At 37.5% G+C, this 288358-nt stretch overlaps 8 protein-coding genes across 31 annotated transcripts in view; 4 read left to right on the top strand and 4 right to left on the bottom strand.

Annotated features, from left to right (window-relative positions):
* The window catches only part of ADAMTS6 (ADAM metallopeptidase with thrombospondin type 1 motif 6), a 160150-nt gene extending 70204 nt beyond the window's left edge, over window positions 1–89946 (bottom strand). For 3 of the 8 annotated variants that reach the window (XM_090132549.1, XM_090132553.1, XM_090132556.1), the window contains exons 1-10: window positions 88636–89946; window positions 84311–84678; window positions 83180–83544; window positions 74478–74646; window positions 68287–68504; window positions 67686–67769; window positions 67023–67168; window positions 30257–30300; window positions 26915–27020; window positions 7711–7857 (exon numbers count right to left, since the gene is read on the bottom strand). In XM_090132549.1, the coding sequence (XP_089988675.1) occupies window positions 7711–7857; window positions 26915–27020; window positions 30257–30300; window positions 67023–67168; window positions 67686–67769; window positions 68287–68504; window positions 74478–74646; window positions 83180–83544; window positions 84311–84407 (1376 nt within the window). In that variant the 5' untranslated portion in view covers window positions 84408–84678; window positions 88636–89946. Of the gene's footprint in view, window positions 1–7710; window positions 7858–26914; window positions 27021–30256; window positions 30301–67022; window positions 67169–67685; window positions 67770–68286; window positions 68505–74477; window positions 74647–80864; window positions 80905–81265; window positions 81774–82981; window positions 83115–83179; window positions 83545–84310; window positions 84679–86197; window positions 87574–88635 lie in introns of those variants that run through there. The other 5 variants (XM_090132552.1, XM_090132550.1, XM_090132551.1 and 2 more) reach the window with 5 other exon arrangements.
* A 23622-nt stretch (window positions 89947–113568) lies between these two features.
* Window positions 113569–136066, bottom strand: CENPK (centromere protein K). 7 transcript variants are annotated; one of them, XM_031611601.2, is made up of 12 exons: window positions 135899–135995; window positions 134891–134991; window positions 133920–133986; window positions 133600–133701; window positions 131584–131640; window positions 129088–129160; window positions 124729–124775; window positions 123318–123400; window positions 123108–123206; window positions 122748–122877; window positions 118010–118063; window positions 113569–114292 (listed from the first exon to the last, which is right to left on the bottom strand). In XM_031611601.2, exons 3-12 carry the CDS (start codon window positions 133968–133970, stop codon window positions 114134–114136), a joined length of 855 nt encoding a protein of 284 aa, XP_031467461.1. In that variant the 5' UTR covers window positions 133971–133986; window positions 134891–134991; window positions 135899–135995; the 3' UTR covers window positions 113569–114133. The 7 variants fall into 7 exon arrangements, with proteins under 7 accessions (XP_031467461.1, XP_089988223.1, XP_031467462.1 ...); XM_090132097.1 differs by lacking the exon at window positions 135899–135995 and adding an exon at window positions 135666–135876; XM_031611602.2 differs by lacking the exon at window positions 135899–135995 and adding an exon at window positions 135714–135876.
* On the top strand, window positions 136065–149468 carry PPWD1 (peptidylprolyl isomerase domain and WD repeat containing 1). The gene is made up of 11 exons (XM_031611600.2): window positions 136065–136197; window positions 138142–138244; window positions 139103–139203; window positions 140292–140412; window positions 141948–142395; window positions 142941–143131; window positions 143627–143816; window positions 145095–145276; window positions 147329–147410; window positions 147977–148159; window positions 149098–149468. The coding sequence occupies exons 1-11, from the start codon at window positions 136065–136067 to the stop codon at window positions 149239–149241; spliced, it is 1878 nt and encodes a 625-aa protein (XP_031467460.1). The 3' UTR covers window positions 149242–149468.
* Window positions 149469–150277: 809 nt separating this feature from the next.
* Window positions 150278–170042, bottom strand: TRIM23 (tripartite motif containing 23). Its single transcript, XM_031611608.2, has 11 exons — window positions 169764–170042; window positions 169286–169448; window positions 161389–161510; window positions 160297–160575; window positions 159556–159738; window positions 158783–158998; window positions 157666–157800; window positions 155522–155651; window positions 155295–155405; window positions 153769–153893; window positions 150278–153452 (listed from the first exon to the last, which is right to left on the bottom strand). Exons 1-11 carry the CDS (start codon window positions 170040–170042, stop codon window positions 153273–153275), a joined length of 1923 nt encoding a protein of 640 aa, XP_031467468.1. The 3' UTR covers window positions 150278–153272.
* A 135-nt stretch (window positions 170043–170177) lies between these two features.
* TRAPPC13 (trafficking protein particle complex subunit 13) lies at window positions 170178–194881 on the top strand. Of its 6 annotated transcripts, none has more exons than XM_090132094.1 (13): window positions 170178–170307; window positions 177079–177147; window positions 178358–178457; window positions 179255–179339; window positions 180003–180130; window positions 180279–180351; window positions 182064–182108; window positions 185818–185907; window positions 187525–187658; window positions 190231–190429; window positions 192127–192227; window positions 193107–193254; window positions 193349–194881. In XM_090132094.1, the coding sequence occupies exons 1-13, from the start codon at window positions 170262–170264 to the stop codon at window positions 193454–193456; spliced, it is 1326 nt and encodes a 441-aa protein (XP_089988220.1). In that variant the 5' UTR covers window positions 170178–170261; the 3' UTR covers window positions 193457–194881. The 6 variants fall into 6 exon arrangements, with proteins under 6 accessions (XP_089988220.1, XP_089988219.1, XP_031467473.1 ...); XM_090132093.1 differs by having other exon boundaries at window positions 193104–193254; XM_031611613.2 differs by lacking the exon at window positions 185818–185907 and adding an exon at window positions 185380–185397.
* SHLD3 (shieldin complex subunit 3) lies at window positions 170195–175729 on the top strand. Its single transcript, XM_031611617.2, has 2 exons — window positions 170195–170307; window positions 172455–175729. The coding sequence occupies exon 2, from the start codon at window positions 172590–172592 to the stop codon at window positions 173337–173339; it is 750 nt and encodes a 249-aa protein (XP_031467477.2). The 5' UTR covers window positions 170195–170307; window positions 172455–172589; the 3' UTR covers window positions 173340–175729.
* A 524-nt stretch (window positions 194882–195405) lies between the features above and the next one.
* On the bottom strand, window positions 195406–215420 carry SGTB (small glutamine rich tetratricopeptide repeat co-chaperone beta). 2 transcript variants are annotated; one of them, XM_031611616.2, is made up of 11 exons: window positions 215255–215420; window positions 214130–214254; window positions 209952–210055; window positions 209167–209236; window positions 206845–206944; window positions 204311–204415; window positions 201422–201560; window positions 201271–201333; window positions 199784–199821; window positions 199457–199540; window positions 195406–197996 (listed from the first exon to the last, which is right to left on the bottom strand). In XM_031611616.2, exons 2-11 carry the CDS (start codon window positions 214227–214229, stop codon window positions 197885–197887), a joined length of 915 nt encoding a protein of 304 aa, XP_031467476.1. In that variant the 5' UTR covers window positions 214230–214254; window positions 215255–215420; the 3' UTR covers window positions 195406–197884. The 2 variants fall into 2 exon arrangements, with proteins under 2 accessions (XP_031467476.1, XP_089988222.1); XM_090132096.1 differs by lacking the exon at window positions 215255–215420 and adding an exon at window positions 214685–214993.
* A 3-nt stretch (window positions 215421–215423) lies between these two features.
* NLN (neurolysin) lies at window positions 215424–252135 on the top strand. Of its 5 annotated transcripts, none has more exons than XM_090132091.1 (14): window positions 215449–215526; window positions 220098–220259; window positions 227917–228173; window positions 229617–229765; window positions 235818–235925; window positions 237290–237392; window positions 238376–238536; window positions 239877–240012; window positions 242003–242369; window positions 243680–243881; window positions 246376–246562; window positions 248035–248163; window positions 248624–248760; window positions 251444–252135. In XM_090132091.1, exons 3-14 carry the CDS (start codon window positions 227945–227947, stop codon window positions 251576–251578), a joined length of 2043 nt encoding a protein of 680 aa, XP_089988217.1. In that variant the 5' UTR covers window positions 215449–215526; window positions 220098–220259; window positions 227917–227944; the 3' UTR covers window positions 251579–252135. The 5 variants fall into 5 exon arrangements, with proteins under 5 accessions (XP_031467466.1, XP_089988217.1, XP_089988218.1 ...); XM_090132090.1 differs by lacking the exon at window positions 215449–215526 and adding an exon at window positions 218463–219621; XM_031611606.2 differs by lacking the exon at window positions 220098–220259 and having other exon boundaries at window positions 215424–215526; window positions 251444–252134.
* Window positions 252136–288358: the final 36223 nt, after the last annotated feature.

Genomic DNA, 288358 nt, shown 5'->3' with positions numbered 1-288358 from the left:
AAAAACCCAAACAATAACTGGCACATCTGAATATACAGCAACCAATTCAATAATCAACTAAGTAATAACAATAAAAAAGCTATTCAGGTTCTTATCCCAATAAATTCCATATGATTCACTTGCACCTCCCTCCACCCCAAACCAAGGCATAAAATCCTTCCTTTCACCCAATCAGGGCTTAAGATGTTAAATACTTGATTCTAGCATTAAAAAGTAACATATTTGTCCCTATATTCCAGTTGTAATTACTACAAGCGCATGCATTTGGCTGAAGTTGAGAAATTATCATAGGTTCTTCTGAATCTAAAGCATTTCAGTGTTGTGTGCGACCTGGTGTAGGGATCCTGCTTTGGCAGGGGGTTTGGACTCGATGATCTCTGGAGGTCCCTTCCAACCCCTACGATTCTGTGATTCTGTGATTGTATGTGCATGAGGAGTACATGCTAATACTTCCAATATGGAAATAAATCCAATACAATCTAAGCATTCTGCATTGTTCAAACCAAACTGCAGATACTAACTTGTTTAAACAAGCCATGGGAAGCTTAACATTTGACACTATATACAACAAGAATATCTACACAGATTCAACTAGTGCAGAGTTTGGTATGTAATGTATTATCCTGTAAAAAGACAACTATTTAAAAATTTATCATTACTTTTGGCCACAGGCATATAGATTCCTACACAAATTAGATTACAGATTAAAGCCTTAATCTTTAAATGTACTGAAGTTGACTGGGTGTTACAAGACTGTTATCCTTTCTTTTTCTGCTCACCACTGCAGGGTGTGCTCCCTAGCCGTCTCACCTTCAGCATTAGACCAAGGCCTTTGATTTTTGGACATTCTCCATCTCATTTAATTGATTTATTAGTTCAATTTCAATTATTTGGTATTGTATTATCTTGCATTCTGGTATCATATTTAGTAAATTAGCATTCTCCCTTAGCTTGCTGCCGCTATTTTTTTAAGCCCATCTGCCTACCTTTTCCCTTCCCACTTTCCAGGGCATGGGTCCATGGGTCCCCCCTCCCCACTAGTCATGGAACAGGCCAAACCATGCCAGAACTGTGACATTCTCTGAAGACAGCATTTTTATCATAACAAAAAACAGCTCTATCAATAAAAAAGCAAGAAAAAGTCTAGTAAGTAGTAATAAACTTATGAATTACTTCTCTCAGGCTGAGTATTAATTTCTTTTTTCTTCTGCTTCAGTTTTATTACTTCTTTCTTGATGTGAAGAAACACATAAAGAACTTGAAAAAACTAGTGTTACAAAATTAGTGGGGGTACCTAAACTGAAATGCTGTATGTGTAGATGTAAAAAAAGAAATAGTGAGAATGATAAGCACTTTTAAATATCTTCATTTCTGCAAATTTAACTATTTCTACTCACCATCAGTTTCACTGCTTGTGATTTTTTCTTACATAGGAATTGCATATAAATTAAAAAAAAAACCAACACCTGCATGATACCAGAGACAGAACATTTATATTTTTGAAGAGGGATTGGGTAAGTCTTCACTGTCTGCTATAGAAATAAGATGAACTCAAACTCAAGACACATTCTGCTTACTCCACACTCAAGGACTTTCTCATTTTCCTAAGTTAATTTCATGAGTTTATATGGGGCACATTAGGACTATTTTCCATTATAAAATTGAAAAGCTTCATGCCATTTTACTGTTATTAACAAAAGTATTCCAGTATAATGTGTCAAGAAGCAAAAGTAAAATAATCTATAATGAAGTTCAAAATTTTGTATAACAATATTTCAGGCTAGAAAATTAATCTTATTTCTGTGTGAAAGGATATCAAGGATACTACATCTTTCTATAAAAGCTCACAGTCTTAAAGTTTTCATCTCTGTCAAACTGATTGACCAAAATGACAGCAACAAGGGAGTCAATGCTAGACTCTTTAGCATGTAATAGTGACAATCTCTGTGCAGACATCACTTTTTATGCAAGGCCACTGAGAAGAAAAACCACCAAATAGCATAGACCCTTCAGGGTTCATGCTATTAGACTATTTATCCTCACATATCTTGGGAACATACATACTACATTAGAACTCCTTCAATGGCTGACGAAAATATCCAGAACATTAGCACAGAAAATGAGTTTGACATGTTAGAGGATTAGCTCATTCATAATAATATGGAATATAATGCAAGCACATATTAGAAGATTCATTCTAAGTATTTTTAACCAACTATTAGAGCTAAACAATCATATAGATAAACATATAGATAGGATGCATAATATTTTCTTTAATCATGATACAAAATTTCCCATAAAAACATGGAAAATACCAACACCAAAATAACTTAAGTATAAACAGTGCATTTATATATTTGCATAGCTATAAAAATATGAATTATTTATATACCTATAAATAACATTTGGCTCTTTTGAAAAGATTTATTGCATATATACTATCTATTTTTCCTGAGTAAAAACTGATTTTTAAAGAGTACCAAGATATATTTCTATATGGGCTACAAAAATTGCTTAACCTGACATTAATGAATAAACTCTGCAAACTGCTCAATAATCTATAGATAATAACACATAAATATTTGTACAATAAGGACATAAGTAATGGAGATATGATTCAGAGTGGTATGTTTAAAATTAAAAATGAGATAAAACAGGATTACTAAATGCAAACATTGTTGAACTTTGAGAAATTAAGATATTGATATGGATTTACTAGATATCTCTCATGATATGTTCTACTACTTTTCAGCCTTTTGCACAAGGCTAGCTCTATTTCTGATTAGCTATTTCATAGCAAATACACTTCAATTTTGCACAATGTTCTTCTAATGCTTGTTTTCTCTTTTCCTTTTTAGTAAATAATTTGTTATTTCTTTAATGCATATTTCACTCCATGCTATGTCCCCAGGCGTTCTTTTCTTCTTCTTAAATATCCAGTACCCATATTAGGAAAAACCTACTGAGCCATATATCAAAATCATCACTAGTCTCCTGGAGTAACAGGGCATATCTGCCATGCAAAGTACATAAGGCATATAAGGAAAGTATCTTGTATTATCTTGCATATCCATTTGTATGTCTCAGATTCTTGGCCACATGATGCCTGAACACAGACACTGGAAGATTTTTTACATCATCTCTATGAGCTTGGGCAGCCTGGTCTAGTATTAAACGTGGAGGTTGGTGGCCCTGCCTGTGGCAGGGGGGTTGGAGATTCATGATACTTGAGTCCCTTCCAACCCTGGCCATTCTGTGATTCTGTGAGCTCCCTTGTACTAAAGAATTTTTTTTTTGCTCATTTCCAGAGTTAGAAAGATCTAGTCACTGAGAGCTAAATCTTGCTGTATGGCAACTCTAGAGACTTTCCAAGAATATCCTGTGATAGATCTTACTTATTCAAATAGTTAAAAGAATTTAGGTTCTTCTTCATTCCTCTTCAAAAGACAATTCTGCCTTTGAAAGACTGAGCTGGCCAAGTGGTTTCTTGTTAAACCTTCTCCTATCTGACACTGATAAGATTAAACAACTAGAGATTAATGACTCCAGACATCAAGCAGATTAGGTTATTACCAACCATAAATGTAACTGAATAATGAAATGAAGAAGAAAGTTCTCTTTTTTAAGAGCCACGCCCTAGACAAATAAAGACTGGATAAATAAAATTTGCATTATATATATATATACATTTGCTGCACACAGTGAAGTTTTACCAATTGCTTTTCAACCACTGACAATAATTTTAGGGTTACTTCACTTCTTACTGAACAGATTTTAACAGTTTCTACATCACTGGAACCTTTGTCTTGTAACACTGCACTCTCACTCTTCAAATCTTAGTGAGTCCTTCTTGTATTTAATTCTATAAAAAGTTTAATGAAATTTAAAGCCTCTGTAAACACGCTAAACAATTCAGATGATAAATTAAATCCAGTCCTTAACTTTAACACAGAGCATGCAGCCAGCAGCTATTACCTGCTAGAAGAAACATTTTCCCCATTAAAATGGTTCTCATTGGCCATTTCAAAGCCTGGGCTATCAGGTCATAATTCTTGGGAGTTTTGATGGACCTATTAGAATACACACAGCTTTGCTTTGACTTCATTTTCATGAAGTCACATTCACCCTTTATCTGGCTGTCTCACAAAGTAAACTCTTTTCTCAAACAGAGTCCGACTGAATCGACAACTTTTAAGTAATACTTAATGGCTATTCCTCAGTACCCTCAGTCTGGAAAATTTGTATCCAGATGCAGATTTTAAGAAATCTTGAAAAAGAAGAGAGTAACACTGAGGCTCTGCTTTCATTGTCATGATGACTTTTATTTCAAAATGCTTCTGCCTGATGAGAAAGGACAGCATGGTATCAACACTACAAAATAAACACACAGTACAAAACTGTGTGCTTGCAAAGCAGTAGCCCAAGCCTGTTAGCTGCACATTAACCTACCTTACCACAGCGAACAATTATTGAGCTTCTGGGCAAATGTATTCCAGATGCATTGTCCTGGAGTCATGACTTCTCTGCCTCAACTTTTATGGAGACCCATGCTGATAAATCTAAAATATGTTTTACCATACAGACTCATGATCTCGCATTTCTAATTGAGTATGTTTGTATTTCATTTCACCATGCTCTATTCTTGTTATTAAGTACAACTAAGTGAATTCAATACAAGAAAAATAAATGCTTGTTACCCTTTTCTGTAGTCTACTTGTTCTGGTTGCAGATGTTTTCCCATTTTTTGACGAAAAATTGAAAAAAAAAAAAAAGACAAGAGTATAAAATCTGTGTGGAATAAACATCTGCAGACAGAGATGATAGTGCCTTTTGAGGCTTTGCCTCTAAACCCCTGAATCAGCTGTTTCCTCATCTGCTGCTAAGTTTTGAAGATAAATTAGGAAAAAATAAAAATTGAATAGTTTTTCCTGTCTGGATGCAAACTGTTCAGCTATTATAGGAGCAGGAAGGGAATTGCTACTACATGAATCTCACTAATTTTCTCTGCTTCTTGCTCACTGATCATTACCTGAAAATGAAAAGCATCTGCTATTAAGGATGTTCTACATCAAGAAAAAGAGTGAGGGGGTAAGAAATAAGTGACTTAGGTTTCTGACAGATGTCCTATATATATGTGTATACCTTAACAGTTCCCTGCTGTCATTGAGGTGATGTGAAAATTGAGGGGAGAGACTGGAAACTTAAGAAAAAAATATTCACGCTTAAATATTATTTTACCTTGCAAAATCAGGCAACTATTTTAAGAAAAAAAGCATCAGTTCATTTCTAGGATATTAAAAACCACGAACAAGAAGCAGCAGCACAGATTTATAACAAATCTCAAACTGATCATGTTTGAGAAATCTGAGTTTTAAAAGAATACATTAAAACCAAACAGCTTAGAACAACAGGAACAGATTCAATACAGTATTATTCTCCTTTGTAATAATGTAAGTGGCATCTCACAGGCTTAAAAGTATTAGAAACTTAAAGAAACTTCACTGTGCTTCAGTGGAATGGAAAAGAATATTAGAGATGATAAGAGTAAATAAATAAAACCATTTTAACAGAGTAGGAGAGGCACAAGCTAAATTTTTTTAACAGACATAGCTAAAAACTGAATGATCACTATATAAACAGAGGTAACAAGTAAAGAAACGTGAATGGTTGTTCAGAATGAAATTTGAAAGTATGAAAAAATGTTCAGCACTATTATATTTGAAGCATAATACAAGCCACAGAATGTATCTTGTGTTTCCCTCTCTAAAGACATAAGTAAAAAATACTTAGCTACCAGTGGAACAGTCTTCACCAATTCAAAAATCATTTTCAAAATAATTATGAATTCAAAATGAAGATTAAAAGAGAGTGACAAATACAAGGAAGACTATAAACAGCAAAAATGTAATAGTAAGAGACAAATCCCCAGTACTACAAGAAAGCATAGGAATCATAGGAAGCTGGAGCATAGGAGATTCCATACAAATGTGTATAACAACTTGTCACAGTGAGGGTGATGGAGCACCGGAACAGGCTGCCCAGGGAGGTGGTGGAGTCTCCTTCTCTTGAGACATTCAAGACCAACCTGGACACCTATCTGTGCAGCCTAATGTAGGGAGTCTGCTTTTCAGGGGGGTTGGACTCAGTGACCTCTAGAGATCCCTTCCAGCCCCTACAATTCTGTGATTGTGTGAAAATACCTGAAATGTAAGCTGATAGTCAGGATTATTGGACTGTGGATTAATCTCATAGAACAGATGCAAAAATTCTATTCTTTCTAATAGCTGAAGTTTGGCTATATATTATACTAGAAGGAGTACTATAGTGAGCAGCTCTTATCTTTTTTAATAATTAACAGATATGATTGGCAATCATCTTGAAATTTTTTTTCATATGCTTGTGTTTAATTAATACATGCATATCTCCTTAGAAAATAACTTATATTGTGAGAAATCTGCATTACACACGTGGAATAATTCATTCAGTATGATTTAGTCTAGACACTCATTTAAACACTCCTGCACACAAAAGTGAGTGTATTGTTCAGTGAGGTGATACAGAACACCTTAAGCTGATATAGTAACCAAAACCAAGTATTTTCCTCTCAACAACCCCTAATATTAACACATTTGATTATGCTCATTATACGTACAGGGAGCCCAAACACATCTGTACAATTCAGTGATTCAGTGTGAGAGTAGCTACATTTGGACCAACTGAAGGAAAATGTTATTGGTCTGGATGGAGGCCTTATGAAACAGAATTATTATTGTGAAGTAACATCCCTGAAAAAGGAAAAGTCCATTTTGTTCTTAGAAATCCAATGACTAGACCATTTGATTGGTTTTAGTCCACCACTTAAAGTGATTGAATTACTGAACAACTTTTATTTCTTAAAGAATAATATCACGGATGACACTGCACCTATCACTTAACGTCAGATTGCTCCCATGAACCCACTGTCTCATACACGTTTTAAAAACTATTATTAACTAGTTCTCAGTGAACTCACAGTTCTGTGCCTGTCTTTCGAAGGCTAACTACACACAATGGCTTCATTATGCATTGTGTAGAGAGTGAACACATTTTTGATACTGATGTATATTTTGATTATTTTAATTTTTTTATACAGAAGTAGAATTTTTGGTAGGCATCTATTTTTGTATAAAATCACCATAGCCATACAGATTAGCATGGTTTAAAGATATTAATATAAAAATCTATGACAGCTTCAACTCCGATCATTTTCATGAAAGTTGCTAATGAATACAGAAAAATCACAAGACTACATAAAAAAAACACATGAATGGGAGAACAAGGAAAAGGACTTGAACTTTGTTCCCTTCCCTGCATTTCCTCATGTTACACATATATTTAAACAAAAAATTACTTCCTGTAACTCACTGACAAATTCTCCTCTTCCCTATTTGTCACCTTGAGATTAATTAAGTAAAGAAATATGATCATGACTTTAAAATATTTGAATAGATTAAAACTTAACACCAAGAAGAGCGAAAAAGATTAGAAGCTTTTGCCAATACACAGAAAAAGGGCTCTACAATGTAATTCTTCACTGATTTGTCATATCTCTGCTTTTAAATTCTAAAAACATAAATCATTAGAGCCAGCCACTGTATCTTTACTAAGTATTTATTCTGAAAGGTGTGAATTTTTCTAATAACTCATGATTTTTCTTGAGAGATTACTTACTCTAAAAAACTGGTGATATAATCCCGACTGCAGGCTGACCAAGAGAAAGGATTGGTGTTTGCTGTAATATGAGCTGCCATTAGTTTTGCTGCTTCGTGACCTTTGGTCCCACAGGAATTTCCTATTCCATCATGGTTCATGCCAAAACTGCCCAAAAGAGGAGAAAAACAGTTCATTATTCTTCTACAGCATCAGACATCTCATAAAATTAAATGTGATTTTTACAGAAATCATATTGGACCTTGGAGAATACAGTCACTATAGGAGAATTCCAAGTGGAGAATTAAGATCAGTTACGTTCTGTTTAGTTTGCTCAGACCTTGGAATGCTGTACAATTACTTAGCACTCATTTTCACAGTTTTGAAAGCATCTTCTTTTCTAAACCTTCAAGGAACATTCAATGTTTGCAGATAAAGAGCACTCAGTATGGAATATACATTATGGTTTTAATTCTTCTGTTAGTAAACTGGGACAAATAGGGTACATGAATTTGCTGTAGCAGTACATGTAGGCACACAGTAGCCAAGGATATTTTAAGCAGAATATGGGTTTTGCAATTTCCAGGGTTATACAGTACTCATGCTCCCTCTATCCATTTACAAGGTAACTTGCAGTTTTTTCTATTAGAGCTGTCACTCGTCACAGAAGTTCAAAGCGACAGATTTAAAATCAGTAGAAAATATAGTAAGAAAATTCTGGGTAGAATTCGGCCAACAGAGATTTCCAAATTTATTTCCAAATTTATTCAACAAAGATGATGTGACGCTGGAAAAAGAAATACAGTAAAAAAAAATGCTTATAACCTAGAAATCCCACGCTACTGAAACAAGACCTTCAAGCTACGGACAACTAGTATAAATTAAAACTTTGAGGTCAACTCGGAGAGAATCTATTTGAAAAGACTTCAATTATATATATAAAACCATCTTAAAATGAAATCTTTACTGCTGTTCCTAAATTGACAGCATGTACTTCACAGGCCTGACATCACTGAAACACCTGAAGAGAAAATATAAAACCATGACCTCTCTTAAAGGTATACATATTTTTAAAATTCCATTTCCTTAGTTTGCCTTTTTTTCACTTGGGACAAAATACCTTATTTATCTAAATATTAACCTTCAGCAACATTAATTCCTGTTTATGAAACTTATGAAGTCAAAGAAGCAGTATCTCAGTACTTAAGAGCTTCTCTGAGCTTTAGAAAGAACATTTGGTCAAAGTGAATGTCAAAGCTAAGCTTCTGCATTCCCAGAGCATCACTTCTTTATGTGACACACAAAGAGGTCAGTTTGGAGCCTTCTGTGTTACAAATTTTAAAGATATTTCTTTCCTGACTTCTTACTTAATATTCAGGGACACAAATGTGTTGAAGATTCCATTTTTTATTTCCAGAAACTTTTTCTTCTGATTGCCAGGAAGTACGTCACTTCCATGACTATTTTTTCCCATGGTCAGTAGCAATGCCTGCTCTTACTTAGTTTAGGGTGTAATGTCTCATAAATACAGAAAGTCACGTGCTGTATTATGAACAGGAAACATTTGACTGACATTTTAGGTCATTCTCAAATGAAGACTGTCACCATTATAAAAAAGAATTAGAGCTCTACAAAAACAACTTGAGCAATGTACGTGCTACAGCGAAACTATCAGATGAGAGTTAATTATTATTGTTATTTTGTTTTTATATTGATAAATTTTTAGGGGAGTGAAGGAGATAAAACTGAATCAGTTTATAACAAAAAAAGTATATATTGGCCTAGTTAATTGCCACCACTTCCCAGAATTAATGATATCTGTAGATGGTAAGGAATTCCTTTTGAGCTACCTGTGTATGATTTCTTAAAATGGAAAACCTTAGCTTGTAACAGTCCCTATGAGTGTGTTGCTTGTAGAAATGGACATTTTATTATGTGGGAAAGAGCCACACTGGATCATGCTGCTATGCTTTTTTGTATGAGAAATATATATTTCTGACACTCATCTTATTTCTAGTTAGCATGTTCCTATTGTCAAAGAAATCACAGTACTTCAGCAGTCCAGGAAATGAAAGAGTCCAAAAATAGTTTTGATCATAGTTAAGTATCTCCTTGCTTTTACCAGCTGTTCATGAAAAATGGTGGCAGTGGTATATCTTTTTCCAGAGATGGTGGTGGCAGCATGCCCTTACAGCCCACTAATTTACACTCCTATGGCAGATGAAAACATATTTTTGTCCAAAGTATCTGCTTTATATTCATCATAACATGTTACTTTCATTTGGTCACCATTACATTACGGCTGCATCTCTCACAAAAGCATGTTTGCAATTCAGTTGGGGTGGGAAGACAAATTAGAATGAAATAGTCCTCATGGAGGCACTGCCTTTTTCAAAATGACTAAACAGAAACAGACTGTATTTTTTTCACTGGCTTTAAGATCTTGTCCGAAACTGCCAATACAATTCTAGTTTTAAAAGAACAGCCAGATAAGCATGGAGACAGTGACTCCAGTAACTCTGGGGGTTGAACTCAATGATGTCTGGAGATGTCTTCCAATCCCTGCAATTCTGTGATGCTGTAAACTGACACAGGAGTTTTCTAAGAAATTACCTTTCTGTTTACTATCTCAAGGAAAGATATTTATGTCAGGAGCACTGAATCACTCTTTTTTTTTTTTTTTTTTTTAAACAGCATTATGTCCACTCTTTTCCCAAAAGCTCACATTTACATACAAGAACTATGCAAAGCAGCAGCAATATGAGTTTTAAAATCATTGTTGAAACTTTCCTGCATTTTTTCCTGTTTCTTGTATACTTCTGAGAAATTCTAAGTAAACAGCATATCTAGTGCTCTGTTTCTGTTTCATTTATTAACATCTGCAATGGAATAGATTCTTCTTTTCTTGGCAATGTTTTTACTTATATCTGAAAAAATTATCTCAGAGGATTATTTGTAATACATATCTAACCTATGATGTGACCTCAAAAATCACAGGGGAGATAATTGGTCTCAGCTGCATTGAATAAAACAGTAACAGATAAACAGAAACCCTGGAGTAAAAGCAGAGGACAGGATGAGAATGTAATCATCTTGTGTTCTCTTCCTTTACACTGTAAGGGAACAATACAACAGGTCCCTACAGTTTCATCTCTATTTAAGATAAGGTTGCTGACTGGTTGGGTTGTTCTAAATTATGATGGTTAGAGCTGCCAAAACACTTACTGCTGATGAGTCTGAATTGACTGAAATTATTTTTGTGAAACAGCCAGGATGCTTCTGCCTTGATATATTATCCAAACACATAAGAATCAGACGAGACAGATCCAAATCAATCTGAATGCTCCTTAATACTTCTTACAGAGGTTTATTTCATGTACCATGTACTTTTGCAACACTACAATTAACTGGAATGTGCTACTCAGGTGAAATATTTTTTTTCCTGATTTGTTAGCAATCTATTACTTCTGCTTTCCAATATTAATACTAATGATCTGCATGTCAAGCCAATTCGTAGCTTGGAACACTGGGAACTGCAAAGATATCTAATGTTTATTTCCTCTAAATACAATACAGTATTTGTAGTCCTGTATTATTTTATTAATTTTTAATCAAAGATTAATGAGTTATAGTACATATGGGAGAATCTGGCCTAATTCTTTTAAATCAGTGCCTCATAGTTTGCTTTGTCACGTTTAACAATGCAAGGAAGAAAATACCTGAAAAAGAGACACTTAAAGAGTCAGGTGACACAATAAATTTATAGGAATGAAAACAAAATAAATACTGTAAAAGCTCTTCATTTTCCTGTTTTCTATCAGAAGCTGCATTACAGCTCTGTAACTACATATAGCCCTTTAGGAAAAATAAATCTTCAAGAGAGAAAAGAAAGAAAATCTAACCTTAAGAGGTTTTTTTATACTAACTTATTTGATCTAGGAAAGATAAAACAAACACGTATATAAGAATGAAATGAGGAACTTTAAGCTAAGTATCTTTTGTGCCAGGTGCATCACTAGATTTTTCTTGACTGAGACAGTACACTAATTAGATATGCTACTCCCACAGCTTTTCTGAAGAACAAAACAAGGGGCAAGGAAGAGTGAAAACTGTGCAACAATGAAGTATACTTTCAAGATTTCTAGTAGTAAATCACCACAGCTACAGTGAGATCGAAGGCATTCTTAAACAAGTCTTGCTGTATTTGATACACGATATTAAAAAAATTGCAATTTACATGTACTTATCTGCTTAGGTAAGACATAAGAACTTTCTCATAAAGTTTACATCCATTTTATTTTTAGTTTGTTGTTCCAGTAATTGTTACACAGATGTCATTTAAATCTTCAGAAATCTTTCATTTCATCTACTTAAAAGTACTGTATTCATACAGCTTTGAATGACTACATAGAGTCTATACTAAAAAATTAAGAAAATTAACAGTAAGCTTTACTCTGTAAACATTTACTACACCCTTAAATGATCTTTTCACATCAGAACATATGCAGGGAGGAAAAAGAAGAGAAAACTAGAATGTTCTGGTACAATTTCGTTCAATGAATGAGCATGAATTTGGACAAGATATACTATTAGACAACAAAATACTTTGTTTCTTATAATATCAGAGCGATTATATACATGTAACCCACACAACAATTCCTGAGTGGATATATGCAGTAATTTCATTAATTATGCTCATACCTATTAATAGAAAAATAATGTAAATTTATACAGAGAAAGTCTGCTTTTATAGCAGTAGAAGGCTAGCAATTTGTTATTTCTAGTTTTCATCATCTCTTTCATACCATATCACAACAGAATGTTCTCCTACTTCATTGTAGAAGACCTAGATAAATTTCTAGCCAACATTATTGAAGTATTGGTTATAGCTTCCTATCTGTATGCAAATAGCAGCTAACCCTTAAATGACATAAGAAAACAGAAAAAAACAAGTATTGAAAATTGGCTTCTTTCCATTTGGGATCACAGCTATTGATTTGTTGAAACTAACTGATACTGCATTTTTCCACTCAAGGAAGGGATCAAGATTAGTTACTTCTCTTTTTATTTGCATGTCTTAATGTGGACTTTAGCCTTAACTGATTATTTCCTGTATTTGGAGATCATTATAAGTTCTGGGGCATCCCATTCTCCTACTCTGAAGTAACGTAAAATTTTCAATTTCTACTTTAGTTAAATACATTATTTCCCTGCAAAATGGGGAACATACTGATTGAACAATAGTAGCTTTATAACAGGCATATGTGCTATGAAATTAAACACAATTTTAGCATGTTTCCAACATAACTGTTTTCCCACTTATTTTCTAAATGCTATTTTTCTCTTTGACTTCCCTCTGATGATTAAACATGTACAATCTTGATATATCAGCATAATTTAGCATTGAATAAAATATGCAACTATTAAAAAGACAAAGCAATTTCAATGAAAAAAAACACAGCCTATTCAGAAACCAGGAGAAATAGCAGGCTTCTATAGAAATACTAGAAGAAGTAAAGCAAAAATATTTCTTCCTGGTTTACACTGTCTTAGCTATCCAGCTTTCATGCCACAAGAGTAACATTAAATAATGTTTGTGTGCTATGCAGAGGTGAAGTATGAACGTAATAGGTTTCTACATTACAGGTCAAAGTGGAAAGCATTGGCTCTAATCAGGAAGCAAACTTCTGAGCTCAGATTTCCTTTGGAAATTCATGATGCCCTGAAGGTTACTATAAACTTCCTTTTCACTCCCAATTTATTCTTCCTATACTTTTGCAGAGGTCTGTTAAATGTTATTACATTACTTTTTCTTGATTAAATGCTTTAATGTAGGACATGATCTTATTATTCTATACTTCAAACAATATTTTCAATGTATTTAGAATTATAGTCATTTATTTAGACATAAGCCTTTTTCATTTTTAAATGTAAACATATTACAGAAATGAGAATCGTTCTTGTAGACTCATGTTTTACATTTTCTTTAAATGCACAAAACATAATTAAAATGAAGGTCCTAATAAAGAATTTTTAATGGAAATTGCATTCCTTCATATTTGCAATATGAAAAGGCAGACAGAAAATAATATTCAACTAAAAAGAAGAGAGAATATCTGGGTGTAAGTGGCTGATTACGTCAATTTACTATCTCTTTGTTGTAGAGTTATAGTGAGCTGTAAGATCTCCCCTGAGATTAAACAATCCCAGTTCCCTCAGCCACTCCTCATAAGACTTGTACTCCAGAATCATCACCAGCTTCATTGCTCTTCTTTCAACATGCCCCTTGATGCCAAGGGCACCAATGCCTTTCCTGTAGGGAGGGGCCCAAACTGAACACTGTTCTCTAGGTGCAATCTCACCAGTGGCGAGTACAGGGGAATGATCACTTTTCCACTCTGCTGGCAACATGAGTTCTGATACAAGCCAGGATGCCACTGGCCTTTTCGGCCACCTGGACACAATGCTGATTCAAGTCCAGCTGAGCATCGACCAATACCCTCTGGTCTATTTCCTCTACACAGTCTTTTAGCCACTCTGCCCAAAGCCTACAGTATTGCCTGCAATTGAAGTGAAGGACCCAGATCTTGATCTTGTTGAACTTCATCCCATTGATCTCAGCCCAGCCTCCCTGCCTGCCTAGATCCCTCTGCAGAGCCCTCCAACTGCCACAGAGATCTTCCTCTCAACTTGGTGTCACTTGCAGACTTACTGAGAGTGCACTCAATCCCCCCTATCCAGGTCATCAATAAAGATCCTGAACAGGACAGGACCGGTACCGACCCCTAGATTACACCACTCTTGACTGGTCACCAGCTGGATTTAACTCCATTTACCACCACCCCCTAGGCCAGGCCTGGCTATCCAGACAGTTCTTTACCCAGTGAAGAGCATACCTGTCCAAGCCATTGGCTACCAACTTTTCCAGGGGAATACTGGGGGAGACAGTGATAAAAGCTTTGCAGAATTCTAGGTAGAGTTCATCAATAGCCTTTCTCACATCCATCATGGGATCATAGGAGATCAGGTTGGTCAAACAGGACCTGTCTTTCATGAATCTGTGCTGACTGGGCCTGATCCCCTGGTTCTCCCACACATGCCACATGATCTCACTCAAGATGATCTGCCAATAACCTATACTGGCACCAATGTCAGGCCACCAGGCCTATAGTTCCCTGAATCCACCTTACAACCCTTCTTGTAGATGGAAATCACACAGACAGGCCTCCATTTGACCAAGAATGCTCTACAGATGATGGAAAGTGGCATGGCACTCACCTCCGCCAGTTCCCTCAACATCTTCTGGTGGATCCCAGGTGGAGTAATAGGTCTCTAGATGTTTCCACATGAATGGTGGGAGTTTTATTCTGCTCCCCATCCCAGATTTCCAGGTCAGGGGGTAGAGCACCCCAAGGATAACTGATCTGACTTTCAAAGACAGATATAAAGAAGGCACTGAGAACCTCAGCCTTATCCTCAGTGGTCATATTTCCCATTGCATCCAGAAAAGGATGGAGATCCTCCTTAGCCCTCCACTTACTGTTAATACATTTGGTTTTTTGGTCTCTTTTACATCAACAGCCAAGTTGAGTTCCAGCTGGGCTTTTGCCTAATTTTATCCCTGGCCCACTTTGAATTTTATCTGATTAACAGCAGTATTAGCAGCAATATAAAGCTATTCTAAGAACTATATATAGGGAGAAATACTGTAAAATTCAATACCATCTTTATGCTCTCAAGAAAAATTCAGTTGATTACAGTGTTATAGATGTCTTCAGTAAAAGCAGTTCATTATTAGCCTTGTCTACATAGTTTAACTACACAAAACCTAGGATATATGAATATACATAAACTACAAATATTAAGGAAGCCAAAAAAACGCTTTTAAAATTTCATATAAATATTTAACAGAAAGTATGACTAACCATAATAATCACACTCACATTCTCAGTCTCATTAAGTCTCCATGGCTTTTCTGGATAATATTGTTTGATCAAATGTAAGTTACTAGGATCAATAAAAGGGTAAATTAATTACATTTATTATGCTATGGTACATAGAAAGTCACAATGGATAAACTAAGGGTTTCATAGAGTCACAGAATCATAGAATGGTTTGGGCTGTAAGGAACCATTAAAGATTATCTAGTCCAACCCCTCAGCCACAGGCAGGGACACCGTCCACTATAAGAGGTTGCCCAAAGCCCCCACCCATGTCATCCCAGAACAATTCAAGGGAGGGGGTATCTATTTTAAATTTTTATATTATATATATTATTTTATATTTTATTTATTTATTTGTTTATTTATTTATTATTTAATATATTATTTATATTATTTTTCTATTTTTATTTTACATTATAAACCATGAAGATATTTTAACCATGTATTTTTTCCAGCTTCTACTGAAGATATCTACATGGGATGTTTGTTTTCAATTCCATGTTTACAGTTTTCTTTATTATTTCTGCATCAGATAAAATCTAGTTAATATGATTTGTTTTTTCAGAGCAGCATTTGACAAGTCACATAAGCTAGAGTAAAATGTGAAAACCTCAAAGAGCTGAGATTTCAAGATCTCAGAACACCTTCTGTATAAGAAGCCAAGAACTACTGATTGTAGCAAACAAAGATAGTTAATAAAAAGCCTGAGATCAAAGGATATATATTACGGAAATACTGTTTTTCTTAAATCCTAATCAAAGTCAAAAAATCATTGAATATTCTGAGTTGTGAGGAACCTACAAGGATTATGCGAGTCCAACTCCTGGCTCCACAAAGAATCATCCAAAATTCAATCGATAAGTGTGAGAGCGTAGTTCCAACAGTTTGTGAACTCTGGCAGCTCTGTGCCATCACCAGCTCCCTAAGGAACGTGTTCCACAGCCTGACCACCCTCTGGCAAAGAACCTGTCCCTAACCCTAACCTTCCCTGGCACAGCTCCATGCCATTCCCTCGGGCCCTGTCGCTGTCACACAGAGCAGAGCTCAGCGCTGCCCTCCGCTTCCTGTGAGGAGCTGCAGCCGCCATCAGGCCTCCCCTCAGCTCCTCTGCTCTGCATTGAACAAACCCAGGGACCACAGCTGCTCCTCAAATGTCTTGCCTTCTAGATCCTTTTCAAACTTAGCAGCCCTCCACAGACACTCTCTAGTAGCTTTATATCCTCCTTATATAACTCCACCCAATGCTGGAAGTGAGGTCATACAGCACAGATCAGAGCAGAACAAGCCCAGGGTGCACACCAGGCCTTTGGTATGCCTGGGCACACTGCTGGCTCATGTTAACTTGCCATCAACCAGAACCCCAGATCTCTCTCTACAAAACTGTTCTCCAGCATCTCATCCCTCTGTCCGTACAGATAATTCAGGGTTGGCCCGTACCTAGTACAGAATCCAGCACTTGCTCTTGCTAAACTTCATGCCCATTACTGACAGCCCAGCCCTTTGGTTTGTCAAGATCTCACTGCAAATCCTCTTCATTCTCAAGGGAGATGACAGCTTCAAGTCAGTGTCATCCACAAAGTTAGGATAAACTCAGATCCTACATCCAGGTCATTCACTGAAGTGTCTGACCCACCAATCAGCCATTCCCTCATCACACTATGGTTTTGTCTAGCTCTAGACTGGATCTTTTGTTCAGAGGAATACTGTGAGAAAAAGTATTTGAAGCTTTGCCAAAATTCAGAAAGATGATGTCAACTGGCTTCCCTTAGACTAGGTAACATTGTCATAAAAAAAGATTGTGTTTGTTAAACATGAACCCACAGGCTGTAATAAACCCATGCTGGCTGCAATCAAAGACTGCACCATCTTTTAGGTGCTTTTCAGTAAATCCCAGAATAATATCCCTTATTTTCCCAGGCATTAATATGAGACCGACGGGCCTGCAGCAAACAATGTCTTCTTTCTTGCCCTGCTCAAAAATTGTAACAATGTTTGTCAGTTTCCAGTCCACTCCCAGCTCTCCAGATTCCAAAGGTTGTTGAAAAACAATTGAGAGAAGGAGATTTCAAGTCTCACAAGGACATCTGACAGCTCTTGGAGTAACTTAGGATGAATCCCATTGAGCCCTATAGACTTACACTCCTCCACCTGCAGCAGCAAATCTCTCACAAGTTCCATATTGGCTGAGCACTTACTATTCCCACAGACCATATTTTGAAGAGATTCACCAAGTAGTAGACCAGTGTCATCTCTCGTCCTCTTTTGATTCTTAAAATACTTAGTGTCCCTTTCGGTGACCTCCAGCTTCAACTCTAGTTGAGTTTTGGACACACAGTTTTTCTCTGTACAATGGCAAACAGTATCCCTTTAGTCCTCCTGCATCATTTGACCTTACTTCCAGAGTCTGCAGACTTTCCTTTTCTATCTAGGCTCTGCCCAGCCAAGCCTTCTTTCTGCTCTCTTGACCTGACTTGACTGACCCGTGCTCTTAAATATGGCTCTTAAAAAAAGTGACCAGCATTGATGGACCCCAGTGTGTTCACCACAGATACAATAAATAAAAAACTTCCCTCTGGAATGAAATCTATTTGCTGACTTATTTTTAAAATCAAAAAGAAAGACAGTCACTCCACTCAAATGATTTTAAACCTGACCAATATAAAAACAACAGATTGTCTTAAGCATGTTAAGAACAAATTTGAATATTGCAGAAGTAATAACTTCTAACAAAGGTAAGCTTAAAAAAATGTGAAGAGGGAATAAATTTACAAGAAGAATAACATAACAGAAACCCTGTCCAATTTGGAGAGGTCATCTCTCTAAGGATCTTACTGTGTTAGTACAAAAAAAAAGGCTTAATTTGTTAGTTTTTTCTTTTTTTGTGTGTTGATAAATGGAACACCAGCACCTCTGAGTGACCTCTGTAGTATATCTGAGGTTTATCTACACCAAAAAGTGAAATTACTCTTCCAATCCAAATGTGCGTGTGAATGTTTCATCTTCTTAAAAAGCAGAACAAAGCCAGAAATAAGAAGCATTTCATCTGTTTGAGACAAGAAAAAGTCTGTAGGTCTAAGTTTGGTTTTAAAATCTTTTTAATCCAAAAATTGCTTTTTAATGCAAACATTATGGAAAAATAAAAAGCCTTTATAAAATGAAAAGAGTAACCAACTTTACAACAGTAGTTTTTCACAAAGAGTATTATTCATATGATATGTAAATCAGGATTGTTAGCAGCATCTAATGGAACTGTCTACAGTTACATACTTAGTTCCCCACACCTTTAGAATTTAAAAATGCAGCAGATGTACCTTTTTTCACTACTTTTGCCGATACAGAATCCCAAGGACCCTGAACTAGCTGGTAAAGAAAATTGGCTGCAGCAACAGAGTTGTGTCTTGAAAACAGATACAACTGCCAGATTCCTTTCTCTGTAAGTGACTTTCGGTAACAAGTTCTGCCAGCTCTTGTGTGTAGGAAGCAATTGTTCGAGGACCAATAACTGGCTTTCCTACTTGAATTGTAATAGGATCACAGAATTACAGAAGTGTAGGAGTTGGAAGGGACCTCTGAACATTATCTCCTGGACCAATACTCCTGCTAAAGCAAGTTCCGTAGAGTAAATTGAACAGGAAAGCATTTAGGTGGGTCTTGAACATATCCAGAGAAGGAAATTCTATAACCTCTCTGGACACCTTCTTCCAGTACTCCATCACCCTCAAAGTAAAGAAGTTCTTCGTCACATTCTAGTGTTCAGTTTGTGTTTATGCCCCTTGTCCTGTCACTGGGCTCACTGAAAAGAGCCTGGGCTCATCCACCTGACACCTGCCCTTTTGTTATTTATAAGCATCGAGGAGATCCCCCCTCAGCCTTCTCTAGGCTGAAGAGTCCCAAGTCCTCCACGATTCTAAACATCTTGGACTCTCTCCAGTTGTTCCTTGTCTGTCTTAAACTGGGACACACTACTCCACATATGGCATCACTAGAGCAGAGGAGAGGGGGAGGATCACCTCCCTCAACCTGCTGGCCATGCTTTTTTGAATGCATCCCAGGATTCCAGTGGCCTTTGCCAGAAAAGCACACTGCTTGTGGCCAACCTGCTGTCCGCAAAGACACCCGGGTCCTCCTCTGCACAGCTTCTCTGCAGCAGGTCAGCTCCTGTACCAATGCATGCAATTATTCCATCCCAGATGTAGGACTCAACCCATGCTCCTGTTCAACTTCATAACATTCTGCCTGCTCAACATTCCATCCAACCCTGAATGGCCTACACCAGAAGGGTGAAACTGCATTAACTTATATAAACTCCAAACAGCAACACAGTTGCCCTAATGTTTTAGAAAGGGTAGAATTCTGTAACTGACAGCTGGATTGTCAACAGTTCACGGGCCGGTTCAGCCCAGTTCCATGACTGACTGGGGAGGAGAGACCCACAGACCTACACTCCAGGAGAAGGGGAAGGATAAAAAACTGGGAAAAAAGGTAGGGAGATGGGGCTAAAAACAAAGGACTAGCAACGTGCTGAGAGAGAAAAAACTAATTTACTAAATATAATATCATAGCAGTGTGTGCTTGCAGCCCAGAAGGCCAACTATACCCTGCATTAAAAAAGGGGTGGCCAGCAGGGAGACGGAAGTGATTGTCCCCCTCTACTTGGCTCTTGTGAAGCCCCATCTGGAGTACTGTGTCCCAGCCTGGGGCCCCCAGCACAGGAAGGACAGGGAGCTCTTTTAGTGGGTCCAGAGGAGGGCCACTAAGATGAATGGAGGGCTGGAGCACCTCTCCTGTGAAGAAAGGTTGAGGGAACTGAGCTTGTTTAGCTTGGAGAAGAGGCAGCTACAGGGAGACCTCATTGTGGCCTTCCAGTATTTGTAGGCAGCATAAAAACAGGAGGAGGAATGACTGTTTACATGGGTGGATAGCAATAGGACAAGGAGTGGTTTTAAACTGAGACAGAAGAGATTTAGGTTAGATATTAGGAGGAAGTTTTTCACACAGAGGGTGGTGACACACTGGAACAGGTTGCCCAAGGAGGTTGTGGATGCCCCATCCCTGAAGGCATTCTACGCCAGGCTGGATGTGGCTCTGGGCAGCCTGATCTAGTGGTTGACGACCCTGCACATAGCAGGAGAGTTGAAACTAGATCATCACTGTGGTCCTTTTCAACCCAGGCCATTCTATGATGAATGCAAGATAACACAATATAATACAATATAATTAGAATTGAAGCTAATAAATCAAATAAAGGAGAGAGAGAGTGTGTCCAAAACTGAAGGCCTTACTCTAATGCTGAAGATGAGATGGCTAGGGAGCACAAACCACAGAGACAAGCGGTAAAAGAAAAGACATTCCCATGAGTCGTGAGCAGTTTTATCTTTCCCTCCAAACAGAGAATGGAAATGGAACCGCGAATGTCTTCTAGCTTATGTAGTTCTTCTTCTCAGCCAAAGTGAGTGTACCTCCTTTGGTAAATGTAAAAGGAGAACTGGCTTCAATGGATGAAGAGAAGGCTGAGGTACGGAATGAGTTCTTTGCCTCGGTCTTCACTGGTGGCCAGGATTCCAGTACTTCTCCCATCCCTGAGTCCTGCATCCCTACACCTCTGGGTGGGGACTGGGGTGGTAAATCCCCCCTGCTTTGAGGACAGAGCAGGTTCGAGACCGCCTCATGAGACTGAATTTATACAAGTCAATGGGACCAGATGGCGTGCACCCCAGGGTTCTGAAGGAGCTGGCTGAGGTGGTTGCCAAGCCGCTCTCCATCATATTTGAGAAGTTGTGGCTGTCAGGTGTGGTCCCTGATGACTGGAGGAAGGTCACAGCACTCCCATTTACAAGAAGGGGAGCAAGGAGGACCCCGGGAACTACAGGCCGGTGAGTCTCACCTCTGTGCCTGGGAAGATCATGGAACACATCATCCTGGATGACATGCCTGATCACATGAGGAAAGGGCGCGTGATCCGTGACAGCCAGCATGGCTTCACCAGAGGAAGGGCATGCTTGACCAATCTGGTGGCCTTTTATGATGGAGTGGCGGCATCGGTGGACAAGGGAAAGGCGACCAATGTCATTTACCTGGACTTGAGCAAGGCCTTTGACATGGTCCCCCACCACATCCTTATCTCCAAACTGGAGGGAGTGGATTTGATGGGTGGACCACTCGATGGATAAGAAACTGGTTGAAAGGCCGCAGACAGAGGGTGGTCATTAATGGCTCTATGTCCAGGTGGAGGCCGGTAACGAGTGGCGTTCCCAGGGGTCTGTCTTGGGACCAGTCCTCTTTAACATCTTTATCAATGACATCGATGACGGAATCGAGTGCACCCTCAGCAAGTTTGCTGACGACACCAAGCTGAGTGATGCGGTCGACATGGTTGAAGGAAGGGATGCCATTCAGAGGGACCTCGAGAGGCTAGAAGGATGGGCCCAGGTGAACCTGATGAGGTTCAACACGGCAAAGTGCAGAGTTTTGCACTTGGGTCAGAGAAATCCCAGGCATCCATACAGACTGGAAGGAGCGGTCCTTGAGAGCAGCTCTGTGGAGAAGGACCTGGGGGTCTTGATAGATGAAAAACTTAATATGAGCCAGCAGTGTGCCCTTGCGGCTTGGAAGGCAAATGGTATCCTGGGTTCCATCAAAAGAGGGGTGGCCAGCAGGGACAGGGAGGTGATTGTTCCCCTCTATTCTGCTCTTGTGAGGCCCCATCTGGAATACTGCGTCCAAGTGTGGAGTCCCCAGTACAAAAAAGATAGGGAGCTGTTGGAGAGGGTCCAGAGGAGGGCCACAAAGATGATCAGGGGACTGGAGCACCTACCCTATGAGGACAGGCTGAGGGAGCTGGGCTTGTTCAGCCTGGAGAAGAGAAGGCTGCAGGGTGACCTCATTGCAGCATCTCAATACCTAAAGGGAATCTACAAACAGGAGGGGAATCAACTCTTTGAAAGGGTAGATAACTGCAGGATGAGGGGAAATGGTTTTAAGTTGAGGGAGGGGAGATTTAGGTTGGACGTCAGGGGGAAAATCTTTACAGAGAGAGTGGTGAGGTGCTGGAACAGGCTGCCCAGAGAGGTTGTGGATGCCCCGTCCCTGGAGGTGTTCAAGGCCAGACTGGATGGGGACCTGGGCAGCCTGGTCTAGCATTAAATGAGGAAGTTGGTGGCCCTGCGTGTGGCAGGGGGATTGCAGATTCATGATCCTTGAGGTCCCTTCCAACCCAGGCCATTCTGTGATTCTGTGATTCTCTTCTGAGAACCAGAAATACTGACAATTCATGGAACTGGAGCATTAAGTCTTTAACTCTCAGTACACTTCATGATGTTATTATATGGAATACTGATAACAAAAATCATAAACTCGTGACATGGACATCATTACTTTTGAGCTTCAGATAATGTATTTAATTCTGCCCGTCACTTAGCTATTGACATATCTGGAGAAATACTTTAATAACTTTTGTGAATATACTGAATGAAATTTTATGCCAGCTGCCTTCGAAGTCTTCTAGTCCAATATAAAAGTAGTGTTGTCTTCTCTCCAGTGAGATAATTTGAAGTAAGGGTTGGTTCATTTATTTCTGCCTTAAACAAAAGCATCTACAACAATCTCAAGCTAGATTCTTGCCAAGTCACATAAGGTAGAGGTACTGTTAACTCTGCCATTGGCATCAGGTGTAATAATAGCATCATGTGAATAGAGGATGTGGTAACACCAGCTCTTACAACCTAGTACTTTATCCACTTAGCTGTGCTGTCAAGCCCTACAGTACCCTCTCTAGCATTCATTTACTTCATTCATTAGTTCATCTGTGTGAAAGGCCTTCAAGAGAGATCAGTTCCTCCCCATTGGGTCAGGAGAAAAGATTGACAAAACTTGACATTCTCCATTGTTTTGTTGCTTTCTATTTTTGGAAGTCTCTAAACCATTTTTTTGCTACAAACATCCGGACCTTTAACGCATTCTCTTCCAGTTTAGTTTAGTTTGAGACACATTTGTCTACAGAAATGATAACTGCACAGGTAAATACTTGAAAGTATTTCATTGTGTTTGTTTAACTACAAATTGCTGTAGTCATAATTCTGTAAAATACTTTTCAAAGTTAATCATCCTTGATGTATGAAAATATATTCCTCTTCAGTATTTTCATGAAACCCATTTTTTTTTATTAAGCATTTACCCACTGGTGCTAATTGAAAGTCATTGAAATATCTGTCACAAAATAATAGAAATTGTATTTTACTCTTCAGAGTATTTATTGACTAGTAAAATGTATACCCTAATTGAAAGCTTCATTCTAGTTGAACTCATCAAAACCAGAATATTTTATCAATTCATTTCAAAGCAAAATAAAATGTCTCCCTCTTCTGTTCCACTCTGCTGAAACATTCCTCCATCTTATTAACAATGACACACGAAATATTTTGAACTCTATATGCTAGTTAGTTGATTGCTAAGTTCTTAAAGCCCCTGACATTGCCCTGTAAGCCACATTTTCTTTTGCAATATAAACACAACTGCATAAAACAATATGAGATCCAAGATATTCAAACTGATAGAAGAACTATAAAAGAGGCAATTATGCCAGTTAACAATTGGGCAATTAACATGGGTACAGCCTCACAGAATCACAGAATTTCAGGTGTTGGAAGGGACCTCTAGAGATCAAGTCCAACCCTCCTGCAAAGCAGGCCCCCTACAGCAGGCTGCACAGGCTGGTCTGAATGTTCCTAGAGAAGGAGACTACAGTCTTCCTGGGCAGCCTGTTCCAGTGCTCCATCACCCTCAGTATGAAGAAATTCCCATGGTATTGGAGAAGAACGTCCTATGCTCCAGTTTATGGCCGTTTTCCCTTGTCCTGTCCCCACAGACCACAGAAAAGAGGTTGGCCATGTCCCTTTGACTCCCACGCTTAAGATAGTTATAAACATTAATAAGATGACCTCTGAGTCTTCACTTCTCAAGGCTGAACAGACCCAAGTCGCTCAGCCTTTCCTCATAGGGGAGATGCTCCAGGTTCTTTACCATCTTCATGGTCCTCTGCTGGACTCTTTCCAGGAGATCCCTGTCATTTTTGTACTGGGAAGCCCAGAACTGGATACAGTAATCCAGGTGAGGCCTGACCAGGGCAGCATAGAGGGGGAAGATCACCTCCTCTGACCTGCTGGTCATGCTTTTAATGCACCCAGGATTCCATTGGCCTTTTTGGCCATCAAGGCACACTGCTGGCTCATGGCCAACTTGTCGTCCACCAGGACCCCCAGGTTTTTCTCTGCACAGGTCCTCTCCAGCAGGTCATGTCCCAGTTTGTATTCAATTCATGTTGAATGTTGTGTGTGGTTCTGAGCTCCATAATATAAAAAGGATGCTAAGGTCCTTAAAAGCCTTCAGAGGAAGACAATGAAGCAGACGACAGTGCTGGAGTTTAAAATTATCATAGGCACCATCCTACATAATGGGGGTCTGAGGGCCCCACGGCATTATCACTGGTTTTGAAGACAGGGCTGAAAAGGGCATTATACCTTTCTGCTTTGTCTGAAACCTTATTTGAGAAGTGATCAACCTAACCAAGTAATGGACCAATGTTATCTCTGGTCCTCCATTTGCTGTTAAAATGCTCTATTTTGGTGTCCTCCACAGTACTGACTGGCTTAAACTCTGAGCTTTGACCACACAAATTTTCTCCCTACAGCAGCAGCCAGAATCTCTGTATTCCTGCCATTTCACTCAATCTTATTTCCAGTGGCCATACACTTTCTTTTCTTAGCCAAGCACGATGACCAGCATTTTGGAATAGCCTGTTCCTGTGCTCCTCACAGCTAGTACTTAAAAAGTGAAGCAGTGACGGATTCCAATGCTTTCAAAAACAGTTTCCCATGGGACCATTAAACTAGTTCCCTGAATCTGCTCTTCTCATATCCAGAGCTGAACTTTTAATGGCAGTTTTCCATCTATCACCAAAGATTTTAAACTTAACTACTTAAATTAAGATCTATGTTCTATAAATCAAATGTTGTAATCCCGATAGCTTTGAATGATAACAGAGCTGCATATATATATTTTTTCATGTATCACTGAAATAACCTTAATAAAGTGCATAGTTACATGACATATAGATTAGAACGAAGATATGGTTATTTTTTTCTTCTTGAACACATGACTTAAATTCACAGCAACACTGCATATCACAATTAACAAGAACTTTAGTTTCTTAATATTAGAAATATATTTTCCTCTACCTTTTTCACCTCACACAAATAAAGAAAAAAAGGGAAGAAAATGATGATGACAAAAATTACAAGTGTGTTATATTATTTTTGCTAGGATTTTATACAATTGCTTTTGAATTTTAGAATTCATCCACTTCAGTGCAACTGCAGTATTACATTACTGCATAATGTAAATGAGATCATACTTGCCAAGTGATTATCCTGCACGATAGGTGTTAAACATAAGTGTTTACTTCCAATCCTGCTTTTTATCAGCAGATTGATAGCTTCCATTTCAATATGCATTTAAACTTACAGCAGTTGTATCAAGTAATGATTGGAAAAACATGTGACCTATAAACTCAGTGTTGGTCAACCCATGTAAGGAAAAAGAAAACCTCTTTATAAAAGAAAGTGTCTAGTCTTTTTAGAGTCATCACAATGTGCTAGCAAGGCCTGCTTTTGAAGGAAGACATGGAGTACTTCACAACCAATTACGTAATTTATAATTCATATACTTAATCATTCTCATAACATCATGCTTTTCAGAGTGATATACTAACGTTTAAAATGCACAAGTGATGTTATGGCTTTTTTATACATCTCATGCTTGAATGAAAGAAGACTGATAGTGTATGAATACTGACAAGAGAAGCAATGTTTTATTTAAAAGAGTTTGAATTGTATTTAAGACAAAATAATGAAAAGCAAAGAAGAACCTTAAAACCACTTTCGCTTCATAAAGAAATGTAGACAAGTAAGAGATGGGACAAAGAAATTTTTTTCAAACTCTAATATTAAAAATATGAAACAGTAGGAGGGTTGTGAGCCAAATCTCAATAGCACAGATTAAACTGGAATCTGAAATCAAAGGGTAAACAGTAAGTCTTCAGTTCTAAAATTAAAGCTCTTGATAAAATATAATTAATAAAAGGTAGTGCTACTTATGAATACTTTATACGGAAACATGGAGCACCAGAATAGGGACGGTACAGCCATGCAGAAAAAATGATATCTATGATTAAACTAATAGTAAAAATATGATACATTAAAACATATTCTTTTTGTAAACTCACTCACTTGTGACCAATCTCATGTGCAATGGTAAAAGCTGAACCTAGGCCAATGTCTTCATTAATGCTGCAGCTCCTTTCAGGCTCACACATTCCAGCCACAGAGGCCAAGCCTGAATAAACAGAAGGAGACACAAAGGGTCATGCCAAGGTGTTTCAGTCTTAAAAGCCCTAGTTATAAATGCCTGGATTCTTTTTAATAATCTCTATGCACAGAAGGAGCAGTTGGCAAAAGGTTAACTTTCTAGTCATTTGCAAAATCACTGGGGGGAATTTCACTTTGCCGGCTAGACATTAATATTTTTTGAACTGCAGTCAGTGCTGGAAAATGTCTAGACTAGGGGTTAGATTTATAAATTTTACTTCTGGTAACTTGGGACCACCTAGTAACTTGAGCCAGAAAAGGGAATTCAAGAAAGCATTTCTATTTTAACATTCTTGAGGCTGAAGAAAGCAAAATGTATCCACATTATTTTTCTAAAGAAATCTGTTTAAGTTTAGTGGGTTCATAAAAACATACAAGCAACTTTTTTAGCTACAAGAAGCACCATATGGTACTTAAAAAAAAATTATAAAAACAAAACTGCATGCATCAATGAAGAGAAGGGGGAGACGTTAATAAGTTCATTTAAACAAGGAAGTCTTTTCCATTTATCTTCTATTATCTTCTGGAACTAAAACCTTTCTATATGACAAGTGTTTCTAAAAATTTTCTTTAAAGAAAGCAAGGCACAGGCATTTCCAGAATATCGTTCTTCATTATTTTTTAGATTCTTCAGAAATAGAGTATCACACAACATATTGTAGACAAAATACGCTACCCACTAGAGAAATCTCTAAGCATCACATTATTTGATATATCCCTTTCTAGGGTTATCTGAAAAAAAGCAGTAATCCTTTCTTTTGGTGAAATTACCTGCAAAATTAACTACACTGTGATAGAATAATAACTGGGAACAGCGTGACTTTGCTATGCAAAAAGAAAAAAAAACATACTCTTCTTGAAAGAGTAGGCACTTCAAATTATTCTTTTTGGACTACCAGCAAGCAAGCAATCAGATGGCAATGCTTCCTAGCTGAGTCCACGTGAGTAAGTAACCTGGAGCTACAGGAGCTGGTTGGTAGAATAAAGCACTGACATTCAGTGCTATTCCTCTATTTATTTATTATATTCCTCTATACTAGTTTTACCTCTGTAACTCAAACATTAACATTACACGTGGTTCAAAATTTCCAACAGGAAAAAAATGTCAGAGGCTATCATTAGGATTTAGACCTTAGAGTCTCCCTTAGGCATACACAGGAATATCTGGGAAGTACATGTTCTGACTTGCTTTTCTCTGCAATAAATCAAGTCAGCACACAACGGAACTACTCTGATAACCAAAGCAACATGGGCAAAAGGCAATAATGTCAGCTTGTTGAACTTCCATCAAAACAGACTACTCTAAATCAAATCACTGAAGCAGGCATAAGCACTGAAAGCAGGATCAGAATTAAAAACTCTAGCTACTGACAGGCGTGTACACTGCTTGCTTTGTGCAAAGCTTTGTGTAGAAAATAGAATAATTACAGTTCACATGCCTAACTTATGCTATTCTAACAGAGCAGCAAATTCTGAATATAACATGGTAATACTTTTGTAACAACTTTCCCCAGCAAAGTCACCATATTGGGGTGGTGAAGTCATCTCTATCTTCAGATTTTTTTCACTGAATGCTTGCTTAGTGACTTATTGGACCATACTAATAACATACAGTTATGTACTAAGCCTGCAGAAAGTAACAGAGATCAAGTAAAGAACACAGTCTATAGCTCAGATCAAAGGAGAAGGGGCCTTCTCTGCTGAAAAAAAACTGCTGCAGAGAAATCTGAGTTCTATCTCCGTGCAGCTCTATGTAAGATTCCCTGTTCTAGGAAACTACAACAGAAAAGAGATGTCTGTTCTTCTGTAAAGCCTTCACTTCTGTTTCTTCCTGGAACACCAGTGATTCACATTTGTTCTGACCTTTTGAGACCTGAGAGTTTTGTTCATAGACAGCTTAAACTGATGCTTTAGTTACTGGAGGTCAGTGGGACCTGAGCGTATTAAATGCCTTGCAAAAGAGGGCCATGGAGCTTTATCTCTTCTCCAGTACAGTGCTTATAATGGAAGTACACCGTCACAGTTTTAGAGCCAAGGGTCTCATAACAGTACTTTGATACAATACATTATTTGATTTTTGAAGCAGAATTTGCTTTGCGTCTTATACAGAAACGACTAGTACACTAAAGACCTGTATTAAAAATATCACATATAAATATCAAGCAGTTTGTGAGTGAATGTTCTCCCTTTTAAATTCTCTTATCACTTGCTAAGACAACTTCTCAACATCAGTGAAGACAGTCTCTTCAGTTTTGTCTCCTCCATGGAGGTATCAAAAGAAGCCAATTACATTTAGAAATTAATAATCATATTTTGCCTTTTACTCAAACATGCTGTTAACATACTTTGTATTTCCAATTGGTGAAAAAATTGATACCTTTCTCCTCATGTAAACTAATTTCCTTTGCCACAAGTGTATTACAGGGAAAGACAAAGCAAATACAGTTATGAACTCTCGTTATTAACAATCTGAACTAGCAAAATTAGAATTGTATCTTGAATTACTTCTGAGTAAATTTGAAAAATGCATAAACATTACAATAGTCTTTGAAAAACATATCTTTAATTCATTAAAGCACTACTACAGGTAATATCTATATTACAGTAAACAACTTTTGGTGACAAATTTAGGAATGAACAACCCTGCACCTAGGATTTCTATATGTGATTCTCCATTGTCAAAGCTTCTAAGAAGTTTCGCGCTATTACTGCAATTTATATTACAGTGTTATTTTTTCCAAGTTCATGGAAGGAAAAGTCTGAAGCAATGCACCTCAAGAATAACAGAGCAACAGTGTAACTCTTAAAGCCCTTTTCTTTCCTAGCTTGATTTTTTAAAAATGTTCTTGAGGTCTTCTACTTGTATTTTGTAATACCTCACGGAAAGAGGTTAAATGATAATAAATGGTAAGTTCTCTCCTCTAATTACTGCTTCATAAATTTGAGTAATCTTCTAGGTTTTAGCAGTATTACAGCTGCCAGAGATGAGACGTCCATCAGCAGCTCATTTAACTTAAACTTCCAGTGATCTATCAAAGCATATACCCATCTAGATTACCTCCTATTATTCACATTTATAAAACGATAAAACAGTATTTTGAAAACATAAACTTTAAAAATCTCAGCAGTCAATAAATCAACATCTGCGTATAAAGCAAAGAAACAAATTCAAATACAAACTGAAATTTCTATTTATTATCTTACCCAGAGTTCCACATGGTTTATTCTTATAAGTGCAGATATCATATCTGTTAAAGAGAAAAAAGTAGATAAAATACGTCAGAGAATTAGATTTGTAAAATATTTTGTATATTTATCACATATCTGTATCATAGATCAAGTTGTCAGACAGCAATCATCTTAATTATGTGCAGCCAGCTGGTGTCGGCATTTTCTACACTCTGGTGTAAACCACAAGCTGCAGCGCACTCGCAGCTGCTGGCTACAGGCCAGTGGGACACCTGCCAGCAAGAAAAAAATGGTTGAAGTGAATCTCTGTAATCACCAGCTCCATAAAGCAGTCTACCACAGCGTTATGAAGTTACAGAAGCATGTCTCTGGACTGCTACTGCTTCAAAACACTTGACTTCTACTTTCTGAACATACTGGAATTCCCTACAGTCTTGCACTTCAAAACAAACAGTATTAATTGCAAGTCCTAGTATTTAGATTTTGATTCTAACTGAAGACAGTAACTTTTGATCATAACACCAAACATTAGAGGAAATCTTAAGAACTGGCACTGTAATTCTCATCTCTTTTTCTTACAGTGATTATATGTGTCCTAAGAGCAAGCTACAATGAACTAAAATGAAAAACACACCTCTGCCAAAAACTAAATAATATATTTAAAGGAAAATTTCCTTTATTTTAGATATGATCCATCAAATAAAGAAACTAAAGCTTTTGTGCAGTTAACATGCAAATTTCTTCAGTGACTTAGCTAATCATAATAAGTGTGTCCTGCAACAGTCATAATTCATGAATGACAACTTCGTATTTTGAGTATGCAAATCTATGATATGGCTAGTGATATGAGAACACTCTTATTATGTCTTTGAATTTCTAGGACTTACTCTGATTTCCTTGCAGTGTGTTCCAGAAAAATTCCCATTATTTTGGATGGCAAGAGAAAACAAAGACAATAAGATCTTTTTGCTTTAATTTTTAACCTAAATATATACTATTTCCAGACCACCGACCACTTCTGTTAAAAGTAACCTAAGTGCTGTTTTCAAAAAGCTTATAACATGGAAGCCAGATCATGAGATAAATACCTTTCAGAGTTAACAGAGTTAATGTCTGTCTGTAAGCCAAATCCATGGACAAAATAACAAAGCTTAAAATTTGGAACAAATCCAGTAAATTCTCTGTGCATGTAGACTGCTGTGACCATATGGAGTCCCTGGGATTTTTAAAGGTACTAAACATGGATCGGTTTGCTGGATGAAGCTTTAATTTTCAACTCAGATTTCCATATGCACTGATCTCACCAAAGTGGCTCAAACTCTGTCACCTTAAATGCAACATAAAGCCCTCACTGATGTCCCATTTGCTGTTTCTGGAAAGGACTGCACTCAGATCAGCATTGTTATACAGAATGTGTCAGAATACAGTTAGGTTTTGTATGTTACAAAGCTGAAGCACAACAAAGAAAGACTTCATTGAGCATTTTCTGCCTTTAATATCTATACAGAAACAAATTTAGAACTAACTCATTTAGGACAGAGTCTGAACCTAGCGCTTTTGAAGTTCATGCAAAATGATTCGTCAAAGCAAACACGGATCAGAATTCTTTAATGAGAAAATTCACATTTGCCTGAATTCTCTTAAAAGGGAGTTTAGAATATTCAACACCAGAAAGTCTGTGCAATTCACAGCAGTTACTGTTCTTCTCATGCTTTTTAATAGTGAACAATAATAGAAAAAAAATCAATTAATGCCATGTTTCCTTCGATAAAATGGATATTTAAGAAGAAGGCCAGTTCCAATACTCAAATAAAAAGCTGTTACTGACTTCAGTGGAGCTGAAAATTTACCCTTATGGCCTCCATCTGCTTACTCTCACGTAGGTATAAAGCAGAAGGTATTTCCTCACATTCAATTAAGTTTCAAAATATATTGCTGATAAGAGCGTAAGACATGAATTAAATCCTTTGTTTCTCTTACACTTTTGAAAAACAAAGACCAAATCCTTCTGATTCATTGTGGCGGCTAGTGAATATTCTGCTTTATATTTTTTGTAAGAAAGCTTGATGATAATGAAACTTAAATTAGGATAATTAAATAAAATTAACAATATATTTTATTTTCCAGTCAGTAAGATATTTTTGCAAGATCAATCCCAGAGAGTAACAGTATTCTAATTATGGTTTGATTAGATATTCAAAAAAACAATTTAACAGAATTAATATACAATAAATTAGGCTTCATCTAGGCAGCATTCATACATTCTCTTCTTCATTCTCAAAAGAAAGAAAAAATATCTAAGTTTTCAAAGTCCACCTGCACCATTCTCTTCAAGTTCTGTGTGTTTTTTTTTTTCTTTTTTCCCTTTCATTAGCTTCAGCTTGCAATTTTTTCTAAAGATGGTATCATTTTCATGTACTGAAATGTTCAATTCGACCTGCTAATCTATGTGATTCAAAAAAATCACGCTAGTTTGTCTTTCTGGGTTTTTACACCACTTCCACCACTTTACTTTGAATTATCAAGGAATCCATTTAACAATGAAGATCCAACAGATACAACATTTTTTATTTTCACAGAATTTGAAGGCAAAAGAACCATCAATCTAGCTGGCTCTTGTCTATACCGCTTGCTTTCAAATCTTAAATGAAGAAAATAGTACAAAGAGAGGGGCTTTTTTCCACCAGTAACTCTTGATCAGTAAGATGCACAGTCATTACATACACTGTGGGAGTTGTCACACTCATCACATGGCTCTAGAAAGCTTCCCTCTAGAAGAAAAACTCTTGCTCCTTCTTTCTTTCAGTTTCATGCAAAATGTGGGAGAGAGCAAGTCTATAAATACCTAAAACAATTTCTCTCACTAAAGCATAATATCTGAAACAGATTCAGGGTAAAACACAAACATAAACGGGGACTATCCAGATCAAAACCCAAACAGTATTATGATAAACTTTTAATTTTAAAGAAAGATCAGAGAATCACAGAATGGTTTGAGTTGGAAAAGATCTTAAAGGTCATCTAGCTCCAGCCCTCTGCTGGAAGGGACACTGTCAAAGAATCAAAGAAATTAAAGAATCAAAGAATGGCCTGGGTTGAAAAGCACCACAATGATCATCCAGTTTCAATCCCCCTGCTATGTGCAGGGTTGCCAACCATTAGACCAGGCTGCCCAGAGCCACAGCCAGCCTGGCCTTGAATGCCTCCAGGGGTGAAGCATTTACAATCTCCTTGGGCAACCTGTTCCAGTGTGTCACCACCCTCTGGGTGAAACACTTCCTCCAAATATCTAACCTAAACCTCCCCTGTCTTAGTTCAAAACCATTCTCCCTTGTCCTGTCAGTATCCCTCCTCATAAACTGTCGTGCGCACTTCCTTCCAATAGACAAAGTTATCTGAAACCCCATTCAACCTGATCTTGAACATCTCCAAAAATGGGGCACCCACAGTTTCCCCAGACAACCCATTTCAGTGTCTCATCACACCCTCAAAGTGAAGAATTTCTTCCTATGTCTAATCTAAATCTACCCTCTTTCAATGTAAAACCATTATGCCTTCTCCTGTCAATATATATCCCTGCAAAAAGTCTCCATCTTTAGGTCTCCTGCATGGAATAAAAGGCTGTAATGATGTCTCCGCAGAGCCTCCTCTTCTCCAGGCTGAACAACTCCAATTCCCCTTGCTTGCATTCACAGCAGCAGTGCTTCAGCATCATGACCCTCCTCTGGACCTTCACAAACAGCTCCATGTTCTTCTTGTGCTGGGAGCCCCAGTGATGAACACAATACTGCAGAGATTTGACCCATGGCAACTAAACTCAGGAATTTCCAGGTAAAATTCAGAAGGTGACCACACAATTATTAACACACAAAATGTATGCATCTACTCTGTTCTGGAGAAGAAAGCTTATTAGGTGCCAGCAGTTCTAAGCCCAAGAAAACTGTCAGTGATGTCTAATTTCATTTATGAGTACAGAATAAACTCTGGAAGAAGCCCTAGTTATCTACAAAGCTGACCTGTAGAAAAATCTCTTTTGCATATCTTATGAGTATGACAATCCTGACTGCATGAGCAGGTCACTTAAATTAAATATGTAAGAAGGATGGGCTCTTTGTAAATACTGCAAGTACGGCTCCATCTTCTCAGATAATTCATTTACAGCTACTATAAATCCAAGATGAGCTGGGTAACAAAGAATAGAATGACAAAGTGCTGTGGAAAAAATTACCAAGACAGATGGAATATAAATGCAAAAAATATGCAGAAATTCAGGCTGGATGAAACAAAGTGGACATAAGACACTATTTCAAGGCAGTTGGATATGTACTTTATACATGCAACACAACAAGATCCACCAATTAAGAAGCTTGAAAGTAAAAGACCAGCAGAAAACAAAATAAAGCCTAAGAACTGGTAGGAGGGGAGGGGGAGTTGCCCTCTATGTTAAGTGGATAGACTGCTAAGAGCTGTTTCTGAGTAAGAGCCATGACCAGGTTGAGAGCTTATGGTTTAAAATCAAGGATCGGTCCAGCAAAGGACATCTAGTGATTGGGGTCTGCTACAGGCCACCTGATCAAGGAAGCCTGTTGCCAAGGCCTTCTTGCTTCAACTGCAGGAAGTCTCACACTCGCAGGCTCTTGACCTGATGGGGGATTTCAATCACCCGGATATCTGGTGGGATAGCAGCACGGTGGGTGGCAGACAATCCAGGAGATTCCTAGAGTCTTTGAGGATAACTTCCTGATCCAGGTAATAGACGGACCAAAGCAAGGTGAAGCCTTACTAGACCTGGTGCTCACCAATGCACCAGGAAGGAAAGCATTAGAAAGCTAAGACTGGAGGCAGCCTGGTCTGCGGCAATCATATCCTGGTGGGGTTTGTAATCTTCAGGAATGCAGAACTGGCAAAAATGAGAGTCAGGACCTTGAACTTCAGGAGAGCAAACTTCAAGGAACTGCTGAGTGGGATCTTCTGGGAAACTGTCCTTAAGAGCATAGGTACATAACAGAGCTGGCAGCTCTTTAAGTATACCCTTCTGAGAGTGCAAGAGCAGAAGAAGAAATTGAGCAGAGTAAGTGGGCAACCAGCATGACTGAGCAAGGACCTGCAGCTTAAACTGAGGGAAAAGAGGGAAATGTACAGGAAGTGGAAGCAGGGTTGTGAGCCTGGGAAGAATATGGGGACACCATCTGCCTGTGTAGAGGTAGAATCAGGAAAGCCAAGTCACAGACAGAGCTGAACTTGGGAAGGGATGTGAAAAATAACAAGAAGAGATTCTTCAGGTACATAAGCAGGAAGAGACAGACCAAGGAGAGTTCCCACTCTGATTAATGAGGATGAAGAACTTGCTTCCTCAGACATGGAAAAAGCTGAAGTACTCGATGAGCGCTTCACCTCAGTATGCAATGGTGGTCAGATTCCTCTCCATGTCTGCCGGGACAATGTACCTCTAGGTGAGGTTGTGGGGAGCAGATTCCAACCCACTGTAACAGTGGAACAAGTCTGAGACCTCCTCACAAAATTGAATGTATATAAGTCCATGGGGCCAGACAGTATCTATCCTAGGGTTCTGAGAGAGATGGCTGATGTGGCTGCCGAGCTGCTCTCCATCATATTTGAAAAATCATGGCTGGCAGGTGAAATCCCCAGTGACTGGAAAAAGGGAAACATTACTCCCACTTTGAAGAAAGGGAGAAACGATGACCTGGGGAACTACAGGCTGGTGAGCCTCACCACTGTGCCTGGGAAGATCATGAAACAGATCCCCCTAGAAGCTATGTTAAGGCACATACAAGACAAAGAGGTGACTCAAGACAGCCAGCATGGCTTCACCAAGGGCAGATTGTGCCCGACCAATCTGGTGGCCTTCTATGATGGAGAGTGATGACATAGGTGTACAGGGGAAGAGCAATGGATCCATCTACATGGACTTCTGCAAAGCCTTTGACATGATTCCTCACCACATCCTTCTCTCCAAATTGGAGAGGTATGGATTTGAAAGATTGACGGTTTGGCGGATTAAGAACTGGATCAACTCTTTGTGTACTATGTCTGGCTGGAGGTCGGTCACAAGTGCTATCCCCCAAGGGTCAGTTCTGGGACTAGTGCTCTTCAACATTTTCATCAATGACACAGACAGTGGCATCGAGTGCACCCTCAGCAAGTCTGCAAATAACACCAAGCTGAGCGGTGCAGTTGATACACTGGAGGGAAGAGAAGCCATCCAGAGGGACCTAGACAAGCTGGAGAATTGGGCCCATGAGAACATAATGAGGTTCAACAAGGCCAAGTGCAAGGTGTTGCACTTGCGTCAGGGCAATCCTTGAGATCTTCTTCAGAGTAGCCCTGCAGAGAAGGACTTGGGTGTCCTGGTGAACAAGAAGCTTGGTGGACTTGAGCCAGCAGTGTGTGCTTGCAGCCCAGAAGGCCAACTGTGTTCTGGGCTGCATTAAAAAAGGGGTCACCAGCAGGAAGACGGAAGTGATTGTCCCCCTCTACTTGGCTCTTGTGAAGCCCCATCTGGAGTACTGTGTCCCAGCCTGGGGCCCCCAGCACAGGAAGGACAGGGAGCTCTTTTAGTGGGTCCAGAGGAGGGCCACTAAGATGAATGGAGGGCTGGAGCACCTCTCCTGTGAAGAAAGGTTGAGGGAACTGAGCTTGTTTAGCTTGGAGAAGAGGCAGCTACAGGGAGACCTCATTGTGGCCTTCCAGTATTTGTAGGCAGCATAAAAACAGGAGGGGGGAATGACTGTTTACATGGGTGGATAGCAATAGGACAAGGGGAAATGGTTTTAAACTGAGACAGAAGAGATTTAGGTTAGATATTAGGAGTAAATTTTTCACACAGAGGGTGGTGACACACTGGAAAAGGAGGTTGTGTGTGGTGCCGCATCCAGCCTGGTCTAGTGGTTGGTGACCCTGCCTGTGGCAGAGGAGTTGAAGCTAGATGATCACTGTGGTCCTTTTCAACCCAGGCCATTCTATGATTACATGCTTCTATGAACTAGTTCAGTTCAAAGTTTAAACTGAACCACCTACTACAATTATCAGTTAATTTTTATGGAATGTTTCCAAGTGTGTTATTCCAGAAAACAAAGTTTTATTTTTCATTTGTTTTAAACCAAATCCTAATTTTAACACTTTTTATCATAACAGATTTTTTATAATAAATTTTTCTTTTAAGTTTTTAAGGGTCCTTATATATCCTTGTTCAATGATAATGCATTCCTTAGAATGCGTTCCTTAGAATTTGATCTTCTTTACTTTTTACTTTTCATGTTGTGCAACTTATTCAAATATGGTCTGACTACAACTGGATGCACAGGTAAGTGCTAAAACACAAGTTACAAAAAAAAAGTATTTTATGTAAGTTAACTTAATTTCAACACCCAGAGCTATAAACTGAACTGCTGCTGATCAAAATGAAATTTCAGACCTCCAATAAAGAAATCAACAATTTCTAAATTACAAAAAAAATAGAAGTGAAATAGAAGTGAAAAAAAAATTCAAACAGTGAGTTGAGTGTCAACATACTCTTTTTCATAAATAGCTATGTTTTAAAAGTTATTTTGCAAGTACAGACAACTTCACTAATGCTACTGTGTGTGGAAAAACAGCTATAAAACCAATACTGGCATCTGATCAATTCTTTTAATAAACTTTTCATTGTAATTCCTCAATAGTTTTCCACCTTTAAGATAATTTGGTCATTCGCTAAACTTGCACAGGTTACAAACAGTAATACACATATATAACACAATACTTGCTGATCTCTTTCTAAAACTTTTACTACAGTATATACTTAGACTTACAGAAAGTGGTACACCACAACAGCATTCTGCCTTAAAATAAAGTACACGTCTTATTTGGCTTCTTCCTCAAAAGCCTCAAACCAAAAAGAGCTATTTAAACCAAGGAAGGAAAAGCGTAACATATATGTTACGCATCACTCAACAGAAATATCTTTTTCTATTATTAGTTTTCCATGTGTTGAAAATGCCACAGACAACAAAGTCTGGCTCTGTTGGATTTTTTACTGATATTTAAGTTTGTTGGATAAATGACATCCTGAATTACAAAATATCTGAGCTAGAAAAACCATTATCACTTTAATTTCTAATTCTTTGATTTACAGGAAGAGAAATACGTAAAACAAAATATCAACAGAGAGCTATTTATCTTCATTAATATCCTGTTGTATCAGTATTGTATCAGTAGTTTCAGCCTAGGCTAGCAACCTAAAGATCCATCTCACTTCTTTACATCTTCATACCCTGCTCCCACTTTTGTGCTTATGCATTTAGTATCAGCACCCAAGATAAAGAACTCAAAATATGTCGTCAGTAAACTGAGATCAGCAGTTCAGATACACACAGGTCAATCATTATACAGAAAAAGCTCCAGGCCTTCTGGAAGGCTTACCCACCCTGCAATAAATCCATCCATCCTTTCCAGAGTATATAAACTCTATTCCACACTAGATTTTTGGTTCTTTTCAACACTGAGATTCCTCAACCTTATCACTGAATAAACTCTATGTCACTGTAAACATTGTTGAATTCTGAGAAGTAATTATGACAGTCAGACACAAGGCTTACAAGCTAGACACCATGAAGCAATAAAAATAATCAGATCAGTTATATTCTGTTATACATTTGATTTTCTTTTCCTGGAATAGTTCCTAATCCACTGTCATTTTATAATAGTGCACCAGAATAATTAGAGCTACCTACATGAGCGACAAACATTCACAAATGACAGTCATAACCTTATAATTATTCAGAGACTACTGAAAGACTCAGGTTTCGCCCTATAACAGGACTGTAGAGAATATTTTACTTACTGTATTCTGTTCCTCAAAACTGAATTCCACAGCTTTATTACATTCTCGGTACCTTTCCAAAATTTACATGTATGTGATTACCGAGAGTTAGTTTAGAGAACAGAAGTTTTTTGCTATTTAATCCAAGTACATTGCTAAAAATATTTGTATCTGTGCATTCAAGGAAAGTCTGGCGACAGATGGACAAAAGCTCTGTTCAAAGGACATTTACTAAGAGTATCACAAGCAGCTTGTAAGGCAATGTTTCTCAGAATGTTCTAATGCAAAAAGGTCTGGGAAAGATAAGCAAAATTAATTGCATAGGCATGGTTAGTTGCATCCTGCAGCACAGCAGAAAATATTATGCTAAACTGTGTATAGGAAAGCAGTAGTCCAGACCTTAGGCAGGAGGGAAACAGTTAGCAGCTACGCCTACTAGCCACAATTTACAGATGTAAATCTGTATGGATGTACAGATATAAGTGAAATAGAGTAAACATGTAAAGCCTAGGATTTAGAAATACTACCGTTTCTCATTTTTTGTTTGTACTATATGAACATTCCAAAGAACAGATTACCATATTTTCCTAGTCAAAATTTCATCATGTTAAGAAACATACATGGCATGGGCAGAATGCAAACAATCAAGAAGTACTACGGCAGTGACAGAGTTAACTTTTCCACAGAGAGAAATACAAATATCTTACAGATACAGAATAGAATCAGAATATTTCAAGTTGAAAAGGACACCCAAGGATTATGCGAGTCCAACTCCTGGCTCCACAAAGAATCATCCAAAATTCAATCGATAAGTGTGAGAGCGTAGTTCCAACAGTTTGTGAACTCTGGCAGCTCCGTGCCATCACCAACTCCCTAAGGAATGTGTTCCACAGCCTGACCACCCTCTGGCAAAGAACCTGTCCCTAACCCTAACCTCCCCTGGCACAGCTCCATGCCGTTCCCTCGGGCCCTGTCACTGTCACACAGAGCAGAGCTCAGCGCTGCCCTCCGCTTCCTGTGAGGAGCTGCAGCCGCCATCAGGCCTCCCCTCAGCTCCTCTGCTCTGCATTGAACAAACCCCAGGACCACTGCTGGTCTGCATTTGTCTAGCCTTCTAGATCCTTCTCAAACTTAGCAGTCCTCCACAGACACTCTCTAATACCTTTATGGCCTCCTTATATTGTGGTGCTCAAACCACACCCAGTGGCTACATAGCACAGAGCAGAGGAATAAACCCCTCCCTCACGCACTGGCAGTGCTGGGCCTGGTGCCAACAGGGTACAGATGGCCCTTTGGTCTGCTTGGGCACACTGCTGGCTCATGTTAATTTGCCATCAACCAGAGCCCCAGATCCCTCTTTGCGGGGCTGCTTTCTAGCCTCTCATCCCTCTATTTGTACATACCCAGGATTGCCCCATATATATTCAGGATTGCCCCATTCCCAAAGCACAGTCCACCACTTGCTCCTGCTACACTTCATGCTTTTAGTGATTGCTTGGCCTTCCAGTTTGTCAGGATCTCTGCAAAGCCTCTCCACTCTGAGGGAGTCAGTAGCAGCGAGAGACAGTATTGAAAGCCTTGCCATAATACAGAAAGATAACGTCAACTAGCCTCATTTGGTCAATGGTTTTCTTAACATTGTTAATAAATAAAAATAATTTACAACTGGTTGTAAATAATCAGATTCCCACTTTTTTTCAGTGAAAGACTACAGCAAAATTTGAAGTCAAAATCATTCACTTAAAAAAAAGGATATAATTTCTTTCCAGCAATCCCAGAACAGATCCCACCTTCAGCAGTGCAGAGGCTACGAAGAATAGCTACACATTTAGTGAAGTTAGCACCACACTACTTAGAATCCTCTTTTTTAAAGTGGTCAGGAACTGGGATGGCACATTTTTTGATTGCCAAGTAATCCACTTAATTGACTCAAGACATAATCAAAAATAGAACTGCAACACATCTTCCAGACCAATTACATCTCCTACTATTGCTTTTGTTTGCTGCTCATTATTTAAACCACTGTGTAATTAAGTTGTCTAGGCAAAATATGACCAAAGTGGAAGAGTCAAAAACAACCTCAGTTGAAGCCCTATAAACACTTCACAGTTTATAAGATTGTATTTCACATATCTGAAATACATTCCTAGGTTTTGCTAGCGTTTGGAAAACAATTTCTTGTCAGAAAGCAAAGCAGATCTGATTTTGAGCCCAAAATTTGAGCAATCAAATGAGTAATAACAGATAACAGCATACATGCCTTTAATTTCAGCTTTGACAGTCCAGGCAAGTCTGCAAGCGCAGCCCACAGGAGGAGCTAGTGGTGATTTAGCAGTGGGTTGTTAGAGTTAGGGTACTATGGGTAGGTTAAGGTTGGACTTGATGATCTTGAAGGTCTCTTCCAACCAGAGCAGTTCTATGATTCTATGATTCTTGTTCTTTAGCATTTCCAAATAAATTGTTCAGAACTGTGTAATATTTCTTACTCCACTTTGTCAGTTAAAGCTAAGTAGACATTTCTTCTGAAAGAATCTGAATAATAAATGTTTGGTCAGCATAACTTATGACCTTGCAATTTTTAAGCAGGACTAAATATCCTGAAGTTAAAATATAAGCAAATATTTTCCATTACAGCTAAATGTGCAAGCTAATGAGTCACCTCTACTTTCTTTTTCCCTAAATAACACCACTCGCTTAGTACTCTCTTTTTCAAGCTGCTGAAAGTAATAAATGAGAGATTTGCCAAAATGTGAAAGTCACAGAAATGCAGCCTAAGAGCTATTCCAACAGATACCTTCTTAAGAAGTCAGAAGAAGCACGACACTCACTTGGAAGTGTATGTGATCAGCTCTATAAAATATCAAGTTCCATGGCATAATAATACAAGTATATACAACAAAGATCTAACTTCAACAGCATACTGGATAGTCATGAAGCGTCATCCCTTCAGCAACTTATTACTCAACAACTCCTTCTAGTTCTTCATCTTACCATAGCTACATCACCATTGGCTCGTGAAAAATGAAGGGTTATCTCAGTCAGCTGAATCTGTAGTAGATATGACTAAACTAACTTACATTATCTTCACAGTACTTTGTATTAAGTTGCTCATATGTCTAAACTATTATACATTCTCTTAGATTTGCCTGGCACCACTATTACTTTATGTATATCACCAAGTATGCCCCAAAAAATCATGTAGGCCAACCAAAACAGATACTTGTAAGCCACCTACAAACTACATCTCACTTTGTTAAGAACCTTAACAATAAATGTGGTTTGAATACTCTTCCTTTTCTGTGGACTAACACTACAGTTTGACACTCTTGTTAGTCTAATGCATAACCTAAAGCCACTACTAAAAGAACTCTTAAATCATTCTTGATTAAAACTAACTAGCTTACATAAATTCTAGACTATCAAACCTACAAGAGTTTCTCCAAAAGTATTGTCACTTCCTTTATTATGTTGGCCCATGACATCAGTGATATGTCTAGAGGGAACGACCTCAAGTTGTACCAAACTGAACCTCAAGGAGAGGTTCAAATTGAATATCAGGAAAATTTTCTTCTCCAAAAGATTAAATCAGGTGCTGGAATGGGATTCCAGGGAGGTAGTTAAGTGACTGATCCAGGAGGTGTTCAAAAAAATCATTTAGATGTACTAAGGGACATGGTTTTTAGTGTCATGATATGTGGACAGTTGTACTGGATGATCTTGGAGGTCTTTCCCAACCTTGGTGATCCTATGATTCTATTCTATGATCAAAACCAGATGTTAGTGGTATGGACACAGAGGTTGAACCCTCCCACCAATATTTCATTACATTTTGTAGCTATGTGACATATGGCAGCAGAGGGGCAGTCTGACAAAGTGGCATCTGACATGGAAGTGTGCATGAAGCAAAAGTTTACCACTGAATTCCTCCATGCAGAAGAAATGGTACCCAAATCTGTTGAACATCTATGGACACCAAGCGTGTATGTGAGCACAGTGAGGTGGTGCGTGCTGTGTTTTAGCAGTAGTTGCATCAGCCACATTGTGGATGGCCATGCAGACTTTTACAAGCTGACTCTTGTTCATCACTGGTGGAAATATATTGCTAATGGTGGTGATTATGCTGAAAAAAAAAAAAAAATCTTTGTATCTGTTGTACTTGCCATGGTAATAAATAGAATGTATTACTTTTGGCACATTTTCAGGCTTTTAAGTTTATTCTGAAGTACTCTTAATTGAATCTGTTCAAAATGCTTGCGGGCTTAAGCTGTGGGGCTACTTTTAGAGTTGAACCAGTAAGGCTTATACAAAACAGTAAGTAACTATTATTAGTAAGTAACTATTATTAGAATTATAGAATTGCTCAGATTGGAAAAGACCATAAAGATCATTAAGTCCAACCGCAACCTGACCATTCTACCATAACTCTAACATCCCTCTGCTAAATCATGCCACCACATCCAAATGGTTTTTAAACACATTCAGGAATGGTGACTCAACCACCTCCCTGAGGAGCCTATTGCAGTGCTTAACAACCCTTTCTGTAATGAAATTTTTCCTGATATCCAACCTTAACTTACCCTGGTGCAACTTGAGGCCATTTCCCCTCGTCCTGTCACCTGTCACCAGTGAGAACAGACCAGCCCCACTCTCTCTGCAATCATCTTTCAGATACTGGAAGAGAGCAATAACGTCTCCCCTCAGCTATCATTTCCCCAGACTACACAGCCCCAGTTCCTTCAGTCTCTCTCCTCCTAGAACATATTCCCCATGCCCTTCACAAGCCTTGTTACACTTCTTTGGACCTGCTCCAGCACCTCAATGTCTTCTTGTACTGAAGTACCTAAAACCAAACACAGTACTCGAGGTGAGGCCTCACCAGTGCTGAGTACAGGAGCAGGATGACTTCCCCAGTCCTGCTCACCACACCATTCTTGGCCACCTGGGCACACTGCTGGCTCATATTCAGCCGACTGTCCATCAGTACACCAAGGTCCCTTTCCATCAGGCAGCTTTCCAGCCACTCCTCCCCAGGCCTGTAGGTTTCCCTGGGGTTGCTGTGACCAAAATGCAGGACCCGACACTTGGCCCTATTGAAACTCATACAATTTACCTTGGCCCATTGATCCAGTCTATCCAGGTCCCTCTGTAGTGCCTTTCTTCTCTCTGGTAGATCAGCACTCCCTCCCAGCTTGCTGTCTCCTACATTTATTTCAAGTCACAAGGAGACTCCTTTAAAAAATTTGAGAGCTGTTTTTTTTTTCTAGCAGAAAAAAGTCTAGAAGGCTGAAAGTGTCAAAATAGAATCTAAAAATCTAGAAAAATAGCTTGTATACCATCCAATTTGGAGAACATAAGATGTAGTGGTACTGTATTTAAGGGGCACAACTGAAAAGGACACGGAACAGTGACTCTGCTTTCAAAAAGCACCACAGAAAACAAAAACAAAAAAACCCACCACTTTGGTTCTGGGATTATACACTGTTTAGTGGTTATCAGTGTATCACAGACCAGAGATCATTAAACATGAGAACCCTGAAAAACTGATGCTTTTAGCATAACAGCTATATATTGATGGGTAGAGGTATCACTGAACCAAAGTGCCACAGATCATTACTGGGATGCACTGAGAATCTTAAGTTGTGTTCTGTCTGGAAAGCTAAAAAGAACTTCTTGTTTCAGCTGGTTATTTGAAAGAGGAGAACTAGCATATTTTCTTTTTTAAAGAGTATATAATAATTGTTATCATGGTTTTGTGATTTTTGGTTTTCGGTATTCCACATCATAACATCATGTGGGGCAGTGGGAGTTTAACTGTTAGTGCTCGAGCTCTGGGTACCTGCCTGGAAGAGAAGAAGAACTACATTCCCCAGGAGACTTTGCGGTCACAGGAGATACAACTCCTGGCAAGGTCACCTGATGCACTCTTCTTAGCCTGCTCTTCGTCGGCTCTCCTCCCCTTTTCTCCCTACTGCTCAACTGGACTGCGCGTCTCACCTCAGCTCTCCGCGTTGCGGTGAGGCCTATCCTCCTTTCGGACATTCTCTCTCATTATATTTGATTTATTAGCTTCAAATTTAATTATATTGTATTATAGTGTGTTATCTTGCATTCCAATAGTATATGTAGTAAATTAGTTTGCTTCTCCTCAGATCGTTGCCGCTGTTTTTAATTATTTTGGGGTCCCCTGTTCCCTTTTTCCAGAGGCGCGGATCTGCGGATCCCTCCGCCCCGCAGTCACGGAACTGGGCCGAACCAGCCCTTAAACCGTTGACAATTGTAATGCCTGTTCAACATATTTGCTTTGTTTTCTGCATTAGGGTAATTCTGAATATTACAGAAAGTTTAAGATGGGCTTCTCTTTTTTTTTTTTTCCTTCTCAAAAAAATAAAGTGACACTTTGGATGAATATTAGATTCAAATCACAAAAACACACTCAGCAGAATGAGCTGTATTGCACGAAAGACAGATTTCAAACAGCAGTACTAATTTCAATCCATAATTAGATGGAAATAAGAAAAGGTATGAAGATTGTGCAATTTTGTTTTTTGATTACAGACTGCATAAAACCAGGAAAAACTAGATTAGGGTAATCCACTGAATAAACAAGCTAAAACAAGAAGCGCATGGCATACGAATGAGTGGCTCATGTAAGTTCTGTGCCTCTGGTGTAAGTACTAAGAATAATCAAAGTCATACTGAAACCCAATTTCTCTTGTTATCATGGGTTTCGAGGATGTAGGTATGCATAGCCAAAAGTACTGACGCTCAGAATTGGAATACTGTAACTTTAAGACTAAGCCATTCTGGCAGTAAAATTTCACTTTCAAATATTTTTCAGTAACATACACTCCATGAACATGTATTTAAAGATTGAGCATTTGCGTACACTTAAGTGGCCTACTGTTGACTTGTACTTGTCTGTGGTGGTAGAATCAGACCCTTAGGCAGGCCGTAAGCCATAACACGAGATCCTGCTTTGATATTATGGGCACAGAGTATCAGCACAACTATATCCCTCAGTCTCACATAAAATTCACCAAAAATTAATTGATGCTTAAATTTTACACACAGAATTTACACTTAATATGAAGTTAACCCTATTGAAGCCATAAGACTCAATCCTGTGAATAAAGATTTGATCATCAGAACCTGTAACCTTTTACAGCCTCCAGCATAGTTTGCAGCTGTCACATGTCAAGTAGAAGTGATCCTGCAGAGAGGCAGCACAGTTTGCAGGTGAAACTCCAATGCAACAAAGCTAGAACTGCACAATTATTCAGATAAAATTTGTTGTAGAATTATTAATATTGAAGCGCAAAAAATATAAAGAGCAGACCTGTTTGAATGCTACCACCTTCAAGGCTAGGTATTTTAAGACTAAAACACACAACAGTTCAGAATTTAAAAAAAAAAAAACAAAACTGTTATCTAACAGCAGTAATAACCAAGGCTGAAGAGCAAGACTGTAATTCTTAAGTACAAACTTCGTTAGAATATCAAAACTGATGTTCTAATGAGCAGAAGTAGACACGATCTATTCTGTACTGTATTCCAAAAAAGTCAAACCTCAAATACAGATGACTTAGGCATTTTGGTGACTCAGAGGGAAGAGTGCCACCTACTGAGTCAACAAATTAATTATAATACAACTAACATATCATGTATTTCCTATGAAACAGAAAAAGCAAGTTCAAAGTGACATTTAAAGAGTTTTCTATCCCACTGAAAATGTAATCCCTTTTTGTTATAAAATGTTAACTTAATTTATGTAACATGATAGTGAGTCTATTTCTAGACTAATACTTAAGCCTAAATTATTTCCAAAAAGCTTCAGACGCTTCTGTTCCAATGTAATTCAGAAGCTTTAGCTTCTAAAGGAGGATATACCAAATACCCTGTCTCTACAATCTTTCACAGTTAGACATCAAAACATGAATATGCTCAAAATTATGCACCAAATTACATCTGGAAAAGAATGCATTTACTCTTAACTTCTCCTCTCCCCTCCTTCTCCCCCACCCCCTCACCCCCCTTTAAAAAAAGATTCTGGAATATGAGTTTAACAATGTTGGAAGACACAATATTTAGAAAAGAAAAACACCAATACATTGCTGAATATATTGATTTACTTGACTTTCGGGTTTAACTCTTTGGTAATGAACACAAAAGATGTCTCTTTTGGGTGAAAAAAAGAAAAAACAAACAGATAAACCACACTTTTAGAAATACATACAGAGGTCAAGGAAAAGTACTTCTACATAACCATTAAATGTATCTTGTGTCTTACTCTCAGAAATACAGAAAAACATATGTATCTTGAGATTCTTTTTTTATTATTAGTTCTAGGTGCTTATGAACAAATACCTGCTACGCACTTTACACATTTGCACAGTTTATGATGCACACCTTTAATGTAGTTAATGAAAGTTACTAGAAACTGACCTTGGGCTGCACTGTCACTCTCTCGGAAAAGTGTGGGTATATCTTTAATTTTGTTTTGCTCTTTTCAGAAATTCCCTTCTCTTTAAAAAAGACACTCAACACACAGCAGCTATTTTAGTACAGATTAATTAAAACATAAAACTATCCTATCATGCAAGTTCTAAAAAGAATCTCTCTTCCTCTGATGTTTATAAAGACACTACTTACTTTTAAGAAAATAGACAGAAAAATTGGTGACATTTTGTCACCAAATGCTCCTATCTGTTATATCAAACCTACATCCATGGCATACCTAAAAGTGAACAAGCACAGAGGAGGTGGAGAAAAGGAGGATTTGGGGAGGGAGAGAAAGAAGGAGTAGAAACTTGTCCATTATTTGTGCTCTACACCTTTGTACACACTAATAAAATAGTTATTTCATATAAACTGTCTTTCCTTGCAGATAGTCTGTCTTCCAAGGTAACTAGAGAATTTGAGCAATTAGTTGAATACAAAGCTTATATATAACATCATACTAGAATCTCTGGCATACCCCAATTGCTTACCAAAATCTCATCTTTGGACTTGACAATTTCAACTATTGCATATTTGACAGAATCACAGTCTTACTTTCCTACTTGCCAATAGTGCTTTCAAGCACAAGTAACTCAAAGTATGAAGCTGTCCACATTTCTGTTTTAAAAGGTAGAAATATGCTACAAATGTGCTTATTCCCAAGCAACTTCCATTGAGTTCAGAGGATGTGGAAACACCCAAGAATTTTATTTATTTATTTATTTAAAGTATGGTCTGGCAATTCTTTATTCATAAAAGCTTGGCTGGAAAACTCTAATCTACTACTAAGGTAACATAAAAAAAGGAATAGGAATCTGCCTTACTGGAACCCCTGCTGAACTTAAAAGCTGTGCAAAAACTTCTGCAGTACTGGTACAGCATTCCCTTTCCAGTCCTTCAGCTCTTTTATCACATATTTCAATTACATAGCTCAACCTCACTTACATTTTTCTATCTTGGTAGCAAAACACATTCAAATACATACTGGTGACAACTTATTGAAGAATATTCAATAGCAGTTTTAAGATGGCTATTCTAGAAAGTTTTAGAAAGTCAGTTTTCTTTGTAAAGATTTCAGTTGTGGAAAACAAACCTTCAGAAACATCTGACCTTACTTCTGAAGTCTCCTCCAAAAAGCTGTGTTTGAAAATATGAAGCAATCATGAGCTGGCAGTCTAGTTCTGACCTCACTACATGAAACAGGAAATAACTTGGTAACTATTTGGAAAAAATAGATACATGCTTGGAGTAGGAGACTATCAAGATTTTGGGATTTGAGCAACTATAAAATGATGCCTCACAGTACTTGAGAGAGTCTATATAACCAACAAAATACAGAAATTCCCTCAAACTTAGTTTGCATGTATAAAACTGAAATAACTCCTGACAACAGTGTGACAAAGGGCAAATAAGTGGCAATCTTAAGAAAAGTTAAGAGATTTTGGTAGATGTTTAAATAAAGTTACTTGCCAATAATGGATTGAATTCTTCAATCCAAAACACCCATAAATGTACATAAAAATTAGATAATCAGAGAGTTATGGACTTTTCTGTCTTTGTATTGACAGACAAATTCTGTCCTCTTCCCATTCTGCACTCAACAGGGTATAACTTGCTCCCTCCACACAGAAAATCTCACACACGCACCCATACTATTTTCTGTCATCTTCAAAACCCAGGTTGTCTAGATATTCTGAAGAAGCTTAGTAAACGGAGGCCTGGCCTAGCACATTAAGAAAATGGTCTGTCTCAACCCAGGGCAATAGGAGGTAGCCTGATATTTTACTAATGGGGAGGTCATAGCCATACAATACAGAATTAACCCAGGCAGAAAGCACTGCAGTGCTAAAGGTAATTATATGCTATGTAAACATGTACAAGAAAGAGTAATTAACAGCATCTATCCGACTGGGAGCTGATCACAACAGATCAAGCACATCTATTTAAATATAATTAAATTAGAAAAAGACAAATTGTTTTAAAGGTCCACAGAAGTACTGCAATGTTTCCACACTACATACAGTTCTTTAAACTGCTTGAATATATGCTATGCAGCATCGAACAATCTGGTTTTGTGACTAGACAAATACAAATGAACAGAACAACTACTATTAATTCACAAACTTCTAAAGTTCTTGTCCTTCATAGCTGGAGAAAGATTTAGTCAAGAGTAACGTGGATCAATATGACTTGGAGCTGTCTATGTTAAGGACAAAAAAACCACAGCACTGACTCAAAGACACAGAACTGCAAGATAATGCAGTATTTTAAAATACTGTATTAGAATAATTTCCATCTGAAAAGAGTAAGTGACTCATTTAGTAAGAAACATTCTCTTCACCTACATGCTTCAAGCTTACACGTCCAACATTCAAGAAATAAACACCTTCAAATAAAGTATATGATCCTGTAAATGATAATTTATATACATGTTACTACTGCAGTCAAATTTTCAATTAAATTTTCTTCTTGGCTCAGTGGAGTTGCACCAGCCTTCAAAGCATGACATAGTGATGGCCTTAGCTCTGCTGCACTTTTGTAAGTCTCCACAAAATATTACACTAAATCACCACTTCATATTGTGATATCAGACAAAAAATAGATTTTTTAATTTTGTTCCTTAATATATACTAATAGTTTTTAAACTACTATCTTACATTTTAACTACTTCATCTACTGAAATCACAACATTTTACACAACAGACACTCCAATAGCATGAAATACATATTTTGGTGTATGGTAGAAGAAAATATATGCTGATGCAGTAACGCTAAAAGAATATTCTTGGGAATAGACTTAACCCAAGTCAATTGTAGTTAGATGTCACCTCTGAAAAAAACACACCATGAATTCCATCATACACTTGCTATTTACAAGTGTTAAATCATTAATTTACAAATATATATAAAATTTAAAAGTTACACACTTGCATGAAATAGATTCACAATGAGAACTGTATATTGTCTTAGTATGAAAATGCTTTCTCACTGAACGCGCTTTCTAATTATATTCAACCTGGGGACATAAGCATTTCCAAATGTGAGGATAACAGACTACCAACTGAAAGAGGGAAACTCCTATATAAAATACTCTATGGGAATGATACAGTTTTCAATAAGAAAAAACCCTAACAGTGGAGCATGAGTCCTCACTTGCAAAGAATTCACCAGAAAACAGAGTAGCACAGGAACTAGATAAGCCATCCAGGGGTCTTTATGAACACGTCTGGTTTGTTAGTTTGATATATATGAAGTGATGGATATCTATGGAATGAAATACTACTTATTAAATATCTATTATTTTTAAATAAAAAGTTATTTCAAAAAAAGTATACCTTTATTTTACATTGCTATAAATCTGTGATTTAAAGTAACTGTTTAACGATGGATTATTCTATTTCTACAGATGAGGTATTTTCAAAAAGAGGATACATCTGTATCACTAGTAGAATAACAGAATCATAGAATCCCTCAGGTTGGAAAAGACCTTAAAGATCATTAAGTCCAACCATGACCTAACCATACTACCGTAACTCTAACAACCCACTGCTAAATCATATCCCTGGCCACCACATCCGAATGGTTTTTAAACACATTCAGGAATGGTGACTCAACCATCTCCCTGGGGAGCCTTACCTGATATCCAACTTAAACTTACCCTGGTGCAACTTGAGGCCATTTCCCCTCGTCCTGTCACCTGTCACCAGTGAGAACAGACCAGCCCCACTCTCTCTGCAATCATCTTTCAGATACTGGAAGAGAGCAATAACGTCTCCCCTCAGCTATCATTTCCCCAGACTACACAGCCCCAGTTCCTTCAGTCTCTCTCCTCCTAGAACATATTCCCCATGCCCTTCACAAGCCTTGTTACACTTCTTTGGACCTGCTCCAGCACCTCAATGTCTTCTTGTACTGAAGTACCTAAAACCAAACACAGTACTCGAGGTGAGGCCTCACCAGTGCTGAGTACAGGAGCAGGATGACTTCCCCAGTCCTGCTCACCACACCATTCTTGGCCACCTGGGCACACTGCTGGCTCATATTCAGCCGACTGTCCATCAGTACACCAAGGTCCCTTTCCATCAGGCAGCTTTCCAGCCACTCCTCCCCAGGCCTGTAGGTTTCCCTGGGGTTGCTGTGACCAAAATGCAGGACCCGACACTTGGCCCTACTGAAACTCATACAGTTTACATTGGCCCATTGATCCAGTCCATCCAGGTCCCTCTGTAGTGTTCTTCTCGCCTCATGCAGATCAACACTACCTCCTAACATGGTGTCATCTGCAAACTTACTGAAGATGCACTCAATCCCCTCATCAAGATCGTTAATAAATATGTTAAATAGAAGTGGCCCCACTACCGAACCCTGGGGGACGCCAGGGCTCGTGTCTGGCAGCCAACTGGATTTAACTCCATTGACCACAACTCTCTGGGCTTGGCCATCTAGCCAGTGTTTCACCCAGTGGAGCATATGCCCATGGGCAGCTAGCATCTCCACAAGAATGTTGTGGGGGACAGTGTCAAAGGCCTTAATGAAGTCCAGGTAGACCACATTCACAGCCTTATTCTCATCCACTAAGCAGGCCACCTTGTCATAAAATGAAATCAGGTTTGTCAAACAGGATCTACCATTCGTAAAGACATGTTGACTGGGCCTGATCCCCTGGTTGACCTTTAATTGGTCCATGATGACTCCTGAGATTATCTGTTCCATAACCTTTCCGGGCAAAAAAACACAAAACACAAAGCACAAAACATTGCTTCAGATCACCTCACAGAAAACACCTCCATATAAATGTACCAGACACCTGGAGATCAGAGTGGAAAAACAATCTTTAACATACAGCAGAGGAGGAGAGATGCACCTGCATGTCCAGGATAAGAGAAACAGAAAACTGAACACATCATTTGCAACATTTAAGTAGATCAATGTCAGTGACCTGGCGGCATAGCATAGCTCGAGATAAGATCACTGAGAACGTAAAAATAACTTGCAGGCTTGGAGAAAATACCATTAACATTCTTGTTTTTCTTCTTATTGCTACTAATGTTATATGACTTGGAACTGAAATCACAGCATTAGCGTGGCAGGAAAAACAAGGAAAGACAGAACAAATATATTTTGATACTATAAAAAGTTTTAAGTATTAAAGTTTTAAAAGGTGATACTGGCATTCTGGGCTTGAGGAATCCATAGGATTTATTTTATTGTTCATCTGTTTTGAAGTATGGAACAAAAAACAAAAAAAAAAGGTTTTGGGTGCTGGCTCCAACAGAAAGACTAAGTTGTTGTGTACCTTCTCCTCCCTGTCATATGCTAAATCTGGTAATTATCTCCAGCGAGCAAGAATAAGAAAGTATTTTGTCCTCTATTGCCCTTCCATATGATATACCCTTGCAACTCCTTTTTTGCTTATTGTTTTCATCATTATGTAAAGTGAAGTTAATATTTCAGGCATATGGTATGAACATAAGAATTTAATTCATAGATCAAAATGCAAGACTGTAGCCACACTAACTACTCTTCCTGACAACTTACTAAGCAGATCCACTTAATCAGCAGTTAAACATAGAGAGGTCATAGGCAAATGAAGATAAAATTACATATTACTGTGGCAGCAAAAAGATCTTTTGGACTAGGATAGTGAGAATCAAAACCTTTTGTAGCTCATGAAGCTCTGCAGTATACCATGTGTGTTATTTAACAGTTAAAAGTATTTTAGAATACATTCTCTATGTTTAAAATGCTCAGAGCAATTGTAATTTCTTCATTCCACACAAGGAAATACATCTAATATTTGGAAGTAAGACTGTGACATGTAACAAATAGTGAGTTTCTGGCAACTTTGAATAGTCTCACCAAGCAGCATTTCATACTGTGGCACAATGAGCACTAAAGTCTAATCTTAAGCCATAACATATAATGAAAAGAATTATCTCCTCTCCATCTGAAGGAATTCAAGTTTACCACTACATAGTTTCACCTGAAAACACTTTGGATATTCAGTGCCTGCCTGAAGAAATCACTGTAAGTTTGATTATATATTTGTAACAGAAATCAACACATTACTGTCCCAAAATATTTAACATCAGTGTATTCATCACTATGACAAATTAAACATTTTGACTCGCTGAACTATACAAAGTTGCTTAAAAAAGATAATACCAGTTTAAAAAAAAAAAAGTGATCAATCATCATTTAAACCAGGAGAACTGTATGTATTTTGAAAAAAAATAATTGAAATTCTTGATTAACTTCACTGGTGTGCAGCATCACTGCTATATATATCAATTATGCTCTCAGGAACGCACATTCACCCACTATACCTTCCCAATAGCATTCATTTACTATTTTGATACAATTTTGAGATGCTATGAGTAGTGATCTATTCATTAGATTTTAAGCTAGTTAAATATTCTTCAAGGGTGATTAAAAATAATTCAAAAACAGAGCCTTTCACTAGATCCTATGACCAACACTAATGGTAACAAACTTTAGAACATTCTTCCTCTGAATTCATTTGATTTACATTGTGTTTTCTCACCACCTCAAGGCTGCACCCAACTGCATGCTATCTGAAAACTATAACACAAAGTTAACTGTTTAAGTTAGTTTTTGTTCCACATTTACACCAGTTTAAAGAATAGTATTATGCTATTTCTCTAAAGCAGTCACAGAATATCTTCTGCAGGGTGAAAGCTACACAAGTTTTCAAAGCACATACGGAACTTCAGATGTCGAGCAACAAGATCTAAAAGCACAAGGCTATTCAAACTAAGGCAGTGAAGGTTAGCTTGGACAATTAATACTCTCTGTTCTCAGCATGTGAAGGTCTTTAGCATAAAAACACACCTGAAGACTAAAATACTGTCTCTAGAAAACTATTGTCCAACATTAATCTTCTTGAAATTCTTGTTCCTTTCGAATAGGCAACTTCTTCCTCTCAAAAGCTTTAACTTTTACCACTCTATTCAATGTGACCTCTGTCACATTTGTACAGATTGACTTTACTATCCTAGTATCATAGAACCACCAAGCTTGAAAAAGATCTCCAAGATCATCCAGTCCAACCATCCACCTACCACCACTTCCCCACTAATCATGTCTCTCAGTACATCTAAACATTTCTTCAATGCTTATGGGGTCAGTGACTCCATCACCTCCTTGAGCAGCACATTCTAGCACCTGACCCAAGCTGAAACTCCTCCAGTGCAACTTGAGGCCATTCCCTCTAGTTCTATCACTAGTTATATAGGAGAAGAGGTTGACCCTCACCTGTCAGCTCCTGGGCTAGGAACTGTTTCACCCTTTGACCCATTATGTATGATGTAGTAAGAGTCAAAGGAAATAGAATAAAATGAAGATACATAAAAAATGAAAACAAAAGAAAGAAATAAAAGAAAAAGCATGAGAAAGCAGAGATGGTTAGATTTGCTAAGGATGTTCCATTTGGAATATTTTCATGTGTTACTGAATCATAGAATGTTTTGGGTGGGAAGGGACCTTTAAGATCATACAGTTCCAATCCCCTGCTATAAGCTGGGACACCTCCCACTTCCCAGGTTGCTCAAAACCCCATCCAGCCTGGCCCTGAATGCTTCCGGAGAGGACGTATTATGGTTTCATCTGCTGATAATAAGATAATATGACAGCAACAGAGGAGTACAGAAAACAGTGTAGGAAACACTGGAATACAGTACATGGAGTAGCAAATACATACAATTTCTGCTAGTCATTAAGCATGTTTACAGTTTCATATATAGTTCTTCACTGTTGGCCAGATCACTGTTCATTCACACAATATTGTGAAATAAAGGGTTTGACAAGAATTTCATTTAGCTTGATTATCTCAATGTTTGTGTTTAACAGCAACCTATTCTCATTATTTAGTTTTACAATAAAGACTATGAAACTCATTTTTAAAAAAGCAAGTGTTAGCTGAAAAGATAATTAAGAGAATAATACAAGCAATGTCTTCATTCTGAATAGTGCACACAAACCAATGTGATTTATTTTCTTCATCAATTTTCTTATCATTGTAAATACTATTTGAGTTTAAAACAAAATTTCATCTATTGTTTAACAGGTTCATTTCAGAATCAACTTTTAGCACTAACTAAATCATTTTGGAAAATACTTCTAACACACTGAACGTACTAAAAATTAATTAGGAAGTTATCTACTTCCATGCATAATCTGTGCTTAAAAAAAGCAGCAAATTTAACAGATAGTCAATGCATGGTCAGAGAGAATACCACCACTAGTTTTGAAATGGTTAACAGACTCACATGCCCAACTCCATGTACAGATTTTAAAGCTATTGAATATTTGAAAAAGTTAAGCAGCAGGGAACAAGCAATACTCACTTTATGGTAAAAGTATTTGCATAATTAAAATGAAAAGGCTATGAACTTAGATTGAAATCCTACCCAGATCCTACTGAAATTGGGCATTCTGCCACTGACCTCAACGCATAAATAATCATGCCCTTTGTTAGGACAGATTTATGTAAACTAGTAGAAACTGAAGAACACTAAATACTGAAATTAAATGGCTATGATGTTGTCACTAAATGAATTAATTTACAACCTGTGCCTTAATTAAAAACATATGTTTTTAATGTGTTCCTATACAGAAGCAATCTAAAAAAATGTAGTAATAAATTTGAGCTAATAGTCAAGATTAATGTTTAAAATCTGAAGAAAACATGAAAATGTAGAATATATTCATGTGCGGCGAGAGAGAGACTTTTAACAACAGATTGCAGATGAACTCCAACATTGGTAAAAATCCAGGGTAAAAACTGGCCTAAAATGTTTTTCTGGATTGTTAAGAATGAGAAGCACAGCTAGTCACTTGCATATCTACTATTTTGCCAGTCACTGTAAATTGTGAAAATACCAGCTCTGATATTGTACTTAAGCAGGGGGAAGGGAAGGGGAATGCTAGGATTCTAATCAGACTAGTAAGAAAAATTTTAAAATGAGAGGTTTTTAAAAGCCTCGATGTTCTCTAAATAAAAGAAGGCAAAATATGGCATTTCAAACTGCTAGAAAGTCCTTCCTCAGATATCTGGCCAAGCAGTAACTGAGTGTTCTAACAGATATCCCAAACTATTACCACCAAACATTTCCTGGAAAAACTATCATTTGAGTAGTTTTATGACCCTTTGTGCAACTAAGAAGGTAAATGCCTGAAGAGGAAAAAAAAACAGCATACAAAAGAATTTTTCATTGATTTTTTCTTCTGTTGTAAGGTGGGTGTGTAAAAGGAAAACATTTATTTCTAAACTACAGCAAACAATATACTGTTACTAACAACAGAAAATGCAGTTCGGTATTTTATGGATTTATTTCAATGCATTTTTAATTATGCCTCATTTACAGAAAGCCTTTCACCAGGGACAGGAAGGAGTTGCACTGCTCACGTTTCATGCTGGTGTATATACTGCTATATATTCAACTTTTCCAGTTCAGGAAATCATTAGGTTTGTGACCAGTTTCACTCATTGAGCACATCTGAAGTGTGCAAGGTTAAACTCAAAATTTCTGTCTTAACTTGAGATAGGTGAACATTACCTGTCTCTTTACTGGACAGCAAGTATTTTAATGAATTTTAACAACAACAACAAAAAAAAAAAAAAAAAAAAAACCAGCTTTCAGACTTCAAGACTCCAGTCAAAGCATGAAAATCTGAGCTTTACTCCATGATACTGGTCACTCTTCTGGATTTGGAATTAAATAAAACACATTTTGCCCATCTGGAAAGGATTAGGCAAACTCTGGGCATACATTACGTCTTTTCCAAACCTCCACTCTCAGAGACACAACCTTTATAAACTAAATCAGAATACATATCTTCAACAAAGCATAATCTATAAACCAATCAATGATACCACAGATTAACAACCTTTTTAGTGATTAGAAAACAATCCACTCACATAACATGCTTGTTAATTAGCTGGTAGTGACCTGCTGTTTGACATCCACAATGCAATAAGCATTTTTCATATTTCAGATTTTTCAGATAGTTACTTTAGCATTCCAAGTGAGTTCTCTCAAACCCCACAGTCCGACTCCTATCAGCTAAAAAAAACATTAATAAGTGTTCAAAGATACAATTTGCACTACCATTCTTCCTTCAGAATCAAAAGCAATTTATAGCCAAGAGTGGAAATTTGAATTGAGCTTTAGGCCTTATTCTGAAAATAGAGAAGGGAGTGGAACAATAAACAAAAAAAGTCACATCCAACAAGCAAGTGTATAACTATTAGATAATATGCCAACTCATTTCATTAATTCATCTTGTGTTTTTTTTAATATTGGCAGTGTTATCTAATCTCATTTTCTATCATTATTCCACCACATCCTACAGCTACTCAACTCACAAGATGACCTACAAATTACAGAAACTGATGACAGAAAATTCTGCATTGAAATCTTTGTGTATGTTTCCTCCTTCCTAAATGCATAGGGCTTGCTGTCTTGGTTAAATGTAGCTCTAGGCCCAAGCGTATCTAAAAGAGGCAGAACGTGTGTCACCATAATATATCACAGTTGTTATGCTGGATCTCTGTCACAACTCCTCTTTTGTCTGTCTTCAGGTAGCCTGAATTCTAGAGATTATTCCTTCAGATAATTAAGAGCAATGACATGTTTGCAACACAAAAGCAAGAATGTAACAACTTTGGTACTAGTTCATTATTTAACTTAAAAAAGTGATTATATCAGTGGAAAGGAGCAGATATGTAGAAAGGAGTACAAGGAACATATCATCTACAGAAATGCCGTACAAATACTCCTATTGTGTGAACCATATCAAGTACCACACTTTCCTCAAACAACTGTACCTAAACACAAGTACATTTCAGAGTTTGTTTCCACCCTGCCAAATCTATTGTTTTGAATGCAAAAGGATTTTTTACTTACTCCTCTTCAATTCCCTGAGAATAAAGAGGCATGGGAAATTTATTGTTACTCATTGTAAAGTGGGGTCCTCAAATTTTAAATACATGTACAGAAAGAAATTAAGGGCAACAGATATATGACAGTTTTTCAACTGTCCCTCAGAAGAACACACACACCTGCGGTCTCCAATAAATTAAGTCAATGGATAATCTTACAATTCTTGCACAAAAATAACACAAAAGAAAACAGCCTCTTGCCAAGGGCTTAAATTCACTGTAAGGAATTCCAGTAAAACAGCTAGGAAGTCTGGACAACAAATGAGGATGAAAATTACTTAATGGACTGGAGCCAAAGAAGAAAGAAGCAAACAAATACAATTGACATCAAAATTACTTCTTGAAATCAAAGTCTTTCTTGTTAATGAGGGGAGAAACTGTAGGATGAGAATCAGAGACAAGATTTCATGGGAACCAGAATGCTCTGAATGCTCATTTTTATTGGACAAGGATAGGAAATTCTCCTGACAGAGCAATGTTAGAGTGCCTTGCATAGAAACAAAATCTTTGCAAACAAGTTAAGAAGCCCAGACAAAGTGGAAAAATGCCTCAGAAAAGAAGCATAACAATCTTGGACCTGCAGGAGGAAAGGAATGTGCAGAGTCCTGACTGCCCCGACCCTGCTACCAAATGCCTTAACTAGTACAGAATCTAATGGGAAAATGTTACTTATTATGACTGAATAAAAATATAGTACTAATCTATAAGCTAACAACATGTAAAAGAAGAATCATTTGTATAAAATAGCTTTCCTTTTAGTACTGCTAATCAGACAACACAGCTTCTAAATCATCCCTGGCTGCCTAAACGCTCTTAATATTATAAAAAATGAAAGGCATGATTGTGGTCAGCTCTACACAGGTATGCAAAATGAAACAAGAAGCCTTTTGCTCTTCTCAAATATCTAGACCATTGCCAGAAACACTGCAGTTCTTTAGATTATGGACCACAAGATTTACAAGAGTTTAAGACTACTGCTGTATGCATATACTTTTTGCCCCTTCAGAAGGTATGACAGCACTGGTTTGCACTGGGGATTCATGCCTCACAGTTAAGTACAAGAGAATACACCTTGCCAATGAGAGCACATGGATGAGCAAATGATTACCTAAAGTATCATGAAGTTAATCTTGTACAAATACAATAAACAAACAAGCTCTGTAAATTTTCTCCCCTTTAAGCATTTGAAAAATCTACCAATTGTGTAACAATGCTAATACAGTGTTACAAGAGACATTGAGCATTAGTACCGTCTGCATACATTGGCGTTAAAGCTAACAGCCACCACACCACACTGCCAAGCACTACACTTACTGAATTACAAGTACAGTGGTAGCAGGCAAAAACATGAAAATCTGTACTAATTCCTGAGAGACAGAGAGAATGAACACTCTTGTAGCTCACACAAGTTTATATGAAGTCCAGGGAAGAGGAAAAATTATACCACCTGTAGTGCTTTCCACTTTTACTGACTGCCCACTGACACCGTCCTCTTTCACCTGCACCTACAAATCCAGGTGTCTTGAACTTAAGTCAATAAAAACATGCTATAGTCTTGATTCTTTATTCACACAAATGAAGATTCCTCCAAAAAAAAGAAGTATGCTTGTTCAGTGATGCTGTTGAATTAACTGTTGCTAAAACAGTAGACCACTTACAAAAGTAACTCCAATCCAATTACAAGACCTTCAAATGTAGAATTATTATTTGTCACTAATTTCAAAAGCCGTATCTGCATCTCTAACAGCATATCTGAGGAAAAAAAAAAAACAAAAAAAAAAACAAAAAAAACAACCACTTACAGTCTCAATACCAAAGTTTTAAGAAAAAACCTTCCAATAATAATTTTTGTATGGTTTGGAATCAGTTACATTCATATTGAAAGTATTGTTGCTGCATCAAAAAGGTCTTGATGGTTTTGTTATGCATACTGAATTTGATTTTCATTTTCCTTGAAAAATAAAGAATAACTAGTGGGAGACATTTCATTTCAATAGATTTTCTGTTTAAAATGCTTGTATCTCAAACACTAAGGTCTGTCCATTTAGAGATGCATGTGCACCCAATCTCAACTTCCCCCTGGAATTTTATTCTCCATGGGCGGTTTGGTACACCTTTTGTTCACCTTCTGACATAAGAGAAGGCAAATTAATAGCTCTCGATCTTTCCTCCCAGAAGGAAAAGACTGCTTCTGCAAATTTTATAATAAAATTAATAAATTTTTCTTTTTTTTATAGTCAGTCAGTAATGTGCTACTGGAAAAAAACAGCTGTTTAGTATATGGAGAAAACAAACTAACCATTTCAGATTCACAAAATATTTGACAACTACTGGGTTGTAAAAGAAAAACATCCATTTTTGTATTCTGTCATCTTTCATCTCTGCTACTAAATCAGAATGCAAGAGGACACTCCTGCTCCTTATCATTCTGTACAGGCACACAAGACAAAGAACAATTTCATTTATAAGGTATACGCTTGCATGTTAACTAATGCATTGTTGATGAACACTATTACTGAATAGTGCCCAAATAGAAACCCAAAACAAAGTGCTATTTTCCCCATGCAGAAAAAATGGCACCCATTGAAGCGCATTGGCAATTGCAAACATTGATAAAGATCAAACAGTGGATGTGAGCACAGTGAAGGCTAGGTGCTGCATTTCAGCAGTGGAGACAGTGTGTCATCTCCACTGGTGGAGATTTTTACAAGCATGTAGGCTCTTGTTCATTGCTGGTGAAAATGCACAAATAATGGTGGTGACTGTGTACTTATTGTAGGACTCTGTCAATGAAATCACCCAGAACTTATTTTTGGATAACCTATGTATTTTCACTTTTCTCACTCCTAAGAAACTGATTTAGACAACTGCAGAATAAAATGAAAAAAATATGCTGGCAAAAATCTCGTGGAGTTCAACAAGAAGTGCAGAGTCTGAAAAGCAGCTCGGAGAAAAGCCATAGATTACAGCAAGTTGAATGCAAGACAGTAAAGTCCATTAAAGCAGCTAATGGTACTCTTAGCCACATTAGGCGAAATATCGCCAGCAGGTCAGGAGAGGCCACAGCTGGAGTGCTAGGCCCAGTTCTGGGCCCACCAAAACATGAGATACAGAATCATAGAATGGCCTGGGTTCAAAAGGACCTCAAAGATCATCTAGTTTCAAGCCCCTGCTGTGGGCAGGGTCACAAAACCACTAGACCAGAATGCCCAGAGCCACATCCAACCTGGCCTTGAATGCCTCCCGGGATGGGGCATCCACAACCTCCCTGGGCAACCTGTTCCAGTGTGACACCACCCTCCTCCTAATATCTAACCTAAAATCTTTTCTGACTCAGTTTAAAACCACTCCCCCTTGTCCTACTGCTATCCACCCATGTAAACAGTCATTCCCCCTCCTGTTTTTATGCTGCCTACAAATATTGTAAAGCCACAATGAGGTCTCCCTATAGCCTTTTCTTCTCCAAGCTAAACAAGTCCAGATCCCTCAGCCTTTCTTCATAAGAGAGGTGCTCCAGCTCTCTGTTCATCTTAGTGGTCCTCCTCTGGACCCGCTCCAAGAGCTCTGCGTCTTTCTTGTACTGGGGGCCCCAGGCTTGGATCCAGTATGGGGCCTCACAAGAGCTGAGTAGAGAGTGACAATCACCTCCATCTCCCTGCTGGCCATCCCTTCTTTAATGCAGCCCAGAACACAGTTGGCCTTCCAGGCTGCAAGTGCACACTGTTGGTTTATGTTCAGCTTCTTGTCTACCAGGACCCCCAAGTCCTTCTCTGCAGGGCTGCTCCCAAGGAGATCTTCCCTCGCTTTGTATAAATACCTGTGATTGCCCCGACCCAAATGCAGCACCCTGCACTTGGCCATACTGAACCTCATTAAGTTTTCATGGGCTCACTTCTCCAGCCTGTCCAGGTCCCTCTGGATGGCTTCCCTTCCCTCCAGTGTATCGACTGCACGGCTCAGCTTGGTGTTGTCTGCAAACTTATGGTGGGGACTCTCAATGCCATCATCTGTCATTGATAAAGATGTTGAAGAGCATCAGTCCCAAGACTGACCGCTGAGGGACGCCACTTGTGACCAGCCTCCATCCTGACACAGAACCATTGATCACAACTCTGAGTGTATCCAGCCATCCAATTCCCAATCCACTGAACAGTCCATCCTTCAAATGCACACCTCTCCAATTTAGAGAGAAGGACAACTGGATATACTGAATTGAGTCCAAAGGGGGCTACTAAACTGATCAAGAAACTAGAATACCTCTCTTAAGAAGAAAGGCTGTCTGCACTGGAACTGTTTAACTTGGAGGAGTTTCACATGGTCTCATCAATACCTACAAATACTTGAAGGGAAGGTGTAAGGAAGATGAAACCAGGCTCTTTTCAGTGGTTTCCAGTGACAAGATAAGAGGCCACAGGCACAAACTGAAACACTGGAAGGTCTGACTACCAAGAAGCTCTTCTGTGCTGTATGCATGAGGGAGCACTGGCAGAAGGCTGCCCAGGGGATCATAGAATGACTTGGGTTGGAAGGGACCTTGGGGATCATCAAGCTCCAACTTCCCTGCCACAGACAGGACCACCAACCTCCAGATCTAATACAGGACCAGGCTGCCCAGGGCCTCATCCAACCTGGCCTTGAACACCTCCAGGAACTCTCTGGGCAGCCTGTTCTAGCATCTCACCACCCTCCTGGTAAAGAACCTCCGCCTGATATCCAAACTAAATCTTCCCTCCAACTTAAAACCATTTCCCCTTGTTCTGCCATTATCTACCCTTGTAAAGAGTTGACTCCCCTCCTGTCTGTAGGCTTCCTTTAGGTACTGGAAGATTCAATGAGCTAGGTAGGAGAGCTGTAGGCTCTCCTCCTTGGAAGATCTTCAGAATCTGCCTGGACAAGAGTTTGAGCAGGCCGATGTCTGCACTTGAGCAGGAGAGGTTCTTCCAGCCTTCCAACTCTAAACATTCTGTGATTCTGGGAAAATAATTAAATCTCATACTATTTTAGTCTTTAAATAAATAAATAAATAAATAAATAAAGATTTCAATAGGCAAGTACTGTAGCAAAAAATAGCTCTCACTGTTTTAGAACCTTAAGTCAATGTCTTATCTTGAATTATGATTGAACACTTAAGACTCAACAAATATGACCAAAAGTTCTGAAGCAAGTGGGTAAAGGAAGATAAAGAGCAGTAAGACATGCAAAAGTACCACTGTTCTGGATAGTTGCTATTTGTTTTATACAAAGTCATCCAGGGTCTCAAGACTCTTGAAGTTGTCCTGAGTAAGGCCTATTACTTCCTCTGAAATCATGCTACAGTAATGTGCCTTTAGTTCACAAATTTGAGGGATGCTCAGAAGCTTTCCAGTGAAACTGAAGTAAGACGCTTCCGCTAGCAATACTATCAGTAAATTCTCCCACTGACCATCCTATGGCATAAAGTTTAGCAGCAGAGACAGAGCAGCAAAATTATTCCTAATGTTCATCAGGACAAGTTGAGAATGGACATCATTTTTGTACCAGGTATGCAAATTATACCATATTTCTCTACACCATCATAATTTTGCTCTCCTCAATGAGATTTGGACCAGTCTCTTATCTACTTTAATTTTTTCTAGTCAACTAGTTACGTTTTTCTGCAATTCCCTATGAGGCTAATAAAATAAGCACTCTGCAGACTGCAGTATGCCTTCAGATCATGGCAGATAAACCAGTATACCAGGAAGGCTCTTGGTCAAAGACAAGTGGCATAGCTGGCATGGTAATGTTGTCTCCAGCAAGATTAGCAGATTAGCTGGTAAGGACACATAGTGTTAGCATGTAGCCAATTCAGGAAACAAAAGTATATGTTGATCAGTCAAGCCTCACTAAATCAGTACTGGTAAGATCATTATTTGTACACAGTAAAGCATGACACCTTTTAAAGCATCATGGAGTAAAGCAATCTACTATAGAGAAAAAAAGACGGAGATATATTCCTGTGCGTAAATGAAAATAATGATTCATTTTCTCAATAACATAATCCTCACATTTAAGAAAAGGCTACTTTAACTGTAAACTTTTAGTACTCGGGACAAAATAATATTTTCACACAAACCAATAACTTAATATACACAATGACTAAAAATGGTTCTACTGCCAAATCCAATGAAAATTTAATTACCCCATACACAGCAGACTATTCAGGAAACTACTTTCAAAATACTATTACAGCAGCTAAAAAGTAACCTTAAATTTGGTTTGAATTCTTTTTGGTAGAAGAGCTTATTAAACAGCTTTCCAACACATTGGGTGTTTGAAGGACTGGAGATATAACCCTTCTCTTCTACATGCAAGTATATTCACTGGTTAATCAAGTGAGACATCCAAAATAGAACGAAAACATTAATTCAAATCCAGTAATTACTTTAGAATTATTCAAAATCAATTCATTGATAGGCTAAGGTAATATAGATTTATCTTTACTCATTCCAACTCCACCCCTGGAAAAAAAAAAAAAAAAAAAAAAAAAAAAAGTTCATATACGCTGATAGAATTTGTTAGTAACATTCAGAAGAGCTAGCAGTTCAGGTGAAAGCCAAACTAATCAAACTGATTACTACAGTAATTGTCATTTCCAAAATTAATACCAAAGGCTGCACTAAACAATAAATACAAACATTCTAACATGAAAATATATAACTGAATTTGAAAGTTCAGCAATGCTTTATAAAGGTCAGTATCACAAATCTGATGGTAACACACTGAGATACAGTCAATTTAAGTATTCGCATGGAAGTGTAAACTTACTTTACAGATCTTATGTACTTTCATAAGATAACAAACACACATCCCTCAGAAACGCAGCAGAATACACAAACAAGTCCTCAGTGCTCACTGATCGCTGTAAAACTTTTTCAATTAGAATTTTTCTCTGTGAACTTGCTTCTTTCACTGTTACTGATCTGCAAGTTAGCATTTACTTAGGCCTTCATCTGGAACACAGAACATCCAACCAGGACAAGGAAGCTCGTACAGAATACAGAGTAATAAAACATACTAAAGTACAACAGTGAATGAAAATAAACAATTCTGCTTTGCAGTGCCAGAGTAACATTAACAAAACGTCAAATTATTCAGCCATAAGATTAAGAACAGAGTTACCAACACCACTCATCCATACATACTGGGAAGCTTCCAGTGACACAACAGAACCACGTGACAATTAGACTTGTTCACTAACTGCCTAAGTTATGCCAGTAAAACTTTAATGTGTAGGACAGCTGTAAAGGTTTATTTAATTTTACATGTGAGAAGCTCTAGTGAAGGCATAACTCTTGAGTAAAACTAATCGTTTTTTTGCGAGGGGGAAAAAAAAACTAACAAAAAAACACCCATACACCTCCCTCGAAAAAAAGAAAGAAGAAGATCTCAATCATTTTCACCACCTCAATTATTACTATGCAGCATTAACATCCACATGTAACAATTAGATTTGGAACATGAATACAAAAATCCATGCAAGAGATTCAGATCTCTTACTATTCAAAAAGAAAAAAAGGTTTCTTTAACAAAATTAAAACAGCCCCCCCTCCCTTCCCAAAATCCAACCATTACTCCATCTTTCACAGAAAACTCCAGGACAAATCAGTTATTTTAAACACTTAATATTTTTAACATCACTGCAGGGAGCACAATGATTCCAAAAATAGGTGACATACAGAGCAGCAGAGAATTTGACCAGGAAAGCAGAAATGATAATGAAAGGATTCTAATCCAAATTAGTGCTGCTGCAACTGCTGCTATTTAAACAAAAGAGAAAAGAATAAATACTGTCCTTAGAGAAAAGACAAATGAATCACCCAGAGAAGTACAATTGCCTACTCATAACTGCAGAGAACAAGCAGTAATATTTTCACCAGGAGTGCAAGATAACAACACTATGCTTTGTTGAATTTATCATAGTAGTGGTGGTAGAGAAGCTAACAAATGTGCATGTCAGCTTTGAAACTACCTACTAAAGCCATCAGTTCTCATCTTAATTAAGCACAATAAATCAAAACAACTACAAAGCAGAATCACACATTGCCTGAATCTGCAAGAACAATGTTGTTTCAGCAAAAAAATACTATTACAGTAGTTGAGCTTTTGCCTTGAAATTCTTACAAAACATTATATATGGTTAACAAAACATTTTACACACTGCTTTTCTCTCCGTAATTTTAAGAATTCTTTTCAATTATAAAAATATAAAATGCTCAATAAGACCCATCTGTTCTACTGGAATATTTGCATTGGCAATTATGTAATGAAAATAACAAGAGAAGCAAGTAATTTTTGCATCTTACTTTCCAAGCCTCTTAATCTATACTTTGATATACTTAGGTCAAACCATCTGTTACTTCTTTTCCTCATCATATTACCTACTAATTATATTACTTTATAACTAGCCTCTACATAAAAGTAAGAGCAAGAAAACTACATAATTAAAATAAAAATAAACATAATACTTATAATGACCATACCTAGTAATAAGAACCGCATTATCATGGTGGGCAATCCCATTTTCTGGAATGGTGTTTCCATCACTTTGGTGGGAGAGAATGGATTTCTGCCACTTACAGAAGCTATCGAGGGACTTGTCTGCATGGTGGTTTATCTCCAAGTTTGGCTGCAATACAACATGCATACCAGAAATGTTCCAAACAAATTACTAAGGTCAGTTGTTAAGCCTTTTGAAGACTAAATTGGGACTATAATTAGAAGCAGTGGTTTCTAGGAATAAATTCTTCTTGCCAAATTTTATCTCTGTAAAATCTGACCCCAAGTTCAGTTGTGTATTACTGAACAGACATTTCTTCTGCTCCAACTTAAATAATGATTATGTCAATACAAAAAAAAAATAATAATAATTAAAAAAAAAAAAATCTAAGTATTGAAATATAGGTCTAAAAATAAAACTCAAAGTTATATTAATATTCACCTGAAGTAAAGAACAGATATTTTTGAAATAATATGTGGGAAATATTCCTTTGAAATGTTTTCATCTTGATTATAGTAGTAAAAGATTACAAGGCAGGTTTTGTACTCAGATGCAGCCATTTCAAGCAATAATTGAATAATTCTATACTACACAGTAGCATAATTTGTATTTCAGGGATATAAAGTTAAAGTGCAACAACTCTTACCTGATCTTCAGTGAGGACAATTAAACGTGTCACTATTATATTCACTACGTTTCCTAGACTGGAATCACGATAAAGTTTGGCAACCTGACCTCCAGAAAATAAGAAAAGGCACAAAGTCAGACAAGAAACAGCATACAGTTCCTAAATAGTTAACCATTCAACTATCTTCCTGCTCAATGCTTTTACAGAATGTTGATAATTAACATTACCTAAGTTACTTTTTGGATGAACAAATGACCATTCGGTAAAAATTTCTGTCATAATTTTCAGTCAAAATTGTTTATAATTTGTCAAATAAACCCTCCCACATAAGAAGCACTTAGGCTGTTGATTTAAACATAATAAAACTACACAATTTTAAATTCTAATGATTACATTCAGATTGAAGATAAAAAAAATGTGAACAATCACAGCACACTTGACAGAAACAGTACTGCATTTTTCCCCACAATGCTAGTACTTACAATATTCTAAATCATTAATTCCCGCAAGATGATGCATATTTTAAGACATTACTATGCCAGTAAATAAATATTTTACAAATACTTTGAGACTTCAGAATGCACATGTTAATATCAATATTGAGAGGGATGAAACTTACAATATTCATTACACTCAAAATGTAGTGCTCGATATCTTTGCGACCATGATATCCCACCATCATTTTGTCTGCTACTACCAGCGTCTCCACAAACCGCTCAAGGCTTACTGATCTCTTCTGTCGACTATGACTACTTAATGTGTCATTGACAGGAAGTGAAGTTGGAAAAGCAGATCCATCACTCATCCACCAAGGTTTACTGCTTCTTGTGAGGTCTTCTAGGAACCAAAATAATTAAACACTTCAGAGGAATCGCTAGTAAAACTCATTCAAATGCAGCTGTTTTAAGTTGAGATCATCTTTAAGACTAAAAACAACTCTTTCTCAAGGCAAGGAAAATGCAAGTTTATCATCTTTAAATTTAAAATACCTCATAAAAAGGAAAAACAAGTTTGCTTCAAGTTCTGATATTATGAACGGTCCTTAACTTGGCTTAGCACTACAAATCATCATCTTCTCTCAACGTATCTAATCCTGCACATCTATTTTATGAAAGATCACTTATAGTTAACCATGAGCTCATTTCAAAACTTTAAGGATAAGAATGAAATGGCTGTAATACTAGGAAATAAAAACATATTGGAAAATTAAAAAAAAATATATCAAAATTAAGGTTAAAGGTATGAAGACGTACTAAGGAATTAAACAGTTTGAAAATGCAATACCATCTTTATGCAAGATATGGTTACTACAGACATGAAATTATCAGAGAAACAAACAGTACATACTTTCTTAAAACTTGAACTCATGTCCTCAGAGCAAAATTGAACATCCCTTCCCTGCAAAATGGGCACTTTAATATTAAATATCCCTTTTTCACAAAGATCCATGCAAATCTCAAGTTCCAGTTCAATAAAGCATAAAATAAGCTGAAATCACACAATAAGGACTTCAAAATATTTAAGGTTATGGATGGTAGTTATGGATGAACTTAAGAACACTAAAAGGTAGGTACATTTTTAACTGACTGAATGAGACTGCTCAAGTGATCAACACCAGAGATGCAACCTTACCTCTCCCACAATTGGTTCAGCTAAGGATAAGCTGAAATGTGTCCAATATATTCTGTGAAAAAGCAATGCTTTATGCAGTCCAACTAAACCAGCTGTTTCACCACAAAGCATGTATGTTCAGAACAAAACCAGGAATACTTCAGTAGTCCCACTGTTGCATAATATTTTGAGTGCACAGAGTTGGCTTTAAAAGGCCCATTATTTTAGGAAAGTTGAAAAGAGGAAATAATCTGGGCAGCTGACAAAAATGCCAGAAGTAAAATTATCCTCATTTTACAATACTACAATTCAATAATCCTATACCCATCCTAAAAAATAATATCAAGTAATAAATTCTGAAGAGGATTTCAAAAACCAACATCAAGATTTCTACTAGCTCTTATCCCTATTCTAGCAAGTTCAAAGTTGATCTAATTGTTTAAAGATTTTCATCTCACCTGAGTAGTGATTTAGAATCACAGAATTACTCAGGTCCTTAAAGATCATTGAGGTCCAACCATGAGAAGAATTTAAGAATTCTAAAGACCATTTAAGAATATTTAGAATTTTATCTGGCAACTTCTGTGGTAAATTTTAAAAAAATAAAAAATAAAAAAATCAATGCCTCAAACAGTAAATGGTGCTATCTGGGGATTTCTAATGCTCATAAAACTGCCAAGTACTTTATACATGCAATATTGCTTCATATTCATTCATAACTTTTCACTCAAAGATGCAAATCTGTTCTAAACGTTTGAAAAACCAACGAGCTCAGAAAACTTTCACATAAAAAACGAGTAACGATTCTTCTGGACTCATCCTGACACCATCTTTCAAAACAAAGGTCTCAGAAGACTTCAAGAAAACAAACATTTCTCCTTTTCTTATCAGATGATAAGGTGGCTTCAGCTGATTTCAAAGTAACGGGAAAGTTGGAAATAATCCTGGGTACTGACACCTCAGGATCTATCAGTTTTCATGACATTTAATTTAAAAACACTGAACAATGCTGACTAAACTTTCTTTAAAAAAAGACTGCAAACTTTCATGGAAAATATTCTGACAAAAATATTTTTGTTTTAAATAACATAATTACTCCTAGATTAAAAACCTTACATCAACACTGAGCATATCTACTGGGAAATAAAATAAAACAAGGGTGGGGGAAGAGGAGAGATCAGAAAAGCAATGTAATTAACCCCAAAGTAATGAGTACAAAAGCAGGAAATTAGATTGTAAACTGTAACTGAAAAGAAATCCAGATGCACAGAGAAAGAAATGGGTGTAGGCGGAGTACACAATAACGGTACCCAAGTTTTAAGTCAGTCCTTCAAAGGTACTAGATGGGAGAAAGGAGGAGAGATGAAAGAACATAACACACAAAAACAAACCGAAGGTGATCTAAAAACCACAATAGCAAACTATTTTAATATTCTCACAGTTGCATCTTACATAAGTGAAAACTTACATACTGCTTTTTCTTAATATTAAGCAACCTCATTTAGCGCATATATAAGCATTTTTTTTTTAGAATATGCTGACTGTAGCATTTGGCATGAATAAAATCATGACATGAGGCAGCATGTAGTAGTACTATCCCTAAATAATCTGCCACTTTGCAGGTTTCACATGTCAATTTTTATTGTTTCTCAATCATACCCAGTCTGTAAATACACCACATTTTCCCTTGGTCATTTTGTGGTTTGTTTTTTCTTAAATTATGGTAGCCAAAACAGGTAAAGAAATTTTATTCATACTTCCAAGAAAACAGAATTTCAATTCCAGACAAAAATAGAAGCACATGGCTAATCTGCAGAAAAGCTATTTCTTAGAATTGTGCAAATACAAAAAAAAAAAAAAATTTTTAAAAGGACCATTAAAAGTATTTCACAGCTTCAACATGCTGCACACTATTAGACATAAGCAAAAAATAAATATTTCAATAAGCTATGCAGACAAACAAGAACACAACAGAATATTTCATAATATGTTTTTAATTGAAAAAGTAATAATGAGTACCTCTAGCATGTCATCTAAATATTTATATCATAATTCCAAGCTATAAAGCACTTGACATCATACCTGCCTACTCCACAGCTTTAAGATACCTTTTCTTTGAAAAACCAACTAGATGGCAATACTAGTTTGGATGGAAGAATTTAAAAAAAAAAAAAAAAATAGTAACTCTTCTACAAGCTGATCCTGCAAAGCATTCTGCAAGATAATCCAGTGACCTCAAATCCCACTGAAGCAAGTTGAATTTAATCAATTTCTTATCAAGGTCTTAATGATTTCAACTCTACTTAATAAAACAATTAACTTGTTGACAGTATGTACATGAAATATTATTTAACATTTTTTTAAAACGTTCTCATGTCTAACTGATTAAAAATCAAATTTAGGTTATGTGAATCAGCTATAACTCAATTCCATATTCTGATCTGAAAGTAAACTACCTGTAAAATAGAGAATTGTTCTTACCCTAATATTCCCAGCTTTTATTTTGTACTGATCACTGAAATTCTATTACATGCTATGAAGCAGTCCAACAAATTCTGCTCATGTTTTCACCAAACTCTCTGCATTACTTTCTGCCTATTACTGTAATTTTTCTTCTAAAGGTCAGAAATAATACTCTCCTTGTCTCTCTCAAAATAAAATCTTCACTGCTTTCTCAGTAAAGAACAGACATGGTAAACTTAGGTGTAGTTTACAGTGGTAGAAACTTCACAAAATAGAATGTGAATAGTGGCACTTCTACACAATCATATTCCTCCTAGCATACTATACTGGCAACAACATTCTGAAGGTAAAACAAAAGCAGTTTTTCAGACAAAATGAAAGGTATTCTTCCAGAGATGCAGTCATCATTTTATTAAATCTGCATTAAAGTTTTGTTGTTGTTGTTTAACAAAGAATTGGACAGTTCTCAACTTCCAAAAGTTATTACCTGTCTTTATTTCTAATATCTGAAAGCTGGGAAACCAAAAAACAATTTTTGCTTCTTAGATACTCTGGGGATGCTCAGAATGCCAAGCCCTTATGGGAAAAAGCGCTTAAACAGTGCTTGGAAAATAAGTTTAAAAGGTTTGGTAGTCAGACAACAACATTAAAACAGCATGTAATCTGAAAAAGTATGATCTTGCAGTACTGGGGAGAACAAAGTTTGTCAGAAATTTTCACTGAGTTAAAACAGTATAAACACAAGCAAGAAGAGAAGAAAGTGAAGTAAATTAGCATGAGTAGTGTCAGAATTGCAAAAAAGATTTTGTATTTTAGTGTTTAAAGGTCTCAGGTTGTGACAAATATGAAAACTCAGAAATAGCAGAACAGCTTCTCCAAGGATAATGGCAGCAGCAAATATGGAGGGAAAAAAAGCAAAAAGAGGTACAGATGCTAAGGATTACTGAACGTTTTAAAAGAAAAACCTCATGCAAAGCTCTGATCAACTTACGATCCATAGCATAGGTACTGTCAGAACAGTTAGACAAAGCAAAACCAAACTACCTGCCACTGCTTTACCTTTACTTCGAGGAGAAATTATCTCCCAAGCACTAACAGAAGGTAAGATCTGACTGCTGTCAATATCCTTTCTTTTTCTAAATCCTAATGGCAAAAGATGAACTGTAGTACATTTTGCAATCCCTTCCACTTATTTCAACAGATTTGTGTGACTGCATTCCCTACAAAATGAAATAAAAAGATAGATGCTTCACAGATGTTTACTGCAAAATGCATAAACTGGAGCATCCGCATACATTAGTGTTCTTATTTTACAATCAGCACATAGCAGTCGTTAGAATTGTTTCATAATAAAGCATGTACATGAAATCATGCATCCTAAACTAAAACAGAAGCAGCATACAAAGTTTGACATGCACTAGACAGTTAGCTGGACTACTCAGGAAACTTCCACAAACATGAGCCTTTTCAGACAACACCTGCTGTCAGTTTAGTAAACCAGCTAGGTTAAAATTTCTGAAAGAAGATGAAAGAAGTTGCATCAAAAAAAAGGGAAGGGAAGGGAAGGGAAGGGAAGGGAAGGGAAGGGAAGGGAAGGGAAGGGAAGGGAAGGGAAGGGAAGGGAAGGGAAGGGAAGGGAAGGGAAGGGAAGGGAAGGGAAGGGAAGGGAAGGGAAGGGAAGGGAAGGGAAGGGAAGGGAAGGGAAGGGAAGGGAAGGGAAGGGAAGGGAAGGGAAGGGAAGGGAAGGGAAGGGAAGGGAAGGGAAGGGAAGGGAAGGGAAGGGAAGGGAAGGGAAGGGAAGGGAAGGGAAGGGAAGGGAAGGGAAGGGAAGGGAAGGGAAGGGAAGGGAAGGGAAGGGAAGGGAAGGGAAGGGTTATATTCTTTTCATTTTTAAGGAATTTGCCAGCTTGTCCTATGCACTGAATCTCATAGAAGACTATTGTCTAGGACAATACTTTTAAAAACAAAAAAGAGGTAAACAAGAAGGCTAAAATATTTTTCCTGTTATGTAAAAAGACACTATTTTAGTGCTGTAAACCTATAACAACTGCTCATTTACTCCAAGCTGTTCTCAAAGAATAGTTTCATTACAGTTTAAGCAAACCATTTCAAAATTAAGAGTACTTACAGAGTGTTTCAGAGTACTTACAGAGTGTTTCTGTAGATGTTAGAACTGTGCTTTGCAAGAAAAAAATCAAAATCCTACAATCCTTCCTGTTAGACACATACTCAACTACTACAGAATAACATCAACACGCTGACCCAAACAGTAAGAGTTTAAAAACTCTAAATCATAAACTCCTGAAAATGAGAAAGATACAGACTCCAGCTCCAGCTGTACTAATAATCATAGTTGTAACATATTCACTACACATAGAGTTCCCTCAAATGAGATGAAACACACGCTACAGACTGAGCTATAACACAGTCACTGAAGTCATGCCCTCCTACTTAGAAGTAAATTTTGAGAAAGTCAGTGATCATTAATACCACTGTACACAAAGAAATAAAACAAGATTTACTCCCAGTGCTTTATTTGTAAAATGACACTGTATTCTTGATAGGAATCTTGATGTGAAGCAACTTTGTAACGGGGCACATTGTATCACCCAAAAGGAGTCTTCTTACTGCTACATCATCTATAGTACCTTACCAGTGAACCAAGGAAGACTTAAAAATACAACTTAATACATTTTAGAAGCTATGATAACACAACTGATACTCATACTTATTTACCTGAGACTCCACAGCGACTATGATCATACCGAAGTTGCTTGTGCATGGTAGACTTTTTGTATATGACATGGGGATGACCATTCTCATAACTGAAGTTACTTGAATTAGCTGTTATATTCTTTAAAGGCTCAATGAAATACTCTTCATCTTCTGTAGCAATAACTCCATGCTTAAGAAGGAAAAAAAGTAAATAAATTTATGTTGTCTTGCAAATTTTTATGTTAAAAAACTTAAAATGAAGTAATATTTGACTATCCTTTATTTCTTTTAAGAAGTAAGTCAACATTAAGTGCATGATTCAGTTAATTTCCAGTGTTTAGTGGGAAGAAGAGGTAAATGCTGATAAGCAACACAATACAGAGAGAACAAAATAGCATTGCTTTACTTCTGGAATTCATCCCTACCTTTTTTTAGTGAGTGTGGTAACAAAGCAAGACAGATTCTCAGTACAGGACAGATAGCTGTTCAAAGTCTTTTTTTCCAAAACCACATGATTGAAAGCCATTAAAGTGACACCAAGCCAAAACCATCTTGCCCAAAGGGTGAGTGAGCTCAATGTTCCTCTATGATGCCACATAAATGCTTAATAAAGTAAAAACTGCATGAAAAATTAATTTCAGGAAATACAATTTAGAGAAAAACTTTGGCAATTTACATTGATATGCCAAGTTCTGTTAATATCAATTACCTCAGACTACACGATCTACAAAGCACTTATTCCTTAACAGATCTCACCACAAACCTCTGGTAGATCCAACCTGATGCAGACCAACCTGATGCAGACCATGTACTCAACCTTATTCTCTTGTTGAAAATGCACTTCTTTCCCTTCACACTGCAGGGCAGAATGGCAGATATTCTATTCACATAACTTTCATATTTGTGAATTCAGTTTCTTCTAAGCAAGAAAGTGGTTGATGGAGGAAAAGGGAAATTTCAAACCAACTATTTAACTGCCTGAATCTTCAGAGATTAAAACTAAACTTCAGCAAAAAATCCAGTTTTGGGATCATCTAGGGTACAGAAATATTGAAGAATAAGCCCAACAGAGACTCCTACACTTATAGTCTCTAACTAAAAAAACTCACTAATTCTACCTAGGAAATTGCGAATGTATTACTTTTCTATTATAGAAGAAATAACTACTGATCAGTAGTTTCAGTGGAAACTCTAAATTCTGCATTCATATTCTGATTTGATCAGTCACAAATCAATGGAGATACCATTAAAGCCACTGTGAAGACTGTTCCCATAATCACATAATTGCAGGGTTGAAAGGGACCACAAGAGATCAGTGAGTCCACTCCTCTGCTAATGCAGGTATCTGCATTAGGCCACTGGTCACTGCACAGGCCATTGTCCAGATGGATCATGAATACCTCCAAAGAAGGAGACTCCACAACCTCTATGGGCATCCTGCTCCAGCTCTGTCACCCTTACCATGAAGAAGTTGTTCTTCATGTATGAACTTCCATGTTCAAGTTTCAGGCCATTACTCCTTGTTCTATTGCTACACATCACTGAGAAGAGCCTGGCCTCATCCATTTGTCTCCTACCTCCCACTAGATATTTATAAACATTTATCAGATCCCCAGGCTGAACAAACCCAGGTTACTCAGCCTTTCCTCATGCAGGAGATGCTACAGGCCCTCGATCATCTTTGTGGCCCTCCACTAGATTCCTTCTAGGACACCCCTGTCTTTTTTAAATTGGGAAGCCCAGAACTGGACACAGTACTCCAGATGTGGCCTCATCAGGGCAGAAGAGAGGGGGAGGATCACCTCCCCCGACCTGTTGGACACAATCTTTTTAACACATCCCCAGGCCTTATCACAGAATCATAGAATTGCTGCTGGTTTGAGGCCAAGCTGGTTCACCAGGACTCCCAGGTCCTTCTCTGTAGAGCTCCAGCAGGTCAGCCCCTACCCCTACTGATACGTGTAGTTATTCCTCTCCACATGCATGACTCCACATTTGCCTTTGCTAAACCTCATCAGATTCCTCTCTGCCCAACACTCCATTTGGTGCAGGTACCACTGAATGGCCTTCTGATGTGTGAGCCACTCCTCCCAGTTTTGTATCACCAGCAAACTATCACAAACTGTTGTCATCCCTTCATCCAGGACACTGATGAAGATGTTGAACAAGACCAGATGCAGTACTAACTCTTGGAGTACACTGCTAGCTACAGGCCTCCAATCAGACTCTGCACTGCTGATCACAACCCTCTGAACTCTGCCAGTCAACCAGTTGTCAATCCACCTCATCATACATACATCTATTCCACACTTTCTAAGTTTCATAACACTGATGCTGTGGGAAACAGTGTCAATCACCTTGCTGAAATCAAGGTACACAACATCCAATGTCTCTACCCTATCTACCCAGTCAGTGGTGACATCAAAGAAGGCTACGAGATTTATCAAGCATGATTCCCCCTTGGTTATCTCCTGATAGCAACCTTATTCTCTTCAGTGCTTGAAAGTAACATAAGAAAACATCCCTATCTACACCCTACTTCATAATTATTTGAGGAATTAAGATATTCAACACATACCTCACAGGCAATTCAAGCTAACATTTACATTAATGTTATCTGAACACTCCTAACTGTGCAATGTGCAGTAAGATTATTTCAAACTACTTCTAAAAGGTTGTAAAAATCACCCTATCACTTCCATTAGTTTGTTGGTGTTGTTGTTTTAAAGGGTTTTTGTTTGTTTGTTTGTTTGTTTCTGTATCGACACCTCCAGGGTAACCAGTAAGACCACGTGCTCTATAGATGATCCAAATTTCCCAAACCTGTTTCTAAGATCACTGTACTTTTGGTCAGACCTTTTCTGCTGCTGTTTTGTACATCAGCTCTCTGCTGTTCTTCACTTCTGGAATAACCAGAATTCAGTAATAACATAGACCTTACAGAATAAAAATGCCTGTATAACACTTCAGAAAGAACTGTGTTTTAACAATATAATCCCATCATATATTTTAAAAATATATGTATGAAAACACAATTCAGTTTTCAATTACATGCTTTTTAGTGCCTATAGTGACTATGGCATTAAGTGTTCCTCTTCAGTGATATTTTTCATTATGTACTCAAGTATTTACTCAAGAACTAACATGAAGGCCTGTATACACCTGGACACCAAACTTTCTCATAATGCCTCAATATTTGGAATCTACAATATTACTAAGAAAATAGGTTACTTAATGGCTGCTTAAGCAACCTTGAAAATATAAACCAAAATGTAACTAGGTTTGCCAGATGTGTAGAAAGAGCCTTGATAATCTGGACTGCATCCAGCTAGGCTGTCAGACATCTGGGTTCAAGTGAATCCTGAGCCACTATAAGCTCTGGTATTATATTCCCATCAGAAAATAGAGTCCTGCAGCCTTTCTAGCCAACACCATCAGGCTGTGTGCTTTGTGCCAGGTCTGAAGAGACAGAGGTACCATTCAAGCCATGGCCCTGTCTCTACAACAGAGAGGTCTTTAACTGTACTTGAGTCTGGCTAGGTAAACAAGCTTTAAAGTGGTGAGATGACAAAAGAGGGAACAAGTAATTTCAGATGATATAAACAACACTAATAGCAGTACTAATTTTCTAAGCAAATTGTGTTTAAGAGAAGCAAAATCTATTACGAAGGAATGCAAAATTACAAATGCAGTTCCTTTAGGTACAAGCAGTGAAAAGGCTAGGTGAGTATCACCAAATTTCCTATGTCAAATCATTATCTCATCTCAGCTGACCAAACATTATTCTGGATTTAAAAATATAAATATAAGTGTTAGTTAACCCAAGGAATCGCAAATAAATTTTAACTGACACCTGCTACCAGGTAATCAGAATATACATGCAGTCTGACGATCAACATTGGAAAATCACGTGCCCTGCATATAGCTGCAAATGCACTTCCCATAAGCCCTGCATACATAACATGTATTAACTTCCCTTGCTAACCTAACCATTATTCCATTATTAATTCAACAACACCATCTGCATCAGTTTAATGTGCATGAATTTTAAGAAATGTTTGTAAATTTGCACGTAAGAAATACCCATCCCAGTGAATGCCAGTATTTATTTTGAGTTTAGAAAATGCATATGGCTAGAGATGTTTCCACTCTATATGCATTCCATAATGCACTATTAATAAATTGAGGGAGTAACACTATTCTACTCAAAACAACATTCTAAATCTCCTTTTTGTCTTATCTTTTGTTTGAGCAAAACAATATTTCAGTTGAAAAGAGGGACTGAAATAGACTTATGAAGCATCAAAAGGAATTATATGTATTAAAGCCATAAAAGAAATTAAACGTGTTGGCAGAGTTGGACTTTTTTGCTTGTTTTTGTTTGTTCTTTTCAGTGCCATAGCACTTAAAACAGTCTGTGAATTAAACATCTGCTCCAAAATGTAAGAAACATCATTAAGGAACGACCAGAAAAAGGTTGTGAGAAAATATCACGAATTTAAGAAATAATGTATGTCCCAAGTAAGTTACTGAAAGAAGCATTCTCAAGGCTATTATCTAAAACAGATTGTTTGAGGTCCTATGTTATCCAACCCCACCACAGACTGCCAACTCCTGCTAACATATATAAGGTCTGGATCCAGCAGTTTGACATGCTCAGACAAATCTGTGAATCCACGTGGAGTTCCCCTGAAGTTGTAAAAAGGAATCTGTTTGTGTCAGACTGCCTAGATGGGGCCTCACCTAACTTCTGACAGGGGATGTCCATCAGCTACAGAAGTGAGAGTTAACATCAGTTAAAAATTTAATTACAGAAGATAAAGCCTCTTCCACATTCAAAGTGCTTCTTTTTTCAAATTTCTGCCTGTTTTTAACCTTTCCAGACATTATATTTAATATATATTAAATATTAATATGTTAATTAAATATTAATATGATTTAATAATAATTTAATATTGATATAATTTAATATAATATTAAAAACAAAGTAGAAGTAAATAAAACTTCTAAAAAACTTTCAGGATTATTCAGTAAGTCTACAGCTGGCTGTACACTTCAGTGTAGCTTTATATCATTGGAAAAAGGCTGCACTCCCTTTACATGTTCTTTAGGATGAAACAATAGTGATCTGGCCTGATACAATACATCATGACATTTTAAAACTAGGCAATTACAGAGCTGCACTGAGGAGAACTCAAAAGACAGCAGCCTAGAATATTTATCTTTTTTGATACCTCTGACCTTTTAAATTACCTTGTAAATTATACATTTGTATACGATTCAAAAATATCATTATATGCAACTTATGATCTACACATTTAGATGCTTTGTTTATGATAGAATCAGCTTCCAAGCAAGCTTATTTAAAAATATGAAGATTTATCAGTGTACTCATACATACACTGATTTTGAAATAAATCAAATAAACATGAAGTCTGTTGACTATGTAAGATCACGCTTCTAGACAGTTCTTGGCCCTTCTTTCTCTTATCTACTTGGAGACATCTGTGCTACCTAGAACAAATATTATTTCATGAATGGAACTTTATGTGCCATTGAAAAATTTGGCACCTTACGTTAAATATTTCCTTGGGAATATTGTAGATACAAAAAGATATTTAATCTCTAATTCACTTTCTTAACAATCACTATTTTTTAAGCATTCTGAAGTACTTCCCTCTATTGAGTTTGTCAGCTCAAAAGAAGAAAACCCACTGCCGTGGAAGACTTGTCTGACACTCAGTTACAGGCTTTGACACCTGACAGCAGACAGAGATAGGGAAGAAAAGTACAAGCTTCATTTCTGCTAAACTTCACTGTTACTCAATCCAAACTTTTTCTTCAAGACTTGCTCCCCTTGGAATCAGACAAACCTCTTTTCTGTAAGGTGAAATTCTCTATTCAGTCCATCTACCACACTTTCTTATTTCACTTCCTTTAGGATTACATACTCAGCTTAGGCAGTTCCTCAGCTACTACTGTCTCAGCCCCACTGACTTACACCCAACGCCCAAATGCCTCAAAACACCACTCTCTGTAAAGTCTTTCGTGAGTTGACCAATGCTGCAATCCATTTACATGTAACAGTTGCTATAGTAAATACGAGTTCGGGAGCCAACAAGCCTGACAGACAAGACCTTCAATTTTCTCACAACTGCTCACTGGATTACAGAGCATTCCTCAAAACTTGAGACAATTTTTAGTATAATCAGGGCTCAGCAGATGCAAACTGCTGCAGTGAAACTTCAGTAGTAGCCTGTAATTCTAGGGAAGAAAAGCTTAAACAGGAAATGGTGAGAGGGAAGTTAACTAATGGCTCATCCGTTCTATGATAACACAGAGAAAGCCCTACTTGCACTGGTGTTCTACAGAGTCATACAACTTACATTAATTAAACCATGGTCTCACCTGCTCACCCTGAAATTTGACTCCTCTGGCAATATGAAACCTAGCAGGGAAGTGAAATAAACAGAATACTTAAATTCTGCTTATGAGCAGCACTCATCGTTTAAGACTATTACTTGTTTTAGAGTTACAAGTAACTTAAAATTATTGCCTTTTGGACAGATGCTAATCAAAACCTACGCAAAACACGATACTGTTAGTCTCTTACACATCAAAAATAAGACTAAAAAAATGCAACAAATGTTTTGAACACAACATTTTCTCAACTATCGTTAACTCTAAAACAAACAATAGTGTCCTGAATATTTAAAGTGCTACTTGCTTTATTAAACATGTTATAAAGCTGCTGGTTAGAACAAGATATTTGCCAGTAGGAATCATTTAAAAATAACTGATGGGTTTACCTGAATTTAGTGTAACTCCTACAAGCATTGCCCTGGTACACCCTGTCAACACAATGACATAGTAATTTTTTACAGCAGAAGATCATAATGAGTCCAGCCAACCACCGCACCTGCTTGAGGGATCCCTGCTCCTTTAAAAGAAAGCCTTATGAGACCACTGTTGCTTCTGGAGCATGACAAAAACCTCGACTGCATATGACCTAACCTTTCTAGCAGATGCAGTGGACACCTAACACTTGCAGTCCCAAGAAGCATGACCATGAAGGACTCAAAAGTCCCATTCATGGTGTGCCCAAAGATCTAAGTCTGCCTTAATACAAAGTAGGTATACCGGGAGAAAACACTTAAAAGTTGATGACAGCTATAGGCACTGAAGATGATAACTAAACAGCACTCCACAGTGAAATTAACTTTCAAACACAGTTAAATGTACAACACATAAAACCATGGAACAACATATAGCTTCACACCAGCCAAGCAGCTGGTTGAGAACAAGGAAACATGACACTGATACACAGCTCCAGTGAGGCCAACCAGTATGTCTCTCAATGGGTAAAAATGCTGGAGATCAAGGCATGCAGATGCTTTTTTTTTTTTTTTTTAAGAAGTGAATCCTGAAAGCAACAATTTTCTCTTCAAAGTATTTTTAGCTGAAAAGAACTAAAATACAAATTGATCCACTAAATTAGCAATAGAAGTTCAAGCAACTGCATCATAAGCATTATTACATGGGAACTACAAAACTGAATTAAATTATGGTACTGAATTCAGACCTATCAGCTGCATTAAGAAAACTGTGATAACGCATTCAGGAGCGTTACATTTTAACTATGGTTCTTCAAAAGTGCTCGCTCATCTCTATAAATCTCTATTTAGCTATTTTCCTCAAGAGTAATCCAGGTTAACCAAGACAGCCAACAATGTTTGTTGTCCCTAGTACTATCTAGATCTGAAACGGCAGGCTTTTGTCTACAAAAAACATTCTCATAGTTCTCCAGCACTTGTAAAGGTTAAAAAGGAAACAGTTTAGCAAGGTTGTAGCCTTTTCTCTTTATCCCCTCATTTACCCATTAGTTCGATCTGCTTACCATTAACAAGATGGACCAATGTTCTGCTATATAAAAATTGAGTGAATAACTACAGTATATATTTTTACTAAAAGGATTACTGAGCTCTTGATTTAGTACTTCCTAGTTATGCTCTTCTACTTAAGTATTTTACTACTCGATAGCAGTAAGTTTTTTGTTTTGTTTTGTTTTCTAATTTCTGCTGTGAAGAAAAGCTTTTGCCCCATGCAGATACTATTGTCGTGATCAAGAGAAGAACAATAAAATCTGAGAACAAAATTTCTAACCCTGCTTTAAATGCAACTGTTGATAGAATACTTTCACAAAGGATGATACTTGCAAATAATCTACTTTTCTGAATTTACACCAACGATGACTTCTACGGCAAGAAACTCATCCTCCTTGTCAAAATCGGTAAACCCTAATTCTCAAAAAAAAATCAGTGAAGCATACAGTTCAATCAACATCTTACTGAATAGATCCAGCATCCTAAAGGAATAACTGCTACCCTCTCCCTCCCCAAGTCTCCAACATTTTGATAACCTGTAATGATCCCACAACAGACCTAATATTGCAGCCCCAGTGCAGACACTGTAAACACTTAAGGTACTGTCTGCAAAGGACTACAAAATTGGGTCCTAGTACTTACAATTAAGCTTATTACAATTACAATTAAACCGATGACTTTTCCCCAGGACCCAGATCGGGTTTTACGGGCTTGCTGCATCTTCTGTCTGTTTGCTCCTCACAGGAACTCAAAAGAACTGAAAGATATGCCAGTTAAGTCCTTCTGTATTTTAAAAGCGGTAAACGCACTACTATTCTAGAATATACAATGTGCACTTACCAGACCATTGCAGTTGCTTACAGCCACTTTAGTTGTAGTGTGTTGGTCTTGCAAATATCCCGTGTAATGACAGTGGTCTAAAAAATCATGCTTCCACTGAGGACCATCTTTCCCCCAGTATTCCACTGTAAAATGTCTGGACACCAAATCTGTGTTAAGAGTCAGGTTTAAATGAAAGTGCTTGCCATAGGCAGAAAGTTTAAAAAATAATTTAGATGCTGCCAGTTCTTGATCGTAAGGGTCTGCGCTCCTCCTCCTTCTTGAGGGTTTAACATTTTTCACAGTAAAGCTGAGGAAGGCTCCATTTTGATCAACCCTTATTGGGATTGTTAGCTGGTAGTGTTCAAGGTAAGACAGGAATTCCTCTTTGTAATCACAAGGTAAGACAGTCCAGGCAGTGCACATAGAAGAGAAGAAAATATAACAGGAAACAACAAGTAGTAAACATAAACCATAACTGGCGAAATCCCATCATCCGCATCAGTAAAAGATGCGGATGATTTTATCATCAGATAAACACAAGGTGCAGAGCTTTACTAAAGAAAACAAAATGCTTTTTTCTTTCTTTCTATGTTAAAAAAATGTGTTCTGTTTCCTAATAATCAGATAACACAGGGAAAAAAAAACCAAACAAACACATTTTGAATAACGTACCTTACCCTATTCACACAAAATAGGAAAACATGGGGCTAAACTCTACCTAGAAGCACATATTCTTTCTAATGATATCATTCAAAGACAAATGCTATTGCATTCACTGCATAATAGTAAAGTATTATATTGCAACATATCTAAAAGACTCTTCTTGCCATTAAAAGTCTTTAAATGCTAATGGATTAATGATTAGATCCTTATTTCCTAGCTTAAAAACATATGAATGACTGTATGGTAAGCCTTTAAACTATTATGAAGTATTAAATACATCATTTTACCAATTTAATTTGTAAGATTTTTGTGCAGTGACAACAAGAAAAAAAAAATCAATGTAATCAAACATTCAAGGCAATGAATCATGATCAAACTAGGACTGCAGCCTATATGATCTCATTAATAATATAACCATGGCTTTGAAAATATTTCCTAGATGTAAAAATTGATGATTCTTGCTATCTGTAGAGGTCAGGCTCCTACCTTGAGAACTGTATGAAAGCCTGCTGTCACTGTGAAATTCCGATGAAACCATGACTAGGCTCAGAATCCATGTCCACGTCTTCCAAAAAATTTCCATAATTTAGAAAAACAGAAAGCTTTTTTTTTCCTCTCTCTCCTTGGAGGGCTACCTGTGTGCTATAGGGTTAACCCCACTCCAGAATTGCACCATAACATGTATATTTATTTTATACTATTGGATGTTCCACTTTTTGACTGGTATTCTTTTCCAACAACTTTCTTCTATATCTGCAGTCATTTTCTCAATTCAAAATAAGCACTGCAAGATTCCTTAAGATATCATTAAGATGTTAGAGTGGATAGCTACTGAACTTGCTCCATTTCTTTTCCTGAAAAACAAAACAAAATTAGTCAACTTAATTTTTCTACTAAAATAGATCAACCCTGCAAAACATTAAGCTACTGTGATGTATAATGCAAAATATACCAACAATTACTGCCATTAAGATCCAAGGTCACAATTTTAAACAACAACAAAAAAAACCCCACATGAATTACCATTAACCTCGAACAAGTAGTTCAACACAGCTTAAGACGCACAATTCTGCTTCATGTTGAACAGATAAAAGGAATTTTAAAGTTTCTTTTTGCTACAATACTGTGATCAGATTTGTTCCACCTATATAGTCAATGCACCATACCAATTGATTTCAGCAGAAAATAACTAGACTCAAAACACTGGGAGACAAAGGAAGAACCTGGGAAAGAATCCAGAGTGCAGTTATCCGATCTTTCTGCAGCATGTATTTTGTTATTACTTGGGCCTTGGTTCTGCTTATGCAGGCAGAATTTTCATTCACTAAAATGGGAAAACTGCACATTTCTAGCATCAGAGAAACAACCTCACCATTTACATCCTAAGATTTCCAACATCTGTTATCTAAAATGCTTAGTATATAAAAACTACAATTGGATGTAGTAGAATATGTTCTTATTTTCATTTTGCAGGTCATGAGACTGACAGAATACTGAACTTCCCACTCATGCCCACCATCATTTCAAACACTTCTGCAACAATACTGAAAAGCAATTCTAGCTGTTGATATGGATTGAATGGAAGGTCTATACAGTCACCTAACAGTCCAGTGTCATGGACTGTTGTCCACACAACCATGCATTGTGTCAGCTGGTACTAACCAACTCACTTGAGCACGTCCACGAACTTGCACATAGAACCAACTCCACAGAAGCAGGCAGTATTGAAAGAGAACACCTGAGAAGGTGTTCAAAAACAGATTTCCAAGTACACGCAGTCACTTACACGTGTACCAGATACATTTGCCTTTCTGAAATTCCGGGAGCAATTTACAATTCATTCAGACAGATAAAACACCCTGCAGTCAGTGGACTATTCGTAAAATTTAAAGAGTTGTGTGTCAACTTGAGAAAAATCAACATCACATAAATCCTCTTTACTAACATTATAGTGAATATCAGAAAACTCCTTAGCCAAATGGAAACGGACCCAATTATTAACAGTAAATGAGGTCAACCTAACCATTAGTATGCCCACTTTAAAATTTTTTTCAAGAGAGCACTCAGCATTTAATCAGGTTTGTAGGAGGAATAAAAGATACTTTACAAGCACAGTCTGGAGTAGAATTTATTTTTTTTCCCCCCTGAGGAAACAAAATGACTTAGTGATGCCATTCACAAAGGGCAAGGCCTTAGATGATATTAATAAAATCTCTAATCTGACCTTCCATGTAAAACCTTCATTTCCTAGCTAATATTTAATTACAGCTTTTAGCCTTTTTCAAGTTCTGAATAGAAATAATTAATCACATGCTCCTCAGTTACACTAGTAAAATAGAGAGTATGCCTTACTTTCAATATAAGAACACCCACCTTCAAATTCCACTGAATCTTGCTTTACATGACTGCTAGTGGGCTTTCTTCTCCTTGCATAGATAGTCACAGTCTGATACAATAACGTCTTGACATTCCCTGATAAGCAGCTCAAACTATTCAGTTTACCTCACTCCGCCAATGCAGTTTCCAGATGTCTAATTAATTCTGCTGCTTTTTTCTGAATCTTTTCCAATTTGTCAGCAACTCTTTGCATGCACAGACATCAGAACTGGACACTAGTCCAGTAATGGCTCATTACTGCCATATATAGAGATAACATTGCCTCACAGCTTTTACTTAGGCCAACAAATAGTAATGGGGAACTCACGTTCAGTCTGTTAGGCTGATAATAAATTACACTAGCACTAAGATCTCCTGAAACTGTAATGCCCACAGGGCTCAGTAGTACTGAATACAGTAAACAAACTGGTGCCCATTATCACCGGTCCACGTTAAACCTTGACAACATCCAAGTGTCACCTCAGTCTGGAATCTTTTCAGGGGTCTGAGTCACATTGATCCTCACACAAGAAAATCTCATTTCACATCAAGCTCACTGAAAGTTCTGCTGAAACTTCCAGCCTCCTTTCCAAACGCATTATAGACAGTTCATACATTGGTACAAATACAACAGGTGCAGCAGTATCAATGGTCTGGCTTAAGAAATTGTGATACAAATGATAAAGCACACAAGTAACCCCAGACAGAACACTTACATCCAGTATCTGTACCCTTTTCCTTTCTCTGGCAATATATTCCTTCCTACCTATGCAGCGTGCGTTCACATTCCATTTTGTCAGCGTTAAGCTTACAGAAGGAAGCCTTTCCTCTGCCTCATGACTGCACTATGCATGCATCCATGGTAAGCACACGCATGGCTCTGTAAAGTTTACTTCCAATTACTGTTCCTGCTTAACAGTAGGAGTTCTGTCAGGAAGAAGTGCAAGATGCGTTTCACAGTGCTGCTGACACAAGTGGTGCTGCGCACCAGGATGTCTGTGCAGGCACTTGTGACAGAGAGGCAGTCTTGCCACCAAGCCTTGAGGCTCCTACTCACTGAAACTCAGCACAGATCCAAAAGGGAAAAGAAAGGCCACAAGGCGCAAGAGGACTTTGTGGCTGAGCGTGTATTCCCGGATGCTGTCCAACCACACACCCTGGCGACTCCACCTAGGTGAAGGGCGTGAGCTGCCTCGGGCACCTCAACAGTGCGTCGGACCGACGGAGGGCCGAGGAAGAGCCAGCCGGGGGGCAGGCAGAGCACCGCCACACGGCCGCTCCCGGACCTCCACAGCGGAGCGACCCAGCGCTGTCGCACCACACAGCCACAGCCCCGCCGGCAGCCGCCGCCACGAGCTCGCCCGGCAGCGCTGGAGCTCCGAAACAGCGGCGCCGGATTAGAGAAGCAAAGCGCCGGGGGTGTGCAGGGGGGAGGGGGTGCTGGGGGAAAAGACTTCGCTTCGTGCTGCGGCCCGCAGGCCGAGGGGCGCGGCGGGCGGAGCGGGGATGACCGCGGCCCCCTCCCCGCGCCGGGCCGCGCCGGGCCAGCCGCCCCTCCGCGGCCGGGAGCCCGAGCCGAGGCGCGGCCGAAGGCGGCCGTCCCGCCGGGCTACGAGCGGTTGCCAGGGCGATGGGGAGGGCGGGCAGCAGTCAGTCACACCAATTCAATTACAGGTACCGGGGCCGGCCGCGAGAAGCGTTCCGCGGCTTCAAAAGCCGGGATTAGCAGAGTCCCCGGGAGCTCCGGGGCGCGAATAGCGGCACGCAGACCTCGGGGGGAAGGGGCTGGGGAAGGGACGTACAAAGGGAAGGACGGCTCCTCCTGCCCCATCCTCATAGCAGAGCGGGGCCCGACGCCTGCCGAGGTGAGGCGCGGGGTGCCTCGCTGTCACCGTGGTGCCGGGGGGAAATGGGAGAGAGGAAAAAAGCCGAGGAAAAAGAAAAAAAAGCAACATCGGGCTCGAGAGCTGTCTGTACCCAGCCCCACACGTATCCACGCGTGTTACATGGACGGGGACAACGACCGCACACACCGACCCCTAGGAAAAAAAAATAATAATAATAAAACGTAGCGGGAAACAGCAGCACCGAGGAGGGCTGAGCTCACAGACATCGCTCAGATTCAGGATTCAGGAGGGGAAAGAAAAAAAAAAAAAAAAGTCGTCCTCCCCAGGGAGCGGAGGGAAGAGCCTGGCTGCTGCGGCGGAGCCGGTCCTAAAGTTAACTTTCGGCAGCCCGTTTCCAGACAGCAGCGCTGGATCTATTTGGATAAAACGCGTGTGACCCAGACACTTGGCGCCCGGCCCGATGCGTTGCACCGGCAGCCCAAATAAAAACAAGAGTCTGACTGCCTCTCACTCGCTCTCTCCCCTCTCGCACAACGAGAGAAACCCGCGAGCACGGAACCCGCCGACCCACGGCTGGAGCCCACTCACCTCCCCCCGCCGCACCACGTCCCGCAGACAGACACACACCGACAGCAACGCGGCTCCGCGGGGTTAAGAGTCTGGCGAGTCCCCGGCGGCCCGGAGTAAATCAAAACCACACGCTTCCATCTTCCTGACGAGCCCGGCCAGCGCTCGGCGGGCTGCGGGACGGCTGCCGCCAGCCGCGGGGAGCGCGGCCCGGGGGCTGCTGCGCCTGCGGGCGGGGGCTGTCTTTTTTTTTTTTTTTTTCCCCCTTTCTCTCCTCTTCTTCCTAACTAACGATCTCGTACTAACGCCAGAACAATCTCAAGCAAAGCTGCCCTGCTCCAGACCGTGCCGTGCAAATCGCGGCTGTTCTCGGTCGAAAAGCCCTCGCACCCCCTTCCCCCATTCTCAGAGGTTTCTCTCTGAAATCGCTCCAATCCACCTCGCCTGGTGCGAGACGACTCCCCCCGCGCCCGAGCCCTGCACGCAGCGCCGCTCGGGACACGAGAAAAGAAAAAGTTCATCGAATAGCGTGAAATCTTCCTTACCGTGCTCATCTTCACTTTCTGATATAAAGTAAGTTTCAAACAATAGAGATTGCACAGGACGGATCCCGCTTCCCTCTCTGCTTTTCCCCTCTGAGCAAGCCACCATCGGGGTATCTGCGCCCACAGAATCACGTTCTGTCGCCTCCCCAAAAGGGGCTCTTAAGAAACGGACCGGCGGGGCAGCAGGGAGGATGCCATCAGTTCACCCCACCTATCACCCTGCACATTTTGTCTTTCCAACGAGAAGGGGGGGAGGAAGGAAGGAAAAACAGGCTTATATTGAGGTGGGGGTGGGTGCCCTCCTCTCGAGCAGCCGCCTCTGTGCGAAATACCATGTGAATATCATCTGAGTGGGGGGGGGAGCAGGGGGGGTAGAGAGAGAGAGAGAGACGAGAGAGAGAGAGAGAGAGAGAGAGAGAGAGAGAGGAGAGCGGAGGGGGGGAGAGAAGGCAGGCAGAGCAGGAAGGACTCAGGAAAGTTTGGTTGAAGTAGCCCCAGACCTCCTCTCGCTACCGGCTCCCAGCCAAGCCGAGCGCGGCGGCAGCAGGAGCCTTGGCAGCCTCGCCCGGGGGACGGCGCGGAGCACGCTGACGTCAGCCTGCAGATGTGCCCCGGCCCGGCGGCGGCGCCGCGCATGCGCGCCGCGTCACGTGGCGGCGGGGGGGGCAGGGGTACAGTCGGGGTAACGCAGAGCGGCGGGGAGGGACGGGGAAGAGGCGCCGTGCGCTGCCGGCGCGCCCACCGCGCCGAAGGCGGAACAGAACGGGGCTTTAACGACCCTCGCCGCCTGCCGTGCTGTAGGGCGGCGCGGTGTGCCGGAGCCCGACCGGGCCCCGGGTGGGCGTTGCTGGCGGCGGGCCGGGCAGCCTCCTCCGCTCCTCCGCCCGGTGAGGCGCGGACGAAGCCGGCAGAGGCCTCCCGCCGGCCTTCGGCCCGGGCGTTACCGGGGATTTCATCAGAAGGCGGCTCTCGTGTGCCGTGAGGGCGCGGTGCCGGAGAGGCAGCTCGGAAGCGGCGGCTCTGGCGGCCGGGACGGGAGGAGGCCGCCCCAGGGGCGCCCGCGTAGCGCCGCGGCTTTATTTGCAGCGCGGAGCCCGGGTCAGAGCAGCCCGGCGCTGCCGCCAGCCGACTGCCCGAGCGCTGCGCTCCTCCGCGCTGCGTCGGAGGCGGCGGGGTGGTGCCGGAGGGCCGCCAGCGCGCGGGAAAGGTCCCACGGTGCAGCCGCTGCGGGGCGCGTCCGAGGGCTGGAGGGGCTGGAGGGCAGCCGCGGCCCGAAGGCCGGTCCTGGGGCGGCACTGCGTCGGAGTCACGGCGCGCTCAGTTCTGTCTGAGCGCAGCGCGCCGCTGCGGTCCGGTTCTGAGTTCCGCACTAAACCGGCGACGTTCCTGTCAGCAGCAGCTTCAGCGGAGTAGGCACAACCCCCTAGGAAGGTACTCGCGTTTGTCCCCGTCCTCCCGAAGCGTCCCGCTACCTTCCTCCCGGTTACGAGGCCCCGCCGCTGCCTTCGGGCAGCCCGACGTGCTGCGGTTCGTGCAGGAGCGGCTCGGCGTCGCGCAGCGCGCACCGGCCGCCTCCGGCAAGCAGCGCCGTGCGGCGGCGAGCCGCGGGCGCGGAGGTGCTCGTGCAGAGGGCGCCACCCTGCGGGGGCCGCCGCGTGCCTCTGCAGCGGCCGCTCGGTGAAAGCGCCTTGGTCAGCTTGGGCGCGGAGGAGTGGTTTTTCGCGGAGTTGCGAAGTTCCTCCTTCTGCAGCTAATTCATTTGTAAGACGATCGCGTTCGTGCGGCGCGCTCTGCGGCAGGTGCGGGCAAGCGTACCTTAGCTACGCTGGCCGTTTCTGCGGACGGACTCTGTGACGGTCTCTGCTCAGCGTAGGGCCTGCCAAACGTGCAGTCTGCCCTTCTGAAAGGACAGCTTTTCCCCCATTCTATACCAGGACCAAAAATAACCTTTTGAACAGGGAGACACACGTGATCCAGTTGCCTCATGGTCGTGGTATCCTGGTGGGATGTGGAGACCTGTTCAGGTCCTGCCGAGCCAGACAGAATGCAGTCTTGACAGCTAGGCTGGGGTTATTCTGGTGTGGAAGATCGGCTGTCTGTGGTTGGAGCTGCTCCATGGCATATAACCGATTAAATACTCATCAAGCTAAAAAGAAAGACAGCTTAGCACTGTCTGGACAGGGCACTTCGATGGCTTCAGCTCTCCGCTCTAAATCAAGCAAGGCAAAGACTTGGGCTCTGCAAAGCTCAGCTGCCTGCTCAGACCAACAAGTTATTTATTTTCTGTCCCAGACAACTCCATCTTCTTGCCTACACCCACTGTTGGAGCTCAAGAAATGTTTCCAATAGCAATTTTGTCAAAACTGGTATATTACCAGGAAAAACTTTTTGGCTCCGGTTAAAAAAATTCCTGACCATCTATAATTAGAATTTCTGACAGAATTCCCAATATAGTTTGACTTACTCTTTTTGCATAAAATCACTTTTCCCTGAGTGAACCTGGTTCAGATAAAAATAGTGAGTCTATTTGATGACTTTTATTTTTGTCTCATCAGCCTGAATAATACCCACGTGTTTTTAATGATTTGCAATATTTTAAACAAGAAACTAGTACAAAAAGTCATATGCAGATTCTTAGTATAATTTTCTATTTGCTGTAAGTAGAAACAACCAAATAGCAGAGATAGGAACTGCCATTCTGTGTCTCAGAAGCTCCGGACAGGATTACAGATTTATTGAGCACAGAGTGTTTGACTCCATGTCTTACCCTGCTTGTTAGTCTTTGCAGACTAGGCAAGTAGTTAGCTAAAGCATTAAGCACTCTTGACTTTACTTTAGGCCTTCAAATCCTTTAGCATGTCAGTCAACAACTGATAAGATTGGCAAGCACTTTTTTGTCTAAATAAATATTTACATTAAACTTCAATTTAACATTGCTAGACATACTCAGAGGTATTTGAGGCTGATTCCAGGAATCTTGCTGTTAACTAATAAACACAGAAAAGAAAGCTTTTAAGTATTTGTACAAGTGTACTTCTACAAGAGGTGTTTCTCATTCTCTATATACTTGAATGGGCATGCTTGAATGTATGTCTTCTCTCCAATACGTATATTCATCTGGTCACTGAAGACTCAACTGTAATATGCTATTGTATTTAGAAATTTTCCAGCAATACTTGGGGAGAGAAAAATCATTTCTAAGTATTCAACATAAAAATGATACCTGTACAACAAGCATGATTCGTCAGTCATTTTTATTCTCATTAAGAGCTTTATTTGAAATGCTTAGGTAAGTGGAAGGCAGTCAATAATATTCTTACCTGCAAAGTAAGAAACAGTGGGCAAAATTTCACCCAACATATTGGTAAAACACAGTTTCTTATTAGCAATAAGTTCTTATGCAGTGCAAATTTTGAAGTATTCTGATATACTAAATTATAAAATTAATCACATTCAATACATAAAATCTCTTATTTATAACAGTCAAAGAATCTCACCATTGCTCAGCATTTTGGACCAGCAGCTGGTAATCAGACAATTGAGTCCATGATGAGCTTAGTCAGTATTATAATTTAATTATTTGTGACTGCCTTTTCAATTTTTACAACTTCCTCTTGTTCTTTCTTTTTAAATATATGAGACTATGGTTTTAAGAGCCTAATTGTTCCTGTTGCTTCCATAGAGACTGGTTGTGGTTGCTGGTATCTGGCTTGCACGATTCTTGTTTGGGCATTGTACTTTAGTAGCTTACAGAAACATAAGCTCCTCTGTGTCAGAATCTGAAGCGTAGTCCAGTTACCATCACACTCGGTGACTTGATGGCTAATGAAGATAACTGCTACTGGAATATCAGTTACCTGCTGCGGGGATAACTTTACAGATGATCTGTGGGCCGTTTGCAATGATTATAGCAATGATTACAGCAGTTATTACAGCAATGATTATAGCTTAGTATGTACCATCTCATGACTCAAGACATGAGATTTTATATGTAATATTCATTCCACTGATGGAGAGAAAGCTATCCAGCTTGAAACTTTTGTCATTTGTAACTATGAATTGCTCATTCTGCAAAACTGAAAACTGCTATTCTGCTTATGAAAAGACTAGTCATAACAATGCATTCCTTAAGCTGATTGTTAGATGTTTGTTATTCTAGCACTAGAAACCTTACTGTTTATTACTGTCATGTAGCTTGTACTGAATTGGAAGAATTTACATCCTGAACCATTCCTGATCTGGTAAATTCCATGTAAGGAATTAGAAAATACTCCTTACCACTCCTTTGTCAGGGCTGGGAAGAATTGGCGTCGGGCTTTTAGAACAAATCTGTCAGACATCTCATCTGTTTGCTTGTCTCTTCACTATGGCTACCTCTTACCTCAAATTAGATTAAAAAGCTCCTCCAGAGTTGGACAGTATGCTGCTCCTGTCTCTGGAGAAGTGAGTAGGATAGCATTATCAAACAGTATAGTTTCCCATTACTTTATGTGTAACATCTACCACCAGGTAAATATGCTCACACAAGTAAGAGCTTGTACGTTATTTAGGCTTTCTAATTCAGAAATACCTGTAAGATGTGATACTTTTTAATTGAGTACTTTAATTAAAACTCGATTGAGTAACTCTTTATCTGGGAGGTATATGAAACACTTGCTAAAATAATTTGGTTGACCACATAGTTGAGGAAAAAAAATCATTACAACCTTACATTCATCTCTGCTAAATGTCCTGTGCTTTATCTGTGCTGATAGGGGAGGAAAGCTGGTAGCGAGCATAAGGACTTTATTTTCAGTCCTCTAAACTAAAATTTTCTAGGAGTGCTTGAAGATAATCGTGCTATTGAGGTCCAGGCTCTCTCACTGATATTTCTTTGTAAAAAGCCTGAATTCAAATTGCTAACAGGAAGAGAGGTGTTCAGGGCAATACATGCAAGAGAGTTAGAAGCTATTGTGCCTGACACACTATTTTTCAGTTTGCCTCCCAAAAAAAAAAACACAACTGCATATCAAAGTGTCTTTTCAATTGGAAAATGAAGCCCTTTTGAGCTGAGCTGTTCTTGATGGCCCTTTAAAACAAAATTCATAGCAATGAATTTAGTTTCAAGTAAGGCCTTGAGGCTCCCTCTTCCCAGCAATACACATTTTGCCAAGAATGTCTTCATTTAAATGTGAAGAGCCTTACCAAATGCAAGATGGTAGACGATCCTTTTCTAGAATGCTTCTCCCTGAGAGCAGTTGTATGTTATGCTGATAAAGGGCTTATAGTCACCTAAGTCACTTTATATAAGAACCTGTGGACCTGACCAACTTGAATATTTTAGTATAAGATTTGGAAATAGAACTGGAGATCTCAGTTTGTGTAAGTTTGCAGTCCTCCAGGAGATTCTGGGCAGCTTTCTCCATGATAGAAAAAACACAAGTGAGGCAGAGTAGAGACCAGAAGACATGAATGTGGTAACAGTATGCTCAGGGCTCACTCAAAACCTGGAAGGGGTGGACAGTAGGAGGGGTGTGAATAATTCTCTCAAGTAAACCTGAGACTGAGAATCTTACCCTATGGAAGGTGATTAAAATGGGTATTTACTTCAACTTTTTCAGGCAAACACATGGAGCTGATCCTGTCCTCATTAAGACTGAAGTAGAAAGTACAGCAAACATAATAGAGCTCCACAAAAGAACAGCAATTGCAGTAAACATGAAAGAAGAGAGAAATCATATGAGAGCTTTTTTTTCTTTCAAAGATAGGGTATCCTTTTCTTCTTTGTCTCTTTCCAATTTTCCAAGTCAACAGATACCAAAAAGATTAGTCCAGTAGGTGCAAAAATTTGTTTAAAGGGAGAATTTTCCAGCTGTATGTAGAACAATTTTTCTATGTATATATGTTCTTGTTCTCTTATTTTCTTATTTCCAGATAAAGTTGTTCATAAGATCTCAATGATCTGAACAATCTGTAAGACAGAGAACTAAGTTGGGGCAAATTGTACAATATGTGGAAATGTGTGTGGAAAATCTCTACAGAAAAAAATCAGGTAAATTATATTCCTCAAAGATTATTATATCCAGAAATACAAATAACTTATGCTTAAATTATTAGCAGAAATGCAAGAATTCAGTTATTTGGATTTTGGGGGGGATGAAGAATGTGTTATCGACCTGTAAGACCTGGCAATTTGTATGCAGAGCAGTGCAGCATTTTGCAGTCTGGCACACAACTCTAACACATATAACCCTTACAGTCTCCTGCAGAACTGGGCACCTTGATCTAAGAACCTAGGTGGCTTATTTAGTTTCAGAGTTAGGGGAGAGTTACTGTACTTTTATGAATATCCCAGTCTGCTCATTTAGAACCTGCTGAAATATGTGGTGATTCTCATTTATTGGTACACTTTTATATAAAGCATGAGCACATACACCAATGTCAGAGATTGTAAAATTGGATTGTGAAGGAAGCATAGATTTATTTTGAATGGAAAGAATTGGACTTTCCATATTCCTGGACTGTATAATTGGAAAAGATTTATTAAAGACTCTAGAGCATGCAGTGCATACTGCTTTGGACAGAGATTACGGCTTTGTCTAATTTAGATGGCTTTTTGGCATTCTTTTTACCATAGTGTCTTGCAACAGTTTATAAATTGAACTATCTTTAATAGTTACTCTCTCCTGCTAACTTTTTGGTATCTCCCCAAAAATGCAAAGATACTATGAATGCAGTAGAGCATTATATGATTATGATAAGTACATACATTTCTTTCCCTATCTCACAAGGAACTTCAAAATTCATTTTCATATATTATTATCACAACATTAGCAGCAGTTTGGTTAGGAAAGATAGCATGAAGGAGGAACCTTAAAATTCCAACATTTCATTTTTATACCTTATTTAGGTTTGCTTGGCTCTGTGTGAAACTGATTTTATACAGCAGTGACAGCCCTGACTTCCACATATAACCCTAGCCAGATGAATCTTTAGGTATGACCCAATAGCTGCTTTTATGTTAAGGGTAGCCTTCAGCTTCTTCAGTATAAACTCTAAGTTGCTGAATTTACAAGTATTTCCCAGTAGTTTCCACTGGAGTCCACTGATGATCAAAGGCATACACTGCACTGGTGCACTGGTGGACTTCACACAGTTGAAGAATCATCCATATGTTGGATTTTGATACATTAAAATTACAAAACAAACAAACAAAAAAAAAAAAACCCCACCTTTTTATTGCTAAGAAATCAAAAGATTACATTTCTAGTTACAAGTTTCAGGGCACAATCTGTGAAATGAAATATGAACTCTGCTTAGTGTCCTTCTGATTGTTTCGTAGCCATTCAAGGATTATTTGCATCAATAGACAAGTCATAGTGAAAGAAGATGAGATTCAGGTATTCTCAAAAACGTTCAAGGGGCTTACTTGATCCAACTATTATGGTTCAACAGGTTTGTACATTATATGCTATAGTTTTGCATTCTAACATGAAATAGGCATAAGACTGTCCAGAGGTAAGATGATGTTGGTTTGTGGCTGTTCACAAATGTTTGAAGTGATTCTAGCAGTGACTTTCTGCACTCCTTTAAGACTAACTTCTCCAAACTTCTTTTTTCCTTTTTCTTTTTTTTTTTTTTAATAATAATTTAATAATTTTTAATAATAATAATAATAAAAGTAAACCAAAACCGCTGTGTTTTCTCACAATGTCTGAAACTTAATCAGTGGTAATGAATTCCCTTACAATCTTTGTAATTAAGACTACAGTAAGAGATTTGTCAGGAAAAAAAGTGAAAGCATTCAAAGCAAATGGAGCAACAGCTGAAGAAATCCACAAGCTTGAAGAAAATGCTTGACATTTATTTTTAGCTCATTGCATCCACAATTGCAACCATCTATAAATCTAGATAGTTTCATCTGCAGTTATCTGGCAATAAATCAAGTAAGTTCTTACATAAATTCTTGCATGAGGAGTTTTCTGCATAGATTTTAAACATAACACACTCTTCCAGTGCAGTCAATCTGTACAAAGTTCAGCTAACACTAAGTCCCTACCACTATCAAAGCCTTAACGCAGTATTTACAAGGGCAGTGAGCACAGGTGCAGATATCACACCTGAAAATAGGTATCTGCACGTACAACCAAATCTAGTTGGCATTTGCTGAGAGATCAATAAAGCTACAAGACACTTTGGTATAATGAAGCATTACTTTATAATACAAGGGTCTCCATAAATCATTTAACTGTTTGTGCAATGCCTCACCTTCAAGCTGTTACAATTTTTATATTGTGCCCAAGTACCTTTTAGTAATTGGATGTAAATGAGGTAGTTTTCAGATATTTTCATCCATGAATGACTGCATATTGCCCTTATTTCTCTAGCCTAGGCTTATATCTCCTTATGAAAATACCGAGCTGGACTCAGTGACCCTCGTGGGTCCTGTCTGACTCAACATATTCTGTGATTCTGTGATGCCATTAACAACCTGTTGTTTTAGACTGATGCTTCTACTGAAAATGTACACACAGCATTTTTATTTCTCATTTTCGAACGTCTGTCCACGGATATAGCGTCTGACTTGCAGAGGTGAGAAACAGAACTGGGATTCGCTGTGAAGAGGGCTGAGGGAGGGACCGGGGCTAACCTTTGCTCTTGTTTTGCCCCGGATTTTCGGCTTTGCACATGAATGGATACTTTTCTATTGAGATCATTCATTAGGGGGATGAAACAAATTAACGGGAAAAGAATACCAGTGAATTCACTTTGTGTGCTATCTCCGCGAAGTTTTTTTTGTTTTTTTGTTTTTTGGTTTTTTTTTTTCTGAGATTCCATGGAAAAAATAAGAAACGCAGGAGCTTGAAATGTCTCACGCAAAACTTTCAGAATAGGCAGGGCATCCCGGCATTCCTCATGCTCAGCTCCGCGGTAAAACTGCAGACCAATCTGTTATCAGCTACCAAAGTTTCTTACCAAAGATGCAGTGTAAAATAAGTTACTAAAATTCTTCTGAAGTCCATCTGTCTCAGAAAATAAAACATTTTCTTATTGATTGTTTAACAGCTGCTCTCTAACAAAAGATAGAGGTTAGGTTTTTATTGTTTTTGTTGTTGTTGTTTCATTATTCATTCAGTAATTTGGGGAAGTTAATCTGCAGAAAAGAATTTTTTTTCATCTTGAAGACAGGAATCTGAGTGACAAAATGCCCCTATTGCCCAGAGGATATAATTACATGATATGACTGTTTTTCTTTAAAAACTTTATTATGTCTGCAGGGCTAAACATTATGCATGTCCAAGTAATCGTGCATGGGTGGACTTGCTGCTACCAAAGTGTCTTCTGCCCCCCTTGCTGACATGTAGGCCTTCAGACATTTAGGCTATTGAATCTTAAAAGTACTTTCAGGTGATACAATGACAACGTGATCAGCAATAAGGAAAGTGTCCTTTATTCACTGACAACAAACTACCATCAGCAGTGGGATCAATAATATTTCAGGGTTATCCTATGTTTGTCAGACTCCCCTATCCTTTCCAAAGAAAATGTAAATTCTCCCTCCAACCTCTGAGATGCGTTAAGAATATAAAGGGTATAGAATTCAATGGGCATCTCCTCTTAGTTTATTGACTGTTTTTTTACAAAAGAGAAACTGTATATATGTTGTGTATATGTGTATATATATATATACATATGTATGTGTATATATATGACTGACTGTATATAAACTGGCATGGTCACACGAGTTTAGTAGCTTAAATTCATGTTAAAAAGAGAAAAAACAAACTATTTTATTCAAGTCAGTATATTTAAATGTATATTTGTATCATGTACATCAAACCAGAATGTATATGTTAAACATAGAATGGGCATACATTAGTATCAGGAAGGTGAACCATATAAATTAATTCTTTGCAATTTCCAGAATGTAATATTTTGCTATTACAAAAACAACTTGATCTTGTCTTGTGGCTAGAGTTCTGTATTTAAACCCAGATCCCCAGCTTTTTACATTTTTGTTTTTCAGTAAGCATTACCTGAAGCATTCAGATGGTTTGATAATAATACAATATAAGCACTGCAGTTTTACAATTAAGAAGTTCTTAATACTCATTACTGTATTTCACTTCACAGGCTAAACATAAAGCATAATGGCAGGTGAAGATCCAGGTCTTTGGGCTGGGAGAATGAGCTGAGACTGGGAAAAGGGCTCCCCTTTTGTTGGTTGTCTAGTTTACATTCAGCCTTTTGGATGGGTGTGCAGGCCCTCACAGCAAGTAGTTCTGCTTTTGATGTTGAATAAAAGTAGTCTAGATTACACAACTGATTTTTTTTAAAACACAGTCAAATTTAACCTACTAATTAACTGTATAATTAGAAGTTAATTTGCATGGTTAACAAATACTGCCTTTTATCCTTTGGGGCAAAAAATAATTCCCCCTTTTAAATAGTTTATTTTGGGTTTACTTCTTATCCATCTTTCTTCTATTTTACCAAAATAAACATATTTAATTGTTTCTTATTAATACTGATAACAAGATCAGAATCTCCCTACACATATGATGGCTTTGTCAGAGTAGTAATTTTTATTTCCTAACCTTGTACTTGGTCATCAGGCAATCGTCCTGTGTCAGGCAGCATAATGCTTTAAACCTCTGAGCTATGGAGTCCTAGCTCAGCCAGCTGGAAGCAGAATAGGTTTCCCCTTGCCCATTGCCAATGTGCTGGACTCAACTAATTCCCTGAAGAAAAATGACTATATACTTGGCACGCAGCAGCTACTAAATTTAAACTCCTCCCACCCCTATATACTAAGCTTTCTTTCACTTACAGTGCTAAAAGGAAGTTTCAGGGAGATGGAAAAAGTGGCAGATGCAGCCAACCTGACATATCATCTTCAATCATTTTGGCTTTATTACCTGCACCACTCCACATCTGATTGCACTGCTTCAATTCTCTCACAAATTGCTGTCGTCTGTAGTAACATGTGTATCTAACCAGCAAATCTGACCTGAAAGCAGATTTTCTAAAAAGGAATGGAAGAAGAAAATAGTTGGAATGCTCACTTTTACTAAATGAAAAACAGTTTTAATTAGGGTTCTCAGCTGTTCCTGGGACCTCTACAGGTTTATCCAACATCATATGGAAGAATCATTTTATATCTCTCTTGTGATTGTTTAAAATAAGTGCCACTGAGCTGAACAAATCCTCACACTTTGACATGTCAAACAGTAATTTAACCCACACATCTGTGAGTTTTCCAATGTTTCTTTGTTCTAACGAAATCTTCATTGAAGAGCTAGTATCTTTACCTCAGATGAGAACGTAATGAATTAGCCATGTGTGGTGTAAACCTGGTGGATACTAGATAGGAGATGAACATATATGAAGAACTCTGGCTTAAGAGATCAGTAATAAAATTCAACTATGATAGAAGCAAAAGCACGATTCTCTGATTCTGTAAAAAATGATATCAGGTTAGTTTTGTTTGGTTTCAATAAAAATAGGATTCTCTTCTTTATTTTTATTAATCAAATTTTGACACATTGTAACTGTCTCCAGTTTCCATGATTCCTACAAAGCCTTTCTGTGTGGAGGCAAGACAGAATGACCTATTAAAACCTTTTACAGCCACTCTTTGTATTTATACTAACATTGAGATGAGTGTACACTAACTTGACAGAAAAAGAAAATGATATGTCAGATGTTAAGAATCCCTACGCACATCCCTTAAATTAAATAGAAATTAAACAGCTCAGCAAGTTTGCGGGTGATGCCAAGGTGTGTGGTGCAGTCAACATGCCTGAGGAATGTGATACCATCCATAAAGACCTGGATAGGCTTGATATGTGGGCCCAGGAGAACCTCATAAGGTTCAACAAATCCAAGTGCAAGGTCTTGAGCTTGGGTCATAGCAACTCCTGCTATCAGTATAAGCTAGGGGATGAAAGGGTGGAATACAGGCTTGGCAAAAAGGACTTGAGGCTACTGGTGGATGGCAAGCTGGACATGAGCTAGCAGTATGCACTTGCAGCCCAGAAAGTCAGCCAGATCCCAGACTGCACCATAAGAAGTGTGGCCAGCAGGTCAAGGGAGGTAATCCTGCCCCTCTATGCTGCACTGTGAGACCTCAATTGGAATACTGCATCCAGACATGGAGTCCTCAGTACAGAACAGACACAGACACAGACACAGAGTGGGTCCAGAGGAGAGCTACAAAAATGATCCAAGGGACAGAACACCTGTCCTATGAGAACAGGCTAGAGAGAGCTGGGGCTGCTCAGTCTGGAGAAGGCTCCAGCTAGACCTGAGAGAGGCCTTTCAGTATGAGAAGGGGGGCTGTAAGAATGAATGGAACAGACTCTTTAGCAGGGTCTGTGGTGATAGAGGGAAATGGTTTCAAACTAAAAGAGGGGAGAATTAGAGTGGACATAAGGAAGAAGTTATTACAATAAGGGTGGTGGGACGCTGGAACAGCTTACCCAGAGAGGTGGTGGATGCCCCATGCCTGGAGACAGTCATGGTCAGACTGGATGGGGCTCTGAGCAGTATGTCTAGCTGTAGCTGTCCCTGCTTATTGCAGGGGAGTTGGACTAGATGGCCTTTAAAGGTCCCTTCCAACTCAAAAGATTCTATGATTCTATGGCTTTTCTGCTTAGACCAAAAACTTAGGGATTTATATGTTTGTGTGATACATTCTTATGCTGTATTAGGTCTAAATATTATGAAGCAATAGAGCCAGTGTCACAGTTCTTCTTAAATAAAAGTAATGGTGTAGAAAATAGTCTTTATCTGTGGCAAATACTTTTCAGGTTGCACAATCTCTGCTGCTGTTCTATTCCTTTTCAATACACTATTTGGTTTTGTGGCCTTAAAGAAGCTTCAAAATTGTAGAAACTGTTTGTAGAAAACAAAACAAACAAAACTAAAAACCAAACATAAAACAACAAGCAAACCAACCAACCGACACAACAAAAACTAGAGGGCTTATGTCCACAAATGATTATTCTGCTACAAAGGTACACAATTTTCACCTCATTTCTTTGAGACTTCAGGAGTAACGACAGCAGAACTGTTTGTCTGTTTGTTTAAAAAGTCTTTCCATTTTATACTGAGGTGAACATAGAATCTTCTGTTTAACTGCACAGCCAGACCACTTGGCTGAGATGTGAGAGACGCAGTTTCATGACCATACTTCAAATAAGTCAATATTATTTAAAGTAACTAGATTTGATCTAACAGAAAACTGAGGAGAGATCTATGCTAGAGGGCTAAATGGTTTTGTTGTTCTGGCATTCAGTAACATATTCTGCACCAATGTTTTACTCATCCTTTCTTTGAGTCTTCATTAGTAGGTTATTTTGGGATGGGTTTCATTTCATTGGGACTTCTTTTTTCTTTTTTCTTTTTTTTTTTTTTTTTGGCCTTTGTACGACGGAGAAAGCTTTCCATAAAAAGTAATGACAAGCCATAGTCTACAGCCTGGATTTTAACTGAAAAAAAAAAAATCCCTTATTGGTTCCATCTACAATAGAGTATAACTATTGCAGGGAAAAAAAGTCAATGAAACGGTGCACCTTATACCAAAAGATTTCCACCTATTCCATCACTACCTATACAGAAACTTGTTTTAAATTCAACTTTTTGAAAAGTTGCTATTTTCCATAGTTTTCTTATTCTTCATAAAGCTCAAGAGAGGGAGTACAATTTGGACAGTGTTCCTGTAAATTGATCTGCCAGGACTGTGGAATGTCAGCAATCAGCAAGCAGAGTATATGAACCTACGTAAAGAAAAGATGCTCCCTTCGAACTCTTAACCAGTAATCATTTTTATTAATTTCTTTTTAAAATAAGGACAGATAACAGTTATAAATAAAGAGCAAATAGAAGTGTAGTACCTAGCACATGCTTGATCCTCAGACCAGTCTTCTCAGTACAGAAAGTGTACTAGGAGCTCTATAGTATGGGTGTCCAATTTTCTGGCTTACCTGGGCCACACTGTGTGAAGAGGAATAGTCTAGAGCCACATAGGTTGCTCCAACACTAATGCCTCCTATTTATTTTCATAGAAACTGAAACAAATAGAAAGAGCGTAACAGGACAGTTCAATAAGTTCTCAGCTACAAAACACTCTTTCAACACTGTCACTGCCATGCTGCCAGCAATGAACAAAAGCCTGCATGCTGCACTTGTAAAAATCTGCACCAGTGGAGATGGCCACTGCTGTCACTGTTGAAATGCACCACCCACCCCTCACTGTTCTCACATCCACTGTTTGGCCTCTCTCAACATTCGTAAGTGTTGCTGAATGTCAGTGGGTGCCATTTTTTCTGCGCGGAAGAACTTGATTACACACATCTATTCCATGTGCACTTCCGTGTCAGCCGCCATTCTGTCAGTGCCCCTCTGCTGCCATCTGTCGCACAGCAACAACATGGGATGGGATATCGGCGGGAAGGTTCAACCTCCACTGCCATACCACCAGCATCCAACTGACAGCGTGGGCCGACATAACAAAATAGGTGTTACTTCAAAGCAGCCCTCAGAAGAATACGTATTTAATGTATATTAAGTAACACTTACTTATTATTTATATTTTTATTTTTTAATTAGAACATATTTAAAAAAGCAGCAACGCCATAGAAGTAGTGGGATGTGACCGTCTTTGTGCAACGAATGCCTCTCCCTGGTGCCACGGCAGTGGCTGCAGCTCTTAGTGAGGTCTCAGGGCGTCCCTCAGAGATTTTTGATGAAATTTCACTCTTCCCGTGCTTCATCCCGAGAACAGTTGCTCCCAAACGCAGCTGCTGCCAAAGCGCGGTGAGACGAACGAGGCGTGATGTGAAGCGGGGGGCATTTCTGTGGCACCAGAGGGCTTACAGAAGTCACATTTCTACTGCACCGCTATGCCTTCCGTTGAAAGGTGCTTGCGTAAGCTGAGAATCGATTCGCAAATAAACCGAGGAACCGATGAGTTTCTCGGCAGCCCTGAAAGGCATTCTCAAATTCAAAACGGAACGAGCGGCCGCGTCTTCTCCGTTGCGCGGTCAGCCGACGCAGCGCAGCGCACGCACCCGCACCGCTCCGTGAACGGCGCTGCGCGAACGGCGGCGCTGAGGGACGGCCGAGCGATGGCTGCGCGCGCGGGGCCGGGCGGGCGGCTGGGCGGGCAGCGCCGCCGCCATGATGGCGCGGGGCGGGGTGTGGCTGCGTGTGGGCGTGCCTGCCCTCGATCGCTGTGTTCGATGTGGTAAAATACCTGGTTGCGTAGGCCAAAAGCTAATAAGTAAAGGTAAGCGCCCGTCGTCATTTTATAGTTTGCCTCTAAAATGTCAGCCTCTTCAAACAACAAGCTTTTTGTTTTTGTGCCTGTGATGCCTTTTTGTACTTTCCCAGTTCTGTGTGTGGCAGAACTGTTTTACAGTGTAATGGGTTATTCAAATCAGTACTGATATGAATACCGATAATCCCATGTTTCTAGGAAAGAGTTTGGAAAACTCTAAAAGAGAGGAACATGTCTTGAACTGAATTATTTTTTCATTACTTTGAGTGCCCTGCTAATAAAGAAGCTAAAACTGCATTTTATAATCTTGATGAGAAAGGGGCCATTTTTTCCCCCTTGTCTTCCTCTGGACACTTCTATAAGAAAAAGGCAGTGTGTGGCTCAGTATTGCCTCAGAAAACAAATGAAAATATTTTTTGAATGTATGAGCTTTGAAGGGAAAATCTTCAAAGAAAGTTGTGTCACAATGAAAGTGTCTGGATGGAGGCTCAGAGCCAAAGATAGGTCTGTTTTCAGTTACAGCGGGGCTAGGAACACTCTGTAGAGAATACTGCTTGACCTAGAAGGTACAAAGTAAAGTACAGATTTTGGAAGGAGAAATGGGAAAATAAAAGAAATAGAGATCATAAAAGAGAAAATCCAGAACAAAATATAGAGGAAGAAATGTGTGGAGGAGGGTGGAAAGAAGAAATAGGCACAAAATCTCATAAGAAAATCAATTGTAGGATCTTTTTAATGGTAGGAATTAATCATATGAGTGTAGTAGAAACAAGAAAAACACACAGAATGTCACATTTTTCCAAAATAAAATGGTAACTTTTAGTATTTACTCTCGCCACAATGTATTGATTGAGATTTTAATATCACAGAATCACAGAATCAGAGAACTGTAGGGGTTGCAAGAGACAGCTGGAGATCACCGGGTCCAACCCTCTGCTAAAGCATTCCCTGCAGTGGATTGTGCAGGAAGGCATCCAGGTGTGTATTGGATATCTACAGCAAAGGAGACTCCACAACCTCTCCAACCAGCATCTTCCAGTGCTCTGTCACCTTCAAAATAAAGGTTTTTTTTCATGTCTATACACAACTTTGTGTGTTCCAATTTGTGCTCATTACCCCTTGTCCTGTCACTGGGCACTGTTGAAAAGAGCCTGGGCTTATCCACCTGAAGCCCACCCTTTCTTTATTAGCATTGAGGAAGATCCCTGCCCCCCCAGTCTTCTCTAAGATGAACAGTCCCAGTCTTTCTGAGGAGGAAGATGCTCTATCATCTTTTTGGCTCTCCGCTGGACTCCTAGATGATTCCTGCGTTTTTTGAACTTGGGAACCCAGAGCTGGACACATCATTCTGAATGCAGCCTCACCGGGGCAGGGTAGAGAGGGAGGACCACTTCCCTCAACCTGCTGGCTGCGTTCTTTTTAATGGACACCATTGGCCTTAGGGCACACTGCTGGCTTATGGCCAATCTGTTGTCCATCAGGACCCCCAATCCTTCTCTGCAGAGCTCCTCTCCAGCAGGTCAGTCCCTAACCTGTACTGATGCATGTAGTTATTCCTCCCCAGCTGTAGGACTCTACACTAGTCCTTGTTGAACCTCATAAAATTCCACTCAGTTCTGCAGTCGATCCAGGTCTTGTTGAATAACAGCACAACTTTCTGGTGTGTCAGTCATCCTCCCAGCTTTGTATCGTCAGCAAACTTGCTGAAGGTGCACTCTGTATCTTCATCCATATCAATAATGAAGATGTTGAACAAGACTGTTCAGTACTGACTCCTTATGAAATGTAATAACTTAAATAATTTAGGCTACTAAGGGATATGTAAAATATTTTGAGTGGTAGATAAAAACAGCAGCACACTGGGTTTTTTTTTCATAATTATGTATCACTAATTTCCCTAAATGGGAAAACATAAATAGATCATAGTCACTTCTCTTTTAATTATTAAGTGTTTTGGAAAGGAACAGTGAATACAAACAAAAACATCTATATTTTAATATCAGACTGCAGTGTAGATTACCATCAAAGCATTGTAGTGATTACATACTGTTAAAGGTTAGTTGAAATATTAGTTAGTTGAAATATTCATTAATGAACAGTTAAATTTTTATTATTACACTACTGTCAGAAACTTATGCAAAGGATTTCCTTCTCCATCCATAAAGCAGGTATAAATCTTTGAAATAAAACATTTTCATGGCAAAGCATATCATTCTAATAAATTTACAAAAAATACTCCATTTGGTCTGGTTCAGACTGTTTTGTAGCTTACAAACAATTCTGTAGTTTGCTAATAATTTGCTAAACTCCTGTATCTGATTATGTTTTTTCCACGTAACCTGACCTTTCCCATAAGTATGCATACTAGTATTATTTCAGTATCATTGGCTTACTTGACTTCCAAACTGCGACTACAGATTTATTGTTTAAAAGTGAAACACACAAAGGCATTTGATCATTTTGGCTTTTTACAGTCAGCAGTGGGTTTGTCTCCCCTGCAGAATTAAACATATCTCACAGATTAGATATTTTCACAATTAGCTTGAAAAATCTTATTAAAATGTTGCAAGGCTAATCTTGTTAAACAGTTGTGACAATGCTGCTTTTGCACAAGGTTTGTAAGCGTCACTGCTGCAGTGTCCAGTGGGATGATTTCATCCTGGTGTAGTCCTGTGGGCAGTCCTATCTATAGTGGAACAGAACTGCATCAATAGTTAACTGGTTGAGTAAAATCACTGTAGATTTAAGGTAAAGGCTTACACCTAAGCCCTGATATGTTTTTATAGGACTATCTGAATTTTTAGGATATTTCTGACATGGTATGAATTTCTTATGCTAAGTCCTACTCATTCACCCTAGCGGGGCTCTGCCTGTCCTCTCCCAGTTTTGTTGACTTTCTATAAAGTGCTGCTTCTCTTGCGGTAATTCAGTCAATATACTGATGAGATATTTCATAAAATTATTATCTGTGTTACACCACAAGATTTGTACACTGCTGCAGCTACACTTTCCTTAACATAGAACAGTTGCTGCTTGACAAATTCAGTCAAGGCACAGTTGCTGCTCTCAGGGTCAGCTTCAGTGTTCCTGAGTGGTAACCTATATGTAAGAGCTGGCTTTCTGAGTTAATCATCTCCAAGTTAGCAGACGGGAGACTTGAAAATGCTTTTTAAATTCATGTTGTTACTGCCCACATCAGCCCTAGCTGTAGGAGGAAAGCTGCATATGAACTCGTGTGTTGTTCTTAGAATTCTGTTGAAACCCTCACATATGCAGTTAAGGTATTATTTGTATAGCTTTGCCAGCTCTTCAGTATTTTATCTTCACAAATCACAGACTCTGTACAAGGTTGCCAGAATCCTGTCACATACAAGGGACTTTGATCTGGTTATACTATTTTTGTCAAGCTTGTGCTTGGTCAATTGAAGGATGTATCTGCTGCGCAGCTTTAGCCTCTAGGTGCAAACAGCAACACAACTCTGCTTTGTTTGCAGTCAGCAGTTGTTCTGTAAAGCGTGAGTGGCTTGGAACTACCTGATAATATCATTTTCATAAGCACTAATTGGGCAATACTATTATTTGTACCTGTTTCCTGATTTTTACAGTAACTGCAATCAGCAAGACAAGTCAGCACGTCTGAGCGCATCTGAGTTATACCTTTGGTGCACACATTTCAAGCGTAGCAACTCTTCTTTGTGCTTAGTGAAAGAAGAGAAGCATCAGGGAGTAATAAAAATATAACTGATTTAAGTTAGTTTAAACTCTGCATGTCTCCTGTAAAGTATAATTATAGCTTCATTTTCTTAATGTGATGGTACACAAAAGGAAATTACCAAGCATGTCTAATTATAAAAGAAAAATAAAATAGAATTATACAATTGCAAAAAGCATGCTGTAACATACAGCTCTGCCTTTGAAGTTTTCAACGATAGCAAAGTTAAAGCCTCAGTGAATTCTGAATTTGCAGAACAGATAGCAGCACTGTTCTGAGCAGACCATCTAATTTGAAATTTGGCTGCGCTGACTTGTTTCACCTTGCCGTGATGAAACACAGATCTGTTCTCTTTCTATTAAGCAACTTCAATCGTCTTTCCTTTAGCCTTTGTATTCTTCTCTCAAATACTACACAGTAATTACTTGGTTTTCCAGTGTTGCAGGACTGTAACCAACATGTTCCTGGACCTAATCAAAGTATAACTTTTGATGCAACTACTTTCACAAAACAAAATCTTCTCATAGTGAAACAGACTCAACTCTGAAAATATATGATACTAAAAAAACAGCACGTTGCACATTCAAATAAAAAGACTGAATGCAACTGTCTCAGGTTACAAGTAAAGGTAGTGTTGTAAGTAACCTTACTCTTTGACAGTACCAATTAATATAAGCTAATAATTTAACCGATGAGTCTTTACAGCCTGTACAAATACGCAGAAAATCAAAGAATTCTCTTAAATAAAAGCCAAAGAAATACTGAAGATGAACTGTTGTAAGAGATACCAACTTTAAGCTCTATAATTGTGGAGAATTTAGTATTCTGGCACAGATGTCTCTAGAAGACCATGACACAAAGAATAATGTCTTGCCTTGTCATCAACCAGAATTCCCCAGTGTTCTGTTAACCAAAATAAAAGTACTTTATTATCTGAAGAGAACTTCAACAACTGATTGCGGGGAAAATGATTTATTATAAATAGAAAAGGACTGTTTTTATTATCAAGTCAACTGCAACATCAATCTAGTTTAATTTGTATTTGAAATCATTCTGCCTGAAACAGTCTCCAGCAACTTATCTGAATGCAACCTAAATTACAATTACAAGAGGAATACCACCAAAAACATTTGTCTTGGCTAACTACAATCCAAAAGCTCATTTGGAAGCACCTGCAAGCAGACTTTGTTGCCAAATAGAGAAGGCACGATTATGTTTCATTTGACAGTACGGAATTTAAAACTTTTGCAGAACAAAGAACTTTTTGTAACCATTGCTGATTATAATTACGAGTAGTTCGGCACTGCTGAAGTACCTTGGAATGCTCATTGTTTAACCTGGAAACAATCTGAATTAAAACACAGAGCTAGTGCTGCCTGAGAATATGCACAAAAAAGAATCTTGCTGGCTTAATCACTAAAATTTTGCCTTTGGGAATAAGTAAAATTATTGCAATCAGAAAGTAGTTGTGCTGTAAGTTTGAAGCAAAATAAATAAGTACATAAAAAATCTAACAACAGGAAATATCCATACCAGACCTGGTAAAATAATCCAAAACACTGAAAAAAACTTACTTTCTCTCAGAATATACATGGTTGACTATCTTTTGTGAATACATACTAGTAAATTTGACTTTAAAAAAAAAAAAAAGCTTCATATATGATGTGGTACAGAAAACGTAATGCTATTGTACCAAAATACTGAAAATGTTTGACACTTCAAGATACACTTATTATTCCAAGGTGATACACCGTACCAAGGTTAACTTTACCCCAGCCAAATCTAGGACAACCGTAACAGTCTTCATTAGTATCACCTGTTTTCTCCTAAAACACACAAGCAAAAAGCTCAGCTATATTTCTGGCAAAACTTCATTTCCCAAAAGTTTTAAGCTAGTCTTTCAAATCATGATTCTTTTTATCTTCAGTAAAGTGTTGACAAATACAACAGTTAACTTTAATGTCATCAGCAGAAGTTGAAAAAGCTATCCAGCAGAATTTAATTAGTTGGGTACGAAATAATGATAGAAAATTTGTACCAGTATTCACAGCTGAGTCTGTGAGAGCATACAACTGTTGTAGTCTGTGCTTCCTTGTAATCTTACAATACTACCTACAGGAAGGCATTGACATTATTAGACAAATTTCTTTGCAATGTGGAGTTTGCTCGGATGACATACCCTGAAAAGTGAGAAGCCCAGGTCAAGAGGCATTATTACTGATGAGGATTAATCTTTTTTTTTTCATGTTTTTGCTGGTTTAGATCCCATCAAAGCTGAGTGTTAAGTGGTGCACCTTCATGTTGCTACTGAATCAGTCAGAACGTAAAATGTTGTCCTCCTAGTTTTGGCCTTTTATTCAGCAGGTGATCATTTCCTTACTCATGGATTACACTCTGGATAGTGACAGTGGTGACTGATGTCTTTTTCTAAACCATATTAGAAGTGTGACCACCAGCTCAATACTGGGAGAATATGATATATGATAGATGAAGAAGCCCACTGCTTATTTGATAATTAGCAGAATCAAAAGTGGGAGGGTTTTTAAGCAATATCATTATTCCAGAGATACAGACTTAATCAAATAGACACAGCCCAATACACATACCTTAGTTAGAAGCAATCAAAAGTCAAAGACACTCATACATAACTACTTGTTGCATCTATCTTAATCACTACTGGTTGCTGTAGAAAACAGATTGATCCCTGTTATGAAGCCTGATCAATATGTCTCAGGATTGTCTTGTGATCAGTCGGTTGTCTGGCTATGAACTGATAGGGTTTTAATTAAGATCTCACAGTCCAAGGGCAGTTCTCTGTGCTAGTGAAATTGGCCCTACTGTGAAACACAGTTACACATCTTAGAGATTATATGGACAGTGATATGACATAAACAAACAGTCAAAACCATGACTGAAATGACTGAAAAATGTATTGTCATTCAGAAGCTGTAGTAGTATATATAGTGTTCCATTTCCTCTGAGGTAAGACTTTTAGAAGTTGCCTTTTCTTCAGAATAAGGATATTAGAATCTCTGCTTACACTTCTGCGTGATCTGTCCTACAACTCCAAAGTAAAGCATTTCTTCATAACAACCACTTCTTATACAAATTTCCTTGAGAAAAGCTTTGAAGAATGAGTTGTAAAAACTGCCATAGAAGCAGTAACTGTTTATCATTGCTGAAAATGCCTACTGTTCATTATCTCTGACCAGGTCCTGTGGAAACCAGCTTTTCAACACTCAGATCCAGGATGGTCTTATCGTGCTTCATATTCATGTCATGAAACTGTAGACAAGACAAAGTGATCAATTAAGGACACCTGTTAGTAGATGTCTGAACTGTGATTTCTGTGGCCAAGAATTCTTTCATTACACAGCAACTGATATTGACACTGAGGAGCTGACAAAATAGACATGGTTTGGCTTTTCTTTATAAGTTAGATTTATTTAAACTGACATATAAACATGACACCAGATATGTGAAACTGAAAATATAATCATGCCAATGAAATTAATGTCAGTTTTGGACTTCAAAGTGCAGCTAATTATAAGTTATTATATGTTGCTATTAACGGTCACAATGCTTTTCTTATTTCTTCCTACTGGAGTTAGCACATTTTACTTTGAAGTAAGGGTAACTGTGGAAGTTTCCTTAATGTTGGCTGAAAGAAAGTAACAGGTCAGAACAGTGCTATACCTGAGTAATCAAGTGTGGGATGAAAGAGTAAGATCAGTGGCTATAGCAGTTGGTGGCAAAGTGTCCTCTTTAGGGGGAGGTTAACCTGCTATACTGGTTAACTGATGATGTGAAACAGTTATGATAGAACAGTTCTAAAAGGTGGAAGCAATATCTGTGTCTATACCTCAGTGACAACATAGGTCCCGGGGGAGGAAGGGAGAGGAAGAGTCTAAAACCTGTACTCTTGTTCAGAGAATGGATTTGAACTTGCTTCGATCCAAACCACATTTCCTCATCAGCCCTAAAAGTTTCAACACTATCCTCACCTTTCGCTTGTACTAGCAGATGAGGTATGCACTGATGAGCAGCAGGTCCAGTAATGCTTCACCTTTGGTAGGTCTGTACAACACTTGGATCAGGAAGCTATCTTCAACACACTCCAGGAGTCTCCTAGATTGCTTGCACCTCAAAGTGTTGCATTCCCAGCAGACAGCCAAGTACCTTAAATCTCCTGTAAGGATGAGAGCCTGAGAGTACGAAACGTCTTGTATCTTGGCTCTATTTGACCAGGCAACCGTTAGTAGACCCCAACTCCTGATGTCCTTTGTTGATCTGGTCCCTGTCGTAACGAATATCCATCGTAGGGTTCTGAGAGAGATGGCTGGTGTGGTTGCCGAGCCGCTCTCCATCATATTTGAAAAATTGTGGCTGCCTGGTGAAATCCCCAGTGACTGGAAAAAGGGAAACATTACTCCCACTTTGAAGAAAGGGAGAAATGACTTGGGGAACTGCAAGCCAGTGAGCCTCTCTGTGCAATGGAAGATCATGGAGCAGATCCTCCTAGAAGCTATGTTAAGGCATATACAAGATAAAGAGGTGATTCAAGACAGCCAGCAGGGCTTCACAAGAGCAGATCGTGTCTGATCAATCTGGTGGCCTTCTGTGATGGAGAGTGATGACAGACAATGGATGTCATCTATGTGGACTTCTGCAAGGCCTTTGACATGGTCTCTCACCACATCCTTCTCTCTAAACTGGTGAGGTAAGGATTGGAAAGATGGACTGACTGTTTGGTGGATTAAGAACTGGTAGGCTGGTTGCAGCCAAAGGGTTGTGATCAATGGTTCTGTGTCAGGGTAGAGGCCGGTCACAAGCTGTGTCCCCAAAGGATCAGTCTTGGGATTGGTGCTCTTCAACATCTTCATCAGTGACACAGACAATGGCACTGAGTGCACCCTCAGCAAGTTTGCAGACAACACCAAGCTGAGCGGTGCAGTCAATACACTGGAAGGAAGGAAAACCACCCAGAGGGACCTGGACAGGCTGGAGAATTGAGCTAATGAGGTTCAACAAGGCCAAGTGCAAAGTGTTGCAGTTGGGCTAGGGCAATCCCAGGTATTTATACAAAGTGGGGGAGATCACCTTGAGAGCAGCCCTGCAAAGAAGGACTTAGGGGTCCTGGTAGACAAGAAGCTGGACATGAGCCAGCAGTGTGTGCTTGCAGCCTGGAAGGCCAACTATATCCTATTAAAAGAAGAGTGGCCAGCAGGGAGAGGGAGGTGATGGAGACATGCTCCTGTAAGCAAATTCTGATTATTTAATCAGATTTGTGTTATGAAAAATAATAGTTAATCTCTTTGAGAGCTTGCTTGCTTTTATAGACTGTTTTGTCCTTCTTATTTTCTGTGTTTTTGCTGTTTGTTTTTGAGAAAAACAACAACAACAACAAAAACCCCACACAGGCTACATAATGGTTAAAATTATTTATTCACGAATTTACACTATCACTGATCAAGGAAGAACCTGAGATTGATGACTTCTAAAGGTCCTTCCCACCTCAAACAATTTTATGAATATTATATGTATAAAAGATAGCAGAATACAAAATAGTTAAAAACAAACAAACAAAAAGACCATTCTAGAAAACCCTGGATAATTGAGATAAAAAAAAAGCAACTAAATATGCATGAAAGTCAGACATTACAGCTAGTCTTTGAATGGAGGACATTTGAGCAAGCAGTTATAAAACAAATAAAAATCAATGCTTCTGGACAATACGTACCTACCACTATCTGTAATTATGCATAGTAACCAATTAAGTAGGCAAAATAAAATGCATTTAAAACAGTGTAGTTAAAAAAGGCAATTATGCTAGAACTTAACATTAAACTGTTCTCACTCCCACTCCACCCTCAAAAACTTACGAAGTTCTCATATACCACTGAGCCTTTTCTCAGCAATTTTCAGCAGATACATAAGTATGGAAGCCAAACAGCAAATAAGTACTAGTGATTTGTTTTAGAAGTAAACATTTAGGTCACACTACTCATGAAAGGCTTCTAGACGTATCATGTTTGGATCTTCTGGATGCCTCAGGACAATTCCACTTCGCAGTAGCAACTCCAGATAAGGTGGCCAAAATGAGTCATCAGCTGTTACATAGGGTTCGTGTGGTGTGGACATTAATTGATTCAAGAGAATCTGGAGGACCAAAAGTACAAAATTTAGAACATGTTGTGGATATTAGTATTGATAAAAGGAGAATTTTAGTTCTAAGTTTTTCACTGTATATCAAAAATTCTTAGTGTAATTCTTTAGATAGTATAACTGTAAATGCCTAAGAAATACAAATGTGAAGGCAGTAAGAAATCCTTACATAATCCAGAGAGAGAGAGAGATTTTTGGAAATAATGTGTCTCAAAGCCATAACTGACTTATCATCAATGCTTGTAAAAATCTGTACCAGTGGAAGTGTACTGTTCACTGTTCCACTGATAAAATGCACCTCCCTTCACCACTGTGCTCACGTCCACTGTTTGCTCTCCAGAAGTATTCAGCAAATACTGATGAATGTCAGTAGGTACCATTTCTTTTTCAGATGGAGGAACTCAGCGACACACCTTTGCTCCATACACACTTCCATGTCAGATGCGTTTTGTCAGACTGCCCCGTCTGCTGCCATCTGTCGTACTGCAACATGTAATGGAGTACTGGTTGGGAAGCTCAACCTCTACTGCCATACCGCCAACATCCATCTCTGACATTGCGAGCCAACATCAAAATAGGCAGCTCTACTTCCAGAGCAGCCCCTGTCTCATCATCAACCTTGCTGAGGATGCACTCTATTGCTTCAACCACATAACTGTTGAAGATGTTAAACAAGACCAGATGCAGTACTGACCACAGGGCTACTGTTAGCCACAGACCTCCAACTAGACTGCACCACTGATTACAACTATCTGAGCTCTTCAACCAGTTCTTAATCCACCTCACTGTTCTCTCATATAATCCACAATTCCTAAGCTTACCTATGAGGATATTATCACAGACATTGTGAAAAGCCTTGCTGAAGCCAAGGCAGACATCATCCACTGCTCTCCCCTCATCTGGCCAGCTGGTCATGACATTGTAGATGACTGCCAGATTGATCAATAATGATTTTCCCTTGATGAATACACAATGATTACTCGTGATAGCCAAGCTTCAACCTGTTTGGTGATGACATTCAGATTAAGTAGCTCCATCATTTTCTCAGGGACAGAGGTAAGGCTGACAGGCCTGCAGTTTCCCAGGTATTCCTTCTTGCCCTTTATGAAGACTGGTGTCACACTGCATTTTCACCAGCCTTCAAGCACCTCTTCCATTCTCCAAGACCTTTCAAAGACGATAGAGAGTGGTTCAGCAATCACTTCTGCCAGCTCCCTCCCTGTGGGTGTATCCCACAGAGGTCCATGGATTTGTGCATGTCAAGTCTGCCTAGATGATTTCTGATCAGATCCTCCTTGGCCAAGGCAAAGTCTTCTGCCCTACTCTCTCTCATCTTCAAAGTCTGCAATTCCTGAATGACAATCTTAGCAGTAAAGCCTGCTAAGCAAAGGAGGCATTCAATAACTCTGCCTTCTCAATGTCCTCCATTACCAGAGCACCCACCTCATTCAGCAGCAGGCCACAGGCTCCTTTTGCTATCGATATACTTAAACTAGCCAACGGACCAATCCTGAGCTTGGAGGAAGTGGTACTTGAATGTTAACCAACTCTCTCATGCTAATTCCTGTAACTACTTCTTGATTTTGCAAGACAAGCACCTTACAACAATTCACCACCTCTTAATACTTCCTTACCCTTTGTTTCTTCCTTACCAAAATATTCTATTAGTTAGGAGACTGAAAATAAAACATCAGTTTCAGCATTCTTTTTGTACTCTGGAAGTCTGTGTTTATGCCCTCGTAATAAGAAAACACACCTCCAGATTATTTAATTTTGCCTATTCTATCATGCTTTTTTTATTCATCCTAGCTACTTTGTTATTCTACTCAGAGCTTGTAGAGTCCCAGCCTTCCTAGTCTTCTTAAGTACAAAATATTCTGCTTGCCTCTTTCTTGCTGATGAAAAATGCATAAAAAGTTTTCCCCAGCTAGTACTGTTAAAAAACTCTTTTTTTATGAATGCTCCAAAGAATTGCTCAAGCTTATGTATTTTGTATTCATCTGCTCTAATGCTGAATATTTACTCCAATTACATTACTGTTGATGAATTGTTGCTTAGTCTTCTATGACATTTATATTCCAAAATTGTCTTTATGGTCATTCACATATATTTATACTGTAAATATCTTTCAAATTTTGAACTAGTCTACTGAATTCTCAACCTGATAGTAATAATTCCTAAACTGTTTAAATGGAAAAAAAGTAAAAAAACAAACTTGATTTATAAAAAATGAAAAATATACCTTACTAGTGGAAGAAAGATTAGTATAATAAAGTTTTTGAAGTCTGCACGATGAATAAGTTTACATCTTGCTGAGGTACTTTATGCTAATTTAATGAAGTATGCGTTACTACACTTGAGTTATATAAATGCATACACCCAGCCTGACAAAATGGATTTATTAAAAATGTACACTTTCATTGTTCAGAAAGCAAACATTAAGGAGACATCATTAGGAACACATGCTTCCATTGTAATCCTGGGAACCTATTACAGTTCTACAACATTAAATCTGTTATTACAATAGAAATGTGACTTTATATTTGTCTTTTTAAGAAACTATTATTTGTATCTAAGCAAATGGTTTGAAACTAGAACCAAGTTACTCAACAGAAGAAAAAAAAAACCCAAAACCATCATCACCATAAAATAAAAGGTAAGGGACACTCACAGTTTAGGCCAAAATAGTTAAAAATAAGTCTGAATTTCTGGAACTAATACATTCTTCCAAATGGAAATCAAACACTATTTGCATGTGTTCACATTTTAAGAAGACTAATGTTATCAGAAAAAAACACGAAGGGCAATTTGTTTTCCATAGGGAATACATCTATTTCAAATTCTTGAGTCTGTTTTCAGACTCTGCCTAATTTGACATTAATAGGCATGCTGAGATACTTCAGGCATGTAAAACAATTTTGATGATGTAAGTAAAGATTCGCTGTCTGGGCTTTAAACTAAAGAACAACAATGTCATAGTGACCGGATCATAGCATCTTAACATCAGAACGTTATTCATCAAGCTTTCTCTCAAGAAAAAGGATTTTTTTTTTTCTGGGAGGTTTTACATGTAGATGCTTACAACTGTCTGAAGTATAAGCATGGAGGACAAAAAGGAAATCACCTTTAAGACTAGAAGGAAAAATGCTAGTAAAAGATTTAATGCTCCTTCAGAATTATGCTTGACAACTCAAAATCTTAAGTTGTACTGTAAAGAAAAATACATACTAACTAATATTAGCATAAAATCTATTAGAAATATATGAATCAAGATGCGCTGATTTTCTCAATATGAAAGAAGATAATCCAGTTAATATATATTGCTTAGTTCTCCTGTAACTGATAGTGCACTACTTTTTAGAAATATCTGTATTTAAACAGTACAAAACACAGCACAAAATGGAATAATTTTCTTAACCAAAGCATGTTTTCCCTCAAATGAATTTCTGAGACTCATAAAAATTCTATAACATAAACAGTGTAAAATTATAGAAATAAGGGGCAAATCATTTTTCCAGATGAAACTTAAGATTTGTTTATCTAGTCTCATAAAAAGATGAGGTTTAATTTGATAGAAATTAAAATAGAAATTAAACAGTCCTAAACATTTTACTTTTAAATTATCTAAACAGTATGTCATATTGTTATTTATCTTGCAATCAGATCTGAGTATTAGAAAATCCCCCCAATCTGTACATAATATCATCTTACCTCTAAAATTTCATGCATTGTTATCACTTGTTCAGATGGCTCTTCAGAGAACCTCTGCAAACATAAACCCACCATTCAAATTAACAACAACAATGAAAAACCACAAAACAAAATATTCAGGAAATATCATAAATGACAAAGAAAATTAATCACATAATTATTTGATGGTATACTACATAACAGGTGAAGACATATGCTTTTGTTCAGTCATAATACAAATACAAGGTAGGATTTAAGTAATAAATTTGTCAATGCAATATCATGAACTTCAGTATTACAAACAATTACTTTAAAAATCATTGCATGTGATCTTCCATGACTGTAGTATAGCTACCTTCATTGAAACAAAAAAACAAAACCATATTTTAGATGTAGTACAATGCAAAATATTCTGTTACAGAATATTTTTAACAGAAAGCCAAAAAGGGGACATACTTCTTGCTCCAAGGAAATCATGCACAAATCATGACTGAGTAAGGGCTTAATAAAGAATATCTTTTTGCCTTTACATTGATACTGGACTAAGGAAATAGAACCTATAGTGAGAAGCTGCAAAAACTTCCAACGAAGAATCATGAAGATGCTTTGTAGCCTTGGCTGCTGTTAAAAATACTACCGATAAGTTACCGGGTTTGATATTTGTGCATCAAACCTAAAATTAATTTTTGACTTCAGAAATTAATAGAACTGACAAACAAATAATAAAATCTTAATTATGTTAGTGTAAAGATGTTTGTACTCTCCCAGAACTAGCAAACATATTTTCCTATTTTTATAATATATGTGGTAAGTATTGTTTTATAGTATTACATTACTTACATACTTAAAGTATGTAAGTAATACTTCACTTAAAGTATTGAAGTATGTAATACTTCAATAAGTACCTATAATTTATGTGTATAAAGTCACTTTTAAGCAGGATGAGCAGCATCTATTTATTTAAGCTTCCTTTCATGAGGCAGATTTGCATAGAGTATTCCTATAATAACTATTCTTATCCAAAGGAAAAAAAAAAGAGACTAATACTTTCTAAGATTTAAAATGCAAGATAATTCTCAATTCAGTCACTACCTACACTAAAGCTGTCTGTCAGACTGTGGCCACAGAAGCTAACTATGATTAATCTTTAATCCCAGCCCCAGGTGCTGGTGTCTGGTGGAAGGCAGGTGGAACCCTACGTCACCTTTACAGCAGTTCACGCTGCTTTTAATCAGCTGGAGCATGTTCACAGTCACACAGAACTGCTGAAAGCACAAGCAGCTTTCGTGAAACAAAACTACTAACACAGTTAAGAGTTAAAATAACAGAATCATTAAAGTTGGAAATGCCAATAACATCACACAGTCCAAACAGCAACCCATGCCTGGGACCACTCCAGACCATGGTCATTCTGGGCAACATCGATCCTCTTTCAGAAAACCTCCAGGGATGGTGATTCCACCACCTCCCTGGGCAGCCTGTTCCAATGCAGTGCCACTCTTTTCAAGAAAGAATTTTCCCCCTAGTGTAATTGAAGGCCATTATCTCTCATTCTATCACTAGTTACTTGGGAAAAGAAGATGACCTCCACATAGCTACAACCACCTTTCAGATCATCATGAAGAGTGATTAAAGTCTTTTGAGTCTCCTCCAGACTAAACAGTCCTAGTTCCCTCATAAGACGTGTTCCAGACCCTTCACCGCTTCATTGCCCTTCTCTGGGCACACTCCAGGGCTCAGTGACTGTCTTTTATCAGAGAATCAAGCTGATTAGAAATGTGGATAATGCCTTCTTTTGAATCCAGGTAGCATCAAATTCTATTACTTATGCAGACAATTTGCATTTCTGACACATTAAGGAAAACGTCTTTCTCTAGCCTCCACAGATAATTTTAAGTGCTGATTATGAGAGACCAGTAACTGAGCTGTTAAGAACCAATTACACTGAAAGATAGAAAAGAAGATACAAATTCACAAGATTGACTGGAACATAACCTGTGTTTAAAAGTTCAATAAATGTACAAACAAAATTAAAAGATAAGATCTCGATTGGGAATTTATCAAAATAAGTCCTACTCTTAAGTAAAAGTAAATAAATGTATAAAGTGAGCTTCCATAAGAAGGGAAAGTGTAGACTAATCCCACAGACCTTGGATGATGTGATTTTCAATAAAATAAGAAAAATTGCATGGAAAAGAGAGTGCAGAAACTAGTTAGAATTTCTAACAGTATAACAAAGGCCAAGAAAATGCAAGGAATTGAATTTTGCGCTGGAGTGAGAAATTCTAACATAAGTTGTTCCTCAGAATTCTGAAACATATATATGAATGCACCATTTCTTCAATTTGAAACTTAGCTGAAGATGACTATGAGAAATTAATTCAACCTCGAAATTGGCCTTACTGATAGCACTGGACTGGAAGAACTCCAGAGACCACTTCCAGATCAGATTTTTATATGACTCATATATATGGTAGTAAATGAACTTGTGTATCTCATGATGTGAAATACATTTTTAAAGATATGACATCCATGAAGAGAAAAATAAACAGCAGCTTAAAATTCATCTGGGAAAGTAACTGGTATTTGAACAAACATCCAAAAAAAAAAAAAAAAAACCCACCTACAAGATGACTAAGAACCAGCAAAATTGGAGATGGAAGATCAGGCTGAAATGAGGAAATATCTGATTGAAAGAAGACTGTCAATTAAGTCATAAGTTCATAGTCACTAAAATTTAATGTGGTAACAGTGACAAAAAATGTAGGTTTTCCTGGTTTCAGCTAGGACAGAGTTCATGTTCTTCATAATGTCTGGTATGATGCTATGTCTTGGCTTTAGGAGAAAAACAATACTGATAACACACCAATGTTTTAGTTGCTGCTGAGCAGTACTGTACAGAGCCAAAGACATTTTTCAGCTTCTTGTACTGTCATGCCAGCAAAGGGAATAGGGGGAGCACTATTAGAGAGTGATGAGAGGACAGAACCAGGACAGCTGACCTGAACAGGCCAAAGAGATTTTCCATAACATGTGGCATCTCAAGTGAACTGTAAAAGTGGTGCAAGTCAGCCAAGTTGGGACAGACAGTGGTTTGGGACTGGCTGGGCATTTGTTGGCAGGTGGTAAGCAACTGCATGCTGTTTATTCATTTTGTTTATATATATGCATAATAAAATCATAACAACTTATTTCTCTTTTCATTTTCTTTCTGAGTAAATAACTTTTATCTCATCCTATGTGTTATATTTCCGCCCCCCCCCCCCCCCCCCGTCAGCTTAAACCACAACATTAGGGTGAACAATATTTACTAATAGCAGGATTCTGGAAAGCACTGATATAGAGGAGAACTAAAATACAGTACAGAAAGGTACAGAAAGGTGTGGATGACTTCAGAGATGATTACTGTGCCTCAAAAGCTGCACCTGGCATTTCTATGTGCTAAATATGAACTATGTAAATCCAAGATTTTTTTTTTTTTTTTAAGAGAAACTCAAGTCTCATCAGTTAGAAAAAAGGCAAGAGTGTATTTTTTTGTTTTTGTGAAGAATATGAGCTATTTTCTTTATAATGTTGGTTTTTACAAGATTCCAAAAAAAAGATTAATCAGAAAGGAATCAAATATAGACAATGAGTATTAGGATAAGCCAGAGAAATGAAAAGTTCTCTCACAAGAAACAAACAGAAAGCTTTGCTCTTTCAGTTTGCAAAACAAAGAAAAAGAAGATATAAGACTACTGTCCACTAATATATCAGGAGAGGTAAATACAAGACAGAAGAAGTTATTCTAAGGACAATATTGGCATAAGAATACATGGATCTCTATTAACACGAGCAAATTTAAGACTGTAATTTAGGAGAGTTACTAACCAGGGTATTGAAACATTAGAAAGAACACCAATAGGAAGAGAAGAAAAGAATTAAAAATGAAGCTCAATCAGAACAGTCTAGAAATTGTATGATGTGGTTGTCCCTGCAATAACAGGGAACTAGATTCAAGAAATCTATTTCTGTGTTCTTAAGCATGTATGAAATCCAGATCAACCCCCACCTTATTTATAGCTTTTTTTCTAATTAGTTTTTTTTAAATAGTAATGGTAAAAGGTCTATTTTTACTGCATACTTTGAATTTATTATGCAAAATACTCCCTGAATGCCTATTTTCCCTAAGATACTTTAAGATAATTTTTGGCCGGGTTTGCCTGAACAGAAACCAATGGTTAACATTCTAAACTATATTGTAATTATAAACACTTGTCCTGACTACTGTTCCAAAAGCATTGTTAGGCAATTAAAATTTGCTCTGCCAAGGAAAATATGAATTCACTTGCCTCGTCCAGTAAAAAAAAAAAAAGAAAAAAAAGAAAAAAAAAGAAGCATTTTGGAGTGAACCCCACATCATTTTCAAATTTGGCACAGCTTTTATGCATCTTATTGGGTAAAGGCTATACACATAAAAAAAAAAATCAGCTGGAACTGCCTTAAATAATATAAACCAAGTTGAAATACATTGATTAAATATAAAAGACAAGCCGTGAGAATATACTTATATCTCAAAATGACCAAAGATTCTTTACCAGTGACTTTAACAAAATATTACATCTAATTAAATAAAAATGAAGCATTGCAAATGTAACAGTCAGGAAAAAAAAAAACAAAAAACAAACCATCACAAAAAAACAAACAAACAAAAAAAACAACAGCAACAAAAAAACGTAACAAGAACAACAGAAAAAACCACACCAACTCAACACTTTACCTTCTTTTTGGCATTTCCATTTTTCTCTGGAAGGGGAAAATGTTCTTCTAGGAACTCACCCAAAGCATTCAAGAGTTTTTTCTTATATTCCTTTAACTCCGACACTTGGTTTTTCAGTTCTTGAAATACTCTAGTAGCCAATATAATAGTAAAAACATACCAACAGAATATCAAATTCAACAAAATAATTTTTTTTCTCAATTAAAAGAAGGCACTTATTTTCTATTGTTAAAAAATCATCATCTTATTATTTGATCTATTTTACAAAGCAAGCAGTATGTTTTTAAGTATTTGTCTGGTCATATACTTTTCTTGAAATATAAGTTCTTCAATATGAAAAATTTGACCCGACAGCAATACCTTTTTTCAGAATCTGTTACAACTTCTTTTTTCATTTCTTCTTCCATTTCCTTAAAAGTATTTAGTGCTTGCACCTGTTCGTCATGCCACTGTTGTTCTCTTTGAAACATGAAAAACAGGATACAGTACAATTGATAAATGCAATGCAGTTTTCCCTGAACAGCAATTTTTAAGTCCCAATTACTTTTCAGATCCTCTTTCCACCTTTACCTTTCCAGATCTTCTTTCAGCTTTTCATTCTTTGACTGAACTGCTGACAGCACCATTTCAAGTTCTTTCTGTAGTTTCTGCAACTATAAAAAGGTAAAAAGAAACCTACAATTTACAAATAGCCAAGCCTCTGCTATTTGTTCTACATAAGGTTTTATTTATAGGTCTGCTTTCATGTATCAGGTAAAGACAGCCAAAGTTATCTCTAATTTCTTATGCAGGCTCAGGTAAATACACTGTTTTAAAATCCAGCTGAAGCTGTTTGCAATCTTACTGTCCCAGATGCTTAATAATGTATCAAAACACTGTAAAACATTGTTAATTTTACTTGAAGCAGATTGTGGAGTACTCAACGTGTACTGTTCATCTGATGAAACACTAAATGCACACACATCAAATCTATAGCACTGAAAAAGAAAGATGCTGCAAAGAAAGGCTAATCATATACACTGATGATATGGATTATATATATGGGAGAGGAAAGAGGAAGAAACAATTTAACTACTGCAGCCAGGAGCTACAGGTGCTGTTAAAGATACAGAACATACATCTCAAGGGATTGGGTCTTTCACTAATACACTATGTAATAAAATGCAAAACTCCTAACAAGTTTATGCCTTTTTAATATAAACCTACAATTTGGATGTATTTTGTCTCCTTTCATACACACTATGAAAATTATTTTTATACTTTGCTTAAGGAAACAAAACTTCTAAAAAATATTATACACATGCAAGTGTGTTGTATACACACAATACATGAAAAAAGATTGGAACTCTCCGAAAAATAAGCCACAAAAGGTTGTAGCTAAAATATAACAGCAATACAGTGAAATTAATTAAATTAATTAATTAAATGTAATTAAACAGCTTATTTATAATGGCTCTTAACAGCTGATAGATTCTCTGCTGCCAGTGATGCCAGAGGGAAGAAAACTGTTAGGAAGATAAATCTAAACGATATTTTTTAAACCACAGCAGTGCGCATATTCTTAGCTACTGCTGCATATCAATGTCCAACCAATACTTTGTGAAGCTACCACTAACGCAATTTTTGATTTGCCCCTTCAAGTCTAGAAGAACTCAACAAAATATTTGCAGATTATTTTCACAGATGTCTAAAGCTAACAATACAGAATCTTCTTTGTAACATATTATACTCTATATTATGAAGCATGAAATGCAATAAATACAAGAACTTTTGCTTAAAAAATCATTCTTTACAGCTAGAAAATTTTAGTAATTATAATTCAGGAGAAGACAAGCATTAGAACAACCAGAATGATAAAGAAATAATCTGACTAGCTTAGCAACAGTCTACAACAGGAGCAGCTACAGGGAAACATGGGAGCTGAATAGAATTTTTAAAAGTTTAAATAAAAAGTTATCTATTAACAGAAAAAGAGACTTACCTCTTCTTCTCCTAATAACAGCAGTACCTCTGGATTAGTAGAAATTACTGAAAAATATAATGAATGGATTTTAATGTGTTCAGTCACTTCGAAGTGAAAAAAAAGCACTGAGTTTTTTTGTTTTGTTTTTTAAATGTACATGAACAAGTACAGGTACATGATTTTGAAACGTTAAGTCAAGTCTGTACATCAGGATAAGCAAGCCTGTGGAAAAGTTTCCATCAATGCAGGAAATCAAATTTCTCCAGTCTTCAAATTCATTCTAAAACAGGCTCATCAAATGACTGAAGAACTGTGAGAAGGTTCATTATTACTCTAACTTTATTTTTATATGTAAGCTGAGCTTGTACACTGTTTTTTCCATTGTACAGACAAGCTATTTTATTTTAACTTTATTATAACTTTATTTTTGAACAGAATGTTTTGCCAAGTTTTCTACAGACCACGTGCCCATATTTTGCAAATATCTAATCTAAGTTATGTAGAGACTGAAAATTTCTCAGAATTCCTCAGTCACAGATTAGTTGTGTTTGGAAGGGACCTCAGGAGACTGTGCAGTACAACACTAACTCAAAGCAGGGTAAACTGCAACAGAATGTCCGTTAGGATTTTTACTGTCATCAAATATAGAGAGTCCAAACCCACCCTTACTAGAGCAAGGCAACTTGCTCAAGTAACAATCACATTAAAAAAGGTTTTTAATCTATTTAAATGGGTTTTCTTCTATTTCAGTAAGTCATCATTATCCCTTGCGCTCTCACTGAATAGCATTGAGTCTGCTTTTTCCTTCCTTTATTCTTTCAGGTTTTTATACACACTGGTAAGATTTCACCAGTTTAAACTGTCAAGCTCTCAGCCCTTCCTTGCATGTCAGATGCTCCAAGCCTAATCATTTCCGTATCACTGTCAGTGGACTTGTTTCATTGCGTCCAAGTCTCTCCTGCACTGGTAAGCCCAGAGAAGGGGCACAACACTCCAGATGCAGTCTCCAGATGTTTGACTGTAGAAAATCAATCACATTCTTTGATCTGCTGGTGATGATCTTTCCAAGACAGACCAAGATGCTGCTATCCCATAAAGGAAGTTGGTTTGGTAGATGCATGTGGACTATATGTCAAATAATAACTAGCCAAATGCATTGCACTTTGATACCTAAATGCTTCCCAACTGCTTGACCAGGACTGTGAAATCTACATAGAATCATATTTGACTTGGTCTGAAAGGAACCTGAAAGCCCATCCAGGTCCAATCCCCCTGCTGAGGGCAGGTTGCCACTCACCAGATCAGGCTGCCAGGGCCCCATCCAACCTGGCCTTGAATACCTCCAGGAATGGTGCAACCACAGCTTCTCCAGATAGCCTGTGCCAGTGCTTCACTGCCCTTTGACTAAAAAAAATTTCCTCCTCATACCTCAAAACCTTGACTGCAGGGCTGCTCTCAATGAGTTCTTCCAAGGCCAATGTCATCATGGCTTGTATCAGGAATGATGTGGTAAGCAGGACTAGGGAAGTCATCCTGTCCCTGTACTCAGCACTGGTGAGGGCCTCACCTCGAGTACTGTGTTCAGTTTTGGGCACCTCAGTACAGAAGGGACATTGAGGTGCTGGAGCAGGTCCAAAGAAGGGCAACAAGGCGTGTGAAGGGCTTGGAGAACATGCCCTATGAAGAGCAAATGAAGAAACTGGGGCTGTTTAGTCTGGGGAAACAATAGCTGAGGGGAGACCTTATTGCTCACTTCCAATACCTGAAAGATGATTGCAGAGAGAGTGGAATTGGTCTCTTTTCACTGGTGACAGGTCCAGGACGAGGGGAAATGGCCTCAAGCTGCACCGGGGTAAGTTTAGGTTGGATATCAGGAAAAACTTCTTTACAGAAAATGTTGTTAAGCACTGCAATAGGCTCGCCAGGGAGGTGGTTGAGTCACCATCCCTGGACATGTTTAAAAAACCATTCGGATGCGGTGCTCTGGGACATGATTTAGCAGTGGGTTGTTAGAGTTAGGGTAGTATGATTAGGTTGTGGTTGGACTTGATGATCTTTATGGTCTTTTCCAACATGAGTGATTCTATGACTCTATGATTCTTCTCCCAGTCTCCATTTGGAACTATCCCACCCAAGAATGGCACCTTGCACATGGTTAATAGTTAAATTTGCAAGTTTGTCCAGGTCTCTTTGGATGGCATCCCTTCCCTCTGTTATATCACATTTGAAAAACTAACAAAGTAAAGAACTATCCTAAGTGTTTACAAGAATAGCTACATGTAAGGAGATGAAATGACCAATACGGTCAACTTCCTAACAAAAGCCCTCAGCAACAGCAGCACTTAAGGAAAAATGTTATTCTATTCAAGCATGGGATAATGTTTCCCTTGAATGCTTCTGCAAAACCCAGTTATTTATGGCTTGTGCACTTTCTGAATAAGAAACAAATTGTTGTATTTAATAGCCTTCAATTGACTTGAGTCAGTTTGCAATGCCATATTAATTTCAAGAATCTGCATTAGTGTATGACTTCAGAAAAAAAGAAGCATATGAATCTATCAACAGGGAAAGTAAAGCTACTCTAGCACATTCATTAATACGATCAGAATGTTTTGCCCAAGCTTGTACATCAAATTTCTAACCTTAAATAAAATTCAATAAAATCTTTTCCTTTAAAAAAGCATGAAATACTTCTTAAATGCAACAAAAGTGATTTCATCAATTTCGCAAAGCACACTTTGAGAAAGTAATTTTATAGTTGTTTCAAATCCGCACAATTTATGTGCAGTCTTATTGCTTTAATAGTAATTGTTCAATGATACAAACAAATGAACAAAATTAATGAGCTCAAAATGCATCGAATACATGTCCAGATGAAATCTCTTCTGCTTATGAAATTACTATCACGCAATTCAGCAAGCCAATAAAAAACAGGTTACACCTCAAGAATATATTTTTAAAACAAATAACCCAAAGTTGAAAATAATGGCACATTTTAGTAAAGAAACTTAACATCATCAGGTATTTTACCTAAATAAAAATTTCAAATGTTTTCAATTTATTTCCTTCAGTCAGCAGCTTATTCATGAACAGCAAAGCAGACAAGAACCAGAATCTCCTAAATTTTATTCAATGTCATACTTTTGGTCTACATGCTTCTAAGAAGCATCTGAGGCTGATCTCTCCCCTGCAGACAGGCTTACAAAGCACACGAACTATGAATTTGTTCCAGCGAACGCCAGCATCCATTTAGAAGAAATAAGAAATACTTCTAATCTTTCCAGCTCCTCTTACTTGACTGTATGATATGCTGCAAGTACATGAGCTTTGAAAGAAGCTAGAAAAGTGACTATAATATTAATCTAAAAATGCATTCCAATTTGGCCAAATTAAATATCAGAAATCACAATTTGCTGTTTGCATAGTGTTTCCAAAATGACAGGGACTGGACATGAGACATAGAAGTGGATGCTATCAGAATACTACTGATAAGCTGGTGTAAATTCTTATGATTTTCTAAAATAGCACATCTGAAGACTTTGCTTACACTTGGATTCCAAGTGGTTTTATTTTCACAGTGTCTGAAGACAATACGGAAGACCAACAGCTTGCCTCAGTGTTATATGCTTTCAGTAAGCAATCTACTGTAGTATTGCTACAATAAATTGAAGTTTTCAGAAATTTTCTTAGCCTGAAGTCCCTGACATCTACTAAATCCAAGACAGGTATTTTAACATGCTGCAGGGAGTTACCACTAAAGGCATATTTCAAAGTTTCAGCTAGTACAGCATAACACAAAAGTACTAATTAAAAAAAAAAAAAAAAGGAACTACAGTTAAAAACATGTCTAGGTAAGTTACTATTAGTTTATTAGCAATATTTGCAAAAATGAAAAAAATACATCAGCCTGTTTCAACCAGCACAAAGAAAGAACTATTTGCCAAAGTAGTTCTGTCCAAAAAAAGGAAGTACAGACAAGAAATGCAAGAGAAACAATCACAGAAAGGAGCAATGTGAAAGAGGGTGACAGAATAATTAATGTTTCTGCTTCAGGGTAAAATATTCTAGGAAATTTTCTAACAATCATTTTCCATTTAACTAACTGATGATGATAGGAAATATGCATTCTTTTCCAGAATTGTAGGCTTAAGTCATAGTAAGAATCACTTGAAGAGAAACTGAAGTACTAAAAGAAAATAGAGTAACTGCTAGAAATTAAACATAAATATTACAGCAGAAAGCTTTTTATTTGACTTCTAACTAGTTATATCATGATAATACAGTATGACTGTCAACACATTCGCAACCTAAGATGCTCAGATGAAGAACGCTGCAGAACTTTACATGAGTAAGCCTTACAGGTAAGCAGCTACTTACACTCAGGATTTCTTTTTTGCCACTGATAATACTCTGCTCTTAAAGCCTGCATTCGTGTCAGTAACAATGAAACCTGTATTAAAAGAAATTAAATATCTTGTAAAGTGTGTTGAATTGTACTGGAATGAAATAGAACGGAGTGGGATAAGAATTCACTTATTAGATTTATGCAGCTGAAACAAAAGAGCGACTACTGCAAAAGACCATTTTATTCTTTGGAGGATTACAAAAAGCAATTGCAGAGGTCAAGAAACATTTTCACTCTCATTTCAGGAGGCAGAAAACAGAAATACCAGATTTGGAATGCTCCCCTTAATTGCTTCTGCAGTATCAGACAAGTACAGCTGAAGATAAGCCACTCGAAGCATCAGTATTTCACATCCTTGACTGTCTTTTGATACACAATAGATCCATGTTTATCACTAAATGATAGTGATCACTGATAGATGTGATGACTAAACAGAAGATTTTCTTCCAAAAAGCAGTAGTCAAATATACTGTCTACCAAAACTACATCTACGTAATCAATATCAAGAAGCTTTAGATTATTCTTCTAGCTCACTGACAGCACTGAAAATATAGGAGCATTAAAACAATACATCAGTTCAGGAAAATTTATTTCAAAAAAAACAAAACCACAAAACAACAACCTAAATGACCAAGATTCTTAAAAATGTACTTAATTTATTTTACTATGATCTGGAGAAAGAACATATATACATATATATATATATATATGCATATGTATATATATGTGTGTATATATATATTTATATGGTATATGTGTGTGTACACACACACATACATACATCATTACTGTTCTGTTTCCTGAAGTTGGAGATTGCACATATTATTTGAAGAAAAATACACACATATATAATACATTTTGTTAAATTACAGTATAAGAAAGTAAACATGCATTTAATTGCAGCAAGCATTGCTGTCTTCAACAAAAGGGACAACAGACCATATTCTGCTTTTCATCAAAAAAGGGAAAAAGAATCATCAGCTAAGATCTCATAATAAAATGAAGAACTGACACCTTAGACTTGGATTTTCATAACTCATAACATCTTAGAAAACAACTTTGGAAATCTTTTAAAGTATTTTAAAGAAAAGGAAAATAAAAAACCTTAAACTAAAAAAAAATAAAAATCCATCATACAAATGTTTTTTATTCTGTAGATTAGATGGTGTCATCTCTCTTGTAATACTGGAACACCACTTTTGACAGTATCATCAGCTCACTCTGTAACCTTTTAAGCTTGATAAAAAGGATCTACAAAATGTTTTCATATGTGAAGTATACAAATAAATTAACACTACTATTCAGTAACTGTAGATCAAGGTCTCCTCAAGACACAAATGCATACTGCAAATATATGCATAAATAGATATCTTTCTCATGTTGTATTTATATATTCCTAGCAAAATGTACTTCTCAATAAGCAAATCATTACATTGTAGACCAGAATCATCCTCAAACTTAAAGAATAAAACCTCAGACAGTACAATGCAAGATTTTGATCTTGAGGTGGTTAACGAGTGAACTTCACTGAATAGTTCAACAGCAAGGAAAAAAAAACCAACACAGCTTCTTTGCCAGCTACATTGATAATAGAAGCGCCTATCTTAGGGCTTAAATGAGGATCACTTAAAAATTGCTGAGTGAGGGTTTAACACGACCTTTTCCTCTCCTTCACATTTTCAGTCATGAAGTGGAATAAACCCTTTCAACTCCATTTAATAATTGTCTCACTAGGAGAGATTTTAAAAAAAGCTTATCTCCGAAATTAATTACAAGGCCATGATAGACTTCAATTAAGCTAGAGAAAAATCTAAAAACCTCTGAGCCTACACCCAATTAAGCCTAGACAAGTGATTTCCACTGCTAGGATTGTATCCAGTACTGAAAGAAGAGAAAAATTGCACTTTGTGCATATAAATAGAGTTCTCTGCATTTTATTTATTCTAGTTTAGAACACTAGTAGAAAGAAATTAAAATTAGTAATTCACTAGAAATTCAATATTTGAATGTGTTTGACAAAGAAATCTCTGAAAAAAAGTGCTCTATCATTCCAACATACTGAATTAGCCACCTGAATATACCTACTGAAATCATGGAGGATAGAGATTTATAATATCTACATATTTCATCTACTCAACCAATATACTTTAGATATAAATACACTGAGACCAAACAGCTACTGAAGTTACACATCACACCCTTCTGCCTGTGCCAGTTCTTAAACAGGTTACATGGCAGGACTGCACTTAACCTCTCCTCTTTTTGCATTTATGCAAGAAGCTGCATAAATGTAACTGTTCAGCGTTTGCTAGGAATTGACATACTTCAAAATAGGTCTCAAAGTTTGTAAGAGTAAAGATAACAACTTCAGAGAGAAAGCAAAGATAATTTAGTTTTCTTCTTTCGAAAGGAAATATTCTGCTTATAGGGAATATTTTCTGGAGAATAAAAAGAAAATATTGCCTTACCTTGGCATCTGATTCTGGCACTGGTTCTGCTGTTAGAAGTGTTAGCTTGCTCTGACACTGGGTAGAAAGCAAAAGACAATGTTTACTCATTCCTACCTTTTGCAGGGAAGAAATATGATGTTATAAAATTGCAGCAGTAACTGTTTACTGTAAGGAGAAAAAAAAGTTTTGATTTGGCTCTTATAATGTCCCTCAAAATCTGACCCAGAACAGCAAATAAAAGAAATATTATGAAATCATACTGCAGAAAAATTCAATTAATCGAAAAGTAAAAAAGCAGCAGCTAACAAAAGATGTGTAATTTGAGAAAAATAGCAAGTTACAAGGGAAACACCAGCACAGAGAAAAATACTAAACAGATTAAGAACATGAAAAATTATGAAAACGAGACAGTCATGGACAGCAAGGCTGAATAGGGAATCTGCTGTGAAGTTAAAATACCCAGTGCTACTACTCTAATTTTCCGAGTAAAGCAATTACATTATAGCACAGTTTTTGTTTCAACTCATTTAGCAGGTCAGTATACTATACAGTTGAGGAACAGGTTATTTTTTAAGTGTGCAGCACATCAGTTCCCATTGACTGTAATGAGTTTAATACCAAGACAGAAATTCAGGCCACCAGAGAGATTCAAGGCCATAGCAAAAGCCACCTGCTAAACTTTTTCTTGTTTTCTACCAGTCAGCAATATATTCTACCTCATGACTGGACAGAACGGAAACTGCTAAGCAACAGAATTAAAAAGTAGTTCTTCGGAATCCTTATTATTCTGTTTTGGAACTAAACACAATATAGGATTTTGGCAGTAAATATTACTAATGCCGGCACAATAGACATAACAAGATATCATAGATTATATCAACAGAGCTAATTCAACGATTATAAAGTTCTTTAGATTTCTTTGCAAAAACCTGCCTGTATCCAGAACATAATGCCCTAGCATACAAGATTTCAAAGGTTTTCCAATTATGTTAAAAATAATAAACACTCTATCTTCATTTCTTATCTGAAAGTCGCAGAGAAAATCCACATCCTCCAAAACCGTGCTAAGCAGCAGTTCGTTTGGTAACTTTCTACAATATTTCAGAAGCCTACAAACAGGATTTTCTGCAGCTCATTCATTAGTAAGACACACACACTGTGCAAAATTCTAAGGAATTTACAAAAGTATTAGGTTTACACACAGGGCTAATAACATCCTATTATCTTTTAGAAATCTATTCCTTACACATTATAAACCACAGTTTATATGTACTTCATTCTGCTTTAAGATGTGAAGTATTTTTATGTAAATTTCTGATCCTTTTAATGCATTGAGCTTACAATGCAGAACAAGCTAAATAAGTGGTGCATTTACCAGGTAAAATAGAAGGTAAGCAATTAATATTCAATAGTCTCAACAAACTTTTACAAAATGCATAACATTCCCTCACAATGGTTAAGAGTTTATTTTGACTAGGTTTGGCTTAATTAAGTAGATAAATAAATATAACTTGCTCTAAAGCTTTACTATTAGTATATTGGACCACCTGACGAGAGTGATCATTTTATGACTGAGGTCGCAGCTGTCAGCTTGCATGAATGTATGCTACGAGCATTATCCTTCTGAATCTCTATTCTCCTCCAATTCTGTCTTTCCCTGAAGACCTTAAGTACTTGTGAACAACCAATTCCCTTCTTAAATAAGACAAAAAAGAGGATCTCTATTTTAGTGTATTGGTATTACCAGAATACAAATAACTATCACTTCATTTTTCACAAGTTTTAATGTATTCTCTCATTATACTTTATTTAAGATGTAACTAAATCAGCACGCTGCAAACAAAGACCGACCCTGCAGGACACTCTTCATCTCTGCCAACATGCTTGTCTTTCTAAAGGTCTTCATTTTGTTATTCTTGTCATTTCTTCGGAGGAAGTGTGGTAAGTATGCAGTGAAGGGAGATGAGCAAGAAATTCTGACTGAAGTTAAAAATAAATTAACAAAAACCAGACTTATATTCATGAGTTGCATACCTTTTCCATCTCCTTCCAAATATTCTCACATTCACGCAAGAGTTCTTCCGTGGCATCTACAGGGCAAACTGAGTCATTCATCATTTCTGGTAGTTTTTCAGCCTATTAACAAGAAAATTGCAAAGTTACTATGCAGATCAACAAAAACTAACAGGTTTCTGAATCATACCTGCTGCATTAGGTCAAGTCCATATCAGAGCAATCCCTCTGAATCCAAAAAGTTTTCAGTTAACAACTCTATACTTACAAACAGGATCAAATCATTTGGTAATATCAGCTAACCATAACACTGTAGAAATATTCTCAAATTAGATACTAACATTTTCAATTGAATCAGAAGGTGCAAAGTTTTCAAAAATGCTTTGGTTCATCTGGGCAACTTCTTTCCTGACAAAGAAACAATGTGAGAATAAGTGCCCGTCCATAAAACCATGGTTTTCTTCCATATATCCACAAAGTTCTTCAGCAGTTCTCTCTGCTGCCTTCCAATAAATGTACTAGGCTATTTCTCCTTACAACAATTTTCACTTTTTCATCAAAAAGACTTTGAATTCAAAAGTTGTGGACACAAACAACAAAAGAAGCCAAAAGATATGCAGACAAGTAAATAAAGAGTGCACTAGGATGGTGAGCAGAAAAAAGTCGTAAGTCAAACTGGTCAAATTAAAAACGCTGAGAAACTGTTGGGCTAAATAGGCACACACATGTTTTTAAAATGTTATCTCAAAGTTAAGTCTATTGAGAGAGATATAAATGTCAACAGCACATATGAGGAAAACCAGGAGGGCCAAAATATTACTCAAAGGGAGAATCTGCTAAGGTAAAACAATGAATTGCAACTTCCTAACTGTACTAAAGTGCTAAGTCTTTAAAGAAGAAATAAGTGTCTGTCATCTTGATGATGCATAAACTCCAAAGTAAACCTCAGGAATTCATTTTCAAAACAAAAAAAAGATGCATCACAGAATAATATACTGAACATATGAGTGAAATATTTAATTACTACTTCTAATAGGCAAGTAAGCCATAACAGAGTGGCTAAGAAAAAAATAAAATAATCAGCACTTCTCCTCAAATACTGTTGTAACAAACTGAGAAGTACCAATACCTCCGCTTAGCCTTCCTGGCAAATTTGTTGCATAAATAATTAAAAACAGAACACTAAGAACACTAAGATTGCCATAACCTGATAAAATCTAACAGCATGGTTTTTGCAAAGGAAAATCATTATCTTCTTAAGAGTCTTGGAACGTCTCCATAACATAAAAGAGAAATAGATCACATCACTTACTAAGAATTGTAAAATGCCTCCAGCAAAGTCCCCCACAGAAGGCTAATAAAAAAGCTAAGCAGTCCTGAGATGTGTTGTTTTCTTTCTCCTTAGACCAAAAGCTGGCAAAGATACAAACAAAAATAAGAAAGCCTCAGTAGATTATTTTCATCATTGTAAAACAACCCAGCAACAGAGTCGAGAGGTCCTGAAGGCTTAAAAAAAAAAAAAAGAAAAAGGAAATAAAGCAGCCTTCAGAAAGGAAACCTAAAAGGGGTGTCTGGGTGAAAAAAAAAGTCCTATCTTCCCACATCTACACTAACACAGTCTGCCATTGTGAAGATGGGACATGAAATAGAGATCTTTAAATACCTAGCAAATAAAGTTATTATTATTATAATGTTTTTAGTATTGTTGACCTCCAGCATTTTCATGGCCGATTTTACACAACCACAAGACGAACATATTTAAAGGAGAAACTAACTACAGGCCACAATACCAGCAGCCAGGTTGACTTGTGGTCCCTTATCATTACCGTGTGGAGCTCATATATTAAAGTACTATTTCTTTTCAGATGCCTGTTCCTGTAGCTGGCAGTTTTCTCTCACACGGTAAGATGAGGTTTCCACTCGGCCCCGCAGCCGGGTGCTTTTGTTAGCGCATCACTAACGTTCCTCCCTCCATCCGTAACTGCCGGCATCGCCGCAGACGCACACAACTAGCTAAAAGCAGACGAAAGCGCCACGCTTATCTTCGTCGTTCAAAAGCAAAGATTTCTCTCGTCTCACAGACATACTGAACTCTCGAAGGCCCGGAAGGAAGCAGCCCTCCCCCCTGGGGGCACCTCGCGCGGCGGGCCCGGGCTCAGCCCTCCCAGGCGGTCGCAGGGTCCGGCCCGTCCGTCCTCAGCGGCCCCCCCCCCGGGCCGAACGGCCGCACCTCCGGCGGCTGTAATCTGGTCGGGGCCGACGCGGCCCCAAGGAGCCGCGGCCCCCAAGAGGGCCGCCAACGCCGCCGCCCGCCCGTTACCGCGGCGCCGCCGTCCGTCGCCGCCGCCAACGCCGCCGCCAACGCCGCCGCCCGCCCGCTCCTGCGCGCGCTCCGCGCTGATTGGCTGCGCCCCGCGCCGCCCGGCGGTGGGAGAGGGAGGCGAACGGCGACGGGAGGGAGCGGCGCGGGAAAGTGACGTAGCGGCATGGCGTCGTCCGAGCCGGAGCGCAAGAGGAGGGCGAGCGGCGCGGCGGAGAACGAGGAAGAAGACGAGGAAGATGCGGAGCGCTGGGTCGGGCCGCTGCCGGGGGAGGCGGCCCAGGCGAAGAAGCGGAGAGGTAACGGCCGCTGCCTGAGGCGGGGCTGTGGGATGGTGCCGGGCTGTGGGATGGTGCCGTGCGGGGCAGGGGCCGTGCGTCTGCTGCGCGGTCCGGCTGCCGGGCGCTGCTACTCCGAGCCGGGCTGGTTGAAGCCTTTAGCGGAGGAATTAAGTCTTCTGTCTCTGCTCTGGGTTGGAGGGTCGTCACAGAGTGGCTTCGACTGGAAGGGACCTCAACCCAGTTCCACCCCTCTGCCGTGGGCAGGGCTGCCCCCCACCGGCTCAGGCTGCCTAGCGCCCCGTCCAGCCTGGCCCTGACCGCCTGCAGGGACGGAGCACCACAGCTTCTCTGCAGCTCTGTCAGCGCCCTTTGAGTAAAGCATTTCCCCCTCTAGATCTACCTTAGATCTATCCTCACTCAGTTTAAAACCATTCACTCTTATCCTATTGTCACATTCCTCAATAAAGAGTCCCTTTCCATTTTTTCAGTAGGCCCCATTACAGTACTGGAAGGCCACAATGAAGTCTCCCCAGAGCCTTCTCTTCTCCAGGCTGAACAAGCCCAGTTCCCTCGGCCTTTCTTCACAGAATTGGTGCTCTGGCTCTCTGATCTGTTCATGGCCCTCCTCTGGACTCATTTTAAAAGCTCCACTTGTATTGGGGGCCCCTGACCTGGTCACAGTACTGCAGGTGATGCCGCCTCATGAGGGCAAAGCGAAGGAGGACAGGCACCTCCCTGTCACCATCCCTCTATTGACGTAGCTTAGGGCACTCTTGGCCTTTTGGGCTGCAAGCCTACAATGCTGGCTCATGTTCATTTTCTTCAACCAGCACCCACAGGTCCTTCTCCTCAGGTCTACTCCCATTCATACAGCCCATGTTTGTGATTGCAATGACCAGACCCAAGAGATGCAGCTTGCTCTTGGACTTGTTGAACCTTCTTAGGTTCATGTAGGTCCACTTTTCAATCTTTTCAAGGATTGGATGGCATCCCTTCCCTGCAAGGGTCAACTGTGCTGCTCACTTTGGTGTCACTGACAAACTTGCTGAGGGTACACTTAGTCCTACTGCCCATGTCACCAACAAAAGTGCGAGAGAGCACTAGTCCCAACAGCAACTCCTGCAGGAATGCCACTCATCAGTAGTCTCCACCTGGACATTGAGCCAGTGACCACAACTCTTTGAGTGTGACCATCCAATGAACTCCTTATCAACCAAGCCATCCATCCATTAGAGCCATATCAGTCCATTTTAGATACAAGGATGCTGTGTGAGGCAGTGTCAGATGCTTTGTACAAGACAAGGTTGAGCTCCAGTTGCTCTCCCCTTATTCAAAAATGCTGTAACCCACGTGCCAGAAACCACTAAATTTGTTAGGTGGGTTTGTCCTTAAAGAAGCCATGCTGGCTGTTCTCAGCCCTTGCACAGCCTCCAGGAGGATTTGCCAACTTAGTAACAAGTGTGATTGCACAGATATTAAGAGCATGTAGAAATAGGCGACAAGTACAGAAAATAAGGTTATTTTAGGTGTGCCATTTAAGCAATGAAATATTTACATGCTAGTACTTTTTAAGCTGAATTTCTTAAGAAGGATACATTTTCCTTTTGGAAAAAAAGGAGGTGTGGTTCATCTTATATTTTCTGGTACTGCCTTAAAAATTAAATTTAAACTCTTTGTACACATTTGGAAAGCCAGAGTAGCAGGTGCACTAAAAGGGAGCATCTGCATGAATAAAAAGAGGCTTAGAATGGCTTCAATATACCATGAATCAGTAAATCTGAGTCAAAATGGAAAGCCACAGTGGAAATCCCTTTTATTCTATTTGCAGAAATCCCTACTGTACTCTTTACAAAAATAGCAGTAAGCTATTCAAAGGTAATAATGGCAAAAAATAGCTTTATGGAGGTTTTTATGAACATTTTATAAAAACAGCGTTTCTAATTTTCCTTTTATTTTCTTCAGTCCTTGAATTTGAACATGTCTATCTTGAAAATCTACCGTGTGCTTCAATGTATGAACGTAGTTACATGCACAGAGATGTCATTACACATGTGGCATGTACTAAGTAAGTCTGAGTTTTTTTGTTTTTCCCTACTGTTTATTGTCATCAGATATGTATTTGTTTACATACTAGGAAATTTTCACTGCAAAAGCCTAACTGAAATCTGTTACGTCTAGAGGTGTATGGTCAGGTATGGTCATGTCCCTGAGCTGACGGAATTCAAGAAGTGTTTGGACACTTACACGTAGGGTTTGATTTGTGGATGGTGCTGTGTGGAGCCAGAAGTTGGTATTGATGATTCTTATGGGTCCCTAGGATATTCTGTGATTGTGTTTTTTGAAGACTATGTGTAAAGGAAAGTGCTTTCTGAAAAGCACAATAGAAGTTATTTAAGCAGACAAAAAGGATCGAAATCCTTATTGCAATGTTCAGTATATACAGTAATAAAAAATACTGGTTGCAATCAAATGAAATCTGCAACCAAATGAATTCAGCAGAACTGCACAGATTGAGAAGAGGGCTCTTTCTTTTTTTTTTATGTGAGTGTTTCTATCTTTCTGTCTATCTAAGTATGTGTGTATATATATGTAGAGAGATTTATTTAGTTATTTAGTAGCAAATAATATCTGCTGTGAAACCAGAGCTAAAGCAGTAAAACTTACATGGTCAAAAGGGATAGTATTATTTATTTCTTAACTTTAGACTGTTGACCTTTCATAGATTAATCCAGAGTGCATTAAAATGTTTGTTTGCTTTCTCAAAATTGATAGTATTCATTTAGGCAGACTGTTAACGTTAGTTTATTTAAATATTATTTTCAATACAACACAAATTATAGCATCTTAATGTAAATTGTTATCCAGAAGTGTTGTGGAACTACTTAGTATGTGTATTTATGTATTTCTTCTTTTGTAATTTCAGGACAGATTTTATCATCACAGCAAGTCATGATGGGCATGTAAAATTCTGGAAAAAAATAGAAGAAGGGATTGAGTTTGTTAAACACTTCCGTAGCCATTTAGGTGAGAAGTTGTGGGGTTTTTTTGTTGTTTATAAAAGAGCACCCCCTCACTCCCTGCCTTAGTTTGAGAGAGGGTACAATCTGAGAGGAGAGAAGTTCTGGCATCCATTCTACTTGTCCTTTTACAATCTGCTTCCAGACTGCAGGAGAAATAGTGTGGGAACAGAATATGCAGTATGAATCCTGCACACATCACTTACTGCCTTGCATCCTGCCTTTAGGGAGAATGTCTAGGACAGGTACAACATATCTACTAAAAAAAAAAAAAAAAGAGAGAGAGAGAAAAAAAAAACGAACAGTGTGCACAGAATCCAGGGATGTTCAAAAAGATATTACTTGAGGCCATGTTGCCTTCCTCCCTTGTCATCTATGCTATGCAAGGCATTCAAGTACTCATTGCTATTAGAAATCATTATCTGCTTAATGGAAAAGAAACAGCTTGATATGCAGCCTCACAATAAGAAATAATAGTAAATTTTGTAAAAGTATATAATGTTATGGTGAGTTTTTGATTTTAAGCATCAGCTTCCAATTATATACAGAAACAAAATGTGAGAACAAAGACTACCAAACAAAAACAAGAAAAGCAAGTATTCTGAAGTCTCAAATGCAGTCATTTTGATGCCTAACAAACGTTAAAAGCTGGATTGCAATAGTTAGCATTCTGTTTCTCTCTTGAAAATGCAAGCCTAAAAGAGCTTTTATTTTTCTACTGTGCCATAGTCTTGTTCTCCCTCTTTTTTTTTCAGTTAAAGTTTTAAATTAAAATCATTATAAAGTCATAAACTTTCACTTACGTAGATAATAAGTGCTGCATCCTCTCTGATCAGATAGTAACTAGTTATAGGATACAAGGCATTTAAAAAAAGATATTACAAAAGAACAGCAAAAAAAAACAAACAGAAAGGACCCTCACATCCTCACATAGTTTTAAATTCAAAACAAGATGGAGAAACAGCTGAGACAGCTTTGGATGTCTATATGTGTTTAGGTTTTGGTGCTTTTTTTTCTCTGTGTTTTTGCTATGGAGTACTGAAGTGATAGGTACGCCTTTCCTTGTCTTGATACTATGCTAACTTGTTTTGATAGGTGTTATTGAGAGTATTGCCGTTAGTTCAGAAGGGGCATTATTCTGTTCAGTTGGAGATGACAAAGCAATGAAAGTGTTTGATGTAGTCAACTTTGATATGATCAACATGCTGAAACTTGGGTAAGTTGCTCAGTTCTTGAAAATGCTTATTTGGGTTTTTGATTAGGGGTTATTTTGTGTAACAGGTAAGTAAATAATTTGTATGGTTGATTAGCTTTTTCTAAAGCTCTTAAGATCCTTTCATTTTTAACTAATGTGTACTGTGTAGCTGCCTGCAGATTCTAATGCTGTGTGCTTCCCTTAATCAAGGTGAGAACGGCAGAGAGTGTGGATAACATGACACAGCTATGGGCCAGCATATTCATGATCCCTCACAGACTTTTAGTTTTTATTATTAATTTTAATCCAAAAGATTAGTGTCTGGCATCTGTCAGGCCTTTAGTATTTCTTAGTTTGATAAGATACTATGAGTTTCCTATGGAGACTGTCATTTCTTCACAACTCAACATTTAGTTCTAGAGTTCCAGTTCTCAGCATCTTTGCTTACAGACTTTTTTAAAAAACAGGTGTGATTTAAATTATTGACCACATCTCTGGTTCGTTTTATTTGTAGAGTATATTCAGTTTTAGCAAAACTTGTTCCTTCTTTAATACGCAGGGTGCTCTGAAAGTAATGTATCCTATTGCCATGGAAACTACTCTTGTAGTACAATAACACTATTTGATAGAGCAAATCCTCAGCTACTAAACTGTTTCAACACAGTCACCCCTATTAGATATGCATTTTCACCAGCAATGAGCAAGAGCCAGCATGCTGTGCTCATAAAAATCTTCATGGTTATGGGAACGTGGCAGGTCTTTCACGTCACTGTCATCACTGCTGAAACATACCGCCCACTGCCTCACTGTATTTGGTCTCCATCATCGTTCAACAAGCATCAACCAATGTCAATAGTTGTCATTTTTTCTGCTAGAGGAAATCAGTGACACACCTTTGTTTCATACGTATTTCCACATCAGATGTCATTTTGTCAGACTGCCCTTCTGCTGCGCAGCAACAAAATGTAACAGAATATCGGTGGGAAGATTCAGCCTCTGTTGCCATACCATCACCATCCACCTCTGACGTCAGAGGCCAACATAATAAAGCAGAGACATTACTGTCACAGCAGCCCTCATATATTCAGAACAGTTATGTATAAATGTAGCGTGATTGTCATAATTTTATTTATATTTGGATAATTAACTGTTGTTTTCTGAAAACCTTGTTATACTTTCAGTAAGTATATGCCAAAGGTGCAGTTATTTTCATTTGCACTGAAGCATTAATCACTTAGAGCTGAAAGAAAAATGCTACTGTGTCATAGAAATTAATAATCTTTAATGCTGCTCAGTGCTGTTTAGTTGGTTTTCCATCATTTTTCTTCTTCTATATCCACCTTCTTCTGCTTTCTTGAACAGCCTCTTTATGAAGTAATATGGAAGTAACAGAAATTGGCTGAACCATCTGTTGACTTGTGTTGTGTTGAAAAAGCTTGGTTTTTAGCAAGACAGATATTAGCAAGACTAGTAAATGAAGTTGAAGATTTGCTTTCAATTCATTTCAAATTATCTTGATTCTAAAACTAGTCTTTTTTCTTTCTTTCTTCTTGCAGCTATTCCCCTGGCCAGTGTGAATGGGTATATTGTCCTGGAGATGCCATATCTTCTGTTGCAACATCTGAGAAGACCACAGGAAAAATATTCATTTATGATGGACGAGGAAATAACCAGCCACTCCATGTTTTTGATAAACTCCATACATCTTCTCTTACTCAGATACGGTTGAATCCTGTCTACAAAGTAGTTGTGTCCTCTGACAAATCTGGAATGATTGAGTATTGGACTGGTACTCCTCATGAATATAAATTTCCCAAGAATGTGAACTGGGAATATAAAACAGATACCGATCTGTATGAATTTGCTAAATGCAAGGCTTACCCATCCAGTATAAGTTTTTCACCTGATGGCAAGAAAATGGCCACTCTTGGGTCCGACAGAAAAGTCAGAATTTTCCGATTTTTGACAGGGAAGCTCATGAGGGTCTTTGATGAATCTCTGAGTGTGAGTTTGGTCTTGGTTGTCTTTGAGTCTTTATTTATTTCTTTGACTTCATTGATCAACACATGCATCTACATGATTACCTAAATCTGAGCTTTATTACTATGTTTTTCTTTCAGAAAAGGTATTCTCTTCCTTGGCTGTTGTGTTGCTTTGTCCCAGAATTAATTCTTACTAATGTATTTAGCCATTGAATGAAACTGAGTTGTTAGTTTTCATCTGTTTTCATATTGCTAGATTTCTTTTTATTAGAAAGCAATGAGAAAAAAAATTAAGTAACAAACATAGTAATGAAAAAAATTGTAATATTTTAAAAACTTTGTTAAGACAGCTGCATACTTGTTTTTCTTTGCTTCAGCAGAGCACAACATGCCCATTAGGTCATTAGAGTAGGATTACTTGTGTTTAATTCTTCAGATAAGTTTGATCTGGTTTAGATTCTGTATTTTGTAAGCATGTGGATTGGTGTTTATCTGGATCAGGGCATAAGTGTAACAGCATTTATTTATTTATTTATTTATTTATTATTTTATTTTATTTTCCTCTAGATGTTTACCGAACTTCAGCAGATGAGACAGCAACTACCAGATATGGAGTTTGGCCGGCGCATGGCAGTTGAGCGTGAGTTAGAGAAAGTGGATGCAGTAAGATTAATTAATATAATTTTTGATGAAACTGGACACTTCGTTCTCTATGGAACAATGTTGGGCATTAAAGTCATAAATGTAGAAACTAACAGGTAAGTATTAGTGAGATGTGTAGAGATAAATTTCTTTAAGATTCCATGCTTAATCACTCACATTTAAAACTTGTCATGACTGGTTACCACTAATCTTTTTGTTATTTGAGAGCCTTCAGTCAAACTGTTGATTAAAAATACTCCCTTGCTTATTAATGAATTGTTGCAATTCAAAGCTTAGTAAAATGAGAAAATATGTCAAGCTTTTACTATATATTCATAGTAAAAATGAGTAATGAATTAACTTCTAATTAACAGTGTGTTAAAATAAACATGGATCATGCAGTTTGTTTTCTGTAGGGTAGAGAGGCTGATCAGCAATTGATTAGCAGTGATTAGCAAGTTTGAATAGAGAAGCATTATAAATACAATTATTAAAAATTGTTTTGAGGAGGCTTTGGAATTTTGCTTTGAGACTCTTGCAGTCAGAAAGGAGACATTCTCTGACTGTGAGCAGCTAAAGGTCTTTACATTTCTTTATGTCTTGTACTTCAGGTGCATTCGTATCTTGGGAAAACAAGAAAACATCAGAGTGATGCAGCTAGCTTTATTCCAAGGAGTTGCAAAGAAGCATCGTGCTGCAATAACCATAGAAATGAAGGCATCTGAAAACCCTGTTCTCCAAAACATCCAGGCAGATCCAACAGTAATCTGCACAGCTTTCAAGAAAAACAGGTTTTACATGGTATGTGTGATGTCCATTTAAGTAACTCTATTCTTCTATTAAACTTTTCCCTGTTATTTTTTAATTTTATACTTGTGCCTTTCCAATGCTTTTTGTCTTGAACATTTGAAAATGCAGCATTTCTAGCATCTTAAGTTGCAAGTGCATTCTAAAATTTTGTTTGAACTGTCTAAAAATTGGTTAGAAACAGTGTGGTGGTCTAATTTCGTTTCACAATTGCTCAAGCAGTTAAAGAAACTTTGATGTTTTTAGCTGTCTGAATTAGAGTTAGTCTAGTTTATGAAATTTAAATACGAACACTTAAAACATAACAAGATATTTTGCCTACAAAGAAACAATTAACTGAATGTATAAAACATACGAAAATTCTGAGTAGTGTCAGGCAGATTACAGGTAACATAGACAGGAGTCGTCTTCTTCACAGATTTAGATTTTAGAAAAGATGTGATTTATCAGCCTAGCAGTTCTGGAGGAGTTAGTAGTTGATCTGGGGTGTGATCACAGCAGGGGTTACAGGTCAGTCTGTTGCTACTTGAATTTGATCATGTTTTCAGTTGCAGCAAAGTAGTGTGTTCTCTGAACCTTTGTGTGGTTAGTATATAGTATATAATAGAATATACTACTATGAACAATTTGACAGGAAAGGAAGACAATTCGTATTCAGTACGGAAATACTGCTCATTCTGGGTAGTGCATGACCATATGGCAAGTGAATGCATGCAGAAAACTAGTAATTGTCATTTGATACACAGTTGTAATTCTGTGGCTTCTTGTGCATGCTAATATTTACTGTATTTCTTGTCTCTTTAAGAAGTGCTTTAAAAATTTCATTTCTGATGTTTCTCCTGCTTGAGTTGAATTTGCTGTTTCTGCTGTTTTTGTATTAATACAGTAATTAGAATTTAGTTTCACTTTTTGGTAAAACCACAGGTTTTGTAATGAAACCTGTCAATTTCCATACACTAACGCTGTCATTCCTTTCTAAAAGAAAGGTGCTGAATTACTATTGTGGGCTTTATGTTAAAATGAGGAAGTAATTTAGAAGTTAATAGATCATTGAAAGTTTACTGGACTTGCATGTATTTGTACAGAAATTTGTGACTAGAGAGAAATACTGATAGTGTTTGCACTAAAATGCCATCTATGAATTTTTTACATTTCAAATCTAGTTGAGTGTCTAAGAAATTAAATTATCACATTGATGTCTTGGGTACAGACTGTTGTAAGATAAGGAAAAACAAAATACAAACTGTTACCTTCTTTACTTTTGTTCTTCAGTTTACTAAACGTGAACCAGAAGATACAAAGAGTGCGGATTCAGACAGAGATGTCTTCAATGAGAAACCTTCTAAAGAAGAGGTCATGGCAGCCACACAGGCAGAAGGTCCCAAAAGAGTTTCAGACAGTGCTATTATCCACACAAGCATGGGAGATATACATGTTAAGCTTTTTCCTGTTGAGTATGTATCTGGTGGTTTTTCTGTTACTCTGTTTTTCCTTCCTTGCCCTTTTTTTCCTGCCAGGAGCCAAACCTTACCTTTCATGCTAGGAACGGTTCTTTTCCTTGTTGTTTTCTATTGTCCTTGTTTTTGGACAGTTTTGTAGTACATCAAGCTTCCAGAATGTGACTCTTGATGAACACAGTAGGGGAAAAATTGGTCAGAGCAACAGTGGAGTGTCAGCTTTGTCAGGGTCTGATTTTTTCTTTCTTTTTTTTAACTGCTCGTTGAGAAAGCTTATTCCTTTCTTAAGTATTTTTCTCTAAACCTCAGAGGTGGCTAGGTCATAATTGTGTCCTCTGGAAGCTACATATTGTTGTAAAGCAGTGCTGTTTGATTCCATCTTGAAAGAGTAGAATGATGGTGGCGGCAGCAGTAGATGTGGTAATAGGTCTGTGTAAGCCAGATAAATAGTACTGTTTGCAACTTCTAATATGTGGCAAGTGTATTACATTTTATGGTATTGCAGATCTTTCAAGAGCAACAAAAAATTTGTACTAACATCAGTGCAATATAAATCCAAAACTAGGCATACAATTAGCAGAGTTTCATGCATGATTACTCGGTATTTGTGTCAGTGTGTCTGCTTTGTGATACTAATACATGCAAACATTTTGTTATGAAACAATAGGTTTATCTCTCATGTCAAGTTTGCTATAAATAGAAACTCATAGAAATCCATTTCTCCAAACCAAATTCATGTTTTGTCACAAGCAAAGATAAGGTAACACAAACTTAGTTTTACCCTGCAGAGAAGCTAGTCTTCAATTTCTATATTAAATGATGTCTTCTTGCATGAAGCTGTACTTCCTGTGATTGTTACCTGTAGCACACAGGCTGCAGAAATAGGACAGCATGTACCAGTAAAAGTGATAGGTCAAGTTATGTTATTTCCACTTTTTTAAAATTCTGATGCCAGTAGATTTGCGTGCATAATACATGTGTAATATCATTAAGTTCATTGCAATACTTTATTTGCATTTTTTTAAAGTAAGATTCTTTCAGCCTTGGTTATTGTTATGTTTGTCCTTTTCTAATATTTTCTTCTGAACTTTGAAATTAAAATCTTTTCAAGATAAAATTGATTAAAAAAATAAAATATAGCACTGATAGCACTGAGGATGTGGCTTTGAATGCCCTTTGGCCAAGTTCTTGTGGTCTGTAGTTGTGAATGACTACTTTTGTACTGTGTAGCAGGAACTGGAACCGTACTTTGTCTGCTCCAGTAGTTATTTTACTAGTGTTGTTTCACAAGATGCTTTACAATATTATTTATATCCAAGTGAATGTTCCTATGGACATAATGTCGTTTCTGGGAAAAATCTGTAGGACTGTTTAGATCTGCATGTGTAGGTCTCCTCTGGTGACTAATCCATTTCATAAATCTAGTGGAAGATTTACACAAACAGCTGTAACTCTGGTAGCATCTCTTGGGAGAATGGGAGAAACAAAAAACACTTTAAAGAGATGAAGTAAGAACAGTGTAAGTTTGTTTTGTTTTGTTTCTGTTAAATGAAAAGTAATATTCCACCTGTGCAGCCTAGCTCTGAACAGTGTGTGTCAGCAGTTTTACAAAAGGAGAACAAGTTCTGTACTGACTGCAGAATTGCTCTATAATATTAAAACAGTGCAGTTTAAGATTCTACTTCTAGTACTCAGCACTGTCTGCATATGGCACTTACATTCCTGAATCATCTTTGTATATCTATAGTATATAGATGGAAATCTGGAGAAGGAATACATGGTCTTGACTTTGAGAAAACAGATTTGGTTCCTAACTCCAGTGCTGACCTCACGTGTAATTGTGCAACTTCGTTCTCCTTGCAAATTTTGTTTCCAGCTCTGGGTTTGAGGAAGCAGGAGGTTGGTTTAACTTTATTTCATGAAAGTCCTTTTGCAGTATGCTAAAACAATGCTCGGCAGAATAGAATCTGAGTCTCACCTGAAATCTTTATGGCCTTGCTAGAAAACACAGGCTACCCTGAATATTTGTTTTGTATTGCATGATTTCAGGTGTCCCAAAACTGTGGAAAACTTCTGTGTACACAGCAGAAATGGCTACTACAATGGACACATATTTCACCGTATTATCAAGGTAACCTGTAAAATTTATTTCTTTTGTTGGTTTATGTGATGTAACTTTATGGCTAGCCTTTACATTTTCATTTGCTTTTGCATGAAGCATTTCTGGAAAAGTTTCACAGTTCCCTGAAAGGTCTGAAAAATACTGAGATCCTAAAGGCCTTTACATCAAATTTATTAAATAGCAGTCCTGCAACTGAAAAGGTGGAAAACATCTGAAAATTGAGATAAATATTAGTTCAGCAATCTTGCATGAATTATAATTTTCTTTAATGTCAAAATGGTATCTGCTCTAAAGATTCTTACTTTTAATGCATGAGAAGCAAGTGAATACAGCCTAAGTCTCTGCAGAAGGTATAAACAGGTTCTATCCTTCACTAGTAGGAATAGTGAAGTAATCTTTTTTTCCCAATGCAATAAATTAATCATTACCTTCATTTCTTACTCGCCACATTTTAGTGTTCGATTTTATTGGAAGATATGATGCAAGCTTGAAAAAAAGAAAAAAGGAACCTAGTGTAAAACATTTTTGCTTATTTATTCCACGTGATGATGTAATAACATCTAACTTCTGTGCAGGGTTTCATGATTCAGACTGGTGACCCCACAGGTACAGGAATGGGAGGTGAAAGTATCTGGGGAGGAGAATTTGAAGATGAATTTCATTCAACTTTACGACATGACAGACCATACACACTCAGCATGGCTAATGCAGGACCAAATACTAATGGATCCCAGTTTTTTATAACAGTAGTGCCAACCGTAAGTAGTATTAAAAGTTCAAGTTAAGGCATGAGATGCTACTCTGGTGGAAAAAGGAACACAACACTGTTCAAACAATCTTTAATTGTTTCTTTGCAACTAACTGCTGCACACAAAGAGGTACTATGTGTAGACTTCATCAAAACAATTAAATAGGATTAATTAAATAGAAATAGGAGTGTTGTGATCATGATCATTTGAACTTAAACTGGAGCAAGAACCTAATCTAATTCTTAGTAAAATCAAGATTAATGTACTAAACTTAACAATAACTAGATTTATGTTAAGACCATTCTAAATTTTTTGGATTAGTTATGCTGATAATGCTTAAAGTTGCTGACTCCTGTACAGAAAAGCCAGTATACAAATGCGAACTTCCCTGCTAATATTTTGTCAACTTCACAGCAATACATAAATGAATTGGACAATGAATTGAATGTGCAAAAAATACATAAAGACAGTACTTAGAGAAATTTTGTTCCTCAAAGTCTTTTGTCTTCTTAAGAAGCATCCATCTACCATAATTTTGAAGCTCATTAAATCACATCATTGCCTATATTCCAGTTGCTAATTGGGTATATTGTATGACTTTGAATTAGGTCATATTCTAGACTAGCACTTAAATTCAGTTGTGAAACTACCATGAAATAAACGTGCATTTAAATGAAATAAATTTAAACTATGAAATGCTGCTGCATTACTAGAACTTCGGGAATGTATTTTAAAAGACAAGTCAGTATGCATTAACTGCACTGCTAACAGTCACTTGTTCTAATAGCTGTTTTACAGTTAGTTACTTACACAACAAGTGTAAGATCAGTAGTTTTTAGTATCTATTCATGTTTGCTTACTCTAGGCCACTCTCATCTGGTATCTAACCTATATGCTGCTTTCTATTTTAATCTGCTTTTTCTTTCTTCTGCTGTATCCTCAAACAGCCTTGGCTAGACAACAAACACAGTGTGTTTGGACGGGTGACTAAAGGAATGGAAGTTGTTCAGAGAATCTCTAATGTTAAAGTCAATCCCAAAACTGACAAACCCTATGAGGATATCAGCATCATTAATATCACAGTGAAGTAAGTCAGGTTTCGAAGGTTCCAGCTTAAACAGAAGAATGTTGTCGTCGTGGGACCCGGGAAAGAACCTAGAAGGAATAAAAACTTTTTTGATAATTCCTGGATGTAGGAAGTGCCATGACAAAGCAAACATCACTTCTACTGTTTTTCATGTACCTAAAGTGCCCTAAGCCTGTATTTCTTGGTAAATTTGTCTTTTTAAAGTAAAAACATTGTCATCTTTCTTACAAAGCCTACTGTTTGTCTTTTCTGTGCAAGATTGAAGATGCAAACACACACCATAGATTATATTCTAAAGCTTTTATCATGAACTGAATACAGTCTATACCTTTATCTCTGACAGAGGAAGAGGTCAGATGTAGGCTCTTCAACAATATGTACATGCATCAAAAATTAGACTGTAGTATGCTTTACTAGGATTGACATATATAATTTACCTCATCTTCCAAGATGGTTGTGTATGTGTCCATCAGACTAAATGAACAAGTGATCAAATCATGCAGTAACAGTGTATTAAGTCCTGCACAAATACTTGCATTGCCAGGTTTTCTTGTGTCTTTTAAGTTTCGTTTCTCATTGCTGGCTTGATTTTTACCCCCCAAATCAGACAAATATTATAACTTTAATTAAAATACTTAATTGACATGGTTACTCGTATCAAGCTGTTCTGACTGTGTGGCTAAATACAATCCTGTACCAAGCTGGATAGTTAAGTCTACTCTAAGATACAGTAGTGTTAATTTTGACTGTTCATGTCCACATAAGACCACAGGACTCAGGAGCTTATGATTGTAATAGCTTCTCCCCTCCTCTCCCCCCCCCCTTTTTTTTTTTTAAACAACTAACAGTAATGTAATGCACGCTAATCAAATTCAAAGCCTTTGGAAACTGCTGTCCCAGGGAAACTGACACAGAAAGGTATACTGAAGAATCAAATGAGAATTTTACACTATATTGAATGTAGTGTAGTGCACCTCTACTTTTAGATGACAAGACAAATCTATTAAAGAAAACTACATCTCCAAAAGTTTTAAATAATTTTATTGAAAAAAATTAACAATTTTTTTCTGGGCAACTCGGACTGCAGCAGCAGCTCATGAATTATTTCCATTAAAAGAGCTCTTTCTCTTCAAAAAATATTTAACATCCAACAGTTCAGAAATTAAGCAATCTCAGAAGACAATCCTCAAGTACCACGCAATCCACAATAAGTTTGAAAATAGCATACGGTATTCACCACATCATGTGATATGATAAACCATGCTTTTTCCTGTTAGCCTAAGCACACAATTATTGAGCCAAGATTCTTTAAAGAAAGCCAAAATATTGTCACTGGATGTTGCATTCACTGAGTTTCACAAATAAGTCAAAATTCTGCAAAGTGTTAATCAGTCTTTCCAAATAATCCTCATAGTAATGCTTGAGTAAGTTCTAGTTGAGGAAATCCTCCATTGTGCAAGTCAGTATACTAAAACTCAAGTTCTAGAGAACTGGTGAAACAAGCTTAAATTTGTAACGGAAGCAGTTTATATATAGTATTAACTTATAATACAGATAAACCTCTTAGTGCACCAGATTACACTGAAGAATTCACAGACAAGTGCAGTACCTTCACAGTTACATGAAGTCATCTTAAATAAATTCCACTAAAAAACACTTTATGGTAGTATTCCACACATCACAAGCAAGCAATCTTTTGTGCTCAAAAAGATGTACAAGTACTTTTCCTTTGCCCTCAAATATACTCTTACAAAAAAAAAAAAACAAAAAACCACAACAACAAACAAGAACACAACTCACAAACTCACTTTGAACATCTTAAAACAGTAATTTAGAATCATAGTTCAAGAGTTCAAAGGGAATGTAAAACCGGCGTATGCCCACTATAATTACAGGTTCAAGTTTTTCTAAATAACAGATGTCTTCCCTGTATTCCAGGAAAAGGTACCTACCACACTTAGCGGAACTTGTTCATACTTCAAAAAGAGAGCTATAAAGGGACAGTCGGCACTAACTAAATTTGGCTGAGCAGATGCCGAAGTCAAAAGCAGCCAGCAGCATACTGTGCAATAACTTACAGGCTGCAAAGGAGGAACAAACAAGCTGAACAATTTTCAGCTTGGAGCCAGAGAAACATTCTTCAGCCCACTGTAAACTATTTTTTATCAGGTTTATCAGATTAACTGCTAGATTATCTAGTTAGATTATCTGCTAGATTTATCAGGTTAACTGTAGAAAAAGTTATTACCCCTTCTTAGCACCTATACGAACACTGAAGCCCTTTTCACAAATTTCTACTATTTTAAAGCTTAGCGTTCTTTCAGCTACTATTCCAAGTCATTTGACCTGCTTAAACTGAAGCTACAATTAATGTTTTTACATGAGATACAAAAACTAGAGAAAACTAGGAACAAATGTTGTTATGTGAAAGTAGCTGCTTTAGCTGCTTCCTCTCTAATAAAAGTGCAAATATACTATATACATTCTTGGCTTTACCTAAGGTATGTAGTGGGAGAAGATCATTAAGCAGCTAATAGTATAAAGAAAGCCATAATAATACATTGTGAAATAAATATGCTTTACCAGGTGAGGTTCACAGGTCAGTATGTTTTTTCACTGTGACAGAAAATTCCACCTGCCTATCTGTAAAACAATGATCAATTCCACTGTCTGGTTCTTCCCATTCACCCCTACTGCAGTAAGAAAAATGACACTATCCATTTTTGATCTATTGGCTATGCTCTTTCTAACTCTTCTGCTGACATGAAGAGAGTCATGGGCACCGCTTCTTCAATTGGCAAGAACTGCGTACTAGAAGAGGAGGCCAGGAGATTTTTCTATGGATATCAGTCAGAAAAAAAATTGTTACCTGAATCGTATGTGTAGCAGAAAAGGAAGACACCACTAAGTGATCATAACCTTTTCTAAATTTGAAGTATTACACCTGCATTTCATGAGCTTATTAATGACTGACCTTTGAAAATGAAGACACTAGTAACAGTGGAATGTGGGACATGGAGTTAAGAATTAATCTAAACGCAGAATGTTCACATCATATTTTGTCATTTGATCTTGTAAAGGTTGTAATTAGTGAACGCTTTTTTCATCACGCTATCTAATAAGGAAAGGCCACTACCTTAATCTGGAGGCTTGACTTCTACGTAAGAGTACACAGATGGACTGATATTACACCACTTCTTTAAAAAAGTGTGAGTTTTGTGGTTTGTTTTTTTTCTAAGCTTTGTCTTCTTGAGGAGTAAAATTAATCAATGAAGGCAAATTATGTCCTCAAGCATTCACAATACATTTTCAACTTAATATCACTATATACTATCCATAAATAATTTAGCATGTGTACACTTACAAAAAAGCACTAAAAAATCCCCTTGGAAACAGCCAGCTAAACAATGCCACCTGGCTGCATAGTACTACAACACTGTTCCCCATTCTCAATTTTCTTTGCCCGGTTATGCTTCCTTACAGTAAGCAACAGGGAAGCTAATAAATAGTGCAGGACACGTTTACCATTAGCAGTGCATCTGCATGTAATTTTCAACACAAGCTTTAGATGAATGCCTTTCTTAGATGTAAGAGAAGCATCACCTGTTTCTGGCTTACGGTCAGATCTGGCTATTCTAATAATTTGCAATGCATTTTGGAATAGTTCCTTGGGAAAGCATTTCTGAATCACTCAAAAACGTTTCTGACATCAACTACTGTAATGTTGTTATGAAGATTAGATAAATTTTTAACATTTCATAAGAATTTAAACTTTTAACAAGCTAATTCCACCAAAAAGAATTTCAAGGCACTCATGTAACTAGCCAATTTCACTACTTGTACATATATGAAGTTTCAAAAAGAATAACTGCACAAACTTACTGAAACAATTATCCAAACTTGCATGAAGTCTTAAATTTTTCTGTAACCACCAATTTAAAGGAAGTCCCCTCTTCAGACAACAGACTTGGTTACAAAATCCTAAGTCATGCAAACACAACAAAATAGTAAACTACAAACTTATCTGTTCTGAAATTAAGCCACATCCAGGACACCAGCAGCCACTAACTGCCTTGAAAGCCAGTCTAGTCCTTCAAAAAGTCCTGTACCACTTCGAGCATCACAGCCCTGGATATACCAGTTACGGCCACAGCAGAGTTTGTGGAGACTTAACAGTTCTGTAATTTCTTCCACTGAAAGCGCACCTGCTACATCCTGCAACAGAATCAGACAGACTCAATTACTCTTATGAACTATGTTTGGATGATTTTTAACTGATGGCTTAGACTGAGGTTATAGATCACATGAAAGCTTTCCAAACACAGAAGTCAAACAGTTACATTATAATGAAACAAAAACTGACTACTGAATCCAGTAAGTACGCTAGTATCATTTATTTTCCAAAATTAAACATAAAGGAGAATGTGTACATTTTATCCTTTTCACATAACCATTCTCTTCCTACAGAAGAGAATTCAGAAAGTTTGAATTTCATAAATTGAAGAGTGGGAAAAAAAAAAATCACAAGTACCTGTTTATTAGCAAAGATCAAGAGCAAGGCATCCCGTAATTCCTTCTCTGTTAATAATTTTGCAAGTTCACTGTGTGCTTCACTGACCCTGTCTTTGTGACCACTATCAACAACAAATACCACTGCTATAAAAGAGAAACAGAACAAGCATTTTACACACATTTGTATACAAAGTGTAAAGTCAGCTGAAACCTACAACTTTTTTTTCCTAGAAGTCTTCTATGTCAAATTTCTCAGCAGCACACAATTTCACTTTCAAGACCAGGAAGACTGAGAAATACAATATATGCATATATACTTCATACAAAAATCTGCAATTGATCTTAAAACAAAGAAAAACTCTTCAGTTTTTAGTCCAGTCTAACAAAGTCTGATGTTTTAACTGTTTCGGTTTAAAACCAGATTTAACCTGTATGGATTGAGGATCTCCATTCAAACTATTTTTGATTCATTTCTGTTCAACAGACTCCCACACAACTGTTTCAATTTGTCTTAGTTGGCTGTAAAATCTTTAAAGTCAGACCACTGCTGTTTTCCTGAACTATGGACTGCACATAACAGAGAAGATTTCCATAGACCCAACACAGCAGCACTAAATATGCACCACAAAGGGTAATCACAGTGCCAGAAAACTGGAGAGTTCAGAGGCAGAGCTAAAAGACAGAATTTAAACTTGTTTTATTTTAATAGAAAACACAACACCAAAAATCAAATACACCTACTGCAGATGCACACCAAGTTAATCTCTTACTCCTTCATCCCAACTTACAGTTCTTCAAAGCTGACATAACTATTGGTGTTTATAAAGTGAATTTTAAGAGGACAGTAGAAATGTCTTCAGGTTTATAAAGATGAGGTGATTGAAAGTGTTGAAGTTGGCAGTGGAGGATAGATAATACATAAAATGAAACACTTTAAAAAAAAACAATGCTTGTCATTCCTAAATATTTAAGGCAATTCACAGCAATTTCATGAAGAGGAATCCCTTTCTAAATTGTAAGGTAACAGTTGAACATATACAGAAGGAGGGTAGCATTAAACTGCAAGTCAGCAATATTTATAATGAAGCTTATTAGTAAACTGCTTGATTCTGAAATCTAGAATCTAAAGTCCACAATACCAAGTAAGAAGTTATAAACCTCTGCAGAATTTTTTAAAGTTGCCAACTAGAGGCTCCTAAAGACCAAGTATTTTCATTTCTAATGCTATTTAAAGTTTGTATCTGGCAAGTGCTATTTCTCACCATGCAAACTTTGGAACACTGTACCTTGTCTGCTGTCAGACAAAGCCTCAGATTCTAATTTTGTTTGGCTCCATGAACTGTCTGATAGATTTATGCAGAATGCACCCTTACCACAACAAACAACTGGATTAAAATATTTAGCCCATGAATCTAGCAGCTGAATTTTGCACCAGACAAACTTTTTTTTTTTTTTTACAGTTATATGTATTCTATTAATAATCTTTCTGGCTCTGAAATATAAGCTAGAAGACAAAATATGGCTTAAAAGTTCTATTAGTCTCACCTTGGGTATTGAGATAATAATGCTTCCACAAGGGCCTCAACTTGTGTTTTCCTCCTACGTCCCAAATAGTAAACTTCAGATTCTTGTATTCTACTGTTTCAACATTAAAACCTAAATTAAAAATATTCAAGTTTTATAATCTTGTGCTATATGAATGTAAAATAATCAAATTCCACAGATAAATAAAGCATTCAGAAAATTCTTACATTTAAATTGTTGTGACTAACCTATTGTTGGAATTGGCTGCATGAATTCATCTTGCTTTAACTTAAACAAAATAGTTGTTTTGCCAGCTCCATCTAATCCTAGAGTGACAACTCGAATTTCCATTTTTGGTCCAATATGTACCCTGTTGTCCTGGAAGAAGCAGCACACATAAAGTTAAGGATTTTTTAATTTGATTTTCCTAACAGGTAAGATGCTTATGTTCTCACTATTTGCAAAGTGATTAAGTGGATGAACTCCAGAAGCACTGTCATCATCCAATCACCTCCAGCAATAACACAGACCAGTGTCCAGCAAATTCTGTATTGAACTTGCAACTTCTGCCTGGCTTATCATGTCTTTTAGAAAGACATCCAATCTCATGCTTGTTTGTATTTCAGGTTCTTTTGTCATGGGGCTTTGACTCAAAAATAAATTGCCCACAGCAATTAGAATTCTCAGACTTTAGGAATCTGCTGGTTTATCAACTTTTACATTATGTTTTCTCATAGTATTAATACTCCCACCTACAGGATTATTCCACTGATGAAGGCTCCACAGCTATACTTCTTTACCTCAAGCCATTTCCAATCTTTTACAACTTGATAGCAGCAACATTATTTCAGATTACTGCTTGAAGTAATGATTTAAAACATATATATACACCACTTTTGAAGTAGGTACTTGCTACAGAAGTAACAGGAATGCAATTAACTAAGTCTAAATAGTAATTTTCCAGAAGGATATGGCATGAAAACTTGTAAGAGAATACAAGAACATAGATGATCGCAGCAGTACTGATGGTTAACATAAAATTCATGTGGAAGCATTCATTTTCTTATAATAAAGGCTTCAATAGCAACATTTAAATCCTGTTTCACTTCAGCAGTAATAGATCCCATTCCTCTCAGTTAAGCAGAATGAGGAAAAAAAAAGAAACATCATTTAAAGTACTTCTTCAGATTCTCAAGCTCATTTTCTCTAACTAGAAGAAAAATATCAGAATTATCAAAATCCAAATAATTTCACTATTTTCAAAATTAAAATGGTACTGAAATATAAAAAACAATACATAAAACCAAAGAACGCATACATAGCCCAAACTATCAGTGAACACAAAGCTACTGCAAGACATCAATTAATAAATTAAAAGAAATATGTAGGTCATTCCAAATGTAATGCCTCTTATTTATTTCCACAGAAATCCTTGACAGCTATAAAGAACATAGTAACACTGTAAGGAAAATCTCAGCTACAAAACACTTTTTCAGTGTAGTCACCACCAGTAGCTATGCATTTCTGCTAGCAATGAACAACAGTCTGCATGTTGTGCTTGTAAAATTAATAATTAATAATAAAATTAATAAAATTGTGCACTAGATGTGGCTCACTGTCACCACTGCTGAAACGCACCACCCACTGCCTCACATCCACTGTTTGGTCTCCATAAACGTTCAGCAAGTGTTGATGAACGTCAATGGGTGTCATTTTCTCCACACAGAGGAATTCAGTGACACGCCTTTGCTCCATCTGCACTTCCACATCAGACACCATTCTGTGAGAGAGTACCTCTGCTGCCATCTGTCACACAGCAACAACGTGTATTGGAATACTGGTGGGAAGGTTCAACCTCTACTGCCATAGCAACAATAACCTCCTCCAAGTTCATGGGCAAACATAAAATAGGAGGCATTACTTCCAGAGCAACATACATTACTTTGAATGATATAAACTGAAATATACGTTAACATTTATGTTTTCAAAACACAACTGTGCAATATTCAAAAAATGCAGTAAGTATTCTGCAAGTGTTATGCATGGAAAACAAATTGGTAGTTGGAGCAAATCGGGGATGCCACCAAATTAAAGCATTTCTGGAATTCATGAATGCTAACCTAAACCTCTGAAGAAGAGCAGCTCATATTCAAACAAAACCAGTGATGTAGCCAATGTTAAATGTTGTTTCTTGTACTGATCACAGCAGAGTGTGATTTTGTTGCCTCAGAAAGCACTCATTTTGTGATAAGATACTGTACATGCTGAACTGTCCTCATTTGCTGCAACAAATACAGCACTGTAATGAAGATACGTTATTACCACTTTCATTTAAAGTACATCTGGCACTTGATAAATCGGGTAGCTATATTTGTCATGAGATTAAAAATACCTTCGTAAAAGTGACAGGTATGCTAGCATCCAGTTGTATGTGATCTGCAAGTTCTGTAAATTGCTGTTGCTGCTTCTGTAACGTCTCTAGCAGTCTTGTAATTTCCTGTTTGGCCAACACTACTCTGCAGTCATCCTAAATAGATGAAAATAGAAAAGCATATCTTTCTCTTAGTAATTTACTTAGTAGAACCAAACAAATGTAAATACAAGAGTTGGAAAGAAAACTCATTTTAAACAGAAATGCTTTAGGTAAATAAATATTCACAGAAAAACTTTAAAAATTAAAAAAATACATAGGTCTTGTCATTCTTCTCTAGTACTAGTACATACTAAATGGTTCTGTGTTTTAAAAAAGTTATTCCTTGATCTCTTAGTCTTTTATGTATAAGAATATAAATTACAAAAGAGAGTGAAGTTAAGCATTTAGAATATTTACATCATTCACATGTAATGTCGTCAGCTGAAATACAATTGCAGCTTCATAGCACACACTAACATAACTGATAAAAAGGATTATCAATACCCAGATGTTACTGACAGAAAGATTTGCAGAGTTAAATGTACATTTAACTATGCAATCAGACACTAGATAAAATTAAAAAAAAATAGTACAAGTAACACACTAATTTCTCACACAATTTATAACAGATGCTATTTATTTTTTGTTATCATTAAGAAAATATTGCATCAGACAGTCTTACACATTCACTTTCTTCACACATTTAATCTGATACTAAATTACCCACACTGTTAGTGCAAAGATCAAGAGCAAAACATTTAGTATAAAACTGTTTTTCTCCCTACCAGTTTCACATAACCATTTTCAAAGAAAGTATTAGCATCTGCAACTATAAAATCCTTCCCATAAATCCCACATGCTTTTTCTTCCTTCTAGTTCACTTCTGTTCCAAAAACCTGTCTCATAATCAACCAGAAGCTACTCCAGAGTCACATGAATTTATAGCAACTGAAGGACGTGGCCAATCTCATGTTATATAGTTACACCTTTAAAATTATAAAATGAAATGCAGAGTACCACCTAACCTTTTTGTTTGTAGTCTAAGTTTACATTGCATTTTCTCTTATCAGATGTTACAATTCACTTGCCAACCTACCTGTTGTAAAGTCTTTTCACAATGAAGGCAAGCTGCTGAAACCTGCGATAATAGGATAGTCATGTCTTCTTGTTGTTGTCTAAGCCAAATCAGCTTCTCTCTCACATGAGCATCAACAACGCTAAGAGCCATTTCCTCCTGACGACAGAGGGTTTCATGAAGATCCGAAAAATAGGCTCGGACACACGAGCGAGCATTCTCTGCAGTCCCAGGTACCTATCATGTCACAATCAAGAGACCAAGAAGATTAAAAACACCACAAGACTGCACAAGTGTATTTTTACATATTTTTTAATTACATTCAAATCTGCTTAACTACCTTACAGTTCTAGTCCCATTTACACAGACAGCCTCATCACTGTTAAGGTCAAGATCCTCCAAGAAATTATTTCAATAATCAAGTAGCTTTTATACAACTTTCCCTACAGACTCTTTATGTTCATACAGACTAAAAGCCTTGTCATGTACTACAATATTGTACTACAAGATTGCCTCTGTTGTCTCAATAACAAGACCTTGATATTGAGACAGCAGTGTCAATCTCTTCATAGACATAAAATCTTAAAGATTTGTCAAGTCTATGCATAGTTTTCCAAGTACTTCCTTAAAATAGCACACATTGTAATAAGGTATATTATAATTCACTACCCCCAAAAGAGATCTTAATCTGTTAAAAGCTTAAAAACAACCTTACAAGCTCTTATCTGTTATTACAATCAGTAAACATTCAGTAAATATGCAGGAAAAAAGAGAAACCAAAGAAGGTAGCATACGTGCTCTGTATGGGCCATTCCAACTCCATCTTCAACAATTTGTTCTCCTCCTTCTATATGCTGAACTATTCCAACTAATTTTCTGGAATAATCTGAGATTTCTTCTGTGAAAGTTCTTATACAGTGGGCCATGTCTAAAATGGATGCACGGATCTGGTTTGCTTCTGGTTCCAAGACAGAATGCTATTAATTAAAAGCAACATATCAATGATCAAGCATAAATATCTTTCTTAACCATCTCTTCCACCTATGTATGTAAAACATATGAATTAAGTCAATTACATAAATGCATTATTCAGAAGCTATATACTATTCTATAACTAAGACAGGATTCTAGCAATTACACAAGTACAAACAAGAATTTAACTGTTTACTATAATTACTAGTTAAACACAAAAGGATGGATGGAATGCAACTGATTGGGTGAACCAACTGCAAGATGAATAACAACTTTCAGGACAGGCAATTTAATACTGTGAGAAGTTCTGAAAAGCATCAAATTAAGGGAGAACACCTTTACTAATAAATAACTTTATGTAGTCTTAACCATAACAGTTTTTCTTCTAACTTTTATCCTGGTAGTTCTCCAAATGAAAAGGAAAAAGGAAAGAAAATCATGACAGTACTTCTATAAAGTCACATATAGATTCTATTCTCCTCTCTTGATAACCACCTGTGCTTTAGTTGGATAAATACGCAAGTTGTTCCATAGTATGACTAGAAATAGATTCTTAGCAGTACCTTATGACCTTGATGCTTCCCATACTCTTTGCAGACACAACACATGAGAGGACTGGCCTGACAATCCTCTTCTAAACAAACAAACTCAATTGCATGCACTTGATGTTGGGAGCACATGGTCTTCTCATGAGGCTTATCAGCAAGAGGTACACGTTTGTGTTTCGCTAGTGTCTTTGTAGAATGAGTAAGCTGAGAGCAGTCTGCACACAGGTGAGTGGCACAAACAGTACAATAAACAGATGCAACATGGGCTTCATCTTCATCGCAGCGAATGATACTCTAGAAAAATAACACCAACATAAACCAAAACTGTTAATATTTAATGCCAGTAACAATGGAAATAAAATCAGAAGACCTGACACCAATATGGACTACTTTGAAAACCCAACTTGTTATTTGACAAAGATAAAAAAGTCACTTTCCTTTACTTTAAGTTCCAATATTATTCTAGAGGAGTACTGATTGAGAGGTTAATTGACTCTGTCAATGTAAACTACAGCAGAAGTTGTAAAGCTTTTGAGGCTAAAGTAATTCAGGTTCTAGACAACTCTTCAACACAGGCATTATAGAAAGAATGAGAAGTTGGAGACAAAGCACCAACAGAAACGCATGTGCTTAGAATACTGATCTGCTCCTAAAATTGCACTCCATGCATTGTGCATAACACTTGCTAAAAGCAAACCTTTCTGGTAAAGAACCTTTCACACAACGCATTCATATTGATTGACTATAAAAGGCAACTATCTTGAAAGAAGAGCTGCTTCGAAGTCTTCAGAAAGAGATGCTAGGAGTTCTAGAAAACTCCCCTAAAATTATTACAAAATATTCAAACAAGTAACTCTCTGGAAAAATCTTTAAAGCCTAGAAAAGGGGAAAATATACACATTTGGTAATATCTTCTCTGATTTAGTCAGTGCATATTAGAATTTAATTATGAAGTAATTACTGAAAATCTTCATATTAGATACAGAAAGAAAACAACTTCACTGATGAAATTACACTTGCCAATACACTTGCCAAGAAAATGTTCTTCTATCTAATGATTTTTTAAGCAAATGTAACAAAGTCCTTTTCTTTTTTCAAAATCTGTACCTCTCCAGATAGACCAATAGCTTCTTCTGCTGTCCCACACTGTCCAGGAGGCCCATTCTGCAACCGTTCCAAGAGTTCCAACAAAGCAAAATTCTTTTTTAATCCCCAGACACCAGAATCTCCTATTTTTGAGAAAGAATTAAATGAAGGGGGGATAAGAAGAAAATGCCCAAGCAAATAACACAATGAGAATTTTACAAAGCACAGGCAAGATTTTAACAAACATTAAGAAGGACATGTAATTCCAGTGAGGTACCATGACCACTCCATGTTATCTCACAATACCATCCCATCCTGTTCCTTCTTTCCATCATAGAATTATTTACTATTTATGCAGATTTTCCCTACTTAAGAAATGCCATCTGTAAAACAATCTCCAATAACTAACAACAAAAGACCATAAAAAGCACAGTTATCATGAAATTTAATACATTTTGCATAACTATGTATAGTTCACATTTCTACTGCACTAACAGAAGCTATGAAGAACCCACATTAACCCCATACTCCCTGGGTCAGAAGATGGAATACCTACTGCAGACAGCAGAAAACTGAATGAAAATGAAAGCAACATTCAGAAAGAAGGACCTATTTGCAGAACTATCTCATACAACAAAAAAGATTCTTGTCATACTCCCTACGGAAAAGCAGTTCAAGTCTACAGCTCATTTTGCAGAAGTTAGGAAGAAGCAACGTGATGAAAAGCAAAAACAGAACTGCATCCCAATGATAGCTGCTAAATGCTATCTCACTAGGCCACACAGCATACAAAAATCTTAACTGATTACTTTTCCAAGAAAATATCACTCATTGACTTTTTTTTAAACATTGGCATCTTAAAAACATTTTCTCAGTTGAAAGGCAATTATGCCTTTAAGATAAAGCACTTGAATACTTAATCATTACACTTATCGCTCTCCTGAGAGAATTACTTATTTCCAATGTAGGAAAATAAACACCTAGCACCTCCTCTAAGACTGATTATATATAATAATAAACTAATAATACATACTTGAGTAGAATGCTATGGAACATTCCTCAAATGGGATGTATGCTAGTTTCAAAGACCAAGTATACAGAATCTGCACATACAGCATCTAGAGAGTTATGTCTGATTAACTGCAGTAGGCTGACTACGACTACTGACTCATGACTACAAACTTTCAGAAACTTGGTAAGTTGGATGATCTGTTTTTTAAAAGGAGTTTTATGTGGAATTCACTACAAATTGCTAGAACAGTAGAGCTATTTCTGCCTTTTTTTTGTTCTAAATTCAGAAGCCAATCTACTTTTGAGTATTCCTACTGCCTAAACCATAACCTTGTTACCACAGAATTTGGAATCAGTTTAAGTCACAACTCACACTAACGAAGTTATTCATATATAGTGCATACAACCAACACAGTTTTAACTACTGGTTTAACTGATTTTAACTACTTGTTCATGGTTCCCGATTTGGAAGGGACAAACTAAGAAACATGCATCTTCCTGATGAACTTAAAAAAGTTGGCTCCTGCTATTGTTGTAGGGATTTTATTACAATCCAGTTCACAAAAATTGGCAGAACAGTTAATAAATAAGCTAAACCCCTCCTAACAAATATTATAGAATCTATGAATGCTTATGATTTCACAACAAATAATTTTCCAGCTCCTGAAGCCGTAAGTCAGAGATTAAAGAAAAGCTCAAGTAATTAATTAGCATTCAGTAGTAATGCTGGATATATTCTGCATGCTGGCACTTCTTTTGAGCACTGAAATGAAGGAAAAGTTTTATCGCACAATACTGTCCTTTGACAGATACTGACTGAAACACATACAAGTCATCAATCGCAGGAAAAGGAATACTGGGGTTTTCACTGGCTTTGAATAGAATGATAGGAAGCAGCACACAAGCAACTTCACAGTTAGCAACAGGGTACAGATGCATACACGTTTATGTAGCTAAGAAAAAGCCTGGAAGTACTTTCTTGTATTTAAAAAGAATCTGTATACTTGATATAGACTCCTCTATCAAACTTTTGTACTGTGTTCTCGAGATAAGAAAAGGTAGCAGCATTTCTTAAGACAAAACTGCATGTACATAATGCTTTTTTATTTCAAATACTTATAGTCCAAGCAAACATATCAATGCAAGAAAAAAATTGATCTATCGGTGCGCTTCTACTTAGTAAGCCATTGCAAAAAAAATAAAATGGCTTGTCATTTCATTCAAGTAACAACTTAAATGTTGCTTTAACCATGAATATAGAAAATAAAATTTTAGAAAACCGCACCAGATCCAGAAAAAAAAATCTGGGCTTCCTCTTGTAACTCAGGTGCAAAGACAGTGGAAGAACAACTGGAGACAAAGGCTGGCTCTGAACGACCTCTAAAAACTCTTGACATTTTCAGTCCACATACTTGGTGTATGACAATAGTGTCCCTCTGACATGACCTCACAGAACCTACATCTCACTTATCCTCCAAAGAGAAAGTCCAGGCTACTTTAATTGTCTGATTCTCCCAAGTGTTGTTTCAAGCATCCTTCATTACAATGCCCTGTGGTGGCCTGGCAGCTGTATGCCCTCTGCATACTTCTGGAATTTAGATGTCATCTCCATTAACCTATACTTTTTTTTCCCCATGCCATAAATTCTAATGTATCATTTCATAGCTCTTGAAGGAAAAGAAAACACATAATAATACAAAAGAGAACAATAATAGTACATGTTTCATAGCTATGAAACAAGACTGGTTTTAAGACTTCAAACCAGTTTAAAATACATACAAGTGCTTTTACAGGCTGCCAATATTTTTCTTGCTGTACTGTTTCACAGAGTAGAACTGCACTGCATGGTTAGGTACTGCTGCCTAGAAGAGACTGTAGAACAAATACCTCCTGTTTTCTTAAGATGATTTTTCTAGTAAAAGCAAGAGCAATAATGCTGTGGCATTTCTGAAGAGGGATGTGAACAGGAGCCAACATATCCACTTTCCAGATCTCATTACTTCATATTATTTACAGTTTTAACACACAAAACTTTATTTTCCAGGTACAATTCCCCACAGACATTTCTATTATTCCGAGAGGCTGAACCCAACATATGAATTACCTAAAGGTGGACTTCAGAATACAGATAAGAGGATGGAAACCATTTTCCTGTGACTATAAATGGGCGTATATGCAATTCTCTCCTCCAACTCCTACAACGTGTACAAAACACTTGTACTGTATTTAAAAAAAAAAAAAAGCACAAAAAAAAACAGCTCCTTGTCAGGACTGGGCTGTATGTCACTTGCAGCAATCTGCAAGTCTGCTGCCTTTGGAAGCAGGCCTACCAGGTAATGAAGTTTGCTGCAAAGCAAGTACATGACACTGCTCCCTCCAGTTACCAGTCCCAAAGAAGACATTTTTCATCATGCAAGCAGAATTACCAGTATTCAGCTTAAGACCTCAGCAATCTTTAAAACAGAATGTGAACAAAACTCATTACTTTTATGTTCAATTTTTTGTTCACCACAGTTTCTGAAGTAGTTTCTGTTCTAGTCTTTTACAACTTTTATAACTACATTTAGCACAAGCGTAGTCATCTTCACTATTTTTTAGCACAAGCATCCCTATCATTATAATGGTGTTTTTCCAAAATAGAGCAAGAGTACTCCCTTGCTACAAGTTGAAAAAAAATACACAATGGTATACCCATTTTAGGAATCTAAACTCTGTCAAACCTGTTTGCAAACAGAGCTTGGATTTTCTGGCACTCCATCTTTACAGACTTTTGGACACTAACTCCCCAAAAGCAATTACAGAAAAGCATCCGGATGGTTCTCTTCTACAGCATTTAGAGTAACACTATCCCATACTAAAATGACTATGTACAAACTTCAGTTACTACAGTATAATACCTGCACATTAATAGCACACCCGTGTAATGAGTACTGATACTTGTGTAGCTCTCAAAAATCCAGAGAGCCATTAATAACAATATACATGGATGCACAGTCACCGAAAGGATAAACCTGCTTACCAAACATTTTCTTAGCTTTTAATCAAATACTGGATAAGGCTGAAAAATGAAGAAGCTGTTCAATCTTCATAGAGTATGCTATGAAAGTCTTTTATGTTAATTTAAAAAAATTAAAAAGCCAAGAATATTTCCTTAATAAATGTACTGCCCTTTGTTTACATTCCATTATCTGATCTTAATCACGTTCTTCTCCTCTTCCACAATTAGCATGAAGAAAAAGTCAAGTCAGAAAAAAAGCAAAATTAGCTTAAAGGAAAGATATGTCTGTAGCTATTCTGTCTTACAAACGATTTTCTAGTTCAGATTTTAAACATGTTAGAAGAACAAACTCACTCTGATTTACTGAAATAAATGCTGAAATTTGCTAATATATGCTATGCATATCTTAAGTGCACTGACAACCTTGGAGACACACAGAAGAACAGGCAACACTTACATGTAAACATCTGAACTAATCTACTAAAGCAGAATTTATAACAAATAAAAACCTATAAAATAGGCACTGTTTTACAGAAGCTCACATTTCATTTCAATGGTACTTATCAAAGTTTACATTGTTTGAGAAAAAGCCTATTTGCTCCTTTTTGTACTAAACATATTAAACAATTGCTGCATAGTAAGCATATACTTAATAAGAAAACAACACTGGAAGAAAAGTTGCATAAGCACATCTGTTTAGTCTCTTCAGTTCAAGTTCTGCTTTCGTCACAAGTGTAAAAGAGTCTAGTGATCTCACCTCCATGCCTACAAGGGATGTTTGTGCCTGTTACAGAACTACCACACAATCTGACGGTTTCTTTTATAAAGAAGAGTAATACATGATTAGCAGGAAGCATGTCTGCCAGGAATGAGACAGTGACTGACCTGCTGAAGATATTAAGATGGACTCCTGCCAGCAATACAAATATTTTCAAGAGCACGAAGCTTGTCCGGGAAAAAATAAGTAACAGGAGTAATAAAAAGAGCCACCTGCATCTAAATACCTGAACAAAGGAGAAGGGATATTATATTACAGCTGCATTTTCTTGCACAATGTTTTGAAGTTTTATCTTAGTGCTCTAGCAAAAGAATATATAAACAGTGCCAATGGAATAGATTCAGTGATGTATACCAAAGTCTGAATACATTAGTTGAACAAGTTTTAGTGACAGAAAGTAGTTCAAGCCCTGTAACATGATGATGGCAGGAAGAGTACACCTGAGAAATAAACTTGAAAATGTTTCCTTAGCAAAGCTGCTCAGGTGAAGTGAAAATGCCGGCCTCCAAAGATATCACATAAGCACATCCTTCCCAAAAGTCCCTGGCCTATGTATTTTGGAAAACAACAACCCAAACATCGCACATAAAAACACACACGCACACCAAAAAACTAATCACAGAAAAACTTTAATCTTGTATATGAAGGAGAAGGGAGAAAGAAGACTCTTAGAAACAACTTGCCTACTCTCCCACACCTCAGTATTTGGTAGAAAAAAAGCTTTGTAAGTCTTATTGTCAATTTTTACTTGCAGACCCTGCATATCCTGAAATCCTGATTGTTTGAGAAGCCAGAGTTAGAAGTATTTTGTCTGTTTTCCATATCTAGAAGAGACAGGCAAGTATATTTAACCAAATGCCCAAATCAGAACAGGGAAAAGATATCCTTCCTAAAAATCTCTGGGTATCTCTTGAGAAGTGCTTAAGAATCCTTCTGAATACTTAGACGAATACTTAGACAAATGTAGAGTTGAGTGATAGTAGAAAAAGCAAGGAAAAACAAGTAATTTTATCTGCTTAAATGTATAGTTTAAAATTCCATTAGCTTAAAAGCATTCATGAAATTTGTAGTTAGTATCTTAACAATTTGTTAAAATCAGGCTGCCTTTTGCCCCATTTACCCAGCTCTTCCTTCAACAGAACTTTCTCAGGACAGCAATCTCATAATCTAGATTTAGTTACTGACCAGATGCCTGAGTTTAAACTCACTAAAAGCAGAATGGAGCTTATTTCCTAACAGGTTCCTAAATGGAGGGGAGGGAAGAACCAGAAGTTGCTTTTAGCAGGTGCAGGGTTGCCATGCCTCCTTCCCAATTCCACTCCTGAGATCACTGAATGAAACAGAACCACAGCTGAATTTAATAACAACAGTAACTAACAGGTGATTAGGTCAAGACAACAAATGCACAAGCTATTCAGAGAGATCATGATAGCATGCTGCCCATAATACACCACATTTTTACATGCTGTAAGTACTATTTCCTGAGACGGCCCTTACAGAACAGATGAGATGAAATGTGGCTATGACCCTCTTCTGCTTCAAATCATCGGGCAGAACATTTTTATTCACAGAAGCATTTTGACTCTCAAGCTGTTTTGCTAAAATTTTCCTTTTTTTTTTTTTTTTTTTGAGCAATGACTAGTCACAGCATATCATCCTTTCCAGAACTATCCAGTGAGATGCAAACCTACTTTCCTAGAAACGAACACTGCAACTTTCTTTCCATCTTCCTTTCTGTAGAAACCTTGCAAATCTAACACGTCACTATGTTTCATGAGAAACTATGAATTTTATATAAGATGAAGAAACTTAGCGTTGTTATAAAACTGCATTTTTGTTAAATCTGAAACTCAAAAAAAAGGATGCTTTCAATTGTCAGGTGGAAATCACATAGATGTCAATGTGACAATGACCTAATTACAATAAAAACCTCTGCTCTCAGATTACAAGACACACGCAGCTGTCTCACACTTTCACAACAGCAAGACTAACACGCACTCCCTATTAAAGCATACATACAGAAACCCTGAACAGATGTACAGTCATGGATAAAAAAACAAATTGTGAGACTCTTTCAATCACATACCATCCACACTCTCCTATCACAAACAGAACTCCTGCACATCATGCTGATGTTTCTTTCGTGAGTTTTTGTTTCCATTACATGCTTTAATATTCTTCTCACTCTAGCAGACCCTCTCACTTCAAAGTAAATACTTAATCATGCTAATCTGATAATTGTACATTTATTTCATTTCATCTACATTTGAGATCTCCTGCTCCATGGATTTGCCTCCATCCTAACATTTTTATTCACTATGCTATTCAAAGCTACTACAGACAGTTCTATTCACAAGTTAACCTTGACACAAATTCTTCTAGCAACTTGTTTTCTCTGTAACCTTATGTTGAATAGACAATCACAAGCATGTGCCATTTTCTGCCTGAAACAGACTCCCACTCTGGAATAAAAGCCATATCTGATCCTTTCAAAGGCTCTTCAGAGACGTTTCTAAAGTAATAAAACCCCTGTAGATGGCCTGCCAATTTAAGTTACATTACACTTAGAATTATCATATAGTTTAAGAACAGGTTTATTATCACTTCATCGTGAATCCAGACAAATCTGTTTGACAGACAAAAAAATTACATAACAGTATGGTTTATTTAATGTTTAAGACAACAGGAAACTGATATCCTCTGAAGTATCCTTAAACAGGGATTTGAAACAGACCAGTTATTTTGTAAATACAGGTTTACAAATAAGATGTTTGCAAGCCTATGTTCAATGAGAAGATAAAGACTTATTACTTTATCTTTGAGAGATCTTTCTCACTTCTCTTAATGCAAAGAAGCATTCCACAGAAGGAATGCTGCAAAACAAACACCACAGCTAGCATATTCATATTATTTGGCTCTATGTATTATCCACACACATAACCTAATCATGCATTTTACTGTACTAATGCCTTTCCATCCAAAGGAAACTAGCAACTGTAAAAATTCTGACACCACACACTGCCAGCCCACTAACACAAAGTGGCTTTTATACCTTCTCTGCTAAAGCTTCCTAGTCTTTTGAACATTCCGGGTTGCCCGGTCTCAACAAACTCAGGCTAAAGCTTTCTTACCCAATTCAGTAACTTGCCGATCAAAAGGACAGCGGACAGCCCTGCCGTGAAGGGGAAGCCGGGTCAGGCAGTCATGGCAGACGGTATGGCCACACAGAAGCAGCCGAGGAACTTTATCTCCTTGTAAAGAAAACACATCTTCACAGACTCCGCACTCAAGAACCTATGATTTCAGAAAACATACCATCTGTTTCCAGACTGAGGGGAAAAAAAAATCAAACGGAAGCAGCACGCGGCAGCCCTCCAGAGAGGAGCTGGGGCACGCCGCCACCCGACCGCCTCCCGCTTCGCAGCCGCTCACCGGAGCCGCGCGGTGAGATGGAAAGGCAGCGAGGCCCACCCGCAGCGGCGTCCCAGCGCGGCCCGGCACCCACCGCCTCAGGGAAACCCGGCTGCCCCGGAGAGCCCTCGCCAGGCCTCTCACCGGGCCCAGCAGGGGCAGACCACAAGCCGAAGAGCAGCGGGCAGCCCGCCTCACCTTCACGGCGGCGCCGGTCGGGCCCCGGTTATTACTGGCTCCGCGGCCGCCGTCCGGGCCGGCCCCAGCCTTGTTTACAGCCAGGGCCGCCATCTGTGAAGGGCGGAGCACAGCGGGCCCACAGAAAGGCCCCCGCCTTAGCGCGCGCACGCTCTGCAGCGGTAGGGGCGGGGCTGCGCGCGCTTCCTCCGAGCGAGCAGCAAAGAACTGCAGTTCCCGTCGTGCTCCGCGGGCTGCCGCCTCCGGGACCCCTCGCGGACTGTCCGTCCCGGCAGGCATCGCCCGCTGGGCGCCCGCGGGGCCCGCCTCCCTGCGACGGAGGGCTGAGCGGGCGCAGCGCCTTGCTGGCTGCGGCTCGTGGCGCCGCGGCTGTCGCCGTCGCCGTCGGTCGGGGCGTGTCCCGAGCAGCTGTTTCCGGGTTCAGAGGTGCTCGCTCCGCCCGCGCCGTGCCTGCGCACTTCTTCCCTGGTTGCGGCGCTCGGGGCTCGCGGCCGAGCCATGGACGTTAACCAGCCCAAGCAGGAGCACCTGCTGGCCCTGAAAGGTACGGGCGCCTGCCTCGCCTGGCCGGAGAGCCGCGACGTTGGGTCCCCGTGGGCCGCTCTCAGCCGGCGAGTCCCGCGGCCGCTCGCTGAGCCTGGGAAGCGCTGAGGGCCGAGCTGCTTCCCGCCGGGGCACAGGAGGGCTGAGGAAGGACGGGGCGCGCTGCGTGGCCGCGTCTCGCCGCGGGGAGCGGGCGGGCGGAGGGCGGGGCTGCGCGCCGGGCCTGGCGGGGCGCTCCGGGCTTTTGGCCGTATTTCGGTTTGCAGACGGGCTTCGGCAGTTCCAACTTTTATTTATTTACTTATTTATTGTTTTAAGATTTTCTTTCTAGCCCCATGATTGTTGTTTTCTTCCTTTTTCCCGCGGTGAACAGCCGCTGGCTTACGTTCTTGATTGAGGAAACACGGGTATTGAGAGAAAAAATTGGTAGTTCTCTTGAGCTCGCAGGGCTAGAGCTGATAGAAACAAAAATAATCGATAGATTTCTATAGAAAAGCTGGTTGTGCCAACAGGCACTTGGGTACCATCAGGAGCTGAAGCAGTGAAAAACCTGAATCTAGCTGCCCCTTATTGCAGTCAGCAGAAGTATCCACCTTCTTTCTCTTGAACAGTGCTTGTTGGAAATAAGCATTGCTATTGCGGTGGAGTAAGGAACAGCTAAAACCTCAATTACGTGTGTATTTTAAGTGAGTGAGATGGCTCAGTTATGTAAAGCAGTGCAGGTGCGTAGATGATGTTAGACTCCATCTTTTGTTTGTTTAATTGCTTCGCAGTGTTTTTTGAGAGGGTTTTCAGCACGTCATAGTAAAATCTATCAACCATAATTCAGAGATCAGCAACCACTTTTTTGTACGTGTGCACAGACAACAGCTAAGCCAAAACATAAGAACGTGGAATGCTGTCAGCTGCCATTATCAGAACATTTTGTTAGTAATTTATACAAAGGAACAAGTTGGATGGCATGTCAATCTGCTTTTGCAATAAACCAGTAGGATCCTTGGGCTTGTATTGAATTTGATACAGTGCCCACACTGTATATTTTACAAATAGAAGTCTGAAGATACCTGAATATCTTTGCATTTTTCCCTATTTTATACAAAATATTGACACGATTAAGCAATTTGAAATTTTAGTGACTCTAACATTGTTGTATATTGCTGATGTCTGATGGAGAACCTGAAATGATTGCAAACTTGATAAGTGGAGAGGGGAAGCTCGAGTGAGAGTGCATGTTATAATGTGTTTTGTGTTACATCTCATAGTCCTGTTTGTAGGTTGTTGTTTGTTTGTTTTTTTCCCCTACGTTTAATTTGGTCTTTAAATGAAAGAAAGAAGGTACTGATATTTTTAGAGTATGAAATCTGTAAGGACTTATTAGGTCTGAAAGAATGTCTGCATGTATTCCTTGGAAGCTATGAGGGTAAGAATTGAATGTCTATGAACATGATATAAACTGGGGAAAAAAGCAGACCTTAGTCTGTTTAGACACCTTACCTTTTAGTGTCAACTTCAAAAACTGCAGCATCTGTCAGTACTATTTCTGAAAGGGTTTCTGTAATACACAGTATGTTCTGTAGTTAATTCAGATGCCTCAGCTTAGTCTGTTGAAATTTTGGGGGGAAAATGCTTCAAAAATAAATATTTGATTGGTGAGTTTGCTGAAATAGACAGTGGTGGTGATGTGTCTTATTAAAGATGATATTTTTAAAAATTATTTTACTTCATGCTTTGATAATACACTTAGAATTCATAAAGTCATGTGCGTACAGAATCTTTGGAAAAAGAGAATTATGCTCGCCTTAATATGTAAGAATTAACATTTGAGGTCGTCTCAGTTATCCTTAATACCCATCACAAAAATGTAACGAGATTGACAGGTAGATGGCAAGCATGAAAAGGTTCCAGTAAAAGGAATACTCTTGAGGAAGGACAGCATCTATTAAAATGCGTTCTTGTGGGTAATGTTCAGTATACTGAAGTTATGCTGGTGGTGATGGAACACAATTGCTGTAGTCAGCTTGAGTAAATAAAAAGTTAATATACACGTCTGGCTTGTTTTTACCACATGTTGCTTTTTTTACGGAATATCCTAGCAGTGTTTTTCTTAATTTGGAAGTGTCTTATTTTTTCATAATACTTCTGCTTTAGGTCCCGTTTCCCACTGATCTTTGCAGCATGGGGCAAGGAAGTTCTTGCAAATAAGATGTTTCAATCTAGACTTATGAATCCTCATCAAGAGACTGTTCTTGTAATTAAGAATAACTGAATTCCTACTGCACAAGCATGGAAGTGGTCTTACATTATCGACCACATCAGAGAGATCTGACAGAACTGCAGAAATTTGCAGAAGCAGCAGTGAAGGAGTTTCCCATTCGTCAGTTACCAAGATTCACACCCTGGTTTCCAAATGATTTGTACAGACTACCGCTCAAACCAAAAAAGCAACCACCAGTTATTTCTTCTGAAGAAGCAGAAGAATTGAAACAACTTGCTACACCTTCAGAATATATTGTAGAATCTCCTAGTTATGACTGCACAAAAAATCTCCTTGAATTTCAGTCTGATGTGAATCATGGGCAGACTTTAATCCACACACAAAATGGCCGCAGGCAAATTAGCTTGGAGAATCAAGGAGAACCACCATCTAATGAGAAACAGAAATTGAAAAGGTCTTGGAGTATCTCTCTCTCTAGCCCTAAGCTTAAAGAAAAGATTCTTCCTCTATCTCAAGAACTTCAAAACAATTTGGAAAGACTTAAATTGCATGCATTTTATAGAGCAAAGTGGACAATTGAGCAGTCTAACTGTAATAACCAGAACTTGGAGGACATCTGGATAAAACTGAATAAACTTATCAAGCAGAACGAATTGCCGTCTTGCAATGCTACTATTCAAAGATCTTTGGGACAGATATGGGTTTTCTGTGATATACTATACTGTGAATATATTAGAAATATTCTTAGGGAAAAGCTAAGTCTTACTGATAAAATGAATTTGCTTGTACATAAATTTGGAATTATATTTAGTTTATAATTGTAAGATAGTTTTGTAACAATATTGTTGTCTGAAGTAGTTTCTAGGTAGCTTAGTTTTTAAGGAGCTTAAAATATACAAACTTCAGAACAGCTGATGAATTAATTAGGAGAAAATAACTTTGTTACTTTACTACAGTTTTAAAGCTGTAGTAGTGTTTTTAAGTTTATTTGTTGGGAAAATCATGAATGGGTCAATGAAGATCAGTACATTTGTTTGATTTAGTACAATATTCTGTGTTCTTTTTTCTCATTCTTTGTCTAAAGGAAAAAAAAATAATACTTCTGCACTTAATTTCTCCGGGATATTCCCTTTGGAATTTTGTTTGTTTTTCTTGATATGATAATGTTTGAATAATAATATTTTATTGTAGACACTGCATACCTCTTTGTAGTTTAAAACAAAGGATACTGCTCAATTTGGAACATTGCCATGTGTTTTTAAACTTTGGCTGAAGGCTGAATGTTCTGTATTATAATTTGGTGCATCTGTGGGATTTAATATTACTGCTTAGCATACTGATATGACAAATGACTGAAGTAACTAGCTGTCACTATTAGTTGTAAAGCTAATGTAGCCAACTTACATCAGTGAAATTACTTCTCTAATCTTAAAGATGATAGTAATGAAGTTACTTTGTGCTGTCAGAATTTTTAGAGATACAGTGGAGTAAGATGCAGAATGTTTTATTAAGTGTAACTTTTATATCTAGAATCTGAGAAGAAAAGCAAGAGAATCTGTAATACTACAAGAACAATACTTTAGTAGTCTCATTAAATACAATAATCTACATGTCTTAATTTGTGCATTTTGACTTCATTCCATGGTGTATATTTTTAATTTTATTACAGTTATCTTTATTTTAAACTTGAGCTGTAACTCTTCCATTATAAGTAGTCAGTTCTAGATATATAAGCTTATTGTAGATTTGAAGACAATTAGGTAACTGTCTGTAATACAACCCCACTATATTCTTTAAATACACTTAGGACTTAACTAAGAAAACATTTCTTGGTTTTGGAAAAGAGATCATGACAAATGAGAGTGCTGGGCACTCACCAAGTGCCTGAGTCGTAATCAGAAGTGCCAGTTTCTGTCCTGGAGCGTACAGACTTGTGGATGAGAGGCTGCAGAGCAGCCCCCATAGAAAGGGATCTTGCGTTCTGGCTGATGGCAAGTTAAATCATGAGGCAGCAGTATGCCCTGATAGCCAAAAGTACCATCTGTGTCCTGGTGTGCATCAGGCTCAGCACTGCCAGTGGGTGAGGGAGGGGTTGTCCCTCCTGTTCCACACTGTGCTCTGGGTGCGGATTTTGCGGCACAATATAAGGAGGACTTAAACGTATTAGAGAGTGTCCATGGAGGGCTATGAAGATGGTAAAGGGACTGGAGGGCAAGGAGTGTCTGAGGCCCCTGAGTCTGCTCAGTACAGAGCAGAGGAGCAGAGGGGAGGACTGATGGTGGCTGCAGCTCCTCACAGGGAGCAGAGGGCAGTGCTGAGCTCTACTCTCTGACAGCAGTAGGACCCGAGGGAACGGCATGGAGCTGTGCCAGGGGAGGGGAGCAGAGAGGGTTGGAGACAGGGTCTGCACAAGAGGGCAGTGGGCACTTGAGCAGGCTCCTCAGGATAGTGGTCATGATACCAGTTCTGCCCAAGGACCATCTGGCCAACACTCAGATGCAGGGTTTGAATTTTGGATGTCCCTGTGTGGAGCTGAGGGCTGGACCCTGGGAGTCTTGTAGATCCTTTCCAACTTGATACTCTTCAGTCTTCCTAAATTTGGAACAGAGATCAGTGCCGTTATTCAGTTGTAGTTGTCAGGTTTCTGCTGCTTTCTCTTAGAGGGCTTATGACCAATGATACTCACTGTGCTGTGTGGGTACACCACAGCTGGAAAACTAGACAGTAGTAAATGAATGCAGCATTTAGTTTTTCTATAGAACTACTTGTTTTGGGTAGGACTAATGTAGAAATGAAGTAAAAAATTCTATTTTGAGCTATCCAGAACTGCTTTGTTCATATGCACATGTAATTCAGTACCTTTTTCAGTTCCTATGTGGAATCCGCTTCTCTACGTCCTCTGTTTTGTGTATTTTGAGACTTTTTGTTTACCTCATGGTACAGAGCCTTCAGGGATCATATTTTTAATCTTTGTACACGCACACAAAAGAGAATGTATTCAAGTTGTTGTTGTTTTAAATTTGAAAACTAAGATTTGTTCATGTAAATACTAGCTTGTATAGGTTTGCTGTATGATAGTATAAGTTAATGTGAACCAGCACAGCCCACTACTATATGAGAGCAGTTGAATATTTTTATACAGTTGGAAATAGCGAATGCTGAGATGGTCTGTAAGTAGTACAATAAAGGTGAAATTGCAATACGTGTTTCAGTGCAAGGTTGTTGTTTAACATCTTGTATTCAAGAGAAATATGATTTTTTATAAAATAATATGGTTTTATGTTTTGTAAGTTTAGAAGAGAAAGCAATCGGTGCATTTTACATATTCAGATCAAAAGATTTGAGATTGCAAATGCTAAATTTAAGTTCTACGTGGATGCATTTATATGTAGCAATATGCAGGATGGGGACATTGATTTGTATTAGTAGGGAGGAAATTTGTAACTTCAAGAATCTTAAATATGTAGCGCAAATGAAAATTATGTGACCTTGAGTATTTTGAGTTAAAGTGAAGTTAGAGAATCGCAGAATTGTTTGGATTGGAAGGAATCTTAAATATCACCTAGTTCCATTCCAGCGCCTTGAATAGGAAAACCTCCCACCAGATCAAGCTGCCCAAGAACCCATTCAGCCTACACTGAACACTTCCAGAGATAAGCCGCCTGTGCCAAGGCCTCACCACCCTCTGATTAAAGAATTTCCTCAGAATACCTAATCTGAATCTGCCCTCTTTTAGTTTGAAACCATTGCACAGTTTGTCACTGCACTTCCTAATGGAGTTCCTCTTCAGTTTTCTTGTAGCTCCCCTTTGGATACTAGAGAACTGCAGTCAGTTCTTCTTGGAGCCTTCTCCTCTCCAGGAGAGAAGAGCTCAACTCTCTCTTTCTATCTTCATAGAAGAAATGCCATTGAAAACACAACCTTTTGAAGTAGAGTTTTTCTTTAATGAGAAGATCTTGATGATTTTGATTTTATTGGTATTGATGAAAGATTTTATAAGAAGATCCCTGAGGAGTTCGTTTGGCACTATTGCTGTTGTATTTAACAATCTTGGCTCCTTACTTCTACCTGTATCATATGTATGTTGTGGAGATTGGGATGTAAGTTGTGTTGTGTCCTGGTATTTATGGCTGCTAAGATCCAAATAAGTCATTAAGTTCAATTCTATGGTATCCAGAGTCACAGAACAGACATCTAAGCAGACTTAGATTGGTCACACAGAATGAAGCTGGTACGCTCCTCGAATCCACAAAGAACATTGTACAACATTTTAACAGAAAGGATGGATTCAAATTTAAGATTAAAAAAAAGGTAGATATTATTGTGCTAGAGAAAGCAAGAGGGACCAATTTCACCACCTGTACGCTTGGATTGGATTAACAGGGAATTTATTCTGTTGAAAATGACCAGATGAACTAAAAGATCTTGACATCACTTGAGCTGAGATTTAGTAGTGTTTTGTTCTTTTTTTAATGGAGGAAGTGCATGACAGAACTGTGTTTAAAACAAACAAATTAATTTGTTAGTTGACCTATGGTTTATTTTCTGCTTTTGCAGTGATGAGGTTAACAAAGCCTACCTTATTCACTAATATTCCAGTGACTTGTGAAGAAAGAGATTTGCCAGGTATGTTTTATCTACTAACTGATTGTTGTGTGCTGTACAGTTAACAAATGAACAGTTAGAAGAGTGGCGTGGTTAGGATGGTATTTTACAAGTTCATAGTTAGAAAGATAATTGTGGTAGAAAGAGACAATCAAAAATAAATGAAATGCTCGCCAATGTCCTAGTCTCAAAGTAGAAAACTCCAAAAGGAGGGATCTCCAGGAAGAGATCCTTCCTCAGTGGCAGTCAGCCCTTAAATGGGGTCTAGGAGAGGTGCAGCCACGCTCCACCCCTTCCAGACACACAGCTAATTGCCTTCACTTGTGCTCCTTGGGCTAAGTGCTTACCTCAGGTGATCAACCAGTGGTTCAGGCCATGGTTCAACAGTTCCCATACAGTTTACCTATTGCTAGGTTTAAGCAGTGCATCTAAGATTTATATGTGAAAGGAATTCTTCTGAGCTTCTGTAGAAAGTAATCTGAAATGCCACTGCGTTTTGTTTGGTATTACATATGGGAAAATACCAAGATGCACTATACAACTTTTCACCTACAGCCTTGAAAACTTAGTGATTATATTGTGAAAATATGAACTTGAAGTCTGAGCACTTAACACACTGTCTCTATATTTGTTACTGTGAGGTAGGGAGCATGCAGTTATTTTAATTGGGAAAACATCTGTAACAGAGAAAAACATGTAATTGTAGAAAACAAAAGGTTGTTGTTAATATTTTCTTTATCTGGAGAAAATACCGCACTAATTGTTATCGACATATTACTATGGAAATTGAATCACAGCAGAATCACATGGAGAGTCATGTATTGCAAATTCCTGGATTATCCCTCAGTAGTAGTTGCAACTTAGAAGTATAAGAAAAAGGGAAAGATCCAAGAAAAGAGACCTGTGTAGAAATGCAAGGCAGTTGGGGGAGAAGGTAAATGGGGCTGATTAATTGTGTTACATGGTGTGCTCTATTTAGACAGAACATTCCTTAAGGTTTAATTATAATTTGAGAATGCCTTTGAGATTGTGCTGTTCAGCATAGTTTTAAAAGCCTTAATTTATAAACAAGCATATATACATGTGTTTTGTCCATAAGTAAGTTGGTTGTAAAATAAGTATATTTAGCATAAATTGAGGAAAAAAAAAAAAAAGACGTGTCATATCCTAAATGCAGACAAAGCCTTTGACTTGGCTACTATTAAGATGTATGCAATTTGATGTTCTACAGGTAATCTATTTAACCAGCTCATGAAAGATGATCCTTCTACTGTAAAAGGAGCAGAAGCTTTGATGCTAGGAGAAATGCTGACTTTGCCTCAGAATTTTGGGTAAGACTGAATAGTTGTAATGTATAATAAGTTCTAGGATTCATTTAACATTTCTTACTTGCCTTTCTTACTGAATATCATTTTTATGCAAAAATATTCAATCATTTTAAAACCATTCTATGACTCGATTTTGAATGCGATGTATCATTTAAATATGTATTGCCTAATGTTGTCTGTAGCCTGATTGAATGTATCAAGAACAGAAAGTTGAAAGAAATTTTGGTGAAGTTCTGATATAAAATGCTGCTATAAGCCATAGCTTATACTGATAGATTTTATTGCGATGATTTCTGTGTGTTGCAGTATTGTCTATTATTTTGTGTGTCTTTGTGTTCTTATCTTGTAAAAACTTTTGATTTTCTTGTTTTCTTTTGAAATTTGCTCTTAGAAGGATGACAATTGGAAGAATGGGTGTGAAATTGCCAACATATTGTAAGGTTTGATTTGGCAGCCTCCCTAGCTATTCTTAAATTTGAATCCTATAAATCCTAGCTCTGTTTCCTTCTGGATACTAGTAAAGTATAAAAAGTTAACCACATGGATTTCTTCCAGCGAGCCTGTGGACTGTTGCAATATAGTTTAAGCACTGTATTTCTTCACGCTGGACTTAGTACAACATTTGTGAGCCTCTCTATCTCTATCCATCTTTCTAGCATTTTAAGAACTGGAGATACTAATTAAAGTTGGCGAGGCTAATGATCTGCTTAAAATAAATATATTAAAAATGGGATTTTCTGAATTGTTGTTTTTTTTGTTGTTGTTGTTGCTAAACATATATGTATATTTTTTAAATACAGAAATATATTTCTGGGAGAAACATTTTCCAGTTACATTAGTGTACATAATGATAGTAATCAAGTTGTCAAGGACATACTGGTGAAGGTATGTGAAATCTATATACTGGGTTTGTTAAAAGCAAACAAAAGATCTTGATTGTTTTGTCACAATATCAGTGCATTTAGCATGTTTTATACATAGACTGTTTGTCACTTCTTTTTTGATCCAGAAAATATTCCTTGCAACTGGAAACAAACACAAATGAAAATGGAAGTGGGGATAAGAAATATTTAAATATTAAAATTAAAAAACAAAAAGAAATTGTATTAAAAAGTGGATAATTTGTAAAGCTTCTCTGGAGAATTAGTGACAAAACTTCCAAAGCCAAAAAAACAACTGTTCTTTTATTTGCACTTTCACTTATATATAATCAAAGCTAGTCTCTTTATAGTATATATTTACTTGTGTTTTGCTTATGTTTCGAATGATTTATTTCCTGGTGCATCGTATTTTGCATTTCTTGTTGAACGGAGAATTGCATGAGAACCAAAATTTTAGAAGTTCAAGGAACTCAAGAGTAAATGGGGATTTTATAACAATTTCTAAAATACATGGAAGCAACTTATCTTGCAATGAACACAGTTGTACTTTATGTATAAAAACGTGCAGGATACAAAACCCTCAGATACTTCTCAGCTTAAGTTGTTTTTCCATAGATTGCCTTAAGCAGCTGTAGTGTTAGCTGATGCTTTGTTTTTCTGTTCTTAGGCTGATCTTCAGACAAGTTCTCAGCGCTTGAACCTTTCAGCTTCTACTGCTGCAGTGGCAGAACTTAAACCTGACTGCTGTATTGATGATGTAATTCATCATGAAGTGAAGGAAATAGGAACACACATGTAAGATTTTAAATCTTCAGACTCTTGATTTATTTTAGCACTGCAGAGCTATAATAAACTGTGAAACTGCAGCACATGCCTGATATTCTATTCCTTCTTTGATACAGTACAAAATTTAATTATTATTTTTCCTAAATATTTCTTTTAGCTTAGTTTGTGCAGTAAGTTATACTACGCAAACAGGAGAGAAGATGTACTTCAGAAAGTTCTTCAAATTTCAGGTACAGCACACAGTATTCCACTTTATTTGTAAGAAGTGAATAAATCTGAAAAACTAAAGTTAAAACAGTTTATGCTTCAGAAGTACTTTTATATGCTGTTATGTATTTGACACTTGAAATCAAATTGATAGAAGGTATCATATCAAACTGTGTGAACTGATGGTTTATAATTACAGTGCAGCTAAATTTTTCGGAAGTAATAGATACTGTTTTTTTCACTGATTGGTAAAGAAAAATCAATTTCCAATCTGCCATTTTTGTGATTTTTTTTGAACACGTTAAGCGTAGTTCAGTCTTTGACACACATAACTTGTGAGTTTACATTATAAAAATCTGATTTTTCTCTTAGTGTTTTTAACCTTTTTAAACTGGAACAGAGGGTTTTTATAAAGGAAGCTAAAAAAAAGAATTCTAGCCTGCTATATTTTACTAATATCATAAGATTTAATTGATAAAGTTGAAAGTCTTCATTCTACCACACAGGTACCAAAACTTGATTAGAATAACTGATGAAAGCAGGAAATCACTATCATCTGGACTCATCTGGACTTTGGCATGAAACTGTATTTTAGCTATGTATTTAATGAGTGTTGATTTACTGTGGAATATATGGATGATTGTGGGATGATTGTGGGATAACAAAGAAGTATTGGGCGACGTGTTTTACTTCATATGTTTTTGGCTATTCGTATACAGGTTCTGACAGTGATAAGCCAGACCCGTGGCTTATCATCTAGGCCCATGTCTTCTCCAGATTGCACCTGATCTTATTTTACTCTTATAGCCCTGTACTCAATCTGATTACTGCAGACAACATTATTTTGATCTTTAGAAGCTTAAATTTGCCAATTGTCTGTACCAATTGTGGTACAGACAAAGAATATCAGTGTGTGCTGTTAGTATCTTGTGGGCCTTCCATATGTGTAGGAGAATAAATGTTCCCAGCAAGACATTTTAAACTTGTTTCCTTACAAGTGTAATACATTATTTCTTTCAGATTTATCAATGTATTTCCATTTTGTAAGTATTAACTGCTTGGAGTTGAAGACACTGGTTTTGTGCGCAAAACTTAAACCATCGCTTTGTCTCCTTTTAAGTCATCAAATTTTTCACTGTTGATTTATGAGATTTAAAATGTCTGGTGTCTATTTTTTTTTTTTCAATTTGTAGTAGTGTTAACAATTGTATTTTCAAGAAGGAAGTCATGGCTAGTAATGGTTCGTTGCTTAAGAAAATCACATGCGTAGTTCTTTCATTTATTTTTAGAGACGTCCTCAGCAACGTTTGTTTGTGCTAAATGCTCAAGGGCCTGTTAGATTATTCTTGTTCCCCTCTTGAAAGCAAGTGGAGACCACTTCAGGATGCAAGGTGGATGTAATGTTCTGTTAAAGACAAAATCTGCTCACTACATCATATTTGTCTCATTTCATAAGAGGACACTGGGACATTGCAGAAGTATTTATTACCAATATAAGACTACTTAGGCAGTAAGAAAGCGGCCAGGCCAGTAAATAACTAGCAGCTAGCATATAGCAAATTCTGAATTTTTAAATGATTCTATGTTTCTTTATGCACCTGTTCTACTTAAGGTAAAAAAATAGAAAAAAAATCCAAGAATTCCACTTTGGTGAAGACTTACCACTTCTAAACAGTTTTTACTAATGATGTCTGAGAAGCCAATAGTCAACCTGTCTTTTTTCCATTTCACTCAGGTGCTCAAACCACTAGATGTGAAAACCAAATTCTACAATGCGGAGGTAAATGTGAGCTATTTGTATTTAGGTTTGTTTTGGTTTACTGTTTATTACTTCATTTTAGGTAGTTAGATTAAATTCAAAGATTTTCTTAATGACCATATTTATTTGCTGATGAGTTTATATAATGTAAATTAAAAATAGATTCATGATGGAATGGAAAGGAATGGCATATGTAAAGCAAGCATGTAAAGGATTTGATGTAATTGCTGAAAAATTTTCATGTTTTCTGCTATCCCGTGACTCCAAATACTTCCATTTACAGATAGTATTTTTAGGTTGATAGACTACTTACAGTAAGGGGAGATTAACTGTATAAAAACAGGTAATAGTTTACCACAATGGGAAAAACAAATTTTTCTCCAATGTAAATATAACCCCTCTGTTAAATAACTTAATTTTCAGGTTTGCATCAGTTATGCATGGCACTTTAAAACCTGATAACTGCAAATATTTATTCGGATGTACTTAAGTATCTCTTTTTGGCTCTTTACTGGTAGAATTCTAATTGAAGATAGCACTGATAATGGAAACTCCTACAAATTACATAGATCATTCTTTTCAATTGTAGACTTTCCTTGTAGGTGTATGTATTGTATAGATCTGTTACAGGATGTAAACTTCCCCTTTATCTCATTAGAAGTAGTTGATACTGATAATAAGCACGTCCAGCATATTCTGTACTGTTTGTACAAAGTTCTTGCAAAGAGTTCCCATTATGCATAATAATTTACGGCATAACCTCTGAAACATGGTTAACTCTAACACTGACAGTCATTTCATTGAACATCTTTACTAGTAGTCTTAAATACTTCAGTTGAAATAGTTTAAATGAGAGTGAAATTGCAGAAAATTCTTTGCAGTGAAGAATAAGTGGAAGAAAAAAGACAAATGTGACAATCTGATAATAATTTGTGTTAAGTAGAAAACATTTTGCTAACCTGTTTGATCTTAATGGAGCAGATACATGCTACGAATTTGCAGTAGAAAAGCAAAGTGTCTCAAAATCTATTGTTCTTAGTTGTTTATCTCAATCATATTCATATATGGGGTTCATCATGCAAGATTATGGCTTTACAGTTGCAAAAGATATATTTCTGATAAAAATCAACAGAGAAAACGGGAAAAATGACATCGTAATTTTTGGTCTACAGATGAGGATCTTGGGTGCAAACATCAACTTTGTTCAGAGTTGCACAGGAGATTCCCCAAGATTTTCTCTGTTGTGTATGACCAGCGTGTAGATTATAAGCCATTTAATATAGCATGTGATTTATTTAGAGGAAGTATAGTTCAAAGAATTTAAATGTCACAGTACAAAAAATTGAAAGGGAGTATTTTCTTAAAAATACCTGGCTGCATCTAACCTTCAGCTATTAGGTTGATTAAGAGACATTCCTGAGAGGATCAGAATATGTGTGTGTACTATTAGCTGAGTGCTTGAGTGCTTCAAACATCTAGCATAGATTTCAGGAGTATCTCTGGAGGGAATATCTTTCGAATTACATAAATAAGATAAATCTTCATTTTCTACATGGATCACATTATTTTGTGTGGTGGGGTAAGTATGTACATGGTGGGGTAAAGAGGGACAAATGTCTTAAACCTTTTTGTCTCTCTACTTTATATGTAAATTTTGTTCTATGCTGAAAGAATTCTTAATTTTAGGCAAACTTTTGACATGTCATGACTATTCTTTTCTTGATTTTCTTTTTTTTTTTTTTTTTTGGCTAAATGGCATTGATAAAGGATTGAATAAAATACCACCATCCCTCAGCTAGCCACCAATTCCTCGTTAAAAATAAAAATTTGTGAGAAGTTGAGGTGTCTGAGCTGATGGTGGTTTGTGATTTTTGGTTTTTTGTTTTTAATCGGTAAACTGGTTGGGTTTTTTTTTCTTTTTTTAATCCATGAAGGTTTGAAAAAGTTGCTTTGTTGCCTTTTGTTCTTTCTGTCTGGGCATTTGTAGGACTTCATTACTTTAGTATTCATATGATTGATTAAAACTTCTTTTTTAAAAAAATTGTGGATAATATTAATTGAAGGATTTTCATTTACCCAGCAAACTGATTTTAATTTCACTTGTGAAACAACATTAAGTTATGCTATGTGATGTAACAGTAAAAGATAGATTAAAAAAAAGAAAGAAAGAAAGAAGAAAGTGGGTAAATGCTGTATGTGGACTACATTGCTACCAGAAGCACCAATGCCTACATTCTGAATTTTAAGACAGACTTCTCCTTGGGAGTAGAGGAAGATATGTGTAGTTGCTGATTAACTAGAGGTATTTAAAAGTTAGGTAACCAGTTGAACTGTTAATTTTACTGATGAGATGCAATCAATTTGTAAAATTTATCAGTATAATTATGAATTACAATTTCTAGTTTTATTTCATCCCTCTAAGACAAGGGATAACACTGAACTTAATCTTCTTGCATGTTGCTCATATTGCAGTAACACCCAAATCATGGTGGTCACTGAAATTCGTGCATAAAATGCATGTCCTGTCACCTTAGCCTGCTGCAATCCTGTGATTGAATTACCTGACTCAGGCTTTAGAAAGTCTCTCACTGACTTTTTTTTGTGCCTCAGAAAGGATCTGGAAAAGATTCTGTTCCTGCAAACATTCTCAGGGAGGCAAACATAACAGACGCTTAGGAAAATAAAGTTTTCAGTTGAAGTATTCTGGTTTTTCTTTTTGATGAAGATTATTCCCCCAAAAAAGATATTTTTTTCCCATTTAAATTATGCCAAATTTTGTTGCAAGCTGTAGTATTGTGTCTTGGCTAGAACATTTTAAAACCTGCTTTTTACTTTTGAGACATTAAATATATGGATACTTCAAATTATCTGTGAAATGACAAGGACTGTTTTTCCATTTCATACTCAACTCATTGCATGGATTTAAATTAAAGACGTATTTTAAAATTGCTCCAAAACTGCTTTTTTTAAAATACAATTAATTTATTCTACCATGCCTTACTTGTGGCTTGTATGCTTTAGGCTCTGTTTTGCATTGGTTCTGCAGCAAGCAGTTAGTAAAATCTGAAGCAAAGCTAGTAAACCATGTAACAATACTAGCTACCACTTAATAGAAATGTACTTGTCATCTTTGTTTGCATCCATTTTAATTTACATTTCTGTCTTACTAATGCTCTTGTGTTTAGATGGTGCAAAAAAATGCAGAAATGCATTTTGTTTGAAAGTTAGCCTCCTTTTTCTTTAACATTTAACTCTAATTTCTCTAATGTGTTCTTTTTTATTTTCCCATTAGAGTGACCTCAGTTCTGTGGTAATTTTTATTTTTTTTTTTTATAAATCTGTATGCTTTTTTAATTGTCTGTCTGCCTCTCTGCTTGTTGTTGACACTTCAAAAACATAATGGAAAAGCAATGTTTGTTCTGCATATCATGAACTGATGTTTTGCCATCTGTCCTGCATACGTACAGCTAATCATTTAAATGGTTAGCTCTTTCTTTAATACCCATTGTTGAAACTGAAAGTTGGTAATTCCAAATTCTCATGTCTGCTATTCTGTAGGACATATCACAGAAATTTGATGAGATAGTTTTCTTTTTAACTGGAAAAGGGGATTCGTTATTTAATAAAAGTGAGAGTTAATCTCCTTTAAAACATTAATTTTGAACCATAGGAGCATAGATTTAACAACAGCACTACTTGTGTAAGCTGTGACTGAACTTTTCCCATCCAGTTAGTGGAGACAGTGGGTTTGAGGAGAGAGCAGCAGCTGGATGTTCTTTCTTTCCTGAGCTGGAGCCTTGCTTTCCAACTTCAACTGCATGTAAGAGTTGATGAGTTAGTATGGTACTTCTGCAGTCTGATTTCACTTCAAGGTGCGCATTGTACTAAGGCAAGCTGCATTCTGGTGAACTACTTCAAGGTGTTTTTTATTTTATTTATTTATTTATTTATTTTAAAAACTGATATTTATACAATTACATCTAGGAATAACACAAAGCTAACTTGCTTTTTCATTATGCTGCTTGCTTTTTCTTTTCCCTTTCAAACTAGCTTTTCCAAAATTTCTGCCTATGGTTGCTGCGTTAAAACAACTAAAACTTGGGTTAATGGAGATTTTGAGCAATGGATTTATGGGATATAAACAGTGTCAATTTAAGCGACAGTCTGGTAGTGGTTGTAATGAGTGCCTAGAGCCATGTTTAAGTTGGGGGTATTTCCAACTCTTGGAAGTGCAAGGTAGCCTGTTAAGCTTGCACAATTTCCATTCCTCTATTTATCTGATACAGGCATAACATGTTTGTAAGGCACAATGAATTGTTCCATTACTAGTCTGTATTTCTCCTTCTAACAGAGTTCCTTTTGAGAATAACATAATTCAGACATATTCTGTAACTTACAAATTGAGCTTCTCCAGCTTATTTACACTGATTTAAAAGAAAATGTAAGCTTATTTCCATTTCTCAGTGAAATACATCTTTTAGATTTATCATACCACTTAATCAGTTTACTTACACAGTTTACTGGTAACTGTCTTGTAAATGCAGATTTGATATTCCTCCCTCCAGCACATACCATACTTCTTTTTTTTTTTTTTTTTTTTTTTGTAATTGGCACTTCTTCAGGAACTTACGTGTCTGATAGCCTGAGCCTTCAATGGTTATTCTGCCACCAAGTTTTAGAGCTTCAAGGTGACTTTAATGGTCTGCATTTCCAGAGAAGCAGAGGCAAAAAACCTTCTGGTTTCATGAGGTTTTTTTCAGTATATTCAGTAATACAGTCAGTACCTTTCATTCTGCACTAGAACATCTTGAGGTGTTAGCTTTATTAGTACAGATAGATCCTATAGGACGTTTTGAAAGTTGAGCACCCACTAAATAGTTAGATGTAGGTAATGCTAGTGACCATTGGCATGATGAAGCTAAGTGAAAGGGGAAGCTGTCTTACTTTTTAATTGGCACATAAATGTTTCAGAATAAAAATCCCAGAGCATGTACCTGAGCTGTTATACTTTAGTTCAAGCAAAACATGCATAGTTCCTTTAATTGTTTTTATACAGCACTAGTAATCTGGCATGGCATGGCATTAACGTGCACTGCATTTCCTTATTTTTTTAATAATTTGGATTATAACTTCAGTTGTTACCGAGTTGATGAAAATCCTGGGAAGTGGCAATCTGAAGTATTACAAATAAGCAGTAGCTAGAACATGCAAAGATTATCCCACATCCATTGTTTGGCAAGATATCTGTTCACTAACACTTTTGCTCCTACTAATGGTAACTGGGATTAAGGTTTTTCTTGCATTAATTACTTTGATTTGCAGGCATGAACTAAATACACACGACTTTTTTTTTGTTTTTTAACAATAGGACTATATATTATTTCAATATTAGCAATTACATTTTTGTGATCCTGCTATTTATTTTGTTTTTCCCCAGACAGACGAAGTGTTTCTGGAAGCTCAAATTCAGAACATTACGACCTCTCCAATGTTTATGGAGAAGGTTTCTTTAGAGCCATCCATTATGTACAACGTTGCAGAACTGAACACAGTTGACTCAGCAGGGAAAAGGTATGTTCAGACTGAGGAAACATTGTATTATGATTTCAGGTGTTGTAAGCATTATAATCACTGAGTTGCCTGTAACTGTAGGAGTGCACTTATTTGCATAATTAAAAAAACAAATTCCTATTATGTATTCAGCTACAAAAGTTGTTAATTTTCTTTTTATAGAAATTGTTTTTAAAAACTTATAAATAAATCCCTATTTTCACCCTCAAATAATAACATGGATACATTTCAGTATATGTTTTATAAAATCTAGTACACGTATGGTTCTGACCTCTCTGTTCATAGATACAGGACCCTTCCATCCTTGTTTCTTTCTAGTAGATGCATATCCATTTTCAGTTATTCTAGTTAAAATTTATCTAACCAGCAGTCAAGGTGAATCAATGCAATTCCTTCAGAGTCTTAGGCCACAGGTGTTTGTCATGCTGAAATAAACACCACATAGCAGAAGAGCTGTGTACTGTGTTCTGTGAAATTATTGTGGACAGAAAAGCTTGTAGGGTGGATGTCAGATTTGTCTGCTTGCAGTTTGCACTTGCTTGGATTTTTTGGAAGAGGTATATTTTGAGTGCTCTATAGTAGGAGCTAAAGTGAAAATTCTGTCTTTTCCTTGTCTGTGAAAGCATTTGGCTGCAGTAAAGTGGAGTGCTGTTCATACAAACTGTTTTTGTCTAGTGTAATGTTTCTTGTCTTGAAACTGTAATCATGAGCTTGTAAAACTGAGAGAGCCTGGAATTTTCTGGAAGGGAATTAAATAACAGTTTATATATTTAGAATGACTTAGTGTGAAATGATTTTTTGCATATTGAGACTTAGTGAATACCATGGCAGAAATGCAGTTGTGCACTCACGGATCGAAATTCCACTTTGTGACCATTGCCATCTGGAATTGTAGCAATTAAGAAAATCTTTTGAAAGCTAGCAAGAGTGGTAAAGAGAAGATTAAAGAATGAAGAGGTTGGAGAGGCAAAACAAAGGGTTCCTTGAGTTGCTGAGGGGGCTGTGAGTCTTGAAGGTAAAAACTTAAAAGATCTGTGCTTGATAAAATAGAAAAGCATATTGTGAATACAGGAAATGGAAGCATGGCAATTTCTTCTTGGAATTAGTTTGAAATAAACTGGACTTTGATAGACAGAGTGAGTCTATCTATATTTCTTACCAGTTATAATGATATAGTTCTTTACTTCTGAGCATGAAATCTTTACTCTAAAATATGAATAAGCTGATGATGTTAGATTTATTTGTGATTTGTAGAAGGGATTGTTTTTCTTAAGTGTATCATACTTACATGTCAGCTTTACCCATGTCCTGAACCCATTGGTTCTCAGCAGCTACCTTCCTCCCTTTTCCTGATGCTTGAGAAGATGATTAAACTGTTAGTGGAAAATGTAGTTGTAAGAACTCTTGAAAAATAAGAAGATGGAACTGAATTTAATCCATCTTTACTGTTGCCCTTGCCTTCATGTTATGTGATGATTCCCTACTGTGTTCATTAAGTAATGTTTCAGCATGTTTCAAGCACAAAGCTTAATCTTTTGTTAATATCTTCATTGAATAACTGTGTTGGCTTTTTTTTTTTTGCAAAATTTTCATTTTTTTCATTTGCTATTTTAATAGCACATGAATTAATGTATTTAGTTCTGCAGACTGTTACAAGCAGCCTGTTTCCTGCTGCAAAAAACAAACAGTGTTTTGGTAGGTATTTTGGAGATTTTTATCTATATATGGTCCTTAAGTATTTATTCCCTGGTTTATTTCATTCCACGGGTAAGTTCTAAGCTCCTTGGATTTGCTGGTGTGAAGAATTGTTTATTTCAAAGTAGTAGTTATGCACAGGGAGTCTGAATTACAGCTTTTTCTGCTCTCATCTAGCTCTCATTCAAATTAATGTGAAAAACAAATGAATTGAGGATTTAAATTTGTTTCAGTACCAGTGTTTGTCTCTTCCTATATCAGATACCTGGTTTCTGTATTCATGTGTTTGTAGCTGCTTCCTGAAGGTAAAAAAAAACAACAAGAAGAACACCACCACCAACAACAACAACAAATAAGCAACCAAAAACCCAAAACTCATGAAAGAATACAGCTGGTTTTGCGTATTGTTTAACCACTGTATCTTTTAATCTGTGAATATCTATGCAAAATTGAAAGGACAGGTTAGTATATGTGTTTAAGGTAGATAGAGCATTGCTACCATTGATTTTTTTTTTTTTTTTTAAACAAAGCTAAATCTGTATACAGTTCTTGACTAATGAGATTAAATTAGCTTTTGAAAATAACCAGCACATTGTTTGTATGTTGAGATGCCAGATAATAAACAAAGTGGGTTTCCATCTCAGTTCTGTCTGTCTCAGCTGAGTCTACTTTCTTCACATCTGAACACTGTCCTTTAGTTCTGCATAAATTTGGGAATTGTTTTCTATTGTGAATATATAAAATGTGTGCTAGTATCAACTAAATTGCCACATGCACAGTAAAAATGGGGATGGAGGGGAACAAAGGCTGAGTTCTTGTTAAGTCCTCCTAAAAATAACTGTTTAAAATGAAGGAATAATGTTTTTTTTTTCTCTAGTGAGTCAACTTTTGGCTCAAGAACTTACTTACAACCTATGGACACACGTCAGTATTTATACTGCCTGAAACCAAAGCAGGAATTTGCAGAGAAAGCTGGAGTAATAAAAGGTGTAACTGTGATTGGTAAACTGGATATCGTATGGAAAACGAATCTAGGTGAGCGAGGAAGACTGCAAACCAGCCAGCTTCAAAGAATGGTAAGTCTTTAAGCATCAGTTTAACTTAGTATCAATTTTAAGGCAACTCAATGAACAGCTGAATAATAACTTGAGAGAAAATTCAAGCTTCTTACTTTCTGGACCTCGATCTGAACTCATAGAAATATATATATATGGGAAAGTTATTTAATATAAATACTCAGCATATGTTTGGTCTACGAAGTGTGGAAAAAAACACTAAACTGGAGATTTCATTTTGATCATGTGAATGACAGTGTATTTTTTTATCTCATTTTCTTGACTGTTTGGTCTCTGGCACATAAAATGTTTTTTCTTTTTTGTCACTACACTGAACAGTCTAATTTAATGGCTTGTACATGCGTTGCTGGAATCAAGTAGTGTATAGCAAAATGTTTCAGAACAAAATGAACTTCTAGGTTGCCATTTGGCAGGAAGCTGAAAAGCACTGAAAAAACAACTCCTGCATGAACAGTTAGCATATAAAAAGAAGTTTTCTCCCTAATTCATACAGACATATTAGCTTCAATGAGTTATAATCTTCATGTGTAGCATATGTAATACTATGTATGTTTCAGATTTACAGTCTTGATTCAGGCTATTTTTTCTGGTCAATTTATAAGTTGTTCATGAACTTTGAGGTTGTGATTACTCTCATTGTCTCGTCTTCTGAGTGCTATCAGGTTAGTTGGTGTCTAAATTCCACTCACCTTTCATCATTTTTTTCCTAATCCATTTAGTAATCCAGTAAGCCTTTGTTTCCCTCACAAGCCCCAGATTTTACCCTTCCTGTTCCTTTATATCATTTCTTTGGTCCAGATCAGCAATGCATTTTTGAAACAATTTCTTGGATGTTCCCTGCTTAAAATAATTTTGTTTGGGTTTAGAGTGGTCTTGTAATTCACAGACTGTTTCTTTCTTGCAGGTTTCCAAAATTCCATTGCTCTACTGATCTGAAATTCTCTGTTTTGACACTGCTCACTCTAATGCCCAATTTAATAAGTGTTTTAAAATGTCATCTGTCTTTAGTCTGTAAAGAGCCATATATAATTAAAAGCTGTTCACAAGCTGTCAGGTCACTGACTTACTGTCTGGGCCTCATTGGGAATACCTTTTCATCAAGCTGTAGATGTAGCTTTTAGCACAGCATCATTTTATCAGCAGAATTTGAACATATGTCTCAGCTACGACTTGTTAAGCAGAATAAAATTTCCTTCATTTTTCCTTTATCATTTTATCATTTGGGAGATTAAACTTAAAGATAAAAAGCATTAGATTTTCAGTCCACCCAAGTTTGTACTACATTGGGTGTTCATTGTGGGTTTGTTAGTAAATCATATGAGATGTGTTTGGCTCTTTCCAAAATACAGAAAAGTATTAATGCACCATTCTATCTGGTGACAACTAATTATTTTGGCAGGAACAGTGTATGAGTATTGGAACTCAGAGAGTGAACTGTCCGAAAAACTTAATAATAAAGTGCATATTGTTCCCTGTAAATTAATTCATTATACTTGATGCAGATCATTCTGTCTAATGAACTGTTAAATCTATCAGAAAGGTGATAATAGTGGATGGTACACTAATTGAGCAAGAAAAGACAATCCTCTTCACATCCTGTTATTGTAAACCTGTTGTAGTAAATGAAAACATGAATAGTAAAAACTCCAACTTTACCAACCAGTGTTTGAGAAATGTGCATTTTTGTACTTCCCCAGGCTCCTGGTTATGGTGATGTAAGGCTTTCTCTGGAGACAATACCAGACACCGTAAATTTGGAAGAGCCTTTTGATATTACATGTAAAATAACAAATTGCAGGTAATGATGTCATGTGAGTCTTGTTCTTCCTTCTTAGTTGCTAAGTTGTGACTATTACATTTTTCAGGGCATTTCTCCTGAAACATTTTAAATATGGACTTTACTTCGGTTCATTATGGTTCATTACTTTAAACATCTTTTGGATTCCAGTGATTCTAAACAATTAAATATATCTTCCATTACTATGTGTTAATACTATTCTAATTAGGAGACTGTCAAAAATCAGCAGTGGAATTCTGCAGAATTGACTGCAGTATCAGTCTTATAGATTTTACGGTTCAATTGCGTACTTAAAGCAGAAGTCTTCTTAGTTCTTTCACAGAACTAGTGCTTGCTTGTTTTGCTTTTTTTTTTTTTTTTTAATTACAGATAGTTTATCAGAATACCATTTATGTCAAGTTTGATTTTACTGCTAATTCTGTACCACCCCTAGAATGTCTCCTAAACATTCTCTTATGTGGTCTTTTGTGGGTCTTTATGCATGTTTTGTCTTGATTTGTATTTACACTGTGTTCTCCAGTAGACCTTTATTGTCTCCTGCAACACTTTTGTAAAGTAATTCTAAATAAAATTTGAAGCCAGGAACTAAAGCAAATACCTGGTCTGCAGGTACTGCATACTGAAAAGGTGAACGTTATTATCTTCTCCAATTAACTAAATCCATGACAGAGCACTCACATTAGCCAAGACTGTGTGTAAATAAATTAGTGCACATCACTAGTGCAGTAAATCTTATTTGCTGTCTTATTATATAAATTAATTTTAATTGTTTCATTAATAACAACCCAAATAATAACCTAGCTGTTAAATATTTGCAGTCATTGAATGCTTAAAAAAAAGTCCACAGATTTGTTTTCATTTTTCAATTTCCTCTAGCAGTGAAAGGACTATGGATCTGGTTTTAGAAATGTGCAATACTAATTCCATCCACTGGTGTGGAGTTTCTGGAAGACAGCTTGGAAAATTACACCCAAGTTCCTCTCTCCGTCTTGCACTTACATTATTGTCTTCAGTGCAGGGATTGCAAGTAAGTCAATGGCATGGATTTGTTACAAAATTCCTGTTTTATGAGTTTAGTAATTCTAATAATATGTCTTATAATTATTTTTTTTCTTTTCTAGAGTGTCTCTGGCTTAAGACTTACTGACACATTTTTGAAGAGAACATACGAATATGATGATATTGCACAAGTCTGTGTTGTTTCTTCAAAGATAAAACAAGAAAGCTGAAGAAAAGCTTTATTTCTGCTGTTTGTTTTTTGGACCAACTTCTTGTGTTTTTGCAGTTGAATCATATTGTGTAAAGACAAAATAAACCCCTAATATACCCATAAGCACAAGTTGCTTATTTAATTTCTCAGCATTTTTTTTGAATGTTTTAAAATCTTCTCAAAGGATGCATATGCATCTTCATGAAAATAAAGCCTTTGAAAAAAGCGTTGTTCAAGCAAATTGTATTTCATTAAATGTTGTGTTGGGTGAGGGTAAGGATTGACATGGAGTTTCTTTGAATCTGCTTATTTAAAATAGCAATGCACTGTATGTATTTTTGTTATTTTAATGATCTTAAACATTTTGAAGTTATTAAATTGTGGTTCTGACAAAACTGTTTTAGTGACAAGGACTTAGCCTTTCATAGACAAGTTCCAGGATTCAAATCCCAAAAGAAATACGTCTGGGTATCTGGAGTAGCAGTATACTTGCATTGGCAAATGTCTAGCCTGACGTGAAGGGGAGCACCTAGTGTTATTGGGATGATAGTAGACTAGATTATCCATCAGGTGGAGAAATTTCACTGTTCTGTGCTTCCCTGCGATTGCAGGGCATGTTGTGAACTAGTATGTTATCTTCCTGCTACAAGGGAACTAAAGACTCAGGTATTTTTGATTGTTAACCTGAGGTAGTGTAAATTATTTTTCCCATGCTAGAAAGCAGTGCCAAACTAAAATTTTAAGAAAATGAGAAGAAAACTGTGTGACCTAGATCAGGGTCTGCAAAGGACTTCAGGACTCTGTTAAGCACTAAAATATACTTTTCCCTAGCTGTGTTTTGACGTACAATTGAAATTTAAGATAATTGTATTATCTTAAGGTTGCCAAGTTAGCCATTTAATACAGAAGATGTTTGCTGGTACTCCTAGTTTAGTAGTGGTTATGCATCCAATAGTAAAGATTCTCTTCCATGGTTTGTCAAACTATATTGTCATTTAGTAACTGTAGTTTTGAAAACATATACTTTAGACTTCACTGTACATGGAATCTTTCAATTTTAACTTTCAGTTTTAAGATAGTGGATAAATTTATGACCAGTTAACTAAATTAAAGGAAATAAAAGAAATTATACTCTGCACATTAATAAGATGCATACCAACCAATTATCTACTTACTCTTTTCAGGGATACCAATAAGCTAAAACAGCAAAGCCACAACTATCCAAACAAAGAAATGTAAATAACTTTATAATCTGTTTTCAAGTTAAATTGACACAAATTGAAGATGTGACCTTGTGGTAATAAAAAGTAGGAGAGGGTCAGAAATAGTAGACAAGTTGCATTTTGTCAGAATGACTATCAGTAGCCCTCAAGCAGTGTATGAAGATTTTGTCACAAGTTGCAGACTTGATATGAGTGAGTTTACTTCATACTCATTAGAAAACCAGAAGTGGAACAGAAACAATTTCTGTGGTGAATATTTCATTAGATGTTTTTCTGATCAGGCAGTTAGCATATATTTCCATGCAAGCAGGCTACAGACATTTACAGTTTGAGTGCAAAACGTTTTCTTCTCTAACCATTATCACACTTGCATGTTGCTGGAATAATAATGATACAAAATCAGTTTGGTGTTAAATGTGTATTTGTTCAGTTAAATGAAAAACTGCAACTGACTTTAATTTAAAACAGTATTTTCTGTGGTTGGGGTTTACCACTTGATCTAGCAGGATGAAAAATATTAGCGCAAAACAAGAGTGCAGTTATTACACAGGTAAAGATTCCTTCCTCACCGTGTTAAAGGCATATTGCATGACTTTGTGAAACAATTCAGCCTATTCAAGGCCAGATAGATTTCAGCATAAATAACCCATTTGTCCCTGGCTTTAATAGAAAAACATGTAATAATGGCTCCTGTTATTGGTTGCACTGTCTTTTATTGAGGCTATAAAGCCCTTTTTGTTAATACACAAGAAACAAAGAATGTTTACAAGTATTACACGAGCTATAGCACATTCCAAAAAAATTAGCTAATGCCACCATTGTAATACAAATTCTGGTTACATATGGTTTATACAGGCATAAAACCTAAACATTGACGATACTGTAGTATGTAAAATATCCATAAAGATGATTTCAGTGTTTTCAAATAACAAACCAATAACTCATTTATCTTTTATCTTGGGGATTATACTTTGATAAATACAATATAAGGCCATACCAGTAAACAATTAAAAAAAAAAAAAAGTATATTTATGGAAGACAGTACAACCTCTACAGCAGTTTATTAGTATTACCACATTTTGTTGTTTTACAGGAATTCTCAACAGGTTCTTCACACTTGCTGTTTTAAAGTAGAAAGATATCTGCATCAACAGTGCTGCCAACAGAAGTATAAATTAATTGAGAGAGATCCCCATGTGCTATCCAGACATTCCTGGATTTACTACTCTCCCCTTAGCAAAGCTAATAAAACTTACTATGAAAGGAAATTAAGGAAATGTGAAGATTAATAGGAGTTATGTGCTAGGAGCAACACTTCTTTCCTGACACAACACACAGAATACTGTTTGTATGGTAGTTTTAGCCCACATAGCACACATATACATCAACCTTTCCTGTAGACAGTATCCTTTTCTATTATGTTAGTGTAACTGAACTTAACTCACAGATTAGATTGAGAATCTTAACTACCTCTGAAAAAAGATGACATTAAAAAGCTTCTTTGTCATCAAATGTTGTTAACAGTTTTTACTTGGAAATCTGTTTAACGTGAAGCTTAAATATCTTCACAACCCTAACAAGGCAGCCACAGCAACTTACAGATAAATTTTTTTAAGTAAGTGCTGTGTGCAGGGTTGCTTTGTTGAAGAAACTACGAATATTTTGATGCTGCTGTATTAAGCGTTGTATTCAACAGATGATAATGCGGATTTTGTGATTGTGGGATTTTTTTTGTTTGTTTTCTCCATTCCATTTCTCCTTGGACCCGATTGCATTGTTTCCCTGTGTTTTAGTTGCTGAAGACTTGTGCAATGGGTGCACGCATTTCTTAATGGCATCCCTGACTTAGTCCCACTTTCGTGTTTTCTGAGTTTGTTTGTTTCTTTTGCCCACAAAATAAATCAGGTATAATGTGTAACGTCCAAGGAGTTACTGTGTCTTTTTCCATTTGGGAGCCTCTGTTTTATTGTCAAGGCTGCCTATAGTCTGAGAGGCCAGTAGAGGGCACTTTGTCTTAGGAATCGAAGCAGGCTCCTCAGATTAGTTTTAGTTTCGATTTAGAAAGAGGAAATAGTGTGTTGAAAAGCTCACTGGAGCTGAAACAAATGCACCTCATCACAGAAAGCAATGTGAGCAACAAGCAGAATTTAAAAGAAAATACAGAAAAATAGTGGTCTCTTTCAGAATAAGGTTAGCTGATAAAGAATGCCAATGTAAGAACAGAAATAACAAAGACTAGAAAAATCTTTAGCCATACAATCATTGCTAAAAGTAGATACATACAATGAATCTGAGGTGATTTATCATGCAGGAACAGAAAGAGAATCCTTCTAAGGCAATCATTGCTGATTACTTTTCAGTACAAGATGTTTATACAGTCATATGATCAGTTTTAGTTTATTCCAGTTATGAATGTTAAGCTTATGTTAAATACTGCATACCTACAGAATGTAATACAGTTTGCAATGCCTGTGGAAACAGAACCACACTGCTGGCCTCCAGGGTTGATCTGAGGGTATACATGGCAGCTGAGGAGCCTGAAACTCCTTAATACTATTTCCAAACCAAGCCAAATTGTATCTTGGTGTATGTATAATTCCACTTAATAATTATCTTTTTTCTCTACAATTGGTACTCCTTTATATGCAGTCATTTCCTTTTCTCCAGCCAGGTGAAAAAGTACTTCGTGTTACCACTGACAGCCTCTCCACAGGTACAAACAGACTTCAAGCAGAAGTTTTATGTACACTCTACACTCCAATACCGATTTACACTCATCATAGAAGGGCACATCAAATGTCCATTGAAAGGGCTGATGAAACTATTGTTTCAGCAGTTGTAACAGTTTTCATCATCAGAATACATGCCTTTTACATTAGGATTTTAGAATTAAGTTGTTACACTACATCAGCCAACTGCAGAACTCCTTGCCATTTAACACCCATGGAGATCAATCTAATGCACATACTGAAAATGACTTGTACATAAGGATTTTAATAAACCACTGAATGTATTTAGTATATTAATTTTCAGAGGATTAACTATACATTAAATGATGTTATGTGCAATAGATCTGTTTAACAGATTTATTCTCGTTTGCAAACACACACAAAGAATTTTCAGTCTTCTATTCAAGCAGAAGAGTTAACAATGGTGCTTTTGCTGCTAACTATGATATGCATTTTGGGGTTATATACCATTGCAATTCACAGGACTCATTTAAGTCAGGAATGTTCCTCGGTGCTGCCACTGAAAGATCTGCTCCGGACATGATTTCTCAGTTGCTCTATGAGCTCTGGATTCTGCTGCTGTATCTGCTGTGCAAACTGCTGCCCCCTATGTTGAAAAGTTTTTAAATAATTGAAAAAGTAACAGAGGTTTGTAACAAAATGAGATAACCTAATAGAATTGAAAACTACATCATAGGAAAGCTAAGACTAAAGATACCTTGATTAAGACTATACAGCAAAGTAGTTATAGTATCATGACATTATCTACTTAAAATCTCACCAGTCTCTTCCTCATCAGGTTTTTTTGTTTTTTTTGGGGTTTTTTTTGGACTATTTTTGTATTTGGTAACATGGAAAAAAAGTATTATGTTACTTACTAAGATATAGGAGCAAATATATTTTTGTGATTTGCTCCCTTCTCTTTGAGATGATTTGTTGTAGTAGTTAAAGGTAACTATTCTTAGATAACTAAGGTTGAAATGTAGTACATGGTTGGCAACTTGTAGCAAGAGCTCAACAAAAGAAAGTTTCTTGCATGACTGAAGTAATAGCAGAGTAATCTCCACAACAGTTGCAGTTTAAGATTGGAATTCTTGTTGAGATTCATTCCAGGTAGGAGATGAGCGTGACACTGGTTTACTACAAAAAGCAACTATGTAAAATCTGTTACCTCATGGATGGCCTGCCATGATACTGAATCTAATTCATTTGTCCAAATATTGAAGGTTAATCAGACTCCTTTCAACCAAAGTGAAGGTTGAAGAAAAGTCACCTTTTTCATAAGTCTAGGAACATTTTTGTACATAGCACGATTTTTGTAAAAATGGCCCTTGATTTTGGAGGGTCACAGTCCTGTCTGTGATGTCAATTATAATTTATTCTTCCCTTGATAAGGCAAAACTTAAAATGGTTTGAAACAGGCTGAAGACTGAAAATAAAATTGTAGAACTGTTACTAGGATTTGCCATACAAGCAACTGCATGTTTTTGTGCTCACTCTTCCAGGTGCATCATTCTTATAATGTTATAAAAGACTGGGGTTCTGGTTTTTGTAAAAGCCACTCTCTTGCTATTATCTGAGTTCCCTGGCGTCCTTTTAGTCTAAATGTAGGTTTGCCAGAGCACTTTAAGTCAGAGACAATTTTAGAACTTGTTGCAACTTGTGCTAGGTAATCTGTAGCTTTTTCAAGTCTAGGATATCAGGTCATAACACAATTTCAACACAATTCACACAAACACAGGATCAACACAATTTGAAATACACAGGATCAACACAATTTGAAATGCACTTGGTACAAGTAACTAAAGAGTTTGAGTAGCACTCAACTTGCATTTAGAAAATTAACACTGTATGAAAACCAGAAAATGAAACTGAGCACACAGTCATTGCAATTGACGGAGATGTACTACTATACATAAGCCTTTAAGACCTTTGATTTAATAATAATCAGGCACACAATGAGGAAAGGCTGCAGTTTAACTGGTTTGATACGATCCCTTTTTAATACATGGTGTCCTGTGAAGTTTCTACAAATGTATCAGTAAAACTATGATTCATAATACTTACGCATGGATCAGGCTGGACAAATCTGACAGGCCACCAACACCTGCAGCAGGGCCACCAATGGCATTTGACATCATCCCTGACATCCTGGAATAGTTAGCACAGCGTATGCATTGGGGTCTGCAGGGACCTTTACAGTAAGCAATAAACTGCAGTTCTTTGTTGAAGTACAGGGAGGAACTAAGCTGTGAGAGGAAGAAACTGCAGTATTTCTATTTACAGTAAAGAAATACAAAATTACATTTTCAGGAATTCAGTACTGACTACCTTTTCTTTTAGTTCAAACCCTTAAAGACATTTGTTTCAGTAGAACTCCATTTTTATACTTACAGTTGTTGAACTTGGGGATTCTGCATTAAGCTTGCTGCCTAGAATAGACAATATATAGCTACAATTATAACATTTTACAACACCTTTATTACATAGGTGTCACTGAAAAAAATGTGGAAAAAAAAAAATCAAGGTGTATTCCATGTTTTATTACAAAATTAAGCATAGGTACAAAGATGTGTGATCTCCAGCAAAAAGAATCATTACAGTTAAATATTTGAAAGATACGATGGTGAGGTAATTCATAACATGTTAGACAACAAATTCACATTGAAGATTCATACATGAAAAATATGATAAGAAGTCAAACATAAAAACCTTGTACCCTAAAAATGAAAATAAATAAATAAATAAATAAAAGTTCTAAGTGCAAAGGTTTTCTATAAAGCATTTTAAATTCCCAGGCTTCAGAAATCATTTTTGCAACTATTTAAGTAGTAGGAATAGGCTCTGAAAGCAAAAGCCAGATAAACAAAATATTGCAGAGCAAACCAGATTGTAACGTATTTTCTTTGGTTATTTGTACATCTTGTGTATCTTCTTACTCTGTTTTTAAGAATGAGGTTATTTGTATTCTCATTCACAAGGTACCTCAAAAATTCTGTTGAGTTTACAGTAGTGTAAGAGAGTATAGCAACAGATCATATAGAATAAACCTATCCATTACTGGCTTAAAGCTAGTAATATAATTCCTACAAAAATCTGCAGCCAAAGTCTAATGCATAATGCAGTGTGTGCCCCTTCACTGTATTTTTATAGAGTGTACTAAAAAAACCCCAGACATATAAAACATTGGCCAATATATCTTCATACAACCTCTCAAAAGTAAATCAGGAAATAATATTTTTTTTGCATTTCTTTCCTGCAAATTCCATTCTTCAAAGTTAATCTACCATTTGGCTAAGACAGACCTTCATGAAGAGAAAACTATTGAGGACAAAACTGCAGCTTGAAAAAGTGCTGAAAGTAAAGGAAAGCACAACATATTACTCAGATTCACTATTTGCACATCTCTTGAGGTACTACACACATAAAGATGTCAGGGATAGTTTGAAAGGGTAAGAAAAAAGGTATTCCGTGCAGTTATTGCTTTAGACTTTTGTTGGGTAGACTGCATCTGAATCAACAGCTTTTATTTAAGAGGAAATTTCTTTGTTCACTATCAGCTGTGGTGGATAAAAAAGATATCCCCACCATCATGTTGACATGTGTTTTGCTATTCTTGCCATTTTTGAAAGCAGCACAGCTATCTATGTATATCACTGTACGTTCATAAGTAGGATAGAATCAACTGGAAATCTGACAAGCACTGGAGTAAATTTATCCTCCCTTCTTGGTTCAAAAACAAAATCACTTTGAAAAGTTTTAATTCAGTATAATTAAAACTTATATATTACAAGCATTAAAAACACATGTGTTATTAAACGAGTTGTTCTGAGAACTTCAGCCTTAAAAGCAATATAATGTAAAGCCTGAAATACACTCACCATACTAATGAAGGCAGGATTGTTTATCAAGCTTGCCATGTCAAAACTCAGCCCAGTTCCAGTCTAAAAAGAAGGTAAGATTTGAAGATAAGTTTACCTCCAAAATACCAATCAAAACCATTGTTAATAAATAGATGCAGAGCTAACTTACAGGACTGGACATGTCTCTTAGTTTCTGTTCAGCTATTTTCAAATTTGACTTATAAGAATCATTTTCTGGATCAAGATCCAGTGCTTTTTGGTAACTGGTAATTGCTTCTTCATATTTGTTCACTGAGGTCAGAGCCAACCTAACGTGAAATAAAGAAATCCTGGGTAGAACATTATCAACCATCAAAAGATAATGATACATTTTCTGCTTCAATTAAAACAATATCTCACAACTAACTATCTTGAGCATTAAGTTAAAGGATGTTTTGCTGTTGTGCTACTACTGCTTAGCGTAAACCTTTACAGAACAGATGATCCTCAGGAACTCGTCTGGCATCATCTACTCCATACATATGAATGTTTCATTAAAATCTCTGGCATTAGATTTAGTTTCTGAAAATACAAATTGAGCTCAGAAATTCCTCTTATTGTTCCTTCAGGTCCTTTTGATCCAAGAGATTATTTGGAAAGGTATATTAGGAAGATAAGTAGGATTAAGATACTTCTAATATGAATTCTGCTGCTGCAAGAAAACAAAGAGTAAAAGCATAAGTCTCAAACTAATAGGTTTTTGCATGGATCAGTGTAAGCTTTTCGTCTTGGATCTTCTACATCACTGCTTGACAAATAGGGTATAGAGGATAGTAGCAGTATCTTTAAAAAAGGTACATTTCAGAGAAACCTCCTCAATTTCTGAAAAACATTCTCCAGCAGCTCAGGAGTGCACAGAATGGATTATCTACTATTTCTGAAACAATATTTGTTTTCAAATTTGTTTAGCTCCCACATTAAAAACATTTCTTGGAGCTATTCCAGAAGTCTATCTGGTTGCAGTTTCAGTTCTGCCTTCTGCTTTATATTCAATTTATGCTGATCACAAAGCTAATCTGATTTTTTCTTCATTTTGTGAAAGACCTGTGTAACCTACATTCCACTAATAATTAGTACTCCAGTTTCCCTTTAGTATGTGCTGAGCTACACAGGCAGGTTTGGTACGCTTGTAATAATAACCACTATGAGACCTTGGTCTTTTATCACAGGCAAGAGGGTTCAGTGTGTTAGATACATCAGTCACAGTCATCACTCTCAGCTATAACAAACTAGTAGCAGCATGAAACTCCAATATGAAACTTCTGGAGTAACTCATGCAATATTAATGTTTCCTCAACACAGTTGCTCTCATGAACTGTGTTCTCCCTCTTGGCCCATAAATTAGCAGTTTCTAACCAGCAGATAAATACAGTCAGATATTTCTGTGAGGCAACTGCTTTTACTTATGGAAAAAGTATGTAAAATTCTGCTTCTTGGTATACACTACAGTCTGAACAGCAGGCAAGTCTCCTTGCTCACAATTTCAGACCCAGCATTTTTTTTTAGCCGTCTACGCAGCTGCATATTTCTGTAAGACTTCTGTTTATTTCTGTGACATCAAGACACAGAATTTTACATCAAATCCTCAGAAAAACTGATAGACTTTTGTAACTCAGTAAGAAAAACTAGTAATCTCACATGAATTTTTTCTTTCAAGACAATAGTTTCTGCTCTTTTCTTTCCCAGTTATTACTAAACAAGCACTGTATCCTTACTCAGCCTATGCCATATAGATTAATTTTTCAAGCTTCTGAGTTGAACAGTACCCTGTAGTTGAGAATATATCCTCTTTTAAAGTGATCAGACAAAGAAAGGAAAAGCTGAGTGCTTGAGAATGTGAGATCCCACTTAACACTGTTCATGAAATAGTACACTGATTTTACATCTGAAACTCTAAAATAACTTCCAGTTTTCAATTAAATCACCCTGTACTTTCCCTCCATCTCACTGAAATCTGAAGATCTTGGGTTCTGCCATATACAGAAAGAAAATCTAAGGAGAGTTACATAACCCTTACAATATCAAAGTGAAATAATTATGCACTATGCTACATTTGTACTAGTAAGACAAACTGTATCTGGGAAGGTTTTCAAATTACAGAATTCTATCATCTTTGATTTTAAATAAACATTCCCTGGCATGCTGTTCCAAGCCAGCTAGCCCAAACAATTCTGGGGCATGGTTCAGAAGTTAACACAGGCCAATGCAATTTAGCAATAGGCAACTTGAATGTGGTCACTCATTATCAATATCAAAATAATTAATCAATAATATGGACATGGGTTATTTTGTGCCAACTGACCCCAAAGAACAACTCCAAACATTTTTTGAATTTACATCAAAAGCCAAAAGGCTGAAGAAGTATTCAGCCCACATCCCACAGTATGCTTTGTTAATGAAAATGCAAAGCTAGATATCTTAGAATTATGGCTCTTCACTTCAATAGGCATTCTTTGTCAGATTGCGTTTAGTAGATCCTCTGCCTAAAGGGGCAATCCTGTTAACTCCTCAGCCTGGATGAAGAAAATTGCTGAAGTTTTAGCACAACAAAACATCTGTTTCCTGGGAGCTATTGAACAGAAAAATCAGGCTTCTACTGCTAGTGCTGAAGCTCCTGTACTTTAAAAGATGCTGCTCTCTAATTGCATCATTAACAGATTCCTTTTTCCAAAAGCAGAATTTGTATTAGTCATAATTAGGTAGGAGGTAGGAAAAAAAAAAAAACAAACACAGAATGACGTCCTAAACAAAATTTGCGAAGTTGATAAAATGAAATTAAAATAAACCAAAACCCCCAAAAATCCAGACAAGATTTGATAGGAAAATGTTAAGATCAATTAAAACTTAAGATCAATAAAACTTAAAGCTGACATCATGGCAGAGTCATCCTCAGAAAATTGCTACACTTCCATAATAAGAACGTCAGCTAAGTAAAACAACGTAGCTCCACTTATTTCTGAAAACGTACGCTGATTTGCACATGGGATTTCAGTGTTTACTCAGATTTACATTAGCTTACCCCATTCTTCCATATGCTTTGCTGTACTTTGGGTCTATTGCTATGGCTCTCTCACAGTCCTTTATTGCTTCACTGTACTTACTGAGTTTACTTTGAGCAGCTGCCCTAGGAGAAGGTGGAGAAAGAAAGGAGAGAGCTTAGTCAAGAAAACAGTAACAGCAAGATCAACACAAGCTTACGTTTTCACATTTCATGTTTTTATATCATACATGTTTAATCTTTCTGACTTTTCATTCACTATTTAGGCAATGTGTCAGCTTTCCTCAATGAAGTAGGACAAGCAAACATTCTTAATATGCTAAGGTGTATTGCTGGACTGGGGCTTTGGAGAACACACATGTCTTTGAAGGCACGAAGGAGAAATAATCCTAAGAAACTGTTCTACATCTAGCTTATGACTATGCACAAGATACATCACAAAACCTATTGCATGAAGTGAAACTCTCAAGTAAAATCATTTTTCCAGTAAGGGGTACATTTTTAATGCTATCCAAAAGAATGCTGTAGTTTTTTTCTGCTCTGTTAGCAGTTATAAATCTGTGCTTCAGGAAGTACAGAATTGCCTTTCCATAGGAGCCATCCCACTTGATGTCTGAAACTGGCTTCAGGAGAACAATCTAGCAGCTTTATGCCAGTTTTGAACTGAAGCCATCTTTATTTTATACACATATAGTTGTATCTCAGTAAAACTCATGCTTGCAAATAAATTGGGGTGACATTTATCAACAATCTCTGAATTACTATATAAAAATTGTACCTCCATACCAGCAATAACACTGAAATACTAAATGCTGTGGTTATTTACACTTGCTCTTGCCCTAAAGAGATGATAATAACAAATTAACTCTCAAAATTTCCCCACTTTGAAAGGTCTAATAATAATCCAGTTTATTCTTCCTTTATTAAAAAACTATGGGAGAAATACAGTATTTCCATTACATGTAGCATTTTTTTTTTAATTTTAAATTAGGAAAGCTAGATCACCATTCAATCCCTTCTCCTGTGATAGCTTGAAATGGCATTTTTTTTCCTGACTTCGCGTAAGTAGTCTGTTCAGAAGACATTCTAGTCCTTTTAAATATTTAGCATACTTCACAGTTTTGTAGCTCTTGCAAATGCCAGTAAGTTTTATACATAAAACCTGGGGATTGTGCTTCATCTCTTATGCATTTGAGCAGAAAATGTTCTTTCCATATTTACAAAAAAAAAAGAAAAATGTGCGGACAGTTAAAACTGCAGTGGCATCTAATCTCTCTCATTTTCGCAGAGCTGAAAGTAAAAAGCAGTATTTTAGAAAGCAATAATTCCTGAGAAGAAAAAGGCCTATGTTAATTCAGATACTGCATACCTTTGGGATCTCCAGAGAAGTGCCTGTCTTCTTCTATGTAACACTGCACAGTGCTGTGCTCATGGACATCAAGATTTGTTTTGGTTCTCATAAATGTAGCACACAGAATGAAAAATTTCTACCTTTTTTTTCCAACTACAGATTTGCTGCTGAAGCTCATTCTATTGAAGAAATTTTCTGTGACTTTGAAAGGCTTTTGAATCAGCTCTTTTATTAACATTTTATATCTTTAATCATTTATGTGATCAGTTTTCTAAGTTAACATACATTATTTACATTTTTAGCTACTATCTTAATGCTGTAAAACAAAATTACCATGTTGTGCATTCCCTTTCTCTTTACACTTGCCACAAAACACTGAGTCTCACTTGTATTTATCACAAACTAAACTCTGAGTAATGGAAGCACAGCCCCAGAAAGGAAAAATCCATAGCATGCAGTACCACAAGGACAGGTTGACAGCATTCAAATTGTTATGTCCTTCTGGTAACAGATGCACTCAAGAATAAGGTATAGAGGTGCTGTAGAGTCAGGGCATAACTGCCTCTAGAGCTTCTAATTACAGAGGGGTCTCAAAATACACCACTTCTGTCCTAATACTGATCCTCAAGGCAATATACTGAAAGTGCAACCTGCTGCTGCTGCTGCATTTACGTGCCCTTCCAGACTTCATCTAGCCCCCTGTCAGTACTATGGTGAGGAACTGATCATACAACAAAATTATAAGAATGTTGTCTTGTTATTTCTCAACAGATCATGCACAAAATTACAGAATATTTATACAATCTTTGAAATCTCCACAATCTTATACCCACATCAGTGCTTTTTTCTAAGGCTAGTCAATATTATAGAAGACTGAAATGACAACTAGACCACCAGAAGAAAAGGCTCTTATTATTCTCAACATACTGGGAACCACAGCCTATGTCATGATTTACTATAAACATCTTAACTTACAAAAAGCTGACATCTAGTGTCAAAGTAGTTTTAAAGTCCATATGACACCTTCTGATACAGATTTGCTGAGGTATCTCAATTCTGCTTTATATCTGCTACAAATTCACCATGTTAATTTAAAAATATCAGTTTTTCTAGCTTCACATGGTTTTGATCTACATAATACTTTATATTAAAAAAAATGTTTATGAGGTTTGGGAATAAAAAGTGTGTATTATTTTGTTTTTACCTGTTGCAGTAATAGACTGCATTGTTTGGATCCAGTTCTATTGCCCTAGTATAACAATCCACTGCAGCACCATAATTTTCTTCTTTCATATGATTGTTACCTGCAATAAATTACAAAAATCTCTTAAGTAATTAGAAGATACATCACTATGTTTCAAGAAAGTATAGAAGCCACATTACAGCACCTAAATAAGGCAGTTCTGATGCATGTTTTTGAGATATGTTCTTTAAAATGTAACTGGCATGGAATAAAGCAAATAGAATCATATACTATGTCTGTAAAGGTTATTAAGTGCATTGCAGTTCACCACATAAGCCTTTCTCTTCTTATCTTTTTCTGCTATTTCATACTTTCCAGACAGTTTTTGCCGCTAAGTAAAGTAAAAATTTGTTGAGAAATATAACTGTAGTTGCAGTACCACTCTAACATAGATTAATCAGTAATCCAATAGGCAATTTGTTAACTCCTTATTGGTCTTACATCAATAAAAAATTTTCCCTGTAACTATTCATTTAAAAAGGGAAATAAGCCCCACTTCTCTGATGTTGCTGTATTGTTCATTAGTTAGGATAACAAGAAGCATATATATAGCAGCAGTAGCCTAAAAACAATTCAAAGATATATATATATATATATTAGCCTTTGAAACACTGACACTCTGCTCAATAACATCTCATACTTTATCTTTTCAAGCCTACTTCAGTGAAAAAGCTAGTAGCTTTTCTATGGAAAGAACTGTTGAAGTAAGTTCTTTCAAAACAAAAGCTATTTTGCACATTCCTTCCTCACTGACATAGAGCAGTTGTGGTGGTTTCTTTAATTCTTCATAACAGACTAATACAGAAACAAAGTCCTACCACAGGATACTTAAGCTTAATGTCATCCCTGGCACATTCCTGGTGCCACCACTATGGATTCTTGGATTGCTAGAGCCTGCAGAAGTCTTGGTTCCCCAACAACGCCAAGAAATTATCAGGAAAATTACACACTTTCACTGATTTCCCTGTACCTTGACAAAATATTTCAGCCCTCTCCCAAAGTGAGGAAGAAAAGGCATAGGTCAATAGTTTATTACAACTGTAGATAACTGCATAAAAGCAAATAAAGCAAAATTGCAGAATGAGTAGTTCTAGGTGACAGTAATAACTGACAACAATTATACTGGCATTTATCTGTGACCACGAAGCACTTAATAAACAAAGCCAGACTTAGGTAATGAAATATCCTCAATGTAGTAAAAACGTACAATGTAGTACATCTCTTCCCCATAGTGATATACCAGACTGTAATTGGTCAGCAATCCGTGCCAGTGAGAAGGCAAACTGAAAGTGTAATTGCTCATGCGCAATCAGGGACATGTGGCCTAGGATGTCACCCAGACATGCAGAAGTGAGATCAGGAAAGCCAAGGCACAGATGGAACTGAAGTTGGCGAGGGATGTAAAAAACAACAAAAAGAGATTCTACAGGTGCACTGGGCAGCAGAGACAGTCCAAGGAGAGCGTACTCCCTCTGATAAATGAAGTACTCAACGAGTTCTTTGCCTCAGTCTTCACTGGCAGTCCACATCTCTCACATCCCTGAATCTCTAGATGGAGGTTGAGAGAGCAAAATTTTCCAGGCCCACAGCTGACACACCATTTCTTTAAGTTAAAGTTCTGCACAGATAAATCCTACTGAGAGTTAAGACTCACAAGGCACATGCACTCAACAAGGTTGTACTACCTGCCATTTCTCTAAAACACAGCTACTTCTGATGGCCAAAGTTTGAATTTTTGATACTGGTCTGAACCAAAGGTGACCAGAAACACTGCTAAGTTGGAGCTACTATCAGTGGGTACTGATTGCTCTCTCTCTCTCCAGCTAAAAACTGGTTAAAGGAAAACAGAAAAATACAGAGACCTACTATTTATGCTGAGATTAAGAAATCCAGGACAAAAGGAAAAGCAACTGTAATATTCCACATTGACGCCAGACAAAAAAAAAAATCTTAGTCCATTTCACAAACCCCTGAGGCCTGACAGATAAGGAGGTGGAAGACACTGATTAAAATCAAAGTATGTGGTAATACCCGCACCAAAAAAGTGCTGGATATCCTTACAGTCCTGTAATCATACCAAGTGCTGCCAGTACTTTGTTAGAATCCAGACAGAGCACATCACTTAGCTCTCTTAAGTACATTATGATCATCATGAAAAATAAGCTGAATTTTTTGTACAGGTTATGTTGCTCAACACAGATGCGCTATAATCACTACCCATGATAACCACAACAATAGAAAAAAAACCTTAATAGATGTTAATTTCTTTGTTAATTCACAAACCTTCATCCTTCAGATGGTCAGCCTTCTCAATATCCTCTGGTAAAGAATCTGAGAGAGGCAGCTTATCATTCTGTATATAAACAAAATAATCATTTTTTTTCATTAAAATATAAGACCTGGTTATACTAAAAAAAAAAATCCATCCTGGACACCATTCTATCAACAGGCGTAGAGATTTTCTGTATTGGAAAGGAAGTATGAAAGAACTAAAACATCACTAAGACATCCAGAGAGAAATAGCATGCTTTCTACAACCAAAGAAACCTTATGGCTCAACACACATTTTAAGGAAATTAGTTAGATGAAATGCGAAATATGCAATCCATCATGGTTTTTGTGCTTCCTGTACTGGAAACTCCCAGGTAACTACTTATTTGTACAAGTTTGAAAAGTTCCAACTTCAAGGCTGGTGCTCATCTAAATTATTTCTACAGTGGAGTGAGAAGTGTCAGAAAACTGTAGATGACCTCAAGCAGTGTGCAGATAATTACCTCTGGAATTGCAAAATGCTTAACTGAGGGATAAAATCCTTCAAGTGACAGCTTCACCTCCACTGTTAAGTAATCTTATGCATGGAATTGTCCTTCTCTTGCTGAAAGTAATTCCTCATACTGTCCCAAAAGAGTTCACTCTGTTATGTTTTACAGAAATTTCATTTCTTTCACATATTTTCCTTAAGCTTTCACATTGTTTTGGCCTATACAGGACTTTAAAGGTTGTGTATACAATACAAAATCTTACCACAAAATGGCAAAACAATGTTAAAATTTAAATTTAAATCTTACCTTGTGGAAAGAATTTGCAAATATTTCTATCAAATGCTGTGGAGGTGCAAGATGAGTATCTTCTGGGTTAATCTTAAAAACGGTCTCCAGACACTGAATTGCAACTTACAAGGAAAATAATAATAATAATAATAATAATTAACTCAACAGTTCCTCAACAGAAATGCAATTTCATTAATTGATTTATGAAGTTGTGGCTCACACTTCCTTATTCAGCTACTAAGAGCTGCAATATGGGGCATACGACAGGACTGACTAAAATCTATATAAAATCTTTACCTGTTCTGCCATTATTCTTAAACAAATATATAGTATTTCTTTCAATCCTCTGAATCATCTGATTCATAAAATGATTAAATGGCACTCCCAATCCTGCAATAATTACCTATTCTCACAATATGCAATTCTAAAATAGACCAAATATCAAAATGAAGTTTTAAATGTGAGCACATAATTTCAGGCAAAAAAAAGATAAATAGAAATTACTATATATAATTTTGTATAAACACATTTTCTGTTATTTATAATATATCAAAATTGTATCAATACTTTCCCTAACATTTTGGGAATCTGGTAGAATGTTTCCATCAAAGTACATCATCAAATGTTTTAGACTGAAAACTGAGAAAGAACAAAGAAGAATCTTCATGAAGCCTAATCTGAACAGAAAAATGAATGATCTAATATTATACCTTATTTTATATACATTTTAACTTGAACTAGAGATTACCTGAAATAGATGAACTCAAACCAAGTATCAGTAAAAACTAAATCTTAGAATTTGAAATTAATTTTAGTTCAGTGCATTTCAAAAGACCTGAATGTTGACCCAAATCTTAAAGTAAAATTTCTGAAAATTAACAATAAGACCAGCTTGAGGAGGCTTAAAAAGTAAACCTGTAAAATAAATCTAACTTAGAACATTTTTTTAAAGCCTCTCATAACATACCAAGTGTAACAAAATTAAAGTTTGAGTAAATAGTTAAACATGCATAGCACTTATTCCTGTGGCCTATAGATGTTGGACATACATCGGTTTGCCAGATTCTAAATGACTCAGTAAGTGTGCTGAATGATTTGTGTTAAACTCCTTTGTCTCCTGCTAAGTAGAAAAACTTCTAGTAAAGTGGGCACTGATTATGCTGAATTCTGAATTACATATTAGTAGTACTCCTTATCAGTGCAGCTCAGTCTCAACCTACTTCATCTTAGGTATAACTACCCTCATCCAAAGAGTCACATGCATCCTTCACCTTAAGCAGTGCATTCCACAGTTTCAAAGGCACTGCCTTTAAGAACTCACTGCAAGAAGAAGCAAACAAATAAATAAATAAATAAGTAAAATCATAGCCTTTCTCCATCTGTATAGAGTTTCTGCTTTAACTCCACTGTAATAGGTGCTACAAACAGGAACAACATGTAGAAACTGCATATACAAAAGGGAAATGACTGCCTCTCAAATTCATTATCTAAAATACAACTTGGCAGAAGTGAAGTTGCTAATTCATACAGCACTGTTGAGCATTAGCCAACAGAGATTTGTATCATTCATCTAGATCCTGGACTGCAGAAGAATATAATTCTCCAGTCTATCTTCTGATTATTCCTGTTTTCTCAAATTAGTGCATTTTATTCACCATGTAAGCATGGGAAATTTGCACTATCATTGTCATCATGCTATAATTCGAACAAACAAGAGTTTGAATATATCCCAGATTTACATTTTGATAAATTCTCGATTATATTTATAATGTTCTTCTTCTTTTTATTGTTTTTTGTGGGGAAGAGAAAATACTTAAATTACTTTCTGGCAGAGCCGCTTATCACACCCTATTTTCTTTTTTCACAAACGCCAAGATACATAAGGTACCAATGAAAAATATCAATCAAATTCTTTTGTCCTTTAAGTTTCTACCTGACATTAACCAACTCCATTGGTAAGACCTGGACTACTGCTATTCCACATGCAGTAAAGATATTTTGCACAATTAAAATGAGCCAATTACTCAGAATGCTTGCCTCTGATCATCTAACACATAGCATATGGTAAGAAACTGCTGGCAGGGTACAGCTCTAAAATTAGGATTTCATATCTGTATTAAAATGGTAACCTTTACATAAGCATTTAAGTGAGGGTTTCTAATATTTTTATTCAGAAAATAAAATCTATAAAATGTTGATTCTTTCAGGCAAACAGAGGCTAAGACTGCTTTAAAACATGTATTCAGGTAAATCTTCATAGCCAGAACCCGCTGTTTATCAGTGTTATAAAAAAAACAAAAGGAATATTGGTCTCCTATTACACAATTTCCAGAAACATGGCTTTCTTTCATGACCTGAATATAACTCCACTGTAATAGTATTATAACCTAATACGATTTAAATTCATACATGTGGAAAGTGATAGTCATCTATATGTGTTGCTCCAAATGTAACGCCTCCTATTTATTTCCACAGAAACTTTGACAGCCACAAAGAACACTGTAACACTATTTGACAGAAAAAATCCTCAGCTACAAAGCACCGTTTGTCAACACAGTCACCACCATTAGTTATGTATTTTTGCCAGCAATGAACAAGAGCCTGCATGAAGTGTTTGTAAAAATCTTGACCAGTAGAGGTATGCTGTCACCACTGCTGAAATGCACCACCCACTGCTCACTGTGCTCACACCCATTGCTTGATCTCCATAAACATTCAGCAAGCGTTGCAAATGTTAGTGGGTGCCAATTTTTCCACATGGAAGAATTCAGTGTCACACCTTTGCTCCATCCACTGCCCCTGCTGCCATCTGTCACATGGCAACAACATGGAATGGGATACTGGTGGGAATATTGGTTCAGCTTCAACTGCCGTACCACAAACATCTGCCTCTGACATTGTGAGCCAACATAATACAATGACACAAAACCAGATCTGTGGAATAACCTTTGAATAACATGCAACAAATGTTTCTTTCTGGCTTGTATTAGTGAAAAACTACAATGTAAAAGCAACAGACTGAAAGGAAGAAAATTCCAGGTTTCCCTTTCTAAGTTCATGTTTCTGAGAAGCATTGCTTGCTTCTCCATCCCAACTCCTTACAGTTCACATAACTGCCAGGATGCCATTTATTGCCCTGCTATTCCCTGTCTCCAACTTATCCTCCTTTTGAGGCATGAAGCCTAAGACTGCTCAGAACAGTGTGCAGGTCTCTTATACAGATGCCATGAAAAGCGCATCACAGAGTTAATTATTAGTTATACACTGTCATATTACTTCTTAGGAATTAGAGAAAAGAACGACAGCAATGAAAGCAATGTGTATTCCTCTGCTGGTGGCGAGTCCATCTTTCTGAGGCTATGTTTCTTGTTAATAGAAACTGTACTACAGTGAAGATGTTTCCTTACTGTGCGCTCTTTATTATTGCTATTCATGTGAAAAAGCTACAGAAAATATTTATTTTATTTTCTATAGCCCTGGGTTCTTTTAGCTTTCCCTGATGGTCTACCTGGAACTCTTGTATATCTTATAAGAAGGAAACAGTTCTCCCTGTCTTCCATGTGCCTTAGCACAGCTTCCAGGAAGATCTGTTCCATCACCTTTCCCAGCACAGAGGTGAGACTGACAGGTTGGTTGTTCCCTGCATCATCCTTTTTACCCTTCTTTAAAAGTGTACCCGGGATGGCATGCATCTCATTGGCACTACCATCACATACTAGTGTTATTGCAGCTCATTCATTACCAATGGCAGCCCCAAACCCATTATCTTCGTTGCTTCAGTAACACATCTCTTAGTTTTAGATGTGTATGAAATTGTCTGGTGCCAGCCCTGATGAACGCTGGCAGATGGATATTTAGGAACTTGTGAGGGCCTCTGGCAAGCAGTGTTACAACCATATTCTTAATGTAATGGATGCAAACACGAATCATTTCCATAGTCTGCTTTCTGGCACTGCCTAATTTGGTGCGATTCAAAGTATCTAGTACTTAAAATCAATTTTGTGACTCTAGAACATTCTTAAAATGAAAGATGGTTTAAAATTAATCATTTCTGAAATATTGTGATCTTATTCACATGACATTTTATGGCAATTTCATTTAGATCACTCCAATTACGTTCAGTGGTAACATACACCAAATTATGTAATGTATGCATGCACAGAACCTGGCCAGGCATTGTTGTCTTCACCACTTACCTTCCAAGCTTTCTTGTTCATCTGGAGTGAAAGTTTCCATCTGACTCTGCTCTCTCAAGAAATGGATGAAAGCATAAACCAAGCGCTTGACCGATGACATTTTCAAACTGATGAATTTCTCCTGTCTTAAAAAGAAATAGGACCTCTTATTTCAGAGGAAAAAAAAAAAAAAAAGAGGGGGAAGAAAAGCCTTATAATATGTCAGAACATATGCTTTGGGCCCAGCTGTGAATTCCTGGAGCACCTCAGTTAGAAGTGAACAGAACGCAGGAAAAATTATCCTTCACAAAAAGCCCAATATGACACCACCTTGAAACGAGCCTTCGGGCCGTGCAGGTTACAGACAGGCATCACCTGCAACCTTCCAACCTGCCATCGGAAGGGCAGAGATTTCCTCAGATTCATTCCCGCAGGAAGGATCACAGAGGATATAACTTATGAACTTCTGTTTCCAAAGGGTACTGTTTGGATACACAGTTTTTTTTTTTTCTCCCCTAAGACATTCGCATTTTGAAGAGGAAAAACATGCCTGAGTCATAATCGGCTAAGACCTACACTAAGAGCAGCGATGCGATGAAACACTTCAGCAGGAGCTGCCGTGCCCCGGACGCCGCGGTGCTGGATGCTGCACGTCCGCCCCGGGCACAGCGGGAGCGCCGCGACCTCGGCTCTCGCGGGGATCGGGGACACGGGCGGCTCTGATTCGCATTCCGCATCAGCTGCCAGTTACATAACTTTCAGGAAAACCCGATTTCCAACTTTCTGAGCTATTTTTCCCAGACCGTGTTGAATCAAAAGGGCACGAGCTGACACCCAGCCCCCGGGGGAAAGCGGCGCAGCGGGTCGACGAACGGCAACGCCAGGGTCCGCGTTGGCGGAATCCTGCCCACGCCCCCCGAGCCCTCACCGGAGGGCCGAGCTCGGGCGCCGCGGGCTGCGCGCAGCGAAGGGCCTAGATAAGGGCAGCAGAGGCTCCCGGACCGGGCGGCGCCGCCGGCTCGCCGGGCTCCACCGGCACGGCCGAGGGCCGCCATGCCCCCGAGCTCCCCGGCCCGGGGGGAACAGGTCTGCCCCACGCCCGCCCCCCACCGGCCCGGTCAGCGCCGCCCCGGAGCATCGCCTTACCGCGCGGCCGGCCGAGCGCGTCCCGTCAGCGCCGCCGGGGCGGGGGGGAGAGAGGCGCGGGGGGGGCGGCGGAAGCGGATGAGCGAGGCGGCGGCGCGGACCCCGCGGCTGTGCCCGCGCCCGGCTGGAGGGCGGCGGCGGTGACAGCGGAGCGACGCCGGCCCTTCTTCCTTCTCCACCTCCTTCTCCTCCTCCTCGTCGCCGTGCGGCCCCGCCTCCCCGCGCGCCGCCCTCCCCTCGCTCCCCATGCTGGCCCTGCGCGCGGCTCGCAGGTAGGCGCGGCGCGGCGCGGACTGGGGCGCTTGGCGGCCCCGCGCCCGGGCGGTCCTGCTCCCGCTCCACCCGCGGCTCCGCGCCCCTCGGCCCCGGCCGGCCGTCCCGGCGGGGCCCGGCCCCGCGCTGCCGATGCTCCCCGGCTGCGGCCGTGCTGCGCGGGGCCGGGCGGACAAAAGGGCCGGGGCCGCACGGCGTGCAGGGTGACGCCCTCGGCTCCTGCGGTTCGCCCGCCTTCCGGAGACGACCGCGCCGGCCCGCGCGGAGCCGCGGAGGGGAGCGCGGGGAGACAATGGCGAGGGGCGCGTAGCTCGGCTCGCCTCCCGCCGGGGTGAGGCGTGAGACGAGCGCGGTGCCGGAGGGTTTGGCAGTGAGGGAAGGAGCGCCGTCTCCGTGCTGAGCGCTGTCTCCGGGCGCGCCCGGGGAAGCATCGTGGAAGACGGCGAGCGGTGAAAAAGGGAAGGGAGGAGCTGCGCCGTGCTCGGGGCACGGAGAGCGCGGGCTGAGGCTGAGGGCCGGGCTGGATGGGCACGGGCTGCCGCTGGGTGAGCTGCGGTGGTGAGCGTGGATCTGAGCTGCAGGGTGAAAGGAGGAGCTGGCTGCTTAGCGCTGGCGGGCTTCTGAGGAATGACAGCTGGGTGCGGGCTGCGTACGGCGTGGCTGGCTCTCGGGAGCTGTCATCTCTGCCACAGTTCGGGGCGATTCTTCGGGCTGAGTTAGGGTTGGGGGTCCCAGCGGGATTAAAAATCCTCCTTTTCACGAACTTCCCGCTGCTGTAAATTAATTGATCGACTCGGTTACATTCTTTTCGTATAGTCATTGTCATTGTTTCCCATTGTGAGTCAATCCAAAATGCTGTCTGACTGACCTTCTTTGTCCTGAAGGTTTTTCAAAAAAAAAAAAAAAAAAAAAGGAAAAAGAAAAAAAGGAAAATAAATATTTGAAAGATGGAAGTTATTCCATTGTGGAGGAAAAAAAAAAAAAAAAAAAATCTGTCCTTGCAATTTGTGTTTGGAAACTGAAGATATCCCTGTAGGTAATAAGGAAAGATTGATATTCATTTCAGAATTTAATTTTTTTTTTCATCACTTGTCATAAGTACATCTAAGAATGGCCAGTGCAGTTTGTTAACTGTGTTGTTTTATTTTTTGTCAGTCATCATTTAAGTGCACCCAAGTAATTGTTTCATAAAAAAGAGTGATCTCAAAATCCAAATAGAGACCTCCAGGTTTCAGAAGTTAAGCACACAGTTGCAGGAGCATTGAATAGCAAACATTCTCAGATGATGTTTTTAGTCAATACATTTTAAATGTGAGATTAAAAATTGAGTTTGTAGGATGTTTCAAACTGCATGTCTTATGTTAGATAAAATGGCATTGAATATTTGAATAGTTCATTTAAAAATAGACAGATTTGGAGAAGATTATCTCCAGTTGAGTACCTTCCCTATTAGAATTTAAAGATTAACGTATTTCAACTAAATATGTAGAATAAGGCAGGCTAAGGCATACATTAGTGAAGTCAGCACAGTAGACTCTTCACTTTCTGAGGCTATTAAGTGTAATGGGAAGAAAAAGCAGAAGTGGAAAATGTGACTTAAATAATTCTGTTACCCTAAAATAATTTTGCATCGTTCGTGATTCTAGAGTCTTTCTGTCAAAATCTTCAAAATAAAATTTTGAGCTATAAGGAAGATTTATATAGAGTCCAGAGAAAAAAAGAAGTAATTAAAAAAAAAAAAAGAAAAAAAAACCCTAAAAGTTGCATTTAAGGGCTAATTTTAGGTTTTCTTTCCTGGAAAGATACTCTGAACACTGACTTTTCTCTTAAAAGGAATCAAACCACTAGGAATGGGGCTTGGAGGAAGAGTCGGGAGGATGGCAGGGAAATCCAAAAACCTCTTACAGTCACTTTCTTGTATCTTATTCTTTGTGACCATACTGCATGTGTACGCTTTCCTTAACGTATCGGATCCAGCAGGGTCCAACACCAGCAACAGTAAGGTCCACACAGGACACTCAGGACATCTTTCATTTTCCCTGTGCTATGGGGGCTACACAACCTCCTGTGTGTGCCCATCAGCACTTGTCTCCTATGGACAAAAGCAAGAGCTGCCACCTTTTTAACTGCAACAGGATCTACAAAAACAATTTATCTTCTCAGCAGTGTTTGCTGATCAAAACTTTTCCCTGGTCCTGCTGAGTCAAATGTGTTGGGACTGAAAGCATTTTGTGGGTCTGAATTACACCTATGGGCTATCTGTTGGATGACCCTAAAAAAATCTGTGCAGATAACATTTTTTTGAGGACATAGCTCAGACATTCTCTCTATAAAGAAATAAGTTGGGAATCGACACTAGATGATCCTTAAGGTCCCTTCCAACTCAAAGCCATTCTATGATTCTGGGATAAGTAACCATGGAAGCTGTGTCAGGGGAGGTTGAGTATTAGGAAAAAGTTCTTCACTAATGGATGGCTGGGCACTGGAACACTGGAAAAGGCTCCTCACGGCAGTGGGCACAATTGCATGCCTGCTGCAGTTCAGAAACATTAGGACAGCACTCTCAAACACTGGCTTTGAAATTTGAATGGTCCTGTCTTAGACTTGGAGTTGATAATTTTTGTGGGTTGCTTGGGATATTCTGTTGTTCTATGAAATGCCAGGCTTGGAAAGATTTGTTTGGGGTTATTTCAAAAGTCTGTCAAGATCAAATGTAGGGAAGTGTATATGATGGGACAAACATATGTAACTTTTCAGAACAGTCCCATGCCATATCATGTAGGTTTTGGGGACTTGCCAACACAAAAGACAGTTATCATATGATTTTGTGAAAAAATAAAAAAAAAACTAATGCATTTAAATGTATATTAATGTATATTAATGCTAATGCATTTTTATGTTGAACTTTCCTCTTATAACTGTTTGATCTCTTCTTGAGTTGTGTCAGAAGTAGCAGAGGAAGAACTGATCACTGTTCATTCTCTCTGTGCTGTTTGTGTTTGTATAACTTTCTTAAAAACTTCCCGTGTTTGTCTGTTTCTGTCAGGGAAGAATCCCCGTCTAGTTGTTCTTTGAGTGGAATTAATCTCTCATTAATCATTATTAATTTGGCAGAAGGGGAAAGGGATTTGCACAAATGGAAGAATAAAAGCCAAGAGAGTTTATAATAATATATACCCAGTTCTGGCTGGGAGCAGCAGAACTGCACATAGTGTGTGTGTGCTTCACCTGTTACAGAGTCTTCTGGTCTTCCTTACACCTTTGCTCAGCCCCATACTTTTGTATGTACTGTCATCAGTAACTGCGGTAATTTCATGAATCCCACCTTTTTCTAGGTGAGGTATGGATATGCTGAGGAATACAGAACCCAACCTGGAACTTGCAGGTCACCGAGTTCCATTTTTCTGTTTCTTTCAAGTTTTTTAACAGTTTCTTTTTAAGATGATGTTCTTGTTCATCTCACAGCGGTGTCATTTTTTTTTAAAGACCTTTTGGTCAAAAGTCTTTGGAAATCAAACAGATGACATGAGTTGACCCCTGTCTACTCAAAAGACCTTCAAAGAATTCCAGTAGGTTACTGAGTTATGAATCCCCTTTTTGTCAAAGAGGCTCTTTTCCAGTATGTATTAAATGTATTTGCCTTGCATATTTAGAAACCCTCCTCGATATTTTTTTTCTGTCTTGCTATACTGCCTTCTTTTTAATAGGAGTCAAAAAGCTATTTTTAATTTGTTAGCTGATTACATTGATGTACTGAATTGTCCTGTTAGTAGCAGTGTGTGGTGTTTGCACAACAGAGGTTTGGACTTTGCATGTGTTAGATTGCAGGCATGATAGTGCTTATGCAACAGTATGTGAGAAAACTGGAAATGTTTTTTTTCCCATTGTGTTTTGTATAGTAGAAGATACCTGAAAGATGGCCCCTGCATCGAATTCAGTGTAGTGTAAGTAGTTCACCTGCAGTCTGTATGCACATAAGTCTCTCAGCTTTCTTTTTAAGTTTCTTCAAGCAAAGTGTGAGGTGTGGAAGTACACCATGATGCTACGTGCATTCAGTTCACAGAATGGATTCAAAGCCCAGTTTATCAGACAGAGTAAGATTTTGTTCTTTGTTTTCATTAGAACTGTGGGTACTAGCATTTTAGGTTTTGAGAGAGAAAATCTCAAGCGTTCTGCAGAAACCTGATCTTCTGTGTGGTCCACTCCAGCATACTGCATGGGGATAGCTTTCTCTTATGAAAATCAGTCAGAGCTGCTTCCAACTTGCTTTTAAAGATTACTGGGGAGACATGAGTAGACTATGCAAGTATAGCATAAGGCCTAGGGGTTTGTGCCATGTGTAACTTGCTATGTATACCTGTGAATTTTTACTTCAGGTCTGCATCTTTCTTTAATTGATACAAAGAACCTTTTCCAGTTACTTTACAGTTGTTGGTGATATTCCTACCAGAGAAACGAGTAAGCATTTGTTGAGAGATGCTAAGACTATAAAAGTAGAATAGAGAAAAATATATTTCTCAATAAGGATGCTAAAATGTTCATGTAACATTTCCATCTTTTTTTATTTCAGTTGATCTGAAGAGCTAACGGTGTACAGAAAGATGAGCAATGTAGGATTTGCTATGATCTGAGTTGCAAATAATCTTTTTTTCTGAAAGATGCAGTGACAAAACTAAGTTTTTGTGTTGAAAGATTGTCCAACATCTTCTATTCCATCAAACACTGTTTAAGAGTAAGTTTCTCGTTAACAGTTATGGAACTTTCGATTAGGAAATACAAAATATGCTGTCCTCTTGCCATTGTGGGATCTGTCTGTCCCAAACTCTGTCATGACACAGAGCCAAGTACTTTGCCAAGGAAAATCACTCAAGAATTCAAGGCAAATATTCACCATTCCAGACGCTGTCAAGAGCCAAACTAATGAAAGGATTGAGAAGTGAAGTGTAATCATGACTTCAAAAGTGTTTGTCCAGCAGGAAAAAGTCATTACTTAAATTCTGTGGCTGTGATCCCATTCCTTATTTTCAATTGAAATAATGCTGTGATTTAACTCTGAGTGATATAGCTGTACTTTGTACTTTCTTGGACTTCTCTTTTTTTTTTTTTTTTTTTTTTTTCTCCTGTTCTTTTTTCTGTCTGGGGTTAGTCAGTCCTCTGCTGACTTTGCTTTATTTTGTTCTTTCTTTACTCTAAAATAAAAAAGAAAAAAAAATACTTCTTGCTTAAATCTGAAACAGTAGAGATATATTTAAAACACAAGCAAAGAACTTAGAAAAATTTTGTCTATTTAATTTGCATCTTAAAATCCATTCAGATTACACAGACCAACTGCAGTGCACCCAAATTGTATTACTTGTTGCTGAAATCACACTGTACTGTTTCTGAAATGCTTTTTAACTTAAGTAGGTCTTTGTTTACAGGGAAAAAAAAAAAGAAAGGATAAAGATGTGCCATTGAAGGCCTAGATATGTGTTTAAAAACCATTTGGATGTGGTGCTTAGGGACGTGATATAGCAGAGGGTTGTTAGGGTAGTATGGTTAGGTTGCAGTTGGACTTGATGATCTTCAAGTTTTTTTCCAACCCGAGCAATTCTATGGTTCCATGATTGAACATGGGGCTTGGTTGTTATAAAGATTTACTTAAATCATGCCTGTCTGTTCCCATTTATATATGTTTGGTAGCACTCACAGGGAAATGCTAGCATATGGCATACTGTTCATGTATTAAATAATTGTTCCTGAGGCAAACTGTCAGTTTTTATATTGCATTAATGGAACGTGCCTTTTTTTATTACTTAAACAAGACCACGAGGTGGCGTTAAAACACCTGTGAGTGCTGATTGAGGTCACCTGATGAATACGGTCTCCAGGTTCACAGTGCTTCCGGCATTCAGTGCTTCTTGCAGTCTGCGAGGGAAGGAAGTAGTGTTTTACTAAAATCTGCTATTTCAAGAGTTTGAAAGAACAGAATGGTCCTGTTGCTGCGCTCATTTTTAAATTAGGTGCTCTTGCAATGCTACATAAAGTAAATTACAAGTTGAAAGATATATTCATTGTATTTTACATGATGATTTTGTGTGTGGTGGTTTTGTTTTGTTTGTGCAACAAACCCACACATTTCGATACAATTTTAAGCTGAGAGCCATTTTTTTTTTTTAACTTACAGAAGCGCACATCCCATTTGGTTTTAAATTCATATGTATAAATCTGTGGGAATATATATTCAGTGCTAACCCATCTGAATTAATGTATCTCTGCCTCTTTCTTTGTCTCTTCTATTCTTATTTTAATCTCCTTTCTTGGCTTCCACTTTACCCCCAAAACTGTTATCCCAGATCTTCCATAAGGAGTGAATATATGATGGCTGCTCCAAAAGTAATGGCTCCTGTTTTATTCTATTTTGCCATAACATCAGAGGTGGATGTTGATGATACGGTAGCAGAGGTTGAACCTTCCCACCAGTATCATGCTGCATGTTGTTGCTGTGACAGATGGCAGCAGAGGGTCAGTCTGAGAGAATGGCGTCTGACTTGGAAGGGCACATGGAGCAAAGGTGTGTCATTGAGTTCCTCCATGTGAAGAAAATGGTGCCCATTGGCATTCAGTGACACTTGCTGAATGTTTGTGAAGACCAAACAGTGGACATGCACACAGTGAGGCGGTGGGTGGTGTGTTACAGCAGTGGTGACAGTGACAGTGGGTCACCTCCCCTGGTGCAGATTTTTGTGAGCACAACATGCAGACTGTTGTTCATTGCTGGTGAAAATGCATAGCTCATGGTGGTGACTGTGCTGAAAAACATGTTTTGTAGCTGAGAATTTTCTCTGTCAAACAGTGATCTTGTGCTCTTTGTATCTGTTGTACTTTGCACGAAAATAAATAGCAGGCATTACTTTCAGTGCAACCTACGTAGTTTTCCACAAAGCTGATACAGTCAGATTTTTGCATGTCTTGGACAGAATCATAGAGGGCTTGGAACTTAATTTGTGAGGTCCCTTCCAACCCAAGCAATTCCATGATTCCGTCCATTTGCAGTTGTGGTTAAATGAGACTGCAAACTTGAATCTGTTATAAAATGATCATCAGTAGTAGTATCACGGTTGCAGGTTTTTATGTTTGCATTTTCTAAAGCTGGTGCTACCCTTTGCTACTTCTGCTTCACAGTCTGAGGCTTTTTTGTTAAACAGTGTATTGTTACAAAGGGTTGTTTGGCATCTTCCAAATGTGGAAAATTGTTTTTAAACGAAAGAAGGCTTACATAAATGATTAGTATGTTTTAAGTATTTACTGCACAAGTTAAAAATCAGCCCATAAACTTAATTGCTTTGCTCATCTTTGCAGCAGTTATGTTGGCTGCTATATTGCTGTAGTAGAGTATAATAAAAGTTGTCCTCCTTTCTAAAATCAAATTGTGTTCATATTTTCCAGAAGCAGCAAGTAATCCAATTTTAGATTTGTTAGCAAAATAAATTACCTGATGTTGTAGCAAAAATAGCAGTGATTGCAGTTTGCAACTTAGAAGCTTTGTTTTCTTTTTAAAAATCCTGTTTTTAGAAGTCACTATAAGCTTTTACAGCTTACACTGCTTTTGTTAGAAATGGTCATTAATGACAGCAGTCATCTAGAGGCTTTTTTTGCACAACTAAACTCATGCATCATATGTATTTTCAGGCAGTGGTGCAAGCTTAGATGGCTTTTGGTAATCTTCTCATCCATTTTTTATGCTAGCATAACTGTTTTGAAGCTACACATTATGGATAAACAGAAAAAAAGCTTGGCCTGGTCCATTTTTTTGTCTTTTTGTGGATGGCACTAACAGGTATGGTACAGTCATCATACTGGAGTGAAGGGATTCCATCCAGAGGGTCCTGGATGTGCTTGAAAGGGGCCACGCAAAACTCATGGCATTCAGCAAGGCCAAGTGCAGTCCTGCACTTGGGTCAGTGCAATCCAAAGCACAGGCATAGGCTGGGGGGAGAATGGCTTGAGTAAGTCTATCGAGAAGGACTTCAGGGTGTTGGCTGATGAAGAATTGAGCATGGGACATTAGTGTGTGCTTGCAGCCTGGAAAGCTATATGTACTCTGGGCAGCATCAAAAGAGGAGTGGCCAGCAGTGTGAGGGAGGGGATTGTCCCCCTCTGTTCTGCCCTGGTGAGGCCCCACCCACAGTAATGCATCCAGACCTGGGGCCCCCAGCGTAAAAAAGATGAGGAGCTGTTGGAGTGGGTCCAGAGAAGGGCCATAAAGGTGATCAGAAGGCTGGTGCAGCTCTCTATAAAGGCAGGCTCTCTGTGAGCTGGCCTTACACAGCATGGAGAACAGAAGGCACCTCATTGCGGCCTTCCTGTACTTAAGAGGGCCTTATGTGAGAAGTGAGAAGGACTCTGTCAGGGACTGTGGTGGCAGGGCAAGGTGTACAAGTTCTAAATATAGACTTTGTTTAAATTAGATGTAAGGAATGGTGGTGAGTTATTGGCAAATGTTGCCCTGCCCCTGGAAGAGTTCAGAGCCACGCTGAGTGGGGCTTTGAGCAACTTGTCACTGCCTACAGCAGGGGAGTTGGAAATAGGTGATATTAAAGGTGTCTTCCAACAAAAGCCATTCTATAATTCATTTTTCCACCTGTATGTTATCTTGTCCCTTTTTGAAGTATGATCCTGCTGGTAGTTATGCTGTCATCACAGATGGAGTCATGTGCAGGGCAGAAATAAGCGGCAGAGGATGGAGTGGGAAGGAAGAGGAATATCTTAATGCTGAATGTGGACCTTATCCGCAACCCATGCTTGTTCAGATATGTCAACAGTTCTGCATTGCACTGCAGACAATTAAATGTAATGTCTGAAAGATTGAACTGGTCAGTTCACGCACTGGCAGTAGCATATCTGTGGCCACATGGGATAATTGCAGTATGCACGCAATTTTCTTAACAGACCTACATTTGTTTATTATTCTACTTAATTTAAACTGAATCATTTTCTTATTGCATAGTTAGAGTAATGGCCGGCTCCTCTATAATGCTGCTGCCATTTACCAAAAACAATCCTTTTATATAATAACTGCAGCATGTTGCTTCATTTACTTTTTGAAGAACAGTGCTTGCTACTTCATCTAGTTCCTACTATTATTAATATGATTTATTTAATTTCTTTTCCAGTTTGTATCTCGGAAGTAAAGGTTTCTCTCAGTGGCACAATTTACAGTCACATTCTAATAACATGACAAATAAAGCTGCAGTCTTTGAAACTTTATTATTTTAGCAATGTTCTCCTTTCTTGTCTTTTTATATTCTGTTTAATCTTTAATTTTACATTGCTATCGTTTCTATGCTTCTCTCTTGAACAAATAAGACATTCTCAATTTTATTGTGTGATATTTGAAGTTTTGGGCATTTGGTTACAATTTTAAGTAAACAACAAATATGAAATACTAATCCACTTAAAGAAACAGCTGGAATAAGATTTCATCTGTGCACATAATTCAGTTGCATGTGGCTTTTCATTATTCTGATGTGAGTCACATTGGCCCAAAGTACGGCTGGCAGCAAGGTAACAGTATGTGTTTTAAAATGTCAGTTTGAGTTGTGTTTAATGGTTGCATATAGTGATTGTTTTTACTTGAAATGTTGTTATATCATTTTTGAAAGCCCACACTGGTTTAGTGAAGGACTTCTGAGAACTGGCTTTGTTCTACATGAATGCCTGCTTTGCATCAGGAGGAGGCAAAGTATCAGCACTGCAAAACAAAGCCAGTTTTCTGTGTCTACTTGTCTCTAGCGGGTATGGGCAATCACTTGATGGCATTTTTGCCAATCATTTATGAAGCTATTGATTTTTATGTGTTCCACCATGCAATTATCTGATCTACAAAGAAAAATCAGGTGGTTTAATCTTTTTTTCTGTGCTTAAAAGAAGTGCTTGCAGCAATTAGGGACTCTTTATTAATTAAATTTGCCCAGCTTTATTAATTGAGCTTGTTTGACAGGCTGAAATTAAATGTTGCCATGATTATTTAATCATTGTTTCTGGGACTATGTTGTTGGACAGTAGCTATTTTCTCTATGTGAAAGTAATGAATTACAGAAAGCTGTAGGTTCCCTTCAAGAATAATATCAGCCTTCTATCCTTCACCTTCGCATAGCCATCAACTTTTATTTTTTTCAGGTTGTTGTTTTCTTTTGATTCTGCTTCATTTCTATTTTGACTTTAATTTGGCACATTTATATTCCTTCTGACAACCTTTGGAGGGTGAAAAGGGCAAGTTCAGAAACTGCTTTGAGGAGGTTCCCCTTCAGCATCCATGAGGCTGTGTCAGAGGTGCAGTGTGTTGAAGACTGACATACCACAGTCCAGTGGGAAGCAGACTTAATGAAGTGCTGTTCTGTAATAGATTCAGGGTAGAATTCAGTAGTTCTGGATTCTCGGAAACTATTTCATTCTGAGATTGCTAACACTTGTCCTTTTGTTTTCATGAAAGTAGCTTCATTTATTAGAAACTTCTAGATGAGATTCCAACTTGCAGTAGTCCAACAGAGAAGCTGGTGACACATTAATGTCAGATCTGAGTTTGTACTGGAGAGAGAGAGCAGAGATGGAAGGAATGCTTTTTATTCAGGCTTTGTTTTCAGAGTTTGGTAGTTAATATTACAGATGGTTATATTTCTGTATGCCAGTAGAAGTTAAAAGGAAGCATCTTGTCTACACTGGTATGGGAGGATTTGAAGAAACGATAATAACAAGGGGAAAAAAATCTTAGCATAAAATGTAGATTAGGGATGTTGCCTTTCGTTTATGTCCTATATAAATAACTTTGACTAGGCCATATCTAGAAAAGATACCTCTTTTAGGCCAGTGAGATCTTTTATTTGAAATCTTTCCTTCAAACAGAAGCTCTGCTTGTGGCTCTTCTTGGGTTGCTAGCACTTTGCTGATCTGCTTTGCTTTTCCTTCAGGCCACTATTGCCTATCCTTTTATGTAAGCTCTCTGTAAGCACTATTATGCCAAAACTTTGTAAGTACACAACCAGACTTGTGCTACAAAATTAGGGCAGGCAATTGACTGATGCTAACAGAAAAACAGTGTAAAAAAAAACCAACAACAACAAACAGCAACAACAAAAACATCCTTTCTAGTAATGAGCAATCTGTGTGTTCTTACATTTCTTTACTTATGTTTGAAAGTCAAAAGTTGTCATTATTACCGTAACAATATATTATTTTGGTTTTCAAATTATGTGAATGAAATTGGAAGGCAGATAATAAGCCTCTGCCATCCAGAGCTGTACTTACTAACTCAGAAATCTGGTCCTTGTTACTTTTCTGAAGGTATGGGTTGGTCTCTTAAGATACTAAAATCTGTGGCATTCTACTTCATGAATGCAAGCCGTCTTTTAAGTACTATCAATTTGTTATGTCTTTCAGCAAATAATTTATATATAAGTGAGATATTACTCAGTGATATGTTTTTGACTGTGGGTTTTTGCTAGCCCAGTTTCAGTCAGCTGCCCAAACCTGCCTACTTCTCCTTTATACAGCAAAGCTGATTGTTGCTTTTTTGAGTCCAGGGAGGTGGGAGTGTGGAAGCCAGTATTTCCAAAGCCAGTCTATTTTTAACTTTTATTTGGATGCATTGATTTAAGATATATCTTTTTAGTGTTATCACAAAAATTATTAAAAAGTCAGCCAGTAATTGCACTGCACAGCTATGATCATCTACATATGTGAATTGTTCTGCTAACTAATGCTGAATTATATGTGATGTATACAAATCAGGATTGATAGTATGTAAATTGCAGTTAGCTTGCATCTTCTTCTGGCATTGGAATAGAGCAACATCTATAGGAACTACAAAAATTACAAGCAAATATTCAACAAAGTAACAACTAGAAGTTTTCTTCCTATGAGTGTTTACGTGGCAGACATGTATACAAACATGAAATTGTTATAGTGAACACAACCAGACACGGTTGGTTTTTTTATCTTATTGTATGAATATTTGTAGCTCTCATCCATCATAATCTGCAAATCACTGTAGATTTTATTCCTAGTTTCAAAAATGCAAATATTGTCTGTAAAGTTTCAGTAACTGAAATTCTGTTTTTCTTAGAAGATTAAATAGTAAATCAGTGTATTTTTTTCAAAGTTTTTTGCCTCTGTCTCATATTTGGCAGTGTATGGAAAATGGTGTAAGACAAACCTCTGACTTACCTAAAGTTAATTTTAAATAATAATAGTTGTGAATGCTCCTGATGGACAAGTAACATATGATTTTAAGTAGAACTCTGTGTAAAAATACTTTGTGGTTGCTAAAGGTCTGCTGCGTATTTAATATTTACTATAAACTTTCTCATGAACTGGAGTTTTTCTGCAAAGATCTTTTTTTCTTCTTTCAGGTCCATTGGGCCTCGGCTTTTGTTGAGAATGACATTAGGAGCAGAAATCACTAACCAGCTCAAGGCTTCTTCATACATAGCATCAGGTCGAAACCTTTTGAGATGGGACTTGTCACCAGAGCAAATTAGAACAAGAACAGAAGAACTAATCAGGAAGACAAAACATGTATATGATGTTGTTGGGAAGCTTAATATTGAAGAAGTGACACATGAAAATACTGTACGGGCTTTGGCAGATATAGAAGTGGAATATGCAGGTTAGTTATGCTTTCTGTGATTTTTTTTTTCCCCATAGTGCATTTTCAAGCCTGATAAGCAGTGCCTATCTCAGTTGCTGTAGAATCTGGCTGAGATGAGCAACTCAAATGTAACAGTGGAAAGACTGATAAACTCTTATTGGAGAAATGGTAGTGGATGAGAATGGAGGAATTTTGTGAATCCTTTTTCAATAAAAGAATACTTTACCTACACACTTTTACATTATGTCCTATGAGGACTTGAAGCAGTACAGGAGAGGTATTGGTCTTGTGACATCTAGACTGTTCTGAACAAATTACCAAGACCTTCCCATATACGGATGCAGTGTATGGTCAAACACAAGTCATTCAGTTAACTTGATAATAATTCTCAGAGGAGATGGGAACAATAAAAATATGTGGTGGCTTTGTTTTGGAAAACCTGTAATACAGTGGTTGCATGTTTGTAGTAGTCCATGTAACAAAGTATCAAATTCTCTTAAATTCTCTGAAAAAAACCTGCAATTGCAAGAGAAGGCACTCCAGCATGGAGCTCAATCTTCATCTAATAGAAAGGAACAGCCTGTAGCACAAATGATTGTGTTATAATATTAGTCTATTGCTTTCACATTACTTAACTTCACAGTTCGGTTACATCCAGTGAATTGACTGGAATTGATGCTGGCAGATAGACTGACCATTCTTCATCCAAACAGATTGCGGACAGACAAAGTTTTAATTGTATAAATGTATTTGGTATAAATATTTTAAGTCATTCTGCCTATGTATAAACCTCCTTTAAATTAAATTAGAAGGCAAATCTGTTTTATTCAGGATAAAGTATTTATTCAGATGAAGTATTATTTAGTAAGTAAGGTTTTACTTAATCTCAAAAGAATATTCTAAAAATATCAGTAGTTTACAATCTCTAGAAGTTCAGAATACATAACATCTTTTTGTTACCAGATTGTTTTCCCTTAAACATGTAGATGAAGATGGTGATTTGACACTCTACTCTTGTACCAATTAAAAAATAAGTTCAGGACAGATGGGCATGTTTGAAAGATTCAGAGTACTTCACATTAAAAACTAGTATAGAAGCCTCTTTGCCTGCTATGAAACATTGTCAGTCCTTACTTGGAAATGTTATATCTTCCAAAAATCATGTATCCTATTTATACAACCTTCAGTTGACTTCACAGAAGTACAAAGGTGGTAATCAGTCGTAGGTAATGGATTATTTTTGTAAAATGTTTATTTGTTATAACGTTATGCAATTCTGTCCCATGACATTCAATTTTATGTTTTCAACTCATGTCCTTCAAGCCTAATTTAAGCATCTGGTTGCTTTGGATACTTGGTTTTTTTTTTTATCTTCTATAAATATCAGAAGAGGGGAGGGAAGGTTTCTTTGTCCATGATGTTTCTAGCCTTCTAAGTGTTCACTGCCTTTTATTTAAACAGTGGAAAGAAGCATGTTGGATTTTCCCCAGCATGTCTCACCTGACAAAGAGGTACGCTTAGCAAGTACAGAAGCTGACAAAAAGCTTTCCAATTTTGATGTGGAGATGAGCATGAGAGAAGATGTGTTTCAGAAGATTGTTTATTTGCAGGTAAAATTACAATAAAGAAGTATATACGCACAGAGCTTTTCAAGATCCCTGTCACTCCTTAAATTAACCTTGTATTCTTCATCTGCACTGTTTACTTTGTGGTTCATATTTTATTAAAACAGGAAATTTTTATGTTTATTCAAATCTATCTAGTAACATTTAATATTAATATCCAGACGTAATTTAGAGATAATGCAGGAAGCCATCAAATGTGAACCAAAAAAATATGTACATTTGTCCATGGTCCAAGTGTGAATCTTCCCTTTCAATCCTACCAATTTAAGAACTGTTAGTGATGCTAATAATATGTAGGTTGCTCCAAACATAATGCCTACTATTTAATTCCTTGAAAGTTACAACAGGTATGAAGCGCACAATAGCACTATTTGACAGACCAAATTTTCAGCTACAAAACACTCTTCTTCAACATAGTCACCACCATGAGCTATGCATTTTCACCGGTGATGAGCAAAAGCCTTCATACTGCACTCATAAAAATCTGTGCCAGTGTAAGTAGCTCACTGTCACCAGTGCTGAAGTGCACCACCCACTGCCACACTGTGCTCATATCCACTGTTTGGTCTCCATAAGTGTTCCCTAAGTGTCAGTGAATGTCAGTGGGTGCCAGTTTTTCTGCATGGAGAAATTCAGTGACACAGCTTTGCTTCATCTGCACTTCATTGATGAAATGCCTTCTGCTACCATCTGTCACACGACAACAAAATGTAACATAATATTGATGGGAAGATTCAACTTCTACTACCATAGCACGAACACCCACCTCTGACATCATGGCTAACAGAATAAAGCAGAAGACATTACTTTTGGAGCAGGTCTCGTACATTGAAGCCCTATTTCTTGATGTAATTATTTGTACTTTTTGCAGTGTTGAAATGGAAATATGAGTAATATTAGCAATGCCATAGTAAAGTACATTTCAGTAGCACTGTTTTCTGTTTCTGTATTTTCAAGACATATGTTCTAGTGTTTTCTTCTAACTGGATATTGTTATATACATGTTTGTGTAGGTGTTTCATAGCATCATTTTGAGTATTTTCTGGTATGTTTTGACAGACAGTGCCTTATATTGAGGTGTCAGTTACTGGAATCAGTTGCTATTAATTAAATGCTTGATATATTTTATTTTCTGCAATTTTCTCACCCTTCTGTAGTATACACAGATAGATCTAGGGCTAACCTGACATACTTGTGTATTCGTCTGTTTTTAATTTACACGTATTTCTGTTAGTAGCTAGTGAAACTGATTGCTATTATTAACTCTTCACTACTTTCAGTTCAACTTCTTCGTAAGATCATTTTCATGTAATGCTTTCTTTGTTTTCCTTTCAGCAATATTTGACTTATGTAATAGTTACAGTTTCTGTTTAATCTCCCATTAGAGTTTCTTAGATTGCACTTGGCTTAACTGCAGCATGCAAGAATCCTTAGTGTTCAGTTAGTGCTCTAGGGTAGTTACCTGCACTAAGATCTCAGCGTGTATCAACTTCATAACAACCATGAAAGTAGTAATAATACCTTTTTTCTTCAGAACAGTTGTGAAATTGTCAACAGTGGCAGACTGATAGTTTTGTTATTTCCAAATAACAGTACAAAGTCCTTGTTAATTTCTATTAAACCTCTAACGCTTTATCCTGTTGGAATCTCTTAATTAAGAATTCAAGTTCCAGGTCAAAAATAGATTTCAACAAACAGAAATGTTTTCCTGCAATCTTTTCATCAGTTTAAAGAAGCTAGTAAAACACTTTGGCTAAATCAGGCTTTTCATCACCTCTGTGTTCTGTTATAGTTCTGATATGATAATTCAGTTTCATGATCCTATTCAGGGGACAGTTTAAATGCAATGAAGAAAATGAGGCCCAAGCACTTGCACGTTATTTATAATATAGTTGCTCCACTAAAAGGTGACTAAATATGCCAAACTTAATTGACATTTGAGCAAGGACTAAACTTGCATTGGTTCAACTTTATTTAGGAACTTTGATGGTGGAAGATCTGTAAAGTTTTGTATTTAACTTTAAAAAGTGAAAAAAATGTAGCCTTTTTCATTTCTGCATACATAAGGGGGAAAATTCTTCATAGGTTTATGTTGTCAAATATGCCGTGGAACTTACTCTTTAGAAAACTTTTGTTTTGGCATCTGAAACTTGGAATAAAAGTGAATTTGGTGGGGAAGCTATCATTTAAAATTTTCTTACTCTTAACATCTGCACATGTTGGCTAGCACAGGCATGCTTAAGAATGTTGCCAGTCTGCTCCACCCACACATACTGAGGAATCTCAGCTTGTTGTAAACAGCTGCTGCAGTTTTTGCTCATAATATTCTAATTCTGTTTATAATATTCATTTTATTCCTTATTTTGCTTATTTCTCATAGAATAAGGTAGCATGGTTGTTCAAAACAAATTTGAGTGGTGTATAAAATTAACAACAATGACCACTTAAAAACTTCTGGGAAATTCCAAAATTTCATGGTGTAGTATGTTCAAAATTAGCACTTCTGCTGTGAAGGTTGTTCGGTGAACTGCACAGAGCATCCTGACCAGATGGAATTACAGAGATGACTGCAGAGAACGCTTGGCTCCTTGGTGCTCACGGTGGCTTGTCCTTAAAGACCTGACAGGTCTTTCTGAATGTGTACTGTCCTTGACTTAAGCACATCTGTGATGTAGGTAAATTACTCAAAGGCTACCGTAAATACTGGAAGCTATTTAACACTGATATCTTGAAAGTGTATGGAGGGGTATGTAGTCATGTAGTCACCAAGAGAAGGATGTAGAGCTCTCATTTAATTTTCACTCCCTTTTTACCAAAATAATATCTTCCTCGTATTTAGCTTTATGTAGAAGGCACAAATATTCTCTTAAGGATATAAAACTAGTATTTGTGAGTTCTCTCTTTCTTCCTTAAATCTCTGCTGCGTTTGGGCCCAAGAGATTCTCAGTAGTGTGGCAGTTCCACTTTTCAAATGTGCATGATATTGAGGCTGGGAAATCCTTCACAAGGCCTTATTAACTCTGAAACTTTTCAGAATCCTCTGTCCTTAACTGTTGCTACAGGAGTTCATTTTTACAGAGAGTAGCCTGCTCCACTTTCTTTTTAATCATTCTATTTCTGAGCCTTCAGCACAGTAAGCAGAATATAAACATTATTGAACTGACTGTGTCTGTATATTTCACCTCTATCACGGTGAAGTTGTACTTTTTCTGTCACACTAGTCTTAGCTGAAAAAGTCAGGTAAAGGCCTACGTGACAAAAAAGGCAAAATTGCTCCCATTTTTTAAGAAGGGTAAAAATGATGACCCTGGGAGCTGTCAGTCTCACTTCCTTGTAGGGAAAGATCGTGGAGCAGATCCTCCTGGAGGTTATGCTAAGGCACATGGAAGAGAGGGGGTTGACAATGGAGAATGAGCATGGCTGAACCAAGAACAAATATGCCACCAATCTACTGGCCTTCCATAATAGTGTATAGAATCATAGAATCACAAGGTTGGACACAACCTATAAGATCATCTAGTCCAACCGTCTTCTCATTACCATTGCTACCACAAGCAACTGAAACAGATCTCGCAGCTCCTCGTCCAGATGCCTCTTGAACACTGCCAGGGACGGTGACTCCACCACCTCACTGTGCAGCCATTCCAGTGCCTGACCACTCTCTGAGAGAAAAGTTTTTCCTCATGTCTAACCTAAAACTCCTCTGATACAACTTGTGGCCATTTCCCCGGGTCCTGTTCATTGCCTGGGAGAAGAGGCCAAACCCCTCTTCACCACAACCTCCCTTCAGGAAGTTGTAGAGTGCAGTGAGGTCTCCTCTGAGCCTCTTCTTCTGCAGACTAAACAATCCCAGCTCCCTCAGCCACTCCTCATAGAACTTGTGCTCCAGACCCCTCACCAGTTTCGTTGCCCTTCTCTGGACAAGTTCCAGGGCCTCAATGTCTTTCCTGTAGTGAGGGGCCCACAACTGATCACAGTATTTGAGGTGCAGCCTCACCAGTGCTGAGTACAGGGGGATGATCACCTCCCTGCTCCTGCTGGCCACACTATTTCTAATGCAGGCCAGGATGCCGTCAGCCCTCTTGGCCTCGGCACACTTTGGGCTCATGTTCAGCCGAGCATCAACCAACACCCCCAGGTCCCTTTCTTCTTCACAGTCATCCAGCCACTCAGCCTTCTCCTTGTCCTCAGTGGTCACATTCCCTGCTGCATCAAGTATGGGATAAAAATTGTCCTTGGTTCTTCTTTTGCCGTTGATACATTTATAAAAGGATTTCTTATTGTCTTTTACTGTAGTGGCCAATCTGTGTTCAAGTTGGGCTTTTGCCTTCTTAACAGGTTGCCCAGAGCTGTAGGGGAAGCCATGTCCTTGGAGACATTATATTATGTGCAATTGCACTAATGTTTAGTGGTTCTGTTGTAATGCTTCTGTGACTTGTGATTCTTTGCAGCGTAAAGGGAAGGCTTAACCATTCTAATCTCTTACATGATTCTAAAACCAATCTGCACTACTTTTTAGGTCTGTATACAAGGCAGTAGCAGAAGTAGATATTGCTTATGTGCTGTCATGTAAATTATTTTAAAATGGCAGTTGGCAAAATATCTGTTTCAGAGTTGCCATTATTATTTATTTTCTCCTGGAATGCAGTTGGGTTCTTATCTCTTATTGTTTATCATTAAAGAGTTAATTTGCGCTGGTGATTGTTAGTTGATACTCATACACAGTTGTATAACTCTTTCATAAAATTTGCATGTTTCAGTGTTCTTATTTTTTAGATATGCTAGTCATGAATTAACTGTATGTAGGTAAGCTAGTTAGGTTGTTGTTGAGACAAGTCATAACTAATCCCAACAGCTTCCTATTTTAAAAGTGAGCTTAAATAGAGTATGTCCTTTTTAGCAAGTGCTGTAGCTTGCATCTTGTTATATTGTTCATGTTTAGTTAGTGGAAGATAAAATTATAATGTAAAATGCTATTTTATAGCAGTATTTACAATTTAGGATAAAATCACAATTTTCTGAATTAAATACTTTAGCTTTAGTCAGTTGGAAGGAAGACCCTTGTGACGTTGGTCCATGCTCTGTTACAGCTGGTGTCTTGTCTCTTAATATTGGGTGCTTTAGAAAATGGTCATTCAGGAATCTCTGTAACTGTGTAACCAGACGCAGAAATACCTTTTTATTTGTTGCTATGGATTGCTTTGACCAAGAGCAGAAAGAGCTATAGGCTTCACTTTTATACTATTTGAAGACCTTCAGTGAACCCTAGAAGCATTTACTTTTTAAGATTTTTTTTTTTTAATTAATATTATTTTTAATCCCTTCAATTTTTAAGCTATGATATTACCTTATAGCACCGATTTCTGCAAGTTAATGATATACAGAAAAGCTACTTCTACATAAGGAGCTTTAGTATACTGCAATAATAATTAAAAGGGTTCACTTTTATGATAGCATATAAATGTGCTACTTAGGAAGAGTGTACACAGAATATGTACAATGCCTCTGTTCCTGCTTCTGATTGAGGTATTCAGTAAAAGAAAATTTCATGCTACATCAATATGAGAATAATGTTAAAAAGAATAACTTTTTGGAAAATCCTTCATACTATAATTCATGATATTGCATTGTTTCTATGGTGCCTATAGGAAAGATGGGGAGGGAATCTTTTTCAGGGAGCGTAGCAATGCAACAAGGACTGATGGCTTTAAGCTAAAAGGAGGGTAGAATTGGATTAGATATTAGGAAGAAACTTTTTACTCAGAGGAATGTGTGCACTGGCACAGGCTGCCCAGAGAAGCTGTGGTGCCCCACTCCTGGAGGTGCTCAGTGCCAGCTTGGATGGGGCCCAGGGCAGCCTGAGCTGGTGGGGGGGTAGCCCTGCCCACAGCAAGGGGTTGAGACTGGATGATCTTTAAGGTCATTTCCAACCTGAGCGATTCTGTGATTCTGTTCAGATCCTTCTAAATTCTTAGTGTGTGTGTCTGACTGTGTCTGACTGTATTGTAAATTAAATTATGCTGTATTGTCATTTCAGCAAACCTGCAATCTTGAAAATGTAAAGCCTGAAACAAAGCGGTATCTAGATAAATCAGTTCAAGTGGGAAAAAGAAATGGACTCCATCTTCCTAAAGAAGTACAACAGGTAAATATGGTTCTTAGTTTATAAATCAAAGGGAAACTTGTTGAAGAGATTGTATTATTCTTGTGTACTAAGTGTCTGTGCCTATGGTCTTGCTTAATTACCGCTCTAATCTTAACCGCTCTTAGTTCTATGTCCATCTTTTAAACTCTAATTATCATTAGTTTTTAAAATTAATTTGTTGGATTCCTCACTCAGTACATAGAGGTGATATACATGACCTTTTTTTTTTTTGTCCAAATTAGATTCATAACCAAAAGGCTTCTCAAAAACATTAATTGTGAGCCTAAGCTTCAGAAGCACGTATGTAGTAACTATTATGAAGTCACAGATATTTTAATTTCAAATATTAATCATCATTGTAAAATGAGTCCAAGATTTTAGTTCTAGGTAACTTCAAGGGAGCTTTGAGAATCTTGGACCCATTAGAGAAGAAATTAAGCAAGTAAAAGCAATTTTCAATTCTGAAAGTTATAGAAGTATAAACTTGTTAGTGTTTGAGAGGCTGACATAATTTTCTTTAAATTCTAAACTGATGTTGTGTAACCATCAAGATTTACATTTCTCTAATAGACGTTGTCTTTTCTGAAAATAATCATTCTTTATGCACATACTTAAGTTCGTGAAAATGTTGCTTCATGTGTATCTGCATTACCTAAATGGCCACCAATCCTTCCAATGGGATTTTTAAGTACTTTATAAGTAGATAATAGTTGAGCTATATTTAAGTAAAATTTCTACTAATTTTATTCTGTGCCAAATTTTGTGTTTGTTTGATATTTTCGTTACTTGTGATTACAGAGTTCATGTGAACTTGCCAGTAAGGGGCAGTCATGCTATAAAATACATTAGAACATATTTCAGATAGCTGTACATGAGGATTTTAAAGTGAATTTGGAATGCTCTTATCATGTGTGGGTATTCTTTTTTCTGCCTGTACTCTGGTTCAAAGAAAAGTATTTTTTAACAGGTTGCATCCATTTTTACTTGTTTGATACTCTGTGATTTGAGAGAACGTTTTTATACTTACAATTTCAAGTAAAATAAAACAATTGGATGTTATTATGTAATGCTCTCCGAGAACTTACTTGTTTGCACTCTCAATCCCAGTCTCAGTTGAAAACACATTTGAAATTGTTAGAGCACTAGACTCAGCCTTGGCAACTAGATTACTCAAGACAAAAGAAGGGTAAAAATGAGCTCAGGCAGGGGAGATGTGATACTTCCTGCAATATGTTACTCAGCCAATAGCAGTATTCAGTGTAGGCTAGCAGAGAACCTAACAGGAAAAAATTAAATACTGTTCATGTGAAAGATTGCCAGTTGATTTTTTTTCCCCCACTAATTTTAGTTTATACCCGATATAGGAAATAATGAAAATGAAGAAAAAATTAAGTGAGCTGTGTATAGACTTCAACAAAAACCTGAATGAAGAAAATATGTTTCTTGTATTTTCCAAAGAAGAACTTGGTGAGTACTATGCTTGCATTTTTCCTTTCCTTAGCCTTTCAGTAATGCAGGTAGTCTTTTATTGGCCCACTGAATGATGGTTAGATAAAATGAAATTCCAGCTGTATTCCATTCTTAATTCTTCCCCAAGGAAAGTTTAGAATTACAACTTGCAGATGTTTAAAATTTCTTTGTAGATCTGTGCTTACTGAAGTATACACCTTGCATAAAGTTAGCATATCTGCCCTACCTTTTTATTTCTGTAACATTACTCATCTTTGCTTTTTTTCTCAGTTCTCCAATATCAGGCAATCCAGCATGTGTTATGTTCTTTACAACTATCTGAACAACTTTTCTGTCATGCAAGATATTTAAGCCACTGAATTCATTTAAATTGATCTAGCAGTCAATCTAGATTGTATTAAACAATCATACAAGGCTTGGTGTGGAAAGGACTTTAAGGCTCATCCCATTCCAACTGCTGTGAGCAGGATTGCCACTCACCAGATTAGGCTGCCCAGGGTCCTATCCATCTTGGCATTGAATGCCTCCAGGGATGGGGCATCCACACCTTCTATGGGCAACCTGTTCCAGTGTGTCATCACCCTCTGAGTAAAGAATTTCCTACTTGTACCTAACCTAAATGTATTTCACATAACAGAAGACTTAGAGATGCATTTCTGGAGAGCATAGCATAAAATATAAATTAAGATACTTTCTTACATCATGATTTGTTTTCATCTGGTATCTTTACATTTTTTCTCTTTTGCTCACTAGTAAAGCGTTTCAAAAATTTATTTTATTTGGCTTAGCAAGTATTAGGAAATAATAGCATTAATAATATTAGCAGACAGAAGAATTGTATTTCTTTTTAAACTCCTGATGTCAAATTAGGTAGCAGCAAAACAAATGCAATAATGTAACAAACAAAAAGAAAAAAAAGAAAAAAGAAGGGGTGAGTAGATTATTCTGGGAAATATTCTTTATTGAATTGTGTTCTGCAGAAGGCCTGCCTGATGACTTTATAAAGAGTTTAGAGAAGACTGAGGAAGACAAATATAAAATAACGTTAAAATATCCTCACTATTTTCCTGTTATGAAGAAGTGCTGCATTTCAGAAACAAGGAGAAAAATGGAATCTGCCTTTAACACCAGATGCAAAGAGGTACATTGTATATTGCCTTTTTTTACAAGGTAACAACAGGGTTAAAATATGGACATCAGATGTTAGATTTGAACTCTGTATGTTGTTTAGTACTGTGAAATTAAAACTTGTTAATATGATCCTCAGCATTTCCTTGCTTCACATGTGTGTATATGTATGCATCTTAGGATGTCAGTGGGTGCTGTTGATATAAGTGGCATTTTGAGAAAGTGATGACTTTCTCTACAGAGTTCTGTAGTTGCTTGCGCTGACTTCACAGATGGCAATGTCAGAACATGGCTTCTCTAGACCTTCAGGTTCTTCAGGATGGCAGTGATTATTTGAACATGTGTTCTAGTTATGAAATACAATTGAATGTGAAATTAATACATTGCATCTTGAGGAGGTCTTTAATTATATGTTAAAAAAACACTAATTTTTTTATAAAGATTCATTTAATTGAAAATATATCTGGAAATATAATTTGTTCAAAGAAGAGATGATTTCACAAACAATTTGTTTTATGCTGACATCTAAAAATAATTAAAAGGCTAGAAAAGATGGAAGTGTCTTTCAGCCGACAATTGTACCAACCATTCATTAGAGAACAATGTTAGATTTGTGCTTTTGTACTTGAAGTGCTGTGAAATGTGAAGACCACAAGATAAAATGACACCAACAGCTGTAAGTCAGAGCACTTAAAGGAGTATGCTGTTGTAACTAGGGGGGCAACTTCAAACTTGATACATTATACATAGCTTGATTTATTCATTTATTTATTTATTTATTTATCCTGAGAAATCTTGTTTTTCTAGAAATCAAGATAACATAGGAATCCTCTACAATATCTAGGTCAGGGCCTGGGGCTTTTGTGTTTCAGATCCCTTTCTCTGGCTGCTATTGTCAGAACATTGACAAACAAGCAAATAAGCTTTGAATGCTAGCACAGTAGCTTTGCAGTCTGTCTTAACCACTAACAAGCAATTAAGAATTTTGTTAGACATGTCCCTGTCATATTTTACATTTAAATGGTTGATAAATGAAATAATGTTTTTGCAAGAGTCAGGGATTTGTTATCCTTAAAACAACTGATATATCTTTTGATTAAGTGAAATAGATTAATTATAGTAGGGAATGTAATGGCTCAGATTGACTAGAAAGCTAGATGTCTCGCTACTTATGATCAAGTACTTTGAAAAATTTCAAAAATCTCGATAAGCTTATGGTCTTTTTTATATTTACGTCTTAAAGTGTCTTATTTTATATGTTTTTTTTATATTTTTTTACGGATGTTTATGTAATTGTTTGATAATGTAGATTTCCTGGTTTCACTTCACAGATTTGCCTGCTTTCTTTTTCAGGAGAACACCAAAATTCTTCAGCAGTTGCTTCCACTAAGGGCAAAAGTAGCAGAGCTGCTTGGTTATAATACTCACGCCAACTTTGTTTTGGAGGTAAACACTGCAAAGAGCACAGATAACGTAACGACCTTCTTAGGTTTGTTTTAATTTATAAATGATCTTTTTATATTTGCACTAGTAGTATGTCTCCTCAGTAAAGAAACATTGAAATACATGATTGGCAGTAGTATCTATCTATGTATCTAATGCCTCTGGGCCCCTGATTTTTATATCATAGCTGTACAAATTGCTCCATGATAGGGAGGTATAAGATAGAAATCTGTAAATAACTGCTTAATGACAGCCAATATAGAAAAGCTGTTATCATTCTCTGCTGCAAAATGCAGTTATCTTAATTTGGAACCAGAATAACATGTGCCACTGAAGTATATTCAGTTCAGAAGGCTGCAGCACAGTTTTCATTCCCTTTATATTAGCTGCAATTATTTATGTCCATGTAGCCTTAAGTGTTTCTTTCTATACATTGATAAAACAGCAATGAGTATAATAAAAAATCTGAGTATGTGATGATGTTAGTTCAGTGAACTGTATAAAATAAATAAAATTGGGAATGACTTGACTCCTCTGAAGACAAAAGCTCTCTAATGGAATTTGATCTGACAACTGAGATACTTTGACAGTGGTGCAGATTTCTGTAGCCATCCTGTTGATTCCAGGGCACTTTTACTCATTTTAGTGAAGAAGATTGTATATTTAGATATCACATAAAATCGAAACCCCCAAAACTACTCTGTACAGCAATAAGTTGTTCGGTGATGGTGTTTCGTTTTATTTATTTGCCTGAGTTTTAAGCACATTTGCAATATTTTGAACTCTTTTCTATCCAGTATATTTTCATAATTCTAAGTAGGATTACATTATACTGTAATGTATATGTGGATTTTTTAATTTGTTTTGAAGCTGACTTACTTCAAGATGTCCTGGTTATTGTGGTGGTGACATTAGCTCTTTTCAAGATCATATATATTTTTCTATTAAAAAATATTTTGTGGTAATTTTGGGGAGAACTTTCATCAAATTGTCAGCTTTAATTTACTAATTTTGTTCAATCTTCATGATTGAAGCATGACACAAGCATGACAGTATAATTTGCTATGTTTTGTTCATATACCTTCATGTTTTAAATCAATGTTCATAAGTTGATCTTATGGCTAGGAGGAAAATCTACCATTTTGCCCTGTGACATACTCTGAATTTAGTGTATTTTGGGCTGCAAACTATTAGTATTTATCAGTCATGTACAAGTATATAGTGCCTTATAGTCACACAAGAAACAGGAGTGCCAATACTTAAATTTTGCACTCCGTATGCCGTGACAGACCATTAACCTCAAATCCTAAAGAAAAGTGTCTGGTAGTTCAGAAATATTCAGAATACAATAAACAGAGCATGTACATCAAGGGAGTTTTGATAAACTTAAATATTTTGTATTCAGTGTATTGGTTTCATAGTGCTATGACCCTTCCTTTTCCAAGAAAAGCTATATTGGAAAAAACTGAGATCAATAAATTTGATACAGTGGCTGTGGTAGAAGAGTAGATAGCTATCATATAGCCAAGAGCTTTTGGTTTATTGCTGTTCAATAGAACTATAGCTAGAAATAGATCCGAATCTGATTTTAAATGATCTCAATAAAAGTGTGGGAATCCTTTGTTGCACTTCCACTAACTAACAGTAGTAGTGTTTGGCTGCTTCTGTGGAAACGCATTGAAAAAACTGAGGTTAGCTGAGGTAAAATACAAAGCCTCAAGCACATGTGTCAGGTGCTACTTTGTGTGTCAAGTGTTATTTTCCATTTTTTATGTCTTTGAATAAGTCCAAATTTACCAGAACCTTTCACAGTACTGCTAAGCTCCTCTGGATTTGTACATTGTTTACAGCATGTATGTATTAAAACTCATTAAGACAAGAAACCAATTTGCTTCCTGTTCATCAATAGATAGAAAACTCAAGCATACGCTTTTGGGACAGGTACTTAAAGTTATTTTACATAAATGTGATTGTGTTTTATAAGAATATACATTATAGTAAGGAACAAGCTGATTTAAAGGCAATTTTTGTTTCAGATGATTTGAGTGAGAAGCTAAAGCCATTGGTTGAGAAGGAAAGGGAATTCATTCTAGATTTGAAGAAAAAGGAATGTCAAGAGAGAAACTGTGATTATGATGGAAGAATCAATGCATGGGATCTTCATTATTATATGAACAAAACAGAAGAGCTGAAGTACTCCATAGATCAAGAAAAGCTGAAGGAATACTTCCCAATTGAGGCTGTTACAGAAGGCTTATTGAATATTTACCAAAAGCTGCTTGGACTTGCATTTGAGAAAGTAGAAAGTGCTCATGTTTGGCATGACAGTGTTACTCTTTATACAGTAAAGGACAATTCAACAGGAGAAACATTAGGGCAGTTCTACTTGGACCTTTATCCTCGGTATGACTTAGTGCTTTACATATATGTTTAAAATGAACTTGGCTTAGTGGGTTGCTGGTGCAGGTGAAATTAAATACATTGGGAAGTAAATATTTGTCCCTCTGGTGAGACTATTGCTGTTGGGCTGCTTTCAGATAGCATACTTTGTCTTTTTTTTTTTTTTTCTTCAGTACTGAGATATTTCCTGCTCATATTCACTTTTTGAAACATTAAAACTTTCTTCATTTTGTGTAGTATTGCTGACTGGTCAGTTACCCACCATTTCTCTTTTTTCCTTTCTAACCAAAACACCATGTTTTACTTTTCATTAATGTTTTAACTGCTCAGATCAGTCCTGTTCCTGTCTGTTCACTGTTTATCATTTCTCCCATTTCCTCTTTAAACTTTGTATACCTTATGTGTAGCTAGTTCTCTAAACTGCTAAAGAAGGTGTCAGATAGATCAGGACCCAAAAAAGATTGCTGTTGAGCACACCTTGAAATGTACTTCTAGGTTAATTTCTATTGCTCTTTAGCAATTTGCAGCAGGATCTGTGTGCTATCAAAGGTTAAGAGAGTCAACTAATTTGACAAAATTTGTTCTCAGCTATTCCTTTTTGGTCTTTTTCTTGCTGTTTTTAATTTCTTTTATAGTAATTGATATGTTCGTGCATTTTTTAAAGCATAAATTTATTTAAGACTTCTCTGAGTAAAGAAAAGCAGTGGATACAGTAGTATATATATTTTACTTTAAAAGTAGGCAGATTTTCTGCTTTATCTATTTGTCTGTTCTCTCCTTTCTGCGTCTAATGTGAATTTCCAAAGACATTTGTTAGTAAGACATTTCTGCCTTTACTACCCCATTGTCTTGTGTCTAGGGCAAAAGTTTCAAAATCATTCTTCCTTAAACTTGGATCGCACTGCAAATGCTTTAAACTGTATTCTTTTGTCTCCCATAATGAAAGGAAAGTTACTGCTTCAGAGAATAGACCATAGTCCTCTTTGTTACAGTGTTTATGAGTAGTTCAAAATAGAATTCGCATCTGAAGTATATATAATTTGAGTAAAAATTAAATTCTTGTAAATGCTGCTGTGAGTCTTCAAATAGTGTTATGTAAGTGCTGTTATCCCCTCTTCTGTTCTTGAGCAGAATCTTAAGCCTAGTGACTCAAAGAAGTCATAATAAAACTTTTGTATGGTCATCCTAACGAACAGATAGAATTTCTTCATTTAAAGCTTTAAAGAGACATCAGCTCATTGAACTTGTTCTTGAATATTCTGGTGAGCAGGATTGTGATTTCAAGATAATTTCTGAAATATTTTCTTGTACAGAGAGGGAAAGTATGGGCATGCAGCATGCTTTGGTCTCCAGCCTGGCTGTCTTCTCTCTGATGGCAGTAGAATGATGTCTGTAGCTGCTCTGGTAACCAATTTCACAAAACCAGGATCAGATCGCCCATCACTGCTGCGACATGATGAAGTAAAGACATACTTCCATGAGTTTGGTCACGTAATGCATCAGATATGTGCACAGGTTAGTGATGTTTCAGTTTCAATTTTCTTATGTTTTTCGTAGCCTCCAAGCAATAGATAAGTTTATTTTGGCAATTTTATAATTTTAGCAAAGGATATGTACATTTTTATGGTTATATTTCAAGGTGACCAGTTGTATTGTCTGTTTTTGATCTCCACTTAAAACAACACAGCAGTGAATACGCTTTTCAAAAAATATTTTGAAAAGAACATCTACTTTTACATTTGCACCATGTGGGTATTAGTGACAATTAGATAGATCCACGTGTAAGGTAGAGAAGGTGCTCAGTTGTGACTTCTGTTACAGCTGTTTGATGTCCTTTTACTACTCTTTGTAGCATACTAGATTTCAGAAACAAACAAAAAGTCTACTATCCTCATTAGTGCAAATGATTTATGAATTCATATATTTATGTCCTTAACCTCCATTGTTTTTGTATTACACTTGAGAGCTATCATTCTTCCTAATAAAAACATAAAGCAAGTCTTGCCTGAGCTATTGTATTTTCTGCTCTCACATCTCATGGTAAGGTTTCTCACTGTCACCAGAAAAAAGTGAAACAATTTTGCAGATTTTGCACCAAAGTATCAATAAATTATAACATTTCCTGTTTCATTTTTCCTTTCTTCTGTCAGAATTAATCTTAAATACTGAATTTGTTGTTAGCCTAATGGAAACTTTGTATTTCAGAAAAAAAGGGAAGTTGCTGTGTTTATTCACTAAAAAAATCACATAATTATCCACAAAATCCAAACATTGTGTGGTGTTGCTGTGATCTATAAAACAGTACCAATTCATAAAATCAGAGCAATATAATGCACATTGGATTTTAATTATGTCCTCAACCACAGAGCCTAGGACTGCAGAAAAAGTGAATAGATACATACAAATCCACGTATTAAATCTAGAGTTAAACAAATGATGCTCAAGCACATTTAAGAGCAAGTAGCTAGGCATTCGCTTATATTTTTGCATCTTGAAAGTGATGATAATGTGATCATCTTCACCTGAAGACAGTTCAGAAAACAAAAAATAAATAAAGAGATTGAGAAATAAAACCTGTTCTTTTTTTCTCAATTACCTGAGAGGTGTTTATGAATTAGATACATTCAGCATTACTGCAAAATCCTGGAAGCTGATGAAGATGTTCCTGGCTGTTGTAGAGTCCTGTCTGGGCAATCCCAATGTACATCTCCACTTGCTGAGAACTGCACATAAGTCAGGGAGCTTTCTTTCCAATTGTCTCTCACTGCTGTGCTGTTCTCTGCATGCATTGCTACTGTGCTCACTGCTGTTGTATTTTATGTGAATAATTTAATGGATTAGTATATACACCAGCAAATAACTTCTATGTCACACATAGGAACATCCTGTGCTCTGAGATTTTTCACATGCAAAGCAGTGTCTTTTTCATTTGCTGATTTCTTTTTTGAGCATGTTAAAACTTGATGTTTAAAGAATATAGGAGGATCTAGCTGAGTGGGAATCTGTGAGCAGCAGGTAAAGATCAGTGTTTGGAGGGCAGTAATGTGCTGGGAGTCTGCTGGCATGTGAAATATCAGGGTAGAGACAGGATCTTTTTATGATATTAGGGAAGGACAGCTAATCAAGTACCTGAACCAATTTTTTTTTTTTCTTTTTTTATTAGCATGGTACAGTTATGTTTGAGTAAAAGAGACTATCTGATGCCAATAAAGTCCTGTACTCCTCCTTGCCTTTTACTCTAGCTGCTTCTATCACTAGTCTATTCCATCTGATGGTTCTTCACTTACCTTTGTATCTACTGTTAAGCAACTGTAGGACAAAGATCTAGCCTGTTACAAGCTTAGATTTGAGTTATCAACAGGTGTAAATGAAAGCAAATATTCTTATTTTCTCCTGTTTTTCTGATATGCATGTGACATAGCCATCAGTTCAATGTATGCTCTATTATTACACATGATTTTTTTTTGGTAGCCCTGCAAGAAAGCAAGTTCCAAAGCCACTGCTCTTTTGGGAATCATTTCCTAATGAAATATGTATGCCCTATTTCCCGATTTGGGAAGTTGGGAGATTTTGTTTGCTTGGTTTTTTTTTTCCTTTTAGGATCTGAAGTGTTAGACTGCAATACAATAAGCAATTTTACAAGTGTAATATTGGAATTTATTTTTTTACTTTAGGGTAATATAACATAATTTTATAACAATTATCAAATCTTCCAATTGTCATAAGACAGCATGGAAATATTTGTGATGTGGTGTTAACCTGAGAAGTGAAAAGAATAGTAATAAAAAAATTGAAGTAGAGAATCACTGTCAGAGAATGGAGTAAGTAACTACTGCATAATCTATTTTGTTGCTTTTTAGTTGTCTAATATATGTATTTATGACCTTCTTTCTTTGAAGTTCAAAATCTTATTTTAATTGAAACACTGAAATTTCAATATCTGAAAATTTGTGTTCTTCCAGAAATCTTGGTTTCTATTTTGATTTAATACAATGGCTTTTCTTTTTAGACTGATTTTGCCAGGTTTAGTGGTACTAATGTGGAAACAGACTTCGTAGAGGTACCTTCACAAATGTTTGAGAACTGGGTGTGGGAAAAAGAACCGCTACAGCAAATGTCAAGACATTACAAAGATGAGAGCCATGTTGCAGATGCTCTCCTTGAGAAACTAGCTGCCTCTAGACTGGCAAATACAGGTATCTGTCCCTCTCACACAGTGTGTGTATAAAAAATGAATTTTGTTTAGAAATTTGGTTGGAAACTTCAGCCAAAGTACCATCTGTAGAACATAACATGCCCATTACTTTTCTTCTTTATGTACACTATCTCTGTCAGTGTTGTCAAGAATTAAGTGAGCTCTTTAAACCAAAAAGTTAAGCTAGTTGTCTTAATAATTCCTGAGTTTATTTGCTTGGTTATAACCATTAATAAAGGCTGTTCTGACGTATACCACTGCATGCAGGAACAGCAGCAGCTCTGGTTTTCCAGGCTTATCCAAAGGACTAATATACCTCTACAATTTTCCCTATGTTAATTTTATTTTATTTTATTTTATTTTATTTTATTTTATTTTATTTTATTTTATTTTATTTTATTTTATTTTATTTTATTTTATTTTATTTTTTTACCCCAGCAACTCCATTTATTCAATGTTGGGTGAGGGAGAGCATTGGTTTTCCAATTTTTTCTAGTAGCCCCAGACAGACACTGTGCATTATTCGTATAGAAGTATCAGATTTTCTGCACATGTATTATACATTTCATTTGCACATGTTGTTTGACATAAATGAAAGTTGCTTGCAAGTTTACTAAATGTGCTTACGTACATGATACAAGAAGTGTTGCAGCCTTTCACTGCTCAAACAGCCTCTTAACTTCTGAATCCAGAATCATAACTCTGTGTTCTCCACTTCAGTAGGTACACTGCATTCCCAAACCAAGGTCCCAGTTCTGCTGTCTTTCCACAAGTTGTCTCCATCTTGTCTTTATCTCAAGATTAGTGAGACTAATTTAATGTTATTACCCCTCATCTCATTATTATTATGTCTCTCTTTCCACTCTGTCCCTGTAATCAGAGCTCCCCACACAGCATCATTTATCGTGCAATTTATGTCATTAAAGTACTGCTGTTCATCTCATTCTTCTTCCCTATCCTGAACAAGAAGTGCCTGTCCTTTCAGCTGATACAGGCACTGTAACTACGTAAGCATTTTATGCAGAGTAGAGATTCATATCTTGTAGTTTCTTCAAAATATCAGAGCCTACAGCAGCAGCAGTTCTTGCTATTCTTTGTGGTGTGAGGCAGTGTCATTACATACACTTACCATCATCTCTGCAAGCCCTGTATTAAATGGTAACTAGAATTGATGACTGCTGAGAACGCAATTTTAAATATTGGTATTTGCTTTTGAAATACCTGCTTTTATTAGTCTTTGATCTGTGAGGAAAGTAACACTTGAAAATATGGGCCTTATAATGGCGATTCAAAAATACTCCTATGCTTTTTTTCTTTTTTTTAGCTGAAGCGTTTGGATGGACATAACTCAAAGTTTTTTCTGTAGTTTAAATTCTAAAAATTTAGAATGTTTGTTGAGATCTTTCAATGAAAGGTGCTAAAGAAACTCCAGCTCCTTTGGTATTAGTAAATTGAATGTTCTTATTCCATCAGGGTTTTTAACCCTCCGCCAGATTGTTTTGAGCAAGGTTGACCAGGCACTCCATACAAAGCCATCTGTTGACCCAGGAGATGAATATGCCAAATACTGTATGGAGATCCTAGGAATTCCTGCAACCCCAGGTATATCAGTACAGTATGCCCAAATACTTTATTTAAATATGCCTCCCTATCCCAATAATGTTTGGCTTACAAAAAAAATCAAAGTTGTTGTTTGTAAAATAATCTAATTTATGAAGCTGAAATAATTATTTTGAAAATTGGAATAATCTCAGAGATATCTTCTGAAGGTAGATGAAAGTATCAAAAGCTGTACTTTTGCAAGTTATATTTTGGAGCTAGATGATGTGAATATTACATTAATATGCGTCAGACATGCAAGTAGACCAAAATGGAATTTTCCTTTTTTTAGTCACCAAAATATGTCTGATGCTTTTAGAGATGTACTCACACCTGTTATGTTAGTAATTTTGAATTATCTCATACAAATTCTTTATTTATTTCTTCAAATTTTGTATTTTTCATACATAAAAGAAATGACTGCATTTGATTTAAATTAATTAGTGTGAACCTACTTTTTAAGGAACGAACATGCCAGCTACCTTTGGGCATCTGGCAGGTGGTTACGACGGACAGTACTATGGATACCTCTGGAGCGAAGTTTTTTCCATGGACATCTTTTATAGCTGCTTTAAGAAAGAAGGCATAATGAATCCGAAGGTAGGTAACAAATACTTTCTTTCGAAGATTCCTGTTGTGATTTATGTCTGAAGCCACATTTATTGCAATTAGAAATTGCAATCGAAATTGTGTAGAAATAACATCTCAAGTACATTTCTTGTCAAGTTCAACTGAACTGAAAAAAAGCAGTGTGTAAATAATTTCTTTTGAAAATTAAATTGAAATTTTGAGGACTGCATGGATTTTATTATAACTATTATTTAAAGTCATATATTTTGCATTGCTTTGTGACTTTTAAGACATTAACATATATATCTTAATACTTTCCTCTTTAATTTTAAACAGAAAAAAGCATACTTCTCCATTGGAAGAGTAGATAAGTATTCTTCCACTGTGGAATATAAATAGTGCCTCAAACGTGTGGCATTTTTTATTTAAGTGTTACTTAGCAAATACAGTTTATTTTGTTCTTTCACAGCACACTGCAACTTAATTTTTTTTCTTCCTTACTTTTTCTCCCATGTGAGTTTTGAAGTTCAAGTCACTGATGGATTTTAGATTTACTGGGCTTTTTTTTTCTCTTTTGTAATTCTTCAGCCTCTTCTGCCTCCAGCATGTAAGAGGGAGGGACAGTCAGTATTGTAATCAGTAGTCCTACCAATTTGGACAATTTTTAAATTTCTCAACAATTATAGCATTGGAATTCTATGTGGAGATGCTACAGCTCTGTCATGGGAACAATCTTTTGATTTTCCTGCCTGTTCCCTCTTCACACAGCACATGCTTCTCAGGGTGATCAGTCTTTTTTGCTGTTACCGTTAGTCCTGGCCTTCAGAATTGTTTTGAGTGATTGTGCAGGCAAAACCCTGAGCCATAGTTTATCAGAACGGCTCTGTGACCTTTACTACACCCTAGGGATGAAAGTGCAGTTTATTCCAATTTTTTTGTGTAGGTGTTTGTTTTCTTTCTCAGTCTCTGAATGGGGACTTTGAGAAGAGTTCAGTTACAGAAGGTCTAAGTGGATATTTGCAGCTCAGAAGCAACTAGTGCTTCTTTTAAGGGAAGGTTCCTGTTCCAGCTAGGAAAATAGAAATAAAAATGGTTATTTGTGTATGTGTATTCACATGCATGGGCATGTGTGTGCCTGGCTCACTCTCTCATGTGTGCAAACATACTATGTTTGGATGTTCACATAACCTCGGGGGGAACTTATGCTGGAGATTTGCTCTCCCTTTCATGGCAGTACTATCCTCCTAAGTTGGTTCTCTTTTAATTTGTTTTTTTTTGTACTTGCATTCTATTCAGTGTACCAGTGTTCTGCAGGGTGGGAAAATTATCTTTTTTAAAAAGATGCTAGATACTAGTGAGATTTCTGTAGATACTCATAGTTGTTATGTCTAGATTTAGACTGCTTTTCACAACAGCAGGAAAGGAAGTCAGTTACAGTGTTACGACAAGGGCTTTAGAAATTTGGCTTACCTCTTCCTGTTAGAATAAGACTTCTCTTCCTGTTTTGAGCAAGTTATTGAAACTGGTTTAAGCATCTCTATCTGTAACAATTATTCTGCAAATACTAACATTGTTAATTGCCAAACTCCTAACTCTACGCACATTATCTGAAATTATTTCTGGTCTCTCTAGAACTGAGTAATCTGCTGGCCGGAAACACAGCAGCAAAAAGGCACATTTATACAAATAACACTTTGAAATCACGAGGAACAATACATTTTTTTTCTATTAACATTCAGGAAACTAACACAAATAGCAAAATACAAGCAGTCCTTCTTCAGTGATAGATTGTCTTATTCGCTTAGCTTTTTCCATCTGCTTTTTCAATGCCATTAAGTCATGGGAAGTCCATCAGGTAAAAATACCTCAGCTTGATTTTGCACTAGTGATCAGGAAGCAGTGTAGTTCTGTCTCATAGGTTTGACGTGTGAGGGAAAGATAATATGTACATGTACAGTGATTGAAGGGAAGAGTATTTTTTAATTTAATACTAAAAGCATCTAGGACTTCTACATGAAAAAATATTTTCTCATTCATACGTATGTCTCCGAGGCCCCAAATTCTCCAGATACATTCTTATAAATATGTTTTCTTTTTAAGAATGTCTTCCTTTAATATTGTCTAAGAAGCTCATTTCCTTTTTCCTAACATTAATTTCCTGCATTAATATTATTCTTGCTGAAAATATAAACTGGGTTAAGGTTCCATTTCTCTAACATACTTTAATTGGGAAATCATGTATATCCATGTATATATTAAATAGTTATGCATATAAAACATGTGTATGAGCCATGTTATTCCTCACTGGTATTTCTGTTTATCTCTGTACTGTCATTCCTCAAATACATATGGAAGAAAGAGAAATCATCAGTTAAGGGAGAATGAATGTTGAGGTTCTGTTTGCCTGCCTATTGATCATGTTATGGCTTATAGAATGACCTCCATAAGTTCAGCAAGTTTGTGTGATTGTAAATCCCAAAATAATGCAAAACCACAGGAAAAATCATTTTTGAGGTGATAGGTTAAATTTCTCCTGTCTTGAACTCTTCCAGCACATTTAAGTTGTATGTGTGGCATATTTTGTTTTGGTATTAAGAAAATCCAGAAAGAGAGGAGATGTATTTAAAAACCTACACAATTAGACATGACAGATATGTAAAAGTGGCAGCTTCCAAGGTAAGAAATACTAATGTTCTACTTTACCTTTTATCAGGCAGGGATGAAATACAGAAATCTTATTTTGAAACCTGGAGGATCTTTGGATGGGATGGATATGCTTCAAAATTTCTTGGAGCGTAAACCAAGCCAGAGAGCTTTCCTACTGAGTAAGGGACTGTGTGTTCAGTAAAACTATGCTTCCTTTGTAGTGACATAAATGTATGGAATGAGCTGGAAATGTCAGTGTGTTTCATATTTTATCTGTGTATCATTTTAGACAAATTGGGTTACTTTTTCATGATTTTTTAGAAATAAAAATGTAATTTTTAAATTGCACAGGACTACAGAATGCAAACATTAGGGGAAAAAAATCTGAGATGTGCAGAAGTTGAGAAATTTGTGTGGTAACTTCTTTTTTGAATTGTTATAGTACTAATCACTATGGGGATATTATGCCTTGTTTCTCTTTTAATAGATGCACTTAAACTGTATTGTGAATGAATTTTAAAACTGGGGATAAAAAGGGACATTACCAGCAATAAAAGAAACATTCATTTATATTCTGATTTTTCTATTGTATCAATGGCTCACAAATGTTTTTGGTGGAGTGGAAGTGTTTGATTTAATCATGTTTTCATCATCTAGCTTTCTGACAAATTCCAAGAAAGAGAACATGGACAAGACAGCTATACAGCATAGATACCTATATGATGCCTGTATATTTCATTTTGATGCATGCTAAATTCTTGTATTATTTATAACTTATATAGCATAAGTTAAAAAAAAAAAAAAAAAAAGTCCATCATTTGAGCTACTCTTCTTCCCTTCATAGAGGGACAACAAATCAAAATTTGACATCTGTCATTTCCCCATCTTTTTCACATCTCCTTTTTTTGTTGTTGTTAATCAAAACTCAGGCCTCTCTTTTCCAAACTATATTAACAGTGGCACTAAAAGTAATTAAAATGGTTTTGGTTGGGTTGTGAAAAAAGATACATAAGGAAAGTAAGGAAGATGTGTCCCCATTGAGAATACAGTGTTTTCCTATTGGTCCTCTTCAGTGTACTGAAATGCAGAAGTAATACTAAACAGCTTCATAGATTTGATGATTTCAGATGAGGGCATAGGAAAGTAATTAAAAATTATTCGCCCATTTTTTTTCTGCAAGATGGGAAAAATGAATCTTAGAAGCCAAATTGCTAGTCCAAATGCACTTGTCACAAAGTAAGTTATACTTACTTTGATTCTGGTTCTGTATATGTTTTTATTTTGGTTACTAGCTAATATATTTTAAACATTTGAATCTTATCTGTAACTATATTTGGTATTTTATTTGCTCGGTTGGAAGGTAAGAAACTGTGCCTGGTGAATGCAAATGTTTTCTTCTTTTTCTAGTAAAAAAAAAAAAATGAAAGCATTCACTTTGAGAAAAGAATGGGAGGAAACACAAATGTTTATAGCAAAAACATACTGACTACATACCCCAGTATGTAGAGTCATAGAATGGCTAAGGGAGGAAGAGGTCATAAAGATCATCAGGTTCTAACTCCCCTGCCCCCCACCAGCTCAGGCTGCCCAGAGCCCCATCCAACCTGGCCTTGGACACCTCCAGGGATAAGGCATTCTCAACTTCCCTGGGCAGCCTGTGTCAGCACCTCACCTCCCTCTGAGTAAAGAATTTCCCTCTAACATCTAACCTAAATCTCTCCGCTTTTAGTTTAAAGCCATTCACCCTTTTCCTATCACCATCAGACTATATGAAAAATTAAGTCTGTACCAACTAGGTCCGAGTTCTACAAGGTCATCTGCAAGTGATACATGAAAATCACAAATATTAGAACCTCTTCAACAGTATTCAGTAGAACATTTATAAAGGAAAGCTAAGAAAGCTGATGGATTCAATATTATCTTTTAAACATACAATTTTTGATTAATTTCCATTACATTCTGATGGTATTTGTGAGTATTTTGCTTTCATTTTGAATAAGCTTTTTAAAATTCTTGTGATCCTATCTTATGAGAGGTTCCAATTAACTGAAATGTTCTAAAAAGATGTTTAGTGGTACTTTCCAAAATTTAGCAACAGGAATTCTATTAAGTCATGAAATGTAGTGTTTCTTTTGCAGCTTCCAGGCAGATTTCCACATGAGGGAGACTTTTCTCTGCAAAAGCCAGCAGACTCATTCCAGGATAAATGCAAATGCAGTAGTTATAAGCAAAAATATGTGATGATAACATTTAAAAGTTAAATTTGGGATGGTACTGATGTTGATGATGATAATTTGACTTGTTTATTTTTCTGTTCTTCAGAGTATGTGTGTAACAAAGTATACAGTAACTATACTATAGCAAAATTATTTATTAACTAAGATACTGTAGTGCAGTAAAATGTCTGCTCTTACATGTATAGAAAATGCCTACAGGATTGTACAGATATCAGTTGGATATCCAGGTGAGTAGGAAGAAGAAAATCTAAAACCAATTCATGTCCCACAAAGGTAAGTACTATGATCTGTATCTGTCCCAGGGAATAGTTTTCTGCAATTTTGTTTTGTAGAAGCCATCTCAAAAGGTCTCCATCACATTGCAATTAAGACCATCTTATGGTCCAAAGTTGCTCTCAAGAAAGGAATATGTAATGTTCTAAAATGGCTTGGAATCATCTTAAAGTGTTAATGTATCTAAGTAAGCTGCCATTTTTTGTGTTGCCCCTTGAAAACATTTTGAATTAAATTGAAGCTGTAAAGAATTGATCTTGAAATGGAAAAGATAACCTGAATAAAGACCACTTTTGTGGTTTTGCATCTCTCCATTGTAGGCATGAAACCTTTACTGGATACGAAACAGTTTATTCTGACACTATTCCAAGCATGTGACATAAAATCTCCAAGGAAAGCACGTAATATGATCACAATCTTCTGTTTTAGAAACACAAGTTAATTGCCTTAGTACTGCACAGAAACAATCACCAAACATGCCAGGATATCAGTATCTGGCAAAAAACAACCTGTGTCATAGTTGCTAGACCCATGCTTCCACTGATTTGAATTTCAAAACATTAAAAGCCTATTTAATTCCAACCCAACTTCAGATATTCACTGTAAAATAATAATAAAGTAACTTGTAAAGTAATCTTAGTCTAAAAAGCAGCTGCATTTTCAAGTTAATAATACATCTTTTTAGAACTCTGTATTTAGAATTTCTTTTTCTTCCTAATCAATTGAAATAGGACTTTGGCCTGGCTACAAAAGCTTTAAAAGAACAGAAGGGATAAGATGGGAGATGTGGGAGAGAATTGATTTAAGCACTCAGTGAATGGTTACAGTAATGGCTTTCCCATTCTGCAGCTTTATTGCAAAAGACAGAATGAGTTGGCCATGCAAATAGGTCACAAGATTGGTGGCTGAGGTGGTAGCCTCAGCCATCCCTGCTGCTGGTCATCTGATACAAATCCAGCATGCAGACTGTCTGAATTGCTTGCAGGCCATATGAAAAAGATTTGGAGAAAAGGTTTAAATGGTTTAAATTTTGCTCTGTGAGCTATGGTGGCTATTGCTTATTTTGCTGACTTACTAAGAAGAGCATGAAGATGTAGAGTCCATGTTTGTGGAGACCAACTGGAGTCTGTACTTCTCTAGTTTTCCCATCCAGAGAGCTCTGTGCTGTGTGTTATTAATATAAGAGCATCCTCTTTATAATCAGTAATTGGGGTCAGTCAACTGCTGATATTTTTTGACAAATTATTTTGTTAAGCCCTATTTTAAGAGATGGTAAGGGAGCAGGGACTGTAGAATTTGGTATGGAAGAAGTAAAACTACTGCAGCAAGAAATAAATCACCAAATCAAGGTCTTTGTTTTCCCTCTGAAAAATAAAATGATTTCCGACTACCTTTGGCAGTAGTGGTAGGAATGGTAGTTAGATGGAAACTCTTAAAAGAGGTTTTCTAGAAGTGTAAAGCTGTTTGTATAAGGAGTGATAAAGACAGAGTTAGCAGCTAAAGTTTTACTGAATTGGAGTTGCATGTCTGGGGATATTTAGGACTGAATCAAGTACTGAGAGAGATTAGAAAGACTAGACATCAAGAAATGGTAGCACATCAAAGGAAAAGGAAGAAAAATACTAGGTTGAAGAATTAAGTTTAAACAGGGTGTTTGGGCAATAGTTGTAGAATAGTTGGAGTGAATGCTGGGAAGACATGAAAAAGGCAGTAGCTTAATGCATAATGATTTATAAAAAGCTAACAATTTTTAAAAATGATTTAGAAAGAAAACGTTAATATTTGTCTCTGAATAAATTTATTATATTTTTATTTGCATGCCAAAGAACATCTGGCTTTGCATCAGCCTGTTGCTTAAATGCTCATGTTTCTTCTTAATATCAGGAGCTGGTTTTTTGTTTCACCAGTATTTTGTTCATGAATATAATATAAGTGATAGTTTCCCCTGGAGAAAGGAAAAAGTGTGATGCTGTACAGAGGAAGTTCCAGTTGCAGGCCTATGCTGGAAGTCTTGTATAACTAATCATGATATAAAAATATGTTATATATCTAAGACCTAGCTAGGATAGATAAAGATGAATTAATTAAATAAATTGTGAGTTAGTGGTTGCCTAGAAACCAATAATGTGACCTAATTTTGTTCAGTATTGATTAACAAAGGATAGACTCAACCAATACTTGCTTGAGTTATATCCTGATGGATTAAAAGGGCTAAATATATCACTGTTAAATGGGCTAGTGAAAAAAATCAAATGGAATTAAAATTGTGAATGAGAGTTAGTTATCTTTAAAATATAATTGGCCAAAAATATTCACAACTTAAAAAGAGAACAGTTCTGACTAAGAACCAATCTGCTCACCAGCAAAACCAGTAATGAAAAATGTAAAAAAACCAGAAGTTTGGTCAGGAATAGGATACAGCTGTAAAGTGAGAAATTTTTAAGTGTTAAAATGTTAAAGAAAACAGACTATCAAGAAAAAATAACTGTAAAAGTGTGCAGCCAATAAGATGTAACATATGTTAAGAACTAATAAATCCTGTTTGTATTATTGACCTTTAATAGATGGAAATGCTAATTTTGCTAATGGCACAAAAATATGATTTTTAATCACTGTCTTCTACATTTAGAAAGAAGCAACATCGTGTAATCATATCAAATAAGAACAGTTGGGTATTTTCCAGTCCGTTATTAAGTAAGGAATATATTAAGCAACATCTACTAAGAACAAATATCTTTTAATGAGTAGGATTGAGAAACTTGCACTCTACAGACTACAAGAATTGATGGGGACAGATTTTTCACAGTGCTGCTTATCTTGGAATACCACACATATGGTATCGTACTAGAACAGTGTTAATTAGTTACAGTGTTCAAAAAGAGCAAATAAGTGACTATTGGTCACATGGCTTGAAATCTGTCTTCAGCAAAACAATCAGAATCCCTGTAGTTTTGAATCTGAAGAATTAAACCATTAATTAGTGTAATTAGTAAGTGGTGTTACAAAAACAAGTCACGCTCTTTACAAGGCTGATTAAAGTGATTGTAGGGAAGTTTTACATAAGGGTTATTTGACTTAGTGCTGTATGGGAATAAGGCATTCTGGTGTCAAAATGCACAGTGGTTTAAAAACTACTTATCTGTTTTCAGAGTGTAGTTGTTGGAACAGAATTACCATTGACCACTGTCAAAAATGTTCTACAGTGGTCACAGTTCATCATGGTTCAGCCATGATCAATATTCAGTGCTTGAAGATCTGAAAGCAATATGAAAACACTGATGATAAAATTTGCAAGAAATCCAAAAAGGCAGTACCACAGAATTCTACTAATTGAAAACTTTGTACATCCATCCTAAAAATTTATGTAGCATGGGCAAAATAGTAAATAGAAATGAGGGTTAAAGCTTTGTTGAATTGTATTCCAGGAAGCACTGACTTCTGTAAGTATGTAGAAACTGTTTATAGTTGTCAGACAGTTCAATCATTATTGATAAGAGACTATATAAATAGTAGGCAGTCTCATGATGGATGACTTCAAGTATGTTGCTTAATAGCAGGTTAATTTATTACAGTAATATTAATGTGTATAGCAGTAGTAAAATGGACAAATTTTGGAATTCAGTTTTGCTGATGACATTTTAAAGTGAAGCTAATAGGACTTTTTATTCCAAATAAACACAGATTATTTTGTATATAGAATAGATTTAAGCTCTGAAACTTGCTACCTAGGATTTTTTAGAGGCTATGTATGGGTTTTGTGTATTTTCATAATAAGATACAAGAAGTTCCAATTTTGCAAGAGAAACCCATGGAGCGTATAGAGCTTCTCTTTTTTAGGAAGACCCTGCAAAGTACAAGGTGAAGATCAGAGTAATATAGAAGAAAGTGTCTATTAATAGTCCTTTGAGTCATATACTTTTAGCTATCTGCTACAGTACCGGGTGAACCTGCTTGTGGAAAAAGAGTCACAGAACGTACCTGAGAGGTGGAGAAAACTTTGAAAGAGATACTTTTAAAAGCTTTACTTTTCTTCTTAGCAAAAAGAAGATTCTGTGAAGACTTAATCATAGTCTAGGTATTGACATCATATATTAAAAGGTTCTTCAGGTCAGTAGGAGAATGTTAGCCAGAAGCTGGGGCTGTTCTTTGAAAGAGAAAATAACAGCATTCTTAGTGCTGAAGGAGACTAAATAATGGAAAAAAAATAAAAATAAAAAAATGGGTAGAGTTGTTTATTCTTAATGTCTTCACATCTAGAAAAATAATGCTCTTCTAGAAGATATACTTTCCCCAAACACAAGATATTAGGCTTCATTCAGAGTAACAGTGAAATGGAATGGCAGATGAAATAAAAATCAGATCAATTTTGTCGTCCTTTTCCGCTTCAGTATTCTCTGGTTCCATAAATCTTACTTTACTAAGAAAGGTTTCTTGCATGTTTTTGATCAGACATGGTAAAACCCTGGGTAAGCCCAGCATTAGATCCCTCCACTGTTTCTTAAGGTTGAACTTAATTAGCAATTGTGAATCTGAATATAGGCAAATAACATACTTGAAGTTCTTCTCATTCACCTGTAAATCACTGTCTTCATTATCATAGAATCATTTAGGTTGGAAAAGGCTAAAAATCATCAAGTCCAATTATCACCTAACATTACCAAGTCCACCACTAAACCACACCTCTTAGTGCCATGTCCACACATCTCTTAAATACCCACAGAGGTGGTGACTCCATCACTTTTCTAGGCAGACTGTTCAGATGCCTAACCACCCTTTTTTTCTTCCTGCTATCAAATTGAAACTTCCTATGGTGTAATTTGAGCCCACTGTTTTGTGTACTACACTGATCACCTGAGAAAAGAGGCCAGCACTGTCCTTGCTCTAACCTCCTTTCAGGTACCTGTAGAGGGGTGACGTCTCTTCTGAGCCTCCTCTTCTCCAAGCTAAATAACCCAATCCTCTCAGCTTCTTCCCATGTATCTTGTTCTCTACCTCCTTCTCTAGCTTTATAGCTCTTCTCTGAATGCACTGAGCAACTCCATATCCTAGCAGTGAGGGACCCATACCTGACCACAGTACACAAGGTATGCTCTTACCTGAGTACAAAGGAGTGATCACTTCCCTAACTCTGCTAGATGCACAGTTTCTGATGCAGATCAGAATGGCACTGGCCTTGGCCCCCTGGGCACATGGCTGCCTTGTGCTTTTGTTTTCCTCCAGGTTGTTTTCTGTGCGCACATTTATTCTACTGGAAACATCAGACTGTACTTCTTAACCTGAAGGAGGAAATTCTGATCTATGATGGCACTGAAAAGCCAAATCACTTTTTTTTTTTCTTTTTTTTTCCCCCCCCAGTTACAGAGAACTCATTAATACATTGATGAGATCTGAGGTGTCTGGCTTTCATCTCTCTCATCCCCTAGGGATGACACAAGTCTGCAAATTCTGATTGAAATTGCTTAAATCACAAATTGATTTAATTTTATCGCTCTTGTGCCATTTGCCGTGCAGTGTGGTAAGCTGTGAGTAGAGCTATACCTAGGAACATGTCTGCTACGAATATAAAGAAGGAAAAAGGCTTCCTAGGTGGGTTTAACAGGGAAAATGTGGTCTGGGTTGGACTGCAGTGAGTAAATTCTTTTAGGAAAATACCTGAGGGTCAATTCTTTTGCTTAGGTAAAACATAAATGTGGTATACAAAGTATGCTTTCTGTGATGAAGGAATGACGTGTTACTGAGGTGGTTGTTCCTACAGAAGTGTGTGAAAACTAAATACAGAATCTAAAAACTGTTCATCACCAGCTGAGACAATACAAAGAATTGGGTGATGAATTCCAGGAGATGATCCAGGACCACAGGAAATGACACATTCGTTACAGGGAAAGATTTGTCTACACACCATAAAAAATTTCAGTCAGTTTAGTCACTTAACTGTATCTCATGGACTTTTTCCTTGATAGGTGCACGTGTTGTAACTCATCCATAGGTTCCAAGACAAAAAAAAAAAAAAAAAAAAAATCAGTATTAGGTGGAGAGTCTAAGTCCTGTGAAAGTGTATCAAAGCCAAGGCCAGGGCCTGAGCATTGTACATTCTTGAATAAGAACAGTTGCCCTCTGGAATGGTGAGAATTGCCTTCTCTGTATCACATTATTATCTTTGCCAGCATCTTCACATTAGAAGATAACTAGCAGGGATCCAAAAGACAAATGAATTCTGCAGTAGAAGGGCTGCCATTTTTAGCAGGTGTCCAAAGACAAGAGGGTCTCCTAATCCTGAAAATTGAAGAGCAGCTTTGTAGTTTCAATTTTTTTGTTTTGATAGTCACTTCACACCAAAAGCAGAGACTAAAATTGCCTGTCTCAAAACAAAAAGAGGAAAAAAAAAACAATTCAAGACTCTCCTAAGTGCTTACCTGGACTTGCAGAATGGAAATTCTGTTTGTGTGATACAGGTATTTGATCACTACAGGCTATGCTCCATACTTGGTATGTTATTTTACAAACTGCATGGATATGAATTCTTACGCCACTGTAGGAGGATTTGCCAGAGAAATCCCTGATATGGAAATAAAAAGTGTTTAGTTATCAATAATTATAAAAAAATTAATATATTTATTTAAATTATTGTTTAAATATTTATAAATTAAAATATTAAAACCGCTATTGAAACTTCTTTATTATCATTGCTGGAAGCACGATAGCAAAAAAAATAGATGCCTATCTAGATTATTTCCTCACGATAACAAAGATGTTTAAACTGCTGATACAATATTCCTGTTATTCAATTATGTATTACATTAATTTCATTAAAATGGAAAGTTGTATCGAAGGCTTAAATATATTACTGATTTCATTAAATAGAAGGCAGCTTTGGGCTTGTGCAAAACCATTATAATAAAGCAGAAAATGTAGACAGTAGCAGAATGAGAGTTTTCAGAATCAAAACGTTGAATTTAAGGGAATATATCCTTCATTTGATTTCTCTACTGTTGAGGTCCCACTCAGGATTTTATCTCTTGAGCTTAGCGTTTAGCTAGTATAAAAATACTTGACTTAGAGGTGTTACATGTTTTATATGAGCTATTTTTCCTCTGTCTTAGGCTAGTTACCCTTGAAGGAGAAATTATAGCTCAGGAAGCTTGTTTAGTTTGTTAATATAAACCAGATAATAATTTTATTTGTAAAATATTGGTGCAAGTCAGAGATACGAATATCAACAAGCTGTATAAGAAAATAGCATTTAATTTTCTTATACAGATTTAATGGAACTGCGTCGTTTTAATTTAAAAGAAAGTATAGCATTAAGAACTCTGGAATGGTTCCTCCCCTGTCTGAAAACTTTCAATATGTGACTTGCAAACTGATACCTCAGAGTAAGCAACAACACATCTTTGAATAATATATGATTCTTTTGATACATCGTTAATACATCCAAAATAGCCTTCAGAATAGAGAATAGCCTAAAGTAACATTTCTTCATTCATTTTCAATCAGACTGTCACCTGAATCTTCTTAAAATACAAATATAGGCTGTTTTCCTAGTTTTTCTAGTGCCTTTTTCTCAGTACTGGGAATGCCTTGTGTTTTGTTTCTTCACCTTCGTTCTAGTTACTTCCACCTTGAAATGTTCTAGTATTTTGTTCATTCTGCTGGCAGAAAATAGGGAATTAAAAAAAAAACTCCATAACTTTTCCTTGAGCACAGTGTGTAACTCATCTACGCGTAACTTGTATTTATTAACAGCATTTTATGGCTACAATTTTACGCACTGAAAGGCAGAGCCCCAAATTCATTATGTAAGTAAAACTGATCTGAGGGGGGTGTTTTTTATTTTTTTTTCCTGATGCATCTAAAGATTTGTATCTTTCTCTTATTATTATTTTTAAAGCATTTTCTAAAACAAATAACAATATTCCTTTTAATATATAAAAAATTAGACCTGGAGAAGGTGAGCTTCGAAAACGTATGTCAGATTTTTTGTTGACTAACACAGTTTTGGTGACTGAAAGGGCCCAAAACAAATTTCTGTGAAGAGAATTATTTACTTTGCATACCCTCTGCCCAGTTCAACACACCCCGCTCTCCAATCCACCCCTAATTGGAGCATGATTTTTGCAAATACTTTGCTGATTAAAGAGCCTTGATTTCTGAGCCTTGCAACTTATTGCTTTTGGCACTTAATTTTCTTACAACGAAGAATCTGATAGGTGAGAAGTGCTGGGGCCCTTTCTCTGAGCAGAACAGAAGTCAATGCCATTAGCTTCATGGAGTTTAGTTGCTGATGCAGTTGCCTCTAATAGAATATCACTTCTGAATAGAAAAAGTCCCTGGCATGGAAAGAAATAATATCTGGTCCAAATGCATCTCACAGGGACGCAATGATTGAGTTGCATTAGTACAGGACTAAAAGTACATTCAGTTTTTAATTGTGTGTGCACAGTCCATTAAAAATATAAAGGAAATAATGAAATACTATTTAGATAATCTTTTCTACTACGCCAATTTATGTGCAACAGCCTACTGTAGCATTCAGTCTAAGATCTAGAAAAGCTGCTCAGTCAGTGCCCTCAGAGTTTGTTCATCAATGTCAGACTTGGGGAGCTCCCTCCCAGTGCCTTCTGTCTTGCTGGGAAGTGGGTCACTGAGGGCAGGAGGGACTGCTCTGCTGCAATCCTGCTGCTCCAACTTGCTGCAGCCTGAGTCCGTTTCCAGCTGCTATTACAGAATGCCCAGCTCATGCCCTGTGGCTGTGGCCTGGGGGGGCCCTGCCTGGGACTGAACATTTCATTTGCAGTTGAGGCTGCTGTAGGGGTTGTGGGAGATTTAGCATTTCAAGGGATTTAAGGAATGTTAAAGTATACTGTTACTAAATTGTTCTGAATTTTCAGAAATGTTAGTGAATTGCATGTTCTTATAGGTATATAATCTGGCTAAGTAAGTCTATTTTCTTGAGAATAACCAAAAGGATATTTCAAAACAAAATTATCTGCTAAATATCAAATATGTGCCCTAAAGCATGGACACCAAATGTTTTCAATTACTGAAATACAAAACCAGGTCAAGGTATTACATACATTTTAAACAGCCAAAATAATTCAGGTGAAGTTTTCTTCCCCAAAAGCAGACTGTGGAATATGTTCAGCATGGAGATTTTCAGGTAAAACAGTTATAATATGGCAAATTTAAAAGCAATTAAAAACTGGTTATTATAAAAGGAAGTGTTGGGCCGCCTAAATTGCAGGCAGGTCTAGAAGCCCAACCTATAATTTACTGCATGTAGAGAGTAATTTCTAAGTGTAAGATTATAATTTATAAAAACAGATGGAGAAGGAGTTTCCTGGTTTGATAATTAAGAGCTGGTACTGATTGAAATGTTCTAGCATTTGTAATGTTGACATTTTTAATTGAAGTTCTGGATTTGAATAGAAAGGGTTTTGTTTTTTTTTACAGCATCTCCTTCATTTGATGTTTTTTTTTTTATTGTTTACATTTTGGTCAATGATGGAACCTGTTCAAAAATTCCCTGAGAATTCTTAGTAGAAAATGGAGAAAATTACTAATTTTTTTTTTTTTTAAATCATTGAAGTGCTTACATAAGTATTCCTCTCTTTAAAAAGCAAAGTTTTTATAAAACAGAAAGATTTAAATTTTCGTGTATTACGCATAAGATGTTTTCAGATAACTATCATATGGAGTGAATCATGGGCTGAGGTTTGCTGTTACAGCTCAGCTGGTGCAGCTGTGCTACGCAAGCTGCCCAGTCAGCTTGCATGCACAGGATGGACTGTGAGGGTCATGAAATATTTAAATGTCTTCTCAGGTAGCTTAGTCGCCAACTTTAAAAGGAGAAAACACTGTTTTAGATAAGAACCAAATTGATGTTGTCCTTTTTATTATTTAATACCTCAGGTTTCTGAATTACACCTAAAATCTCTCACTGTGGAAAGTACTATAAAACATGAGCCTGAAAGGCATATAGATATCCTTTCTCAGTTGTGGAAACTATCGAGGCAATTACTCCATGCAATTGTATGCTCTCAGACTGGGTGAAGTTACAGCTGTCTCCCAGAAGCAAACCCACAACACAACACAACAAAACCAGAGCTGACAATTATTGGTGAGAGCAACTATTGACAAGGCTGCTGCAAAAAAAAGCAGTAGGTATCAGTGTGGCTTCTCCTCTGCCTGTAACGCTTGTAGATATGGATACAAGGATGTCAGGCTGACAGATGCAGATATAGATGACAGACTAAGAAAGGAGCATTGTATTTAGTGCCAAGGGCAGGAAAGCAGCTTACCAAATGACAACAATGTGTACTTCATTGCAAGACGTGTTGAAACTAAAAGTAGAATGACACTGAGTGCATGGTAATTAGAGGAATAAACAGGAAGGTGACTGCGTTCTGCAACTGCAGAGTTAGTCCTTTGCTGGCAGTAAAATCTGATATGATGTTAAACTTTTAAAAGTGGAAACATGAAATGGTATCTCCAGGAGTACAAACTGAAGTAAATGAGGTATTTGTATGAGAAGTTAAGGTGATGGGTGTTTAAAAGCAGGATATATAAGAGATAGAAGTTAAAAATAACATACTGCTATGGGAAGGTGGAGGAAGGGACTTTATTGAAAGGCCTGTTTTGTTTCCATATATGTAAAATCTTTAATCTTATTTATCCTGGTGTAATGCAATACATCAGATAAACTTCTCCAGGGGCACTGAGCCATAACAGATCTGGGCCATCCAGTGTGATCCTGCAGGAAGGCAGAAGCTGTTCCATTTCTGCTTGCCAGTATTCCTGCTGAGGTTATATTGGTGGAACTCAAGGTGCTGGGCAGGAATGCCATGCTGAGCGGCCCACTGGATGGAGGCTGCACTCACTGAGATGTTTTACAGATTGGTTTGCTGAGTTGGTCACAGCAAGTTAGTTCTGAAACCTGTGGTCTCTTCTTTGTTGGACGCTCTCAGTAAGTCTCCAGCTTTGTTGCATACAATGTATTTGTCTGATGGGCATGCATGTTTTGAATTTCATTTCTTCAGATTTCAGACTGCTAAGTAAACCAAAAAAAGATTTCGGTATTTTCCATTCCATAAATATAATCTTCTATATTACGAACCAAACTCCATAATTAGTAGTCTAGTTTTATGTGATACATTGATGCATATTTTAATGATATCTTTTAAAAATCAAACTTAGATTAGCCTGTTTTTTGGGATTTCATTTTGGTACCCCCATTGTAACTGCTGTATAAATTATTTATATTCATTTCAGACAGATAGCCTATGATTATTAGTAGCTAAATTTCTATATTGCTATTGCAGTTGTTATTTCAAAAGTATCACTGAAACTATGATTCTACCATGCCTCAAAAGCAGAGAGATGTTAACAAGCAGCAATTATGAAAGATTAGCTGCTCTCAATGTAAATATTTCCTCATGGTGCTGACATGCGATGAGTGTCTGTAAAAGAAGAGCGCTCCATTCTGCTCTTGACTGTACACATGAAAATTTACCAGGTGTATCTAAAAACAGCTCACTTTTTCAGTGTTAAGTATTTACTGTATACTTCTTTCAGTGTTAGCGGCAGTAGGAACCTTTTGTTCTGTCATGCTTCATGCTTGTATTTGTGTGGAGAACTTTTTAAGTGACTGGGATGGAAACTAAGTGTTCTGGACAGAGTACAGCAAGGACTCTGCAGTGCCTCAGCAGAGTGTTTAATGGCAGCTTGGGCGGCGCTGCAGCACTGTGCCATGGAGACAGCCCTACACAGACAGGGATCCCATAGGGAAAAGAAGAAAGGAGGTGGTCATGTAATTGAAGACTATACCATAAAGCACATGCACCAGTGGGTGTAATTATGGTTGAACGTAATTATGCGCCTCCTAACCTTACGTACCTTAATTATAGCACCTCCTAATTCTTTGAGTGCTTGCCTTGGAACTCAGTCTGATGTGCTCTGTTGGCCTACAAAACACAGCACAGCTGTGTCTCTCTTATTGCTTAAGATGGTTACTTGGTTAATGCAAACATTGGTGGGTTTTTTAATATGTATTTAATTTCTTAAAACTAGATAGTGAAGAAATTTGGCAGATGACTTCGAAGTGGAGCTGTTGCTGGGAACCTTGGCCACGTATTTCCCTGGGCAATTAGAGTTATGCAGGATGCTCAGGAATCTGGGGGATTTCTCAGAGCCATTTTGAAAGTTACCCAAACCTTGTGCAGGAGCAGAACAGTCCCCAGAAGCCACAGGGTCTGCTGGCATGCCATTCACTTCAACACTTGGTTGGAATGGTCTTCTTGTGCTTGTCCTTGCCCACTCCTGTGGAAAAACCCCTCAGGCTTTCCCTGCAGTGAGCCATGACAAAATGTGAATGTTTCCAGTGTGCACATGTCCCAAGGGCTCTGTTGGAAGGAAGCTGTCCAGCCAGTTTGGTCTATGTCATCATCATGAAGGCAGAGAAGCATTCCACCCACTGCTATGTTTTCCTTTTAGCAGAACTTGGCCTAAACCTCATGTTGATTTGAAAGCACGTAACAGCAGTAGACATGGAGATGGACGATGACAAATACATCTGGATGATATAATCTTTCATCCCAACAATATTTCTACAACAGATAACAGCAGCAATGAGTACAATAAGCCCTTTGCGTTCCAGAGTCTCAAAGAGAAGTTCCTGTGCAGAACAAGAAGAGCAATGTTCTACTTCATGCCAGAACACTGCTTGTCAGTGTAAGAGGTCCTGAAAATTCCAGTGCATTACAGAAAGCAGTACAACGATGATGCATGGCTTGAAGAGTGGTATTTAGGTGATAGTGAAAGATCACCCCATGCTGTGAATCCTGCTGCCTATTGAGATGAAAAAGAACCTTGTTTGCTCTGCTGTGCTATGATGGGCCGTGTGAGCAAGGAGATGCTCCGGGGCAGGCAGACAGGAGCTGATGATATGGGGCAGGACCCCTCATGCATACCAAAGATATCCCCAGGCACACAGCTTTAGTTTGGCTTAATGTTTTGATATGTATTCATATTGTTAAGATCTACTGGAGAGCCCAGAACTCTATTATAAAATTATGCATACCATTTTCCCTGAACTTTCCTCAGAAAGCCCATTGGTTTCTTTTGAAGGTGCATCTCTCTGCTCTCTAACCATGGCAGAACCTTCTAGCCTGTATCTCTCTGAACAGCAAGAAGTGCTGTTGAAAGCAGTAATAATGGCACAACCAGCACTTCACTGGACACTGAGGATGAGCTCTGTACAGCCAAAAGACAGACTGTTGTGCTTCTGATAAATGTGAAATCATACAGCAAGAAATAAGATACCCTTCTCTGTAAGTGAGGAGACCTGTGGTGGCTTTGGGGTGTCTGTAGAAACTTTGCAGATTGCTGTGTGCTCCCATGCACTTCCTGCAAGCAGGTGGTCTTGGTGGGCAAAGAGAAAGTTCCACTGTCTTGTGCATTTTGTACAAAGAAGGAAAACAGTGGTACACCCAGTGTGGCTGCTGTGCAGTGGCAGTGAAACATGTCTGTTGAGGTTTCTTCATCTCTGGTATCTTGAGACCTGTTGTTCTAATGACTTCTCTCCCACTCCCCTCCTCGGTTCCCTCTGCAGACTTTGATGGAGCCAACCCCAGGCTCTCACATTTGTGCCCTTTCTTCTGACTCTTAGTAACTTGGGAATGAAAATAGAGCAGCAACTCATGGCAGAGAGGGAAAGCTTCTTGTTATTGATGAGGGAGGAAGGCCGCAGGAATCCACTGCTCCACCTCTCCAACAGTGCTTTCCATCCCCACACTGATGTCTGAACCAGTGCCTCTCTGGATGCTAGCTGCTCTATTGATGAGTCTGAACTGGATGGTTTCACCATCTGGGGGCTCTGAGGAAAGCTAATCTCCTAAGAGGTGAACATACTAATTATATAGGTAATTACTGTAAAGCCTTTATCCCGCTTTTGCCAGTGCCCATTGCCATGGTGACAGCAGCAGGTACAGCGGCATGCCGCAGAGCCCTGGGCGGAGGGTGGGGAGCTGGTGTTCCAAGTGCTTCCAGATTTTACAACACTCAAGATGTTTCTTTGCTGCAAGTCAAACTTAAAATATCAAAAAGCTATCACAGAAATTGAGATCTCCTCTTTGTAAGCTGCTTGTTCTTTCCTAAAACATCACTTCTGTGGGTAGGTGTGCTGGCAGGTCCCGCAGGCTGCTTTGCAGCCAGAGCCCTCAGGGCTGTCCTGTCTGACTCAGCAACTGCTTTTCTGCAGCCTCTTGGGCTGAGAACAACAGCCCTGCCACTTCCTGGCTCTCAGACCCTGTCTGCTGGGTGAACTTGGGAAAAGAAATTCCCACCAGTACCTCAAGTGTGTCTGAAATGATAAACAGACTGTGCTTGGGCTGCTTTGTAGTGACCTGCAGCCTGTGTTCAACATATTCTGGCTGCTGCAGCAAGTTCCGAGGTAGTTAACATTCTTATATTCAACAGTGTTCTTTTCCCATATACTGTAAATATCAATCATACACACTTTCCTTAAGAAGATGAAATGGTTCACAGTGTGGAGACTTGTTACCCAGGTGCCAGGCAAACCCAGTGCTCCTCCTGCCATTGTTGTACACTGCACTGAATGTTCTGGAGACACAAACAAGAGAAAGCAGTCAGGCACCTCCTTTCTGCCTGAGTGAGTTTCAGAACTCACAACAAGCTCCAACAGGAGCACACCAGCAGCGAGAGCAAAACGTTCTGTTTCTGTAGACAGGCACGTTTATATGGAGCGTGTTAAAAATACAGTGTCATAATGAAAAAACGTTGTAGAGATTCTGTAACTAATTCCTTTCTCATATTTCTGGAAATATTAACATCCAGAAATATTACTTATTTTTCTGTGATGCACACTGGTGCTCTTTTAAAAGAAAATTCTTTGTTAATTAATATATTTCTATCTGATCTAAATAAGGCTTATTCAATTCTGCAGTTGATATTGTTTCACTCTTAAGCAAACCTGCTGTATACACTATTACAGCTATCCTGCTTTTCAAAGGAAGTCAGAATAATAGATAAATCACGAATACTTTAAAAAAAAAAGTGTCTTAGAATTTAAAGAGGAACTAGATTGTCATCAGTCTTCAAAATCAGGTATTTATTTCAGAATGTAGGATCTTAAATACTTGCATCACTTGTTTTATTTCCTTCTCTACTTGACATTATTTTTATGACACAGCACCAGTTTTATAACTGTACATAGCTAAAATATAAGATAGCTAATATTTGAGGTGTTTTATCTTCCATGATTTCAGGCAAAGGAAAATTGATTTAAATTCTGAGGTCTTTTCCATGCTCTGAGATAGCTCAAGACTGTGAGTGAGTCCCATGCCCAGCAAAACGCTTAACGTGACAACAAGGGTAGAAATCAAGCAAGGGGTCTAAAGAAAAATGAGAACTGAGAATAAAAACCTCCATGCAGTGCCCTTCTTATTTTACAGGCAAGTGAGGTAGTCATTAACCCTGCAGTAGGGCAGGGAGGGCCATACCTCTGCTGTCAGGATGTTGGTGCTGTGCAGCCTGCTTTCCTTGGAACCTTCCTCTAAGACCAGACACGTTTCTAAGTATTAAAGTTGTATAGTGTATGTGTGTGGAGAGAGCAGCATTGGGCTAAGACATCTTGTGCTATCCCCTTGTCCTCATTTTGTTTCTCATTGTTTTGCTGACATCCATATGCACACACTAAGGAGATGTGATGGCACTCGTGTAACTGTGTGGCTGCACACTGACCTACTCTGCTGCGCAGGGAATGTCCATCTGACACTTCAGCTCAGGAGGAGCTCTGTGAGAGCAGAAGAGGGTTCTAGATGTGGGAATACTGATTCTTCATAAATGTGCACAAGTGCAAAGATAACAAGGCTCCTCTGAGCAGGGTGGCTTTACAGCCTGATATCCATCTCCCAAAAACTAGAAAGATCTCCACAGGAAAACAAGGGTAAATGAGGGCAAATGGTGTTGTTTCACATCCTCACAGAGATGGCTGTCATCCAAATTTCCTTCACTGAGAAATTTAGCAGAGCTTTGGATCCAGTGCCCAGGGTAAACCAGGGATAGCACACATAAAAATGCCTACATGAAGATATAGTGGACTCAAGGATGGTTACACACACATGCACACATGTGCATGCACACACACACAAAAACCTGACCTGAAACTGAGAAACTGAAAGATCTTCTGTCTGTACAAAACGTACTTCGCTTATCTTCAGTTGCCTCCTGCAAAGCAGGAACACAACTGCTGTCTGGAGGTGCAATATTTGAAAAAACAAGCTTGCAGTTAGCTGTGTTGGAGAAGGGGATGGCTCATCTAGTCTGTCTGACACCTGAAATATGTGTGTAGTGTTCAGTGATGGGGCTGACTCAGCTCTGGATCTCTGTCTGAAAGCAGAACTCTTGCTTAGTAGCAGCAGGGGAAGCTGAAGAAAAGTAGTTACAGGGGGGAATGGAGAGCAAACTGTGTAAAAAGTGAACAAGGACTTATTTAGTGACAGGGAGAAGCTTCTGTGCTGGGGGATGGGAGAAGATAGGACCTCTTTGCAACACGTGATGCAAACTTCAGCACTTCACAGAACCGTTTCCTTATTCTGGCACTGATGTGTAGGTTTCTTTTGCAGAAACAGGCCAGTGAGTGCTGTCAAGGCTGACCGCAAACCAGTGAGATCCCACTCTGCCCGTGCTGCAGTCCATGACCCAGTGGAACATGGTTCCCTTGTTTGTATTTGCCTTCATTTGTAGCCTCAGCAATGAGGCCCTGGAGCTGCATTGCGTGATAACAGAGAGCTCTGAGAGCTGAGAGCTGCTCTTGCCCTTGAGTGTGTCCCTGCAGGATTTTGTTTATTCCCTTTTCACCTCCCTGAGTGCATGGCTTTTTGTACCTTTTAGAGGAAGCTGTGCAGCCACCTGTTCTTATTGGCAGGCTAAACTGGCTGAATATTTCTTTTTCATAGGCCTGAGGCTGGTGTGCAGGGAAGAAAACAGCCAAACGCAGCCATGTTGTGCTCTCAGCCACCTCTGAGCAATGAAGTGCATCATTAAAGACTTTGGGTGGTGGATGGCTGCCAGCGCCCACGCATGGGCTGTGCCAGGTGGGTTCTGAATGGCCGAGGAGAGAGTGGATGAGCCGTTCTGCAGCTTTGCCAGTTAGATATTACCATGATGTTTAGATGTCACGAGCCTGCAAGTGGGGAAACTTATCCGGTTTATCAAGCTGCGCTGCCTTTTTGTCTGGTTATCTCGTCTCATTTTCCGGCTAGGTGTATGCAGTTTGTGGTTTGCCTCTGGTCTACAGAAGGGAGGAGGGGAGCAGTGTGGCTGCTTTGATGTCAGCGGCTCTGGAAGACTCAGACTCCTCCTGTTTCTGTACCCCGAGGACAGTCCTACACTACTGCAGCACCATGGAATAGCCCAGCCACCCCGGTGACCCAAGTGTTGGCCTTCGCTTGCTGCCACCACCGAGCCTTGTGCTGGCTGACTCTGCTGCTTCTGTCCATCACATTTCCCGTAGTTTCTCATCAGGCATCAGCATGAGACCAAGAAGAGTTCAACAACTCTGACGGCTTCCTCTTACACTCCTGTATCTATTATTTGTATTGCAGTGGTGCAGGTAGTGCTGCTGCACTACCAATACAGAATGAGGGAGGCTCCCGTCCTGGATTGCCTACAGCCCAGAGCAAGAGGGATTTACTGGTTTCCTGTCACAAACGGTCTGTGGCAGACTGGGATGCAGAGTTCAGAGCAGCTAAATCCTCAATTGTGAATTAACAAGATTATCCTTTCACTTTGAAAACAAGATTGAGAGAGATTTTGATAATAGCAGCCCTGCTCCCCAGCTAAATTACACTGAGTTGCTTGAGATTCTAAAACATTTAGGATTTACACTGCCTGTACATTTATTTTAAAAAAAGAAAAAAGAAAAAGCCCCGATGGTAAAGTGTAATGCCACTTTGGTTATACAGACAAAGTCACAAGTCAAATGTGAGGCTGTTTGAAAGTTATGCATCTGACATGTCTTTTATTTTTAATAGCTTCCGTGACATCATGGATGCTTTCATATTTGGAGTAACTTGTTCCACAGCGGAGCAGATGTCCTGGTATTCACACACGCCTGCCACACTGAGCAATTCAGCAAAGTTGTGTGCCCTGACAGCAGCCCTGCTGGTGTTCTAGGTGCCATGAAGTACAGCAGGTAGATCATCCACAGCGAATGCATTCAGTGGGTGAGTTTCTGGGCACACAGAGTGCTGCAGAACAGTTCCTGGCATGGGCACAGGTGCTGGCCTCAGGATTGCTATACAAACTCTCCCTGATGTTTATGGCCTGCCTGTGTGAAGGATTGCTCTACACAAAAGCAGTATTTGATGAAAATGGGCCAAAATAATGAATTGTTCTGTGGAAAGGAAAGGTCACAGACAAGTACTGTGTTTAAAATATTTCTCTGGCAATGAAATCCAAATCCCAGAACATATGGGAGCTGATCTCCCACAAAATCCCAGCACAGGCCTTCCCTGGCTCCTTCTGCTTCACTGCCCTTCCCAACACGCCCGTTCCTTTCCTCATAGTGTTCCCATGCAGACTGACAGCCCTGGTATTTTTTAGGATCTGTTGAGAAGGGAGCAGCAGAGCGGCTGTTACTAGGCTCTTGCTGGTGTAATGGACAAGAACAGTGCGTGCACGTCTCTGAACAGGCCTCAGAAAGACTGTAGGGCCTAACCTCTGCATGGCTCCTTCCCAACCATTTTGATCAGACCGTGGTAGCATCTTAACACAGTGACTTGCTGCCAGGGGCCCACACTGCACCTTCCTTCCCCACAGCATGGCATGTGTGTCTGTCAGCCTCATGTGGCAGCACGCTCTCCTGACGTGGGGACACACATCCTGCCATGCTTGCCTCCGTGCCCTTGGTGGGACCTGTCCCCTTCTGCTGTGGCTGGGTGTGTGCTCAGCCACGGGGCACAGGCTGTGGAAGAGCTGCCTGTGTGGGGTTTAAATGCAGTGTGGGCCCACTCCTGCCTCACAGGATGCCTCTGCCGGCCTGGTCCCAGAGAACTCCATTTCTGCTCCAGGGTTTCCTGGATACACCAGAGGCTGTGTCCAGGAGCTGCCACACTGCAGAGCACAGCCCTAAGGAGGGAAGGGACAAAAAATGACCTAACTGTAAGCAGTTTGCTTGAAAATCATGTGCTGAGAATATGAGCTGTGGAAAGACCATCTTGAATGCATTTGTCCAACACTCTCATCAGTATTTGTCACATTGAAAAAGAACATATTTGCTATCTGGTGAAATTAAGTAGTGAGACTAATCCACCCTCCCTCTGCTCTGTAGTGCTGCATTCTGGATCACTGAGCGTATTAGAATGACTTTCATTTATTTAGAGCAGATAGTGAGGATGACGGAAAGCAGTGCTGTCCTGCTAATGGATGGCCATCTCCCAGTGTTACCATCTTTCCAGAGTAAGGAACTCCCACTTTCCCACTGAAGTACATTTTCAGGTGTTTGAACACACATTTCTACTGTAATTTTCCATTGTTCTTTTCCCAGTGTTCATCATTTGCCTTCATGATATTCACTGAAGGTTGAAATTAGGAGCAGATGTTGCCCTTGTGTTGTGCTACAGCCCTGGCCTTGGTCAGGGACGGGTGAGCCCAGTACCCTGGCACAGGCCCAATGCCTGCTCTGTCTCAGCAGTGCACTGCGCATAAACCCTGCCTGCACCGGGGATTGGAAAAGCTCCCCTCATTTTCACAGGGAACTTTTAGTTTTGAAAGCTGGGAGGCTACAGAGAAGAACCTATGCAGACTGTGCTACCATAGCCAAGTCTTTTTGCCAGCATTTTGATATAGCATATATACCTTTAAAGTCTTGTCTCATTATGCTTGTTCCAGAACTATTTGCGTGGAGAGGCTTTGATTCTGCATGACTGCATAAACTGTTGGCACAAGATTCCTTTTCTTCTTTTCCAAATCATTGTTGTACATAGTATTAATGCTGAATCTTAAATTACCCTGCATATTTGCCTGACAATTCTGTATTGTGTTTTGGTCTAAACATGCCTTAATGTCAGACTTTTTTTATTTGCAGTCCACTTGTTAAACTCTCTGGAAAATTACACATGAACTCTGATGACAAGATCCATACTTATTTTAAAGATATAAGTGATTTAAAAAGAAAGACTTCTGAAGCTGAACACATATGCCAGAGCCAAACCTCCATGGAATTTTCACAAGCTGTTATTATTAGCTATTTGATTAAAATAAATTAAAATACTTTTCTGAAATTGTCTGGTACGTGGATTTGCAGAAAAGATTTATTTCAGTAAACTCCTACAGCAAGAGCATTTTGTAGCTGAGGTTAGTGAACAGCAGGCAGGAGTATTACAAATAGGCTAAAAATACATATTCACCTGCTTGACCGTAGAAAACTTGCTTCCTTCTTGAGAGTATTTTAGAGAAGCAAAACCTCAGCATGCCCAGGAGTTCCATGAGCACGAGAAAAACTTTCAGGCACTTCAGTTCAGCCCACTTTAACTTGAAGCAGACTGCTCCAGTTGTCTGATGGCTGTTCCGTGACTTCATGATAATAAACTATGTGAGGCTCTCATGGGTTTGCATGGTGACTAGTTACACAGCTAAGCTGTGTTCATGTGCAGTATGAGATCATGGGTCTTTGTCTTGCAAAATCTGCTGCTTCCTTCTGGAGGCCAAATGCAGCATCACTGCTGTAGATAATGGTGGAAAGCATATAGAGATACTTGGAAGTTAGTGAAGAAAAAAACAGCTTAGAAAAAAAACAAACAATTCTTGATGCACAAAGGCCAATAAAAGCAATGATGACCCATCTACCTTAGTGCTCCAGTCCCTCCTGAACTGAATGTTCATTGAAGCTGTAAAGAATTGTTAGATTTTTTAAAGCAAATAAATGTTAAAATTTATTTGTATGTGAACTTTTAGTAATTTAGTGGATCTGAATATTCTAGCATATTTTTAAAATCTGTGGTAGTGCCAGAGCATTACTGTTCTATTCCTTACCTCATTTGTAAGAAGCAGTACATAGAAGGAGTATTGTATGGACTTTAGATTTGAAAGAGAACTGTGTCTGCTTATTGTAATTTTGAAACCTCCTTTCCTGTGTCCTAAATGTTTATTTCTGAATAACCTATGAAATCTAATTACTTGTAATTACACAAAAATGTAAGTATATGTTCTGTTTTCTTTCTTCTGATGATCAAAAGGGAAATTCCTGTTCTTACCATATTACCTAAGCTGTACTAACATACTTACCATAAGCCCACATTTAAGCCAGTGTGAAAGATTTACCACTTTTATTTTGATTTGTTTGCATAAAGTGCTGTGCAAATTGAATATGTATCCAGAAAAATATTTTACTGGAGAAAATAGGCAGGGACTTGGGTAGCAATACAAACAAATGGAATGGAAGTAATGGGTTTCCTCTGCCTCTTTTCAGTATATTGTTCAGTACCTTCACTTCTGAATGACTACAGTCAAAATGCACCATACAAAAGAACTCAAAGCAAATGTAATTATACATTCACTGTATTATCTTTGGCTTTATTGCACATTCCTTCCCCATTCTAACCTACAGAAAACTGATTCTTTACAGTCCAAACAGCCATTTTCAGTAACAGATCTAAATGAGTCTATCTTTTCCCAACTAGTAATTGGGTTTAGAAATTCACAGTATTTATTGCATTCCCTTATTACTGTAATTCTTAATTTAATTTTAGGTCAGCAGGAAATTCCCAGCACTAATTGGTGCTCTCAGAATCTTGGGAGCATGGCTTCAATGAGAAAATCCAGCATACCCTTTTTTGAAAAACAATCTTACATGCTGGAAATGAAAGGTAAAACTTTTAAAATCATGTATTTGATATGAAAATCTAAGGCAATGATTGTTAAAGTCATATTGTTTTTTGTGTTTTCTAAATGAAAACTAATATATAATAGTGAACTTTTTATAACTGATAAAACTTTTCAATGCAATTCTGGACATCAGTGAGTCTTCCAATGAACTTGTGTTGTTCAAAAAGCAGGCTGCTCTGTCACCTTGTCTGTGCTAAGCTCTCTGGTTTGAAGAGATGCATGGTTGTTTCTTAATGATCCTGCTAGCATTTCTTAATTGATCCTGCTAGCATTTTTAGAACTTCTTTTGAGGACACTTTTTTAGAGATGGAAATTTGGGCATACAATGAAAATTCATTTCTGACCTTCGTTCGTGTGCACTCACCAGAACTGGCAGCTTTCAAACTTCTGCATTTCTTTCTCTTTCCCAACAGCACTGCTGCAGTTACGGTCAGGCACATTTTCTGTGCCTGCTTATCACATGCAAAACTTTCTCTTATTCTTACTGTAAAATAATAATAACTCTATGTAGATAAACATCAGATTGATTTTACACACTCATATCCTTAGAAATATGATTTTCATTCAGTATGGTTTCGTACACTCTATAAATACACAGATGTGATGATCTGCTTGTGTTTCTTTACCATGGAGCATCTCATATGAGAAATAACAGTGGCATATTGCCGGAAAAGTGAAGAGGACAGACTATGTTTACGTATGATTACATCAAGCTCATTTTTTTACTGCTGTTTTTACTTTGTGCTTTTGTAACTGAAAATTGATATTCATGCAAAAATGTCAGAGTGTGGGAGAGGGAAATAGGAGAGCATTTCTGTGTGTTATTATTCCCCCAGAAGCACAAGGAGCTCATTTTAGCTTATGTTTGTATTATGTAAATTGCCATCGATGGAAATGGGAAGCTTACAAGACAAATACAGACTATTCCAGATTGTTTTATAACTGCTTAAGGACTTGCCCACTCTTAATACTTTTATCAGCAAAGTTTAGCAAGCAACAATAGTGTATCAAAGCAGAGTATGCATGGTGGATGTGTTTTACAACTGTGTCAACTACACAGAATAAGTAGTCTCCTGCAAGAAGATATTCTTCTTTGAAAGAAGTTGTAACACTGTCAGCTTCAATATTTATGAAAATGTTCTGTAACGAACAAACAAGATTTGCCAAAATTTTGAACAAAATGGAGTATTTTCACTCTTAAAAAAAAAAAAAAAAGGACGAACAACAGTGAATGATAATAAAAAATAATGAAGGCAGCAAATCTCACATTAATTGAAAGTAGTTTTTTTAATAGTCAAAGTCAAGTAGTCAAACAATGATAAATACAAGAAGTATGCAAAACATAAAAAATTGTAAATATCTTTACATTTTTACACAGTTTAGTACTTCAGTAAGCTAAAAAGTGGCAAGTTACACACAAAAATAAGACTGCATGCCACATGATTCATGTGATTGCCTTGCACTTTCAGGAAAAGAAGTTATTCTTAACACCTGGCTAATTAATTTCAAGCATGAGAGAACAACTGAAATATATCCCAGTTAAATTCTTCAAACTGGCACTTGATTGGAAGTGTGTATTCAGAATATATCTTGCTAACTTCAAGTGAAATACATTAACTTAGGTTGTGATTGCTGCACTATGGCACTGGCACAACTGGTTTTTCCTAAAACTGTGATGAGAATTATTAACTGTTATAAATTAACAGACTTCTAGAACCTCCATTGTAAGTGACTTTTTTGTGAGCAAGATATCTAGCTCGAAACAGAAGTATTTAGGAATTTTACTTTCCATAAAACAAAAGGAATGAAATGCAAAAATACTTTTATTGGACCTAGGTTCCAGCCTTTTATTCGGAAATCTCTAATACATATTCAGCCTTTAATCCTCAAGTGGCTGTAAACAACCACAAGGCTCCAACAAAGCTCCAGTAGAGCAATGTCAGGCCAAAAATTGGAAAGTACTGAAATCCCATTTAAATCTTTTGCCAGAACTCTCAAAGACTTGCTTGCTTTTTTTTTTTTTTTTTTTTTTTTTTAAAATACATTTATTTCATTAAGTGGACTGGGATATTTGCATAGGTCAAGGGTTTTCTTTTTGGAGTGATGTGCTAGTTATTACTTCTCCAACTCTTCTGTTCTCTCCTACTCTTCCTTTCTTTCTGTCCCTTCATTTGCTTACCTCCCTCTCCTTTACAGTCGTAATAACTTCTCCCTCTCCTTTATTTATCTTGACCTCCTTTTCCATCAGACCAACGTTTCTGCTCTTCAATAAAGTCATAAGTGGAAAACCTTAATCTATCTTAAAGACATAGACTAATTGATGAAGGAATTGCATAACTACTGTCATTACAATAAGAAAGTAGACATGGCAGCTTTCTGCTTCCCATCATGTTCACCTTAAGTGCATTTCCCAGCTTTTGCTTCTGAATGATTTTTAGAATGCCTGTTTATTTGCAGTCTCTATGCTACAACATGAGTTTGTCTCCTTTAATTTCCTTTTTCAGCTGCTCCCTTGTTCTCCCAAGGCTTTGAGAAGACTACTGGATATATCTTTGCTTCATATGATAATATTTACTCTTCTCCATCTCTTTCCAGCTTACATTATTGCATACTAGCTGTTCACATCCATTTCCTCAGTAGCCACCAATAGATATGACTTCTTAAAAATTACTTCTCAAGTTTCTCAGTGTCAGCAGCCTCTTCCTACCTTGTAGCCTTCTTAGTTGATTTTCTATTTGCATTTCTTGCCTAAGAAATTACTCCCACAATGCTTATAGTTCTGATCCTTTGGTTACAAGAGAACTAACGTATGTTTTTTTCCTCATTTCCAGGAGCCTGTAGTCAGCATTACTGGAATTTGCTAGTCTATGCTGTACATAGGAAAGCAATACAAATACTGGGGCAATTACATGATGTTTGGATGTGTGGAACTTCTATCCAACTTGCTCCACCATGGCCTGCCTGGACTTACTTTCCTTTTCCCAAGGCAGCATTCTTTACCTGGGACCAATTTATACACCCTTCATAGGCCAGTCCTTCTCTGAAAGTCTGAAGCGGAACTATTTCATTCCACTCCAGTGGGAGGTAAAGGTCTTCAGTATTCAGTGGCTGAACACTCCCCTTTTTATTGCAGTCCCATGAATAAGAGATAACTCAGCACTCCACTCCAGTTGATTTCATTCTTCATGGAGATAATTATGGAATGACAGAATTCATAGGAAAGGAATGGTCTGCTTATTTGTGTGTGAAGGGGAGTATTGTGGCAGAAAGAGAAGTAAGAAAAACAAGATGATCATTTGCCACCTGAAAATAATATGTCCAACATTCTTCCATATTTAAAATACCTTATTTATTTTTTGTAACATCATGTTGATGATTATAATCCATTAAAAGTAGAATGCTTTGCATATTGAACAGGGAGTGATAAAGAGAATGTTTTCTGTGTGGGATGGAGCAGAAGCCATCTAATCTCCTCTGAAGAGCAGTTCCGTATGGCTGGGCAGGCATAGCTTTCCATGTTGGAGAGAATAAGGAGAGCTGTAAAGTAGTAGTTCTTACATTTTGAATTCCATTTTTACTGCCTAAAGAGAATCTTCAACTTTCCAGTGGATCTCTGTTATTCAAAAATCAACAATCAACAGCTAACAATGCTTTGTGCCTCTTACTTGTGCATCACTATATTCCCATAATTTGACTTCTCAGGAAAACCATCTAGTACCACCTCAGAAACTTAACCAAAAGACTGATTTCAACTACAATTGCAACAAATAATACACTCTGAAAAAGGTAATGTTAAGGATATTGATCAGACTAGGGGAGACTCTATTTTAGATTATAAACCCTGTTTATCACCCTATTCACCAAACACATTCATATTATTTACTTTCAAAACTGGTCTACCCTGAGGACCGTGGGCAGAGAGCACAAAGCCATCTTCTGCAGCCTATGAGGTGGAGGAGAAAGCTTTCTGTGGAACTTAATTTTAACAGCATAGGATGATCTTTAGATGAGTGATGAAAAGACAGATTTGACTCGTTTGCTGAAATACTGAGATTTCCAAGAGTTTTCCCTGAGGAACTCAACAAGCTGATGGGAAGTGAGGAATGATAAAATCCATGTGTGGGAGGAGGAGAAGCAAGGGAAATAAAGGAGTGTTTCCCAGTGAGCATCTGAGAGTGAGTGAACTATTGGACATCGTTTTTTAAACTAGCTCTTAAAATTTCTGGCATGGTCACTGCCTGAAAAGTACGAATGAAGGCAACTGAGAAGAGTAATCAGGAAATTCAGAGAGATCTGAAGGGGTGCAGCTGGATTTTAGGAGCAGAGAACTGTGAAAAGCCCACAGCAGCACTGCAAGCTGAACTCCTTCACCTGAGAACCAGAAGAATGCTGTCTCTTGTGTAGCTTTTCACATTAACATCATATTAGTCAGGCAGAACAATATTTACTGGCTGATGTTCTTTTCTCAGGATTTCTGGCACAAGTAGTCTGTAAGACTGGCCATCTGAATGTATAGATGCAGTCAGCACCTATGTATAGGCACTTGGTTAGGCACTCAAGTGAAGCAGTTCTGGCTTTCATTTGAGCCTTCTCCACAAAAGCATGTCAGCCTCAGAGTCCTCACTGTCTATAGTGAAGTGACTTCAGTAAGTCCTTCCATGACACAATTTAGTCAGGTATCTGACATGGAAGTGCATATGAAGCGAAGGCATAGGACTGAATTCCTCCATGCAGAAGAAATGGCACCCACTGACATTCATCTATACTTGCTAAACATTGGTGGGGACCACATAGTGGATGTGAACACAATGAGGGGTGATGCTGTGTTGCAGCAGTTGCTGCAGTGGGTCACCTCAGCTTGCACAGATTGTTATCAGCACAGCATGCAGGCTCTTGTCCATCACTGATGTAAGTGAACATCTAATTGTAGTGACTAAGTTGAAAAATATTGTCTTGTAGCTGAGAATTTATGAAATAGTGTCTTTATGCTCTTTGTGTTTGTTTGTTGTAATTTCCATGGAAATAAATAGGCATTACTTTTAGCATTACATATCTCATCTAGCATATTTCATATTTAGGCTGTAGCATATTGATGTATATATAAAAACATATGTATGCAGAAATCTTCTTACTAATAACTATATTGAAACATGAATGTACAGCTGAATTGCAAGTAATATAGTTCATACATAAATATGGCATGGAAAAGAACACAACTATATCCTGGTAATTTCGTTTTTTCTTCAGAGTTAGGAGGAGAAGATGTCATAGAATAGAATTATAGAATCAGTCAGGTTGGAAAAGACCTTAAAGATCATCGAGTCTAACCACAACCTGACCATACTACCCTAACTCTAACCAGCCTTCGCTAAATCATGTCCCCGAGCACCACATCCAAAAGGTTTTTAAACACATCTAGAGACGGTGACTCAACCACCTATATATGTCTATGCAGATCTAAAATGCTGAACAGCTGGACAAGGGCAGTGTAATTCAACATGTGAATATCTTGAAAAGTAGTTTATTAATATCCACATCTCAGAGGATTTATCTCTGAATTGTCTCCTGGTTTTACAGGGGAACTAATTCAAGGTTTCTTCTAATAGTAAAGAATGAACTGAAAAAATATACTGTCGTTTCTCTTCTTTAATAAAATGATGATACACCTATATCAATGGTTTTTTAGATGGAAGTGGTTACTTGTATTCCCTATGCAAATCATTACGAAAGGGCAAATAAAATCTGAAAATATTTTAAAATGCCTCCTCCATAACAGTATGCCAATTTTTGCATCAACTACTAGGAGGAAGGTGTTTGAGACAACTGTGCCAACAAACCTACACTGTATCTAAAATACACACATCTTTATCACCTGAGCCTCTCCACTGATTTCACAGCAAATTCAGTATTTACTGCATTTCCTGTACTAGAATGAACATCATCTTTCTAGATAAGATGGCTGACAAAGAAAAAAAAATGCAGTACAAATTACACTGCATAGGAAACCACAAATCAACACACTCTTCACAAAATCAGCCACCATGCATAACACTCTAAGAAAAAGTCTTTAAAAGTGCCCCGCAAGAAACAGGCTATGCTTTTGAATTAGACACACAATACCATCTATGAAGCTAGTGATGCAAAAAGAAAACCCTCTCAGTATGTTTTTGTATATTCCATATGCTTTGATGTTGATATAGACATATATAAACGTTAAATAATTACAGCATCTACTAAAAAACATCCGTGAAGAATTCTACCGGGTACCCTTTTCCACCTCTCTTTTCAAACAATGCTTCCAGTATTGAATTCATAACCTGTAACAAATTGCCCTTGTACTAACAAATGCTCATCAAAACAAAATCTTGCCAGCACAACAAATGCAAAATTCATGGATACCAACACATTTAACATAATTGATGTCAGTGCCCCAAAGAATTATTAATTTCCATGCATCTTGCTCCTCTACTTTAAAAAATGTGATATATTACATCAAATATAACAAATGCCCTCATGGGAGTTAGGTGTGTGAAGCTAATTGACCATTATTCACTACAATGACTACAGGGATATCTGACTGAGGATAAAACACATCGAATCATAAGATAATATTTTTAAAGCAAAGAATAAATTTCACCTCTTGCACACGTCAGATCCTCAGGGGAGATGTACAAATAATTTTCAATAAATGATCCTGGGAACTAAATTCTCAACAACAGATAAACAAATTGTAGGCTCAGTTGTGACATGATTTTTAAAGCTTGCCATTTTCTTGCCGATTCATCCCTGTACATTCATGTTAGCAACTCTTCTTTCTCCCATAGTTCAACTGATTAAAATATTTTATTATACTAAGAACAATCACATCTAACTTGTATTTAGTTTGGATTTTGCTACTTGTCAGATCTGATAAATGAATGTCAGTCAAGTCCTAAAGCTTGTTGCTTTCTCCAGTTCTTCTAATTAAAGATTATTACCTCTTCCACAAAACTTGTCTCACTAATATTGTGGCATAATATCCAGAGCATCACAACTACACTCTCAGAATGCACAGAAGTTAGATAAACTTTTAATAGGTATACTTATTCTCCCACTTTTGCAGAAAATGAAAGGGTTTGGGGAGGAAAGGGGAAATACAATGCATTTACACTTTACACAGGCAACTATAAGGTTGAAAAGCAGTGCCCTAAGGGCCTCATTACAACAAATGTAGTTCATACTGAATGTTTTTTCCTTGAATCTAAAGGCTTCTGTTCCATCTGCGTATAGGTTTAGGTGGATTAGTAAAGAACAAGGCTATTTTTATTGCTAATTTTTTTTCAGTGCAAATTCAAAGGGACAACTTCCCCCCAAAGCAGTGCGTCTGCTTAACCTCAGTGTCCACTAATTACAACACTATGAAATACGTTCATGAAAATATGTTGAGTTGCTGCTGCCATGATGCTCAGTTGTAGTCTCTGCTCTTTTGTTAATAGCATGGTTAGTTAGTTAGAAAATGCATAGATTCTATCTATGCATTTTCTCAACCTAAGCTTAACTAAGTACAATATTTTAAGTATATTATTTAAAGAAATCATATTACAGAATAACTACAGCTATAAACTAAAGTGTTCTTCTCAAAGCACTTAGTAAATCAACTTTCTCTGCTGAGAGCATTTGCTTGTTTGTAGGCATGGAAATGTGTTGATCCATAACATTTTCACCTTTGTGGCCTGGAAAGTCATACCTCCTTACTGATGTGTAGCGTATTAGTCATGTCTGCCAGTTAAAATTTGTATTAAAATCCTTCCTTCTGGTGGAGGAAATTAAGAGATGAAACTCATGGCATAAAACATTCAAATTATTACGTTAGTTTTATTGTTTGCCTGAAAACTAAGGACAGATAAAACTAAAAAAAATATTCATTTTAGATTTTAAAAAGCATCTCCAAAACTGTTCTTCCTACAGGAACGTTTAAAAAGTCTATAGTTTTTTTTTCAGTTATGCCTGTTACACAGAGGCAATGTTTTACATTTGCTTCATTGAGATTTAACGTGTAGTTTCAAATACGGCCATCTATAAGAAACTGAGCTTTAAATTTAATTGAGCCAGCATTAAATCTGGAAATATACATATTTTTAGGACTTGGTATATCATTGAGATTATTCATAGAAAGTGAGGTGAATGGACAGACAAGGAAAATGTAAGGACTGTGCACATATATATAATTGTGTTGCTAAAAACAAACAGATTTGTATTTCTTCATAAGAAAACTTGAAGGTCAAAACAGAAAAGAAGTGACCCACAACACGAAGTCTTAAAATGTAAAATAAATGCAATTCATTCCACAGTTACAGAAATTGGGAGTTATTCATTGGTAAGCATGATAGGTATCATAATCATAAATACACCTAAATAGAAAAATTATGGAGTGATACTTTTTATACATTTATAATGTTCAGTTACATATTACATGTTCATCAACTTGGTACTCCAGAATTCATTCTTATGGGTTTTTGTTAGTTTAAAAACACCAGCATTGTTAATTTTAAGCAAACTTGACACAGAAATTCTTTCCTAACAGTGAAGAGAGAGGAATGATCATTTTCCTGCCGGATGCAGCACAACAGACTTTGGAAGAGCAATTTAACTACCACAGAGATATTATGGAGTTACTACAGAGCTAGTACAGTTGACTTCTGATAGAATAGCTATTTCTGGTCTGATTAGAACCTCTGGACACAAATACCCTTAGCAGCATTAATTGTTACACTTTTTGGATTCAAAAATCTTTCTAAGGGCAGCTGGTAAAAGTCTATAGCAAAAAATATTGATAAAATAGCTCATTTTAAGCACATTTTCGACAACTTCATGTTTAACTCAAGTCTTTAGCATGGCCAGAAGTGGCTCTGCAGGAGCTTCTGAGTGAGGGATTGATGGCTACAATCCACAGAGGTCCCTATCCTCACACGACATGGTTGTAGTTTTTATTCCTTTCTGTTTGTTTTGATCAGTGCAGGATTTATGTGAGGGCATCAGCTGTCAAAACAGGCTCTTAGGCTAAGAGGCTGCAGCACAGCTTAGTCAGTGCTAAGGAGACTGCCCAGGAGCAAAGCAGTCCAAATCAGGGAAGAGTAAAAGTGCCTTAACTTCACCTTTTTGTCTTTCCTTCTCCTTACAAAACACCATGCCAACTGCTCCTTAGCCAGAATTCAGGAGCTCACCCATGGTAACCAAGGAAGAGAAATACAAACAGAAAGTTACAATTAAATGTTTAAAAATAACTCTAAAACATTCCTAACCATTTCTGGAATACAGCATATACAAAACAGGTTGTAGTGTTACAAAGGTTTCCTACTGCTACTTGCGTAATACTGTAAAACTTAGTTATATAATACATTTATGTTCACTGCTATATTTGATATTTTACTATTTGAAAACAACAGAGCCCAGCATAGATAAAACTTCTTTCTATGGCATATTTAGTTAGCGTCAGTTTTTTGTTGTTTCAACATTAAACTGAACAGAGATGGTTAATTAGCTTCTCTTAAAATATAGGAGATGGACATCATACATTAAGGAATTTGTAACAGCATACTTCTGGGCCTCAATTGCCAATGAATTATAGCTTTGCTGTTGTTTTTTAAATTGATTTCACCAGTATAATTGCAGTATAATCCTGTTGTGAATCAGATCAATCAAAATATTCTACTTTGGACCATGGACAAATATAAATTATAGAGTATCCCTAAAATAAATGGCAAAACTTCAATATGCACTAATTATAGAAAAGACTACCCATTGTCTCTTTATGTCTTTCAGGCAATTATGACTTCCAGTAATTATTATTTAATGTTTGTATTGCAATGATGTCCAAAAGTCCCAATTCTGACCAAGCTAAGATCCACTTATAATTGTTTCCATGTTCCCGTATCTCAGCATTTAATGAGAAATGTTTACTCTGAAGGCCTTTCAGACTAGTCAGAAAAGTTTAAAGATAGAAATGTAACAAACAACGTTTGTAAGAACAGGGAAAACCAGGAGTAAACACTCTGAACAACTACACATGTGTTGCTTAGCCCATTTAAATTCTCAGGGCTTCAGTTTAGTTTACTCAGTTTAGTTTACTCACATTGCTATTCAAATACAAAAATAGAAATTTCAGTGAGAGAATTTTGGACTTTGTGTCTGATGTGAAGTTGTGTATAAAGAATTTGTTTAAACTTTCACTGGGATCACTTGCAGAGTATCACTTGGAAGACTCATTATGTAACTCTATATTTTGTACTTTGTGCACTTAATCTGTAATTATAGGGTAACTGGGATAACAACCCTGGGAATTAATGTTGCTGGGGACTCCGATGAAGCTGTAATCTAAATACTGTCTTGATATTTATAGCACTTCTAAATCCCTGGGATAACTCTTGGTATTTTCTTAGTTCGCATAGACAGTTGTATCTTTTCTGTGCAATATGTCTTCAGGAGCTGTAGTCCAGCTATCTATAGTATCAGTAATCTTTGGCTAGTCTTTTATTTTTGATGGCTAAAACTGTAAGCAAAATAGTGTTTTACACTGAAATTAATGTTACAGCTATGGCTGATCCATCATGGGAACAATAGTTGCTATAAATTTCCCACACCCATCTATTACCCAGCTGCATTGGTAAATGCATTGGGCAATTTGCAGCAAACTTTGCCAAAGAACAATTTCACACCAATAAAAGCTACAGCAATCTCATGCATAACACAGGTGCCTTGGAGAGTTCATGAGGGAGGACCTCGGTTAGAGAAAGCCCTTTGTATTAATTATGGTAAGGATGCATTATTTGTTACTTGATCAGAATGATCAATTTTTCATGAGATAAGATAATGGTAATTTTATTAAAACACCAGTATAGTGCATTATGGTGGGAAATTCTAAATCTACTGTCACTGTTTTTAACAGTAGTAGCTGAAGCTCTCAACCTTGGTCTTAGTCCACAGTAGAGTTACTTTAAGTAAGATACCTTTTCTAAATAACAACAAAGTGGTGTTCTTTCTTTCTTTCTGTCTTTCTTTCCTTTTCTTTCTTCCTCCCTTCCTTTCTTTCTTTCCTTCTTTATTTCAAAAAAAAGATGATTTAATGCTTTGTGAAATATGTATACAATTTTATTTTTTACAAACTCTGGTGGTTATCTATAATTCAGTTTAATTATTTAAATCCAGACACAGCTGTAGTCCCCAAAGAGGACTGTATGCTCTGTAAAGATGGAGAGAGAATTCATAGAAAAGGAAAGAAACAATCAGCGAATATTATTACCCTAGTAGAAACTCATGCTTGTTTTCTATATCTGGATACAAATTAAATTCTTGAATGTGCAACTCCCACACACAGCTGAGTAGTTTTAAATAACAGTAACGTTAAACATAGTGGGCTTATATAAATATGCCCAGCTGTATGTTTTACCACTGAATTTAACAAAGTTTCATCAGAATCTGAATGAAGCAATTAATGATCCTGAATGGAAGACCACTGAAGTTACTTTCAGAGAGCAGTGAGGGTTTAAAAGCCTCTTCACTTCCTGTGCAAGCTAACAGTCAGATGAAGGTTGGTGCTGACGGTGTCAGTGGCTCACGTAAACTGGTTTTTTACAGCATTTTGTCCATTTCTCAGTGAGAAGGTATTACAAAAATACAGCTGAGTTGGTGGCAGTCCAGCAGAGAAGCCTAGGATTAAATGGGCACAGAAGCAGAGGCATCTCTGTCTTCAGGCGTAGTCCCTGCAGAAGACAATTAAGGGGCATAAGGTGAGCAGCAGGAACATCCCTCCCTGCTGCCAGCGGAGCTCTCTGCCTGGCGGCTGAGCAGAACCGGGGCTCCAGGACTGCCGCAGCAGCATATTGTGCTCGCCATGGGGTGTCAAACACTTCTTTCAAACAGCGGGGAAATTAAATAGAAAAACATTCCCATCAGTGCACTGCCGAGACCTAGCAAACAGGAGCGAACACCGTATGAGGTACCACGGAGCTGCTGGCTGCTTTTCCAGCCTATTTGTACACCATTAGCTGCTGTGGTTGACAGCCTTTCAACACAGCTGTGTTGTTGCACAGCCTGCTGACGTACCTACAAATACACCTGTACCGCAGGCCTCAGCACAGCTGCCTGTGCAAGGCACAGTGGGGCAGGCCGCACCTCTACCACCATAGGTCTCTGGAGCCCTTGTTCAGCATTGCCATGCATGCCAGACAGCCTGCTTCGTGATCAATGTTTTCACCATTTTAAGGTAATATCTATCATTATTAGATTAGGAAGTCGAGCTGCTTACGCCCAAGAAATCATTTGCCATTCGGGATTGAATTTGTCTCAACAACTGATGCGTTTCTTCAGGAGGAGAACGAGGCCCGTCTCCATCCTTTCTAGTGCCTTCACCTCTCGCCCTTGTCTCTCGGTCGTACGGGCTGAGGAAGCCGGCCCGGCCCGCAAACAGCCTCCGCGCGCCCTCTTCCCCCACCCCGCCTCGGCCCGAGCCCACACTGCGCCCTCCAACCCCTCCTCGCCCCATTCCTCCACAGCGCGCTCCCGCCCTCCGCGGGGCGTCATTGGCCCCTCGT

This window comes from Phasianus colchicus, chromosome Z, assembly GCF_987193195.1.
Source record: "Phasianus colchicus chromosome Z, bPhaCol1.hap1.1, whole genome shotgun sequence".
NCBI lineage: Eukaryota > Metazoa > Chordata > Aves > Galliformes > Phasianidae > Phasianus > Phasianus colchicus.
This window is presented reverse-complemented; position numbering and strand designations above follow the sequence as displayed.

Coding starts and splice junctions, on each gene's coding strand:
- TRAPPC13 (XM_090132093.1), top strand. CDS start 170,262: ATGGACGTTAACCAGCCCAAGCAGGAGCACCTGCTGGCCCTGAAAG. Junction 179,340..180,002: donor TCAAGGACATACTGGTGAAG/GTATGTGAAATC, acceptor TTCTGTTCTTAG/GCTGATCTTCAGACAAGTTC. Junction 192,228..193,103: donor TGTAAAATAACAAATTGCAG/GTAATGATGTCA, acceptor AATTTCCTCTAG/CAGTGAAAGGACTATGGATC.
- PPWD1 (XM_031611600.2), top strand. CDS start 136,065: ATGGCGTCGTCCGAGCCGGAGCGCAAGAGGAGGGCGAGCGGCGCGGCG. Junction 138,245..139,102: donor ACACATGTGGCATGTACTAA/GTAAGTCTGAGT, acceptor TTGTAATTTCAG/GACAGATTTTATCATCACAG. Junction 147,411..147,976: donor TATTTCACCGTATTATCAAG/GTAACCTGTAAA, acceptor ACTTCTGTGCAG/GGTTTCATGATTCAGACTGG.
- CENPK (XM_031611604.2), bottom strand. CDS start 136,066: ATGCCGCTACGTCACTTTCCCGCGCCGCTCCCTCCCGTCGCCGTTCGC. Junction 131,641..133,599: donor TTTGGAAGGAGATGGAAAAG/GTATGCAACTCA, acceptor CTTTCTACCCAG/TGTCAGAGCAAGCTAACACT. Junction 118,064..122,747: donor ATGGAAATGCCAAAAAGAAG/GTAAAGTGTTGA, acceptor TTATGTTTGCAG/AGGTTCTCTGAAGAGCCATC.
- SHLD3 (XM_031611617.2), top strand. CDS start 172,590: ATGGAAGTGGTCTTACATTATCGACCACATCAGAGAGATCTGACAGAA.
- TRIM23 (XM_031611608.2), bottom strand. CDS start 170,042: ATGCCTGCCGGGACGGACAGTCCGCGAGGGGTCCCGGAGGCGGCAGCC. Junction 161,511..169,285: donor TCGGCAAGTTACTGAATTGG/GTAAGAAAGCTT, acceptor TCTCAAAAATAG/GAGATTCTGGTGTCTGGGGA. Junction 155,652..157,665: donor TACCTGTCACTTTTACGAAG/GTATTTTTAATC, acceptor TGCTTCTTCCAG/GACAACAGGGTACATATTGG.
- SGTB (XM_090132096.1), bottom strand. CDS start 214,845: ATGCGGAATGCGAATCAGAGCCGCCCGTGTCCCCGATCCCCGCGAGAG. Junction 204,416..206,844: donor GCAGTCTATTACTGCAACAG/GTAAAAACAAAA, acceptor ACCTTCTCCTAG/GGCAGCTGCTCAAAGTAAAC. Junction 201,334..201,421: donor TAAGAGACATGTCCAGTCCT/GTAAGTTAGCTC, acceptor CCTTCTTTTTAG/ACTGGAACTGGGCTGAGTTT.
- NLN (XM_031611607.2), top strand. CDS start 222,019: ATGGCAGCAGAGGGTCAGTCTGAGAGAATGGCGTCTGACTTGGAAGGG. Junction 235,926..237,289: donor TTCCTAAAGAAGTACAACAG/GTAAATATGGTT, acceptor TACCCGATATAG/GAAATAATGAAAATGAAGAA. Junction 248,164..248,623: donor AGGAATTCCTGCAACCCCAG/GTATATCAGTAC, acceptor CTACTTTTTAAG/GAACGAACATGCCAGCTACC.